General features: G+C 44.2%; 9 protein-coding genes across 15 annotated transcripts; 1 reads left to right on the top strand and 8 right to left on the bottom strand.

Annotated features, from left to right (window-relative positions):
• Positions 1-13,652: 13,652 nt before the first annotated feature.
• dhx58 (DEXH (Asp-Glu-X-His) box polypeptide 58) lies at positions 13,653-18,138 on the bottom strand. 2 transcript variants are annotated; one of them, XM_068579075.1, is made up of 12 exons: positions 18,035-18,138; positions 17,657-17,834; positions 17,333-17,537; positions 16,671-16,861; positions 16,432-16,545; positions 16,119-16,251; positions 15,815-16,000; positions 15,473-15,723; positions 15,047-15,358; positions 14,768-14,958; positions 14,567-14,660; positions 13,653-14,457 (listed from the first exon to the last, which is right to left on the bottom strand). In XM_068579075.1, exons 2-12 carry the CDS (start codon positions 17,831-17,833, stop codon positions 14,272-14,274), a joined length of 2,040 nt encoding a protein of 679 aa, XP_068435176.1. In that variant the 5' UTR covers position 17,834; positions 18,035-18,138; the 3' UTR covers positions 13,653-14,271. The 2 variants fall into 2 exon arrangements, with proteins under 2 accessions (XP_068435176.1, XP_068435177.1); XM_068579076.1 differs by having other exon boundaries at positions 17,657-17,837; positions 18,035-18,123.
• A 15,316-nt stretch (positions 18,139-33,454) lies between these two features.
• Positions 33,455-41,479, bottom strand: kat2a (K(lysine) acetyltransferase 2A). The gene is made up of 18 exons (XM_068579093.1): positions 41,228-41,479; positions 40,776-40,899; positions 40,483-40,628; positions 40,260-40,349; positions 39,864-40,045; positions 39,560-39,751; positions 38,778-38,884; positions 38,277-38,381; positions 37,843-37,979; positions 37,536-37,744; positions 37,335-37,461; positions 36,660-36,770; positions 36,431-36,574; positions 36,232-36,346; positions 36,114-36,150; positions 35,789-35,852; positions 35,622-35,706; positions 33,455-35,446 (listed from the first exon to the last, which is right to left on the bottom strand). Exons 1-18 carry the CDS (start codon positions 41,450-41,452, stop codon positions 35,253-35,255), a joined length of 2,394 nt encoding a protein of 797 aa, XP_068435194.1. The 5' UTR covers positions 41,453-41,479; the 3' UTR covers positions 33,455-35,252.
• Positions 41,480-43,380: 1,901 nt separating this feature from the next.
• Positions 43,381-54,076, bottom strand: rab5c (RAB5C, member RAS oncogene family). Its single transcript, XM_068578513.1, has 6 exons — positions 53,988-54,076; positions 48,188-48,517; positions 45,130-45,281; positions 44,808-44,930; positions 44,612-44,705; positions 43,381-44,170 (listed from the first exon to the last, which is right to left on the bottom strand). The coding sequence occupies exons 2-6, from the start codon at positions 48,351-48,353 to the stop codon at positions 44,043-44,045; spliced, it is 663 nt and encodes a 220-aa protein (XP_068434614.1). The 5' UTR covers positions 48,354-48,517; positions 53,988-54,076; the 3' UTR covers positions 43,381-44,042.
• A 1,158-nt stretch (positions 54,077-55,234) lies between these two features.
• kcnh4a (potassium voltage-gated channel, subfamily H (eag-related), member 4a) lies at positions 55,235-71,239 on the bottom strand. Its single transcript, XM_068578236.1, has 16 exons — positions 70,976-71,239; positions 66,181-66,414; positions 65,811-65,942; positions 65,577-65,701; positions 64,851-65,103; positions 63,924-64,081; positions 62,405-62,612; positions 61,903-62,097; positions 61,614-61,813; positions 59,370-59,619; positions 59,072-59,286; positions 58,859-58,897; positions 57,688-58,052; positions 57,516-57,595; positions 57,168-57,244; positions 55,235-56,967 (listed from the first exon to the last, which is right to left on the bottom strand). The coding sequence occupies exons 1-16, from the start codon at positions 71,049-71,051 to the stop codon at positions 55,981-55,983; spliced, it is 3,594 nt and encodes a 1,197-aa protein (XP_068434337.1). The 5' UTR covers positions 71,052-71,239; the 3' UTR covers positions 55,235-55,980.
• Positions 71,240-73,787: 2,548 nt separating this feature from the next.
• On the bottom strand, positions 73,788-75,384 carry hcrt (hypocretin (orexin) neuropeptide precursor). Of its 2 annotated transcripts, none has more exons than XM_068579114.1 (2): positions 75,301-75,384; positions 73,788-74,328 (listed from the first exon to the last, which is right to left on the bottom strand). In XM_068579114.1, exons 1-2 carry the CDS (start codon positions 75,382-75,384, stop codon positions 73,954-73,956), a joined length of 459 nt encoding a protein of 152 aa, XP_068435215.1. In that variant the 3' UTR covers positions 73,788-73,953. The 2 variants fall into 2 exon arrangements, with proteins under 2 accessions (XP_068435215.1, XP_068435216.1); XM_068579115.1 differs by having other exon boundaries at positions 73,788-74,331; positions 75,301-75,380.
• Positions 75,385-76,805: 1,421 nt separating this feature from the next.
• Positions 76,806-189,021, bottom strand: stat5a (signal transducer and activator of transcription 5a). The gene is given in 27 exon segments (XM_068578343.1): positions 76,806-78,719; positions 84,002-84,111; positions 91,742-91,817; positions 95,236-95,439; positions 100,312-102,798; positions 135,772-136,082; positions 136,085-136,136; positions 146,431-146,932; positions 147,471-147,587; positions 147,766-147,876; positions 148,325-148,376; positions 148,579-148,734; positions 149,339-149,481; positions 149,661-149,755; positions 150,528-150,734; positions 151,318-151,410; positions 151,679-151,801; positions 152,361-152,448; positions 153,462-153,641; positions 155,211-155,366; positions 155,696-155,847; positions 155,942-156,072; positions 156,644-156,818; positions 157,730-157,819; positions 158,961-159,117; positions 159,345-159,482; positions 188,740-189,021. Coding segments are annotated over 27 exon segments (6,582 nt in total). The 5' UTR covers positions 188,769-189,021; the 3' UTR covers positions 76,806-78,272.
• A 4,664-nt stretch (positions 189,022-193,685) lies between these two features.
• stat3 (signal transducer and activator of transcription 3 (acute-phase response factor)) lies at positions 193,686-206,065 on the bottom strand. 3 transcript variants are annotated; one of them, XM_068577929.1, is made up of 25 exons: positions 205,857-206,065; positions 203,293-203,417; positions 203,064-203,213; positions 202,333-202,576; positions 202,157-202,249; positions 201,944-202,025; positions 201,681-201,781; positions 201,225-201,376; positions 200,649-200,807; positions 200,199-200,291; positions 200,028-200,087; positions 199,881-199,910; positions 199,680-199,773; positions 199,546-199,593; positions 198,941-199,024; positions 198,432-198,530; positions 198,164-198,299; positions 198,017-198,069; positions 197,832-197,926; positions 197,560-197,699; positions 197,251-197,472; positions 196,787-196,829; positions 196,369-196,428; positions 194,905-195,002; positions 193,686-194,782 (listed from the first exon to the last, which is right to left on the bottom strand). In XM_068577929.1, exons 3-25 carry the CDS (start codon positions 203,189-203,191, stop codon positions 194,742-194,744), a joined length of 2,355 nt encoding a protein of 784 aa, XP_068434030.1. In that variant the 5' UTR covers positions 203,192-203,213; positions 203,293-203,417; positions 205,857-206,065; the 3' UTR covers positions 193,686-194,741. The 3 variants fall into 3 exon arrangements, with proteins under 3 accessions (XP_068434030.1, XP_068434029.1, XP_068434032.1); XM_068577928.1 differs by lacking the exon at positions 203,293-203,417; XM_068577931.1 differs by lacking the exons at positions 196,369-196,428; positions 203,293-203,417.
• A 411-nt stretch (positions 206,066-206,476) lies between these two features.
• Positions 206,477-223,676, bottom strand: cavin1a (caveolae associated protein 1a). The gene is made up of 2 exons (XM_068579350.1): positions 222,862-223,676; positions 206,477-209,298 (listed from the first exon to the last, which is right to left on the bottom strand). The coding sequence occupies exons 1-2, from the start codon at positions 223,360-223,362 to the stop codon at positions 208,540-208,542; spliced, it is 1,260 nt and encodes a 419-aa protein (XP_068435451.1). The 5' UTR covers positions 223,363-223,676; the 3' UTR covers positions 206,477-208,539.
• A 2,020-nt stretch (positions 223,677-225,696) lies between these two features.
• On the top strand, positions 225,697-239,062 carry atp6v0a1a (ATPase H+ transporting V0 subunit a1a). Of its 3 annotated transcripts, none has more exons than XM_068578205.1 (22): positions 225,697-225,824; positions 226,979-227,151; positions 227,872-227,950; positions 228,111-228,208; positions 228,298-228,426; positions 229,200-229,279; positions 229,927-230,053; positions 230,148-230,230; positions 230,321-230,414; positions 231,912-232,124; positions 233,131-233,281; positions 233,523-233,662; positions 233,815-233,981; positions 234,088-234,178; positions 234,418-234,536; positions 234,637-234,853; positions 234,941-235,048; positions 235,147-235,254; positions 235,848-235,865; positions 236,326-236,443; positions 236,574-236,745; positions 238,184-239,062. In XM_068578205.1, exons 2-22 carry the CDS (start codon positions 227,035-227,037, stop codon positions 238,275-238,277), a joined length of 2,523 nt encoding a protein of 840 aa, XP_068434306.1. In that variant the 5' UTR covers positions 225,697-225,824; positions 226,979-227,034; the 3' UTR covers positions 238,278-239,062. The 3 variants fall into 3 exon arrangements, with proteins under 3 accessions (XP_068434306.1, XP_068434305.1, XP_068434307.1); XM_068578204.1 differs by having other exon boundaries at positions 235,821-235,865; XM_068578206.1 differs by lacking the exon at positions 235,848-235,865.
• The last annotated feature ends 4,731 nt before the right edge of the window (positions 239,063-243,793 follow it).

Raw genomic sequence — 243,793 nt, 5'->3', positions numbered from 1 at the left:
CAAAGACTTTGGCACCAACCGGCTGCACATTTGTGAACACTGAATGTATAAAGTGTGTAGATGCACTGCACCGTCTTTGACAGCACGACGCGTTGTCTTTTGGTAATAAAGGATTTTAAACATACAGGTACAGAACTGCTTATTTTCAAAGGTAGTCGCAAAGCTAAAGTCCACTCAGGGGGGATGACACACAGACATGTCCTTGTTTTCACAGACTGCCAACACACACTGAAACCTCTTCATGTATTGTTGTACACATTCACTCTTCTTTCCACTGAATGAAGGCATTTCTCAGTTGTAATTCATATTTTCGTATATACTTTAATGTGCATATTGGCTGCTGCTTTATGAAGACACTGAGCTTCCTGTGAAGCAACTGATGCATTTAATGTGTCCCTGCATGTAACAACTGTGAGGCCACTTAAATCCCACAACTTACCAACATAAGTTATGGTTTGCATGCACTGGTACTGCAGAGTCGGGGCATGCTGCTGCCGCTCATGGTCACTTGCCCTTGGCGTTGGTTTTTATTAGAAGGGTCTGGTGGGATTATTACAATCAAGCTAATGATGTTGGCCGGCCATTGAGGCACTAGTGGCCAAACAGGCTGATACAAATGAGAGGCCAGCTACAGTAGGACTAAAAAAATGTGTAAAAGGCAAAACTACATCAAAACAATCACGTTTTAGTGGCGAAGACACAGCATGTGTTACACTTTCCCCAGATACTTATTGACTTTCTGGAGCATACATTTCTCAATTATCGACCCCATCATGACACTGTCAGTCTCACGTTGGTCGTCTAACTAGGCTCAGTGCGTTGTCTGGAGGACGGTCATGTGACTGACAGTGACAGACGGTGTGGGAGGCTGCTGATATGAAAGTGTTTCATGATACAAATGTATAATCTATGTATTGTTAGTTATATTGATATTGGGACAATGTAATTAACTAAATATCAAGTAACGATTTAATTATTGGTTTATTTGATGTTAAGAGTTGACAAAAAATGTTAAAAAAATGTTGTGGGTAAAACATCTTGAAAGAAAAACTTTCCTCATTGACAAGAATGAACATGCAAGACATCCAATATGAAAAATGACAGAAACATGTATCATTATTAAAATTGGGAAGTGGTGGTTTCAATAGAAATAACTTTGATCGTTTCTTGTATGTACAAGTTAAAATATCTCTTTCAGTAAGAAAAAAAAGATTTATTGTACAAACTGTGCATGTTTTTGAAAAGTCACAAGATTAATATTAGAGGATTAATCGGTCATTGATTGGATTAATATGGACACTACACACCTCGACATATCACACGGTCCCATTGGGATTGAATTTACATTTTACAGTATTTAATAAAAGAATTCACAGTAACGGTATTGCATTTTGTCTCTTTTCTGTTCAATGAATTTCACATATTCGTGTGTGGGGCATTGAGGAAAAGAAACGGTTGAAGGTTTAGAGGCTCTAAATTATTTACACAACATTACAATTTAAATATCACAGTTGTTGGTTATTGTCGATAACGGTATTTAGCGACACCCCTTACCTGCACTGTGACAAATCACAGGGATACTCATTTTAGAGTATTAAATCACAACCTGAAGGTAATGCAGGAAAGTAACTGCAGCGTACGCTAACAACACCGTAGCCAAACTGCTTGTGTGATTTATAACTTGTCACTTTACCTCCCAACACTGCTGGTGACTCCATAGCATTTATTTCCCGACTGAGGGAGACGCAGCACCAGCAGAAAAAAAAGAAAAAAAGCCTCACAACTTTCACACCATCACTACACACCATCAAAAAAAGACAAAAGCTATACATTTTAACAAGTAGAAATGCCTCTATCCACCCCTTTTACACAGATGTGCTGCTGCTGAGTTAAGCCACTGTCAGTTTACAGGGAAGCTCAGCACCTGGCATGTACAGCTTATGTGTGCATATTTCTATGGGCAACCTCTAAAAATAGTTTGTTGTACAAAGTCAGTTAAACCGTTAAAATGCAGCGCTCATCTCCTAAGGTCTTGGGAATGACCCCAGCTGAGAGTCCAGAAAAACACTTCACTTTGTAGAGACTGGGGCTGTTTTACTCTTGAACCTTACAAAGGATTGCCTTTACCGGGTCTCAGCAGGATTATTCGTCAAAGGGACGAGCGGGAGCCGTCTTCACACCTCCTTTCTGTTGCACCGACAGGAAGAGAGATTTAGAAGTTTTAGCTATCAACAATATACCATCAAATGCTTGTCTTTCTGCTCCAATGTGGCTACCTGTATGCTGACTTCAACAAGATGATACGTGTATATTTATTTCAATGAAACAGTAAATGGTCCATATTGATGTTTCATATATCTGGGGCTTGAAATAAACAAAAGTTGGCTTCGACATGATGAAGTAATCAAATTGTAAAAATAATATCCATCCCTGAATAACCTCAGAAGATACTGACTGAAAAGCAATGAATGGTAGAATAAAATGAAAAAAGACTTGGGTAATGGTGGTCACATTGATATCTCATTTTCTTCCATATCGGCACATCTCGGCCTATTCAAAAGTAATGAAACGGTCATAGCTCATGAACCCGAAGCCTCACTTAATTAGACTGCAGAGACACAGGGTCCAATTTACAGGAAAGAAAATGCATAGATGAGTTAAATACATTTACCAAGTTTATCATTACGGTGACATTGTTATGCTACGAAAGAAAGACATACAGGAAATATAATATATTCCAGCGCTCGTGGCTCATTGTAGGAAATGAGGCTGCTCATAATCATGGTCTATTAGCTGCATCTACTGATATAATCGGTCCTCCTTTGGCTACACGGGAACATGGAAATCATTTATTTTCTCTCACAGTTCCTCCTGAATTCTGCCCGTCTGATGATCACCTGATAAGTTCTCCCAGCAACGCTGTAACATTTTCATCAGGGAACGAGGTGATTTTCACAAATAAATCAGGAGAAGAAAGGTGTGGGAGGAAAAGAAAAGACTGAACGAGTCCCCTCCAGGCTTTGTTCAAAAACATTGTTCACAATTATAATATATTTGTTCTGATGTCCCAGTTTTGCGTTTCGCTTTCTTGCCATGCCTCGGTGGGTTTTTGCTTTGATTTCACGCCACAGTCTAAAGACATGCAGGTCTAATGAGTAGGAAACGCTTGAATGTGTCAGTTTGTTTATCTTATGATGGACAAGCAATCTGTTCAGGGGTTTTTTTGGTCTAGAAATGACCATATCAGTGTGTCTGTAGGATGGATTGTCATTTAGTTTTGTGTGCAAACATTTATGGTCACCAAAGGATGAATCCTAGATATTCTGATTGAGGAAATCCTCTGACTGGCGCCATCTTCATTCCAATTAGTTACGAGCAAGTGACCCAACGCCAACAAATTAAGGAACAACACAGTTCCTGTAAAGTCCTGTCGGTCTTTATTCGCGGTTACAATCATCAGAAGGCAGAAGCAGATGTTGCTTACATGGAAGACGGCAGGTATTGCTTCAGAGAACTTGAAACATTTTTCAACAATTAATCATTGAATACAGAGTCTGGCTGTTTCTTTCTTTTCTTCATTTAGTTTGTGCCACAGAAATCTACAAACTTTGACTGTACCTGTGATTGAAAGTCAAGGGAACGCAGTGTGACAGGTAATTGACGGAGATATCGCATTCAGTCGTTCACCCACACAAGGCAATACATAATAAAGAAGAGGACACTTTGAGGCACATTATCATGTCAAATCTATTGAGACTGAAGATTGAAATATTAACTTGCATTGTTGCGCGTGGCTATTATGATTTATACATGCATCATTTCTCTGTCATGTCCCATCAGCACCAATGTTTCAAGGCTGAGTGATTCACATGGTTTGATAGCGGCGCTTAAGAGGAGCAACAATGTGTAAAGCTATTTGGAAAATGCTGAAGTATTTATTGTTCATTGAACTTTATTTGTGTAGATTAGATGCAAGTATTTTGTTAACCTTGTCCAGCATTTCCCTCCATTATGTTCGCTATTTTCTACCTGCCTGATGTGTGTAGGGCAGTGATTGTCCCCTCACAGCACTGCATGACCTCCAAATCATTTTCCTTTATTTTGGTCCATCTTTATTTCCTTCCCATCTCGTCTCCAAAACTCACTTTCCAATCATTTTCAGCTCTTCTATGCAATCACTTCACCTGCTTTCTGCCCCACCTCGTGCTCGGCTCCCTCCCCCCCCGCTCCTGTTTCTTTAATCGTTCTGTTTTCTGCTGAAGGTTACTCTTGCCTGCAGGGCTATGAAAATGTCAGAAAGGCCCACTCCATTTTCAGCTACGTAAATAGCCATTTCCCGCCAGAGCAAACCCACTTTCCCGGGTTAGACCTGCTGTGTTGCAGATCACGCTACCCGCCTCGCTCTCTACCTCAGCACAACAGTGGGGAGATGAGCAGCGCGCCCATATTTCAATATAACGGACTGCCTCCATTCTCTTCTGCATCCATCTCGCTCTTCACAATTTAAACAATCAAGATTCACGGGGGAGAAGCTGAGCGACATGAATTCAGATTAAATTGCTTCTGTGACCCTATCGATTAGCCATCTCAATACATGCACGTATGTTGTGATTAAAAGCTTGTTTTCCGGAGAAGCGGTAATATTTATTAAGACAGAAATTACATCTCATTCAGTTGAAAACAGGGTGATGAATATATAACAAAAATATGAACAATGTGTGACAACCTCTAATGGACAACCCCATTGAATATGGTTAAAAATATTCAAATATATTCATACAAATATGAAACAAAATGCTAATTCCACTTTCAAGGACTCACAAAAGAGCAGAAATGGACTTATTAACCTTGTCTAAAAACCTCTTTGTACTCCCCAACCTGAAGCAGTCAGTTCGTACTGTCATTACATTTCATCAGCACAAGAAGAAAAGTGTGTGTTCAGTGACAGACATGAAAAAAAAGCACTTACAGTGTGGAAGAGAATGACAGAGAAGCTTCTGACCCTCCTTCAAGTCACAGAGAATTCAAAAATCAAATCCTGCATCCATTAAAACGTCACTCTAAACACTCGAGCGACAACTGCTCTTTACCGGCTGAGCAAGTGTGTTTGGTGTAATTCTCCGATGGTTTCGTGTTTTCTCTGAATTCGAATAGAAGAGCTCGGGATGGAGCGCTAAGGGCCGGCGTGGGCTTGGAAACAATGCGACAGAAATATTAAACGTTCTTTTCGTGAACCAAATAACCAATACAAAAATCCCTTCTTTGATCTGGTGTTTTCTAAAACGACTGTTCTCGCAGCCTCACATTTCGAGAGCAAGATCCCTGCAGGTCATGCGGGGCCTGTTCATTTCCGCACATCATGTCCCAGAAAACACAGTCGTGCTGCTCGTCACTCCCGTCCTCCACCCCTTCTCTCCTTCGCTAACACTCCCCTGATCTTCCCTTTCAATTTCCTGCAGCTCCACAAGACAATGCAGAGCACATCAAAGAACTGCGTGAGGGGGTTTGATAGCTCACATCAGCTAGAAAAAAAAAAGAGAAAGAAAACCATTCATACACAGTTCTCGTTTAACAGTGTTTGGACAACTCATCATCTTTCACAGCGGCTGCGACAGAGGTTATATATTCTATGAGGTTTCATTTTGAGGAAGTCAAATACCACTGTTACATCTTGCATTCAGATGGGAGATGGTAGTCCAGAGTGATGAGATTCCTGTCACATTATGCTTGACCACCTGTTTTTGACATCTTGGGTGTCTCCTTCAAACAGCATATTGTCGAGCCGCCGCTTTTCTTCCGAAATACCCTTCCCGTTATTCCAGAAATTTGGTCATGTTTATTCTGTGAGTGCAGTTAGTTACAGTCTCAGCTCCATGGAGCTCTGACAGCTTGACGGAGTAGCGGCGAGGGGCGGAGCTAACTATTCTATTCGCCACAATACAAAATGCTATAGGGCCGTACCGACTCCCGAGCACCATTTTCTGAGCTTAGGGTAGTTATCGACATAGAAAATTCCCAGCTTCGTCCAGGTCGGGGCTCATCCTCGCCTCATCCCTGTGTGTGTGTGTGTGTGTGTGTGTGTGTGTGTGTGTGTGTGTGTGTGTGTGTGTGTGTGTGTGTGTGTGTGTGTGACGAGTGTAGATGTATCTCAGTTGTCAGGCCCACCCCCCTAAACGTTGACATGTTGAGTGTCAAGAAAACGCTATATTGATTTATTTAGTGTTTTCCTTAAGTACACACTGACAAGTCATTTTGATGCATGCCACAATCTAGATATAGGTTTTCTACTAAATGTGCAAAAGTAAGTATGTGTTCACACACCCATTGTGGGACAGAGATAAAATAACAGGGAAATAATGCACACAAAAACATCATTGAATGGTCCAGAATTACTTCTGGCTCCATTCGGGCTAATTTACCTTAGTTTACTCAGTGTTGTTCCTACCTTAACAAAGAATATAGTGAGTCAACACTGTCAGGCTGGCACTGCCCTCCCGCTGCGACTGAAAATGACTTTCAACAGCTTGATCGCAATAATTGGCTTGACTGTTGGGCAGAGAGGGATAGATAAACCATTAGCTATTAAAAAGGAAAAGATTGACAAGTGCGTTGTTTCTCAGGAATAACTGTGGGGGGGAGTGGGGGGGGGGGGGGGACTGCGGCTCGATAGAGTGTGAGGGACACACAAAGAAAGCCGGCCTCAGATGTGGACCAAATAATAGATTCTGCAAAAATGAGCCTGCATTGTTTCCTCTCCTTTGTAGAAGTCAGATGTTTTGCTTGGCTCCATCTTGTGAAGCATGACTCCCTTTTCTCCTTACACACATTTGCGGATAGACGAGAGAAAAGCAGCTTTACCAAAGACAAGAATAAACATTCGGAGGTATGTGTAAAGGGACGTGGGGGGAGGGGGGGGTTGGAAAAGTATTTCACGTGAAGACACGCTTTTTGCGTAATGCACCGATTTGCTGGATGAGAATATATCTGGCGAGAACAACAACAGAAACAAAAGATTGAACAGCGTTGCTCACTATCGCATCTACTTGTGATGCACCGAAGGAAGAGCAAACACAGAGTCAGGCCGGGGATGAGTAGAGCGCCGTGGATGCCGTGATGCGACCATATAGTTGCCTCTGTGAGGGTTGCTTGGAGGGCAGGGCGGAGGTACTGAGCTCGTTCTAATTGGATCTGTCAAAACTCGCATGCCGTTAATGTAGTGCCTCTATTAAGCAAAGCTGCAGCCCGTGACCTGCAGCCCTCACAGTGTGATCGATGGCTCCATTTCTTATTTCGCTGCTGTTGTTTTTGTTCTTGGTGATGATGACCACAATGACTATCGAACATTTTTGAAGCACTTGGTTAAAGATTTCAGTCAGCAGGAGAAGGAGAGACTGTGATAACTCTGAGCAGCATGCATGGGAATGAATGCATGGTAGATTTGAATATATTTCTTGCTTTTTCATTCAGTCGCTAAATTTGTTGCTTGACGCTTTTTATGAATTAAGTCGGGGTCTGAAAAGTCCCTAAATCTCGCAAGAAAGATGCCCAGTTGGAAACATTGATTAGCTGGACAAAGACATGTTAATTTGCAGCTCATAGAGGAGCAGATAACCGCACGTTTACATTTCTTATACTTCTAAAATCTCGTGTTTTTGAAAAGATAATAAAAAAAGAAAATCCTATTTTATATATGGAGAAATATAAAGCTCCAGGTTGTATTTGACACTTGTATTTGCACCCAAATACAATAAAGGCTATTGGAATTTTGCTTCAGTGACTGAAAATGACACTTTAAAAACGCAACAGCTATACATCTTTCCAGATTTCCAGCTGTGAGAGACCTCCAGTGTTTCGATGTCTTCCTTGACCCTCTATTGCTGTCCTTTCTAACAGTAAATCTGCCGATCTCTTATTCCACAGTTACATCAAATTAATCTGGAAACGAACACAACCGACATACCCTAAATACAAAATGTAAGTAAACCATTCTGAGGTGGCCTCCGCTCGACTTTGACTAGCTCGGCTGGGGAAAGGGATCAATACCTCGCTGTGCAGGAGCCTCATAAATCTGTGGAAATCTTTTTATGCTGTATGAGCCCCCTACTTATCTCTGGCTCCAACTGGAACACAGAAACCAGGTTTGTTCTAGGTTTGACTGGGCAGCTCGGGGTTTGCAACACTTCTGTCAACCGGCTCCGTGAGACTGTTGTTGTGTCTTTGTGTTTCCATCAGATCTCCTCCAGTCTGTCTTGTGTCCTGGCAAAAGGTTGCAGATGATGAATAGCTTCACTTTTATATGGAAATATCCCCCCTTCAGGACATATGCTGCAGTTCCGCCTCTAATTCAGCCTCCCACTTTCTACAGTATTCATATCTCTCCTTGTTCTCCTTTCTATAATTAACTCTTTTTTTTAAACTTTTGTATCCGTCTCTTTCTGTCAGATATATTTTTACTTTGAATCATTCTATTAGATTTCCTGGCATGGTCAGGTTTTCATGGCTTAATCGATACTCTGAGCACCAACCTCAGGGATAGTTTGTTTTAGCCAAATGTTTTTGGGTTTCTCTTGTCTTGTGTGTGCGAATGTTTCAGCCATTTAAAACTACCCCCGGCCTCATGAGAATAAGGAGTCTCGCAGCTGTCTCACACTGCCTTTCCCAGACAAACAATTAAATACACATTTACAGTTTTAGAACTCAGTCAGTCACATTATGTGTGTCCGTGATACAGTGTCTCTTGAAATAATAATTTCCATTATTGATTGATCGAACAAGCATATCCAAATCATCATTTATAGATTTAAATCATGAACAAAAGAGAGTGAACCATGTTTCTGAAACACAAACCATCAGTACAAAACCCAAAAGATATTGAGTTTACAAGGATATACACAAGATAAAAGCAGAACATATAGATTTTTGAGTAGCTGGAATGCTGGCTTTTTAACATGATGAAGTACTTTTTGGTTTGAATATAAAGTAGGGCTAAAACTAACAATTATTTTCATTATTGTTCAAACTGCCAATTTGTTTGGTCTTTTAAATGTCATAAAACAATGAGAGTTCCTTGTCAATTTTCCAGAGCCCAAGGCAATTTCTTTATTGTTTTGTTCAACCACAAGTCCAAAGATATGTAATTTAAGGAGACTTTAAAAACATGAAACAAGTCATTGATTATCTAATAGTTGTTGGATAATTTTCTGTGGATCAACTGAAAGTCGTTGATGATTTGAATTTATTCAGCTAACCGTCACACATGCCATCATCCTCCATCATCAGCGTACAGAAGAGTAAATGAAAAACTGCGGGCTGTCATACCAGTGCCCAATAATCCCCTCAAGCCTGCATGACTCAACATGGATTAATAACAGGGATTAGAGTGACACAAACCACAGTCAATGGCAGAGACAGAGGAGGACAGAAAGGCACATTTATCTTAGTGCAGACCAAACCAGCCACACACACACAGATATGCCCATGGACACACGCGTACAATAAATATCTGAAGCACTATGATTACTTAAGTCTTAAGATCATGACTCTGTCAACAGCGACTACCTCTCCCAGACATTTCGATGTGAGCAGTAATATTTATCCTGCTGCCATTTCATCGTGTTTTATCGACTGGCACTTGTTTGGGGTTAGATGGAATTAATTTAAAAGATCTGAACAATCTGTGGGGGAGTCAAAGATCCTGATGAAGAACTTATTAGGAGTTCATGCTTAAGTAGCCAAACAAACAAATCTAGCAGGCAGTTCTGTCAAAAGGACAGAAGAACAAGAGTCTTTTTTGATCTGCTCCGTAACAAAGCATGAAATAGGCTAATGCTGGACTTTGGCTCCGACACCAGGGATCTAGTCCACTTCAGAGAGCGACATCTTCACTCAAAGGAGACGCGCGACAACAAAGAGGCACCCTTTGCCTAGTGTGACTGCTTTCATGCTGGCCGGAAAATTCCCACAAACATGTTTTCAAGCATCTGGGCAGTGAAAAGGGAACGTACCGTGAAATTATAACGTAGAAAGGAATGCTTTGTGTAAAATTAAAACACCATCTTGAATTCACCCTTTGTGGTGGCAGACAAGACACGACCGCACTATAAGTGGTCATTACACAACAGAGATGTCAGAGAGACCCGCAGGACTCCAAACATGCAGTAGTATTTATCCACACAGACTGGGCGGCACCTTGATCACCAAATATACACGGGTGGTAGACGTAACAACATACAAGCCAGACGAGGTAAACATCTCCATCCATCTTGATACTGAAAGTAGCCTGAACCGCCGCTGCTGCCATGAGAAGAGAGGCTGTGAAGTCCCATCGCCTCGACAAGAAGGCCGACAAGCAGCACGGCGAGCTCATGACAGCACAAGCAGCCGGCGAGCAAACAGATCGGTCCGGAGGACATGCCCGTCCTGGTGACCGGCTCGCTGTACTGTAACAGATATATTTGTGGCTGTCATTGTCTCTGTCTGCGGCCTGGAGAGAAAGAGTGTGGGTGTGTGTGTGTGTGTGTGGGTGTGTGTGTTCACTACACAAGCAGGAAGCAACTGTTGACAGTGTGTGTGTGTGTGTCTTACTTACTTTGTGTGTGACATTGGCCCCAAACAGGTGTGATTTCTGTCGGCAGCCAGGAAATGAACCTCGTGATGGACTTTGTAGTCCACTTCTAGAAATGTTGCCTTTCTTACATTGTATCCACAGACTACCTACAGTGCTTGCTTATTATATATATATATATATATATATATATATATATATATATATATATATATATATATATATATATATATAGAAGTGGAGGTTGACAAACCTCCCAAGGTATAAATCCCAAAATACATGTTTCCACTTACCTGTAGTGCTGCTTATCAATCTAGATGGTTGTGGAGCGAGTGGCTGAGGTTTGAAGCGATTGCCCGTCGACATGTCTGCCTTGTCTCGACTACATGGCACTCAGCTTGTGTTTCTCAAAGCGCAAAAAAAATAAAAACAACAATGTCTCTTTCCTGACAACATGACCCGGTTAATCAAGATATGCCAGAGATTTTATTGTGAGCGGTTTCATGTTGGAACTAGTTCAACAACTTAAGGCATCTAAAAACTTTTCTGCTTGTTCTGGCATGAAATGTTCTTTGTATCGAGGTATGTATGTGCCAGGGCTTGAAATGAAAGCTTGCCCGCTTACATTTTGCCTTCTTGCCTGGGACAAGTAGATTGCTGGTCAAGTGGAAAGATTCATCGAGTTGTCTGATCGGGCAAAGTGAAAAGTAAATGTGATCTGTATGAGAGGCAGTTATTCAGGGAAAATAAGCAGTTGGTAGATCGACATTCATGTTTCTAGTCGCTATCACCGATAATGCAACATTGTGAACCACAAAACCAATGGACTCGCCAAGAGGAGCGCTAGTAAACGTTAGCTGTTAGCAGCCAGCTGACAGCAGAGTCCTGCAGCATTGTCACATTTGGTTTCACTAACTTAATCATTCCATTGTATTGTAATCCATCCACACGCATAATCACGGTTTCCTCTCCTACCAACTGCACAGGGTCCCGATGTCGGATTGAGCTATATTATGATTATGGTGCATTCAAGCTCCAAACAGTACAAATATATATTTCACGTCAACAACACAGCAACACTAGTGAGGATATATTTTAACAATCTCATACAATGGAACAATTACGAGGTATCAGTACTGAGTATTAGTTTAAATCAGGAGCATAGGACCCTGGGAACATGTGCGATCGCTTAGCATGCTCACATAATGTTGGTCGAGGTTTCTATTAATATGTCAGCCAAAAAAGCCAGATGATAATAATGTATTACCAGCGTCCAATCATTACACGCCCACTCCAGTCGAGAACAGAGGACGGACTGCCATCAACACACCTGTTCATGCGTCATCCTGATTCAACGCCATGAATGGAACAACACGGTCATTGATTTAGAAAGACCAAATACATTAATTTTACTCGAGTATGATAAAGAGCAGCACGGGCTCATATTTGATAAAAGCAAAGGCTTGGCCTTTTTTTTTTTATCAGTTTTAATTATCAGTTTCAGCACCAACACGATTACAGTTGAGTTTCCCGTAGCTTAAATTTGGTTCAAACAAACCCCAAAAGATCTGAGGATCCCCAGAAACATGCAGAAAAGCTCCATCTTGCTTTCACATCTATAATGATACATAAATTGGACAAAGTCATATCATTTATTGGACATTTTAGAGATTGTGTCCATAGATTTGTAAAATCCTATGATGTCAGTCTCTCAGCTGTAAGACGTGCTTCTCCTCACCAACCAAGGAGTTTAGAAACAGACTGCAGTACTCATTCAATGGGACACATACAGGAGACAGATAGTCGCATGTGGGCTGGATGCCTTACGACAAGAGGCCTCCTATAAATGTGAGTGGCATCACTTAAATGCACGCATGCACAACACACCAGGTTGTCATCCTTTGCTCAACTACTCCAAGAAGCTTTAATTTCAGAAGAGAGCTAATTGCAATTAAGATGCACGGGGTGTTGAGCTGGGAAGTAGAAGGAAGTAATCAGTGTTGATTATAGAGCCTGAGCCTGATCAGAGTAAATCACACACTGTACGGCTCCACTCCGCCTGCGTGAATCAGAATCAGGAACGACACCGGAACAGAGCCGGTTTTTAGCGTGATTACATCCATGGCAGCGCCACTGACTCCAGATTTCGGCCAGATTTGAAAGGATTAGGGCACATGTGACACAGTGAGGTTGACCTAATCATGTCGTGCCCCGAGACGAAAATAAAGACGCGTTGTGTGGGTCAAACGGGAATCTGGCCAATACAGCTGCCAGCCTGAAATGAATGGCCTCCTCGCCAGTTGTTGAATTTTTGTTTTTGAAACCGCTCATTACAGCCGAAGCTGTGCTGCTGTATATCAAGCTTGACTCGTGGTCGTAAACACAGCAGCAAAATTAAGCTGTAAATAGCTTCAGCAGAGACTGTTTCATGCGATTAGCAGGCTAAATCTGTCTTTTGGGGATTGCTTAAATCAAGCTAAGGATTCAAGGTTTGCAGTAAAACACACCCTGTGTGTGAAATTATCATTTACAAGTATGATGTAACTGTTCCCCTATGTGGACTGTGTATGTGCTGTTGAATGGTGCAAGCTGGAATACATAAACCTGTATTGATCCATTGATGCAGAAGGAGCGTAGTGCGGAAGTCAAAATATTTCACTCACTCTAAGAGAAATGCTCTCGCAGACATCGCGGTTTATCTTTTCACATCAAACTATCCAAACACGCATAAAGATACAGCTGCAATAAAATAAACCAGTTTGTGGCAGAATTAATGTGAGGAAAGTAATAATATTCCCTTTCCTGTCAAGTAGGTACATTTATTTTCTTCCTCAGTCCCACATATCTGGAGGCTGCAACTGCAACCATCTTTCACAAAGAATGAACTGCTCTATTGAAGCACTTTAGGGAAAACGTGCCTTGCTCAAGGATACATCAGCAAAGTTTTGTGAGTGTGAGAAGAAAGTTACATGTTTATCTTCCTCAACCACATATTTACAGCAAATCTAAAGTAGAAAAATAGTCTTGATTTGCAAGTCAACACTGACACCTAGTGGTTAATATATGCACAAATAATTGAAAAGATCTGTTTGGCATTTTAAGATGAATGTTTATTTTATTGTCCATAAATTGTTATTACAAAATAGAAAACAGCAACAACAAAAAAAAAATGTAAACACTTGAATAAGTACATACATTATTTGAGATCATCAGTACACACAATATCCACGTACCATACACACGCATGCATAGTACATCCACCGTGATAAGTAAGTTAATCATTAAAAAGATCTTAAAATAGTTAAAAGAGAGTTCCTCTCTGTGATGACATGTCAAGCGTGCATGATGGTTAATGTTCATGTTACAGTAGAGCTCATTGCGCTCTTTGTTCATGTGCTTCAATTGGCATGAAGTGGAGGAAATATGCACAACAACGAGTTGTGCAAAGGGAGTTTGGACCGTGGGCGTAAACAAAGTCGCCACGCTAATTTCATGCATGATCGATGCGTAGCGGGTTTTAGCACACTGCTGCCTCACTGGCCCGGCAGCACAAGTCAATGCAAGCACGTGAGGAGGGAATTTTGAATGGAAAAGCCTGTGTTTGTGGACAATGACGCTCTCTCTAAACGATCACAGGCAATTGAACGCAGATAGAAAATGTACAGGTGTAGTAGGGGAAACCCACATGCCGCTCTCTTACTAGAGTCTCAATCAAAGAGGTCAGGAAAGTTGTTTTGGCGGTGCTCTTCCATGCTGAAGTCCTCGACAGTGAAAGAAACATCCTTCCACTTCTTCACAGTTGTCCTGCCATCAGGGGTCTCCAGGGCCAACTTGTTAATGGCTAGATTGGGCAGCAGCGCAACCTTCTTGTACTTCATCTCGAATCCCCACTTCTGTGAATTTAAAGAAGAATAAAAACAACACACCAACCAGACCAGTGCTGTTGACGACGTGCCTTGAGTAGAGCAGTCTTTAAATTAACTTTAAGTGCACCCAATGTACCTCGTTGCACTTGCGACAGTTGATCGTACGCCCGGGCTCCCAGTCGTCAAAACTCTTTTCTAGGATCACTACCCCGCCGACTTCGTAGTGTTTCCTAAGAGCAAAGATAAGCCATGATTAGAGTGGTTCATACCTTTTGTCAAGACTTCAGCCTGCATATGGTTTTGCATGTACTCTGGTACCACAAAGAGTTGAACTCACTCAAAGTCAGGGTTGACGTTGACATAGTGCACATTGTCAAGAAGTTTAACGTCACTGCCGGAGGCCACCGGCTTTAAACAGTTTCGGCACAAGAGCTGGACGCTAGCAGCAGCGTAGCGACTCCTCTTCTCTTTTTTGTTTCTTTCTGTAACTTTTCTGGAAAACACTGCCAGCGTTTGTAGCTCGGTTATCTGGAGACAGAGACGAACAAAAGGTGATGGCAGAAACACTAAGCAGCGAGAGCAAAGGACGAAGACGTCCAGAGTACGGCAGCCTCACCTTCGTACGAAACTCTCGAAAGCTCATATCTTGGACCTTGGCGATGGCCTGCCCAGTCAGCACTTCCAGATGTTCGTTGATGAGCTCCCGCCTCACTTCCCGTCCTCCTTTGTCGGCGACCACTGAATACTGGCTGTCTTTGGCTCTGGCACGTCCGCTCGCCTGCTGCTGGGCAATCTCATTTGTAAGCAGTCCATAGCGTACCACCAGGTTGCATTCAGGGATGTCAAGGCCTTCTTCCGCCACACTTGTGGCGATCAGGAGGTTGACAGTACCCTTTCGGAAATTGCGGATCGTGTCCGCCTGCTCGGTCTGCGAGGAAAGCATGCGAGAACTGAGTCATGCAAAACAGAAATGCATCTATAGAGTGAGCGTCGTGACTGAATCGGAATGACTTCATGCTTAATGGATTGTGTATTAACACACCAGCGTCATGTAAGTGATACCATTGCCGGCCCCGGTGAGGACGGCTGCCCTGATGCCAGCTTCCTGCAGGGCTTTATTTTTCAGAACCCAGTCATTCAGGCAATGGATGCTTTTACGTGTTTTACTGAAGAGGATTCCCTTTGATGTCTCACTTGGACCAAACTGTTTCAGCAGAGTGCTCTCGAGTTGGCCCATCTTCGGGTTCTCATAGCGAGAATCTCTCGCCAGTATCTCCATCTCCACCTGGTTCTCTGTGTTTAAGGACAGTGATGTTAATGTTGGCTTGTATGAACAAAATTGGGAGCTGAACATAAACATGTAACTCATATATTGGACTCCTACCTTGGAAAAGTCCCGTCAGGAAGAAGTCTGTGCCATCAATGGCTGTGATGAACTTGTTGATGTAGAACTCCTCCAGGGAGCGATACGCGTCCATCATACGCAGGGTGTCGTTGATGAGCAGGGCGTCGTTGTACTGTCTGAGGTGGAGAGCACATTGTGCTAGCAGTCTGTTGTCCTCTCTTACTCCTGATCCAAATATGCACAAATGAAGTACCAGCATCAACAGAAGCATCGCTTTCGCAAACACATTTGATTTACATTCAATTTGCCTCAATTTTTGCGTAAAAATACAACAAGTTCATACCTCGCTGCTCTAGTATCACCACATCTGCCTCATACTCTTGTGTGCCACACTCTCTCAGTTTGAAGTCTGGAGGAACCGTCATGTACTCATGGATCATCTGCATCATGCTCTTAAGATGATCCCCGAACGGATCCTAGAAGAACCAATGTTATGTTCTGTGATCATAACCGGATTCACGTTGTTTTGAAGTTGTTGTTTGTGTGAGCCAATATGAGCCAATGCAGATACAAAATAATGTATCTTGGTGTCTATCACAGCGTATGTTTTTAATTGGAAATGCTAGTTGTGTTAGCACAGAACAAATGTAGTTTACCTTTATCCTTTTCTCCACAATGTCAAAACTCTTGATGGGTCTGGGTACCTTCTGCTTCAGCTCGGCGACATAGTTTTTTGTTGAAACTATGGCTGAGTCCAGGTTGGCACAAATCTGAGAAGGAGAGTTCGATGATGATGATGATGATGAAGAAGAAGAGACTTGTGGGAGATTAGACAGACTCCCTCATATTAGTGAGACTTTCAGTAAAAGACTAAGATGAATAAATAAACCCTGACCTCCAGTACATGATCAACCGCCTTCAACAGGTTCTTTGCGCCCCCTGTTCCCGGTGAGGCCGTGAGACCCAGGATCTGTGGCAATGGTAAATCTTTTTTCAACTTTTTCTCCACGTAGCACGCCATCACCTTGTTGTAGACTGAGTCCTTGTGGGTGCCGTGACACTCGTCGATTATCAGTAGAGTGATGTCTGCAAGAGAGCATGGGTACAAGTTGTATTCATGAATCAATCAGAAAACCTACACCAATGCAGCCAGTCATCTCGACATTACAGTCACGGACGTTAAAGTGAGAGTCAGCAAGTGTGATTACTGGCAGTGGCAAGTGTGTTGCAAGTGCAGTGGTGGAGGAAGTACTGAAGCTTATTACTCAAGTAAAAGTACAAGTACCCAGGAAAATAAAAGTAAAAGTACTACATCAACAATCCTACTTAAGTAAAAGTAAAAAGTACTGACTTTTAAATATTAAAAGTACTCACGCAATGAGTTGTCTCTCAATGTCTAGGGCTTTACCATTTTTGATAACGAATGCAGATATAGCTCCTGGTAATACGTATGCCTCTACAGAAGTCCCTACTAGTAATAATTACAAGTCCTAGGTGTCCTAGTCCGAGGTGCTAGGGGGAGCCACAGACTTGCCAGTGCCACAAAGAGGTACTGACCTGAGAGCTCAACATGTTTGGTCTCCTCCATGCTCGTCATCGCATTGTACAAGATCTCTGCTGTGCAGATGACCACGTCGGATTTCTTCAACACTGGCCCAAAGAAGTCCTTCTCCTTACTCCCCCCACTCACTGGCACCAAGGTGTAGTCACGGCCCAGGTGAGGCTGGAACTCGTTTTTGTAATGTTGGTCGACAAGGTGAACCTACAATACATCAAAATGGAAGAAGAAAAAGAAAACATGGCATTGCATTTTATCCACACTACAAGTATTTGTATTATGATGAAAATGATTCCGCCCTGTCTGCCGTGTGCATTGTGTACCTTGTTTACCAGCACCACCACCTTGGCCTGCGGCGTCGTCTCCAGGTGTCTCTTGGCCACATACACGGCCGCGCGGGTCTTTCCGCCTCCCGTCGGCAGCCAGATGATGATGTTTTCTCCCTGAAGAGCCCTTTGGACCACTTCCTCCTGGTAGGAACGCAGCTTTAACTCTTCCATCCTGCTGACAACCCAATCAGAAGTACAATGTTGTGTGAGAGAGAGAGAGAGAGAAAGAGGACACGAGCGTATACCAGTACATCACAGGTGGGATCATGGACGCCACAACGTCGTAGAGTCGCTGAGAGAAAACAATGTTGAATCATATCGTGTATCTTTAAGCTGGTAAAAAAAAAAAGAAGTCATCCTTTATTAACTCACCTCTCAGCTGTGAGGCGTGTCCTGCCTCTCCTCGTCCTCTACCATCACACAGTGTCAGTGGAGGGTTTTTAAAGCCTGCCGATCAGCTGTGTGACGTGCTGAAGGGGAAACGAAAGTAAAAGCATGAACTCAGATGAATGGCGCTGCTGAGGGAGGCTCTGGAGCAACAACAGACACTTCTCTATGCAGGGACATGAACTACACAGACATTACATAGTTATATCACAACCTTTAAAAAAAACACTAACATTTGGAGTATATTGTATCCATATATGTATTCAATAAGTGGCTTACATCTGTGTTTGTTTGTAGAGTGTTGAAAACGTCCTGAGCTTGTGTGCATACTCCTTAAATGGGCCCTACGTGTTGTTCATTCTTTCAGGAAACTGAAACTTAATGTCGTGTTGAGGCAGGAAATAATTACTTTATCTGTTACCAATATAATTGGATTTTTTCTGCCCGTTTTCGAGTTCACTTTGCAAGTCATTGTTTGACAGGACTTGGGTAAAGAAGCTGTGTAAATGTGCACATAACCCTTTCAGAGTGACAAAGTAATGTAGAATAACAGATTGTAAATGACTTCTGGAGCAACCAGATGCACAGAAATAATATCAATAACCTGTATATAAATTCAGAAATTCTAAACTTAGAAATAATAATGAATAATATATTATAATATTACCATCCCTTTGTTAGCAAGGTAAATACATGCTATGTTTACAACTTTCTGGACTTGACTAGCTCTGCACCTTAAAACAAACTAGTCAGAGGGAGAGTCACAGGATCAATGCAAAAGTAGAAAATAAGCACAATGCCATAGTGGAAGAATTATCTTTCCTGTATGTAGAAGTATGGGGGAAATACATATAGTTAAGAATAAGGAAAAAGAATAAGAATAAGGATTAAGAATAAGGAAAAAGTATAATATACATATACTATAAACAATACACAGACAACTGGGGTTATTTTCTTCTTAAACGTATCGCACAAATACAATATTAACCATAATTTGCCTGTTCAAGTGATTCATCATGCAGACAGCTCTCAACATTCACCAAGTCGCTCTTTATCCAGGATCAGATGTGTGATCAAGAGAAACAAAACTAAAACCGGTGTGATGCGTCCACAGCAGCCTACTGAGGCAGTGACAGCGAAGGCTTGAACTGCACCCTCTCACAAACCCTTTATAATCTATATGTAATATGTATTTCTTTATTTAATTAATGTCAAGTTCTGTCAGCTGTTTAGTGCATTTCCCCACTTGAAAGGGATTGACCCATCCACTCGGATTTAACTGGACTTCACTCCAATGAAAAAAAACAACTTTTCCCTTTTTTATCTCCTTTTATTTTTGAGATTCAGTTCATGAAGTCGAAATTTTCCATTTCACTGAAAAAAAGCTCCCATTTAGCAAAGCTCCCTTTCCGCGACTAAGGGTGAAAAACCTTAAATAAAACAGAAAAAAGCCACATTTCAGAAAGCACCCTTTGTATGAAATCAAAACACCCGTGCCATCAACCCACACACAAGCGACATTTCACCGCATCAGCTGTGCCTCCACCAACATGTTTACAAACAATTAACGCTGCCACACGTAGATGTGCTGCGGAGGCGCGCCGCGCGTTCCAGCGCACCCGTCATTCTATATGGTGGCCATCACCAACAAAGTGTCTCTCCCTTACCGGCTGCCTCTCCGTGTCTGCAGATGTGTCTGTTCTTTCTGCACAGCGTCACGCTTCTCACGCTGTCAGATTTCTACTTTTCCCCGCAGCTACTTCCGGAGCCGATAGCTCCGCCCCCTTTTCAGGTGTCGGCAATAACGTTTCTAATTTCTGTTTATTATCTAGTCTACTTATTTATCTCCACATTATTTCTTTTTAATATATATACACACATATATATATTTTACTATAATCTAAATTCCACGTTTGACTTCACACCTCCCACTCGATCTCCCCATGGAACCACTGAGGAGATCGCCAACTTTCGAGGCAAACTGCAATTCCACTTGAGTTTTTAACGTCTACGTAGGGATGTTCTGGTCTTCAGTCGGTAGTAGGACAACCAACCGCCTGACGTCCCTGTGAAGAATAGTAGACTGGATCTTCTCCTTCTGTTCGCTTTGGACCGGACGACTTGCTCTTGCTTCCTTTGTTGGTCTCGTTAAGATATCTCTTAGGACGTCTTCTCGTTCTTTGACTGCGACGACTCCTGCCGAAGAGACTGCCTCCCACTTTGAGCTCTCTACGGCTCGATTTTGTCCCATGAACTTTTTTGCTGCTTTCCAGATCCATGCAATTGTTTTGACCAGTTGAGTCAAGCTACTGAAGCGCTTGACGTCCACGAGGTCTAGGACGGTTGATCCCGCTGGTGGTCTTCTTTGTTCAGTTCTTGCTCGGTGTCGATCTGACTCAGCTTCTTTCGCTTTGGCTCTCGTCGCAGCAGCAAATGTCTTTTTCTGCAGCTTGTTAATGCTCTCCCTGGCAGCGCTTGCTAGATCTTTTGCTGACTTGATTGGCCACTCACTTGCTGGTAGCTTTAGGAACTCAGGCCCATTTTGCCACTTTGACTCCTCATCCAGGTCTTTCGGGCTGGCCCCTCTGGTGATTATATCAGCGACGTTTTGCTGGCCAGAGGTCCACCACCAGTCGTGAATATTTGTGCTGTTTTGAATTTCTCCGATCCGATTTGCGAAGAACGTCTGATAGCCATAGCTTTCTCGCTGCACTGCACCGAGAACTGTTTGGCTATCGACAAGATGGTACCACCTTTCCGTCCGGATTCGGCTGTGCAGCTCAAAGTACTTCTTCAGCCTCGAGGCAAACACTGCCCCACAAATCTCTGCCTTCACAGCATCACCTTTACAGTCCAAGGGAGTTAACTTAGCTTTGGACTCTACCAGCCTAACAATTGGGCCTTGGTTCGAGTTCCATCTCAAATACATGACTGCTCCATAGCTATGTTCGCTTCCATCTGAGAATGTGATTGCCCAGGGTTTGTCAACATAGCATGGAGGTGTTAGTGCTCTGGTGAACATGATTTCTCCAAGCTGAATGTATTCTTCGAAGAGCCTAATTGCATCTTCCCGGAGGCCATCTGAGAGTGCTACATCCCATGTGTCTTTTACTGGACATTTTCCAGTCTTTGCTTCCTGGAACGCCCTTCGAACCAGAATAGCTCCCTTTTGCTTGGCAGGGGTTACCAGGCCGACTGGGTCATACAGCCCGGAAACCTGGCTGAGCAGTTCTCTCCTGGTAAGGGGATTGGGCATCTGGTCTCTGACCTGTCCATGGTGAAGGTCATGGCCACTTCTCATTTTCTTCTTTCTCTTCGAGAAATTGATAGCGGTCATGACGTGGAGTTTGTCCTCGTCCACCATGTAGCCAAGTCCGAGCGCCTTATTATCATCCTCACCCATTTGGTTTGGCAGGACCAAAATCTTTGTCTCGGCCCTTGCCTGCCCGTCCTTCCGACCAGTCCTCTCATCTTGCCCAGAAAAGACCCACGGCTTCAGTACATCAACCACCAGGAAAGATTTCCTTGAATGGTGGAAATGGGACAGTATTGGTGCAGCATGTGAGCCGAAGTGCGGGGGTTGCCGCTGTGGGAAATGCCAGCCAGGCGGCAAAGGAATGACTCTTGCTGAGGAGAGGGAGGTCGAACTGATAAAGGAAGGCCTCACCTATGTCAAAAGCGATAGCCACAGCAAGGATCCCCATTGGCACTCCAGGTATCCTTGGCTAGAAGATCCAGCCTCTCTGCCTGACAACAGAAGGGCAGTCGAGGCTACATTTCTGAGAACAGAAAAGCAGCTAGCCAAGGAACCAGAGTGGAAGGTTGCCTATGCTGAGCAAGTGCATGACATGGTTGACCGAAGGGCGGCAATCAAATTGACAAAGGACGAAATAAAGGACTGGAAAGGACCAGTGTGGTATGTGAGTCACCTCATTGCTCCTAACCCACACTCTGTCACAACCCCAGTCAGACTTGTGTGGAACAGCAGCCAGAAGTGCAAAGGGGTGAGCTTGAATGACCTACTGATGAAAGGACCAGATGTCCTCAACCAGATCCGCGCTGTCCTGCTAAGATTCAGGTGTGGGGTACATGCTGCCCTGGGTGATGTCAAGAAAATGTACAACTCTGTTTGGTTGGAGGACCGAGAGGTACATCTGCATAGATTCCTCTGGCGCGATTCAGAAGATCAAGAGCTGGCTGAATATGCAATCACGAGAGTAAACATTGGGGACAAGCCAGCGGGGTGCATTGCGCAGCTGGCAATGCGTGAGACTGCCAACCTTGCACGTTTCATCCACCTCAGCGTGGAGCGCCAGGTGCTCCAGGAAGACAGCTATGTTGATGACATTCTTACATCCCACAATAACCTGGACCAGCTTAAAACCATCACAGAAAATATAGAGCAGATCCTGGGAGCTGGCGGTTTCGAACTGAAGCCGTGGGTCTTTTCTGGGCAAGATGAGAGGACTGGTCGGAAGGACGGGCAGGCAAGGGCCGAGACAAAGATTTTGGTCCTGCCAAACCAAATGGGTGAGGATGATAATAAGGCGCTCGGACTTGGCTACATGGTGGACGAGGACAAACTCCACGTCATGACCGCTATCAATTTCTCGAAGAGAAAGAAGAAAATGAGAAGTGGCCATGACCTTCACCATGGACAGGTCAGAGACCAGATGCCCAATCCCCTTACCAGGAGAGAACTGCTCAGCCAGGTTTCCGGGCTGTATGACCCAGTCGGCCTGGTAACCCCTGCCAAGCAAAAGGGAGCTATTCTGGTTCGAAGGGCGTTCCAGGAAGCAAAGACTGGAAAATGTCCAGTAAAAGACACATGGGATGTAGCACTCTCAGATGGCCTCCGGGAAGATGCAATTAGGCTCTTCGAAGAATACATTCAGCTTGGAGAAATCATGTTCACCAGAGCACTAACACCTCCATGCTATGTTGACAAACCCTGGGCAATCACATTCTCAGATGGAAGCGAACATAGCTATGGAGCAGTCATGTATTTGAGATGGAACTCGAACCAAGGCCCAATTGTTAGGCTGGTAGAGTCCAAAGCTAAGTTAACTCCCTTGGACTGTAAAGGTGATGCTGTGAAGGCAGAGATTTGTGGGGCAGTGTTTGCCTCGAGGCTGAAGAAGTACTTTGAGCTGCACAGCCGAATCCGGACGGAAAGGTGGTACCATCTTGTCGATAGCCAAACAGTTCTCGGTGCAGTGCAGCGAGAAAGCTATGGCTATCAGACGTTCTTCGCAAATCGGATCGGAGAAATTCAAAACAGCACAAATATTCACGACTGGTGGTGGACCTCTGGCCAGCAAAACGTCGCTGATATAATCACCAGAGGGGCCAGCCCGAAAGACCTGGATGAGGAGTCAAAGTGGCAAAATGGGCCTGAGTTCCTAAAGCTACCAGCAAGTGAGTGGCCAATCAAGTCAGCAAAAGATCTAGCAAGCGCTGCCAGGGAGAGCATTAACAAGCTGCAGAAAAAGACATTTGCTGCTGCGACGAGAGCCAAAGCGAAAGAAGCTGAGTCAGATCGACACCGAGCAAGAACTGAACAAAGAAGACCACCAGCGGGATCAACCGTCCTAGACCTCGTGGACGTCAAGCGCTTCAGTAGCTTGACTCAACTGGTCAAAACAATTGCATGGATCTGGAAAGCAGCAAAAAAGTTCATGGGACAAAATCGAGCCGTAGAGAGCTCAAAGTGGGAGGCAGTCTCTTCGGCAGGAGTCGTCGCAGTCAAAGAACGAGAAGACGTCCTAAGAGATATCTTTCTTGCGATGCAAGAAGGCGCAACCTTCCCGAGCACCACGACAGACAGACTGGTAGTCTATAAGGAGGAAGACTCCGGGCTATTAGTTTGTGGTGGGCGAGTGCAAATCTTCAAAGAAGATCAAGTGGCAGTCCCTATCCTACCCTATAGCACATGGGTATCCACACTGCTTGCTCGGGAGGCCCACCAAGAGAGTCACGATGGAGTGGCTGGAACCCTGCTCAAGATGAGAAAGAGGGCATGGGTCATACGAGGAAGGAGGATCGCCCAAAAGGTTGTTGATGGCTGCATAATCTGCAGGAAGGCAAAGGCAAGAAAATGTCAACAAGTAATGGGTGACTTGCCGCCTGAAAGAACAGAACCTTCTGCGCCTTTCAAATTCACAACCATAGACCTATTTGGACCATACCAAGTCAAGGATGATGTGAAGAAGAGAGTGAAACTAAAAGTCTGGGGCGTGGTCTTCTGCTGCATGGCCAGTAGAGCCATCCACACAGAGTTGGTAAACACAGTATCAACAGAAGGGTTCCTGATGGCCTACCAAAGATTCACAGCAATCAGAGGACACCCAAGGAAGATCTGGTCAGACCCAGGCACCAATTTCATTGGAGCAAAACCAGTCTTGGAGGAGCTTTACAGGTTTCTGGACAGCCTAAACAAACCAGCCTTGTTTGAGAACGCGGCCAAAAATGGGACGGAATGGATGTGGAAAATCAACCCAGCTGACTCGCCACACAGGAATGGTGCTGCTGAAGCTGCTGTACGCATCATAAAGAGAGCACTCCAGACCCTTGGAAGGGAGCCCAAGCAAGTGCATCTGCTCATAAGCCACAGGGAAGGACAACTAGCCCCACAACGGATCAAAGCTGTCGGAGACCTTGTACTGTGGGACGGACCACTAGGGAAGACTGTGGGCGGAACGCATCCTGACCTCTTTGAGGAGCTCCATATATCAGCCCATATGTCCAAAACACACTTTGCAAGGTCAATGAGAGCGGCAGCTGTAAGGTATGAGGAACTCACCAGCGTCAAGTCAAGTACATCAACCACCAGGAAAGATTTCCTTGAATGGTGGAAATGGGACAGTATTGGTGCAGCATGTGAGCCGAAGTGCGGGGGTTGCCGCTGTGGGAAATGCCAGCCAGGCGGCAAAGGAATGACTCTTGCTGAGGAGAGGGAGGTCGAACTGATAAAGGAAGGCCTCACCTATGTCAAAAGCGATAGCCACAGCAAGGATCCCCATTGGCACTCCAGGTATCCTTGGCTAGAAGATCCAGCCTCTCTGCCTGACAACAGAAGGGCAGTCGAGGCTACATTTCTGAGAACAGAAAAGCAGCTAGCCAAGGAACCAGAGTGGAAGGTTGCCTATGCTGAGCAAGTGCATGACATGGTTGACCGAAGGGCGGCAATCAAATTGACAAAGGACGAAATAAAGGACTGGAAAGGACCAGTGTGGTATGTGAGTCACCTCATTGCTCCTAACCCACACTCTGTCACAACCCCAGTCAGACTTGTGTGGAACAGCAGCCAGAAGTGCAAAGGGGTGAGCTTGAATGACCTACTGATGAAAGGACCAGATGTCCTCAACCAGATCCGCGCTGTCCTGCTAAGATTCAGGTGTGGGGTACATGCTGCCCTGGGTGATGTCAAGAAAATGTACAACTCTGTTTGGTTGGAGGACCGAGAGGTACATCTGCATAGATTCCTCTGGCGCGATTCAGAAGATCAAGAGCTGGCTGAATATGCAATCACGAGAGTAAACATTGGGGACAAGCCAGCGGGGTGCATTGCGCAGCTGGCAATGCGTGAGACTGCCAACCTTGCACGTTTCATCCACCTCAGCGTGGAGCGCCAGGTGCTCCAGGAAGACAGCTATGTTGATGACATTCTTACATCCCACAATAACCTGGACCAGCTTAAAACCATCACAGAAAATATAGAGCAGATCCTGGGAGCTGGCGGTTTCGAACTGAAGCCGTGGGTCTTTTCTGGGCAAGATGAGAGGACTGGTCGGAAGGACGGGCAGGCAAGGGCCGAGACAAAGATTTTGGTCCTGCCAAACCAAATGGGTGAGGATGATAATAAGGCGCTCGGACTTGGCTACATGGTGGACGAGGACAAACTCCACGTCATGACCGCTATCAATTTCTCGAAGAGAAAGAAGAAAATGAGAAGTGGCCATGACCTTCACCATGGACAGGTCAGAGACCAGATGCCCAATCCCCTTACCAGGAGAGAACTGCTCAGCCAGGTTTCCGGGCTGTATGACCCAGTCGGCCTGGTAACCCCTGCCAAGCAAAAGGGAGCTATTCTGGTTCGAAGGGCGTTCCAGGAAGCAAAGACTGGAAAATGTCCAGTAAAAGACACATGGGATGTAGCACTCTCAGATGGCCTCCGGGAAGATGCAATTGGGCGCTCATTGGCCAGGTTGGCTGCTATGTGAAGAGTTGTCTGGAACTCGCTGTATGTGAGCTCGGACTCCCTTCCAAGGGTCTGGAGTGCTCTCTTTATGATGCGTACAGCAGCTTCAGCAGCACCATTCCTGTGTGGCGAGTCAGCTGGGTTGATTTTCCACATCCATTCCGTCCCATTTTTGGCCGCGTTCTCAAACAAGGCTGGTTTGTTTAGGCTGTCCAGAAACCTGTAAAGCTCCTCCAAGACTGGTTTTGCTCCAATGAAATTGGTGCCTGGGTCTGACCAGATCTTCCTTGGGTGTCCTCTGATTGCTGTGAATCTTTGGTAGGCCATCAGGAACCCTTCTGTTGATACTGTGTTTACCAACTCTGTGTGGATGGCTCTACTGGCCATGCAGCAGAAGACCACGCCCCAGACTTTTAGTTTCACTCTCTTCTTCACATCATCCTTGACTTGGTATGGTCCAAATAGGTCTATGGTTGTGAATTTGAAAGGCGCAGAAGGTTCTGTTCTTTCAGGCGGCAAGTCACCCATTACTTGTTGACATTTTCTTGCCTTTGCCTTCCTGCAGATTATGCAGCCATCAACAACCTTTTGGGCGATCCTCCTTCCTCGTATGACCCATGCCCTCTTTCTCATCTTGAGCAGGGTTCCAGCCACTCCATCGTGACTCTCTTGGTGGGCCTCCCGAGCAAGCAGTGTGGATACCCATGTGCTATAGGGTAGGATAGGGACTGCCACTTGATCTTCTTTGAAGATTTGCACTCGCCCACCACAAACTAATAGCCCGGAGTCTTCCTCCTTATAGACTACCAGTCTGTCTGTCGTGGTGCTCGGGAAGGTTGCGCCTTCTTGCATCGCAAGAAAGATATCTCTTAGGACGTCTTCTCGTTCTTTGACTGCGACGACTCCTGCCGAAGAGACTGCCTCCCACTTTGAGCTCTCTACGGCTCGATTTTGTCCCATGAACTTTTTTGCTGCTTTCCAGATCCATGCAATTGTTTTGACCAGTTGAGTCAAGCTACTGAAGCGCTTGACGTCCACGAGGTCTAGGACGGTTGATCCCGCTGGTGGTCTTCTTTGTTCAGTTCTTGCTCGGTGTCGATCTGACTCAGCTTCTTTCGCTTTGGCTCTCGTCGCAGCAGCAAATGTCTTTTTCTGCAGCTTGTTAATGCTCTCCCTGGCAGCGCTTGCTAGATCTTTTGCTGACTTGATTGGCCACTCACTTGCTGGTAGCTTTAGGAACTCAGGCCCATTTTGCCACTTTGACTCCTCATCCAGGTCTTTCGGGCTGGCCCCTCTGGTGATTATATCAGCGACGTTTTGCTGGCCAGAGGTCCACCACCAGTCGTGAATATTTGTGCTGTTTTGAATTTCTCCGATCCGATTTGCGAAGAACGTCTGATAGCCATAGCTTTCTCGCTGCACTGCACCGAGAACTGTTTGGCTATCGACAAGATGGTACCACCTTTCCGTCCGGATTCGGCTGTGCAGCTCAAAGTACTTCTTCAGCCTCGAGGCAAACACTGCCCCACAAATCTCTGCCTTCACAGCATCACCTTTACAGTCCAAGGGAGTTAACTTAGCTTTGGACTCTACCAGCCTAACAATTGGGCCTTGGTTCGAGTTCCATCTCAAATACATGACTGCTCCATAGCTATGTTCGCTTCCATCTGAGAATGTGATTGCCCAGGGTTTGTCAACATAGCATGGAGGTGTTAGTGCTCTGGTGAACATGATTTCTCCAAGCTGAATGTATTCTTCGAAGAGCCTAATTGCATCTTCCCGGAGGCCATCTGAGAGTGCTACATCCCATGTGTCTTTTACTGGACATTTTCCAGTCTTTGCTTCCTGGAACGCCCTTCGAACCAGAATAGCTCCCTTTTGCTTGGCAGGGGTTACCAGGCCGACTGGGTCATACAGCCCGGAAACCTGGCTGAGCAGTTCTCTCCTGGTAAGGGGATTGGGCATCTGGTCTCTGACCTGTCCATGGTGAAGGTCATGGCCACTTCTCATTTTCTTCTTTCTCTTCGAGAAATTGATAGCGGTCATGACGTGGAGTTTGTCCTCGTCCACCATGTAGCCAAGTCCGAGCGCCTTATTATCATCCTCACCCATTTGGTTTGGCAGGACCAAAATCTTTGTCTCGGCCCTTGCCTGCCCGTCCTTCCGACCAGTCCTCTCATCTTGCCCAGAAAAGACCCACGGCTTCAGTTCGAAACCGCCAGCTCCCAGGATCTGCTCTATATTTTCTGTGATGGTTTTAAGCTGGTCCAGGTTATTGTGGGATGTAAGAATGTCATCAACATAGCTGTCTTCCTGGAGCACCTGGCGCTCCACGCTGAGGTGGATGAAACGTGCAAGGTTGGCAGTCTCACGCATTGCCAGCTGCGCAATGCACCCCGCTGGCTTGTCCCCAATGTTTACTCTCGTGATTGCATATTCAGCCAGCTCTTGATCTTCTGAATCGCGCCAGAGGAATCTATGCAGATGTACCTCTCGGTCCTCCAACCAAACAGAGTTGTACATTTTCTTGACATCACCCAGGGCAGCATGTACCCCACACCTGAATCTTAGCAGGACAGCGCGGATCTGGTTGAGGACATCTGGTCCTTTCATCAGTAGGTCATTCAAGCTCACCCCTTTGCACTTCTGGCTGCTGTTCCACACAAGTCTGACTGGGGTTGTGACAGAGTGTGGGTTAGGAGCAATGAGGTGACTCACATACCACACTGGTCCTTTCCAGTCCTTTATTTCGTCCTTTGTCAATTTGATTGCCGCCCTTCGGTCAACCATGTCATGCACTTGCTCAGCATAGGCAACCTTCCACTCTGGTTCCTTGGCTAGCTGCTTTTCTGTTCTCAGAAATGTAGCCTCGACTGCCCTTCTGTTGTCAGGCAGAGAGGCTGGATCTTCTAGCCAAGGATACCTGGAGTGCCAATGGGGATCCTTGCTGTGGCTATCGCTTTTGACATAGGTGAGGCCTTCCTTTATCAGTTCGACCTCCCTCTCCTCAGCAAGAGTCATTCCTTTGCCGCCTGGCTGGCATTTCCCACAGCGGCAACCCCCGCACTTCGGCTCACATGCTGCACCAATACTGTCCCATTTCCACCATTCAAGGAAATCTTTCCTGGTGGTTGATGTACTTGACTTGACGCTGGTGAGTTCCTCATACCTTACAGCTGCCGCTCTCATTGACCTTGCAAAGTGTGTTTTGGACATATGGGCTGATATATGGAGCTCCTCAAAGAGGTCAGGATGCGTTCCGCCCACAGTCTTCCCTAGTGGTCCGTCCCACAGTACAAGGTCTCCGACAGCTTTGATCCGTTGTGGGGCTAGTTGTCCTTCCCTGTGGCTTATGAGCAGATGCACTTGCTTGGGTCTCACAAGTTCATTTTGTGGTATGTTTGGAAAAAAGCTTTGCAGCTGCTCTGGCGTCACATTCCTGTGGACATTTGCTATTCTGTCCAGCCCATAGCAAACCATTTGCTGGGTCCTGAGCGTGCCCTTGGAAGTCCTCACTCTGATCCTTAGAAGGTACCGCTTCGTTTCCACTCGAACCTTCATCCCTCCAACTCCATGGACCACAAGTGTAACTTCCTCCCTCCTGAGGTTCAGTTTGCTTGCCATACAGTGGGTTATATAATTAGTGTCGGAGGCCAAATCAATTAATGTCCCGATTTTTTGACCAGCGTTTGAGGTGACCTCGAGGAGCATCATAAGCACTGGTAGTTCCTCCAGCCCACTCTCCACAAGAAGACCTGGTGGATCCTTTGTGGTGCTGAGCACTCTCGACGTAGCGTTGGAGAACACATCCCGACATTGCTTTGCCAATTCTGGTGAAAGCTTCTTGAGGAACTCCTCCTGATCTTCCGTATGTCTCCTCCTGCTTGTATCCCTCCCTGGGCCGCATCTGTGCTTTTTCTCTGTGATGCTGCTTCTTCTCCCTGTAGCATTAGGGCACAGTGAGAAATGATGCTCAGGAGCGTGCTCTTCTTTGCAGGCTTGGCTCTTACATAGAAAGTCAGTTTTACAGTATGAAGCGTCCTCATGAACTTCAAGGCATCTCTTGCATGCTCCCAATCTTCTTACTGCAGCCGTCTTCTCGGCTAGTCTCAGTGCACGGAACTGGTTGCAAAAGTAGAGTTTTTTCTTATGCTTTCCGTCACCACAGACTACGCACCCCAACTGGTCATCTTCTGATTTGGTAGACTTGGTTCTAGCATATCTTGGCTCGGTTCTGGTCTCTTTCCTATTCGGCTCTTCCTCTCTTAGCTGCTCGAGCTGCTCATATATGCTCTCTTGCGCTTTGAGGAATGCCAGGAGACTGTCAAAACGATTCCCTGCTGCCACCGCGTTCCTCCTGTCAGCGACATAGACGAGCCATTCCTTCTTTAGAGTTTCTGGAAGTTTACTCTCTATTGATTTCGCTACCAGAGGATTTTTAATTGCACCCGTGTCCCCAAGGTCGCTCAAATCCTGAAGCGCCTTTTCCACGGCTTGGATCAGCTCCACTATCTTTCGTGGCTGATGACTTTTGGCAGCTGGCATTCTCTGCAACTCCTCCACTATATCAATAGCAATAGCAATTTTATTGCCATAGCGGTTCTCCAGGACGCGGAAAATGTCAACTGCAGTGTTATAGCTGGTCAGGCGAAGGTCTCTTGCGATTCTCTCATCAAGACTGTCCAGTAGCTGAAACTTTCTCACCTCTCTCGAGCCGGTTGGCTCACCTTGCTTCTGGAGCGCTTCCCAGTCCTTTTTCCACCTGTGGAAATCACGTTTATTTCCCGTAAACTTTGGCAGGGCTATTGGTTTCAGTCTGATGGTGGCCGCCGTGGGCTCAAGTGGCCTCTGACCCTCCTCCTCTTTCCTGTCCTCCATGTAGTCAGCCTTCTTGGAAATCAATTTGGGAAGGAGGAGCTCCAACCTCTTCATACGGCTCTGAAATTCCTTCTGCTCATTCGGTGGGATCCATTGTTTCCACCGACTACACGCCTCTTTTGCGGTCTTTACCAGTCCCTGCAGGTGGTTGAGCATGAAGTTGTATGCCTCCTGGCTACCATCGGGCCGTGCATCAGCGGCATGTTCACACACTTCCTCTGCTGCCTGCACTGCTGTTGATAATTCAACCTCTCCGAAGTTATCCCAGAGTGCCTCCTGAATCAGACTTTTGACCTCTCGTAGTTTTTCATCACACTCATTGAAGGTTTTTGCTATGTCGGCTTTCTGCTGTTTACTTAGCACAGCATCTTCCTCCGGTTCCAGCTCCGCCTCCAGTTCTGTAATGAATCCAGTCTCCACATCTTCATTTGCGCACATGACTTTTTCAGCTTCTTTTATGACGTTCTTGAAACTGTCTACGAGCTCCTTTTCAGACATTTCTCTATAGGTTCTGGTTATGCTATTGACTAAGCGTGTAAATAATCTTTTTGCTGTAGTCCGCTCCACCTTAAGTTGCTCAACTGACTTCTCAGCAGCTTGATCCGCCATGTTTGAATCCGCTCAGTCGATGATTACAGTTGAGAAGATGTGTACTACTTCAATGCTTCATATGCGTTCACTTGATTGTCTTCTTTCCCCAGGATTCCAGTTTATTGCTTCTGCTGTTCCAGCTCAAGCTCCCAGATTTCCTTCTCCTGGTTTTCCAGACTTTCCCGTTATTGGTCCAGTTACTGGTCGCACGGTTTTTCACTGTCAAGTTCTGTCAGCTGTTTAGTGCATTTCCCCACTTGAAAGGGATTGACCCATCCACTCGGATTTAACTGGACTTCACTCCAATGAAAAAAAACAACTTTTCCCTTTTTTATCTCCTTTTATTTTTGAGATTCAGTTCATGAAGTCGAAATTTTCCATTTCACTGAAAAAAAGCTCCCATTTAGCAAAGCTCCCTTTCCGCGACTAAGGGTGAAAAACCTTAAATAAAACAGAAAAAAGCCACATTTCAGAAAGCACCCTTTGTATGAAATCAAAACACCCGTGCCATCAACCCACACACAAGCGACATTTCACCGCATCAGCTGTGCCTCCACCAACATGTTTACAAACAATTAACGCTGCCACACGTAGATGTGCTGCGGAGGCGCGCCGCGCGTTCCAGCGCACCCGTCATTCTATATGGTGGCCATCACCAACAAAGTGTCTCTCCCTTACCGGCTGCCTCTCCGTGTCTGCAGATGTGTCTGTTCTTTCTGCACAGCGTCACGCTTCTCACGCTGTCAGATTTCTACTTTTCCCCGCAGCTACTTCCGGAGCCGATAGCTCCGCCCCCTTTTCAGGTGTCGGCAATAACGTTTCTAATTTCTGTTTATTATCTAGTCTACTTATTTATCTCCACATTATTTCTTTTTAATATATATACACACATATATATATTTTACTATAATCTAAATTCCACGTTTGACTTCACAATTAAATTAAATGCTATTTTATTGTGTTGGAATTAAGTATTTTCCATAGTTAATATTTGTATGTTTACTCTGTAACTTTGCTTGCTGCTACCAACAAATTGAACCCTAGGGATGAATAAAGTATACATATCTATATATTTTTATATGTGGCTTTCAGTTGGATGTTTCCTGAAACCTCGTGGCGCCTGACCCAAACTCAGATGTCATGCTGCTGGCACCTATTTCCTGCACTCCAGCGTCAGCGCTTCATATAGTTGCTCTGTGTGTTCGTAAAACAAATCTTCTCTGCTTCCTCCTCTGAATACCACTGCCGATCAATAACATACACCACGGGACCTTCACTTACAACAACACAGGAAATCCAAAAGCAGAGAAGAAATCTGAGAGCAGAAATCAGTCCAAGCAACAAAATGTGAGCGCAAGCGAATAGTTTGAGCAGAAATAGAGCAAATCCAAGTGCCGGCAGGGCGTGAGGACAGGTTTTGAAGGGCAGCAGTGTGTCATGTTCTCAAATTGAAAGAACATGCTTTTGAATAAAAGCTCCATATCTCCAGAAGTACTGCAGGAATACAGACCGTTAATCGGGAATAGTTTACTTACCTGTAAATATAAATATTTTATCCTGTTTAATTGTAATTCATTACATATACATTCTAGAGTTAAACCCAAAATGTGGATATTTGTAGCAAATTTGAAGAAATTCAAGCTCACCCTAGAAACTTTAAGATAACTGTTATATTACTCTGTAAAATATATCATCTATGACAATGTGGCAACATCATGCATGGTCACAAAGAGAAATGTTTTCTTGCAGGTATTTTATTTTGTCATGTCCTCCAAATCTTGATCTTGAAGTCAAGTGACTGAAGTTCACAACTTTTGTTTATATATCTATTAAAAAAAAGAACTTTATTGTCATGAACAGTTTTACAGTTACAGTAAATGACTACTAGAGAGAGTAGCCATCCTCACACAGGTGGAAACTTCACTCAGACTGACTTTAAGAAAATCTGAAATGCAGCATAAGTAGATTGAGGGGAAAGTACGGAATAGACAACCCTGAATAATGCGACACTGACATCACTTTAGTAGTTCAAAGCTAGTCATGATTCAAGTACAAAATAAACACTCGCACACACATGTACACAAGTCAATGAAACATTCAACGAGCAGGCTCAACCAGCATTGGACAGTTACTTCCTTCAAAAGAAGTGAATGTGACTCAGGAAGCACTGACCGCCGACCAAACATTTCAAATATCACTGTAAATAAAATAAACATAACCTGCAACAACAATGGCTGAAAGTTTTTTTCCATGAATTCAAATTGTGAACTGTCCACCAAGCTTTACAACGTGTGTATAGTGTGATAAATAAACCAGTTATCTTCTTTCAAAAAAGCCCAGAACTATGACATAACATAAACAACTCAGTAAACCGGTGCCACCACAAACAGTGTGTGGCTGTACACTAAATACACAACTGAGCATGTGTGTGCGGAGGTGACTGTACTACAGAACAACGCAACAATCAAGAACACCTGCAAGCACAAGAAGGGCTAAACTAACGTGTGAGCTCATCCTAAACGGACTGGAAATAAAACCCCCGCCAGTGGAAAATGATGTGGAGGGACAGTGTGCATCATAGTAACTGTATAAATTACGCAACCACAATGTTGTCCACATGAAAACAGTGTTTTCCTGAAGGCAACGATTGGGGAAATGGTTTCTGTTTATCAATATTTGATGCCCAGTCCATCATCATCAGTGTCTCAAACCACTGAGGAGGAGGGACGCAACAAACGCTTGTTATCAATCGCTTTTCTTCAGAAGAAGAAGAACGTTGAAGATGTTGCTAAATGATAAATAATTTGCTCTTTTCAGACCAAGAAGTAAAAAAAATATTGAATATACACTCGAGCTCTAACCATTGAATGTTCGGTATTTTGCACTTCATGAGCAACTTACAACTGTGTGAGATTAATTATTCAACAACCGATGGATCAAATCGTTTCAAGACTACTCGAGAGTCAAAGTAGCAAGTTTTAAGTGTTTTAAGGACTTCACCCCTCAAAGAACGTTCGTCTTTACACCCATGAAGATGGCGGGATGTTCAAGTGTCTGTCAGTAACGAAAGGCAACATGGCTTTAGGTCCCGAGGTCCAGTTTTCTGTGAAAGAACTCTACACTACATATAACCTCTGCTTGAGTTTGAAGCAAATTGGAATGAACAAATGTCATTTACATGCAACATAACCAAATCAATCATACTATAAATAATATCAAAGTGTGGCATTGTTATAATAACTTGGACCTATAACTTTGGTACACTTAATGAAACACGTGAATGCGGAGTCTTGACCCACTGAGAGTACTGGAAAAGGGAAAATGACAGAAGCTAACTCAAAAGTAATGCCAGTTGGACACTTTATGATGCTCAACTTGATCTGAATTTACCAAACGGTTATGTTTGTCCAACACTTCCAGTCATGTACATACCCTTTTATTAACTCAGATATGACAATAGCCTGCGATGTTTTTCCTCGTCATCTCAATGTTGCCCCAAGTCGGTTCAGAAATCTGTAGACAATTCTGTGGGTTTCATTTCTCGATCAGCCCTCCATCTTTTAATTTGAAGTAGAAGAACTTCTCCAAGGTGTTGGCACTTTTGCAGTACTCGCTATCTGGAGGGTTGTACTCGCGACAGTTGGTGATGATTCGCTGCAGATCGGCAATGAAAAGCTTCTTGGTCACATAATATCTATTCTTAAGTCTCTCCGTCATGGTCTTCAGGTCTGGGGGCAGAAATAGACGACAATAAATGTCAACTCATAATTTAAAGCAGAGTGTGTGACATTAAATATTCCACAGTATATATACAGGATTCAGAGCATTAAAACCCTTAACACCTTTCACTAAAAATAATCAGAGAAGAAAAGCTGCCGCGTGACCAAAGTGATGCTCGCTCACCGATGGGGAAGCGGATGATCTCGTAGTAATCTGGAGCCTCCGATTTCTTCACTGGTTCCATGAAGGGCCAGGCATCAGGATGAGTCTGAAGCAATGAGGCCTGGTTAGTCTCTGTTCTTATAGTTAGTGTGTGTGTGAGTGTGTGTGTGTAAACAGTTGACCCGTACCTTTATCTGGGCCAGGAGGTTCTTTAACATGTTGTACAACATGTCAGGGTCCTTCACCTCTTTCCTGTAAATCATGTGGAAAGGTAAGAGAAAGAAAACAAATATTGACTGAACTTTTTGTTATTGGTATTGATAAGCAAAATGATTTCTGGATTTATTTCTGGATTTAAAATCCCAGGTTTTTAATTAAACCAGACGGGGTAATGAATTGATTTGTTATATTTTGTTGTGTAGTTTTATTTTGAAGTCTCCTTTGCAGTGGTAGAAACAGATACTGATGCCGACAACAACACACTGCTTTGATTAAAATATGCTTCATGTTTACCCTTTGTCCTTGTTACTGGGTTTCCATCCCGTCTCTCCTGGAAGAAAACAAATCATTTAAGGAATATGGTAATAGAAATTACTGGTTTTATTTCATTTTACACAAACCAAACACTCACTTATGCCTGGAATGCTCTCCACCGGGATCTGTCGTACGCCCTCTTTGAAGCAGGTGAGACCTGGGTAAACCTTCCTGATCTGGGTCTGTTTCCTCTCTATCAGCTTCTTAATAATCTGTTATAACATTTAAGACATATGTGATGTTAAACTCAAACATTGAGAGCAGCTTTAATGAGAAGATCTCTCAGCCTCACATACCTCCTTCTGTCTCTTAATGATATGAGAGAGCTCCGTGTAGGGGATCCTCGGGTTCAGCTCACACTCCATGAGGGTCGCTCCCTCGTAGTCTTTGATGTATCCCAGGTATCGACTCTTCGGCACTTTGATATCTTTGGAAAATCCCTGCGGGGAAAGAACAAATTACTGAAAAGACAAAGTTGAGGGAGAGGACAGGAGCAGAGCTAATGCACAGGTCAGCCTGCAGTACCTGCTTCTTGAAGTAGCCAATGGCGTACTCGTCAGCGTAAGTGAGGAAATAGAGGATGTTGTGTTTGATGTGGTACTCCTTCAGGTGGTTCATCAGGTGAGTACCATAGCCCTTCAATTAAAAAGAACAGAGAAAAGAAAGTCAAAAATGTGTGTTCTTACAAAAAGGCATCTTCATACTAATCTGATCTTCTCATAAGGAAAAGATATGATAGAATAAAATATTGTGTCGGTGATTCTTTTATTAGGAAAGACAAATCAATCCTAAAAAGGTTTAAGAAAAGCTTATGCTTACCGTATTATTTATGATTTCAAAGCAGAAAAGGTGAAGTTTCATTAAATGAAAACGGTGCATTGTGCATTAAAGCAGAAGTCACGATAAAGAATGAACAGAAAAGACTGAAGGAAAAGTTGGTGGTTGTTAAGAGTCAGTATTGTGCACTGAGAAGGTTTTTAAAAAGGCATTTCTCTGAATGTTGACAATTTCACAAAAGACGTTATCTTAACAATAAGAGCACTCCGAAATGTTCCCAACTAAGAGTTTTTTTCATGTAACATATTTAATTTTCATACCTGAAGCAATATGATTCTAAAACTACAACAGATGAAATCATGGTGACGAGCACCTTGTTAATCTGTTTAGACTAACATGACTGAATAAATGGCCATTGTGTACCTTAACTTGCTCATTAGATGTGACGGCACAGAAGACGATCTCCGTGAAGCCCTGAGTGGGAAACATCCTAAAACAGATGCCTCCGATGACGCGGCCATCTTTGATAAGCGCTAGAGTCTTGTGCTTCCTGTGAAAGTTGGAGAAATCAGAGCAGTGTGCAGGTGTGCGATGGCGACATGTTGAAAGAGAACGTCTACTTACGGGTCGAACACCAGTCGTGTGATGTACTCTTTGGGCATGCGAGGTAATTGATGAGAGAAGACATTCTGCAGGCCGACCAGCCACATCAGGATCTTCTTGTTGGACTTCTGGGAGAGTGAGTTTCCTATGACGTGGAACTCTATGATGCCCCGCCTCTCCTCCAGCCTGGCAGTCTCATCACGGGCAGCATTTGGAGTCAGAAGATTGGTCTAGCAATATAAAACACAGAGTACTACATTTAATATTTTTATTAAATAAGACCTTTGGCCTTCATTTTTAACAAATCCTGTGAGATGGAAGGACTGACCTCTGGTCCGAGCATGGCAGCAGGGTCAGTGATTGTCATCATGACTTCATTGACCAGCTCCATAGGAATGTCTCCCATCACGCGGATCCGCTTGGCATCCTCCAGGGTCAACGCCTCCGGAAGTTTGCGTTTCTCTCCTGAACATACAGCGTTATTGCTCGGATCAAAACAATAAGAGCGGACAGCGAACAACAACTTTAGAGCCATTCAAAGGGTTTTGTTAGCCACAACGCAGACAGGGTAAAAACCCTTGGCGTTCGTGAGGGTTTACTACCATCATCGACCCATAACGTGTGCAGTCACAAGTTTGTGCTTCAAAGTGGCTTTAAAAAGTACACAATACTGCATATAACCTTGAAACTGCATTAGACTTTTGTGAGGTACCACAGTGGCTAGAGAGGTGGTGGAGAATCAAAGAAGCAGAGCTGACAGACCTGTGGTGGGCTCTGCTGCTCCAGCGTCCATGCTGCCCAGAGAGGAGATGCTGCTCAGACCTTTGGGCAGCGCCGGGGAGCCGGACACCGCAGCAGGACTAATCACTGCAACGGAGAGGCACCAACGTACAGATTCATAACTACAAGTCATTCAACAAGAACTGTGACTGTTTTCATAGTGTCAAAGAAAAAATAAAAACTATAAATACCTATTTTGTGTGACTCAACAAGTTACAATACCACTTCAATTAAGCTTTTGGAGTAACACCACTAGGCACATTGTTTCTGTACACATGTATAGTTGTACAATGCACTAATGATGTGTACGCCCGATGGAATTGTAAAAGCTTGTTAAAGGTAGTTTCTGTGATTCAGTCCTTGTTTTATTTGTTCTAATCTGTTTCCTAATCCCTTGGCCTGTTCTTTTTCTGCAAGTTGTATTGTGTGAATATCTCCTCTCGCTTTAGTAAATTGACTAATCATGACTTTAACCTGCCTCACCTGTCTGATGTCCCAGCTGTGTGCCGTCAGCAGCAGGCATGGTGAAGTCCGCCTCCCAGATTGGTGAACTCTCCCCATATATTTCCTCCTCCAGCATGGACAAGAACCTGATGACATGCAGAGTAAAAGGTTAGGTCAAGTGCAACAAGAAGGTAGCTATAGTTTTACATGAAAATAACTAATCTCTATAGATTGTGATTGTGGTTATTAGACCTTCAGAAATCGTATTATGAAAACAGACAAACAACATGTGCACACTGATTGGTTCTTTAAAGCCTGAATTAAACCTCTTTAATATATTGTCACATGTGCTCATACAAATAACACATTTATGTTTGGACCCCTATCTAACATAGTTGTTTCCTTCTTGTAGTCCGACATTGACATCTTTCAAAAAAAAAAATTATATAGAGTCTCTCACGGACACCAGTCACAAAGTCAAATAAATCAAACAGCCCGGAGTTCAAAGACGTCAGCTTTGAAGATGCCGACTGGAAAGCACAATCTCTCTCTCTCTCTCTTGTTTATTAGATAAGTTGTTGAGCTAGTTTGCTATTGTTGGCCAGTACAGATGAAGATAGACAGGAAGGGGAGAAAGAGACAGGAGACAACATCCAACAAAGAGCCCTTAGATTGGATACACTTAGCTTGTTTGCAACATTTTGTCAGCACAGTTCAGCAACCATAATATTTTATTATCTTTTATTTAAAAGAAATTTAAATAGGCTTAAAATTCTCATGCAGTTTTGCTTTATTCCAAAATTCAGTTCAAGTGAGCTTACTTGGGAAAGTGTGTGAGGATGAGTGTGCGTTTCTCTGGTAGCAGCTTGTCCTTCTCCACTCTGAACTTTTCCAGGAGCTGGCGTCGGGTCACAGTGAAGATGGACTTGAGCAGACTGCGTCCGAATACGTGAGTGGTTTCATAGCGCGGGAGGCTGTCGTTACTTTGGGGGACGTGGCAATAGCACAGCCACCTAGGAGCCACAAGAGAAAATATGGTTATTTTACAGACAGATATCAGCATCTACACCATCATCTTAAACGTAAAAGCACCTGCTTTCTTTAACGACGACAACAAAAACACACCTAGTGTAATCCACTTTGTATGCGGTCCCATCATCTTTCTGGGTGCGCTGGCGATACTGCGTTGGTGTCTCAAGCTTCCAGTAATTTAGGCACAAGAGGAACATCTTTGACAGCTCAAACATGGTCTGCCTTTCCTTTGGTGCCAGGTGGCTAAACTTGTACTGGACAAAATTCAAAACCCCCTTTGGATAAAAGATCAAGAGGAAAAAAAGACAAAGTAAGATAAAGGTTGTGCACACCTATTGACATACTACAAAACTATAGGACGTGTAACAACAAACAGCACAGGAAACATATGGCAAGCATGCCTGTTGCTAGAGAAAAGCAGAATGACCCTGTTGTTTTATCAGCTACTCTTAAGAAACGACCTGGAGAATCTTGTCGCATCCTGTTTACCTGCTCAATGTTGGGCTTTTCAAAGGGTGGACTTCCAAGGGATCCCTCTACGACCGGCTGGCTCATCTGCAGAATGCATTTCCTCAGCAGCTAAGGAGAACAGGGAGGATAACAATTGTCTGATTGAAGACATGAGGGCAAAAAAAAAAGATGCACACAGACTTATAGGTATTAGTAGGTCCCCTTTACCCTGTTTCACAGATGGGAGATACACTTTGCTTACCTTGAAAAGGTAGAAGTAGACCTGTTTGGTGTCAGTGTCCTCCTCTTTGTGCACAGACATGAAAAGGTTCTCCACATCCACCACCATCCCCAGCAGCCTGTTAATCTCATCCTCAGACACATTCTCCAGGTGGGACACATGGTCAGCTGCAAGCCAAACATCAAACACACTATTAAAGCAAGAGATCAGACGTACACAAAGTCAATATATACATTGGATGACGAGACATGTAGATGCATTTGCTATAAAGGAAACCGGCAGATGTGTATATGTGGAGGTTGGTGAGTTTGTACCCAGAGCATGTCCACAGCTGCGGCACGGCTCGCTCAGGCTGGCCGCTTGCTGCTGCAGGTCCAGACGTGTGGCTGATGGGGGATTTGGGTTTTTCCATCCATTGCACTTGCATGTGTCACTCGCCTGCAAAGAAGCAACACGAAACACAACGACTCACACAGTGACTTGCTGGTGCTGTTGCACGCCAATGAATGACTACACAGTTGGGCTTATAACGCAATGCCGCTTCAAAGAACTACCGTTAGTGTGAATAACACAACAGAGGATGTCTGCCGAGCTAGCTAGCTAGCTAGCTACAAAAGTTAACAATTACGTTAAGTCGTGACTCTGGTTTGTGTTTTTGTTAGCGGGCCCAGGACTGTGCTACGGCTTGCTACCCCTCACACGTGAAGGCGGAGACTGCCCGATGAGTGCTTTGTTGTGGTGAACTTTGGCTAGCTCAGCTAGCTACCTTGCATGCGGAGAATACGCCAAGTTTCTCGAGCTTTTTCGCCCGTGGGAAAGCTCGGACTTGGGCTTTCTTCTGGCTCGCACGTTGTTGCTGGCTAAGTCCCGGTCTTGCCGGGTCGCTACTCCCTGACCCGGAGCCTGTCGCGGCAGTACTGGACCCAGCTGACCCAGCAGTCTGGGCTTGGAGAAGCCGGGGTTGTAAGGCCTGCGCCGCCGGGTCCGACATGTCCACGCAGCTAGACTCGTCCTCTGCTCCCGTTTACCTCATATGCTGCATTCACGCGCAGCCCTCAAAATGAGATTTTAGAGAACCACAGCAAGGTTTTAGAAATTGAAATTAATTTTTGAGACCTTGTCATTGAAGCAGAGGCGTCAAGAACATACATAAATAATGTCAAGTGTTGCTTTTTGATTCAGTATCAACCTTTCAAAGTATAAATGTATCACGGGGATGCGTCGCTTTAACATTGCAAAATTACGTGATCACTGCGAAGGAGTCCTCGTTACACGTACTTTGGGAGTAATCATTTTTGTACCACAATATTACAATAATCATACAGTATTTACGCCTCTGACTGACTTCAAAGTATTATTCTGAATGTCTTCACCAGAAGTTATTGTATCGTTTTATGTCTGACTTTAAACCAATGTAGTATTGGTGGTTGTTTCCATGAGTGTTTAGCGTCGTCTTGTGGTCAAAGTGCTTTACCACATCTCTGGCCATATTAAGTCGCCGCTAGGCGGCGCTGACAGTCCATTTAAAAGCATAAGCGTTCATTGCCCTCAAGTGGTCAATGTCGTGAACTACAGCACGTTAAATTGGTAACTTGCGGTCATATATTGTCATATGATCACTTCCGATCGTATGTTTTCATAATAAGGTAACAAACTAACAAATAATTATTTAAAGCATCCCGTGTTTTTCATTTAGTGGTTAGTCTCAGTAAGAATATCAATTCTTTGTCAATATTTTTAAATATATCAATAAAGGGGGTTAAGTACAGAACAGCAGCAATAAGTGTTAATTTGTTATCAAACAATATGAAGCTCTACTCCATAAAATAGATGGCCTTACTGCAACAAAGATTGCATTTTCTTCCTACTAGTAAACAATATTAAGAATACCGCTCTATATTCTAATCATTTTGAAAAAGCTGTGTCTGGCTTAGACTTAGAACGCTTAGTGATTACGGCTCATATGATTTTCCAAGTATTACAAGTCACAATATGTAAGTGATTCAATTCCAATTACATATACATTTTTGGTTAAGAATTCCTTTCACAATTGGCCTTTTGTACTTTTGATTGCAGAACTATGATGGTTTAAATAAAAGCTTGGCAAACAATTCGCTCGTAGAGTCACTAGTTTAAAAATTTTAAAAAAAAAATCAATCAATATTAGAACATAAAAAAAGATTAAACAGGCATACAGAAAAGATACCGTCCCCTTGTTTATTGGTAAAATTACATTTTTGCTTCATCTACCCATGACCCCACCCTCCCCTTTAACCCACACCTGGCAGCAAAGGCTGCTGTGCAGGTACTGTTGTGCTCGTCGTCAATGCCATAACACGATGACATTACAGTTGAAAGTAATCCCTCCCGATATGAAGAGTAAAAATGGAGCGAAAAAAAAAAAGGAAGCCGACAATAACATCTCAAGTCAAAGATGATGAGACAGAACCAGTGCATTTAATACTATAGATCTTCAAAAGAAAAGAAATTAAGACGTAAAAAAAAAAAAAAAGAATCCATCACTAAATAATTAAGGTTGACAAAAACATCGTGTAGAGAGATTGAGAGAGATATTGTTTGACAATAACTACTGATTGATTATAAACTTTGAAAAGTCTGATACAAATACAGCAACGTTGTCAACACACAGCTGTGATTTTGGTCAAGAAAAACAAATCTCGTTGTATGAATTTGTTATTGCACAATGAGGCTTCAGAAACATTACATTAATGCTAAAATTACTTATGGGTGACACTGTTATTAAAGTACTATTTACTGTATATGGTTTGATAACAGATGGGCGATTGTAAAACCTTAAAGGCTTTAAAAATCATATTGAGCGGCCGTTGCCAAAATAAGTTGAAGTAATAATAATAGTGAGAGCAATAACAATGTCATATTTCAATCTACACAGCTCGGTCAAGAAGGAAAGATCTGTTTATTCCCGTTCTCCTGTTATGAACCTTCTCTCTCTCCCTCCATCTTTTCCAGGAAGCTGACCAGGAACAATACAGAAAAGCGAAGGACTGCTGCATGCACCTGGAGTTTTAACAGAGTCGAGGCGACCATGATGGAAATACTTGATGAATTGATGGTGCACGAGTAAGCCGGGGCAGAAGAGAAAAGACAATGAGCCGTAGAGCACTTCCTGTTGCTTTTTCCCCCCCCACCCCTCTACACAAATACAGAAAAAACGATGAGCAAGGCGGCCCTATTTAGTGCCATTGGTACTGACTGATGGTTTTTTTCTTCATCCATGAATGGGACGATTTTGTTTCCCCCTAAGGTGACGTCAAGTGTCCATCATCAATAGAGAGGTCATGGATTGGCAAGTCCTGGGGTTCGAATAGGATTCTGTAAATAAGCCTGTGAGTGGATTTCTTGGTCTGTTGGTTGGTTCAACCGGCAGTTTACTGGCCAGAGGACTCGTTTGCCAAACAGTTAATTGGTGCTGTGTTGCTCGTTTGGGTGATTGGTCCGACCATTGTGGGGTTTGACCAATGGGACATTGTTTGACAGCTGGCTAATATCTGGTCTGGTTGATCGGAGCTGAGGATTGGTTGGATCGGCCGACTCGTCGGTTAGTTCCCGCCACCGCAGCACTGGCTGCTTCGGCCCTGCGGCGCCGCCTCCTGCAGGTCCACGCCGCCTCTGGTCCGTCCAGCGGCGCCCGCTCCACCCTGAGGCTCGTTCTTAGGAAGCTTCTTTGCTGTTTTGGGGTTCGGAGAACAACAAGTTAATTACTGCACATTGACGGTTTTGATTATTCTGGCAATTGTTTTCTCGATCGCTTTCTCAAAAAAACATCAGAAATAGTGAAACTATTTTTCTAAAATCCAACGTCATCAGATGTTATTGAAAGATATTACATTCACTGTAATGCTTGACAAGAAAATGCAGCAAATTCTACATTAAGGTAAGCAAACATGAATAACTCTGTAGAAATAGCAAACATTCTCTCAGGTGGTCTCGTTTACTTAATTTGAAGATTCTGTCTTGAGCTCCAGGATATTATATTCCCAAATATTTTCAATTGATTAATTAAAAAAATGATTAGCGGATAAATTGACACCGACTATCAAGACAGTTGAAGATTTTTCTTTTGATTCATTGTGTGTTGACCAGACAGAACGATGTGTGGAGAACTGACCGATAGCCATAAAAATCTCATTGACGTTCATCGCAGTCTTGGCTGAAGTCTCCATGAAGAGCAAGCTGTTGTCATCTGCGTACGCCTGTGCTTCCTAAGCAGAGAACAAACGCACACATTGACGGCTTCATCGCATTAAAGAATGTCATGACAGACTTGTAGACTTCAATCACAGACAGTAAAAATCCTTCTTTACCTGGAAATCTATGGCTCTCTTGTTGGCCAGGTCAGCTTTGTTTCCTGCCAGAGCAATAACAATATTTGGGCTGGCCTGTCGCTGGAGCTCCTTCACCCAGTTCTTTGCACGTGTGAATGTATCCTTTAAAAAAAAAAAAAAAAAACATGCAGAAACATTAGACAATGTGCTTTTACACTTTCAATCTGCCATGCAAGTTTTATGTGCGAGTTAAAAAGACCAAAGGTCCGGAGCCGTCTGAATTAGGCAATCATCAACCCAAACTGGGAGAACGAGGGTTCAGCCAACAGATGACATCTTGATGTCCTGTCATGTGACTTACTGTGTTGGTGATGTCGTAGACCACGATGGCGGCCTGGGCTCCCCTGTAGTACATGGGGGCCAAGCTGTGATACCGTTCCTGTCCTGCAGTGTCCCAGATCTCAAACTTGACTGTTGTATCATCCAAACATACCGTCTGAGTGAGGAAGGCAGCTGAGAAACAAAATGATATGCATTAGAAGGAGCATTAGAGCACAGATTTGTTATTTGCAGGCCGGAAGTTGAATTTCTAAACCTTAAATACAGAGCTATAGTCCAGACCAATTTAATAGAGTCCAGTCAAGGTTGAGCCCAAAGGCAACAACTGAGACCAAGACCAGACAGTGTATTGATTAAAGTGTTAGAAACAGAAAAAAAATCCATCTATAAACAAGCTGTATCTGTTTTTATAACACTACACAAAGAACAGAACTAGTGATGGAGGACCTTTACAGGTTTCTACTGGTATAATAATACCATGTAGGGTTAAACTTGATTAAACAGCGTTAAAGGAAAGTGAAAGTATTTCTGCTGGTTTGTGGAAGCATGTTTGTACTCGCTCAGCTCATTATCAGACACTATCACACGTCTATTTGTGAGCTCTTCTGCGTAAACGCATGCAAACGAAAAGGCCCGGCACCGAGGCAAGAGCAGGACACGTGACCGGACCTTTAGCTCCGATTAAAAAAAAAAAAAAGGATCAAGTCCAGGACGGGAACAAGGAGGAACATTCACTCACTGGACAAAGTAAGGACATTTAAATTGAGTTTGGGGTGGTATGGCGATATAGCAACCACATACAAATGGGCCGGAAACTGATTAACCCGTTCGGAACAGACGGTATTTGGAAAGTAAAAAACTACTGTGACACATAACTAAGAGGCACAACTCGCTTACTCAGCTGGCCGTCACATGACGGAGGAAACTAAGCATGCACTTGCCGACTTTAAAGCTTTGTAATCTTTGACCGGCGTTCTGCTGAGCACAAGGTTCCTAGGAGAGAAAACGTGCTGACTCGGTAAGTCTTTGGCAAGTGTAAGCACTGAGCATCCTGTCCACACATCCTTCAGCCACATTACTCAGAAGACGTAGGATACGTGGAAAAGTCAGTTCAACGTTATATAAAATATTTTTTTTTTTTTTTTTTAAAAGTGCCCCTTAATATATTACCATCTTCATAGAATTATGCTGGAAAGTTAATCTCAGCTAAAGTCTACTTGTGGAGCTGGAACAAGCAGTCAAACAATAGACTGGAAATTAACCAATTCAACACGTCAGTTGAGTAAAAAACATTGACTTGCTGCTGCTCTTCTCTCATTTGCTGCTTCTCTCCATTTTATATTAAATTAACTTTCAAGTTTGGATAGTTGTTTATACAAAACAAGCAACTTATAGACGTCATTTTGTGCTCCAGGATCATCAGACTAATTGTTAATGAAAGAAAACTTGAGGGCTGCAACCATCTATTAAGACCTTGAGTTAAAAGCAATTTCCTTAATTGTCTAACAAGTTAGCGTTAAAGAAATAGTTTATTATTTACCGTTTGTCAGGGTTGTTGGCTGCATATCTTTTCCATTTTAAGTCAACATTAAAATAATGTCTGGATCTCCTCATTTTATGTAAGAATATGAGTAATTGTGGTCAAACCTTTACTAAACTTAGCATGTTGACCTTTACGTCAATAAGCTAAAGGATTCAGACCCTCGAGGGAGAAGACCAGGTCGGCTTGTGGTGAAGACGTGAGTAACGATAACGAGAGATGCGGCTATCGATCGACTGTTCATCAAAACCACCGCTTCACAGCTGATCGGCCATAACTGATCGGTCCCATATTTCAGATATTTTACCGGTCAAATATACAGACACGTCCCACACAAAGCGGCACAGACGGTAACATCACACACACACACCACATGCCGTTGGTGTGGACGTTCTTTAACGCGGATGAAGAAGACATATAGCGTGCACCTTTTAACAACTGCAAGTCCAAAATAAGGGCTTGAAGAACAAGCTTAAAAACATTTGGAACAATCAACTTTATAACACTATCTCACACACACACACACACACCGTCATAATAGGTCTATGTACATAGTATAAAATGGTATTTTCTCTAATATTTATGAACTGCAAAATGTGTTATGTACGTTGTCAATTACAGTTCTTCAAAAGAAAATAGGAATCGGCGGATCACAAAGAAAAAAAAAAAAAATCTGAATCAGCACAGAACATTGGTGCATGTCTGAACAAAATAATGAACAATCCCAGTCTCAGAAGTCAGCAGATCCAGTGGAAACCTGTCACTGTTAATTTTCCAGCCTGGCCTGAGGATTTGTAACGTCCAAGTTAAAGTTTACTTCTGAAGCCGTCAAGCTGTAATCACCATAATGTGCAAACACCAACACATTTAACCCCACCACTTTGCGAAATCTCTATGTTACAGTCATAATATTCTTGCTTTATGTTCAACAATACTCTTTCACAAGTTCTACTGGTCTGCAGGAGGTCCAGGAAATCCCCATTGTTGGTTCAATTCCTTCCTGTTTCAAGTAACCTCACTCCTCTGCTGCCGAAGCACTGCAGAGAATCAGGTGAGGACAATCTCATCATTTTATTAGCCCGTCTCAGCTCGTTGTTGTCCAAAGATATTTAGAGATGCACTTTGTTTCTGCAAAATGAGTTTACATGTGTGGCTCATAGTCAGGTGCAAAGAACTGGTTCTACCACTCCTTCGCCTGCACAGACTCTGACAAGACAAGCAAGTAATCAGTTCCTCTGGACTGGCAGAGACAGGTTTCTTCTGTCAACTGACATGTTGAAAACGTTTCAGAGCGAGAACCACAGAAGAAAATGGAGGTTCTCTACAGCCACATCATCCGTTCATGACCATGTTTCAAACAAATTAACCGTCTAATAATTCTGGTGTCATTGTTTAGGTATGACAATTCACAAAGAGTAACTTCTGCAATATAGGTTTTTAAGCACTTCATTGAGTGTATGTGCATGTAGCGACGGTCAGCCACAATGCCATTACAGCAGGACGGAGAGCAAAGACACGAATCAAATACACAAGTCCTCACCTCCGATGGTGCTCTCCTGGTACTCGTGGAACTGGCCTTTGACAAAGCGCAGCACCAGGCTGGACTTTCCCACCGCTGATTCCCCCAACAGCACGAGCTTGAACTGGCAGATCTTGTTGCTTGCCGCGGTGCCGTTGGTCCGTGCTGGTCCGCCTCGCCCTGCCATAGCGCGGTGTGGAAAGTTGGGAGAGAGAAGAAGAAGCCGGGAGAAGACGGAGGAGGTCTGGTTGACTTTAGGCTGGGGCTCGGTGCAGGGGTTGGGGAGAAAGAGGCCAGTTGAGGTTAGGCAGGTAGATGAGCCAGAGGACGAGGAGACCTCACCAGTGGGAGCTGGAAAACACAACATATTGTTGAAAATGTGCAGCTTCATTTCAAACAGAAATCAGGCTTTTAATAAAACAAGAATATTATGGTCGTTCATCATTGGTAGGTGTTGTTTAATACAAAAATTCGAGTTGGGAGCTGACAGAAGAGTCATGTTAAGTACAGTGTATCTGCAAAATATATCTGCACTACAACTTTTGTTTTGCCAAAATTACAGCAACAGACAACTTAGACTTCAAGTTGTTGACACAGAAACATCCCACTGGGCGGGGCCTCCAGATAATGAGTTAATCATGGAGCCATGTTTAGTATAAACAAGGGCTGAGAACTGCTAGGTACTTTTGCTTCAGCAGAGCATAACAATGCAAACACTTATAATATACAAATAAAATGCTCTGGATCTGGACAATTGATGGTGCAAATGAAAAACAGTTGTAAAAACTCAAATGGAAGAAATAAAAAATAAGAAATGCTTCTATTCAATACATTGGTTACTGATAAACTTCTGTGGCCATTTTACTTTGCTTGAAGTAAAATGGCTATAGTCATATACTACGATGCATACGACTATATGCATCGTAGGATTAAGTCCGGCCCAAACATAAGCTCAACACATGTTCCTGCGAGTTGTCGCTTAGCAGATATCTGACCACGGTTTGAAGCTTTTAAAGTGTTAAGATCTTTATGGCTGCTTCCACATAGCAATGCCAAAATAAGATAATGAAATATTAACATAAAAAGGTAAGGAAGTCAAAAATAAAATGTTTCGCACACTCTACAAGGACCAGGTGGTATTCATCAGAACTAAAATCAACCTGGAACACAGATGTTTACATTGAAGTTTTTGAAGTATTTCATCCAGACCAAAAACAAGCCAGCGACCCATTATCTTGACTTCAGCCTGCTTTGCATATATGAAACCTCACCTAATCTTTTTTCAGTTGGGAGATGCACATGAGGCCAGCCAGCTTCTGCTTGGTCAAAGGACAGGAAATACAACTCAGCTCAAAGCAGGAAGTGAAGATTGCAGAAGACATTTTACTGCTGAGCACATTAATGTTGGGATAGCTTCAGCTTAGTCACTAGGGCAATTTTATGCAGAAACATAACACACTGAAGACACGGAGGTTAGACGAGTTACACGTTAGAAGGGAGATGTTGGAAAAGAGGGAAAGTGAAGAACGTCTCTGCTGACAGTCTATAGAGTTAATTTAATACTTGAATAATTGGAGTTTGGTTGTGCTCTGCTTTTTCCTCAGCTCGCTGCTGAGCCAGACTTAAGCTCCAGCATGTGACAGGAGATCCAGGCTCTTTCCATAAAGTATTCACAACTGGTGTCCTTCATCTGACAGTGCATCAGCCAAACATGCTGAATATGGATATGTGCAGCTCTACCATTGTGTTTTGCAGCTTTAGCTTCATTTTAGAAATCACGGTCATAGAGCCTACTGGAATATAAAAACATACCAGCTATTTTCCAGTGTTTGCAAAAATAAGTTGGCGCTAATTCTTTATCAATAACGCATGTAGTGTCCAACTTCAGCATGTTACCACATTACTTTCCTTTTGGTATAGATTTTAACTTCTCCAACTGCCTTAGAGATCAGCAGCAGTACAATTAAGGTCTCACTGGACTCTTTTAACAGACACACCATCACAAGGCTTGAAAGAGCAGAGGGAAAGCTTCACAGCGGCGGCTGAGACGGGATAAAGGCACTCTGTTTACTGGGTTAAACGGACATAAGGGCTGTACTCATTTGATTGCAAGGAGCAGAGATGAGCTTTCACCTGTTCACATTCCTCACTAGAAGAAGCAAAGATGAGCGGATGGATAGACAAACTGGGTTTGTGGGAAGGGACCTAAAAAAAAAAACCCCGACTAGCAAACGTCTAGAGACTAGCATGACTGTTTTTAATGAACTAAAGATGTGCAGAAGGTTGACATTAGAAAACAGTCAGCTGGAATTTAGGTCACACATACATGTTTTATTTTACAAAAAAGTAAGCCTTCATTAGCGTATTGACAATTTTACATAATATACTTTTTGCTGTCTCAGTGAAAGTGCTAATTAGAATTGTTTTGTATGAGACGGTGCGCTGTATAGACCAGTACCAACAACAACCCTTAGGGAAAGCTTTAGTTCTACAGCACAGTTTCATGTGAGTTTTTAGCCAGCAAAGAAACTGTGCTGCAGCCATTCACAGGAGGAATGCAGAGAAAGAAGGTTTCAAAGACATAAAGAGCAAAGTTTAGGACGCAAAACAGATTATGTGCCCGGTGCAGAAGATGTGGTTTTGCTTCCAACAGACACTGTAGAATATAACTATTAATAGCCAAAGACACACAGTCTGCACCCGACTGACTGATGTAGTGACGGTAAAGTGCCAAAACAGTAACATCAATAATGAGCATCCCATTTAAATAAGGAAGACGTGTCTGTCTAGCAATCAAAGCCTTTTTTGTTGCACCGAGACAGTCCTGCACACATCTTATGCAGCCTGCCAGGGATGCTTTGATGGCATCCCAAATGGGCTCTGAAGACCTCCACGGGGAAGTGGGTCACAGAGAGACAGTGGCACACGGGTCACCAAAAGGGGGAGGAGAAAAGGCAGGAGCGAAACTAGAGGGAGAGCCTGTGAAATATTTATCGTGGCCTCCTGCATGCTCTGCTGCCAGCATTATATCCAAGCACTTAGCAGGGGTTGCAGTGCATTGAACACCTAAATATGAGAATGTGTGAGCAAATTCAATACATGTATCAATACACGCAACTCATTCATGGCAGAGATAGTCAAATACCAAACCGGTACACAACAAAATTTTATTTATATATATATATATATATATATATATATATATATATATATATATATATATATATATATATATATATATATATATATATATATATATATATATATATGAAGAATTGCTCCCCCTCACTATGAAATCATACACCGTGGCAGGAGGGAGTCATTTTACAGTTTGTGTAGTGAAAAGTGCAGCATGTCATGAGAAAATTTGAACTCAGTCACACATTCCATTAAAGCATTAGTCAAACAACCTTTGCAGCTGGCATCGCTATACCAGTTTCAAGAACACAAGCAGCGACTTGTGCGGCTCACTTCATGTGAAGGGTGGGGTCCTAGAAGAACTGGTGGTGTCTGATATGAGGGGCTGCAGCACCATCTTCCTTGTGTCTTTCACATGTAACATTTTGCTCCAAGACCTCAAAAAAGGACACAAATGCAGAACAATCCTTGAAAGCTCTAATGAAACAGGAAATGCTCTCGATCCAAGGTAAGCCATTCAACAGTTCATGTTTCTAATAAAGAATGGCTTTGGAAACAGTGACAGGGAAACCGGGGACATAACACAGGAAAAGCAAACATCATACTCGTCACGAGCAGTTAGGAAGGCCAGTAGGAAATCTCAGGCACTTCCTTTTCTCATGAGTTATGTTTAAAATGCTCTGCAGCCAAACAGAGGAATATATGATCCATAGGCCAGGTCAAAGCCTGCACCGCCTTGTGATCTGATAAAATAAGTTTACTTATCTGATAAAAAGTAATATGTTTCCTAATTATTGCTCACTATATGAGATGAACCTTATAATAAAAGCTGTCTTTCTAAACATGACATTTGAAAAGACATTCTCTTACACATCCTCCCTTCATTAAAATCCAAGTGAATACTAGTTGAAAGTCATCTAAAATCCCGTCTGCACCCCGTGAATGCAGTCCAAAAAAAACGGCCTTTCAAGTTATTATTGCTATCTAAAATAAACCTTGTGTCCTTCTAAAGTAGTTTAGTGAAAACAGGTACAGCAAAATGTTCTCCTTCCTGGGGGCCTTGTTGGCGGCAACTCACCGCCACCGGCTTAAATACCAATACTCCGACCGTTATACAATTTAGGAAATTAAAAACGCATTATTCAGCTCTCGTCAGTTCAACAACACTGACCTCCAATTAAAGACAGTGCTGAAACGTAGTATTAAAAAAAATGGGTATGATGTATACCCATGGGAGACAAAGTCACTGTGCTGCTTTACGGGCTAGTTTGTCAAGATGTGTCACCACTTTAGAAGGACAAGGTTCATATGTCATAAAACTCATACGAGCTCACGCAAGTAACCGCAATTCCCTTCCTTCTCAGTCTCAAAAGTTCCTGCTCTGTTACCCTTTTTTAAGCTATTAAAAAAAACAATATGATACAAACATGTAAAAATGCATTTGCAGGGAGACACACCTTCAGACACACACACACACACACACACACACACACACACACACACACACACAATATATAATAAAAATATAATATCAACAATGTTAATTGGCAAAATTACAGGACAAATGCGGTCAGCAGTAATTATCTTCACATCATGTGTGAAAGTACAACCATGCTGGCATTTAGTGGCCCCAGGGAGAGAAACTGTGAACCCTATAAACTACCTCAGCTGAGCCTGCAAGTTAAAGCTGCAAGGCAAACTTGTGAGTTGATGTATGAAAAAAATAAAATTGTAGTCTGACATCACAACCATAACTATAATTTCTAAAAGTTAAAACTGTCAAACTGTTTTGATTTTAAACTCTTTTACATCTAGTTACTTGAGGGAAACTAGTAATCAGTGACTTTAGGGTGGTTACCAGTTATGAGCTACTTCACTAACGCTGGTGCAGGCTGCCATGTTGTCAGGTATGGTTACAAATAACGCAAGTTAGTAAATTAAACATATTTCTTCTTCTGCGACCAGCTTCAGCAGACAGGTGTGTAGCAGAGAGGCTCGTCGTTTAACGACAATCACTGTCACGCAGCTAAACCCGGCGAGGTTACACATACACAACGTTAGTGCACGTGAGCTAACGGTCAGAATAAAGCGACCGCTATCAATAACTTGGGGAGCAGCACAACGCTGACCGTTAACGTTACTCGCTGCTAAGCAGCTTGTCGACTTAACGTCGGTAATTTACGTCGAATAGCGTCACATATTGGGAATATAGCACGAGTTTGCTCTGCGTTAGCGCGAGCTCGGTGACGTCAGCGGTCTACAGACAAACAAGACGAGCTAAAGTGTGGCGATGACAACTTGACTTCTGGCGGCGTTAGCTAGGTTAGCAGCGATAACGTCATTGGTCAACTTTCCTTTTCTCGGCCACACGCCGTCAGCTGTTGGACGAACTCGGTGTCATGTCCGCTGCTGCTGGCGGACACACACAGCTCATATTTTGCTCAGCCAGGTGTGCGCAAGGGTTTTCTGGACGGGTTAAGAGGTCCTCGCGGGGCTAGAAACTCGGAGCCTCCCTCTCTAGAGCCTCCTGTCTGGTGGACATTTCGACTGAACCCGGACTTGATCGGAGGACCAAAATGTGACAGCGCGCGTCTAAATACCGTCAACAGCTCGTCGACAGACACAACGTCCCGCGTGTTGCTCTGTACCGCGGTCTTCAATCAATTTTAGTTGTTTGACTTACAATACTTTGTTCTTCTTTCGTCGGTCTCATCGGCGGCGGCTGTCTTCTTCTTCTTCTGAGGCTCTGGCCTTCCCTTCCGGTTAGCGATTTTTCCGGGAACGTCCCACTTTTTTGTCAGCGGCTGTTTGACCAATTACAGCAGCTGCTAGCTGCACGAGACGCCACTTTGTGCACCACAGGGCCTTTCCACTTCTAATTGACAAATATAAGCACCTAGTCAAAAGTATGTCGTGGATACTTTAATCATATATCTGATTTATGTTTAGGATAAAACATGAACACTGCAGACAGCCTTTTAAAGCGACATAGCTACAATACTGTCAAGTTTAATATGATTCATCACATTTTACTATACGTATAACAAGCAATTAAAATGTGCTCTTCTTATGCCCTGAACATTCCGAAAGTTGTAGGCAACTGTTAATCGTCATAAGCATGTACAAAAAGATAAGAATTATAATAAATGTTCCTCCCTAAGGAATGATGAGGTCAATTTCAATGCTTGAAACATTAATGAAGGAACTTATCTTGTTAGAATTCTGGTTCACTCAAATCTAATATATATTAAATTGACTGAGATAGATTGTCCCCTCCAATATGTTGATAACATTACTCTCCATGGTGGTACTCACCATTGCGATAAGAAGTATGCATGTAACAGTCTCCATGACTGTTTCTTCCTTAAAGTAATTTAAAAAGAAATGTTGTATCACAATCATGCTAACTATATTAAAATAAAATGTGGCAATGGCTACAGTGGGACTCTCGTCTTGCGAGTGTTTTTGAAGGTGGAAATAAAAAATATAGAAAACATATAATCAAAATAACTCTCTAATACAAATATGTAATATAAAATAGTTTGATTTGTATCTATCAACTGTGCAGTTGTACTCTTTTCTGTATGTAAGACTTTTATTTAAGTTTCAAGGTGAACAACTTGATGAGTATTGCTGTGCGGGATGAAACGTCTTCCTTTTGTAGTAACCAGCCGTCACCACACAGTGGCGCTGCACCCCCGTACTCATAACAAGGTACACTGAATTGGTATTTGTGATGGGCAGTGAAAATGTATGCAGAAAACCTCACTTGTACTAATGCTTTTTAGTGTACATGATAGCTTGCTTTTATAAATATCCAAATAATCTTGTGTTGAATGCCAGAGAGGGAAAGAGAGTGATGCATGTTTTGTCATATATAAAACAGGAATACAAAATAATTTTAAAAATGCTTTATTCTGTTGTGGCAGTGAAGTTTCAGCAGCTGTTTTGGGCATTTGGACAGGGAACATTAATCAATGGAAGTCTTTAAAGTTGATTAAAGGTGATTTAAATGAATGAAAACTATGACATTGTGCTTAGAGTTTGGAGTTTTTGTGATGAGCTTCAAGTTTTCAGAATTGAGCAGTTGCGGGTTGAAGAGCCTGCTAAGCCTTCTCTGCTGCCTTAAACAGAATCACAAAGTTATAGCTAAATAACGCTATATTTAATCAGCTGTTAAACTAAACAGCTTGTGTAAATCCACAGCCTGCCACTTGAGTGCATTTTTCAGCGGGTGTGGAGAAAAACTGCAAAACAGATTCTTTTCCAAGGAATGTCCCCACAGACACGTTTTTAATGCAAATTAAACTGCAAATATATAAAAATTGCAATACTTCCATGGGCCATAGGCCCCATCACCAATGTGTTACTTCCTTCAGCGACTGACCTGTGAAGGTACAATTAGGTCATCATCATAAAACATTATTAAACAGCTTTGTTGAATAGCCTACTTGATTCTTATTGATAAGTTACTGGACTATATGGTCTGTTATTTCTTTTAAATCAATATGTTGTTTCAATTTATGGATTTCTCTAATATCTGTGTAATGAGCAGGTTAATATACAGTGAGCGGGTGATTTGATTGACCTGCTCGGCCTGTCACGGTTTAATTCACAATAATGACCGGCTCGCTGTGCATTATCCCTTATCATTTCACAACAAGACACCGAAGTCTTCAGTGTGGGTTTTGCATTCCTTCCACATCAAAGCGAGGTGATTGAACTTCTGCAATTGGAGTACTGCTGCTTGTATCCTGAGATTCAAGACTTTCTGTCCTCTCTTGATACAGAGAAGCTCTACAGTCTCTATCTGTCACCTGGCTCAGCAGCGAACACGCACCGTCCCGTGTGTGCCTTGGGCTGGATCCTACAGGGTCATTTGGCCTGGAGGCATTGATAGAGCCCTGTTGGCTCTGGTTGTGTCCCATGCATGTTGAAGTGTGGACTACTGGAGGGGCGAGTGGGTTAAAGGTTGTGCGATACTGCGGCTGGCCAGAGTAGGGGATGGAGGAATGGATGGGTGTCTGGGAGCTTGTCTGATTATGTGTGAGATCAGAGTTGGTTTGAACACTCAGAGATGGATGAGAGCAGCCAGAATTTACCGGGGAACACAGAGGGTGAGAGTTGCTCATGGTGGGAACAGAGGCATTGTACGGCACATGTGGGCCTTGATAAATCCCTCGGAAGCTGCTGAAGGCAGAACCGAGGTTCAGGAGGGATGCCCCTCCCCGGGCATGCGAGTGGGTCATGTAGGGAGAGTTTGGAGTTGTTCTCGAGGTTTCAAAGGGGCCACACTGGCTCTGTAACCTCTGGGCTGCGGCCCCTTCTCGCTCAGAGCAGCACAGGTGTAAACAGGACGACGCAGGGCTTAAGGAGTGCTGCAAGGTGGGACTTCTGCCCTGGTTGGGCATCCCACTGCAGCCCCACACATTTCTGGCTGGATGGCTAATTGCTTCATGATGGAGGTGCAGACCCGTGGCAATATTTAAAGGGACATTGGGCTGCCAGTTGCTGGAAGTAGACACACTGGGACTGGGAACCATGTTTATGCCATAGGAGGGGACGGAAGAGGTATGGAGCATGGCCATATGAGATTGTAGGAAATGCATTATGTCATGGAGCTCCTTGGCCAGGTTGGATAATTCTTGGTTCAAGTTGCTCACCTGAGACAAAACAATCAAAGTTGGCCGTGTTATTTTTCTATTAAGCATTTTATGTAACTCCAAAGCGACAAAAATGTATGAGTACATTTATTTATAGGAATTCAAACATCATATAGTATACCTATAACACTATTTTGTAAACCAATCAGTTGAATTTCCCATTTTCATACTAATGCGTTGGGTCTCATATTGTCCCATACCTCCTTGTTCAGTTTGCTGATGTTCTGTCTCACTTCCTCTGTCTCCAGAAGCAGGTTCGCACTCACCTGGAACCGGTCTGAAAAGGGATGAAAAATAAATTAATACAATACAGCTTATCTGAGATAACCCTCTATAAGGACTACTTTATATCATATTAGAAGCTTACATGAGTTGGATAATAGATGTTGAATATAACAAATAAAATGAGTTAAAATCTGATATTTCTCAATATTTATTTGATCATATATAATGTCAAGTTAAGGGTTTTGTGTTTTTATTTCATATTTTTGCTGCCCCAATCCCATATATTTCATATTTCGTCCACTGTGCAGCCCGAGAGACTTTACCTGTTACATTAGTCTTCGTCTCGCTCTGCTCCACGTTAAATTGAAACGTGTGACCATTGTCCTCAATTCCATCCACGACCCTAGCAGAGACACAAATCAGTGTTACATGACTGTAAACAGATGCAAACTGATGCCTGAGTCATGTTTGGGTGAAGCCGGATGAACTGAATACCTGGGGCTCAGGTCCAATGGACTAACACAAGACAAGGATGGCATGAGTAGATTGGCAGGCCGGTGGGTGAAGTCTGGGTTACCGGTAAGACTGGGCAAAGGAGAAGGTGAGAGCTCCTGATTGGTGAACGTCTGAGGGGCGTGGCCTCGACAGCCCTGAACAGGTGCCCGACAGATGTGGAGCGCGTTGATGTGGCGGAGCTCGTCTCCTAACAGGGTGCTGAGGCAGGGCTGGTGAACAGGGTTGCCGATTCCTTGTAACAGAGGCACTCTCCTCTGCTGGGAGTGTCTCATGTCTTCTCCACGCGCGGCATCTTCATCTGCCTCCACAATATAAGATAGTTTATGGTCCATAGCAGCACGACCCTGAGGAGACGATGGATGGGAATTAGACGTTTTCTCTCATTTGTGGTCATGAGTTGAAGCTGCATGTCTTACATATTGTGTTTGTTTGTTTGCTTTAACAATATACCCATAATATCAGTGTACAAGGATTTAACAGTAGCATCCAATTAATTGTAATAAATTCCACCATGAGGCCAAATAAAATAACACATATTTGCATGGACAGAGTGCAAAATCAAAATGTAAAAGCACAGCCTTCTCCTCTGCAAGAGACTAGAAACCCAATGTATAAAACAGATACAGCCTTGCATTGTCAGTGACCTTTAATGTACTTTTTGTCAGCATACAAGATTAAGTTTCTGTCTTTTGGAGGCAAATAACACGTTGTGTACGCATAAACTAATGTAGCAAAGCCTTCTTTGCCTCTTATTAATTTAAACCTGTTGTCTTATTTATTCTTACAGTGTCATACGGTGTATTTGACGCCCCTCTTGCAGAATCCTTAATTTGTCCACTTAATTGTAACTTAAAGCTTAACATCTTGATTAATTGATCTCATGTATTCCATGAGCCGTTTCCATCACTCTACTGAACAGCATCCATCTTTATCCTAGCTATGTCTATACATTCAGCCAGTTACTGTGCTATTTTATTTTATTTTATTTTTTTTACCACATTTAAAACAACAGTTTCAAGTTTTCAGTAAAGCACATTCATGTATGATGTACACATCATCAACACAGGTTGTGCGTATGTATCTGTAACGGATTGCCAGATGTAACAAGCAGATGAAGGCTGAAGTAATTACCTCAGCGAGGCACACATACCTGAGGCCGCCTGGAAGACCATGGACACTTCGTTACTCCCTGGAGATATGCAAATCAAAATTACCAAGGTATTACACACGCATTTTATATTCAGTGGCAAAGTATGCAAGTTGTGGTTAATGAGCAGGAGCAGGGACATAAAACACTGGTACACTGGAGTTTATGTCTGTCTCTGCATTTTCTACTCTTTAAATGTGATAGCAAAGGCCTTACACCAGATTCACTGCCCTCTCTCAGGTTGTAGGTGAGGTTGTGATGGATGTCAGAGCTGAACCGGCTGCCGTACTCCGGGTACAGCCCGAGGACCTCCCGCAAAGCTCGAACACTGATGTACTGCAAGTCGCAGTAGGTCAGCGCCTTCACGTCTGCATTGGTCTTTATCACCTGGTCCCGTTCCGGGAGATCCGCCCCAATAAGGTCACCTTTGCCTGTCCAAATGGATTGTCAATTGAAACAATCTGAAAGGTGCAGAGGAAATGAGACACTTGTTGGACACTTGGTGCACACTGACCCAGGATGGCCAGGACCATGCCATCTTTCAGAACCTCCAGGGAGCCCGAGCAGACAAAGTAGTTGGCTTGTAGTGCATCTCCGTGGCGTATGAGGTATTCCCCAGGAGCACAGAAAGAGGTCTTGATGTGCAGCGAGAGGGAACGCAGACACCCTCTGCTGGCTTGCTCGAACACAGGCAGCTGCAGGATGTCTTTGTTCAGATGCATGGCGATGTCAGCTCGCAGTTCATCTGGGAAGTCATGCAGCAGCTAAGAAAGGGGACAGGACATTTCTGGGATGCATTTACTACATTTCTTCAGGACTTACAACATGTCGTCATCTCTTCTGTTTTTATTAATGTGCTTTCATACATTGCTGGCTTTTACACAAATCTATCACAGACATTCATAAAAAGAATAAATCTGCACTTTGCACACTCGTAAAAGCAACAAACTGCGTAGTACATTTTAAAATGTGTTTTATTTAATTGTTTTTTCAAACAGTGTAAGGCTCTGTAGTTCTACTTTGGGAAACCTTTATTATAACACTGAATCGAATGAGTCCATTAAATGTGTCACTAGCTGATTTAAACACACTAACTGCTTGTCTACACTGGCCAGGATAGCGAAAGCAGCACGTCAGCAAGATAACAACCATCACAGTAGCACGACGACGGTACAGGGCCCACGAGGGGAGAGGAAATAACATTTACAGGGGGAGAAAAAAACTAACAAACAAGTTTGACTTTGTGTTGGTCGGATGGGGCAATAGCTGAGTTTTGTGTCGCCTGGGGTAGTCGGGTAAGGCCTTGGAAAAGCCGCACCTTCGTTGCCCGTGGAGCTTTAACACAGCAGCAGCTATAGGATCCTCAGTATCACTGGATCTGTGCAAGTATTCTGTATTAAACAGCACACATAGCCTATCACACTTTCTTTGCAGTTGTCTGTAAATTGGAAAATGTATAGTTTAAGCCTAATACAACGGAAAACATGAATGGAAGACATGTGTTGTAGACAAGGTGCATGAATGAGCACCTAGCTCTGCAGCTTTATGCTGACTTTAGTCGCTTTTAGCTCGTAGTTTTAGTCCTTTAGTCCACACATCAACTGTATGATTGAATCTCAAGGTCAGCTGTGGTCGTTTTTTGCATTAAGCAAGCTGAACACTTAAGATATAATCAAGAGGTTTTAAGAAGCAAACCGGAGCCACTGTAAAAAGCATGCGACTGCAGTGGGATACTCATGTTGCTGTTTCAGGAGGCTCTCTCTGGACCCGTAAAGTGGACGTTCTGGAAAAGATGTACTAGAAACTGCATCAATGATTGTAATACTCCTGCTCAATGGTCGGCCCCCCCCAAAACAGAAAAACGGATTGTGGTTTGAAAGGTTGATGCACTCACATGATGTGCCAAGCTGCTCAGTAAAAACAGACACGGAGCGTTAAAGCCAGCATGTTCTCAGTGGCTCTGTCTGTTACCTTCAACAGCGAATTAATTATGTACAGATGGCGGCTGTGAGGGTGTTAATGAGTAGTCTCTCTGTTTCAACCACGACTCTATAATTACAAGGAGCTTCTCCTCGATCGGTTCTGGCATCGTTACTGAAGTTGTATTTCACGAGCATTATGGGACCAAGTACTGAACCAGAATCAGCATTTGTTCAGTTTTCACGAAATCAAGCGCCCATCATCACTTTCCCTGTTTGATTTTTGTTACTTTTCAAAAAATATACAAACAAAATGGAATGAGACACCAGAGAATTTGAGGGTGACCCACAATTTAAGGATGACGTTTTCTGAATCTACAATCTAACACCCACACAAAATGTCATTTTTCTTCATGAAGAAGGCATGCAGCCCACACATTCAACACCTCACGTACTGTTCAGTTCACGCACTTTAAAGCTACTACAAGGAACTCTTATTTCGTGTTGATTTTGGCGGCCCTTGTGGACAAAAACAGTAGTGGAGGTAGCGACAAGGAAGACAGATCTGTGTCTGTCTGCACTGAGGGAATATCTGTTGAACTTGCACGATTTCGACTGATTTCACCCGGAGGCACCGTTGACAAGCATTAAGCATGACTTAATAGAAAAAGCCGATCCTCTCGCTGACGGTCTCGTTTACTTATGTACATCATATCCATGCACCAGTAGTATGAGACTGTTTCATAACAGTTCCTCACAGTAACTTTCATCTTATTAGGGGTTTTAATGTTTAAAGGTTTCACAGGCAAATGGTTGCTTACTTGTGGTTCTTCACCCACCTCATTGGCGTTGATGCCATTGTTAACAGACCAGGTGGCCTGAAAGTACTCCAGCATCCTCTGCTTCAGCAGCTGAGGCAGCCGATGCACACGGATGAAGTCCTTGAGATCCTTCATTCGGGTGTGGTAGAGAGAGCGCCGCGAGTACATGCGCTGGATGATGGCTGTCACGTTGCCGAAGACCACTGCGTGCATCAGGGCTGCAGGCGGGGGAGGTATGCAACGGTGTCTTATTCTCACAGCATTCATTCATAATTATTTTCTGTTCTGTGATCACAAGAAAACTCACCGCCCATGAGCATAATGCAGATGGAGAAGATTTTCTCGGCATCTGTGTTGGCACACACGTTGCCAAAACCGACGCTGGTGAGGCTACTGAGGGTGAAGTAGAGAGAGGCGATGTAGGCGCTGGGGATGGAGGGGCCCCCCATGGTGCGGTTGATGTAGGGGGTCTCCAGACGCTTTCCCAGCTCCTGAAGCCAGCCTGGTGGAAGAGGTCAGATGATGGTTGTGTAAGATTAATGTGATCTGCGTCAATGGAGGACCCTTTCTCCTGTGATAGGTGATACAATGGGTGATATAATACAATGATATAACACACTACCAGTGATATAATGGAATTAGTCTGTGACATGAACTTCCTCCGTGCTGAGAGGAGACAAGAGGTTGAAATGATGCTGAGGCGTTCGGACATTCAGGCATGGCTGGAGATGTGCTGAGCAGAGCTTAATGAGCAAGGAAGAACATGATACTCTGGATTTAGTGGCGTCACACACCCACAACGTGCTCACCTATGTCCCAGGTAACGGGGTCAATGCTTTCTATCTCCTTGCGTCCGATGACGTACCAGACACAAGCCATCCAGTGAGCCAGCAGAGCAAACACAGACATGAGCAGGGTCAGGACCACAGCGCTGTACTGCGAGTAGCGATCCAGTTTCTGTAACAGGCGCAGCAGACGCAGCAGACGAACGGTCTTCAACAAGTGCACCAGCGAGGTCTGAGGGAAGAGAGAGGAGCAAAACATACACGCTGGATCATTTTGTATCCGTTTCTTTTGTTGTATCACTTCTTTGAATCAGAGTTGGGGAAAAGGCGTGCGGTTCTTGCTTCTGGGGCGTAGGTTGCAAAATCTGCTGTTCTTTCTGCTTCCAGTCACAGTGACGTCTACACAGTGCTACATCAGCTTTGGCAACATAGACTGTCTACACAAAGTGTGTGAAGACACCATGACATCACCTTTTTGGTTTGCGGACAGCAATTTTAAAGCCGCACATTTTTGGCATTTTGGCCTTCCCTATCTTGGATTTTTTACGACCAGAAGTCCCACGAGAGAACACTTCCTTGTTCTCTTCGCTTGTCATTCAAACTGTATTACATTTCCGACTGCAAAACTGGCATTTTTAAATATGTGTGCAGAGGACAGGGAGGCTGCTCGACGCTGCAGCAGCAGTGGGAAGGATATCCAGTCGCTGGCAGAGACCCTCTAATGTCATCGGGGGCAGTTTAGTCATTATTGCGTCCTGGTTCATGGGCACAGCAGGTCAGCATAGCACACACAGGATGCTTTATTTCCAAAGTGGACTACATTTACCATCAACACAAATAGAACATCTACTTAAAAGGTGGCAATTATTCCCACTAATACCTATTTCTACATGTTTCTTTTGTCCACCTTTGTTCCATTAGATGTATTTATAAGCAAAACCTGTGACCCATCCTCTATTCACTTCTAACCTTCATTCAGTAGTCCCTTTTGTCAAGTGCTCGCTCTGAATTTAATGTTACAATAAGCAGGAAAGTTTTTAATAAAACCCAGGCTGTGCTTAGAGTCAAGGTTACTTGTATAAAACCTTTACATAAGACAGATAGGCATGAAAAAAGATATGAAAGAACATAAAAAAGACACATAAATAGGCTTTTGTAAGGATATAAATCAAATAAAATAGAAGATAAAGATACATTGACAAGATAAAAAGTGTAACTTTATAAAATGCAGCGTCAAACCGAAAAGTTTAAAGTCCGATAGAGAGATGTCTTTGTGAGTCAGCTGAGGCCTGCAGCAAAGTAAGACTAATGCATGAGAAGTACTAGTGTTTATCTGCCGGATGAAACGGAGGCGAGCAGACAAACGACAATGCTCAGTGAAGTGGTTGAATGCTGAGGGATAATCATCTCCAGTCCAGCGCTCTGAGGGGACGACACGACTAAAACATTGGTGGTTATTGTCCTGGAGTTCGTGCACCTAAAGAGAGGGAAGGCTACAACCTTGAGGCATATTGTACTTTGAGATAATGTGAAGCAATCTCACCACGGTGATGTTGAAAGCATAGAGAAGGTCAAAGGGCAGCGCTGCGATCAGATCCACGAAGAACCAAGTGGTGCAGTAATGGAGGTAGATGGAGCGGGCGTCGTACACCACCTGACCTGACTGACTCACGTACGTGGTGCGGAAATTCAAGATGATATCTGAAAAGGAGAGATGCAATGGAGATGGTTCACAAAACAGAAAGAAAACTTAGAAAACATGAAATCCTTTAGCTCTCCAAGATTGCCAAAATTGGCAGTTTGGGACTGAAGCCAAGGTACATAGAAAATAACTCAAGTTCAGAATAAGAATCAGAACCATTCATATGTTTAAGCAATAAACACAGTGTGAAAAGAAATAGCAGCATTTAAATGTCCAATATATTATCAAATTAAAGTAAAGCGCACAGACAGTTAACAGCACTACAGACAAATGAAATGTAAGTGTATTTAAAAGTTGGTTGATTCATAATACTCATAAGTCGTATATTAAATAATAAATGTACTTTCACAAAGACAAAACAGCGGCACGTGACACCAGGTGAGCTCATTGTGTCCCACGACAAACTTGTTGAGAGACTGAAAGTCACAGTCTCATGACAGATGTGCTTTCACACTTCGTTTGGTGGAAAAGTGGAACGAAGTGAGAGAAATCTAATTATGATGCGTAACCTGGGGCAACAGAGACACCGTGCGTGGGCGAGGAAAGGTAGGCGCCATCGCCAGGGAAACGGCTGCGGCTGCACACAGAAATACGGTTGTTTCTTAATAATCCAAACTGAACATTGTTGTCTCTCCGTGATTCTCCTCAACAGAAAGGTCAGCAATCAGTGCAGAAGACGCTATTTAAAATACTTAATCATGGACTAAATATAGACTCCTTTCTGGAGAAAGAGTTGACTGCAAACACACAGACGGGAATACGTCGTACCGAGGATGAAGAGCATCTCCACCACGATGTCGCTGCCCATGGTGCTGCGGCTGACCAGCGAGTGGTAGTCGCCGCCCGGGTCGTGGCCGACGAAGCAGATGTCGTACGGCACGGCGACCGCCACGTAGAAGGTCGCCAGGAGGATCAGCCAGTCCCACAGGGCCTTGGAGATGCTGTAGTGAAGCAGGATGAAACGGGACTTCTTCACAGCCGCCACCTTGTACTCGGGCAGAGACGGCTTCTGAAACACACTCTGAAAGACAGGTGGCATGTGAACAACAACAACAACAACAACAACAACAACCATCCTCACAGGAAATTGAAGTGTGTAAAAACAAAATGGAAGGTGTGAGACTTTTCCTCCTGGTGCTGTGAGTGGACACAGTTAGAGAGAAACTAACTTCAATTTCTTCAAATCTTGTCTTATACTTGCAGCATCCACCTTCAACCCTGATGTGTAATGAATTCTTTTGGCTCAATGAAAGCAAACTAATTAGCTTAGCATAAAAACACTCCTGACGATCATCATCCACCTCCTTCATCATCTCCATAACCTTTTGAATACGTTTCGAATAGACTTGGTTGGTTTCACGGTGGTTTAAAGGGAGCACACGCTTGTATTCTAATAGCCAAACATCACTCATAGTGAATGATGAAATATTGAGACTCACAATGCATTCATAAAGTGTGTGTGATGATCTTAACGATCCAGGGGTTTACTCTCACATCGGTCAGTTTTCTCTTGCCCCGCTTGGTGAACAGGTTGGTCAGGTGGTGCAGGAGAGTCCTCCCCCTCTCTCGAGCTTGGGAGAAGTGCGAACGATTGGTTTTCCTTCTCTGGTGAGCGGCCTCTGACACACAAAATCCAGACATGCTTTACGTTGTGTAAATGAAGGCGACAGCATGACATTTTGACGCTGAAATCAAAACAATTGGACAGTTCAAAGAGCCGGGCCTCACCTTCTGCTGGGCTGACGAGAGGGCTTTTCCCGTATGGTTCACTCACGTCTTTAAAGGACAAGAGGAACAGCACCACCTCACCTTTCTCGTTTTTAATTGGCACGATATTCAGGAGGCACCGAAATGGATTTCCTGAGGATATTAAACAAGGTAATCAGCTCTGAGATTACCCAACAATACAGCAAGACCGCTCTAAATTAATAGATTTACATCAACGGAAAAAAAAAAAAAAAAGGCCAGGCGATGGGTTGAATTCAGGACGTTATCACTAATTCTTAACGTCCAATGCGTTTCAGGTGTAAAAACAATCTTAAAACATGTGTGTGGGCCAGACCAACTTCTGCGTGGACATGTGCGTAGGGCTCCTCACCGTTCTTGCGATAGAAGCAGACTTCCCCCTGGTACTCCTGCTGGCCCTCCAGAGCCTTGTCTGCCTGCTGGATAACGCTCTCGTTGGTCTCGGCCCCGTGGAGGAAGCTGCACGTGCAATTTGTTTGCATCACTTCAGTCCGTGCGAAGCCGGTCAGCTCGCAAAACCCATCAGAGCAGTACACAATGGGGTAGCCATGGCGACCCTGAGCATTTCCAAGTAGGAAGTTGCTATCTGCAAGGAGAAATGAAGGCGGGCGGTAAAGCTACTGTGTGACCTTGAGGAATACAAAAACAAAATGGCCGACAGAGCAACAGGCAATGTTTTGTGCTTTTCTAACGGCACAACATTCTCGTTCATAACTTCCTCTCCATACTGCGCTCCAGATTTGTCCTGTTTGTTGTTGCACCAGCAAAAAAAACCTTTTTCTTTTTCTGAGTCATCCTGTCTGCCTTCAGCTTAGAGCCCTGATAGATTTGAGTGTATATCAGAGACGGCTTTGAAGTAAGCTAGTGGTGTGTATTCAGTCTGTATATGCAGGGCTCCAGCTGGATCCATGGGGGACGAGTGCCTCAGTGAGGCTTTGGACCCAAATTAGCATGTGGAGCGTGTTTTCATCCAGCTACTGGTTGTGCAATGTAGTTTACCAACACACACACACACACACACACAGGCACACACACACACTATCTTTTAAAAAAATCCATCTATCCATTTTCTGACGCTTGTCTGGGGCCTCGTCACGGTGGCAGCAGGTGAAGCGAGATAACAGGCTACAGACGTCCCTCAACGTTTTCCAGATGTTAGCTCATTTCTGCAGCTGGATCTGGGGAGAGTCCGAGGTCTCCGGCCAGTTGGACGTGACCCGAAAAACTCCAAAGGAGGCGACCCCGGCAGCATCCTGATGATATCTACGCCAGAACAAGTGTCTTGTTCATTCAGGGGAAGCAATTCACTCCCACACTGTTTTTTTGTGCGTTGGTTCAACTTCAGTTTGTGGTGCTGTTGAATTGTATTGGTTGTTTTAATCATTTTATCAATTTATACCGATGAGTGAGGGTTAAATAACTGGGACGCTTGGATGTATTAATGCATCACAAATGTCATCCTCCAAAATGGCTATGAAGTTGAGACAACACCTCTCTAAAACTAAAGTTGAACATTTGAAACTTTTATAACTCTGCCGAGAAGCACAGTTAAACTCAAACTTAAATATTCAGTTATTACATAACAGTACATCACAAGAGAGAGAATATTTCTGTGTGAGATGCTTTCATGCCTGAGCAATATGGGTTGATAAGACAAGCTTTTCAATTCAGACAATGCAGTCTGTGGTTCAGAGAGATACTTGAAAGTGAAAGCCTTGTTTGAAAACAATATATTGTTGCTGGAACTGCTGGAACATTGAAGAGTCATTTTCGGGCAGGGAGTAGGTGGTGAAGCTGAAGAAAAGGATAATGAAATGCACAAATCACTGAATTCTCTCTACAAGGTGCTGTATGTCTCATAAAACACAGGCCCATACTAAAGAGTTTCTTCACATTAATCTAGTAGGAGAGCTGTGACGGGTGGTTTTCAGAAGGTCACGCACGATGTCATAGTTAATGCACTATAAGAACTATGAATGTACAAGCACTGAGTGATTTACGAGTCTTCTGTCCATGGACAACAGACAAAAGAGAGCTTTTTGGAGCATGTTGTATGAGTAATCTCCTACTTGACAAGCTGTTATCTGCTAAGAAAATGATTCAGAGTTTGTGAATAAAGTAGCCGAGCTAATTTAATACACTCTTTATAAACTACAGAGTCATTTGAAGGAATACATTATATGGGTTTTGCACTGAGAGATTCATTGCACGAGAAAAAAAGCGAAATCTCGCAACCATTCATTGACGAATGCATGTCTGCTTACACTCGTCTGCATATAACCCTGAAGATCCCTTCAGTATTTAAACAGATGGAGTGAGTCCACTGAATGGTGTCTTCTTTCATGTATTTGTTCAGTTGCTCTATGAATGCAAGATGATTCAAATTCAAACATCTCTGTTGGACTATGCTGCAAAACACTATAGTTATGCTATAGCTGCAGAGACAACACTGACCACCTGCGGGGCACCAGAGACACTTTTAAAGAGAATCATGTTTTCAGTGCTCCCTAAAGTGAGGAGACTAAACAAATACAGATAATAACTTTATCATGTGCAGCTGATCCATTTGCTTTATTGTTTTTAAAACCAAAAAGGAATTGAGGAGATGCTAAGTGTTAGTTGCAGAGGGAAAGACGTGCATTTAGTGGTGCGTGGACGTCTCACAAGAAATAAAGAAATAAATTAGGATCTTTCCAAGCTCATGTTGCCATAGCAACCTGTCTCGAGAAAAATAAAACATATGGCAATGCTGCAATTTGCATCGTCGGGGTTAGTGAGTCTGTGCCCTCTGAAACACAGATGGAGCTAAAAAAAAACCGATCTGAAACTGTTTCTGATTCACACGCAACATGTTTAACGGATATTTGCTGAAGTGCTTATACAATGAGAACGAGTGAGGAATTACCAAGATATGAAATGAATACAATATAAAAACTCTTTCAATTGAAACAGATTTTTGTCTCAACTGTAATCTTCCCGAGCAAAGCTGCATCTTGGTCGGATCCCTTACAGCCAGTTGTCGGGTCTCGTCTCTCCGCTTTCCTCTCTTTCCTCCCTCAGCCTGTTTCTATGACTTCACATAGTTCAAGAGAGCACTGATAGCCGTCAGCACCAGACAATAGTTTATCTGTGAAACTTACACATTGTTCTCTGGTTTAGATAAGCAGTGCATGTTGTGAAGCCTTATAATACAAAATGAATTGTACTTCATTGCTACAGCTTCACTTCCACTTGGCATTCATCGAATTGATTCACTTCTTTACAGATGAAGTGCATTCACTCAAACACAAGGATTCCCACTGCTAATTATCCAGGACGGCACTTATAAGGAGGAGAAGGAGGTCATTATGACTCCTACTTAAGGCGATTAGCAGAAGAGACTAGGAGAGATTTTAAAAAAAAAGAAAAAAAAGAAAAGCGATACAGCTTTCTATGGCTGGTATTGCACTATTATATACATATCAGTGAAACAATTTAGGATGCAGATATTCTTAAGTACATTATCACAAGTGTCCATGTAAACTGCTAAGTATTAAGTATTTTTTCTGCTTTTAAAGAGGTTGACCGAGCAAGGCCGATGGTATTCAATTGGCTCCTGGCGGCAGCATAATTTCTTTTCATTAATCTCTCTGTAAACATCAGGGCCAAGTGAATAGCACCTCCATTTCCCTGAAGCCAGCCTCCTTTCACATTCACACTGTGAATGTTTTTATTATTTCTTCAGTAGTTTCTTTAGAGTTATAAGAGTTGAAATAGTTGGCCCCTTGTCTCTAAAAGAGAAAGACAGAAAGACTTTCATATGAACCGAGACCGATTCAAGGCAGTTCTTCAGATTTAATAGTGCTCTGCTTTGAGGCCATGTTTTGTCAGTTGGCCCTTTCACCTCCCACTCAGTTACTTGGTCAATCCGCCCTCTTTGCACATGTGAAACAGAGGTATTGAGAAAATATCTGCAGCGCTAATGTGCGTGAATGCAGGTCTATGTGTGCGTGTGAGTGTGTGTATGGATGTGTGTGTGTGTATGTGTGAAAGCCAGGGCGAGACAATGTGAAGAAGGGTTGGACGTTTCTGTTGAGTGTGTGACAGAGATAGTGCCGTTGCACTGAATTTGTGATTTGAATTTTTTCTGCATAGGAAACTAACATTGCTGTCTGAGTGGCAACACAAGAGCAATGTGCAGGTATTAAAACTCCAGTCAAGTCAAGTTGTTCATGCATCATCTTGAATATTTTTGACACAATAACTGTAAAAACTATTTAAAAAAGAAAATAAGAAAAGAAAAAAATGTGAGTACATTGTTTTGAGAGTTTTGCGTCCTCAGTTCTAAAATGTCTTGTGGAAGTATTTCATGTTTTTCAGTTTTCAGTATTAGCATTTAGTGTATTTTTTTTTTTATTGCTGCTCAATAATAACGTGATAAATAAGTTCAACCATCTGAGAACTTGAAGACATTAAAAGAATACTATTTGTTTGGTGGTTTCACATGATGACAGGCAAAAGCTCTCCGGCCTTTAATAATGCTGTTGAAGGATTCATTTCACATTTCTTTGTTTGTCTTCAAGAAAAGTCCTTCCTGAAAAATGTGTGGATTATGAAACATCCTAATTAGCCGTTTCGTGGCTCAACAAGTGGCTCTTCAGCTCCAATACATCGTTCTAGACGGCGCTGTCCGTCTCCATTTCCTGCCCTGCTTTACTGTCGCCACTTACAAACTCATAATTGGATCTCACTACCGTTGGACACATTTGTCGACAGCAGCGTTTTTCAGTGCCAGTCCCGATCCTAAACTAGGTTACAAAAACGCCGAAGGCTAAACTCCTAAAAGCCTAACTGGTAGAGTTGGAACGTCAAAACTGAGAGGAATCTATTCGCTGGCATCACAATTTTAATTTCATCATGAGAATAAAAAGTTTAGAACACATTGACTGCAGTATCGACGTGAATAATGGTGATACAGTACGCCCAGACAACAAAGATGTACACAACAAAAGCACTGAAAGTCTTGCGTCTCCCACAAATAACAATTCAACTGAAAAGCTTTAAAAAAATGCCCATAGGTGCACTCATAAAGTCACTCATACTTACATCAGGTGTTGCAGGGACAACTGTAGAGTATTAGTGAGATCTTTTCTACAAAATGTACTTACGAGTGCCATCAAAGTGCTTTGCGATGGTGTCCAGGAAGGTGTTTTGAGGAGCGAGGAGGCCCTTCATCACAGGCATCTTGTACTCGAGTAGGAGAACGCTGCAGACTCTCACACAGCGGTTTCCAGCAGCTCGTCAACATTCCCTCAAGGAGGACCTGAAAGGAAACCACGCCGCCTCTCCCTGGGCTCGCTGCTGACTTCTATATGTTGTCAAGCTGAAACTACTGACTTCAGCTGAAAAGAGCGTGGAAGTGTCGTGGCTCCCCGAAGCTCCTCTCTCAGTCTTGAGTCAGGAGCGTTCAGGTTTTTTCGTTGTGCATCCCTCTCAGCACCACTCCAGTATCACAGCGAAGCCTCGGCGCCTCTTTAGTCAGTCTAACTCCACTCACCATGTTCCTGACATCTCCGAGTCCCCTGCCTCTCTCTCTCCCTCTCTCTCTCTCTCTCTCTCTCTCTCTCTCCCTCTCTCTATCTCTCCCTCTCTCTATCTCTCCCCCGCCCTCTGTCTCTCATACAAAAGCCTGAGCCATCCCCCTTTACGCACACAGTGAATTTATTAGCTATCGCTCTCGTCTTCTCTCCCTTTCCCATGCACAACTTGTGTCCTCCTTCATGTACTCATCGCTCCCCAGAGAAGTTATCATCACTTATAAGAAACGGCTCTGTTGCTCCGGCTGCTCGCTTCAAAATCATTATTCTGTGGAGGAGTGACTGTATATATATATATATATTCTATGGACATGTGAGGTCAGGTTGACTGAAGAGCACTCAATGATGATTCACTGTCTGGCTCAATGACACAACAATCCATCTGCTGCCACGCAGGATGTCTGTCAGCAGCATGCTGCGAGTATCACCATATCCAGCCTACATTTTCTTCACTACCTATAGTGTACACAAACAAACACCCCCCCACACACACACAGTCGCTGTAACACACAGAGTATACCTACACACACACACACACACACACACACACATACACACATAGACACACACACACACACACATTCCCACTGATTGTATTTCTAAATAACAACAAGCGCCGGTTCTTTGTCTAGCATCTGTGCCAATTACCGCTGTCCTAGCTCTCAAGTGTAACGCTATTGTGCACAATCACACAATCACACAATCACACGCCCACTAAGACCTGACATTTCATTAACGCATAGGTTATTACAATCTCTGCATTTAGCCGAGAAATGTCGTTCTGATCCCGACAAGAGTCGTTTTTGTGTGAGACTTTTTGAAACTAAGCAAACTATGTGCGGTAACATGTTGCTGAGCAGCGCTCCTCTTGTGTTGTGTCCTTATTGTGGCCTAAGTGTGGTGTATAGCGGAGCCGTAGAGTCACTATGAAGTAGTTGGGAAAGCAATAACGTCATCTCAGTCTGCAGATTTCCTCAACAGCTTCTCTTTCGTTTTCTACAACGCTCCTCCGTCAAAAAGGTGGAGTAGGAATGGTCTTTTAGCGCCATGAAGCTCTTTCATAAGAAAAACCCACTGAGCCCAAGCTGAGGCCCGGGGTCTCCACGAGGGGCAGAACATTGAAACTCAGTGACAAAGCAAAAAGTAAAAAGACATCTGATTATCTCCAATGTATTCAAATTTAAAGCCAGATTTAAGACAGAGGTGTAAAGTTTGTAATGAAATGAATAGTAGTACAAACTTCGCTTTAATAGATTGGATAACAAATAGAGGAATAGTTTTATGGAGAGAGGGCGTGTGAAACAAGCTTTTTGATGAATACCTACAGTATGAATGGTGATATTCATATTGCAGCACTCTTGCATTAAGAAGAGCAACGTGCTGAACTCCTCCGGGCTCAACACGTTGAACAAAAAAATCATTCAGCGAGTGTAAATGAGTACACAACTGTGCTGATAGATTTGTGCCACAGAGCCCCACTCACAGGGCCAAGTGCAAACAGAAGTGATGGTAAAACAATTTCTCTTTCATCTCTACGAAGCATGCACAAGGCATCCTATTGGATATCATCGGTATCAGTCCTCCTCTCACGCGTTTATCACATCACCCGAGTCCTGTATTTTTCTCTACTTCGGTAATATAACGGCATATATTGTCTAAAAGGAAGACAGGTATCTGCTGATTTTTTTTCTAGTAGCCTGTAAAATATGAGATGGAAATGTTTACCCACAGAATAAGAACTCAAGAGGAGCAACGTCGTGACAAGTGGGAGAGATGGATGATTTTACACGTCAGCAATAGAACAAGAAAAGATCACTTGAATGTCATGTTTTTGAGGGAGCACAGCCAACCAGACCTTTTTTGTTGTTGTTATTGTTTGTTTTTCATTTTTGCATATATGTTTTCTGTTTGCGCTGGAAAGGTAAAAATCAAGTATGAAAAGAAAAAGAGATGCCGGGCTTTGATTCAGAGTAAAGGGTTGGACAAAAATGATTGGAGTGGTTTTAGGGGGAGGAACTATTTGGGTGTAACTCTTTTTTTCGCCAGTAAATCTTACAATAAAGAAATGTAATATAAATATGTGATAAGAATTCACACTCCCCATGTCGCTCACAACAATCACACACTTTTGCCTTCAGCAAAAATAATACATTAATTACACGCTCTCTCATGTTTGAAAAATGGAGATAACAGAACCGTGTTTTGTTAGTTTAGTTTGGATCCTAGTCTTTTTTTAAAAATATATAAACATCAATATATAAGCAGTTTATTTTTAGACTGAATTGAAGCACTTTTTAAAGACATGTTGTCAGCTTTATACTTTTTATTACACCCCACACGCTTTCTATGTATGTACAATATCACAGATCTTCCTACTGTTATCTGACAGTGCACAGCACTTCACATTCAAAAAGGCACAGTTCAAAGAAAATCACAAATTCTTTACTTGAGCAGAAAATACACAGTTGGTGTCATGACACTCACCAGATAGGTGGCGTTCCCACCTGGATTTTAACAGAGTCTCAGAGGCTACTTTAACCATGAGGGGTTTAGCTTGAATCAGGGAGTGGCAATGTGATGGTTGACCCAGACTGAGCCATCCAGTCCATGTACTGCTCTCCATCCCGCTCTGCGATCCTCTTCCCCATCGTCAGGATCCCTGCTGCTTGGTTCCGGGAGCCTTGAAGGAGCTGGTGGAGTCGGCTCTGCAAGTTATGCTCGTCTTCATTTCGTTTGCCCAGAGTGAGGATGCCGGCGGCGGCGTCTCCCGGGAACGCTCCGGCAGCAAAGTTTTGGCTGCCGGAGCGGCACAGAAACGCAGAGAGGCGACAGGAGCGAGCTGGTTGTCTGCAGCATTCAGACACGGTGTGAGCGTCACAGGCCAGTTGAGACAGCAGCAGCATCAGGACCAGCAGCAGGACTTTCTGCTGGGAGAAAGAGATTAGTTACAAATACATATTATACATATTATAATTAGTACGCCCAAATAAACCCATGCAAGAACGTGACCTGCAGGCGTGAAAAGACACAGAAACAATTCTTTAAGAATTCTTCATCATTCCTTATAAATAGCTTATTGCACCATTATCTAAATGTCGCTGGTTAGATGTTATTGGATGGATAGACAAATTATAAGTATAATGAATGTGAATCACCGAATCTCCAATAAGATGATGCTGATATTTTTTATTGTTATGTCAAACCAGAACTTCTCGTCAAAGATATATAGAGTACTGTGCACAACTATTCATCTCTGCATAAAGGATATGAATCAGTGGACCTCCAATAATATCCTACTGACATTTATTCCACATATGCATGCTATAACACCTTGAGTCAGTGATATTATATAAATTAAATCATACCAATCTAACATAATGTTGTTTTTATTGTTAATTTCCGATCATCAATACTGTACAACCTTATTAATTATGTGGACATAGTCGTGCCTTCGCACTTTGCCGACATCCTAGAGAAGTTTGTCTAGTTTTATCGAAACAGAGACACAAAAACAAAGAACATGTAGCCTCGGCTCATTTAAAAAAACAACAATATGTCCTTAGATATGATACAAACACAAACAATGCGTAGACAATTTAAATTACAATGAGCTAGGTGAATCCGATCACATAAGTATAAGCCTGATGACCTTGTGAACTTGTAACTTCACAAGACAGTAACATGATGCCCAACTTAATAATTTTTATAAAAATGTATAAACGCCAAATGTATTAAAAACAAATAAAGCAAGTCAGCTAATTCAGCTAATTCTGTCTTGGTGAGGATCTAAAAACAAATGGCAAGTAGAAAGACTAAAAAACTTTAAATACCATGGATTTATAATGTCCAACAAATCGCTCACTACTCTTGGCAGAAGGAGGAAGAGGCTGCGTTACCCGGTTCGACGCGTCCATGCCAGCAGCTTTCTGGAAGTTGGTGAGGAACCACGGCATCTTCTGGCTCGTGTGAAGGGGAGTCATCTGATCTTCTGGTCTCCCCGGTGGAAAGATAGTATCTTTTATATTGTTTTTGTGGTGCCCACAGCCGACGGACGTCATTTGACCACCCACAGAAATGAATGACCCGATACCAGTAATTCTGCTCTTTGCTCATTTGAATGGTTGGTGTCGCGCTCGCTGCCCTTAATTAATATCCTGTGGCAGATCATCTCCAAGGCTCTACTTTTGATGAACTACAGGTATTTCTTTGTTGCCGCATGCCAAAGGTTTATGAAAACATACCGTTATGGTGACGGGAGAGGGACGGAAGTCAATTAGCTAATGTGTCCAACGAGATCTAAAATATAAATATGGAAAAAAAAGCCTAGACAGCCTTTCTTAGGGCTAATGGCACGCTTATTCAAAAGGATGGCTAATTAGGTTCTTTGGGCTTTGTTCTCTCGTACAATAGGCGCCATACTCACACAGCAAGATCAGTTTTGGCTTGATCCTTCACGGAGATATTACTAGTAGGGAGAACAGGGTTTATTTATGGGTCGATGAGCCCACAGCTAAAAACATCAAGCAGGATTATTTCAATTGGAAACAAGCACACCACGCTGCTCCCAAAAGATGCTTCATGGTAGAACACTGCCTCTCTCGTAAGTAACCATGACAGGATAACAAAATCACAAGAAAGCAATTATCGACTTTCCGATTGTTTTCATTCTGACGTCCTCGTTTACTTAATATCTGTTGCCATCTTATGGACAACAGGAAGCATTGCTGTAGACAAACCCATTTGTGAGGAAATAGATGGCTTCCTTCTCGTTTATTGATAAGAGAACAATTTTAGATCAAGAGAATTAAAGAGTGCATCAACAGCGATCAATGAAGCCTTTCAAAGGCATTATTGATCGCTGTAGATTTACTGTGAAAGCTGCTTTCAAAATGCTCTGCAGCATGACGGATGTCAGATTGAATACACACTCTCAGTCATTCTCAGAAACCTTTTTCAGTAAAATATCAATCCATTTCAAATGACACAGAAAACAATCCCACGCTTGGGGGGAAACTGAGCGATAGTTATATAAAGCTGTAACTCATAGGTTGTTTTATGATTTTTTTTTTCAAATAAAAGCCCCAAATTGCTGTATTTGGATGTATTGAACACCATAAGTAATATAAGTGAAATGTATGGTTTGGTACATGAGAAAATTCAAATAGCATTTAGTATACAGAGTCTTCTGTATACATTTACACATCTGAACAAAATCTCACATGTGTACCTTTTGTTATAACACCAACAGTATTCAAATAGCCCCAGTGGTTGCAGAGATACACCCTTTTTAGTTTGAGTATGCAATTTTCGAGCAGAGGCCTAAAAATAGTTGGGTTTATCCACATCTTCACGTATTCCTATTTAAGTCATGACGGGTAAATGAACAAGAGGAGACAGGATAAACAATGAAGCCAGTTTTAATGGGCCACTTAAAGGAGCTCTTACAGAATCCACACTCACTTTGCAGTGAAACACATGTTGGGTTATTGTTCGATCCTCGTGTTGTGGCATTTACCAGTAATCTATCGTCCCAGTCCCACATGCACTGGTTGTCCTGATCTGCACCACATTTCAACAGGTGTCAAATCACTGTATATGTGGAAGTAATGCTAAAAAAAAGAATCAGAATATCAATAGAACATACGACAATTACTATAATATCAATATCTGTGTCTAAAGAATTATTATATCAATATATGTTCCCTTCGTACATTTTACATACACTTTACATCTATATTCACTTTAATTTGTGTTTTTATTGACAGCAGTACCATGTTCCTGTTGACCTTTGACCTCTCAACAGGCAGGGTCAAATATTTCCAGTTGTGATTGGCTGGTGAGCTCCACCACTGACTGACGTGGGCCACCTCCACCCTGGGGACCAAAACACAGATTCACATAACGTCACACACACACACACACACACACAGCCCCTGGGGGGGAGACAAGGAGACCCTGTGGGGAGAGTCCAGGAACGCCGATGAACTTAAATCCTGTGGAATGACACTGAAGATGCGTGAGGCTCGATGGAGGTCGGCACCGGCAAGCGTTGCAAGAAGAGCATCAATGTGACTGACCCCATCAACAGCTGCTAGTTTGTTTTTCTATTTTGGCTTGAAAGCTTCCTGGTTTGTGCCGAACTCGAGCTCGGCCTAGTCGAGCCGCTCTACGTTGTGCACTCAAAATGAAGACGGCAGCCTCTTCGTCAAAAGGAGTGAGGGTTTGCGCTTAGCTTTACGTCGAAGATGGAAGAGTGCGAGCGTGACAAAATTAAAAGTACAAGACATGCTGAGGATTTTCTGGAAATGAAAAGGCAAATTTGTGGCAGAAAATGCCACCGTGAGGTAAAGCCTGTACCCACAGAGCTAGAGTACATAATGGAGGGGCGTGTAACTAGCACTTCCCAGAGAGAGACAGCGATATCTAACGGATCCAACGGCTTCACGCTTTCCCTATGCCGAGACACACAGCAGAGGTTTGTTACCGGCTGTTACCCTTTTGGTTTTTCACAAGAGAGAAGACAGAAGAGACCTACACTTGCAGATATCTTTTAAAATGCTTGATGGAGAAAAGCAAACATTCCTCTTTTCCATCTCGGTTAGAAATGTGTGATTGAAGTGTGAGGTCTCTCTCTCTTTTCTCCTCCGGCCCTCTGGCCAACTCAAACCTCGTCTCAGACTTGTGTCTCACTTCTAACGCGACGGGTCTTCCTCAGCGTCATCATTTCTTTAATCCTCTCAGCCAGTTCCTCCAACTCCTTTGCGTTACTGGCCTTCTGCATTTCTTCTACACCTTTCTGCTTCTGTATCTCTAACTCGCTCTCTCCGTCTCTCTTTGGGTAGGTTTCTCTGTGGGCACAGGCTGTGGGTCAGCAGGATCCGGCAGGATCGTCACTGACCATCCCTTTCTCGGGGAAGGCGTCCAGAGGCCCTGCCGCCCTCTGCTGCTGGCTCTGGAACTGAAACTGGAGCTGGGTCAGTGCTGGGGGTTGATTATAGGCCGGGGGGTTTAAAACAGTTTGAACCAGAGGATGAGCTGGTTGCTGGGGATGCTGCTGGGGAAGCGGATGGAGATAAGCCTGAGGTGCTGTCTGTGGTTGGGGCTGGGTTTGGGACTGGTGCAGTGGCGCAGGCTGTGGGTGCGTCTTGGCCTGAGGCTGTTGCTGCATCTGGACCGGCTGCAGCTGGTGGTGAGGATGCTGCTGCGGGGAAGCTGCTCCGTTCTTACTGAGACCACAGGACTGAGCGGCACAGTGGATCTGACGCAGAGTGTCCAGGGCCTCGCTCTTAGCGTGCTTCAGCAGGTCTGCCTGGCCCTGAGAGAGAGAGAGAGCGAGAAAGAGGCAGCTTTGTTAACAACGCTTGGTGACAAAAATAGGAGAAGCATCTTTGATACCCGTTCCCCGCAGGGCTGCTTCATCTTGCAGTCGATCAGAGTAAGACCATCGAGATCTGTGCTTTATTTTCTGGCCAGAGCTCTTTTGAAAAAGAGATTTTATTATTATAATGTTATATTGAAGAGCTGCACGGTGGTGTCGTGGCTAGCAGTGTTGCCTCACAGCAAGAGGGGGCAGGATTCACATCCCAGTCTGGGCAGTGCTTCTGTGTGGAGTTTGCATGTTCTCCCGTGTCAGCGTGGGTTCCCTCCAACTTCCTACCAAAGTCCAGCAACATGCAGCTTCGGTAATTGGACTCTAAATTACGCTTAGGTGTGAATATGAGCATCTGTCTCTATATGTGCTCAGAGATAAACTGGTGACCTGTCCAGGGTGAACCCTGCTTCCTCCCGATGTCACTGAGATCGTCTCTAGCGGTCTGTGATCCTAAATAGAAGAAGCGGTTTGGATGAGGGAATGGAATTGAAATTACATAAAAAATAAGTGAGGACAATTATGTAAAAGTTGCATACTTTTCACTGAGTGCACTGACATAGGAAATGCAGAGGGGGGCAGTATAAAGCCATCAGCTGGTTGCCAGCCAGCCAGTCCCACTGTTTCTCTCAGATGGTGAATAGTGCTGGCGATGATGCAATACTACATTTCTGCTCTTTATTTGGGAGCACCCCCAGAGACAAATCCATGCCATATGTGGAGGAAGTGGTCAGGACAGGCATCCTGCGAGCACTGTCAAGTCAATCCGGGGCCACTGCCATGGCTGCCTGCCACCTTAAGTTAGATTCTCCGCCATGTGGAAATGTGGTCGGGTCTTTTCCACAGGCGGAGTGAGCGAGAGGTGCTTATATTGTTGGAACGAGCCAAGAAAAAGATAGGAAAACTGACCACAAGCTTTTTAAGAACTCTCTCCACATCTAGAGTATTTCAATCCTTGACTCTTCCCCTCAGGCCTTGCAGCATCGCCTCGCACCCCTGTGTCCGACGCTTTCTTTACTCCACCTTCCCTCCAACATCTGTTCACAAACAAGTTGAAAGCAGTTCTCGTCGGTGAATCTGTCTGTTTTCCCTCCCTCCCTCCCGCTGAACTTCGGTCTGACCTGATGTGACAGCTCATTAACTTAACATCCCTTTGAAGATGCACAGAATGACCCTCTTCTGTACCGTAGCATCACCTTCTCGGGCAGCACGGCCGGCACAGCGGGGTAACGTGCTGCTGCCCTGCACACAATAACCAACGCTTTGCTCACAGGTGATGTTCATACCCTGCAAGTGGCCTTTTACCTGAGCCACTCCCGCACGCCAAACCCGGGCATGAATAAGTCATATGTTCTGAAAAAAGGAGAAAAGAAATGGAAGAGAAAAAAAAATCCGGAAATTATGTAAGTCATGACTCACCAGGCATAAAATAAGACAGCGAGAAGACTGCTCTGTGCTGCCAGAGCTAAATCACGACGGCACTCGTATATTCGGGTACATTCACCAGCTGGCCTGAAGCTATCCACGGGGGGCTAAGCCCGAACAAGGGCAGCCACCAAGTCATCCCACTATATCCTCATTACATTCTCTCCTAATCTCCTACTAGTTTATCAAAATCAGTCCATCCCCTTAATAGAAATTGGACACTCAATAACCAGCCTTCACTGTTTATTCTCTAATGCTGGCCCCTCCCTCGGGAACTCTCTCCTCCGGCTCCTCCGGCACCTCCGGCGTTCTCCATCACTCGGCACTCTGAAAACTGCACTTAAAACTCATCTATTAAATTCTGCTTTTAACCTGTGATGCTGGTTATGTAGGGTTTTTGTGTGTGTGTGTTATTATGTCATCTCTCTGGTTTTGTTTGTGTTATTGCTTTTATTGTTTCTGTCTTTACCTTGTAAAGTGCTTTCGAGTACCTTTTAAAGTGCTGTGCACATACAATGTATTACTATTATTATTATTATTATTATGATATCATAAGGTTGTTGATCCAGCTAGAGTGCTGTGACAGCGCAGCACGGCCAGGATGGAGAGCATCTTCACTTGAGCTGTCATCTGTGGACTTGGTAAGATCCCACTTGAACCGTCATCTAAAGAACAAAACCAATCTGCGAGCCCAAGATACCCACATAGAATAAGTACTGGAAAGAAAAAGGACATAAGGGGGGCAGAGCTTTGATGGAAGAGCAGGGGCTTGAATAGTTATCTAATACAAACACTTAAACAATAGTTAATTACATTAGAAATCACAATGGTGAGTGATTTGACAGGCAACCAGAATCCATATTTTTGGAGCCTGCTTATCTTCTACAAAAAGGAGATCCAGTATGTCTCTTTATGTCTCTCTGGTGAGGAGTGACAGGGTGGTCTCCCTGGGAGAAAAAGACTCTGATCTGACAATCAAGCTTACGTGGAAGAGCCTGTTTTAGAAACATAGAGAGCACGACTCTTCCTCTCACAGCTTGCAGGCGTGCTGAGCATCATCGGCGTTTTTGCACAAGGGGCCTGTGGCGCTCGGCCCCACCAGGGGGCGCTTTCGCACAAAATTAGTTAGAGACTTTTCTCTAATTCAGACACGTTAGTGGCAAAGTCTACGTTGTCAACTTCAGAAAATGTGTAGATTTAAAAAAAAAAGATCATATTCAGAATGAAATCTCTTCTCTAGGACACATTTTGTTGTGTTTTTAGTGTTTTTACATGATGCTGCTGGACGGCACGGCGTGCTGCACTTTGGACCGACAAACCACGAGAGCATGTGCACGAGTTGAACCTAAACTCACAGATCAAGCGTGGGGCCCGAGAAGCATCCCATTGGTTGATTCCAATAGTGTAAGGGTGTGCACGTCTGCTAGCCAGCTAAAGAGGGACTGATATTGCACTTATGCGTAAACGTAACTACAGTAGCGATGACTCGTGTGGATTATTTAACTACAGTACCATTTAACACTTTAACCCTGGACCAAAAACTGATAATAAAACATTTGTTACCACATTGACCAGATAACTTAATCATATCTCAATAATTCAATGACAAGTGGTGAAAAAAGAAAATGTGGTCAACATATAAACAAAAGCCCGGTTCTGCTTTCCATGTCTTCTTTCAAGAAAAGAAACTGTCTGGACAGGAAGTCCATTTAAAGAGGAAAACTCTGGCTAAGTGACCATCGCCATGCTCAACCCTATTCTAAGGCCATTTAGCAATTCAATTAAAACTTACTTTTGAATTGCATGTGCAACATTTACGAGGATGAGGTTGCACAACAGAGAACAAACCCACCGTCCGTTGCTGGTCACGAGTCGGCTATTTGAGAGATCCTTAACGTTGTCCTTTGATGGTCCTTTCTGTTGCTATGGTAAGATGTGTCATCACATCTTCATTGTGTGATTTTAGAGGACATTGTTTGGCTGAAATTATGTCATCACTGCTGTTGGTGATACATTGGTCGCAGCGTCTCCCTCTCTCACTCGCACACAGTTGTGAGCGTATGGTTCCATGTGCTATGTCCATGGTATATCTGGATTGCATCATCGATTTTTTTTGTATGAATATTGTGTGGCCCCACTATGATTTTCATACCACTGCTGCTGAGGATCTGGGGAGGATGACAGGTGAAATGACTCAAATGGCTGCCAGCCTTGGCAAACATTCACCAGGCTCTCACCAAATGTTCAGTATGAGACGCAGCTTACAACTGAAGAATGGGAGGAGGAGGAGGAAGAGGAGGAGGGGGAGGGGGAGGAGGAGGAGGAAGAGGAGGAGTACATGTGCAGGCCTTCAGACTGAGAATGAGGCTCATGACTAGAAGGAAAGGGCGACAGAGGGAAGTGTGTGTTCGGAGAGACGAGGCCGGGACGAGAGGAGTTTAGGGTTGATGGAGGGTGTGCGGGAGAGAAAGGGATTATGTTTGGGTGTCAACCTGTTATGCTATTTAAGCACACAAGTTTCCGAATTTCATGTGCCATGAAGCTCAATGAAGATAAATCTAGCTGTTGCACATACAGCTGCTGTATTAGAGCACAGAGAGAAAAAAAGATGACAAAACCATTGAGTCCGGATGTATTACTGCTGTAGCCATTACCGTCACTCATGATGAAATGCTCAGTCGGTTAATCAATGAGTCAAAGTATAGCAGGAACAGTTTTGATAATGAATTGATCATTGAGGTTATTTATCAAACTGAGTTGATTCCAGTGTCCTAAACGTGAGGTGTTGCTGCTTTTATTCTTAACCATTTTACACTTTAGTAAATGAAATCTCTAAAGAGTGTTAGTCAGGCAAAGCAAACAACATAAAGCTGTCACATTCATTTCTGAAACAAAACTGATAATCAGTTAGTTGATGAACAATTCATCGTTAATGAAACTAATCGTTAGTTACGACCCTAATCATTACTATCTTCCGATCTGAGAGGGCAGACATGAAAACGCGAAGAAGAATCACGCAATCAAGCATCGACCTGGCCTGACACTCAAGCAAAAAGCTCAGCCAAGGGAGTTTCTTCACTCAATACTAAATGATTTCAGGGTGATGAGATGGAGATAAAAAATATCCTGGCTGCTCTGTCCTTTTCTTAGCAAAGCAGGCCCTCTGTGCGTAGCACCGTCTGAGCAGCATGTGGTGTTTCATCCTCACAGCCTCATATAGACGCAAGGAGACGAGGGCGTCGGGCAACCTTATCTCCCCGTGCCATGAATTCATTCTGCTAAGCATCATCTTCAGGGCATGTCCGAGACAGCCAAAGTACGCTTGTGTCTGCGCACAAGTGTGAACAATCTTATCACGTCTTGTCAAGATAGTTGCATGAGCAAATAAATAACACAGTGTTTGGAATCAACAGTAATTAATTAAGAGATTAGAAGGGATTAGAGAGGAGGCAAATACAATTATCCCAGAGGGCTTTCTTAAGACACCATGTAGTTTAATCTCAGCAACAGAATCTGGGATTGCTTATCCAGCTGATTATAGCCTCCAAAATAATCTCACATGTTGACATCAATCAAAGGTATTAACCAGTACTTGACTCAAAATGGAGATATCTACATATATATATATATATATATATATATATATATATATATATATATATATATATATATATATATATATATATATATATATATATAAATATATATATATATATATATATATATATATATATATATATATATATATATATATATATATATATGGTACCATTATAAGGTATTTGTGGCTCAGCTCATCTCACCTTGAGCACAGTGATGTTCCACGCGTAGCTCTCCATGGCCTTCTGGAGTTTGCGGCCTTTCAGACCTTCCTTTACTCCGATGCGATGCAGGTCCTCATGGAAGTCCAGACCTGCACACAGACAAACACACACGACATGTGGATTATAATATCGACTGAAAGTGTCCATCAGGGGATATCATTTAAGGCCAAAACAAAACCGCAATGCACAAAATGACATTTTTAGAAAGTATAGTGTATATTATAGTATTGTATTTAGTGTCCAGACAAGTCAGGACAATTACTTCACTTCAACCTAATGAAAGAATTTGGCTGAATTTGTCTCGTCCCATTGAGACTGCTGTATCATGTTTGTATGCAGAGACATACTGGGACTGAAATTCAGCCTGGGACTCTGGGATGGAGAGTCCTCTTATGCGACTGACCGGAGTGTGCCAGACAAACAAGTTTTGGTAGTACGCTTCAAATCCTTAATTATTGGAATTATTGGAGAGGGCAAGTCTCTAAAAACAATAAAAAACCCTATGACCACCAGCCGGTTCGGCCTAACAAGGATTGGTCGTCTTCCCGATGGCCAGCCCGCTCCTGTATGTATGTATTATCTCTAGTTCATTTATATTGTGTTCCCCATACCTAATATGTACGTTTAAGTGTTTATGTGCACGTATGTGCATGTCTGTGTACGTAATATAAACGTGCTTATCTCTACGTACACTTATGTGCATGAAGGGGTGCATCGATATCCATGTGTACAAATATATGTGTACCTGTTTTAATTTGCACACCCGCAGTGTATCATGAGGAGGTAACCAGAGCACAACACTGTTTAGGTAAAGGAGTTATATAGAGAGCGCAAGAGTGGCCATTCTTCAGATTTACAAGATATAAACATCAAAGCATCCTTTTTTGCTTGTTCTGTTGTCCATGTTTTCACTGTATTGCAGCATGTTCAACACAACGCCTGCACATGAGTGGCTCCAATAGCAGTCCTCCATGCAATGCGCTGCATTCCTAATAGGGGTAAAATTGAGGTAGCGCAACACAGCCTAACCTTTAATTAGTCTATCAGTAGGTCCGGCTTCATTCAGCCCACGCAGACCATCACTAATCCTGAGGGCTTTAGGAACAAACTCCGCCCAGAGCTGTGTCTCAGCCAACGGCCTTATGCCACTCCGGCTTTGATTCACGGATTAGACTTTGAAGACACATAATACACTATAATAAAAAAATAATAATTATCATTCAAAGTCATTCATTCTTTAGTTCTCTGCTCCGTTAGTGACTGCTAGGCGGATACGACGCCTCGAATGCTAGAGAAGTCTTGAACTAAATAGTTTTTTTGCTGGAGGACAGGAGGTTTACCTCAGCTCAGCCCAGTGGCACACTCTGATTTGTTTTATGAAAAATAACTCGAGACATCCTTTATTCAAGGGAAAAGATAAACATCGCCGGTGAATATAAAACATTGGAAGAAGCTCAAGTCAGGAAGAAACTCTCTACACTGTTCATTCATAATCTCAGTTGCTAATTCTCCCTGCATTACTCCATCAGCTGATTGGGGGCGTGCACTTTAAATGAACCAATCAGATTCTGCGCCGTTTCCTTCAGCCAATCACATTGTTGTTGTCAAACACACAAGTCTCTCCTGGTTCAATTGGTTTTACTTATAAATGTTACAATATGCACTAGAACAGTATCCACACATGAAGATAAATGTGTTTCCACTAAATAGTCTATCCTAAATCATCAGGGCTCAAATGCACAATTGCCTTCAAGCCAAAGTTTAAATGTTTTTTACTTTTCAATTTTATTATATTATTTAGATTTTAAAGATTTCTTTTTGTTCAGGTGTCCAATTTGAAGCAATTGAGCCACAGCGCCATCTCCTTGCTTCTTCAATGTAACAAAAGTTGCATGCTCACTTTTTTCTCCATCATGGTGTATTATATAGTATGTTATAGCTAAAAAAACATTTGTATTTTGTATTATTTTTTTAACAATGCAATATCGTTTCAGTTTAGCTTTTCTCAAAGGATGTTCTGTAATTTAGTTTCAGTTTACTAACACTATTTTGTTTAAGTTTTAGTTACCTCTACCCGTCTATGCCCCCAACATGTGTGGGCATGTACACACACGTATACAAGCCTCCTCATCTCAATCCCTATTTTATCAAAATCCTCTTATTTTACGTTACAACTCACTTTCCTCACATCATCTGTACTGTAAGCCTCGATAAACATCTCCGAGTATTTTTGTTTTTTTACCACACCAAACGTATGCAAATGTCATTCCAGCAACTTGACATAATTACAAGTTTGACACTCACGACAACAACATTGTCCAAAATAATCTGCGTCACACTTAAAAGAGATCAACGACGTCAAGAAGGAAAAACAGAAAACATGATCTCTGGCCTTCAGTGCACATCAGACTCAACCTTGGACCCCTGTCGATCTTTAACTTCCATATAATTGGTGATGTGGAGCCCTTGCAGAATATCTCTTTCAGAGCCTAAAAAGTTGTGTTAACAGGGTTCAGGGCTGATTTGATCTTCTAATCTGGTGTAGTTAATGGGCTGCTGCTGGTGCAGAGCTGAGTCAAGGAGATCGCAGGATTTGGGGAGAAAAGCAGACAGGCAGCCGAAAAAGAGATGAAATTAGCTGGAGGCGGCTCGTCGCAACACGGGCTCTTCAAGCATTTAATATCCCAATTATTAAGCATTTCCTTCCCCCCAACAGTCACACAGTGGATGTTCCTTACTGTCACTTAAACTAACAATAATAAACAAAATGTGGCCCCATGGCACACTCTGATGAGACGGCATCTTACGCTTTGCTTCTCTCCTGGAAAGAGAAAAAGACAGAGGGAGAAAAAGCAAAAGAGAGAAATTCGGCGCTTCGACAGACGGGAGGACCGAGGGGACGGCAACATGTCTACTCTGGGTAGACATATACATGCAGACAGAAAAACACACAGCTCGGTAGAGGCTTCAGTCTCTGCATAGAACAGAATTTTTTTTTTTTTTGCCTTTGTAATGTGCACTGCAGCAGCAGCAGCTCTTATGCTCCACATACACACGCACAGGAAAGGAGACAGCTACAGGCAGAAATAATAAAATCAAACAGAATGACGAAAACAAAGATGGAAAAGGGGGTTAGTAGGAGATAAATTAATGAAACTCTGATCCGACTGTATTCATCAAGTCATACACACTGCCGAGGCCTGGCAGAATATCACCATTGCAAATAGAGATTGGAAAACAATGACAGTACAAAGCCAGGAATGATGAAGGGGAAATGTATGTCTTTACCCCTTGAATTGCCATGAAGTCAAACCACATCAACAACATTGCAGCAGTGAGAGAGAGGAAAGCGTCTTTGCGTGGAAAGAGGGCATCAATCAACATGCACGGTGAGGCTTGCAGGACGGCCGCAGCTTCCAAACTCATACTGCGAGTTTGCACCTGTTCACGGCGGGATGCAGGCCTATATTCATCGGTATATATCGTGTTGTGGGCGACTCCTTTCAAGGTACTCTAACTTTAACCGATCGAATTGTGATGAAATCAAATTCAAAAGCGATATGAAATATTCAGGCATCTCGCTCCCTGTGTGCTCTCGCTGCAAGGCTGCATACGCTCGGCCTGTGTGTCTCTCCTCTCAGAGTGCTGTGCTCTCGGACTGCAGACTGGAGCTGTGCCAGTCATCCAAACTGATCAAATCACATGGGCAGAGAATCCGGTACGTGAGCTTCATCCATCATCACGAATAACAGGATGCCAGTCCTCTTATCAACCGCTCTTTAGTTGGATATTTGTCAAGAGAGTCTGCTGAAATTCGGGAGAAAATCCTTGCAGAAGCTGTGGAGCAACGGCTATAGGGGAAGGGGTGTGAGTGGTTCTCTCCATAAGCAAACAGATTAGACGTGCGTGCAGACGACACATAAACCAGTGTACACACACAGTGAAGGTGCCAGAGTGTGCGTCCCAGCTGTCTATCTGGTACCCCATTAGCGGGGTGTGTGAGATGGCGAGCCATCATCCATGGGGCCTGGAGGGGATCATCCAGCGCCTCTCCATCCTCATCAACACGTCAGTTTCACGGCCCAAATTAAACTGATTATCTGCAATAATGACTGGGCATAAACTGAACACAGAAAGGGAAGAGGAGAGGGAGGAGCGAAGTAAGAGCCATGGTAACCCCAAACCGTCCCCACATCGCCGTTTCTCATCACCTACTGTTTGTGTGGAGGACACTCGCTCCCTGCTGCTTTAATACAAAAATGGAAAAAGGCAATTCAGAAGGTAAGAGGTTAGTTCAGGTCGCTCGCTTCAGGCCGCAGCCAGCATTGTGGCTGTGGCTTTGTCGCCGAAGCGATTTGCTGATGAGCAGAGCACACTTTCAATGGCTGGGGGGCGAACGTGTCAGGTCCAATCAAAAGCCTTTAATTATTTTTAGGTACAGCACACATACACACACACGCGCACACACACACACACATATACACACCTACACATGCAAACACACCCTAAATGCTCTCCCCTATGCTCACAGCTTGTCCTGTTTTTCCACTTCGCTCACAGCCGTTACACCAGAATGAGTTAATTAATTTGGCTTCCGGATCGATCAAAAGGGACAAAACCATCAATTCCATGCAAATGCACCATTTCCACTCTCCGATTCTGTGTTTTCAAGCTGTTGCCTTTGTCATGCTCAGTCTCTACATAATCATATGGCTTATGAGATGGCTTCTGAAGGGTGCATTCAGTGCTTGTCAGTCTATCAAAAGAGGTAAATTCATGCTCTGGCAGCCATTACAATGCAGATGAAGCATTTCGTTGGGGATTCATGAGTGCATCCAAATGTCCTCCGTGGCTCTTTTGCTCTCTCTCTCTCTCTCTCTCTCTCTCTCTCTCTCTCTCTCTCTCTCTCTCTCTCTCTCTCTCTCTTTCTCTCGGATATAAAATGCTTATTATGAACTGCGACACATGCTTAAACAAGACAAAGATGACAGAAAGACGGAGAATGGGTTTTTGTTGTTGCATTTACGCTCAGAGACAGGTGAGCCTGTGGAGCAATTCATTAGATCTACTGATCGTGAGATTAGAGTGAAGTAGCTCAACCCTCTCAATTTGCCACATATTCAGCACGCTCGGGCCCATTTTAAAGCAGTTAAAACAGTACACAATCTCTCGACTGAGGTTCCTGTAAGAATATGGCTACAGAGAGTCATTTGATTTACCATTTGCATTAAACCATACCGTTAAAACCAGACTTCAAAATCGATGCCCCATTATGTAAGAATTCTGCATATTTGCGACCAAAAAGCAGCATCCGATACACAGAGGAGAGGACCTGATGAGACAGGAAGCAGATGGAGGGGACAAAGAGCACGCTGAGAGGAGGAGCGGGACAGAAGCGACTGCATTAATATTGGAAAGCAATTACTTTATTAACGAGCGGGGAGATTATTAAAGCAGATCTAAAAATGTGGACTTTTGGAGACAGTATGAAGCGTCATCATTTCCCCATCACGCATTTTTCCTATCTTGAAATCCACTTAATTGATATTCAGTTCATTGCAGACACACATTTGTATTTGCTTCTGTAATTATGGATGTGCAATATGTACTGCAGTTAGATTCATTCATCTCTGTATTCTGAACAACCTTACTTTACATTTCCATAGGGCAGCACGGTTTGAATTTCATTAAAAGTTTCGAATTGTTATTTCCCAAGTTTGATTTGTGGCAATAGGTTACATTATGTATTTTTATTTCTTTTTTTTTTTAACACATAAGAAGCTCAGTAATTGGATTCTGGGAAACTGTGCAGGGGCATCTGTTTCTCTGGCAGCCTGTTGGAAAACCACAGTATGTCTGAGAAAGAGCTGCGACATTATTACATTCATCTTTCCGCCTCACGCATGAAAACTGCAGCCACGACGACGAATGTTCGCAAACAAGGATGAACAGAAAAGGCAGTTATGTACATTTAGGATTGCCGGCGGTCTGGATTGCGGCATGTGTGCTTGCGCTGGGGGCGGAGGAGTGGGGCGGTGGGGAAAGTGCTATTCAGTGCTGTTCGGCATGCAGCTGAGGCCCCTCAGGGCTGTCACTCCAGCCCTCTGCCTCATTGTATCCCTCTTTCATAATGCCGCACTTACATTAAACAACCTTGTAACTCCAAATTTAGCAATTGCCACGTTTTCGCTCCAATTGGATTGTCAGGATTACATGCTCTTTGAGAAAATGCTTCAACCCCTGGGCTTTTGAGGACCTTTTTCGAAAAAAAATGAATTACTTTAAACAAGGCGGATATTCTTACTGTGGCTCCTGAAAATGTGTCTTTTTTTTTTTTTCCGACCAGACCGCAGCAGTAAGTTGAGCCTCAGCCTCCTGTATCTTGCTACCGCACGACTGCTGTGAGAGTGGCTGTGGCTGTGTGGGGTTTAAGATCTGCTTAACTCTGCAGTCATCGTCTTTGAAGATGCTTCCAGCTCTGGGGCTGGGGAACCTTCAGAGCCGGGGGACAACTCTGCGATTGAAGCCCCAGCGTTCAACCTACATCCCTGGGTAATTGCACAACGCGAATATCATCTTGGCATGTTGTGGTTGCGGGTGAGTGAAGCATACGCCTGCCTCTGTGTGACACCAGGGAGTAATGCTGGGCATAGCGGGCTTAAATTGGCTTATCAGCCTCAGGATATTGGGTTGGCATTAGCCAGTGAGTTAGCGTTCCCTTTCTACTGTGTGTTCGTCGTACACTGCCACACACAAACAACACATGGCTTTTCATGTTGACACCAGCCATTACGAAACTATAATAAGCCCGAATCTGGAGGTTTCACATTAGTTTCAACCACGTCTTCCGTCGCCCCCAGAAAGAAGGGATTGTATAAACATGCGAAATTAAGACGTCAGCATTCAAACGACGTGCTCCCATTTGAGGAGCTCTTCAGCAGAGGCACTGCTGCGTAGCAGAGAAGCAAAGCAAATGAGGAACAATTAGAGCTGAATGGAGGAGACAAGCCACGGGATTTCTTTATTTGAAGCAGATTCTCTCCTCGCTCTTATTCGGCTGAATTTAGTCCTCACTCCTAAAAAGGCCAGACCTCTTACATCGAGCACCCTTTTGAGGAAAAAAAAACAAAAAAACGCCGTGCTGGAGAAAACGCTTCAATTCCATCCTATTTTCCCTGTTTTTCACTCCCTCTAACCTGACATCGCTAACGCTCTCCTGCCCGCAACTGATGTTTTTGTGCTCTGTCCTCTTTCTGCTGCAGCCTTTTGTTTGCGCGGCCGGCTGATTGTTTTCACCTGCCTACTGACATGATAACTACTCTGCGCATGACTCACTGTTGATGGCCTGTTCTATCGACAGCAGCCACTGCTGTTGATGTTGACGAAGATGCTGCGGCAGCCGGACAAACTACGCTCATGTTATTAGGCGGGAGGACACGACACACAATGTGTTTGAAGGCTGCAGACGCACGCCCTCACAGCGCTCTCACAGCGCGCAATTCATCAGGACTGCAAACATTCATCTCCTCAAATGAATGTATATGTTGCTTCGTGTCGTATTTTTCTTATTCGATTTAAGGAAACACGCGCTGTGAGGTCATTCGATTCGTGTCCAATAACAGCTTGGATTACACATCCAGTTGTGCACAACATGCTCTGCACTGTGGAAGACGTGGAGGATGAACTGCAATGGCGAACTCCTCCCATAATGTGACGTACCTGCCCGTTGTGCTTGTGTGAGCTTGGAGTAGACGACGTCGGCCGACTCGATCAGTGTTCTGCTGGTTTGGATCATCTAGAAGACAAAGAAGACGTGCACTTGCATCACATTTCAGCATCATACTGGGAGCAAACCTAAAAAAAGCCTAAAAAGCAGGGGAAACAAACACTGGGGAGGCAAAGAGACACACATTTGGTGTCATCTCGTCCCATTGTTATAACAGGTTTGATCCTCCACTAAGGCCCACGAAAGTATAATTGTTCACCCAATTAGCAGAGTTTAGCTGTCATGTACAAAAGCAAGCTTGATGCAGTTAATGTGAAAATCTAAGCTATAAGCAGTCTGTTTGGTATTACAGCCGAATAACTCCGTGTTTAACTGTAAATAAAGACTTGCAAAAAGCAAGAGGGCTTAAGGATTTGCTTTCCAAACAAGCCTGTACTGTATCCGCTTACCCAATACGGGGGCTCATATACTGTCAAACAACCTCTGCACGGAGAGTATTTTATTAATCTAATCCTCGACTGTACTAGGTATCTGACTGTATTATTTTATTTGTATTTTTATTCTGTTTGCACAACTTTTAACAATTTGTTTCATGTTATGTTTTGTATGTTTTTCTATGTATTATATTTTGTCCTTTCTGTGGACCAGAGGAAGATTAGCGGCCGCTGAGGCGTCAGCTAATGGGGATCCAGTAAATAAACTCAACTAAACAATTCATTAGTCGATTAATTGCTAAGTCCATCAAAAGAAAATTACATTCAGAGCTACCCAGACTCAAACTCCTTCTGCAATACATGTTGATAGTTGATTCTGTCTCTGAATATCTGCATTGAAATCACACGGGACCCACAATGATATCAAGAGCGACAGAGATGGAACTACCTATTATCACCTCTACTCCTGCAAATAGCGTAGGTCAGATGCGCCATAAACATCATGCCACAGGCTGAGGAGGAGCAGCTGGACCAGCCCTGCAGCGAGGAGCGAGCTAATGAAGTTTCACACTCCTTGTCAGCAGGGAGACAGGAAGTGGACGCTCAGACTGCGAGTGCATGTGCATGCCTCTCCTTGTTTTGCTAGTCGTATGAGAACTGGTATGAGAGCAAACAGTTTCATAAAATGAGCTCATTTTGGACATTCCCTTCAATAAGGGGACGGTTTGAAATAAGAAACTAAAGGAAAATCTGTGGAAACCCCCAAAGGTCTGTGAGAATTGGAGCGAAAGTATGACAGAGAGCAAATCTTTCCAACAGCGGCAAGGAAGAAACCTGAATGCAGCGTGTGGTGAAGCTGCATTGCATTCTGGTCTTGAAAGTAGCACCTCTGCTGTTGTGGATGTATTTCTGTGTGACTGCTAAGAGTTGCTGCACAACATGGTGAATCAAAAAAAAAGCTCTGAGTGAGAAAAGCATTTTTTTTCCCTGCAATTTCTCCTGCACTGCAAATATATCAACACATTGCATTGTTTATAATTGGCCATTTATCCATAAACTAGAATTACCACCGAGCGGTAGTATGCGTCTGCCGGTCTGTCGGAAAATGTAAAATCATTTCTTCTTCCAATTTGATATTTTTGTAGGATGGTCATAATTTTCACTCAATTCTTAAATTATGGCACAAAAATATGTTTTGTGAGGCAAGAATGACCTTCGACCACAAAATTATTCAGTTTTCAGTTCAACCTTGAGTCCAAATAGTTAAAGCCAAATTTGAGGATATTCCTTCAGGCGGTAATGAGACACGAGAATGGACCGGACAGACAACACATAAACATAATACACCGGCGCAGAGGCAGAAAAATAATAACAACAGTCCATCAGTATGAACACAGGATGAATATTAGTACACAATGCCTGTGTTGTGCTCAAACATGAGGGTTACAAAGCTGGCTGGCAGCCGCCCACATGAGGGTGGCTGAGGACATGCACCGCACACTGATATCCTAAAGTTAATGGCCGGGTTTTGGCAGCCATGAAGTCACATGCATTTACACTCTCTCATACACACATACACACACACGCACACACACACACACACACACACACACACACACACACACACACACACACACACACACACACACACACACACACACACACACACACACACACTCTGTTTTTCAGCATGGAGTGTGTCAACAGGCCAACCTCTGGGAAGTAAACTCAAACACTCAGCTGACCAGATCAAAGTACATCATTATATTAGCTCCTCAGGCTATAATCACCCGTGAAAGCTGCTAACCACTGTTGCAATCTCAGAGATAAGGGTTTCAAAAGGGTTCTTCCTGAAGGCCCGATGTTCTTCCCAGAACAAGTGTTTTTCAAGGGTTGTAAATGTGATCAGCCACAGCCCTTTAGGAACATCATGAGCAGGCATGGGACAGTATGAGAATGTCATGTCATGATTATTCTTACCAAAATAATTGAGATTCATGATCACAAACGATCAACAAAATGCGCAAAAAAAAATGTGAAGGGTCTCCTGCATGAATCCAAAAAAATTCCATTGTGAGTCTGTTATTTCTCACATAATAATTTCTGTATTTTAAATCTGACTCTAATTGCCACTTCTCTACGAGGTTTCTGGGTGAAACCTTTCACAGATGCTTGGGTTCCACGTAGGACTTTTTACAAAGGCACCGAAAAGGTTTATCCTCTGGGGCCAAGCCATAGAACCGCGTCGTTCCTGATGTCAGTGCGCTGCTGCAGGTGTGCGCGTGCGACCTGAGCAGCGTGGACGCGACAGCATTGCTCCTCGCTCACGACCCACTTCGCCAGCTCCACACCAGGCCTCGCAGGAGGGACGAGGACGCAGCGGGTGATAACTAATTACAGACGGCCCTCCAACCACCCCTCTCGGGCCGTGCCAATGTCAAGTGGTGAAAAATGCAGTGTTCTTGTAAGAGAAAGGAGACGGGATGGAGAGGGACACGTGAAATTATACAAAGAGTATCTGCAGCTTGACAACCTGACTGGCTAAATAGGTGGTTTTAGCTGTTTAGAGGCCTTGTAAAACACAGCTGTGAGGATACTGACGTACATATTTAAAGAGAGATTACACACTATAAAAAGAGTGTTATTGTCTCACATGAACACTGAGCTAAATATGCGCGTTTACTGAATTTGCAATTCAGTATTGATTTATTTTTACAATAATTTATGACAAGGGTTTGTTTAAAAGATTGCTCTCATGCAGTGGTTCTCAACCTTTTCCATGATGTACCCTCTAGCGCAAAGCATTGTTGGCTAAAAAAACGATGTATTACACATCAGCCATCAGTGTCTGATTTAATATAGAATATATACAATTCAGTTTAAAGAACTTACACTTCTACTATTAAATATTCATTAAATAAGGATTTTTAAAGGATTTTTGAATTCGTGCTCATAGTAGTACCCCCATTTGAGAACCACCGCTCTAATGTGCGACACCATACTGAGTCGTTCACCGCAGCAGTATCACCGTTTCTGTCGCCCTCTCTTTTTACCATGTCATAGGCGGTGAACACTTTGCGCAGCAGCTCCGGCACAGGACCCTGAGCCTCCATGGTGGGGTAAGTCTCGCTCAGGTCCACGGTCACCCTCAGCGCCCGCTCGCTGTTCATCAACCAGGTGGACACGGTCAGAATACACTGCTTCATGTTGGCCGCCGGGGTCAGGCCACAGAGCTCCTTGAAGGACACCATGGCATTCTGGGGGATGAAACAACCACAGTGAAGGATTCAAGTGTGAACACATGAAAAGGCACAAGTGAAAAATAATCAACTCTGTATGCTGCATCACTGTTCACTCAGTCTAAGTTGCTCTGGGAAGCAGCATTATTTACATGTAAGAGCATAACTAGATACATAAATAAGACATAAGTATTCTGTGTGAGCTTTTGGACTGAACCTTGTAGCTGCCCCCACAGCACCAAAGTAAATAAAGCAAAGGAGACAAATTCATGTAGAGTTATTGTGCTTGGCAAACGAGGTGATTGTAATCCCGATGGAATGGAAAATCTTGCAATGACTTTATGCATGTGACCTTGAGTGGGGATATTTAATGAGAGGGATTGTGACACTCCCCTCAGGCCAGAAACGAGATAAGATAGCAGAGTGTTTGTCTTGGTGTCAGTAAAACTATCAGGTTCCCATAAACTTCTGACCAGCTCGAAGGAAACGGACTTACAGTCACTCTCCCTCTCTTTCTACATTCCTTCTCCTCCATTCGCGCCCCTTTTCTTCACATATCTTCTGTGTTTATCTTTCTTCTGTCACTACAAATATCCAACTCAAAACTATCAAAAAGGTAGTAATTACCAAATCATTCATCTCCTTATTCTCCAGTTTTCAACATGGACCATTGACTATTATAGCTATTTGCTGCAAGATAAATAAATAAATCCCTCTAAACATGTTCTGTTTATTCAATCTAGTAGCAAATTGTGTTTTTCATCGGGGGCAGCTGTAGCTCAGTTAGCGCTGTTCTTCCATTAATCACAAAGTTAATGATTTGATCCTCAAGCTCCTCCACATGTGTCCTTGGGATGCATCTACCAACAAATTGAATGCGTTACCAAAGGAAGTGACACAATCTGTGAGCACTAATGATCACTGTAACACATGTCAAACCTGTCAGAAGACTTTGACTCGTACACCTTTAGCGATCTCCAAACACAAAACAGATTTTTTTGGGGGGGGATTTAGTGTCTAGTAAGATTTCTACACAGGCAACTGTGATGCCTGAAATTATCTGAAAACAGTGTCATTTGTTTTTTGGTCCAATTTGATCATGTGTTCAAACCGCAATAGAGCTAACAACTTAGCCGATGTAAAAACACATGAGCAGCCAGTCTGCTCTCCGGTCCACCGAAAACCAGAGTTTCCGCACGTCTGGGTTGAAAGGCTTTGCAGCCCCAGCAGCCGGGCAACTGCATCTAACAGCATATCATTCTCCTGCCAGCATGGGAATTCAAGCAACCAAACCAGGCCCACTGTTTTTCACACGGCACCCCGTTCGTTAACTTGGTTTTAACACGGCCAAAAGGGAGAGTGCGACAGAGCGAGCTGAGAGAAGAGAAAGGGACAGTGAAAGAGAAGCAGTTCAAAAGAGCAGTCTCACAGAACCGAATCTCCGACTGCAAAGGGTGAACGGTGATGAAAAATGATGATCTTTTTCTTTTATGGGAAACTTTTTATGCTTCCGTCTTGGCCAGAACTCCCTCGACAAATAAAAAAGACATTCTGGATATCAATGGGGAATATTCCTTGTAAAATAAAGATACAAAATATTACGAGAATCGTTGAAAAGCGCAAGGCAGGTGAGAGTGAGAGAGAATAAGAGCGCCAGTGTTGCTACTTGGGAGTCCGTCGACACGCTCGGCACTGCAGTGTGGGAACCAGCTGTCTCCCTGGACTAGACCTCCAGGAAAATCCAGCCCACCACCCCCCGCCCCAGAGGATGTGCTGTCACTGTGGGGCCCGGCCTTTCTGTGGACGGAGAGGGTAGCCAGGGGACGCAGTTGAAATCTGTATGCTGAGCCTCAGCCTCAGTTAGCACCTCTTGGGCCATTGAGCAGCGCCATGGGAAGAAGCACGATGGTGGAGGCAGCACAGCTCTGGGGTGCTGGTTTAAACCCGGTGTGCGAGAACTACAAGCATGTGTGTGTGTGTGACTGCATGTGTTTATGTTTCAGTGTGGTCTGAAGTCTGAGTTACGAGCATTCATTATGCTTTGTACTACTCCACGCATGTCTGCACGGGACCACATGTGTGAATGTTTTCCTCGATAATTGATGTGCAATGAAAGCGAGACTGTTTTCAAGCCATGGTGCAAAATAAAACACCAATGAGAGGCTTGGATTTAATTACTCCCTTCCCCCAATTCTAACATTCCTCAAACGAGAGGTCCTATGTCCGGCTACAACACTGCTTTTGTTTCTGTTTCCACCTCTCTCTCTCTCTCTCTCTCTCTCTCTCTCTCTTTCTCTCTCTCTCTCCCTCTCTCTCTTTTTCTGATTTAATCTGTGTCTCTACTTCTCCCTGGTCCACAGACATTGTCATTGTGCCGGTAATTGCGCACACACACACACACACACACACACACACACACACACACACACACACACACACACACACACACACACACACACACACACTGTTCAGCAAATTAAAAAAAGCAGGCCTCCACCAACACTTAAGGTTTATGGGGAGCAACACGCAGGAAACGACTTAATTCAAGTCACCCACAGAAATAATTGATTTTATGCCTACATTCACATACAAAACCTATCATCTCTGCCCACTGGTCAATGTTCATGGATCTCCTCGGTCATTTTAAGAGTCAAACACACTTTCGGTCATTATTCAAAGCTGACCACCAGGAAGCTTGGCTGTTTCAGGATAAAAGAAGTCTTAAAAGAGCCGAGGTGACATAACTCTTTTGACTGTGTGTGTGTGTATGTGTGTGTTTGTGTGTGTGTGTGTGTGTGTCTGTGTGTACGTGTATTGCTTTTATGGCCACGGTTGAAAGTTCCAAGTGCATTTCTTTCTCGCGTTGACATCTAATCTTGGCCGGTGAGAGGTGGGGAAACCTCCAAAACCTGGCAGGTTGTTGCCTTGTGGGTCGTTGGCCGCGGGCCTCACGTCGGCCCTCCAGCTCCCTTCAGATTAAAAGCATCGGGCTCCACACAGCTGGCCTCCACAAAGCTTTCACCACTGCCCTTTTTTTACATTTAAAAAGGCAAAGGCCTTGTTCTTTAATGTATCCTCTTTAAAGCCTTTCTCTCAATTTCACCTCATTCATTTCATCAACTTTTATCCCCGCATTTCAAAAACAAAAATTTACATTTCAAACCTGAGGATATTGTTGCTTGGAGAGCGGCCGTGGTGCCTGTGTCGTTTGATCAGGTTAAAAGACACCGGTTCACATCCAACCATGAACTGACATTTTTTTTATATGCCCTCAGATTCCTTTCCAAAGCCATCGGAGAGATGATCAGAGCTACAGAGCAGAGTCACTGTCAGTTATGAAATGTGACATGTCTTTGATCATCAAATATGTACCATAACTTATTTGATTATAGTTTTACAAAAGTTAATGTTAGAAAAGCCTGTATTAGGGGCCGTATAGGGACCTGCACAGTGAGCCATATTAATGTCCTATTCATTATGTTACCATGCTGACTCACACTTGGGAGAAAACAAGGACCTAATCATGACAAACTGCTGAGGTATCCATGTGTCACTGATGCAGATAATTCAAACAAGCAACACTCATAAAATATTATAATCCTTTACCTCGTGAGAAAACACTCTGGTCAGGATTTTATTTCAAATGTTTTTCCGAAAATGACCTTCCTAAAATTATTATCTCCTTTCGGCTCAATTGTTACTGCCTCTAAAATTACAGGATCAATTTTCCCTCTAAAACAGAATCCAAACTCTCTGTATTTGGGTCTTGCTGAGGAAAATAATGTCCTCTTTCAGATGATTGCCTACTTCCACAACTGAAAAATGTATGACAGCATGCCACAGGATCTCTAATCACATCTCTACTTATTTAGTTTGGTCTGGTTTTTTGTTTGCTGTGCCATTAGACTGAGGTTTCTGCTTACTGAAGACAGATGGACCGACCCTGGTATTTATGACATGTTAATAAAAAGTTGTGTGCTACATTTTATTCTGGAGGAATACACATGACTCTGTCTAACTGGATGTCTCTTTCTACAGAAACATACATCAGATTTTCTTCCAGGATCGGCTACTCTTGACCAAGGAAATTAGAAAACACAATCAGTGATCAGATTTGCCTAAACCACCATATCCTTAAGGTGAGACAGGATGGGTTTGTTTTGAGCTGGTTCCCACACTGCAGTGTTAACACATTTTTCCCGAGGTTGAATAAGCTTTGTTGACAGAGTCGTGTCAGCAGGTAAAAGTGTACAGCACTTTAAAGTTGTTAACCGTCAAAACAAACACGTTTCGTAATACACCCTTCAGTCACTACAAACAAAATAGCAGACAGACTGGAAGGCTTCTGCTAATGGTCATCAGCCAAATATACATCATGGTTACTAATCTTCATTTGATCATCTAGAGGAGTTTAAGTGCCCAGCAGCTTGTTCCTCATTAATGATCACACTAGTCATAAACCTCATAATGGTACAGCAATGTCTATTTATTACCGCCCTGTTCTGCAACATCAATAGAACATAATTAGTGACAGCCTACACACAACGGCAAATTAAGTGGGTCAAACCAGAAAGACTTACACCAGTTTGAACCTGCTGAAGCAATTCTAAGTTTTATTTAGGTGGAAAATCATTGTCTGTCCTATATTCAGATCTGCAGCATTGCCATAACGAAGCCATCATAGTGAAGCCTTGTAGTGAAGATCAAATACTGAGTCTTAAAACAGTGTAGATCTAAGAAACCTTTTTTGTTTTCACATCTATATCTAAGTGATCAACATCATGAAGACTTAAACATTTTTCCTACACAAGCCATAGTGCCACACATAACATGTTTTGTAATGGATTTGTGATTATGTTTCATAAATACCTTCATTATGTAGTTTCTTACCTGCACATTTTCTCTGAGGTCAGTCGCCTCCCTGAGGGGCTGGGTAGAAGCTCTGAAGAGCTCGTCCACGACTTTGATCCCTGTGGTCTTGGTGGTTGTGTACTCTCGGGCCTTCCTACCCTTCATGACAGAAAGACCCCTCTTATGTGCCTTTCCTCCTCCCCGTCTGTTGGTGATGGCTACGTGGACAAACAGAGTGGTGTTGGGTAGGAACTCTCCCGTCAGAGATTGTAGGGGGACGTGTCTGTAGCCTGGCTGTAGGCACTCAAATGGGATGGTGTACTGGCCAATGAACTCATCTCCAATGTAATCATCATCCAGCACCACAAAGCGCAGGACTGCAAGTTCTGGTAAATTGATCTGGAATTCAAAACTCTCATCGAAAATTGGGTTGTCACCATTCTGGGAGACAGTCTTGGTTCTTTGCTCAGCACAGTCAGCTGGGATGCCGTGGATCTCCACATATATGTAGGGCTCCACCACATCACCCTTAGCTGCGGAGCCACGAGGCTTTGGCAGATTCTGCCCACTGATGATCTTGATGTGAAGAAGCTGAGCCGACACCCCTGGCAGCGAGTCCCGAGCATTGGCACTGAAGTAGGACACCTCCTCCCTCATGATGGCTGGCCGCATAACATACCCACAGTTGCCATTCTGCCTAAACCAGCCCAGGTTGAGATCCATCATCAGGCCTGGTGTCTGGTAGTTCATGGCCACAATCTGGCAGCCACACTTCCAGAAATCCTGGGGATTCATGTTGCTGGCATCAATTCTCATAGGTGTGGGATACACCCTGGAAAGAAAGCGCTTGTTATAACAGACAAATTCCTCTGGGAACTCATTGGCAAACCGATTTGCATCCACCTCATTCAAGGAGCAAATCTCCCAGTATTTTTGGTCTCTCTTTGTGATCTCAAAGTCCCGAAACTGGACTGACTTGCAGAGAGATACAAGATCAGAGAGCTCCCTGCACAGTCTGAGTCTTCTGTAACCTACGCCATTGAGCTGGTCCTTCTCATCAGCTCCCACTCTTCGAGACATTTCCAGACCCTCCTCTTCATCGGTCACATCACCCTCAGCTTCAGTACAGTTGGGCGGAAGCCTCTTGCCCTTAATGAGAATTTTACCTTTGAGTTTCTCAGGGGAGGGTAGGTAGTTTTCCTCCTTGTTGGGCGGTTCATTGAACAGCTTGTCTCCAAGAATCTTCTTCATATGCTGTGCCATGACCCTTTGCTGGGGGACGCAGCAGTGAGTCACTAAGCAGAGAATCAGGGGATACTCAGAGCTCTCAAAAGCATACTGGTTTATGATATCCAGGACTTTAGAAAATGCAAGATGTGAGGCTACAGAGCTACCCACATACACCACTGGTTCATTATCTGGGCCGTCCCATACAATGACCTCAATGCTGCGACAGCCCATTCTCAGAGCTCGTATGTAGCTGCTGATGTCTGAGGAACCCCAAAAATGATCTTCCAGAAGAGAGGCATTATGGGACGAGTTGATGTAGTAGTGGGACAGAGGCTGGGTCATATCCTGGCACACACGTTTGTGCTGGGGGTCAAAGATGTGGCATTCGGAGGAGAGGAGGTAGTGTGTAAAGCCATCAATGGAGAGGTAGGCCCTCTCCCTACCTTCAACGGATGGCTCAAATTTCTGAACAATGTCCCTACACATGTCCTCTGTTACGCTTTCCACACCTTGCTCCACATCCACAAAGAGCATCAGATCTTTACTGTCCAGATACTCCTTGTTACTGGAGAACTGTACCAGTAGGAAGAAGATCTCTGGTCGTGTGCAGAGCTCACAGTAGACCTCCACAAAGGTGTCCATGTTAATTGCCTCACCGTATTGGTCTTTAGCTTTTTGGAGTTCCTTGAACTTCAGCTCTATCCTTGACTCTTTCATTCCAGGGTTGAGCCCCTTGATTATCTGGGTGGCCCTGAACAAGTCTATGTGTCCGTCTTTTTCCATATCTGCAAGCTCAAACACTGAGCCGATCCAAGATGTTCGAAGACTCGGTTGGCTGGGTTCCACCATGTCCACGGTATGCCGGCCATAAGACACCAGATACCTCAGGCCCATCACCCAGGTGCTGACAACATCTGCTGTACTGGCTACCAGATCTAAGGACTCATAGTTATCCCCATAGATGATTGAGAAGGCGCATTCATCAGGGAATTGATCTGAGAGACCATTGCTGCGCAGAACTGGGGTTTTCTTTCCCAAACGGACCTCCTTAATGCCCTTAATCTCCAGTTTTGCCTTCTCTGAATCTTTCTTGGACGGCTCCCAACGAAGCCAGTGCATGTCTGGATCCAGCAGGAAGTAACGATTGTACATGCGTGAGTTGGAGCGCACCTTCTTCATCTCACAACCCTCCATCATGAAGGCCATGCAAGCAGCTGTGCTGTTGATCTTGCGGTCACTTGGCATTGAGCTGAAGGAAACCGTTTTCTTTCTCACCTGCCTCTGTTTGGAACAATCCTGGAAAGAGAAAAGGGGAGGGTTGGGGTAGAGAAGGATTTTTTGGTTACACATTGTATCTGATCTGAATCTTTGTATCTTGTATCTGAACATTAGTGAACACTACAGTGAGGTGATAATATATAGAATAGGAGAAAGGAGAGTTATCCAGTCTCTCTCTCTCTCTCTCTCTCTCTCTCTCTCTCTCTCTCTCTCTCTCTCTCTCTCTCTCTCTTATATATATATATATATATATATATATATATATATATATATATATATATATATATATATATATATATATATATATATATATATATATATGTGTGCACATTAAATCCTAAAAGAACATTCCTGAATCTAAACACAAGCAGTTATGGGACACAATAAACATGTATGCATTCAACAGCTTAATACATTTTTTTACGGGAATAAGTACATTTTATTGAGCTGCTGAAGCATAAATATGACAGACAATATTAATGGGTTGCCATTAAACACCCAGTTCTCAAACACTTAATGGAAATCTTCCTTTTCTTCCCAGCACTGAGCCAACATGCTAAAGCCCATTTTGATGGAGATGGCCCACAGTGGAGGATGAGCATGATGCAGGGTCTCCTTTGACATACCAATGGCAAAACACTGTACTTTTTATAATATTCTAATGACCAATAGCCTAAGAGATAATTATAGGCTATATCTAAAATACACATCCTTGTGTAATTATTGAGCTCAAGTTTTAAATTGCACAACTTCATGTGAGTAACTTCTGGGATTTTCCCTTGAGACGGATCGTAATATACTGCAAGTCATGAGGTCAGTTTCTTTTTAAAACAGGGCTGTACAAAACTGTACAAAACATTTTGGCTTGGCTCAAGTCAGAATGGTTTCATCTCTCCAACAACTGCAAGGGCTTTAAAATCCGTTTCAAGTTACATTATAACTGCAAATGAAATGTGGTTAATTATTCATCCTGTGGGCAACCTCTTATAAATACATTGTTTGCCAGCCAATTCCGTAGACATTGAAATGTGAAATGTTTTTGGAAGCTTGACAATAAAGGCAAAAGCCAAACTTGAGTAAGAATTCAAACAAATGCACCACACACCACCTGCCATGGCACGGCTGAACCGTTGCAGCTTTTAGGTTGTGAGCCTAGCTGGCAGAAAGCAGACAGACAGCACTGCCCTATTTCTACACAAGGCTGTGGTTAGCTAGACAGCCTGAATGCAGATGGTCTGGGTAAGCGTTTGGGAAATAGGCTTGTTAAATCATGCAAACCACATAGATATATCATAACAGTACATCAAAATACGAAACTAAATCAATCCGCAAATTACGGTTACATATTAAAAACTAGTCACAAAGAATTTGAGACTGTCCTGATTGAAACTCAAAAAGAGGACACATTTTCTATCTAAAGAACTTCGGGTCACCCAATCTTAGTTTTCCTCCTTGTAACATGGCTGTTGATTGCTTTTAGTTTGAAGAAAGACAAGCTAGAAAGGGCTAGAGTGTTTCTTCCCTGCAGGGCAGTGACTGCCTATACGGGTCTGATGGATCTCCCTTGAGCATGGTTCAACTCTAGTCGCAGTGAAATCCCTCAGGACCATCAATCTTCCACCTGAGGGTCCGAGCCAGATGACACCCGGCACCTCATTGCGATTAATGAGCACCACTTGATGCAAAGCCGAAGATATGACATGATCATCGCTCTTGTTTTACGACCTCCAGCTCTTTAACCTATGCTTAAGTACTCATATTTTACAAATCTGTGATCTGTAGAAGAGATTCCTGAATCATTCTTTAATGTGGATGCAAATACCTTTTGGACATTTTAGTCAGTGGCCCATGTGGCCCAGTGATGTTGGGACCACCCAGGTCTCAAGGTTTGCTCATTATGTTAAAATACAGTTCTTCAGGGATTAATGTTTCTCTCTCTCAATAAAGTATTTGCATGCTATTGTTGTGAGAGCCTATGCCAAGATGCCCAGGCACATAGTATTGCATGTGCCATTGCCAAGAATGTGAAGGTAAGGAAGGGAATTGTTGGTTCAGCTGTCCAATAATAAATTTCCAACTCTTTCGTGGAAGGTAACCTTGGAGTGTAAAGAAGTTGTCAGCCAATTATCATGAGAGGCAGCCAGACCACCGCATTGATGCTAATCCTATCTTTGTCTCATTTTGCCATGCTCTTGATTCCTCCAATAAATCATTCGCTCCAATACATCATAGGGCTTGTCGAGGAAGATAAATCTCCATGCCGTAATCAAGAGATCACATTTCAACCTAAATGTCTTGCTGTTTTATTTCACGAGCCAGCTTTTTTTTACCTCACGAGAGAGAAAACTACAAGTTAACAAACTCTACTCAACCCAGTTAATCTCTCATCTGGTTTGCAATAATCAGTCACATTGACTTGGAAATTGGGGATATGAAGATATCTATGTGAGACAGAAAGCAGCCTGAGCAAGTGGAAAGAGGGGGAGATCGGTTAATTCTTGATTGTTTCCAGGCCTTGTTTAGGGAAGTGCTGTCGCCACAGAAGGTCAAAGAGTGCACGGGTAATCTTGGGTCTCATTAACATGCCGTTACAATTGGCTGGACAGCGGGGTGGGATGACATACTGCTCGGCTCCAGCCGCTCAATCAAAACCAAGTAGGCAAAAAGTCTTTGTTAGACATTTTACATGCAAATGAAGATGTATTATATTTAGGGAATATAAATGCCAAATCATAAGACTGGTGATCTAGATGTAAATTACTTATCACTTGTCTGTGTGTGTATACGCTCAAAAAATAAAGGCCAAAAAAAGAGAAACAAAAAAAAGCAAATCATTTTTATTTATCATTTAGTGAAAATTTAAATTACCTTCCAACAACTCTTTTATTTCTGCCTCTGTGTTTTCCTACATGCAGCCATATTCTTTCCCCTTGATTAGATGCACTTCTGTTGCAATTTGTCACCATTCACAGCCCCTGAGGTCTTTCCTGGTAAAGATGTCAGTATTTTGTGTGTGTGTGTGTGTGTGTGTGTGTGTGTGTGTGTGTGTGTGTGTGTGTGCGTGTGTGTGTGTGTGCGTGCGTGTGTTCAAGCGCTTCGGGCTTGGCTGCCTGTGGCTGCAGTGATGTGTGGGTATTTCGGTAGTCCTCCACACCTCCCCCATCCCTTCTTCTGCGGTGGCGCTGGTCGCCCCGGGCTGGGTCAAACACTCCCTGATGGAAGGGTGAAGCAGCCGGGCGGGCTGTGAGACGAGCCCTCCAACATCATCTGAAGAGCAGCAGTGTGTCACACTCGCTTTACCTCCAGTCACTTTTGTCTCACCCTGATGCTCGGCATCTTGTGAGCATCTCAAAGTTTGAGAGACTATAAAGGGATGTGATACATCCTAGTCGGTTATAAGCTGTTATTAGCAGGAGACCCAGTGTAATTTTAAAATAAGGTTGTACTCCGTTATTTAAAAATAGGTTACGGACCAGGGAGGCAATTAATGCAACGTGAGCTCTCAGCTTGCCTGTTATACCAACAATAATAACTCTTTCAAATAAAACAGCAGGGTGTAATTGACAAGATATTTTCAAAACATTCCTGTCTTTGTATAATTGTAGAATCATTATCTTCCCAATGTTATGTTTACAGCATGCCATCATGCAAAACCAATAAACATATGGTTGGCTCCCGAGCCTGCTGTGTGTCCTGGAATGCAGCACTATCACAACCAATGCCTGCTTCATCCCCGGAGGGTGTGTGTGTGTGTGTGTGTGTGTACAACACAAGCACCCCAACAAATACCCCGAGGGCTTCCTCCGCTGCCTGATCTCTTGTTGTGTCAGAAAGCACAAGAACAACTAACTACTAAGTTCTGAAAAATACAATATTGTACTGAGCTGCCTGTTTTTGAACACATGGAGGATTGATCTCTCCACTGAAGGTCTTCCTGTGGGACCCCGGACATACTGCCTCTTCCCCTACCCACTGGCCCACTTCCTCCTCATCCAACCAAACCTCAAACCATCCCACCTCGCCGTCAGGGCTGAGCTGGCTGCCTGCCACCCGCTAGTCCGGCTCCTATCATTTCCTATCTCATCTCCAAAAAGGGGTCTACGGAGAGCAGTGAGGCATGGCTCAGTTCCTCTCGCCCACAGAGCGACTATGTCCTTTGTGTGTGTGCATTGTGAATTAGTGAATAAGGCAAAAGGAGAGTGTGGGTAATGGAGAATGGAGACAGAGGATGCAAAGCAGAGCCCTCTTGATGACGTGCGCTCCAAGATGTGAGTCACAGTATGTCTGTTGTGTTTGCCTGCATGTGTGCCGGGGGATCATAGGATCAATGTCTATCCACATATAGAACACCCTGACAGACAAATAGTCACAGCTATGCTGCATTACACATCAAATGCAGAGATAAACCTGTCACACACTAAGAATCAAACACAGAGACGCCACAAATACACTCGCTCACTGCGCTTTGATGGTAAGACGATACCGTCAAGGAGCCCAGTGTTCAGTTGTGTAACTAATTACTTTCCCAATTTCTGATATAACAGTTCAGGACAAAATGTCTTCTCCCATAATTATCAGATTAAAGTATCTGTCCATCTTGTAGGTGTTGCAATGTTTTCCAACGTAATAATTCCTTCCAGCTCAAAGATGCTGGGATGCTGAGCTCAAACATTTTGGCTTTCCAACAATTTTTCATGCAACAAAAGTGACAATTCAACAAGTGCTGAATGAGGAATGGATTACAGCACAAAGTAAAAAGTGACAATTATGAGCATTTTCTGTTTTTGGAACAAACCCAACACCTTTCCCTGCAGGAGAAGAGTTTGGCCTTTTGGCTGGAATGATTTCACGGCTCAGTACGGCCCAGTGTGCGTGGATGAAGGAGGGTGGAAGGTCATCACCAGAACTCCCCCCTTCCCGTTCCCTTCCTCAAGTCTGGGCTGCCCACCACTACCCCAAGGCACCGCACTTCCAACAACCAAGACAGTTACACAAACTGACATCTGAATCCTGCCACAGCTTACGGCCGACATAATTCAGCCTCTAACAGACTCAACTCCCTAAATCTGAGAGGAAAGAGTCATCCATAGAGGGAGAATGAGAGAGAGAGAGAGAGAGAGAGAGAGAGAGAGGAAGAGGATGCATGCTAAGATTGTGTGTGCAAGGAGAGATAGAAGGAGCAATTGACATAAATTGAGAGAAACTTTAATGAGCTTGATGCTAACTTAATTTGTTGAGATGTTTTTGCGATGCTGTGCATCCTCAATGCCAATAAAGCAAATTAAATCAAATTGGAAAACTAAATTCTCATTAAGGGAAAAGAGAGAGAAGAAGAAGGATGCAGAGATAAATACAATATTTTGCCCCGGTAACGCGTCATTGTTTTCTGCCATGCTCATAAAGTGACTCCGAATTGAATACAGATTTTGGAAAAAGGAGAGGCGAGGGAGGGATGGAGAGAATAAAGAGAGACAGATGAGGGAAAGAGAGTCAGGGGGAGAGAGAAGTGGGGCCTGTCAGCGTTTGTCACCGTAATCTCATGTGGGCGACTGCTTTAATTCTCACAGCGGTACCCTCAGCCGCACATCATGCAACTCATCGCACCATCTTTGTGCAATTTTCGCAGAACACGAACATAATGTGTGAATAGACGAGAAAATCAAATATCTGACAGGAGATGTGAGAATCCCTTGCGTTGGTCCTGGATACACATTTTCATCCACGTGGTCCATCGTGCACACTGTTACCTTGAATTTGAAGCCCAGCTTCTGTTGTTAAAACTCCTCCCGTGCTCGGATAGTGCGTGTCATTCCCCAAGAGAGCTCTGAACAAGCCGAAGAGCACCAAGAATCTCACTAATTACCGGCCCACAGAGAGAGGGGAAGTCAATGCTATCGAGCTGTGGAAACACAGAAGAAAAATCTGCAGTCCGGCTGAAAACTCAGTCAAACAGCGTTTGTCGTGAGACCACTCAATACATTTAGCATGACACGGCTACAAGATTTGCCATGAATCATAGTGCACCTTTCCAGTTGATCGCACATATGATCGCACACCAATATGTTGAAGCCCTCTCGTGGCTCCTCCATCCCGCAGAACTCGTTCTCCCCAGCTGCTTTGCTTATGCTTTCCAGCGCCTGTCATCCCCAATGGGGCCAATTATTTCCCACACAACCTATTTCATAAGCTCAGTTCAGGTGAGTTTGAGCGTGTCCGTGTGGGCATGCTTGTTGCTAAGCACGAGCGGGGGAGACAGAGAGAGAGAGAGAGAGAGAGAAAGAGAGAGAGAGAGAGAGAGAGAGAGAGAGAGAGAGAGAGAGAGAGAGAGAGACTCATTTCTTTTACGGGGTCAAGTCACATCAACTTCCTGTCTTGGTAGTCTGTGATCATCCTCTTCCGTAGGCAAGGTGTCCGCAGTTAATCTCAGCTCCCAGTCCTTTTAAGCGGTTGTGTGTCTGTCATGTCGGTAATTCTGCAGAAGCTGTGTTAACTATTAACAGAATAATCATCCTATGTGAGAAGGGGTTGGGCACAGGAAGCGGCTTGTTTGTCCCAGGATTCCCTTTCAATCTCCGGCTGAATGTACCGTCCTGTTTGAAGGTTGTTGTATCAGCTCATACAACTGATTTCTATCTCAAACCTCCTCCGTTGACTATGCAAAGTCTCTACAAGCTTTGAGCCTCCATTCAGCTCACAAGAGTGTCCTGGAACAGAACCGAGATTACAGGGTTCAATTCTCACCGGAGCCAGCCATACACCTACAAATCACCACATCGCTACACTGTGCGTCAGTGTTAGCCACTCCACCGTCGTGCAGCTCACAACTCTGTATCCCTCCAACACAAAGAAAAAAGAGTGGATAAATTGGAGATGCAGTCTTTTTAGCTGACAACAGTCTAGCTGTGTGCCAAGTCTCTCACAGCTCTACTGGAGGCACTCATCGACTCCTATCAGATATAACTATGTGTAATACTCCCTCGTGGTCTGCATTGCTTTAATTAAACCGTGTTGTCTTATATCAAAGCATTCCTCTCATTACCACAGTGTTTTTCTCATTTCCCCACCGGGTCTTGGGCCACCTTCGCCAAAGATGTGGAGGGTGTGGAGTGTGACATTAAAGTGTGTTTGCCCAACACCCGATGATGAGCGAGAGTAGTTAACACAGAAGCTCCCGTCATCAATCTATATATATATATATATATATATATATATATATATATATATATATATATATATATCATTCCTTTTGCGGGACATATATATATATATATATATATATATATATATATACACATATACAATTCCAGCCTAGGTTAGACTTGCTAAATGTTTCTAACCTGTGGGAAATGATCTATCACTTGCTCAACAACATCTGACAGAGGCAGCTGTTTTAAACCCGCTCACATTGAAACGTCTGCCTGAGCTTTGGGCGCAACAAAAAGGGAAACCAGAGGAATTCTTATGGGTGTACACACACACACACACACACACACACACACACACACACACACACACACACGCGCGAACAGAATCCTCTGTTTCTTCTCTGTGTCTCCGTAAGACTACAGCTGACTTTGAACAGGAAGTGAGAACGTTGCACCGGCTCTTGTGTGCAACGCTACCAGATGTGGCCTCCCTCTGATCCACTTCCAATGAAACTTTGCACGGGACGTCTCTGAAGCGCCGGCTATATGCAGCGTGCGGTCCTCAGTGTTGCGGCGTGGCTGAGACTGACATGTTTATCACAGCCAGACAGCGGGAGCTGAAGATGAGCAGGAGGCTGATTAACAACAAATGTCACCCCGCCAGTCCATGTGCCACACATCTCCGCAGCATTTACCCTCCACCTCAGAAACAATGCTCGTATGAAATGACAGGCTGCCAAAAGATTAAAGCCAACTATGCAAGAAAGAGGAAAATAAGAGATGTTATCTGTGTAGCGTACAAAGAAGCAAAATGTGTTGTTTTTTAAAGCCCCACGAACATCAAGCGCTATTGAAGGCGTCGATACGGGATTTGCAAGTCTGAGCAGGACAACGGGGCCACAAGTTTCCCGGAGCCCAATCGTTGTCTCTGGCTCTCCGTGCCCCGGCATCCTCAATACTCCCGTCTGACAACGCGGCCGCACATAACCTTGACTGCCGTCTGCAATGCAGCGAATGGCTAGGAGAGAGAAATGCCCCCGCCTGCCACCAGAGAGCTGTGCGGCTGCTGCTGCAGTACAGGACACCTCTGCTACACTCCTCCCCCCTCCTCCAGCCTCGCCACGTCTCATCTCGCTCCCCCCCCCCCCTCATCTACTGCTCCCCCTCCTCTAGTGGGACCAAAGAGTGGGGGAGATAAAGGGGGAGAACCATCCTGCACTGGCCGCTGACAGATGTGCATTGTGCTGTTCATGGATCACCACACAAACACATATTTATATATATATATATATATATATATATATATATATATATATATATATATATATATATATATATATATATATACATATATATATATATCTGTCCTTGATAGCAGTTCTGTGTTTGTCTCCATCACTTTTGCGGGACACGTCAAAGAGCAATTCACAAAGGAAAGAAAAAAAAAAAACGAGATCTGTAATTGATGCCTTCAATTCTTGGGAGGAAATTCTAAAAGCGGTTCTGTTTTCTGCTCTACACCTCCTTGTGCACACCTACACACACACATACACACACACACACACTGCTGCATCATTGTAAAACCCACACACCTGCCTCCAGGTGCAGCACACTCACTCTCCGAACGCCCACCACGCATGTATTTTAAACCTCCAGAGCTGAGAAGCTATTTAGATTTAGATGCTGGTGCAGAGAAAGAGATGAGGGAGGCTAAAATTGGCGAGTGTTCAGTGAAGTCCAGTCACCTGTGTGGGTGAAGAGGACTCCGTGTGGGCAGAGGAGCAGGCGAGCTTACTATAGCGCAGCGCACATGGACTCTTTGGTAAAGGCTATTGTTTTCTTCCAAACCCCCGTCTCTGCTCAGCGTTTGGCAAAAATAAGACTACATCTCTGAGCAAGCTTTGATCAATGATGCATTTTCTCTCTGACACATTCCACGCCTGCGTCCCTGAAGCCCACTCAACTCTATAAATAATCCCCGTGAGCCTGATCCTTGGCTGGGCTCCTTCTGTCTCGTCAAGAGGCTGGCAAACCGGCTCACAGACGGTTCCACTGGGGAAGAAACAACTCCGGTTTGGTATTTGCACCCCGCTTCTCTTTGATCTGCAGGAGGATGAGACTTCTTCCGCAGCTCCTTCCCTGTGGTCCTCTGTTAGATAACCATTCTCCTGCGCACTTAATTGGTTAAGAATACTTGTGCCTCAACTCTAAAATGTGATCAAACCAGTTGAAGTACATCTTTCTTTTCTAATTCTAAAGGTGCACTGTGTGTGCATTTCCACTTTACGATCAATTTCACCCTCGTTTCACGGGGAAATATACGTTTACCCTTTTTGATAGCAATATTCAAGATACAAAATAAGACATAAAAACCCACTATGAGCCTTTAAAACACGATATCCGACAAAATTAAATAATTAATAGTAGCTCGACCTCAACCCACCACACTAGAATACTGCTTACACATTAACACATCAGTAATAATAATCCAATTTTGTAATATAAAATAATACAGTTAACACTGCCAAGGGACATTCTGCACAATGAGTCACGTGATTATAATAATGAATCACTGTGATGTTTAATTGCTACTTATGCTTGAGTAAAAGATACTGGTTCCAGACTGGTATACTGGTCCGAGCTGGGAGGGGATCTCGATGTACAACAGGTTCATTCTTTCTCTCCCAGTAGCGGAGACGAAAGTAGGACATGGGAGGAAGTGGGTGTGATTGAATAAATGCACGGTGGAGGACACGAGGGGCAGAATGGTTCAATGAGCCCACTTTGCAGGAGAGCTCGGGGTGAAGGTGACCTTTGTGTTCGCCGGGAGAACCTGACTGACAGGAGGAAACTCAGGGCCGTCATGAACGGACTGGGGTGTGATGGATTGATAGAAGAGGTGGAAGATACCGACACGGGTGTGGGTGACTCCTCAGGAAGGAAGAAGGCGGTTGACATGTGAGGGAAGGGCGGGGAGAACAACGGTTCCTATTTTTAGGTCTGGCCTCGCTCCTTCACTCGGAGGAGCGGGGGGGGGGTTAGGATTCCCTGGGAGAGAACCGAACAGCAGGAGGGGAGGTGAATGTGACAAGGATGCGTAAGAAAGCCACGCTGATATCCAGGCCTCGATGCAAGCTGACCTAGTTTCACTAAAAAAGCCCTGGCTGCCACATTAAACTGAACTTATGTCTCCTGGCAAAGGCTCTTGTTGCTGAAGGTCATGTGAAGGTGATGGAGAGGATAGTGTCACCACGGCCGGCATCATTTCTCATGCTGTCCCCTTTGAAAACTGTCGTATTGGGCCGATGTGGAACTTTATACGGCATTATTACACCGGAAGAGTCTGAAATGTCTCCGCTCTTTTTGCTGGCCGAATGGAGTCAAATTCCCTTTGAGATGATGCGTAACCTCAGTGTGTTTGTATGAATGTAATGCAGCCTTAAACAGACCGGCCTAGCACGACTGCGCGAGCCTATGTAGATCGACTTTGATCCCGACTGCACACACACCCCCACAGAGCTTCAGAGAGACGCCGAATCAAATGGAGGAAGCACCAAAATGAGTTTGATAAGTGAGTGAAGTTAAGTTATTTTGGTCCTCTGCTGCACTATCTCTTCATGTGGTCGACTTTACAGCTCCCTGAAGAGCACAACAACCCCTGTCAGCTCTCAAGCAGCCGCAACAGGAGCAGTGGCTCTGGCAGCAGAACCACATCAGTGTTTAAGGGAGGACCATCCAGGCCCCACAGCCCCTGTCATTACCGCTCTGTGGGGAGCCGGGCCTGGTTCATGAAGACATGGCGCCCTGAAGACACCCCACCGAGGTGGTGAACGCTTCCCAGCTTCACTGCCCCCTTCTCCCATCCTCTAAACATTTGTGTTTAAAGTCATGTATTAACGTCACTTGTTGCCAGCTTACATCAAGCCTTTTCCTTTCAGTAAAGCCAATAAAAAAATGTCTTGAAAAAGGTAATCCAGTTGGAGAAAAGAGATTTGTGCTTCTGCACCCTGAGGTAGAGTTTACAATTATGCAAAACTACAGCAATTCGTCCTCACTATCATTATGCCCATGGTGTTACCTTTGGATGGGGAGAAAAGACAATCAGCACATGTCCATCAGCAGTTCTGCTGAAGGCAGTAACCTTTCAAAACAAAACGTACTTCACCAACTTAAACAACCCCTCGTGCAATCACCAGGGCTCTTCAACCAAATAGAACAACCCCAACAGCAAAACAGGAAGTGACTCATTGCAATTGCCTTATAGGCCATAATACTGAATCTATTTAGGGTTACATAAAAGATATTATTTAACACAGTATGCTTGCCATTCAGAAATACCACAGACAGTCAGTGTTTAAAGACAGTTTCTGAGTGCAGGCTGTGTATTTCTCCAGGGATTGAGCGTATGGATGCTTTCACAGTATTTCTATATAAGACCTATTTTGTAATCAAAAAGATATGAAAATCGCACTTCCCACAATATGGGACTTTTATCATTCTTTAGATGGTACATTAAATCCTGAATCAGCGCACATCAGTGGCCTTATTTGCTACACACTATGCCCAAAGTCACAGCATTACTCACATCTCTCCAAGGACAAAAACGGCTTTTGTTGGGCATTTGCTTAATTATGGAGAGAGCGAGAGAGAGAAAAGTGCAGAGTGTGGTACTCAATGCCCTTCAAAAGGGGAAATAAAAAAACCCACTGTGGAGTGGCTGCTTTGACGTACCAGGCTGGAGTGTGTGGGTGTTACAAGGGCATGGAGGAAGGACCAGGGTCAGAACAACTGTTGAGGGCTTTGGGGCGGCGGGGATGGGAGTAGGGATAAACAGCGTCCCCCTGCAGCTACAAATCCAGCTCAACCGGGGATTACAATGTGGTAAAGGAGTGAAGAAGTCTTCAATGTGCACTGAAAGAACACCACTCTTAAGGGACAGATGGTTTTGAAGCCGACTCCGTTTCTCTGTGACATGAAAGATTTTCTCCAGTTTAGTGAACGCAGCATTTGAAGCCGGTCCACCGGAGAGTCCCATGCTGTTGGGATCCCACAGGGCACTCCTCTCCTCATCCATCTCCCTGACCACTCCCTCCCTCCCTCCTCTTGACATCTCTTTTCCAGGTCTAAACAAACTCATCTGCAGGACGCTCAGTCCTCCCCAGAGCTCAACAGGAGCATCGTTTGTGTGGCGTCTTTGTGACTTCCCTCCGCCTGCGATGTTCCCCCAGAAGTTGTTCAATCACCAAGTGGAAGCCCCTTTCTCACTTCCTGTACAAAGAGCCTATTGTGATTCAACACGCAGCAGCTGTGAGCATCCTGGCTGATTTACTACACTCATTAAGGACCACAGCTCTGCACTGCTCCACTGTACAGGCTCCGTGAGGAGGGATTGAAGAGTAGTGCAGGACGGCAGCGAGGTGATAATGAGAACCAAGTTACACTGGATGCTGGGAAGAGGCATGTGAGGGCTTTTATCTCCAGTGTTGCGTTCAATGCATACATGTAATAACTTCCCTTTAGATCTCTGTTTGCATTGAGAGGGCACCTGAAGGACAAGAGGTGTCTCACACACACACACACAGAACAAAATGCTAATTCTCAATCAAATAAAGGAGATAGGAAAAAAAAAATCCTGCTGCATAATCCTGATTATCATCCGCGGGCAAACATAATGTTGTGTCCCTCGTCGCTTCTTCTGGGACGAAGTTTAGCTCGTTTTCAAAGACAGGAAGGGAACACACGTACATACGGATACACATGAATACTTTTCTTGTAGTTTTTTTTTGCCAGAGAGAAGAAGAAGGGAGCTGCTCACAAAACACTTGCATTGATTTCACCCTGAGCTTCGTTTGCATGCCGTCACACACACACACACACACACACACACACACACACACACACACACGCACACACACACACTTCTGTTTTTCTCATGAGTGATGCAGTGAGTGTTGTCAATCAAAATGCAGTTGACGATACGTTTCAACTGAGATTACGATCAACTGCCAATTTCTGGTGTCCCAGTAATTGAATTCATCAGCGATGACCTTTTTTTTTTTCCCGAAAACTAGCCTGAGCTGCATTCAGCATTTTTATTTTAATCACAAACCTGTCTTTGAAAGATAACAGTGGAATTATGAGCAGGAAGGGGAAAAAAGACAAAATCTAGATTATTTTTTTTTTGAACATATTGTCAATTAAATGATAATTTACGGTTAATTCTGACATGCTCTGCCCGGCTAATGGAGTTCAGAAGCGGTACGGCAGACAGCAGACCTCATGACGTGACGAACAAGCTTCGTTCCACATGGCGACACGGGTACGCAGGCAGAGTGTTTGAAGGATTTACATCTAAATGCAAAGTGAAATGTCAAATGAGAGCATTTTAAAGCCACTTTTTTGCAAGAAAGGCAAACTTAATCGAAAATGCCGTATTCGAGTTCGTTTCCTGTGGCTGGAGCGGCTGCGGTTTCGGTCCTTCCCAAATTACACGGTCAGGTAAACAGAGAGGAACCTCGATTTGGGGAATCTCTCCATCCTGCTCAACCTATCAAAGCCCAGGTGCGTCACAAGGGCTATTACAAAATACACGGGGACCTGCCGTGAACCTTTTTGAAACTGTACAGAAGTACATTTTCAAAATGAAATAATGACGTTAATAGAGCGCTAAAGTAGCCTGCTCTGCTCTGCTCTGTCACCAGAACAGAGAAGCCTTTGGAGATAAAGTGTTTTGTTGTTTCATTCTTAAAGAAGCTCAGCCTAGTGACATTTATACTCCTAGATTAAGAGCTAACATGTTTTGTCCACCCCTATCTTTCCCAAAATGTAGTCAAAAATGAAGTCAATACCTTTTTTTCACCTGTTTCTCTTCACGGCATCCTAACAAGGATGGGTTGTTGGCCTAAAGTAAGCTAAATGGAAACGTCCTAACACCTTTCTCACGGCAGATATTTTGTCTTCCTGGTGTAACATTTATGAGTAATAACATTAGTAATGGCTCTGCAAAGTGAAAATACAATCTGCTATATATTATATTCAGCGCAGCAAGCGGCCCCCACAAAATCAATGCTGCTCAAGATAAGTGACAAATGTCGAGGCAATCAAGTCGCTCTGAAGCCGAGGAAGGAGGAACCTTTAAAGTCCTTTGCTGCGGATGCGACGAAGACTTCAAACAGAATACAAAAGAAAAACCAGAACGGTACCAATAGCAAAGGTTTTACCTGTTGCATACAGATTCTGCATTTAAATACAGATATTTCTTCATGAGAGGAGAGTGGTATGAAGTTTCTCATCAGGAGAAAAAACAACGATATGCAGTTATTTCCCAAAATTGACTACTCCTTTAAGTAACGTTGAAGGAAAAACCTGCAAACTAACCAGTAAATCCGAAGTTTGATCTTTCATTGAAGATACTTTGTTTCTTCCTGATCTAATCTGGAACCTGAACTCTACTTTTGTGAAACCTTGTTACTGTACAAACTCATTTCTACGGTGCCTTTGGTCCGACTGTGAGTCATCATATCTCATGTCCGAGTTCAGACTTTAGAGTCGCGGTTCGATTCTATCGTGTGTAATACATGCTCTAATCATGTGCTATTAGACTGAATACTATACCGCAATTTGCATGTGTTCATCCGGCATTGCTTCCAATATTCATTAGTTTGACATGTAGAGAAATGTACAAAAGAGGTTAATAGAGTGACCTGGTTGCATAGCAACTCAGCAATGCCTTTCATGTGTTAATTTACACTCAAAGAAGGTCAGCGACTCACGAGCCAACAGAAAAGAAGAAACGTCCGGAAATGTTGTAACACAAAAAAGAAAGACGCATTCCCGGCCTCAACCTTTGATGAGCTCTTTGTACTTATCTCTTTTAACCTATGTCTAAATATATATTTATACACACAACCTTCAGGTTAAAGTATCATTGTGATTAAAATTTCTTCCGGTAGCTTCATTCAGCAGTTAATATTTGCTCCACGTTCTGTGTGAGGATTATGTTTATGCATCGCCTGATTCTACATGGAAATGAAAAGTATTCTACGGGGACGCAGCGGTGGATGATGAGCATCAACCAGGGAAAAAAGATGTGTTATGAGACAGCCAGGAGCCCAGTGAGAGAGGGGAGAGAGGAGGGGGGCTAGTACATTCAGTCCCTGAGCTGAGCAGAGGAGGTCTCAAGGACACCAATCTATGTGTATACCTCCGGTGCATGAGGAAAACAATGGACGAAATGACTCATCCTGTTTTAACTCTGTCCAAACAGTGTGAAAATGCAGGGGGGGGGGGATCAATACACCGGTTGATGGAAGTGTGAGAGGAGGAGAGTGACGCTGTGGGGGTCTGCTTGTGCGTTATCTCACACCGTGGCTCATTCTGACGGTGTCAAAGGACAGAGGACCGCAAACAGCAGTAGGGAACATAGAGCGGATGCAGAGATACAGAGAAAGGCCAAACGGATATAAAATACATATGAAATCAGATGTTTTTTTTTCTCCCTTCACTCTCTGGATGTTCTCATCAAAATGCCAGGATTGATTGCAGTTTGCATGCACACTGTTCTTTCACATTGCGTTGGCTCACGGAGGACGGAGGGTGGAAGGGGTAATGGAAAGCTGTCTTTAGAGGACTTGAACAGCGGCAAGGGCATTAGTGCACTTATAGACTCTCTAACACTCTGTGTGTTTCTTTCCCTTCGAGTGCTGAGTCAGCATGATGCGGGATTCACCCGAGCCTGCACATTATCACATCAGTTGGTGAAACAATGTCCATCACCAGCCTCAGAACGTGCACATTTTTCACCTCGTTTGCCTTTTTTTTTAGGCCCTGCTTGTCGTTTGGAGTCAGCTCCAGCTGTTTCGGTGGTCTCTTTCCCAGCAGACCCCGCCCTCCACCCCCTCACAACGTCCCTCGAAAAAAAAAAAAAAAGCCAGACACACACAGAAAACCTTATGAGGCATTACCTCACAGATGTCTGTCTTCGCCCCTCTCTCTCTCTTCTCTCTCTCTCTGTCGCACACACACACATACACATGCACACACAAACAGGCACACACAAAAACAGCCGACTCACCACTTTTTCCAGCTGATTGTTCAGCTTTCAGCTTCTGCTTTTTTTAAGTGAAGAGAAAACAATTTCCAGCGGCACATCCTCTTTCACTTTCTGTCATGCTCTTAAACCAGACAAAGCTGGAACTAAACCTGCGTGAAAAAAAAACAACAAGCGCTCACATCACGAATCCCATGCGAAAAGTTCAAATTAGTAACGGATGACTACATGTTAAGTAGACATGATAACCTCAGTCTGCTCAGACACCATACTGTTATATTTAATGGAAGGGCCTGCTCAAAGGTCGTGAAGCGCATGGAGGAGTTGTTCTGCTCACATGACGAGGCTCATGGGTAACGTTGCCGGCTGGTTCTTCACCACCTCGGTGATGATACAACAGCACACGCCGCAGCGGGCTTGGTGCAGATTTAAATCAACAGCAGATTTGAATGGATGACTAAAGTGGGAAATCACTGGTTGAGCCAGTCAGGTGGCGCTGCCAGTCTTCTGTCAAGGAACATTTTCGGGGGGGTTGATGAGAACCTTGACACACAATGGATGTCTGACGAGAGGCGCGAAATTATACATGTCTGCTGCCGTGAGGGAGTTTAGGAGATATTTCTCATTGGTATGTGCTATATCGCTTGATATGCACTGTCACATGGCAGAGAAGGCTATGTAAAAAAAAAAAAAAAAAGCATACCTGCCATACCTATGCACGCGCAATTTGTCCACCTGCTTTCACACCATCATTACACAAGACTCCTTTTACAAGATTCTCATTTTAAAACGAGACAGCTGGAAACAACCGCAGCCAGCAGTCTCACTGTAAAGAAAGGAATGGCTCTGTGTCAGTGTGTGTCTGTGCATGTCCGTCGCATATCTCCAGAGCAGTGCAACCCGTCTCCTTCACACGTGGACCCGAGGACACGCGGTACTGGAACGTGGACACGTTCAAAGTGTGATCAACTTTGAGTAAACGAGTGGACCGGAGTCTGTGCAGCAGCAGGGGCGGGGCTCATCCTAACTACTTTTAACTAACTCATCTCCCTTGTGTGAGCTAAATTAGCGAGCTGTTAATCAAATCTGCACCACAGCAGTTGTCATTTCAGCTGCAAAACCAACAGTTGTGGGCTAGAAATGAGGAGCCTGATTTTGTCTTCCTCGTCTGAAAACAAGGACCCAGAGCTGAATACAAAGATCCTGTGGGAAAACCTTTGCAAATTCTTCTTCTTCTTCTTCTTCTTCTTCTTCTTCTTCTTCTTCTTCTTCTTCTTCTTCTTCTTCCTCTTCTTCTTCTTCTTCTTCTTCTTCTTCTTCTTCTTCTTCTTCTTCTTCTTCAATTTCTGCTGCAGTAACTGTGTCTGAAAGCGTCGGGTCACAACCAAACATTGCTGCACTGATACATATAGAGAGAAAAATCTGTATATCTATCTATATATCTATCTATCTATATATATATATATATATATATATATATATATATATATATATATATATATATATATATATATATATATATATATATATATATATACATATATATATATATATATATAGATATATATATCTGTGTTCTTAGTGTGTATGTTTATCCAAAGATTTACGATGTATGTCGTATTGCTGAAAGCCGGGGCCCTGTTAGCGTGCGTGGCCCCTCAGGCCCTCTGCATGAATACTACTTTACTACTTTACTTTACAGCATGTCAATAACACATTTCCACAGTGCAGGCCTCTTTTTCAACCCGCCCAGCCAAGAGCTCCATCAATAAGGGATGTAGCAATTGACCTGATACGACAAGCTCGCTAATGGCCCGACATACATGACAGCCAAAACATTTGGGCAGCCAAACACATCCACGCCGTCCATCACAACTCCCGTCAGCCTGCAATCCATACTTGAAGTGGGGGGAGGAGATCGGGAAGGGGCTCGGGCTGGAAGATGCTCATGACTGATAGCTGGCCGCGAGGTTCCTATATCACTGATGAAGCGTTGACTCTGGGAAATGTGATCCTCCCTCCTCCACACCTCTGCCTCTATCTTGTCTGGCAGTGACTTGCGACATGGGAGGGAGGGGCTGACGGCGGAGTGGGGAGGAGTAGCACATCCTCTTACAAGGACAAACTCCGGGGCGGACAGGAAAGCGTTTAACGACATTAGCAAACAGTACACGTGTGCATGTGTGTGTGTGTGTGTGTGTGTGTGGTTAAATGTATGCTTGCGCTCGTAGCCTGAAGTTGCCGTGGCATATGCAGTTTGGCCTTCACCTGTGTTCCACTCCAGTGCTCCTAACATCGCTGATTGATAATTGGATCGCTGTGCAGTTATCTGCTAATCTAATGGCACCTGGCCGGCCTCAAAATTGAGATGACCGTGAAGCTTCCTGCTCCACCCTGAAGTCCTCCGTCTATCCTTTCCTCTTCTATCCAAACTGTAAACACCCCTGACACCCTCCAGCTTTCACCTTGACCTCTCCATCAGGGTGCCAATTAGCTTTCTATCTTCGGTTCTACCTGTACTTGTCACTCTCATCCCTCCTCTGTCAAGCTTTTGCTCCCGTTCCATCATTTCGAGAACGTGACATTTCAACCGTCGCGTTTTTTCTTTCCCTCACGACTTCCCTGCATCCTTCGCCAGACCTTTTCTCATCCTTTCATCTCCTCTCTTTTCCTCCCGTCCCTTAGTGCTGTGAAAGCAGGCTGAGACACACACACACACACACACACACACACACACGGGTCCAGGTCTCAGGAGTCGGCCCTGTAAGTGGCAGGTAGGAGAGAGGCTGCACCACAGGGGCTGGCGTGTGAGTTGTCACGCGCACACAGACACACACACGTACACACTGTATCCGCCTTACAGCCACGAGCGATGTAAACAAATGATGAAACGCACACCTGTCCCCACTTAAGCATACACAAGCACATATGTGAGACCTGAGGGAGATGTCTCCGTCGCAGCATGAGGCGTCTGTGAATACACTGTGAATGCTAATTCACTGAGGTGAGAGAGGTGACTGACAGGAATTACATGTCTGCTCCGTCTTTTCCCGTTCACTAGATCCAGTCGCTGTGTTTCCTCTGTGCCCCTCCCTCCTGACCTGCAGCTGACCCCCGGTCACCTGACCTCCCTCGCCCACCAGCACACTCGTTCTCTTTTCTCCATTAGCCTTGCAGCGTCTGTGCACGCCGGCTCACTCCCATCCATTCTCAGCCAGAGCGTCTCGTGTGCCCGGCCGGGTTCCTGTGTGCTTCGTGAACTTCAGCTCCTTTCCTTGATTCCCAACTGGATGAGGTTTCCTTCCCTTCCTTGCCTGTCTGGTATTGACTTTTGGCCACGAGTACAACTGAACATTTTAACTTAATCCGCCAGGTTCCTGTGATGAACATGAAGTGGAGCATCTATTCTCTCAATAATTCGTTCTTTTACTGATTTGCCTTCACAGCCTACTTTGCTTACTTTGTCCGGTTCTCTGTCGACGATGACCTCAATGAGTCACTCAAGATTCCAAGTCTTATTTTTATATAGCAAAACTACAAAATGAAATCCTTGATTTGCCGTACACTTTGATCGCCTTGCATTGATAGAGACGATACAGTGATGTGCAGCTCTACTTGTGTCCGCTGAGAGAAGGTCTTCTGCTGATGTGGATGCTAATTGGTTGTGGAGGATATTCACTCTGCATGATGGGTAAACAATTAGCGTGAAGCACGTGACTGGAATAAAACTGTGAAAATTGTATTGGAGAAAAAATGGGAAGTGAATTTTTGGCAGAAAAAAGGTTTCTAAAAGCATGAGCAGACAGTTAACCGCCACGTCAGCGAATCCTTCAGATATCAAACTAAGAAAAATAAAACTAGTATTGCATAATAGCTTTGATGTCAAATATGTTTTTTTTTAATGTTTGCATATTTGTAAACAATTCATTGGTTTGTTGATAACTAGAAAAAAATCTGCAACTATTTTGATCATAATCAAATCATTGTTTCCTGTCATTTTTTCAAACTACAACGTCAACTTTGAGTTTTTCAAATGGGAAGATTTCTTCTATCTTTGTGTTTTTCCCAGTGGAACTTGTGATGGGGCAAACATTATTGAGAAAAATAATCACAGAGTATTTGATCAACACAAAACCTATTGTGCAACTAATACATTGTGGCGGTTGTCGCTCAATAAATGAGACAAAATGCAATAACTATGGATTATGTCATTCAGGACAAAGGAACTATAATCGACGTGATCCATTAATGTTTTACCACTAGTTTTGAGAATTTATTAAGAACCTGCTGGAAGCACACTGACACTGTTTCGTTTTGTCAAACCAGTTATTTCCCTTCATTTCAAAATGGCGCCTCACAACTGCCAAAGAACACACATTTGTGAGTCTCCGGAGGCAAAGGGGGTCGGCCCAGCGTTCCTCACACAGACCGCATGTTTAAAACAAGTGGAGAGAAAGCCGCCTTTGTCTTTCCCGAACCTCTCATGAGAGACAAGGCCTGCACTATACTCAGGTTAGACGGGGACGGGAACACAGGAGGGGCAGCTGTGGGGCTTCACTGAGGCGTGCACATCCAAAATGCATGGCTTCGCACCTTCACTCCCTCCCTTCATCTGTGCCTCACTTGCCCGTCTCCCTGCGCATCCTCCTGCTTCGTGACTGGGCTGTCGGGAGAAGACTGCAGTTCCTCGTTGTTCAGGATTACAGCCAACTGAAAGGTGCTAATGGCCTCTATGGCTGTAGGACAAGCGGTGCCCTTTCTCCACTTCATCCCTCTGCCTTTTATTACGTCCATGTCTTTGACCGACTTTCCTCCTCCTCCTCCTCCTCCTTTCTCTCCATTGGTCTGTCCTTTGATCTGCATGTTATTTCCTCACAACGTCAGCTACAGGTTTCCCTGTGTTCCCAGCGCTGTATGCTGTGCTACGCTACGCTAACCAACTGCAGGCTGTAGCTTCACATTTAGAGTGGAATTATCAAAGGGCATTTCCCAAAGATCTTTACAGATATACTCCATACTTAGATATACCCCATACTTAATGTCTTTTGTTTATTTGTGTTCTTTAAATGTACTTTTAATGTCTCATAACCTTCAGATTAATCAATGGAATACTTGGTTGTGAACCTTTTTACCGTAAACCGGGGTGAACAGTGTCGTCTTGCAGAAGGAGACAGCGCAGTGACCTTTGTTTGAAAAGATCTGGTTACATTCCAATCGTTCAAAAACAAAATCGAGAGCCTCACTCTGAAACCAACTGCGAGTCAAGAGCATGAATTTGATTATTGTCGTTGCATAACACTATCCGACTACAGCAGCTGTAAACGCATCAGATGCGAGGCTGTTAGAATGACTGCTCCCGTTGGCAGGATCAATGGGGATCTCTTAATTAGTTAGATTGAGATTCTTACGTTTATTTCTGGCGCGTGCTGGGTGCCACCCATACCTCTCGCTGCCCGCCAACCCGCTGACAATCACAGCTACACACTGACCTTAATTCTCCATGATTAGCAAACAGACTTCCCTGTTGACCTTTTCACACAATCACGCGATCAAAGTTCCACTTTGTTCATGTGTGTACACACACACACACACACACACACACACACACACACACACACACGCACGCCACATGCTTCCATCTAAAAAAGGCCCATAAGGAGTGCTCCTCACACACACGTTGTAAGGCTGTTGACAAACAGGTCACCCTGTGCCGAGTGCTTGTACCCACTTACCCTGACTGACCCGCTCCCTCCAGTCTAATTAGACTCTGACATTGTGCACGGGGCCCTCGTAAGAAGGGCGCCTTGGCACGGGGAACTTGTTACAGTTACGTGCTGATAATTTGGCATGTTTTTGTCAATTAACTACAAATTGCATTTCAGTGTTCAGTTTAATTTGCTTTATGGCAGCAGTTTGTTTTCCTTCGCTGCACTAAAGAATGAATAGATGGATGGATAGATAGATAGATAGATAGATAGATAGATAGATAGATAGATAGATAGATAGATAGATAGATAGATAGATAGATAGATAGATAGATAGATGGATAGATAGATAGATAGATAGATAGATAGATAGATAGATAGATAGATAGATAGATAGATAGATAGATAGATAGATAGATAGATAAACAGTTACTGTATTATTCCCACAAGGGAACATTTTTTGCTGGATGGATGGTTTTAACAACTCTTCATCCTGGCAGATGCATTCAAGTCCTCGAGGAGAAAAAAAGGCTTTCATCGTAAGGACCAACCACATCTTGGTTATCCTAGTTGCTCAACACTCATTTTTTGGTCAAAAGCTAAATGTTTCCTTGAGTTGACAACTGCGTTGCCTCACAAAAACCGAGCGTCGACATGTAGGATTCAAGTGTATGACCCATCGTACGATGTGCTATGACTCGTTGTTGGTTCAGTGCAGTCAGGGCTCAAATATGGAAGAGGTTGTTGTGTTGGTTGGTGCAATATGAGGGGGATGGGTTGAACCACGGGGATTCAGCTGTTCTAAAAGCATTTTCATCACTATTTTTTGACATTGTTCTGCGACTTGTATCGACCCTTCCCTGACTCATTTCTCCTCTCGCTGTGATGGGAAAACGCTGTTTGCTGCTCGCTAAGAGGCCCAGCTGGAGCCGCGGCAGCCGGAGAAGCAGAAATAAATAGGAGGTGGTGGAAATAGTATTCATTCCAGTTTAGCATCCAGGCAGCGTCGACTGTCACACTATGTTGCACTTGTGATCGCAGCAGCAGGTTGTGGTTGAGCCCCACACTTTGTTTGTTTTCTTACTTTACTTTGATACACATGCGATGCATAATGCATGGTGCACTTTGCATCACGGGACAACACAGCTGCTGATACAATGCAAATCGTCCCCTTTTATTTAGAGAGATGCCCCCATTATTTCCACACGCAGCATCGACCAACGTCCTCCCCGTCATCACGGCCTCTTGGTGGACCACGGGCCCAGAGCAGAAAGGGAGCCAGGATTGCATGAGACGCCCAATCGCCGCTCTCGTATCTTATATTCTCCGGGACGAGCCGAGGCCTCCTCCGTCAGCAACTACCAGCACACAGTGCGGCAAACATAAATAAACCATCTCAACACGTGCCGCGTACGGAACCGATGAAAACACACAAACACAGAGCTCGGCTCGGTGAGCAGAAAACACACTTGTAGGACGTGAAAAGAAGTGATTGACTGAAGCCCCGACCAATATATTGTAAATAATGTATGATCTGTTTAAGCCGCAGAGAAACAAGCCGATGCCGCGAAGGAAATGCGAGTTGTGTCGCTGGAATGTGTGAGCGACTTGCCCGTGCTTGCACTGTAACCTGCGGAAAAAGACACCGGGGCCCCGTGTGCGTGTCCCTAGAGGAGCTTGAAGCAGCCAGTTCTACGTCTATAAAACAAACCTGGCAGGAACATCTGTGCATAGCTTGGTGAACAGTAATTACAAAAACAAAAAAAAAGAAAGTTCAACTGAAATGTCGTCTGTTGAAGAGGAAAGATACGGGAGAGATTTGAGGTAGATTCATCTCTTCGGCTTGTGTAGGTGTTGCAGTTTAAGGATGGCTCGTCCATAAAAAGGCGCAAGAGATTTATTTACAACGACCGGGAAATTAGAAAGTCGGTGAAACAAAAGACCAAATCGCAAAGAGCTCAACCTCAATGAATCCTCTGTTTCTTTTTGTTTTCGGGGACTAATTCTGGCCACACGGCGAGGTCGATTTCCAACGACACAAAATTCCAAAAAGCATCAATCACTGAATCAAACGAGACACTTAAGTTGTCCCTTCCGATCTCGTACGCACTCAGCTTCTGCGGCTAGAAAGCCCAAAATGTCCTCTCGTCTTACGCCATCTGCGTCGGGGCAACGAGAAAAAAAAAAAACGACACCATCTGTGAATCCCTGGCACGGCCTGTGTACCAGTGGGTATCATGAAAAGACGATACTGCTAGTGTCTCCGTACACGCGATGCTCATGAGCATCGCAACTCACCGGGAAGCCTGAAAGACAGGAGACGCTTCTGAACACTAAAGGTTGAAGGTTAATTTCACAACGGTGCCACTACTGCTGAATAAATGAACCTGAGCACGTGAGGTTTTAGCGGGCGAAGGATTTCTGTGAGTTGTTTTCAATATAATGCATAATGCATTGTGCACTTTGCACCAAGGGACCATCTACAGCTGCTGATACAATACCTGAGCAATGAATAAAGTCTATTGCAGGAAATATTCAATTTGAAATATTAAGAAAATAAGACTGTAAATCGAACAAGACATTCAATCTGCGTTCAGTGTTTGATGAGCTCGACACTGCCCGATACGTGACTGAAAGCTGCAAACTGATATCAAGATAACCTCACTGTGATGCCTATAAACAACACAAAACCCAGCAGGGCGCTCCGCTTTGTGTTGCTCCAAACAGAAAGCAATTTGTGTTCCCCTGTCGAAGATCTGCGCTCCCATTATGAAAGTCTATGAATACGCTGAGGTCTATAGTGAGCTGGGTCATGACACGGTGCGAGGTCAGAACGCAATGAAGAAAAGATGAAAGCAAAGCGGAGCAGACACAAGGACCTGGCAACAACACACTGCCGAAGGAGGCTCACATCGCGGCCGGAGAGCGCGAGGAAGCCAGAGTTATGCTGTTTCCTTTCAGTCGCTCAACGAGAGAAGTCTCCAGTTCAAACCTCCACGCAACCTTACACTCTTGCATAACCGCTGTATTTGACCTGTGGCGAAACTACCGGGGGGAAAAAAGTGAAGCTGTACGTGCTCTCAGTTAAAGGAGAGATAACTGTGGCTAGCGATCAATATTTTTGATTTATTTTTCCTGCAGGGAACCTTTTGTTGGCCGGGATCCAGCCAGGAACACACTGATGATGGCCTGCATGTCTACACACACACACACACACACACGCACACACACACGCACGTGTCAAATAGCTGCAGTATACTGTAACGCGTAATCATATCTCTGATGTGATGTCCTCTCATCTCACCCACTCTGGCGTGCTTTAATGCAGATCCTCCCACAAGGTCATCAGGTCAAGTTGCATCACTTCCCTCCTTTCCTGCGATTCTCTGGTCTTATCTAACATTATTAGTTTCCCCCTCATCGTATTGTTTTCTCTCTCAGGAAGCAGGACTGAAGGGTTTAGTCTTCGCTGTCTGTTGGGGGGATTTCCTTCCGTTCCAATGAGACAAAGCTGTGCAAGAATGCCGCAACGTGCGTCCGCCGTGAAGATTCACCGCTGTCACTTCCGATATCGGAGCGAGTGAAAATGACCACCTACGTGCACAAAGGCTCACATTACACACGCGCGTCCCAATTCATCCATCACACACACACACACACACACACACACACACACGCAGGCCGCTCCTTCTACGAATTGTTCTCTCTCGGTGTTCTCGTCTCCGGCACAGAGATAGCTGCACCGGAGGAGGAACAGAAGAATGAAACGGTGCGGACGTGACGACAGTGCGCTCCCTGCGGCGGGCCGAGCCTAACAGATTGACTGTCTGGGTAAATAAAGCGAGGCCGGTGAGGACTCGCCGCTGGCCTTACCTGTTTCCTGTTCTTATTAATTAAGGAGCGCGGGGACGGAAACTGGAAGAAACAGAGCCATCTGAAGGGTTTCATTCCCATCAGTGGGATTACCTCGGGAGAAACCTGGGAGTCACACTTAAGTCTGCAACACAACGAGATGCACGACATGAGGCGCTACATGTTGTGACAGAAAGAAAAGAAAAAAGAATGAATAGAGTAGCACAGCAAACAACTGGACTCTCGTGAATAGCCTCGAATGGTAAAAAAAAAAATGGGTTACTGATCCCACAGCGCATCTTTGGGCCATGACACGGATTCTGCTTTTAAACGGAAAGTTAAAAAATGAACAGCCGTTATTTTCGGTGCACTGTTTTGACCGTTGCAAACTGTTTCATCAGCCTCCGTCGCACAGCGCTCGTCTGCGTGTACTGTCTGTGTGTACTGTTACATTCTCTTCTTGTCTTGCTGCACTTGAACAAGAAGAACAAATGGGATTGAGAGGCTGTGCCATATGTTCTATACAGGCAGTAAAAAACGTGTCAGAGCAAAGCCAGGTGCAGCGGCTCCCACCGACGTACTGTCCTGTCCATCCATCAGGACCAAGGTGAACCTGGGGAACATCCAGCCTGACAAATCTGAATATTACTCATCCTTACTTATGTGCTTGAAGTGACAAACGTGAGCCTGGGAGACCCATCTGGCATCATCTCCTGGTCAAACCAATGTCCTGCCCGGAAATCTTTCTCTCTTGTCACGAGGACCACACGTATCAAACCCCCGATGTCGCCTCATCCCCGTCGCACACGTCCCAAAGGGATCATCAAGATAAGACAACCTCCCCCCCTGAACACAGTGTCCAATCAAATCAGTTGTTTTTGTTTGAGAGAAGAGTCTTTGTCCGGGGCCCCGTTTGACGCATGAGTAATTAAGGTTCCAGCTCAAGTCCTTATCCCTTAAGGAACTAAAGGAGGAGGTAGGATTAGGAGGCAACTTTGGATAACCCCACCCCCACGAAACAAGAGCCGGACGGCCACCAGGACAAAAACAACTCTATTGGTGTGTGTGGTCTCTCAAGAACTGGAAGTTACAGACACCAAGTCCTCGTCAGGGGTGTTATGGCGGTTAGTCTAGTCGGGTGTTTTTAGTGCAATTAGCATCAGTGCTTTGAAACTGTAGCCAACGGTAAGTAAAGGGTCCGGTACAATAAAGCGTTCACAACCCTAATTGAAGTTGAAGAGGTGGCACATTTCTCCATGCCAGGGGTTTTCAAAGTCTGACTCCAATTGCTGTTGCAAAATCCTTTAAAATCCTTGAAACTAAGCTTCAAAAACTCAGATATAGACCCTCCACATCACGTCTTTTAGACTTTTTCCTCTTTCTAGAGTTTTCTGTCTGCCACGATCGGATCAGCTTCAAGTGATAGTGTGTGCTGTTTTGGAGAGGCAAGAGAAACTACAAGGTGATGGAATAACCTTGAAGGAACAAGCCAGAGACGACCACAAAGCAAATCTCATTAACCGCTCCTCCATGTTTAAGTTCCTTTTGTTCCACGCGTGTTCTTGAGCTCAGTGTCTCTGTGTGGGTGAGTGACCTTTATAAAACTGCGTTTTGCTCCCCGCTTGATCACCAGCTGTGTGTTCAGACACAAAGAGGGAGATTTGAGTTGTTTGTATTTTTGCCGATTGCCGCTTCGAGAGAAGCAGCCAAGAGAGCAAGCGATGACTCAGCAGTCCCAGACGTCTGTAATCACCACTTCACATCTTCTGCTTCCTCCTTTACGACGCGGCGCAGATCTCTGTTTTCCAAAAATATCTGAGCGTTCACTTCGGGCTGCTGCGGCAGGAGACATGGGAACCGCTTTAAAAATTCCCTTCAAAAGAGACGTACGTTTACCCCAACTTTCTGGATCGCTGTCTATATTCCATTACTTTGAATGAATTTTTTTGAAGGGAGCTCTTAATCTACAATTCTACGTAAAGCCTGTGATATGAGCAGCGAGGCGTGGATACCCTCCTATTCCAATACTCCTCCTCCTCATCATCATCATCTCAGATGATCCCACTAAATGTAATCAGTGTGAGAAGTTCAGGCTCGTACTGAGGTGTCGTCAGTCCTCCAGGGGATCAGCCAAATCTCACATTAGCTAAACAATAGCCGGGAGCAGAGGCCGCCTGACAGTTGGGTCCATCTGGAGTCTGACGGACAGCTCAATGTCTGTGCAGGTTGGAAGTTAACTCATCAAATGTCCCAAAGAGAGACACTGTGAATCACTTTCAGCGAGTGGCTTTGTGAAAATATAATATACTGTAGCCAAATCCAAATTTAAAAATCAATTCCAATTGTGCAGAGTGTTTGGACTGTCCGCTGGCACCACTGTCCTTATAAAACAATTCCTGCCTGCTAATAGTTTCTGATATGAATCAAATTGTTCCCGATGCTTCGAGATGCAGAACATCGGCACTCACTTAATGCAACTACGAGACAATCTGTGAAGCTGATCTTGCCGCGCATACATCATTCAATCATGGACAAACACAGTATGTTCTTTATTGACTCGGTCATCCTTTAAAGGTCGGCGGCTTGATTCCTTGCTCCTCCTGTCCTCGTGTCCTTGAGCAAGACGCTGAACGCCAAGTTGCTCCCCGGGCGCTTTTCAGTAACACCACTGCTCCTAAAATTGCTCAGTGGGTTAAATGGAGAGGTCAGTTCATGAAGGTAAAATGTTATGGAACAATTGGGTTTATTGAGGATATTTCATCTTGAGGGCAGACTCGTGGTGGTGTTGGGGCGCCGACGTCGGAGAGTTGGAATCCGCATTCCTGTGCAAACACCCTGCTGTGCAGAAGAAGTGGCCCCCCCTTTCGCCCCTTGCAGAGCATTGCTCTACATGTCACAAACATACGTGTGCTACGACAGCTCCATTTACACACGTTTGCACGAGAGACGATAACTGACAATTTGCAGTAAAAGTGGGAAATAACAGAAAAGGCAACTCATTTACATCACAGTTTATTTTACTGTCAAACCTGTGCAGCGTGCAGGGACCGGTTCTATTAATACCTGCAAAATGAATGCCTTGATCCCAGTACGAGTTCCACGAGTATGAACCCCAAAGGGGACGGGTATTTTCATTTCGATAATGTACCTTGTCACAATGAAGAAATCCTCCAGATTCTCGGAGCATTCAGATAAAACGACCAGGCGACCATCTCGGGTATCAATCTCGCTGAAACCCCGTGGCATGAACTCGAAAGCACCATAAAACAAAGGACCATCCTCCCGTCAACCTTGAGCGGTTATGAAAGGCACGGCCATCTTTAACAGCGGCACCTCCGTTGAGTCACAACGTGTGGGAGCTGCAATCAAAGCCAGAGGTGGTCAAACACAGCGGTGGACCGCTTTGTCGATTTAAATGGACAATGAGCGGAGGAGGGTGACTTTGAGTCTAGAAGGAGCGTTTCAGTGCACGCGGTTATTCAACATCACCTGTATGTACTGCTCCTACGTGGCAGAACGCGTCGCTTCACCGGAGGATGCAACTGCGACAAAATTACAGCTCAAGTTTCCTGTTTTTAACTCTCAACTGTTTTGTCCTTCGAGAAACAAAAACATGTTTTTACAGTCTCCCGTCCAAACTAAAGATACCAATCTTAGTTGGATCTGTCATCTCTGAGACTGATTCATTAACACCTCCCTCTCAGGTGTTTCCTCTTTCACTCATCTCAGTCGACAGGTTTGACCCCTTCATCAGCCAATCAGGACGGTCCGCTATAAGCACAGTCACGACGGCTCAAATCTATGAGATGACATAAATTCATGATAACAGTGTTACATCATTGATATCTTTCTTTCTTTTAACCCAACGCCAAACCTAACCTTATACTCCTTTTTCTTTTTTTTCTTTCAGATCTCTGAAAATAAATGTTTTGACCTTTAATCTGCTGCTGAGGTTAAGGAGTCTACAGAGTGCAGGCGTAAGGGGGAGGGTGGAAAAGGACGAAAGGAAAGATGCGGCAAACGCTGGGGAGGGATGCAAGAAGAAGAAGATGCGTCATTCTTAAATTCTTGATCAAATCCTGCTCCTTCCTCACTTGTGCTAGCTGTCAGTTGCCTTCACCCAGCAGCCAGGCTGGAGCCGGCCTTGCAGCTGTCCACAGTCCGGCGTTACATAACAAGGCTGCATCACAAACCCCCCTCGAGCCACTTTGCAGCCTCTCCACCATGACACTGTCACCCCGCTGAGGAAATGGCACGAGGACAAAGTTGCATGCCCGCTTCAGGGACAGACACACAAGCTCTCGCCTCTGCTAAGATTCGCCTGCTGAGGGTCAAGTTAATGAGGTAATGCAGTGTGGTAATTGCTCATTTGCTTCCCTATTCCCATGGACCCGTGGCCCCTTCACCTTTTAAACCTCCACTCAAACACACACGCGGAAAAGTGCGACTCAAGTGAGGGGCGGCTGCGCTCGAGCTACACATGAAGCGCGGCTGACCCAGTTTCCCACCACGCTCGGCTCGAGCGGCGCGTATCGTTTGGTGCCGACAGTGCGTCTTTCTGGAGGTGATCCTGCTGAGACGCGGCTGCTGAACATGAGACCGAATGAAATGGTTCAACATAGTTCCGGCTCTGTGAGAGGAGTGGGTTTCAGCTTCAGTATTTGCACGTTGAATGCTCAAAACCTGTTTGACGAGGCCGTCATGTGATCAACACATGGCAAGAGTAACTTAAACAACAGCTGAGCCGCGTCGAGACGTGTTTGGAAAAATTGTACATTCAAATCTATTGGAATTCTATCAAAAAGCAGTAGTTCGATAGTGTTATGATAGTAGTTTGACATCTGAAGAAGTGTTTGAACCAGGCTTCGGTTCGAAGCCGATGGCAAAACCTGCATTCTCTCTAATGACCAGAACGGGGCGACTCCTGCGGTTGCAAAAGTAAGTGGGGTTGTATAGAAGTCTATGAGAAAATGACTACTTCTCTGTTGATTTATTACCTCAGTAAACATGAGTTTATGATCTCAATCACGAGTTTAAAGTCTTTTTGAATACAACATGATGTTAATTTCATAGATTATGGTCCAGTTTATAGTCAAATAGACCATAAAGCGGAGAATGCTTTAGGGCGGGCTGACTGTGATCGACACCACAGATGAAGACAGCGTCTCCACGTCACTCCTCCACATTTCAAATATGATACCTTATGTTATTTGGGTGCGGAAAAAACAACATGGCGATAGCCGTAGTCCAAGATGGCGGTTGCAAAATCAAAACGGCACCCCACAAACCAATGGATGACGTCATAATGACTACGTCCACTCCTTGAACACAGTCTGTGGTTTGAAGTGCGGCTGAAACACAACGGAAGAGAGTTGCAGCAGCTGGGCACAATCTACCGGCCTGAAAGAGCACTCCTCTGAGAGAGCGCAAAGGATCACAGTGGCCATTGAATGCATCTCGAGTCACACTCGTGACAAGAGTCCACCAACATTGAAGACACTCAAACGCCTCCAATATGCTGATCCTAAAAATATCACACATATTGTATCCTCGCAGTTCCTGTTACGGAAAACACACACCGACGCGGACCGAGGGTGTTTTTTTTTTGTTCAACGCCCGTGATGAGCTAATTTGAAGAGCTGTCCGTGGTTATTTTAGGAGATGACACATGAGAGTGTGCTGTCCTTCATCACACTACGCTGGCGTAGCTCAGCAGGATCACTTCCTCACATTCTGCGGACGCGATATTAAGACAATCAGTCTTTGTTATCAAACACATGTAGACAGCTCCGTCCCCTCCAGCTTCCCTGTCATGTCTTGCTCATGAGCCTCTCAGAGGTGGACTCATTGTTGTGTGTGTGTGTGTGTGTGTGTGTGTGTGTGTGTGTGTGGGAGGAAGGAGAGAGGGGGGGGTTCAAGGCTTCAGAGACACGTGATACTCCAGATTTTTTTGTTATGAAGAACAAATGTTTTCACTGTAAATGCAAACGCCGAGGCTCAGGGTGAACACAGTGAGGAATTGTACATGTGTTTAAAGCTCATTGTGTTTGGCAACAATCAAGCCTTGACGGCGTCTGCGTTCACATGTTGTGTGTGAGAGGGCGCACTGTGTTTGCCGACATCCGAGGGGAATTCAGTAATGGGGGCAACTAAGAATTAGCCAGTGTTTTGTGTCAGTTGCTAAGCAAACGAGGTCTGATATGACAGAATGCAACTCTCCAGTGTGTCCCACCTACGCACTGCTCCTATCTCCACCGAGGACCCCATGATGCGCTGCGTGCTGTAAACACAATGCCTTCTTGTGCACACACACAAAAAAAACACACACTACATAGGGGTAGTATTATATAAATCCCATGAGCCGGCCTATGTCGGTGTGTGAGGAAGACCGGTTAATTAACCTCCAGTAATGGGAGCACTGGGGGTCGGGCCGCCATTAAAGATATTAACATCACAGCGTCCATTACTGAGGGAGCGATAAAGAGAAGTGGCCCACAAATCAGGTTTACATGACACCAAAGTTTCAAAGCACACCAAATTCTGTGCGCCATCTGTTTCACATAAACCTGCTATTACTTCTGCATTGTCAAGTGTTAAAACATTAACCCCGGGTGTACTGCAACTGCACTAAAAACTTCATTATTATTGTAGTACAGTTCAACACAGACACCACAGCAGGATACTCTGAGTGTTACCTAAAAGCATCACCAATGCGCCGTGGTGTGTTTCTGTGCCATCCTGTGTGTGTGCGTGCAGCTGTGTTGGAGCAACAACAAGGTTACAGCTGTTTCGAATATAATGAGGCTGCTTTAGGTTGTGGTTGAGCTGACATTAAAGATGCGAGCTGCACATACATGAGGTCTTTAGGCTCAAAGCTTTTCTTTCCTCTGTGAGTTGGACACACAGCATGCAGCCCAGGACCCCAAAATACAGGAGATGTTGGGGCAATATGTGTTATTCTTTATTGAGTTTATTGTGTTTCTGTTGGTCTTCTCTGTGGGGGTTAACAGACTAACTCGGGGTAATCCCTTTATGCAGAACTTCCTTTTTTTTCTGGGGCATCCAGTGGAACCCCTGGACGAGTCTGGACCGGATAACGGGAGGCTTCCCACACATCTGTACTGTATGATGTTGTTATAAATGCAGAGCCACTTAGCAAACCCCCCCCCCCCCCCCCACTCGTGTCACCTTGACAGTCATTGAGGGAGCGGAACGTAAATATTGCTTTTAATCAACCAACCTTCATGATGCCACAAGGTGCGTTTCCAGCTCCCTGACTCCTCTCGGCGGAAGGATCGCGGCTGCCACTCCCGATCCGCGGGCTGCCGTGCTCCCTGTACCGTCCGTTGGTGTAAACTCCTTCGGCTCCGTAGCCCTGGGCAGCGGCCGACACCTCCAAGTACGCCCGGGCGCCGGTGAGAGTCAGCGCGGCCACGTCGCCGGTGATCCCCGCTGCGTTGGTCGCGCCCTGGGTCGGCGGGGGGTTGTTGCCGATGGTGGGATCCAGAAAATGTCCCGACAGCACGTCTGAAGCGTGGACCCCTGCCATGATCCGCCGGCGTTACAGCAATGCCCGACCCTCCTCGACGCGAACACAGCCCATGTCTCTCAAAGCGCAGGCGGACTTGTGGACGTCCAGGGCGGCTGGTCTGCTTGCTCCGGATCACCGGCGGTCCATCACCGGGGCGCACGCACGCGGTTGGCGGGCGGTCGAGACCGCCGTCCCGGTCAGAGCAGGAGCAGAGACGGAGAAACCCTCAGAAACACAGGCGGGGATAACTTATGCCGTGAGGTTGTTTTTTTTTTGTTCTCAGCTCACACTTTTGTGTCCTTGTCCTCTGAAAGCTGCTCCGCTCACAACGTCCGCTCCGTGGACTCCGCGCGGTGCGTCGCCTCGCGTCCTGCTCACTTTTGCAGAGCTTGCTGCTCTCTCTCTCTCTCTCTCTCTCTCTCTCTCTCTCTCTCTCTCTCTCTCTCTCTCTCTCTCTCTCTCTCTCTCTCTCTCTCTCTCTCTCTCTCTCTCTCTCTCTCTCTCTCTCTCTCTCTCTCTCTCTCTCTCTCTCTCTCTCTCTCTCAGGCACACATGTGCGCGCGCGTGTGCACCTAAACCCAGTATCTCGCGCGCGCAATGGGAGTTTTGGTTCTCCGTGCGGTTGCGCGCGCACCGTCAAAATGTCATCTTTATGTTTGAAGTGAAGCGCTTATAACTCACTTACAAACTCACTGTATAGCATTTATTAAGCTCCCCAAAGGAGGGCGCTAGGGAGCCTCACTATTTAAAAAAATACTATTTTAAAAAGTACATTATACATTTATATGAAAATCTAATTGTACTCAGTTTTTTATTTGTATATTAGTGGAACCCTTTCAGAGCTGTGCTCAACCACACATATTGGATAAGAAATGAGGAGTATATTTGTTTAATAAATGAATTGCAGTCTCTAAACATCAACGATCCCCAACATTAACACCCCTCTATTTTCCCCATAAACCACAAACAACTGCCATGAAACTAATTGAGTTGTAATTGCAGCTGTTTTTTTTCCCTGGCTGCAGCAGGTTGGACTCGACCAATCAGGTCCATATTTCAGGTCCTACAGAGCCAGTGCAGCAGCGCTGCAGCCGGATGATACCGGCTGAGCCAACAGAGGAGATTAAGCCCACCGATCCCTGAAGAGAATTCTGTTAACTTTCTGAAAACCACTGCATGGGTTTGCTGCTCGTCCCACAGCCACACCAGGGTCCAAGCTGCTGCCTCCCTCTCGCTCTCTCCCTTGTGTGCACGTTTTCCTTGTCTCTCGCCCTCTCTCTCTCGCCTTGTTTGTGTCCTTTCTCCAGCATCGAGTCTGTGTATTCACTCCTCCTGAACCTGGATCCATGCTTCATATGTGTTTACAATCCATGAATGATGGCGTCATCCAGATTGCTTTTGTCTTTGCAACGTTGGTCTGTTCTGTCCACGACGCATCTGTTGCGTCAGAGGCGGGGATCCCTCCTTTGTTCTTCCTCTTATTAAATGTTTTCTGGGGGAGATCTTCTGTCTCTGACTGCAGGCTCTAAGGACAGAGTGTCCTCTGCTGTGCATTATGTGATTTGTGATACTGGGCTACATAAATGAAAACAGACTTGTCAGGAGCCTTCAGGTGCGTTACATCAATGACACAGCGTGTCCTCGTTTCCGAGGAAATGTGCCACAATGCAGGACTTCTCCTTATTCGGCTGCTGTTGCAGCTTCAAAGATGTTCACCCTGCTCACGATACGCCTCAAACACTGTTTTCACCCAGCAAGCGTGCGAAGGGGAATAGTAACGCTTCACGCCGAACACTTGTGTTGACACTCCTCTATAATTTCACAGTATCACTCTTCATCAAAGATGCAGGGATGCTCTTCTTCCTTCACCCCCGCCTCCCTCTCTTCTTAGGAAGCAATTTGAAGACAAACAACAGAGTGGAGACAGCACGTATTAGCACCGCTCGTTCACCATTGCACTCACAGGAGCTGGGAAAGACTGCAACGTCATGGCACGCATAGTCTGACCTTGACACCCCTGTTTCACATCGCACACAACTGAGCATCTGCTCACGCCTCCGAGGCCAGGGCGAAATGAACTACAACAATTGCGGTACATTCGACATCACGGCCAACCCGCATCATCCGACGAGACGCGGCCAGAGAGCTGGGATAAGGCATCCCCGGTTGTAGCCCACTGAAGGGGGCGAATCAAACCACGGGCAATTTGTATCAAAGCAGTGCAGCTAGCGAGCGCGGTCCGTTCGTACTTGTCAAATACGGCAAAAAGCTAATCACAGCCAAAGAGATCATGTTACGTCGCACAGACAGACTTGATCCTGTTGAGATTTGTATATAATGCCCAAAGAAAATAGGGGAATTCTTTCTGGTCAATAGCAATGCCCGCACGACACACAGCGGATTACTGTGCACGGCTCGTAATCATCAGATGTGTTGTCAGAGGGCGAGACGGTCTGAAGAAGTTAAGGGTCTTATTCAAGGGTGCTGCTCCATGGATATTCTCACAGACCTTGGTGGCGATAAGTGGTTTAATCTGCAGCCAAAACACTGCCTCCTTAATCACATTCAGTTCCACGATGGAGAGTGACTTCGGGAAATATGAGTCCTGGTGGAGCCCAGCTCCTTCTCAAGGACAGACAGGACAGAGGGAGGGAGAAGTGAGGGAATCTGTGAATGAACGATGTGACAGGAGGGGAGAGGGAAGAGGGGATGAAGGGACGGACGGAGGCAGTCGGAGAGATCTCTCGCCTCTTTCTTTTCCTCACTGCCTCTCAACCCCTTTTCCCTCGTGATCTCCCGGGGTCATGTATTATGTATTCTCAGAAATTATTCAGCAAAAGTTCTGCTTTTAAAAGCCTCCCCGCCCGGCCCAGCTGTCTCACTTTAATGTGTAAAGTCTGATGGCCAGTCTCCAAACTTAAACATCAGCCGCGCGTGGATTTAAACTGCGTGCGGGGTCATAGTAATGCACGTGAGTCCACAAGCGGTGACCGCGATCGGCCTTTTGAGAAGGAGGCCCCCCGGTGATCCACCCACACACACTGTATGTTCAGTGCGCTGTCAAGTAGTGAAAACATCACGGATCACGACTGGCGGAGGAAGCAAAACATGCTTTTAGTTCGTCTGAGGCTAAAAAAGAGACACGTGGAAGACAGAGCCGACTGCATCAGCAATGTCACTCTAAATAACACCCGAGTTGTTTTCCATTGAGGTTTGCTTTAGTTTCCTGTGGCAGGATGTCGGCCATGACGCCGTACAGCTCGGGCTCCGCTCCCTCCTGCTGCAGGAGCTGTTGGTGCATCCTACGGATCTCCATCACCTTCAGGCCTCTAATGGCCCCCTCCTCCCTCCGGGGCCCATCAACAGGAGCCAGGTCATCTTATCGATGACAGCTGGCTATTGATCAAGACTCTTAATCCCGGCTGGCTACAGGGGAATAGAAGTGAGGGATTTATTACCACATAAGGTTTTTTGTAGGAAGCCATGTGTCACCTTGTTTCCTAACACCCTTATTTCACACTCACAGTGTCTACAGCATCGGTTACGCTTCCCCTTTTCTATATCTTAAAATAAAGACAGTGTTTTCTTTGGTAAATAAATGGTTACCAGCAGAAACACTGTTGCAAACACCATCAATTTCAAAAGCCGCTAATCAGCCAAATATTTTGTGGCATCTATAGACGATGAAAAAGGAGAAAAAACAGAAATAGATGCTGAATATTTTTTGTATCAGACAGAACTTGGAAGACGTTGGAAAAGGTTGCGCTTCAACCCCTTCTCCCCTCTCTGCAGTCACTCACTTCTTGGTCCTGGTATTTTGTGCTGACACTTGTTGATCCCTGCCCAGCCTCCAGCAAGCTGGAGGCCCGGCTCCGACCTTTAACCTTTCACCCAGTAACTCGACAGCCCCTGCACAGCCTTGGGAGTCTTCATATGCACCCGAGGGCCCCTCACCCTCACATATTCACCCCTAGCTCTGACGCTCCAGCCCCGAGGCAGTCTGCAACAAGCTCTGAGGGACCAGCTCCAACGCTTGAGAGGGTAAAAAAAGAAATCAATCAGAGATTTCCTGGTCCTGGTGCTCCCACATGGGTCAATCCACAGGGCGCCCAGATGGAATTAGTGTGGGTTTACCAGAGCCCCCCCTGCCCACAGTAAATCCACACCTACACACAGCGGGCCCACACGGGGATGTTTGCTCGGCCACTGGGATAATAACAAACCACACAAACATGAATCTACTTCCAACAGATACATGCAGTGTGTGCCGTGCACATTTGAATGAATGATGATGTCTATAGAGGAAGAGGGCCTGCTGCTCACAGCCGGCGAGCCCAGGGTGTGTTTTCTCCTGAGCTCGGCCACCGCACTTCCTGTGCCTGATCATGCGATCATCAGTGCAACGAGAACTTTACATGAATTATTTCTCACAGCGGCTTCTCGTGGCGTTTTTTTTTTTTTTTTTTACAATTTCATTTTACATTCATAGCTAGTGTTTAAATGCACACTCGACACACGATCACATGATCTAAACCAAAAGGACATGTCTGCCCGGTCAGTACGCGTCTCTGTCTGATCCATTACTGACGCCTGGTGGTGACAGGCCTCATGAGCGAGAATACAGAACTAAACAGGTGGAGAGATCATGTTTTCAGCTCATTAACTGGACAGGTTTATCCTACTCGCGGGTCAAGTCAATATGTCTGCTAGAGTTGTTCTACGGGTTGGTGCAAGATTGCAAAAGGCTCCATTTCAATATGAAATAATATTTACAGACACTTGTATGAAGCCAGTACCAGTAGTGACACAGTCACTATCATTATTTAGATTATTTTAGGAAAGCAGTCAGACGTATTGCATTAAAACTATTAAACACCATTAGATAAAGGCCAGGCCGGTGGCGAACACCTGATAAGAACTTGATAAATATGGTGCAACATATTCATCCTGCATTAGTGTTACTACCCTCCTAATGGGAAGAAACCCGGCCCAAAGCTTGTGGTGACCATTTTCCCCAAAAATCAAAACACAACTCAAACACTAACTAAATGAGCGCGATGTTGCTCATGGGAGAAGTTTGCCTTCAGGGCTTCCTGCCAGGAATCTCCTCAGGTTTGGGGAACAAAATTCCTTGATTAGGTTTAGGAAAAGGTCATGTTTGGGGTTCAAATAAACCCTTTCTGGCAGATAGGCCTGAAGGCCAACTTGTCCGGTGTGTGTCTGTATCAAGACTCCAGGAAGAGCGAGAGAAGTTTGCCTTCAGGGCTTCCTGCCAGAAAAGGTTCATTTAAAGCCAACACAGGATCTCTGCCTGAACCCAATTACATAGGTGTGTTCCTAAATCTAAGGAGATTGGTTCAATCTGTGCATTAGATTTTACATGTTGGTGAAGCCATGGATTTACAATGTATGGGTCCGTCACCTGATACCTTTCAGCCAAAGAGACCTTTCCCACCTTTTATCAATTAACTAATAAGGATTTGATCTTAATTCATCCTCAGACGTCAAACTTTTTTGCTTCATGCGCAGCTGAGCAACGTCATTAGTTCTCTTTTTACATCCATGGTGTGTTGTTGTCGTTGATGTTGTTGCTCTCTTGTTGCTCTCTGCCTCTGGCATCAACCGGCTTTTCCTCAGCCTTCCACGTGAAGTGATGCATGTCTCCATCTGGTGGATGAACTGTGGTACTTCACACTCAACCGGCAGCCATCAGCATTCAACACCAGAGAGCAATGAGGTATGGTTCTCTTTGAATGGGAACATGTAGACGTATGTATGAATAGAAGTGATATTCACCCTAAAAGTGAACCTGAAGGAACAACACAAACACTCTGTCCTTTAATAGCTTTCCCTATTAAAATGACATATAATCGTTGAAATGTCTTTTCCTTACATATACATCCTTTTAAATTATTAATATATGTTTGTCATTTGTTATTGCATTTGTCTATATTTCAGTGCAAACCATTTGTTATCCCTTTTCAATCTAAATGACTTTACTTACATTGTTAAACCTGGTTGTACTCTCTCCTCTATCTCTGTACTTTATTATGGAAATGCAAATGAGGCAAATTGTAACACGTAAGTAATGCCATGTTGATATAAACAGACGCTGATGAATCCACTCTACAAAGTAAATTAGTTTAGTGCAGCAGGAAAAAAATTAGCTTCTTATCACCTGAGGTGCAAAGCAGAGCTCATGCTCTCTGACAGCGGACGCAGGTTTAGTGTCCGAGCAACAACCTCTGACCTCCATGACCTTTTGCTCTGGATTACAACAACAGGCCTGAAGCCTTCGACATAGTAGCCTGAAGATTATGTATAAATAATTCAAAAACTTCAGCCATACATCAGCGACCAGACAGTATGTTTCTCTCTTCCAGAAGCGCAGAGACGCAAACTTACGGTTCGATAACCTGATCATGAAAACCACTGAAGCAATAATCAGTCACATGTTATAGAATCTCATGCAAATGAGATTGTGTTATCATCTTTCCCAGCCGTGACTCCAGGCAGCCAATTAACATTTAAACTTCGGCTCAAAAGCACACACACACGTAAACAAATATTGTTTGTGTTTCTTCTGTCCACCAGGTGGCAGAATGGAGCTAATTCAGAACATTGTGATCAAGTCAAGAATGACTTGAGGGTCGTAGGATAGTGCAGTCAAGAAAGTGGCAAAGAGTGAGTAAATGTAAATAACCAAACCGTATTATAATCTCCGTCTGGCTTCCTGTACTTACCCTCGCTTATGCCGAGATTTTGAGTGGCCACATTTAAATGGACATTACATTTTTGAATGTGTAGCTCGCGTACCATTTACGGCGTATCGCTGTTAACATTTACACAGTTCTGACACCGTCGTGGCACAACCATCAGCTCAGTGCAGTATGAGCAGCGTAGTCTCAGTATTCAAACGCTTCAAAGGCAATCATGTGATGTGTAGAGTATATTTACTGTATGGAGATTCAAAACAGACTTTGTATGATGTCAATCATTGTCTACTTCAGGGGCTACAAGAGATTCATTTGAAATATATTTAAAATTAGCTTCCATTTAAAACTCCTTTTAAAATAGTTATTTAATACATATTCACTAACATATACGTGAAAGTTCATAAACTGCATTGTACATATTCTATGTTGAATCAGACACAGATGGCACAGCGCTGTGTATTACAGATTTGTGCTCTTCCCACAATGCTCTGTGCTGGTTAGGAGGTTCTTGGCTGTTAAATATTTCACAGACTGAAAATCACTGAAAAGGTTGAGAGCCACAGATCTAGTATGAACTACCTGCAGTAGATATTGCCCAGAAATAGTATGAAACAAGTTGCTGCCAGACGTGGAGAGAAACTCCAAGAGCAACGGCATGCTTCAGAAACTCGTCTGCAGCGAGGAAGTATGCTCCTTTGAGGTAAACCTATTAACATATTCATTTCCTGTCAAGTTTAATTGTCGGGTGTCTTCAGCGGACGGGATGAAGGAATTCTCTGCCAAATGCAAGACTTCCTCATTTTGCGACACGTTTTAACACAACATTGTTTTGGCCTGCAGAGAAACTCCTTTCACTCGCTGCAGTGTCCTTATAGCACAGTAGCTATAAGGCCTATAGCTGTGTCCTTATAGCACAGTAGCTATAAGGCCTATAGCTGTGTCCTTATAGCACAGTAGCTATAAGGCCTATAGCTGTGTCCTTATAGCACAGTAGCTATAAGGCCTATAACTGTGTCCTTATAGCACAGTAGCTATAAGGACACTGCAGTGTCCTTATAGCACAGTAGCTATAAGGCCTATAACTGTGTCCTTATAGCACAGTAGCTATAAGGACACTGCAGTGTCCTTATAGCACAGTAGCTATAAGGCCTATAGCTGTGTCCTTATAGCACAGTAGCTATAATGCCTATAGCTGTGTCCTTATAGCACAGTAGCTGTAAGGCCTATAGCTGTGTCCTTATAGCACAGTAGCTATAAGGCCTATAGCTGTGTCCTTATAGCACAATAAGGATACTGCAGTGTCCTTATAGCACAGTAGCTATAATGCCTATAGCTGTGTCCTTATAGCACAGTAGCTGTAAGGCCTATAGCTGTGTCCTTATAGCACAGTAGCTATAAGGCCTATAACTGTGTCCTTATAGCACAGTAGCTATAAGGCCTATAGCTGTGTCCTTATAGCACAGTAGCTATAAGGACACTGCAGTGTCCTTATAGCACAGTAGCTATAAGGCCTATAGCTGTGTCCTTATAGCACAGTAGCTATAATGCCTATAGCTGTGTCCTTATAGCACAGTAGCTATAAGGCCTATAGCTGTGTCCTTATAGCACAGTAGCTGTAAGGCCTATAGCTGTGTCCTTATAGCACAGTAGCTATAAGGCCTATAGCTGTGTCCTTATAGCACAATAAGGATACTGCAGTGTCCTTATAGCACAGTAGCTATAATGCCTATAGCTGTGTCCTTATAGCACAGTAGCTGTAAGGCCTATAGCTGTGTCCTTATAGCACAGTAGCTATAAGGCCTATAGCTGTGTCCTTATAGCACAGTAGCGATAAGGCCTACAGCAGTGTCCTTATAGCACAGTAGCTATAAGGCCTATAGCTTATAGCTACTGTGCTATAAGGACACAGCTATAGGCCTTATAGCACAGTAGCGAAAAGGCCTATAGCTGTGTCCTTATAGCACAGTAGCTATAATGCCTATAGCTGTGTCCTTATAGCACAGTAGCTATAAGGCCTATAGCTGTGTCCTTATAGCACAGTAGCTATAAGGCCTACAGCTGTGTCCTTATAGCACAGTAGCTATAAGGCCTATAGCTGTGTCCTTATAGCACAATAAGGATACTGCAGTGTCCTTATAGCACAGTAGCTATAAGGCCTACAGCTGTGTCCTTATAGCACAGTAGCTATAAGGCCTATAGCTGTGTCCTTATAGCACAATAAGGATACTGCAGTGTCCTTATAGCACAGTAGCTATAAGGCCTACAGCTGTGTCCTTATAGCACAGTAGCTATAAGGCCTACAGCTGTGTCCTTATAGCACAGTAGCTATAAGGCCTACAGCAGTGTCCTTATAGCACAGTAGCTATAAGGCCTACAGCTGTGTCCTTATAGCACAGTAGCTATAAGGCCTACAGCTGTGTCCTTATAGCACAGTAGCGCTCGGCGACTTATTGCCTGTTGTACATAAATATTAGTTCCCATTCGAGAACGGACTTGTGTGCCACAACGACGCACAATGCACAACACGACCTCAGCTCGCTGCTGTCGTGACACTCGGATTGACTCGGATTGAATTGATGTTGTTGACTGCACGCATAACAAAAAAAAAAAAATGCATTTATTTTGTAGTGACATCAGAATCTTGAAGTGATGTGAAATGAATAAATGCTGCTATAAATTACATAATAGTTAAAATTATTTATAAAACTTTATTTTCTTCTTTTCAACTCAACAGCTGTTTCTCTTGGAAAACCTCCAAGTGATAAACCCAAACCACAAACATGGTACATACATCGAACAGCACACAGCGCCATCTACATCCTCATCCTCATCATCATAAAAAACAACAAACAAACAAAAAAAAAACAGTCTACTGTGGAACAAAGCTGTGATGAGAAACGGATGAGGAGGCCGGTAATGAAGGATATATCACAAGACAGCTCATCTAGCTCGGGATTTCAAAATTTGCGGAAGTACAAAAAAAGAAACGTTTGAAGGAGAAAATGACGAGGGAATATCTTAAATATTAATGTCTGTCCGACAAACACAAAAGTACATCATAAAATCATCTTCATCTCTGATTTCCAGTTGCTTGGTGTCCCTTTTTCAACTGGTACTTCCGGTGATACAAGACTGGAAACGTCTGCTCAGACTGAGGAGGCTTTTGTACAAATATTTCCTCGACAGGGTCACGCAAAGGGGTTACATTCAATAGGGGGAGTGCCAGAGAAACAATAATAAAATAGAATTATGATAGAGAAAATAAAGTCATATATTCTGTCGACATTGATCATTTTCTATTTGGCTTGTACATAAGCGAAGCAAAGCGATTCATTCCTGAGGTGCAAGGCTGTTGACACGTTTTCTATTCAGCATTGTGTGTGTGTGTGTGTGTGTGTGTGTGTGTGTGTGTGTGTGTGTGTGTGTGTGTGTGTGTGTGTGTGTGTGCGCGCTAGAAGAGGGGTGAAGAGTCTCAATCTTTTTGTGTCGACTGATGTATTCGTGTGTCGCACAAAGGGAAACAGACATTGAAAAACTATAATCTTGACCAAAAACAGAAGCCAAGACAGAGAAGGTGCCGTGATGCTACATCCTTGAGTTTCTGCATGCGGCCCAGCGGCCGGCGCGTCAGCATCCAAAGCCTACGCGTCTATCGATCTACTGTGTGTGTTGCCGCTTCGGTCATGATGTCACAGTACAAGTGGACGAATGGGCGGGAAAAAGTCCAAAGGGAGCCGAATATTCTGGACCTCGTCGGGTGAGTTGGGGGTTCCGAGCGCCAAACAGCCAACAGAGAGGAGATCTTCATCACATAATGTAACACAAAACTTGAGGACCGAACCACACAGCCGTGTACCGGTGTGAACGTGGCGCAGGGACGGCGAGAGAGGCAATGGTAACGATGGCCGTCAGCAGGATAATGCGAGGTAGCGTGGATGAGGGGAGCAGAGGGACCTGAGAGGACCAGCAGGCAGCGGTGGAGGAAATGCTTTACACTTTGCATTTCTGTGTCCTCACGGATCGCGGCCTTGTGAGAGCGGGGGAGGGGCAACCCCCTCATGGGTTTCAGCGGGTGAACAAATGCGTTGTACACTTCAGAGTGTGTACCGTGTGCTGATGCGCATGTTGTCAGTTGCAGAGAGCGGAGAGTCTCCCTGCCTTTAGGTTAGTGTATGTGGATTCAAAGACTGCAGAGCAATGACTCCGATTATGTTATGAAGAGCTAAAGCAAAACTCCTCGTGAAAGTTTCTTCTTTTTCTCAAATGGCAACGTCACTTTTAAAATACTGAGGACCCATTTACAAAGCAGAAAATATGTCAAAGAATGTTAAAATGACTTCATACAGGAGCATATTTTCTTTTGAATCTTTTGAAAATGGACGTTACCTTTCCTTTTCTTTTTCACTATAATGTAACATTGCAGGTTTTGCTTCATACCTAGTCTGTTGTACAAACACTTATGGACACAAATAAAAAGAGAAGTCACCGACATGCATGCTCTCATGCTGAACAGAAGAACAAAAACAAAAAAAAAGTCACAACCATTATTAACATTTCACATTATAGCTATCTGAAGAAAAAAAAAGGTAAAAGAATGGAATTAAACCATGAGAAATGTCAATGTGGGCGGGGCGAGTTGGGAAGCAGGGTTTGTTTGGTGTTGTCGCGGGTTAAAAGGTCAAGGGTCAGGACTGTTGGCCGCCCCACTGGCTGTCTACAGGCCGGCGAAGGAGCTCCTCTACATGCCTCGCCACGTCCATGGTGTCGTCCAGGTCGAAGTCTCCGTCCGCGTCCAACATAGAGTCACTCCTGCCACAGGACACAGAGTGGAGCCAAACCACACTCAGACAAGCTGGCAGCACATCCCCCGAGAAAAAAAAAAAAAAAAGACCCAGCAGGAGCAACAAGACACTCTTTATTCTATACGAAATGCACATGCACAGTCAGACAGAGCAGCTCATATGTTCAAAGGACTTTGTTGACTCACATAGGTGGGAATATGCCGTAGGTGTGAGGGTGACTGACGGGTGCTGGGGAGGCGCCGTGATCCATATAGGTTGGGTTTCCACTTGCTGGGTCTGGATTGGCTGTAGTAAACCTGTACACACACACACACACGCACACACACACACACACACACACACACACACAAGATTAAAGCTGATGCGTCTATGTTCAGCAGTTGCCTAAGCAACTACCCCTCGGCGTGTTTTCCAGGCCTCGCTGCATCATTACGGCCATTCGCCGTACCGCGGGTGAACCGACCGCGCGGCCAGGCAGGGAGCGCGGCTCGCTAACTAACAAGCCTTAACTCTAATGATGAGCGGAAGACGAGCTCGCTCAGGAACCCGGGCCGTCCTTAATTGGCCTCCTCCAACTGTAACAGCTGACTAATAGCTGATCTGAATTCAGGGTCCAATATTTCGTGATTAACTCTAAACGTTGGCACAGAGGGGAGAAAAACCGCTGGGTGGACGGCAAGGAGAGAAGACCGAGCAGGAATAGAGGGGGCGGCAGGAGAGGCGAACAGGAAGCGTGATACTTACTCGGGCACCACTTGTTTGATTTGCGGCTTCACGTAGCCGTCCACTGCTTTGGCTTTAAGGCAAACGAGCACACACACACACACACACACACACACACACACACAGACACACAGAGAGAGAGAGAGAGAGAGAGAGTTACAGCTCAGTACAGTCGTCATGCAGCGATCAATACATTCGTTCACTGCGCAGGCTTTGAAGCGGGGGTGTTCAATTTTGAAAGTAACAGCAGCCTGTGCAAACAGGCGGTTGCTTACAGAGGGGTGGGGTGTAATATTTGGAGAAAACCTCGTCCTTGGGCCTGTCGGGGTAGAGGAACAGGAGGTGATTGAGATCGCTGATGCGGTCCGCCAGAGAGCGGATAGAGAAGTCTTTGGTTGTGTAGGGCATGAGGTTCCACACCATCCTCTCCCCTGGAGACACACGGTAGCAGCAATATTAGTGTTTTCATTTCAGGAGATTTAGTGTTGTTTTTTTAACTTGAATAATCCCCAAACTACATTTGGCGCAAGAGTTGCAATTATGCCATCAAAGATCTGAATCTAACCACTTTGAACCTGCAATACATTATTTGTATTGGCCATTCAATTACAGGCGGTTGTGAGTTGTCATCACAACATTGACGCGTGGATCTGGCTTTCCTTCACCGGTTCGCGCTGATTTTTTAAAAGGTCGTCACCGCGAAAAGTCTTTTTGATTGGTTGCTGTGCCTCAAGAAGGTCTTATGTAAGATAAGCTCGAGGGTTTAGTTTCAGTCTATTTATCAATGTCAAAATCTCACGGTTATCATCCTTGAGTTCGGCAGGCCCGAGCTCACACAACAAAGATGGCTGAGCGAACAACCGAGCGAGTTCACACGAGGCCACGAGGATCAAAGCGTTCAGCATTAGTTGCAGCTACTTATCAGCTGGTCCATCCACAAAGCTCAGCTGTGATTAAATCCCCTCGACCTGATATCGGAGCGGTTTACCAATGCCATCTGTGATGCGGCAGAAACATACGTCGACTCTGTCGTACCTGCTTTGTTGGGATTTTCTGCCACCCAGGCGATTGTGATTCCTCCGATCTCAGAGTCACTGAAGCGCAGGAGGAAAGTACCGTTGGGTTTGGACATCAGCATGTCCTGAGCCTGCTGCTTGTTCACGAAGCCCAGTATGGCTCTGGGAAAGAGAAAGAGAGAGAGACATTAATAGTCTAATTTAATCATGAATGTGAACTATTGCCCGCGTTAAAAAAGACTGAAAATCATTTTCTTCAACAGAAGACGCTTTTCTTTCCCATTCAGCCACATTGATTTTAGCCAAAGATTGGAAGTGACAAACAAGCTGAATGGCCTCACCCGTCATTCCAGTGTGGTTTGAGATGCTTTTTTGTGAGTTCCATCACGCCGTCAAACCACTGCCAGAAGGTGAAGTTCCTCCCTGGCAAGCTTTCCTGTGAACAAAAGGTTTTTGGTTGTGGGGGGAAAAAAGAGAAAAGATATTTTAATAAGCACGCAGGATATGTTCATCTTTTAAAAGGTTTCCGCATTCCCTCATGTCCGTCCTGTCCATAAATATACAGAACAACATGTCCTCGTCCCACTTGTGTTTACGATTTCACGGTGTGCAGCGGTTTGTGTACATGTTGAGCGAGGGCACAGAGGAGCGAGGGGTGTGTGTGTGCAGCTTACACACGGGTCTGGAAACTTGATGTTCCTGTAATCTAATGAGACTGATGGTGTGTGGTGAATGTGAGTGCATTTTCTGCCATCGCCAGCTGTGTTGAGCCAGAAAATGAGGCCTCCAGCCTTTCACTGTGTGGACAAACAGGCCCATTAAGATGAGGACCTGGCCACCAATGAGGCTCTCTCTCTCTCTCTCTCTCTCTCTCTCTCTCTCTTTCTCTCTCTTTCTCTCTCTCTCTCTCTCTCTCTCTCTCTCTCTCTCTCTCCTCACTGCAGAATACGGCTGCAGGAGCACACTGCAAATGGAGCATGAAATATTTCTGTGTATGAATAACCAAAAGTAAATGACTCCATGGAGAGCAAGCACGCCGCTAAGATGGCTCACTGAAACTGGCCCCGAGGGGCGTTTTAAAAATGCAAAGAGGAAGAAAACCATCCCCAAGTATGTTAGAAACCACATTCAAGCTGAAACGCCAAAACGAAGACCCATCATGTCCTCCAGATCAGCTGCCGGAGAGGGAGCGAGAGCGGAGTGCTGACCCTGTTAAACTGGGACCAAGTCATGGTCATGTTGCGGTAGTCTTCAGGGTTGTTGCTGGAGCTGCTGAAGGCCTTTTGAGCCAGGAAGACCAGGTTCTCCTCCGACAGGCCTCGGTTACTCTGCACCTCAGCCTTGTATTTCATGTTGATGGCGTCGCACAGCTGAGGCCAGAGCACCTTGTCTGGCACGAGGAAAGGCACCCGTCCCTGTAGAGGCCGAGGAGACGGCAGAGAGTTCACACGAGCAGCACAATGCATGACGTGTGCACAATTAAAAAAGAAGAAAAAGCAGAGTTGAATTGTTGTACTGCATAAAAGGATTACATCTTTTAATTCATTTACCCAGATCTATAAAGCATTCATGTTGATATGCGAGAAGCCGGCTCAGCCGTCACCGTGTTGAGAAATGTGAGAAGTGACAACAGAAATGTTCTGGATTTTGAATTTAGCACCTTAAAAATGTCAAAAATGATTCAACAGAAGCGAAAGCTTTGAATCGGAGCACTTTTCAAATTAGAATCTACGAATGTTTGACACTTTGTTGATGAATAGATTCAAGCGAAAATCAATTTTAGCAAATTGTTAATTATTTTGTGCAGATGAACACATCTGTGTTCAAAGACATGCGGCCTTTATTGACCGTGTTTTGTTGCGTATTTAACTGGGAAAAAGTTGGCTAAAAATGTGACAAATAAAAGGGTACATTTAATACAGAAAACTTCTAAGTTTAGCGGTTGTTGAAGGTTCAATCATCGCTAAATGTCATTTTGAACACAAAACATTCACTCACCGGCTCTGCAAAAGCGTTGTCCCACAACACAGTTGCTGTGGCGTTGTTGTCTTGGCTACCGTGAACTATCACCACTACAGGAAGTGATAACGTCTGTTCAAAGAAAGAGGGGAGACCACCAGTTTAAGAACGCTGCCCCAAGAAATACTGCAACGTCTTCATAGGCTTTCTGTGTTTCTATTGGGAAATGCAGGTGTTTCAATGAACACCGTGAAAAAGACAGATGAGTTGCAGCGTGTCGGAGCGAATGTTCAAGGTTTTGTGAGGCCTTGGAGAAAGAACAGGTTGCAGGAGTAACAATGGCGGGTATCTAAGCTGTGACATGTCTTTTCTTGCGCCTTCTCAGTCTGCGCCCCCTTACCTTCACTTGAAAGACGAGCTCGTTGCCTCCAACGCTAAACTGCGACTCGAACAGAATGGTGAACTTCTCCTCCGTGACAGATTCCGCTCCTCGCCTGTCCGATCGCTTGATCCTCTTCAAAGACTACATGAGAGACGACTCGTGTGAGAATGAGTAACACTGAGTACACGGCACGGTAAGGCTGACAATGCACACGTCACATGCACAGCACACGCATGCATAATTCACTTTGAGACGTCCGTGTGTGCGATCCACGGACGTCTCTGAGGGTTCTAACAGCATGTGTGGTGCAGCAAGAGGCTCGAGTGGAGCGGCAGACTGATCCCGCAAAGGGGTTTTGTGCAGTGCACACTGCGCTGTGATGCTCACACTGCACAGTCACTAGACAATGAATGCTTCCACACGGCTGCTTCCAAATGTTATTTCAATATATTCAATTTATTCTAGAATTCCCAAAACTATTGGAACTACATTATTGATAATAAAGTGAAGCTATTAAACCCAAATGAAATACATTTACAGTTAAGCAGAGCTCACTTTTGCAATAAGCCCCCATACTAATGTACTTACGGACGTTGTGATCACACACATCTGGCTTCAGGCGGAGCTGCACTCTACCACAGACCCTTATTTATTTAAGATATTCAACTCAGTGGAGTTACTTGACTTCAGGAGCACTCACCATGTTCCTGAAGTGGGCGCTGAGAGTGCCTGTAGTCTGGTGGTACTCCATCACGCAGTTATTGTTGAGAATTTCTCCACTGCTATCACTAAAGGAGAGAGACAATCAAGGGTTGAGTCAGTTAGCTGAGACGTCCGCTGAGAATTATATTCTTCCCAGAACAGTTTAAAACTAAATGATTGTCGTTTGGACGACAGGAGCCGAGTGGAAGACATGCAGGCTGGAGGAAAGATGTTCGTGCTCGTGTAATTGGATGATTTAACTACCTCCATCTTTTCTACATGAGAACACACCAAGCAGATGTCTCTAGGCCGCAGATTGGGTGCCATACCGACTGGCTTGGACGAGAAGCAGCAGATGCTGAGCTGTTGAAGTGCTCATCCATATAACCACTGGCTGACCTACAGTCCTGGAAGGTTCCTGTTTGTCAGGAGGAATGTAGAACAGGCTAAATGTGGATTCGGCGTTCACACTATAGATTCCTCTGTGGCATTGTTCACGTTCCAGCCATGTCTCTGTGGTGAGCTATGGACACACATTAGGCCAGAGTTCATCCTGGGACCCAGTGGTCCATGTCGAAAACTAACAATCCTTATCTTATTGAATGCTGAAACAGGTGTGTGCAAAGAAGAGGGAACAGCAGGACGATGTGTTGCTGCTTCAGCGTGAAAGCATTGATTCAAAAGTGAGTTTATATATTATTATATTAATTAGAAATATTAAGTAGCAATGGGTGGGATTTCGGTGAATTTGCCAAGAATCAATGTGTTTTCTTTAGATGAAAGTCATATTCACACGGTGAAGGGGCCCTCTTCAGTGAGTCCTCCATGTTGCACCGCCATGTTTCTACAGGAGCCCAGAATGGACAAACCAAACACTGCCTCGAGACCCTTTTGCATTTTTTCTTTAAAGCCCACCGTAGTGCTCCGACATGCTTGGAAAGAGAGAGGTTAACAGTTGAATGCAGTCTGCAACCTCACCACTGGATGCTACTAACTCTTACTCGGTGCTGCTTCAAGTCTGAACCTCCAGAATAACCCCAACGTGCTATTGGTCATTGTTCCTCTGGTTTTCCGTTTGTACATCCACACTGAAACTTACTTCCTTGTGTTCTCGTTCTTCAGCAGGGCCTTGGCTTGCTGTTCACTAATGATGGTGGCTTTCACCTGCGGAGGGTTCATGTGCACGTTCAACTTCCCACCCACGAGGAGGCGCACGGTAGCGGCAAACTTGGTTTGGGTTTTTAACACCTGCGGCGGCTGTTTCTCAATGATGAAGGTGCTGTGGGGACAAAAACGGGAGTCAGACGGAATGAATGACAAAATAAACACTTTTGTTTGTCCCTTTTTGCTTGCATTTCTCTTTTGAAGCATCTCATAAAATGTAGCCCAAAATATGTCAAAGGGCTGCAAACTTAACACAGAATGTAAACAGTGCATATTTTAAACATACAAATAACTGGGAAAATGTTTAAGTACACATATGATGTGTTTGATACTAAAATAATAAATGCAAAATACCAGTTTGTTTACAATGCAAACTCCCCAGATCTCTTCTCAGCTCTACTGACCTGCAGATTCGAGAACACTTGTCACAGTGCGCTAATGGAAGGTATTTAAAGGTACTGGTAGTAAGGGATAATTTTCTGTCTAGCGGTCTTCTGAGGTCCACATTGACACAAATAGAGAGCAAGAAGTGAGACCACAGCAGCAGCCTGAGCATTCAGCCCGCAGGTCCAGGGGCAGCTTGGAAACAAATACACACTGTTGTGATGAGCCTTCAAGCCTGCTGGTCTGGAGCTGACTGAAGCTGCTGATGTGAAAACAACACTCTCCTATTCTCAGCCTGAAACCTCCAGGGGCTTTAGGAGAATATAGAAAGGATGTTGTTGAGGAAACATAACCTGTGTTTGTACTGTGCGCGTAACAGCAGCATTTGTTTTTGAGGGCGCAGGCATGTCTGTGGCCAATCAGAAATCGCTGTGACACAGAAATGACCTTTCAATGTGCTATGGGTCACTGCAGGGAAAATCTACAAGAAAAGTGGGAGAGGATGCTGTCAAACTCTTCAGATAACTTCCTGTTTGGAGATGCTGGCGTGCTAAAAGTACCTGGCAGATGTGCCTTTAGGGCAAAAAAAAGTGTAAACGGCAAACGGTTGCCTTCAATGTCTTGCAAACTGCATTTTCTTGTCTCTGCAGCTCTATGTAGATACCTTTAACTTCCATCCTTCGCCTCTGGGCACATCTGCGATCTCACAGTAGAAATGATCCCTGACAAACGTCTTCATCAAAAGAACGTGAGTTTGTTTGGCTGCACTGAAAACAGATAGTCCAGTTTCAAGGGCCGCAACTTCTTTACATTTGAAATGATTTATTTTGTCTTTATGCTTTTTCGGGCAGAGTAACTCGTATTAATAAACTAATCTAACTGTTAAACACAATGCTCAAAGTCGTGCTTTTGCATGATTATCAAGACTCTTCTTCCTTTTGAGACCTTCAAAAAAGGGGTTTTAGAACTGGTGTTGAGACCAAGACCGAGCTCGAGTACTACAACACTGCCGTAGAAAGTAGTGTCACTCATGCTAATCATAAAGTGGATGAACTGAACGCCACATATAAGTCTTTTGAGTAAAAGATGATATCTCTCACTCCGTTGACCAAAGCAACTAATGTTGTGCAAGTCGTCCTTGTTTTCATAAAGGCCCCCCGCGGCGCCTCAATGTACACACACGCCCGCCTAGCTACACACACCCTGGAGCTGCTATACTTGTATTGACACTATACGGCCAGACATTCTTGCCCTTGAATGAGTTGAAAAGTTTCCGATAAGCCTAAACGACAACACACACCTGGTGACCAATGCGGAGATGATATCTGTGATGGTGCTGCTGAGTTCGTTGAGGAGCTCTTCGATGGGTCCGGGGATGGGCAGCTGCTGTCTGAGGTGCTCTGCCCTCCGAATCTGCTGCCTGTTTTGCCAGATAGTTTCTGCGAGCTTCTCACACCTGACACACACACACATGGAAACACACACACACATATAAGCATGTATGCCTGTACTGCAGAAGATTTCCCTCGAGCAGGACATTAGCAATACAGAATGAAACAACTCTGAACCTTTAAGTGGATTCCCCCCAAAAGGCAAAGAAAACACAGTCTAAAAATGAGGGAGACGGTCTCGTCTATTTTGCCTGTGTCTCTATGTTATTAAGAGCCAACTAACTTTGGAAATGAACCCAGCGGTAGTCAATTGAAAGCTTGTAAACCTGTGACCCTTTGCTTTGAGAGGAAGCCTAGTGGCTGTGATCTTGGTGGGAGGTGGAGGAGGGCTCACCAGGACTGCAGGATGTCCAGGCCTCCCTCCGGCGGGCCCCCGTTGCCTGCCAGCTGCTGCCGTCTTTTCCACTGGATCAGCTCGTCATCCAGAATGATGGTCTGCTGCTTCCTCAACAGCTGCAGTGTTTTCTGGTGCTTCTCCGCCAAGTCCTGCGCATAAACGGAAGAAGAGGAGGTTTGACATGCCATAAAAAACCCCAGCACTCCTGTGTGTTTTCCTTGAGAGTGCATGTTCACATCTTACCAGTCTGTATTTCTGTAGTGTGTTGGCCTCTCTGGTCAGCCATGCCTCCACAGTGGCTCTCTTGCTGAGAAGGGCGGGCTCCCGTAGCTGTCGGTCAGCAGGGGGCAGCGTGGACAGGCTGGTCAGCTGAGCTGAGGAGGAAGAGGAGGAGGAGGAGGAGGAGGAGGGTTGTTGGCATCCAAAGGAGAGGGAGAGGGAGAGGGAGAGGGGCGGGGATGAGTGGGAGAGGACGGGAGGACAAGAGAGGGGAGGTGAAAATCTTTAACCTGCACATGTACAGTATACATGCATGCACACCAGAGACGGGGTAATGATTTACTCAGGAGAACCTCCTCTGGTGTAACACAGACGTCATAACGGCTCGCTGCTGTTTTGTGAATGATGCAACATAAATGCAAAGGTTGCCTCTTATGGAAGCTCCAGGTGTTTGTTTTCCATTGCTGATCTACAGCGTTTCAGACAGCTTTGAGTGTGCGTGGGTGTGGAATGATCTTTATGAGACAATTTCACACCTTTGGTACTTTGAAGCTATGGCATACATACTTAATTCAAACCATTCTTCAAAACCTAAAACCAGCACTGTGACACATCGTGAAACAGTAAACAGGTTGTGTCCAACTTATAGTCCAAAAATGTTCAACATTTAGAATGAAAGAAAACGCTTGAAGCAGCATTATTGAGCTGCGGGCCCTCTCCTCTCACCCTGGATGCGCAGGCTCTCCTGGTACTGGATGATGAAGTACTCCTGGTTGTGTTGGAGCTTGCGCAGATCGTTCTCCGTGTCCTGCGTCAGCAGGCGGAGCTCCTCGAAAGCTTGGTTGATCTGTTGGTATTTCTGAGACATGCTGTCCATCATCCCTCCCACTGGAGAGCTCGACTGTCAAATACAAAGTGTGGTTGAGCGACAGGCGCAGAGAGAGAGAGAGAGAGAGAGAGAGAGAGAGAGAGAGAGAGACCGAGGGAAAATGGCGGCCGTGGAAACGGTAATTGGTAAAGTGTCGTGGCCTGTGTATTGTCTGTCATTGGGTTGTTTATGATAGCTGTGAGGGGAAATAACTGGTGAGCGGGGAGACTTGGGATACTTGTGGGGGATGGAGCAGGAATATGAAACCCAGCTGGGTTTTATGCCCCGGTGTCTGTGGCAGTTGGGGCTGTTTGACAGTAAAATGCTCAGTGACCACAAGCCTGGTGGGAAAACTGCAAATAAAGAAATGCTCATTGTACTCAGGCAGGCTGCGTGAGCGAGAGCGCGATAGTACCTCAAGGTTCAGACCAAAAGACGGTGAAATTCAATCAGTCTAAATATGCATTCCACTAATAGAAAAGACATGTTGTGACTGGAAATCAATTCGCTGCAGGAGATCCTGAGAGTCACATGTTTTACGCACTGCTGGCTTTCGGGTTTTATAACTCAGTGCTTTTTGTAAGCTGTGAAATATTTGATTTCCATTTTTGACTTTCCGCTCGCAGTGCTGCGGTGGAGAAACAACAAAAAGTTTACTTTTACAAGTTCACTTCACAGCATGATTGAGAAGGTATTATTTTTATTATGATGCAAAGGAATCTGCAGATCTGGAAGGGGACGGGGGGGACAGAGTAGTTTCGCAATTACCCGGCCTCTGAATCTGTCACCATTAAGTGGTTGAGCTTGTTTGTGCTCGCGGGGTTTGTACAGACTACGTGATGAATAATGCATGAGCAAGCCGCAGGTGTTTGTCGTAGCATGTTTACATAGCGCGCATGCAGATGTCCGCTGCCATATATGTATTTCACGTGCACCCGACTCACATTGGTGGCTTCTCGGACGAGCCTCTGCTCCGTGTAGAGGATGTGTTTGATGCATCGGACCAGCTCCAGCGGACAGCGGTCATACGTGCTCTGAAAGACAAGGAGCACATGTGCCGTGTTAAGGCCTATTAGCCCCTGACGAGCGGAGCGTCCGCCTCACACAGGACTCACCAATTTAGAAGCTTGCTAAGTTCAGGAGCCGACGCGGCAGACACACTAAAATCCATTAGACGAGCCTAATGAGACCCATCTCTGAAACACGGAGCACTTCATATATGATTCATTAGCATTCACACACATTGTCACGCACCTGCTGGTACATGTGTCACATTCATTTTTTTTTTTTTTTTTTTTTACCTCTGATGAATTGTGTAAAAAAAAAAAAATCACTTTCTGTCTCAAAGACACTGTTGTGAGTCAGTTGGTGATATTCGTGTAGTTTCCTGCTTCAAGTCAGGGAGTGACAACGCATCTAAAGTTTGAATCACAAAATGAAGCTGCGTTCACGAGAACACAGACCACACTAAATTACTATTATTCCCGGACGGGACACTTTTTATATTCTACACTCGGCCACATCGGTGCATGCACGCTCACAATCACCGAGGGGGAGAAGGAGAAGTAGGGATTTGGGATTGCAGTTTGATGTTGCACAGCCAGCCCCCTTTACCCCGTTTCTCTGCCTGGCTTCAGGGAGGGGAGAGGACAAACAGAAGGACGGATGTGTGAGCAGAGAGCTCGATCATAAATAGCAGCGCTGGCTGGCTACCAAGGCCCTCACTTGAGTTGTCCTCTTGCTTTCCTCGTGGTAGATATAACCTGTTCTTAAAAACATATTGTCCACGGTGTGCGAGGACAAAAGCAAACAGTTAGATCTTCCAGTCACTTGATGAGTATCTCTTCTCCCCTGTAAGGCTGGAGTCTTGAGATAGTATACTTTCAATACTCCTCCGGTGTTGTTTTCGTTATATTTTATTAGGTGAACAGTTTATGCTGAGTTTTTTTTGTTTCCGAGGCTATTTAGCTGTAGTAAATATGAATTATAACACAAAGAAACCCATTGATGAATCTCACAAGCCACAATTGTTTTGGTATTCGTGAGTTCTCAAACTTTGTCTCTGCTTGGCCCCCGGGCCCTCAAGCCTGTCAATCAGACAGGAAAGTAAACCGGTGTTCCTGGGTATGCAGCGCTGTTCTTGTGATTGATGAGGCCTGTTTCCAAAAGACTTACCTTGAGCTGGCTGGCGTAGTGTCCCAGTTTGATTTTCAGGAGAAAGCCGTCCTCTCCCACCTGGTGCTCGGCCTTATTCTGCAGCTCCTGGATCAGACTGTCCAGCAGCCGTTTGGCCTTGAACTCCTCCAGTGGGTTCTCGAGGTCTATGGCATCCCTAACAACACACACACACACACACACACACACACACACACACACACACACACACCACACGCAAGACACATACAAGACAAATGGACATGTGCATGAACAAACGCACACGGCTAATGAATTCACTCTAAGATGCTGGATGTAGCAAACGAAGAGCAATTGTCATAATGTTCTTTCATAGACAAACATTCAGGACAAAGATTTGTGCGGGCACACATGTGAGCAACTCACCAGAGCTGGCCCTCTATCCACTGGGACAGGTAATGTCGCACCTCAATGGGGAAATGCTGCCCGTACAGAGACTGCATCTGGTGCAGAGCATCTCCCTGCAGCTGCTGGGCCTGGATCCACACTGCCATCTTCAACGCCCTGAAGTCGAGAAAAAAAAAAAGGGGTTGTCATCAATGAGAGAGCAGCGGGAACGCAGTTTAAAGAGAAGACAGGACGATGTGAAGAAGAAATAATCTAAAATCATATTATGATGCGCATGGGGACGCAGTAAGAGTGATACTTGGTATCTAAGGAGTTTGGAGGGTGATGTCTTTTTTTTTTTTGAAATCCTTTTCAAAAGAAACAAATCAAGCAAAAGTATGAGGAATGGTTTGAAGAGAGTTTGTCTGGCCTAAAATAAGCAACGATTGTGAGGCCGTGAAGGACACAGTTAACTGACTGCATTAGTTTGTGGGATATGAGGCGTGCACCAGTAGGCCAACTTGGCTGTTATCCAATTTTAGGGTAACGTTGGCCGTCCTGATTTTTATGACGTTGGGCTAAGTTTAGATTTCAGCAACCCCAGCCAATGTTATAGCCAAGATTGCACTACTTGACACGCACCTTACAAAGATGGGGACCGCCCATTGTTGTGAAAAACCCAATAATCTGAAAAATCTCCAATTGGACCGCAAGCCCATTCGTCAGACAGCCCGTTACCCCGAAAAACAAACAGCCACTGTTCTGGATGCCCATTGCTCCCAAAAGGCACACTCTCTATCTAACACACAGAAGCACATGGCTACTTATTAGGCAAAATGACATCATCGGACTTCTGATTGGCTTACTCTGATATTCCTACCCGAACCCAACCGCTGTCACCCCTCCTGCCTAAACCTAACCAACGAAGGCGACAAGAACAAGCCACTCATGAGCAGAGTACGGCGGGTCATGCCTTGCCATAGAGGAACAAATATATTGTGACCGGGATGGTATGATGACATCTCTCTGCACAATAATTACTCATGTGCATCTGTTCAGTTTAGTTTGTTAGCATCCCCATTAGCTGGCGCCGTGAAGTCTTCCTGGGGTCTGTTTGAGATCTTTCTAAGCAGTTTCAGAATGATTGGTTAATGGTGGCATGGCACCACAACCACATCGGTTAGTGCACACCTCACCCTCCTCTCTCGGTAGCATGTTAAAAGTTACAGAGAAATAAGCCTGATGAATCAAGTTGGGTTTAGCGTCATTTTTTTTACCGGGCTACGGCTGATATAATCTGCCGGGAACGTTTGAAATGTCAGCCGTCAAAATCAACGTTTGCCAGGGAGAAAGACTAGTTTTGTCCACTTCTGTGCGAAACCAAAGACCCATTGTCTGAAAAAAATACAAATTTCAAGTGGTTTTCCATTTTTATCATTACGAACCTGAGAGCAATAACGGAAAGGCTTGACAATGGAGCGGCAATTAGCAAACCAGCAATTGTCTGTGGCTTGTAGAAATGTCACACACACAAAAAGAACCTTTAAGATAATTGAGTAACTCCACAATGAATTGAACCAAACTCCCTGAGCTCACAGAGCTCTGGGGAAACGAACCTACAGCACACAGATGTTTGTGGTTTCCCCCTCAGGCTCCAAACCTTCATGGTTGAGCCGGTCGTGTGTCTTTTCTGTGTTCTGCGTCATGTTTAGGGCTCGAACCGTCTCCTCTGTGGAGCCAGCGTGTCGGTCTAGAGGACTTTGACTCGGGTCACTGCTACTTGTTTCCAGTCAACACACCCACTCACCCTTCTCAAAAGTGGCACAGTAACTGTCAGTAAAAGACTGAGTGATATGAGTATGCGGGAAGTTTGTGGTGCACATATGTGTGTGTGTGTGTGTGTGTGTGTGTGTATTTGTAAGTTTTTGTGGCGTCGGTGGTTCTGCTTGACAGTGTGTGTGCGTCTTTAGTGTGTCACTGTATACTGAACTGAAACAAACACACCTCCATGTATTATATTCACCTAATATTGCCTTCATCATACCTTTAGCTTTTCCAATATCCACAATGTAGTCTCCAAGCTGTTGCTACTAAACTCAGAGGGGTTTCCTTCACTGTTCAAGCTCGTCAAAATGGAAGTTCACAGTAAATTTGCACATCGCATTAAAAACTAAACTTCCAAGCAAAAAAAAAAGAGAGAGTGCGTAAAATTGTAAGAGGGTCTCATGACATGCACAAATGACCTTCATTCATCTGATGACGAGGCCATGACTGGATACCAAATTGATTTTACCGTTAAAAAACACACAAAAACCTTGTCACAACCATCTCATCTGATCACCAGGCTACTCGCGTGCATGCGTGTGCGTGTCGAAGCCTCAGATCAACCCTCATAGCGCCGCAGGTTCTCTCTACACGTGTGTCGAGGTGAGCGGAGCTCAGAAAGATAATTCCACTCCTTACGGTATATGCGCCTGTAGACAATAATCCTGTAAGCCTATGATAATGCTCCCGCTCTCATATCGCTATTGAATGTGTCCTGACCTTTGACCTTCCAGCTTGTCCTTATCCACCGGAGACGTCAGACTGCGGAGCAGAGACTTCAGAAAGAAGGCACATTCATGCTGCTACTCTAGAGGAGTGTTAGTAGCTGTGTGAGCCGCTCACCTCTCTGTGCAGCCAAAGCTTTGATCCATAAATCCACAGATGGCTTCAGTTAACTGAGCTGAAATCACAACAGCCACACTTTGGCGGAAGATTTCAAAGGAAACTGTCCAGAGAAACTTCGCCTGCCTTTATCAAATAAAAACGGACAAACAACTTGGTTCAGACTCTTAAACAAAAAAGGTTTGCATGATAACTTCAGAACATCATCGGTTAAAAACGGATATTTGCGATGTTTTGATTGAAATAAATGGTGTTTTTCACATTTATAGAAGTGGTAAGAGACAGTTGGGTGGAGATGCTGTCTGTTGTCGTATTGCATGTTGATTAGGTGCATATGTTACCAACAACAATAGATGCTGCATCATCATTGCACAGGTTTGAACGCGCATATTGTTCTCAGATTGTGTGTGTCTGTGTGCATTCACGTGCAATTTAAAAAGACAATGAAAGGCTTTTCATATGAGTAACACGCACATGCTTTTTATCTGCCAGGGCGTCAGCAGCGAGCATCAGCACTATCAGCTGATTGGAGGAGGAACCGAACAGGAAGAGCGTGAAACTTTCTGTGACACCCTGTATTACATAAACAGCATGGCATGCTGGGAATTAAAGCTATAAACTGTGTTTGCGGTGCTTTAAGAAAGAAAGAAAAGACAGTGAGACAAACAGGTGTTTACTCGTCCGTCTGTCCCTTTAACAGCTCTTCAAGGCGGACACTCCGGGCGCATCAGCGCCTCCAACAGGAGACAGCGATGCTTCCCGGCCGCCGCTTCACTCTGACTACATCCAAAGGCATGAACCCGAGATATGCTGTGAGAACTGAAACGTCTCTTTATCCGTTACTGTCCTCTCTTTACGAGAAACTCACAACGCTGTCCCGTTACACAATTTCCCGCGAAAAAAAAAGAAAAGACAATCCACCTTACCTCTTGCCTTCAGCTCCGTGTTACCATGTAACAGCAGGAAATTCGAACGAGGAGCACCACAAACCTTTAACAGACAGAGAGAGGGAGAGACAGCGTAAGAGAGAGAGAGAAAGCAAAAGGAGGAAGTGAGTCAACATTGGGTGCTTCTAAGGAAGCTATTTTTTTTTTTCTTCACAAGGACCAGAGCATTAACAAAAAGCATGAAAGGTTGAAAGAGGGCTGAAAGGATGAAAGGGAAAGTCCGCAGATTTATCTTTCTTCCACCATAGTACAACAACAAAATAACGTCATTTATGAAACTTCAACAATGCCGAAAAGGACAGAGGCTCTCTTCATGATGCTGAATGAGGATCTCAGAGATGCTCCAGTTAAAACTCAAACCGCCACTGATCTGGCAAAAAAAACTAATCTAACTACTAAATACACAAAATACTATTGTTTATTGCAAGGTCGGGTTTATTGCAAAACGTGACCAAGTGTCTCTACTCACCCCTCACAGTGAGTGTGCAACGGCGACAGAAGTACGGTGCTTTTGTCGGTGGTCAAAGAGGTCAAACAGTTTGTCCAGATTCAGATGGTTCAATTTTAAAAAGGCATCTTTTCCTCTTTGCCTTCTGCATTCTTGACTGAGCTTTTCCAGAGTGGACAAAATATAAAATCTCATTGCTGAGTGGTGATGTCACAACCAAGACAAGTCTCGTCAGCTGGAGACAAGCGTCAGCGCCGCTTTTGTCTCTTTCTCATGAATTCACCTGAGAAAAGAACTTATTGTGAGACTAAAAAGTCTCATGGCAGCAGCATTGCGCTCTGAACTACAGCCTGACAGACGGCCATGGCTCTGTCATCATGCGGCGCACGGCGCCAGAGCCTCTGAAGTCGGGCTTACCGAGATCCAGACAGCGCTCATTCCTGGCTGAACCCTGAAGACGCAGGACAGCAGGAGCCCACATGCCGCCTCGAGTCTCCAGACAAATATGCAAGTATCTGTACTTTTCTGTCTGGATCCATCCACCTTGGCTCGATGCTCCTTTGCTTCTCTGCCATCCAGCTAGTTTGAACCCTTTCAGTACCCAAAACAATGATCTTGCAGTGGAGAATGATGGGTAATGTAATGGCCTGACCTACGACCTCTTCAGCTGGTCTGCACGCTCTGCTCACACTGAGCCTCCACGTTTTAATGCCTCCCTTTGATTGGCGATCGATAAGTCGTGCGTGTCTATGCCAGCAGGGACAGTAAACATCTATAAATTACCCAAAGCCAGGAAACACACACACACACACACACACACACACACACACACACACACACACACACACACACACACACACACACACACACACACACACACACACACACACACACACAGTCGGATGCCACCGAATAGCCAAAAGTACAGATTCATGATCATTGGAGAGGAGCGCAGAAGCAATTATCAAAGATGTTTATCGTAGGGCTTCATGGCCAGAGTGTCCCTCCTCCCCTAACAATAAACTATGAAGCGCTGTTGGCTCCGTTTTCTGGAAACAGAAAGATGCTACTTGGGTGACAGGGGAGGTTATTGTGTCTGCTGGTCGACTCACACATCTTCACTTCGTCTCAAACAAACACTTCAGCCCTGCAACACCTTCCACAGAGAGATTTTAGAATTAACCTCAGTTTAAGGTGTAATAATTACATTACACATCGTGGAAGGTGTTTCTTTTATTTTTTCCACTCATTGTGTTTATGAGCACACACACACAAACACACACACACATTTGACTTTTACGTTCGGCTCACCCTTCAAAGATTATGGGTTGTTGCTCTCTTTTATCTTTATTGGCATTCTTCTCCAACAGCGGGAGAACGCGCATGGCTCCGTCTCCAAAGCCGTTCTGCAAGCTTGTCGTTTTGTCCATTTTGAATTTACGGCCAGCAGATTTTCCTCTCCTCATCGCTCCATAACCTCATGCTCCATCGGCACGAACATGTTTTAAAGGCATCCAGACACAAACGTAAACAATACATCAGGACTGGTATTGTGTTATAATTCACTTCCAATTACACTGTTGCTGCAGGCAGATGTTCTGTTGCCTTAAAAGATCCTTTTGTGTGGTTCATTTTTGTTTATCCACAGTACTCGCAGTGCGATTTATTTCCCCATGTTATTTTGTAATTTATGTTTGTGTGTGTGTGTGTGTGTGTGTGTTGTGGCATATTGATACGGGAGGCGAGATCATTCCCGTTCTCCTTCCACTAGGAGTATTATTAATCGTGCGAGGTCATAAAGCTCTTCAGAGTTTAACTCGTCAAAGTTCACATTTCATATTTCATTTTCATTCTCACCTGTCGAACAGCGCAAACATACATTGTGTTTTCTTGTGGGAGCCAAGATCGTCTTTGCTCTCTCGGACACCGATCAACACGCACAGTTCTCCATCGAGTTGAAAGGAAGATCAGTCTTCTCCCTCGCTCCCTTCACACAACGTTGGCAAAGAGGCCGGGAGGCGGGGAACGACTGCGGCGGTTTTCTTTTCTACCCACTGTGCAGAAATCGTGGCATATTTATGAGTTGAGGCTGGATGAGAAATCGGGACGATGGGTTCCATCCAGCGAGCATTACACAACTGCTAAAAACAAACAAATCAAAACCTGGCTGTAATGGCTTCTCCATGAAGCCAGAGAGGACAGCTTCACTTCCACTCCTTATCGCAGGTTAAAACCTTGCAATACTTAGCAAAACAAAGATAAAAAAAGGGGCCTAAATGAAGGTTAATCATACTTGTGACAATGTGTACACGTTGGTGGTGACGAGCTGAGATGTGCGACCACAATAAGAAACTCAGCTCCCACCTTGAGACGGTAACTCGCTGTTGTTGTTGTCCCTGAAAACATCACAAATTCAGTTTGAGAGAATTGTTTTTAAATGACTGAAGGGGCTCTCCGTGAGGCGGGGCCATAACTCAATAAGACAATGTATCGTCCTTTTAAGTGTGATGAAATGAAATTACACAATTCCATCGCCTAAATAACAACAAGCACATACTAACTCAAATTAGCTCCAGCTCTACACTGTCAGTCACGCTGCAGAGAGAGAGAGATCCCACTGAGAGACAGACTTTCAGTATCCGTCACAAACGAAAACTAACAAAGAATTATCTGTCGGTCATCAGTGCCGGCAGGTAAGGGAATAGAAAACAGCAAAAAATAATAATTTCCTGAAGCTTTTCCATGAGTCAATCAATGGAAAATAAAGAAAAGTCCCTCTCGCTTTATGTGTGGAGAAGTCAACAAAAAGAAATGTGCTTTTTCAGCCAAGCCCTCGTCGGTTTGTTCTGCCAAAGAGTACTTGGGACACCATGAGCCTCAAAACAAGGAGAGGTTTTGGGTGAGTGTGAGTGTGAGGAGAGACCAAACAATCTAAGTAGCAGACATCCTTCTCCCTCTCCTCTCCTCTCCTCCTCTCCTCCTCTCCTCCAGCTTGTGAGGAGATGTTTTCTATACCATGTTCGGTTAGCCGGCTCCGGCGTGAACAAAGCGAAATCAAACACAATCTTGTGTCACCCACTCTTTCCTCCGAGGAAAAAGGTGCCATTCATCAGCGTAAGCGCTTCCTGTTAGGAAACTGAAGTGCCACCCACCATTCAAAGCAACCTCAGCGCTCTCCTTTACGCCAAAGCCCCGTGAGCACAGGAACAGAAAGGGCACACACACACACACACACACACACACACACACACACACACACACACGGGCTGCCATGCTGCATACGAGGCAGCAGCTCGTCCCGTGGGTGTTGAAATGGACCACTCTGGGGTTTTTGCATGTCTTTTGAATTCCTACATACTTGACTATTTGCCAACGTAGCCTTTTGGGCTGATGGATTTTTCTTCAAGTGATTCATAGCTAATGGTATGAGAAAGTGTTTTTACTATATGATTAACAGGTGTGCCACATTTACATATATTTGAAGATTTAAAAAAAAAAAAAATCAGGATCAAACATATTTCCTGAATTTCCCTTCGAGGATTAGTAAAGTAATTATCCATCTATCTTTCTATCGTATTAAAAACATTAGCTTGTACCTACATTTCTGATATACACCAAGTTTAGTTTAGCTAGGGAAAAACAATAAATGTATCCAATCAATCTTGTTTACATAACTAAGAAGAGTCTTTCGCTGCATGCGGTCTCTCTTTCCTATCTCCAGCTGTATCTAAAGGCACAAAAGCCCAACAGAATAACAGAATAATACCCCCCAAAAAAGTAATTTGTTTAAATCCTTTGATATAAATCTTATTAATGAAGGAATGCTTTAGTACTTGGAGTACACAATCCATCACATGCGCTGTTGCAGTCTCATTATCAAAGTATTCCTGTGAGGCATTTGAAAGTCCAGCCGTCATCTTGATCAATGCGTTCATGGGAAACTCCAATAAAGATTTGAATCAGCTGCCTTAAGGCCACCCCGCCGAGGATCCACCAAGCTCACATGATGCATGTAATGTTGAATTTGACACAAACAAACTAACACATGACAGTAGTTTGGGATTGTTCTGGAAGAATCTGAGCTTTGTGGATGACAAGTCTGTGCAAGTTGTACTTCATCCTGTACCGACAGCAAGTGAAGCCAGTGGGACTTTGGAAGGTGATCTACAGGGTGAGGGTTACAGTGGGGTTATTTGGCATAGAATCTATTATTTGTCGTTACATAAGTTATTATTAGTTTTTATTTGGGACACTACAACTTATTGGACCCGCTGGGAGTCTATTCTAGTCTGGGCCAGTTGCTGTTGACAGTCAAGAGATGAAATGAGACAGTGTGTGTGGCCTTTCACAATTTTTCTACCTGCTGTCTGACGTTCGTCCCTAGAACTGCTTGACTGGAAATGCCAAAATCACATATCACTGAAAACGGCAATCGGAGGTAAATAAATAGTTCAGTGTGGCATGATTTAAGGAGTATTACTTCATAATCCAGTTTACTCAGGTTTCATCAGCAGCAGTTCACCGACCTCCAGAGTTTACTGTCCTCGTCCACATCGCTCCATTCACCATTTCACCCAAATCGGTCTTCCCCCCATAACTTTTCCATGAAAAGACACATAAGGAAGGCGCACTGTTTGTGGATGTTTCTGTTTTACAGGCCGTCTGGCAGGATCCAACGCGTAGGATAATCTCAGTGTCCGTTGCATTTACTCACTCGTGAAATAAGTTGATATGTGGCGGGTGAGTAATCTGTACGCTTATAATAACTTTAGTGCTGTCCTTTGAAAAATGTTCAGTACAAATGCAACAGTTCATACATGATGAAACATTAAACGGTCCCGTACACGGTAAACATGTTTTTAAACAAGACAAAGAGCCGCTACATCTGCAACATCTGGTTAGTATAATAAATAAAAAAAAATAAAGATAAAGTCTGCATTAATGACTTTATTATGTTACTGACACTTGTTTGCTGTAACATAGTTGTTCTCGTATGAACGATGCATTTTGGAAAGCAGTTTGCAGAGAAAAGATCAAACAAAACCAACACATATTTGAAAGTTGGGACAGCAGCGGGGCAAAACGTTGCTGATAATCACAGAACTCTATTTGTCTAGTAAATAAGTCCTAAAATAAACAAGGGACTGTCTTGTCTGCTCCCTCCCTCCCTGCCTCCCTCCCTCCCTCCCTCCCTTCCTGCCTCTCTGCCTCCCTCTCTCCCTCTCTCCTCCTCTCTTCCCCTCCTTCCATCGCTTCCACAGCCCAGCTGCTTCATTACAGAAGCTGTGCATTATCACCTCGGGCAAGTGTTTATAAGTAACATCTCAGTGTTGAACTACAGAGTGTAAATAAAGTTTCTCTCTCTCTCTCTCTCTCTCTCTCTCTCTCTCTCTCTCTCTCTCTCTCTCTCTCTCTCTCTCTCTCTCTCTCTATATATATATATATATATATATATATATATATATATATATATATATATGTGTGTATATATATATATATATATATACACATATATATATATATATATATATATATATATATATATATATATGTATATATATATATATATATATATATATATATATATATATATATATATATATATATATATGTGTGTATATATATATACACACACACACACACCGGTTGAAAGTTTGGAGTAACCCACCAGGAACACTTGATCCCCTACAGCCTCATTCCACTCTCAGACACCATACAGGATGGTTGTCTGTATTTGTCATGCGTTTCGGTTGTAGAAAGTCCTCTTCACAAATATATGTTATTTTTTATAAAAGGGTTTTGTACATGCAGAACAAAACACTGTACAACAGAAAGAGAAAAAGATCCTCAGAGCAACAGTTGAATAATAACAGAAGGAACCACCATTCATTGGTCAAATGAACTGAAAGCTTAGCATCAAAAAGTGTGAATTTAAAAAGGAAAAAGTTCCTGTTTCAAGTGGACAAAGATGCCTGTGAAAAGATGGACTATTAACAGCTGTGTTGATATTATCAAGTGTGTTAATATCAACAGCTATTCTTATAACATCTCAATAGAAACAGAAGGTTAGTACAGCGTTAGCAGTATTGAAATAGGATCAATAAATATGACAAACAAATCACAGTGTAAAACTATTGAGTCCCATCACTGAGTTGACTGCATATATATATATATATATATATATATATATATATATATATATATATATATATATATATATATATATATATATTTAAAAAAAAGAGACAAAGATCTAGAGTCTGGTCAAACGTTACAGGCTGTCTTAGTCACATTTTGTCAAGTAAAAATGTGTCTTGGGCGAAGGTAAATTATAGTGTTATCATGATGTTTACGTGCTATCTTGGACATTACACTACTTTTAGTCCACCTGTAATAGTAAATATGTGGATTGCACTTAGACCCAGCCAAGGCCATTTTCACACAGACTAAATGTTTTATAAGCGTAAACTGTGTGTGTGTTTGTGTGAAGAGTTGGAAGATATATTCCAACTTGTCCCTCATACTCACACACACACACACACACATCAGTACGCACACCTACACACACACACACACACACGCACAAACACACACACAGACGCAGCTTTGGGCTCATTTCAAAGTGTTAGCGTTGCATTGAACATTGTGTTTTAACTATCCCCAATTGAATGAAATTGATTCGTGGAATCCGTGGCAATAAACCAGCTCTAGTTTACACCAGAGTAAAATGTTGAATATATTTTTCGAAAACAGTAGTGAGAAAAAAAAAAAAAGGATCTGAAGCCTTGTATACCAGCTGATATTCAGAACAAAACAACAACGAGGTGGATCTGTATGAACCAATATGGATCATCAACGTTTTGCAATTGGTATCGGCGGCATAAAAAACTCTGATCGGGGAGATCCTGAACCTGATCCTAAACCTGATCCTGATCCTGACACTGATTCTGATCGAGAGTTTTGTGACAGACCTGCACTTCCTCCTAATCTGTGGACACAAAAACCATGCTGGTGTGTGCGATGGCGTTCAGCGTAAAATGCATCAGACGCATATAAACCTGGCAACAACCATCGAGTGGGGGTCAAACAAGTGCGGCTGTGGTTCCACTTAATTAAATGAAGAAAAAAAAAAGCAATCAAAGGATGATAGAAGGAGAGGACGCGGGAGACTTGTTGTGACAGAGGAGCACATGACCGAGAGCACAAAGGACAGACGGTTATAAAAGGGTCTTTGTGTGCTGTGCGATCCGACCTGCCCCGAGGTCCTGTTGCTGTGCTCCCACCCACATCCCATCACGCTGTCAACATGAGGACGCTCGCTCATTAGCGCGGTAAAGTGTGTGTGTGTGTGTGTGTCCGTGCGGTCACATGCGCGCGTTGGCCTGCGCAGGTGGTGACACACGATTTGTGTATTTTTCTCACATTTTGAATGTGGAGACACTTTAATGAATCACGGGCTCACAAGACTTAACTTGATGGGCAAATCAGATTGCGAGCCGGACATCTCTGCCCAGCGGGCTTTTCCCATGAGCCACGACGTCAGCGCTCCGTCTGTCCACGCAACAATGATAGATGTGGACGTTATTGTGACAAGTTTCGCGTTAGCAAGATGCGCTCATTTGTTAGCGGTCAGCGGCATGGAGGTCGAAGGAGACGGGACCAGGAGACGGTGCTGCCGGCGTCCACTACGGTCAGAAGCAGTCGGAGGCCCGTTGGTGCGCATGCGGCCATGTTGTTAGCTCGCGGGCTAATGCAGTTACGGTGCTTTGGGTTCTCTCCGCTATTAAAAGAAGCTAAGTGACAAACGTGATGCAGCTATGAACACAAATTAGAAAATAACATGGGGGAATAAATCGCACTAGCAGTGGTGTGGATAAACAACAAATTAATCACATGAAATGGTCTTTCAAGGCAACAGAAGATCTGCTTGCAGCATCAGTATAATGTGTTAAAGTGCATTGTCTTATTGTTAATTGAGTCTGAATACCAGAGCGGTAAACTAATATTGGTAGCACCTAAGTTTGTTGCCGACTAAAATATACATAAACTATAATAACATTAAATTTGTGAAACACATCAATGAACAACAATGAACCGAAAAGAAATCAATGTAATCCATGTAAATAACCACTGATCCCTCCATGCCTCAGACTGAACGGCCAGCGTCGGTCAGTTTGGACGAAACAGAGTTGAGATTCGGCCTTTTGTGTTGTGCTCTCAGACACACGACAGACTCATTCAGACAGGCCAACTGTAGTTGTGTAGCGAGTGAAAGACAAGTCTACACACGCCCCCCGGGAGTCCGTTACCCACAGCGCAGCAGCGGAGGATGCTGCGATGATGAGCCACCATGAATGGAAGGAGAAGAGAGACTGTGAAAGGGATGTTGCTGCTGCTTTCACACAAGTGATCAATGGCCGGAGGGGTATTGTGTCGATTGTCAACACTGTGACAGACATCTGTAAGTCTCAACACACTCGCCAACGTCTGAGTACTTCCTGTAAAAAGGTGCACTGTGCAAGATGTGGCCAGAGTTTTTTTATTTAAACATTTAAATGACAATATGTCAAAGACGTCCGTTTGCATTGTGTTGTTGGGATGAGCCCCTTCCTGTCGTGTAATACCACAAGAGGCGCCAGTGAGTCACTGTAGCGTCCAGCCTGCCCTCAGTCCAGAGGACGGAGAAGTAGAGCTGCAGTGAGCCGGGTTTTATTTTACATCGTGGCCGAACAGTGGAACTACACACATCACACATGCTGTGTGTCTGTTGTTTAACGGGGTATGATACAGAAAGGGGTTATTTGCTGGGAGGGATTCTGATGAGTGCAACCTCCAACATCCCTCTGTCCACAATCTGTATTGGGAGCTGCAAACAGGAAGTGCAATGTTGGCAGGGACTCAGTTAGTTAGCTATGGCTACAACTTGAGACTTGTCATAATTAAAACGCTTGAGCTTTGGCCAGAAATGTGTTTTGTGAGGTCACGGTGACCTTTGATCTCTAATCTCTGAGTCCAAGTGGATGTTCCCTCCAGGCATTCCTAAGATATGAGGTGAACAATCTGAAAACAACAACATGTCGACGGCACAAAGGGTCAGTTCAGAAAACTCAAAATTGTGATTGATGATTCTCTGGTAAATTCTGAAATACTAAATTAAATTCAAATTTAATGTATTCAATTCTTGACTGATGTAAAAAAAAAAAAGATGTCTTTGTGGTTTTGTTCTCCCAACGGTATGAAAACCTCTAAGAAGACCACGGGCAACAATGTAGTAAATACAGTTTACTGTAAACACACACACACACACACACACACACACGTTAGCATATTCTCACTGAAGGCACAAATACATCTTTCCACAGCTCGCAGCCTGTTCCTGAGAGAAAATAAAGTTATTACTCACAAGCTCACAGTCGTGCCCTCTGGGGATGTGAGACTTATACTTTATTATAGTGTGATTGCTAAAAACCCTCTGGGGGGCACAGCAGACAAAGCAAGGAGAGGAACACAAACCTCAAAGGGAAGATGAAACCCGGTTTCAATTGATTTTCTTTTATGCAACAATAAATGAGACAAAACATAGACTAAGCATCTGCACGTCACACAATACACATTGTCAGGACTAAAATAATAATTTTAGCAGAAGAGGAAAATCACATTATGTTCGAACACATGATGGTGAATATAATTGAACTGTGTTTTTATTATTCCTGGATCCTCTTTTTGGAGCGTGCATGTTGCCCAAGACTAGTTTGAAGTCGGGGAGTCATAATATACTACAGGTGACGTCCTCCGGCGCGGAGAAATAGCGCCGTGTGACATTATTGCCTTGCGGCGCCATGCAAACCGCCGCACGGCCTCCTGGGATACGATTCCTCTGAATGTAGCAGGTGAAGAGTCTCTTTGTGCAACTCAATGCAGAAGTACGCTCGCCGAGCCATTTTTTGGAAACACGGCCGCCTTGCTTCACCAGTGATGACATGTTGCAATGGCGGCCTTTTGCAACCCTTGTGAGAGCCGCAGACTATTTAAAGGAGCTGGCTTGGTACAGAAAAGGCTGCAATAGCTTTTCACTCCATTGTGATCATCAGGTTAATATCACTTATTTTACACTTGCGTTAACAGTTCTCCTTTGCTTGAAACTGTATAATATGAATAGCAACATTTAATAGCACGTATTCCTCAATGAGTTGCACTTACATGCTGAATATAGCAAGATGCACACACACCATGTGGTGTCACTCCGTGTGTGAGGGATTGAGTGGCTCTTACAGATCTTTATTGGTGTTCTCTCTCCTCCCCGTCAGCGTGACCTCATTGTGCTCAGCTGGCCTGCTAACCTCAGACACCCCCGCCCTAAACCCCTTCCACTCCACCCAGAGCTCCAGCAGCCAATGATCTGCTTTGTTTGCCCGGCTCACGCTCTCCAACCATCTGGACTAAAACGCCTGCGAGCAAGTGAAGGTATTTGAGGTGAGAAAGGCAGCGGCGGCCTGCATGTGAAAAGGAAACCGTGCTTCAGCTTTGAAGTTCTTTCCCGTGCGAGACAGGATCTGTTGTTGGTTCAAGAGCAGCGCATTCTCTTGTATTGGACAGTTTGGTGCAGATTACTTGCGCAGATTACTTGCGCTGTGGCCAAAATAAACTGCCACGACGCACAACAATATTTATCTGTGAGAGTGAAAGCCGGCTACTTTGAGCGCGCTAAACTTTTTTTTACAAAACTGCGAAACTCATTTCAAACTTATTTCAAACCACCTCCATGTCTAGGATGCAATGTATGAACCTCCTGACCAGGGCTGACCTACTCACAGACAGCTCCCCCTCATAATAGTCTGTCCACGAATCGATCCGTTACGTAAAAAAAATGACAAATCAACTCAAGAAATCTTAGTCTACGAAGACCAAACCGACCGATTAGTCAACCAATCAACGGAGAGGGGGCTGCCCTATATGTAACCTGCACGGCTTTGCATTCTGTGTACAGTACGCTATGAATAGATATCTGATAAGGTACTGAAATAAACGCAGAGCACACAGAGGTGAAACAGCAACCACTTACTGTGTTTGCTTGTGTGAGTAAAGCAACAAACTGGTGACACGAGCTAACAGCTGAGCTCCCTTGTGTTGTCGCCTCTCTCCTCTGCAGTCGAGACAATCCACCACGGTGATGGTGAGGACGGCTGTGCGTTGCATGCATCACCCAGATGTATTTATTTGATGTTTTGCGCAAGGAACTAAAGAGAGCGTGAGATAAAATACTGCTGACCAGTTTATAAACCATCAGTGATCATTTCCTGTCCTCCAGACACCCATCGTAGTCAACTGATATCATATCAATTTGCAGTTTTAAAGCCTTTTTGTGGTGCATTCAATGACACTTGAATACACCACAAACAGGGGTTTCATACATTACCTGATTGGAAATGCATTACCTCATGAAGATTCAAAGTTTAAAGTCACAGATGTATCGCCAACATGTTGATTTTCTTTGTCATTTTGCATGAATAAAGAACGAATCGATGCCAACATAATGGTTTGCTTTGAAAAGTAGCTGCCGATAGTATAAAGTTCACAAGACTCTTTCCCTCAGCGGTTTGACTTTCTGGTTCCTGTTTTCCCCCCAATTAAAGACATAAAAAAGCTGCAGGAAATGATCTGTCATTATTCTCAAAATGTCTCACAGAACATCGGTCGCTTCTCACACAGACACTGTCAGACCAGTATAATACATATACTGTAGTATCACGCGTTACAGTATTGAAAGCAGTTCCTTCTTTCTTATCTGCCTTGTCTGCGACACGAACAACCCACTGAGCTCCGCTTCTTACTTCAGGATGTTGAACTTTGCATTTCTGCACGTACGGAGGATTTACAGTAGTAGTCTCGGCGTGTATTTATTCGTCTGCGCATCCGCGGTGTCGACTACAGGGAGCCAGTGGGTGACATTATATGATCGGAGTCCCAGAGGGAGTGTCAAATGTGGACATGGCCTGTAGCTCAAGTCCGTGGCAGCAGGAATGCCAGCTTGCGAGAGCGGAGGCACTTTTAGAGCCGGAAGACCTGAACAGCAGAGACCACCAGAGAGCCGGTGGTCTGTGCTGTAACGACACACCGACGCAGGACCGGTCCACCTGTGAAAACAGACTTTGGTTCTGAGCTCGACCTGCAACCCCTCAAAGCCGCCACCGTGCTTCAGAAGCGCATGTCCGGATGGTCGGACAGCCTCGGAAACCTCTCAACCTTTGCAATACTGGAATTGAAATAGTGAACACAGACTAGAACTTTTGTCAAACGATTTATCGATTATCAAGACGGACTGATCGATGAACCGTTGCAGCTCTTCTTCACCTGAAATCGCCCGACACCTGAATCAAGGGTCACGTCACTCCTTCTTGGCTGTCTGCGTTTTCAGTTTGAATACGGGTCAAACAAGAAAAACAAAAAAAAACTAGAAAAACAAGCTGTTCTGCCAAACCTCACTTAACCTCAGCTTAAACCTTTTTTTTTGTTTGCAGAATTCCACATCCCAACCTTCCCCACACGTCCCCAACTCGTCCGTGTGCGTGTCGTACAATAGGTCAGCTCACGGCCCTCAATAAAAACGAATAAAAACGTGCTGTTGACAAACATCTTTTGACATACAACACACTAGCAACAGGGAGGCTCGTCTATCTGGATAGCGCGCTCTGGGATGACAACAGGAGAAAGAAAAAACGCTTTCCAGAATAATCACCTGACAAGAAGCTTAACCTACATACGGCATGAATTGGAAACAAAGAACATGCGACGGGTCCGGTTGAATAAGATCTCTGGTCCGTGTGTCCTCCGAGAGCATCGGGGGTCATCGGGGGTCATCGGGGGGTCATCGTCACAACGTCTCGTCCCCGTTCTCCTCTGAACCGAAGAGCGCTAATCTGCCGACACAGACCCTTTGGCAACGTCGTGGTTTTAAACCCCAACTGCTGTGTCATTTCAACGTGCATGCGGCATGACTGGATGCTTCTGCACTCTATGCTTTATGTCTCTTAGGCATGTGAAAATCATGGTTAGACAATCTACTTATTTGCTGATATAAGACCCAATATTACCCTTTTTATTCATCTGGTCAGCAGTGTTCAATGGATGATAACTAACGACAGAAAATAGTCTGAATGTTAATTTATTACTCTCCTGTCTACAGTGGTCAATATGCATAATATGCATAATTTACAGAACCTTTCTCCAGAGCACACGATGTAATCTCTACCCAGTAAATGAATTCAAACAACCACATTTATTGTAAGAACAGATTTACAAATTACAGCTGATTTTTTTATTGAGTATTTAATCTAAAATTACATGTTTTTTCTCCATTCATAGAAGGACAAAAGGAATAGCTGGGTGTTTTGACTTTCTAAAGTAGTCATAGTTTTGGATACATTCTCAACTAATTTGAATAATATCAGTATATTAGACCGTGTTTTGGTTCACCTACAACTTTTGTAAACACAAAAAACGAAGTCACTTGTCCTCTTTTCTGGATAACGTGAGGGAGTACAAGGTTTCATTCATCAGACCTCCCTGCACTCGGTCAGCTGACCCCCTTCCTCTCAGACCGGCCTTGTTGTCATCCCAAACACTGCGTCAAATGCCATCTGACAAGTGGATAAACATAGGGGCCCTCCATGTCCAACTGGGGGCCGGGGATGCCCAGACAGGACTCAATGAGGATTTGTGATGGGGCCCCAGATGAGGGTGTTTACATATTTCTGCTGCAGGACACATGAGGAGGCCCCACCTTAAAGCCCCAGACTTACAGAAGGCAGACTGGATTTTCAACCTACTGTTTCAACTCTCAGGTAAAACTCAGAAAAATGTATTTTTTACCATTACTGGCCCACGATTGAAAGTAGGCAGGAAAATTCAGGGATCAGACTATTTAAATACATTTAAAAAGCACAAAAGGCCAATAACTAAAAAACAATACACACCTATTTACACAAGCCGAGTGTTAGTTGTTGCTCTTAGTTGTAAACAATAAAAATAGTGCAACGAAATAACTACTGCATGGATTTATGGACGAATGAGTGCAGGTTAACAAGTCAACGAAAACATGTGTAAGGACAGGCCGAAGCTAAAAAACCTGCAGTCCAAAACCTCGCCTTCCAAACCAAGGCGCTCCTGAAGGGATCAAATCAACGGCGTGGCGTCGACTCCTCGCTGCAGCAGCTGCTCAACGCGGCGCTGCCGAAGTAGCTGGAATCTCCGTGTATTTCCAGTGACACGTTGCTTATCACGAGGTCAACTGCCTGCCTGATCATTATCTCCAATACTTCATCTCAAAAGGCTCTTTCTATCCTGTCTTACAGGACTAACTGCCGGATGTACGGCTGCAAACCCCTGGCCGGCGTGCACTTGGCCTCCCCGCTGCTGCGAGGCGAGTTGGGAGGAGACGGCCGCGCGCCGCATGAGCTCGCGTCCAAATCAATGCTTTTCATCAGCTGGATTAAAGGGTGTGCTGCTAAATCAGTTTTACCAGAGCCCATAACTTGACATGTACATGTGATTAGATAAGTCCGCCTCGCCTTAACTGAATTAGCTCGAGAAACTCTATTCAAAGTTATACCTAATTCATTTTGTGTTCCAGTGCAATTACTCTAATAAACATTATCTCAAAGCCTCATGTTCTTGTCCGTTTCCTCTTTCAGTCATGCAGCCTCAATCTTCGCACTGGAGACGGTATGTGTGTGTGTGTGTGTGTGTGTGTGTGTGTGTGTGTGTGTGTGTGTGTCGCAGAGGTAGGTCGGGAGGGTGGTGGTCAGGCCACTGTGGGTTAAGCATGTTGCTTCAACATCTTAAAACTGGTCTAACAGCAACAGCGACACTTTCCGAAAAAGATTTGATTGAATATTTTTTGCATTTGCCTCGCCAGGAGGCTCATGTGATCCAGCGCATGCATGTGTTCGTGGGCCATATGTTGCTTGCCCAGTTCTGGCTGCTTGCTCCAGGGCCTCTCGTGGTTGCGGTGACTCACACGTTCTCAAAACCCCTCGTATTGCATGTTTCTATACTACCATTGACTGCCCGCTGACTCCTCACTCTGTACACCGAACGCTACGCGAGAGACAACACAGCCGAGGGCATCGCCATCATTCTGTCTGACCCAACCCGCTCGATGAACCTGCACTCATCACTCGTTTGTGAGTTTGAATAAAGTGTGTTTAACAACATCTTATTGGTGATAAGACAGCGGTTCAGCCAATTCTGGGTTGTATTTATTTATCTTTTCATTCAATCGAACAACACTGCTCATTGAAGACACAACTGCAAGAGATATGCACGCACCTTTCTAGCTTTAGCGTTGTTCCCCACTCTTAAAAGGAGCCGTCACTGTGGTGTTCTCCCTCCGCTCTCCTCCGTCAGCGCTCCTGTAAACACCAGTACAGGCAGCTTTTGCGAGCGCTGCCCTTTGATCTCCCCGGCTTGTCATGTGTCAGAGGTCAGATAGCTGCATTTTCTCACACCAGTAACCGGAGCTTTGAACGCCCCCCTCTCTCCGCGCTGTTGCTCACCTTACCATGTCTCCCCTCCCTTCATGGCAAGCTCAGTGCTTTCATTAAAAGGTCAACTCCACCCTTTCCCCGCACAGCGCTCTGTGGCTCACAGTGACGACAGCACCAGCAGCTCAAGCCACAAACAGGATCCGCGGCGGAGAGCTGAGACCCCGAGAGCCCGACCAACACTCCAAAGAGGAAGCACATTTGTAAAACTGAAACAATTTAATGTTTTATTAGCTTAGTTCAATTCAAGTGAAACAATATATCTTATTGTGTATTTTATTCACCTGATTTCTTTGCATTCAGAGCTGAAATGAGACCGTGCATGTCGCCGATGTCCCAACCATTTCCCCAACGCACAGACAAGCAGCTCCAAGATACGGCGTGACCAGAATGATCAACAGTGGCGTCAAGAGTAAAATGAAGGATCCAAAAAGACAATCAGGGCCTGAAGAGCATGCCCACGACCCGAGCGCATCACTCAAGCAGTTACTTCCTCTTCAATCAAAACACAGGCACTCAAGGCGGCGCGCTGTTACCACATGATTGAATTTTCGTTCACTTTCCGGGCAACACAGAGGCCTCTGGACTGCAACGTGATCGCTTCAATAAACTTCATTGTGCCAAGGTGTGGGGAGAAACCGGAGTCGATCCTCGGGACTCACGCAGCTCGCTTTTATTTCTCTTGGTCTTTACTGAAATATTGATCGTAGCCTCACGCCAAGGCTGTGGGAGCCCTCGAGCGAGCCAATGGCTGAACCCGTGCGGGCTCCTCTGGCCAACGAGAGAGCGGGAGGAGGCGCTCGCTTGCAGCTTGACACGGCTATGGAGGAGGGCCGCGCTTGTGCGACTGCCAAATGATCACTGCCTCCACCGCGGTTGTCCACGAATTGCCTGTGAAATCTGCAGTCAGTCAGTCAGGCCTGCAGCTTTAAGGGCAGCGTCTCAGGTCAAAGCGAGAGATCTCAGACGCTAATCCCGAAGGCCTCGCTCGCAGCACATCACCTATTCTCACATATCTCAGCGTAGCCACGGTGTCCGTTCAATAGCCACACTCGAGATCAGACGTTACTTTTTTTTCCTCTTTTTTATTCACTCGGTAGCACGCACGCAGTGTTCTCCTCGACTAACGATTGTGTTGCCTATGTCAGGAGGACGGACAGAAAAATAAGACGGAGCTCTCATCTCTGCCACATTGAAAACAAAGGCATCAGCCGTACGGTGCTGTATGCATGGTAGCGTCTGGGTGATTATGGTAGTGGCACAGGGATAATCTGGATAAGCTGAGCATGCACACTGAAGTGACACAGGGTGACACAGCCACCCCCTCCTCTCACCCTCATTCCCCAGCTTTCCCTGCATGAGATGATTCCCTAATTCACGGCACATTCATATGAACGCTACGCGGCGGATGTTTAAAGTCGGGGAACCCTCAATGCACCCTTTCTGCATGCTCGCATGGTCACCAATGCTCAACCTGAAAGAGTTGTGCACACTTAGTGGTGAACCGGTGAACGCAGGCATCAGAATATAATGAAGGAACAGATCGGATGGGAGGGAATTCAATCATCTGCAGCCGAGAGATGGGCAACAATGGTTGTATTTGAAGGACATATATCGATGGGAATTGAATCCTTGCATTTTAAAAGAAGCCTTTTGAGTGAAGTTTCATACCAGGAAACAGTTTTTTTCTAACGGTTCAGTCTTTTCCGTGAGTGAAAGAGAACAATACAAACACTCCGGTGCTCTATTTATAATCCACATGGTATACACACACGGAGCCTCATGGCTTCACTGGGAGCCAAACAAAGAGCCGGGATAGCAGTGCGAATGGAAAATGTGTCTAATGAGGTTTGATGAGCCACGGTGATGATAAGCATGCGACAACACACACACGCACACCCAGAAACCAGTGTGAAACCATGAGATGGGCAGCAAGTAAACACACAAAGCTTCATACTGTATAGCCAACTAAACAAAGATGTCAGATAGTCGCAATCTCCACTTTTGACCATAAAGTGGGAGCTTGTTATTGTTTTCACAACTCTTTTCAAAGCCCAATTTTCCTCCACCAGCTCAATGCTATTTTTCCCAGCACAGCTTCATCCCAAGTAGCCAGTCGGACTCTGCAACACGCTGCACGCGAGACACGATCACGACACAAGGCCGTACCTCTTGATGAACGTTACACTTTGACCCGATCAGACACCACTCTTTGACCTTTTTGTTATTGTAGAGACTGAAAGTGGACCCACAAGCACATTAGCACTCAGACACATGCGTAAAGAGAAGAAAGGAAAAAAGGGAAGAGGATCTTTATCTTCGGCAAATTAACATCTGGCATCAGTACGGCTGCAATCCAACGACAATCCATCATATTATATGCTAAACAGACACTTCTTCCATTTTTACAGAAAGCAGATGAAGATAGTTTTGTGGTTGTGCTGTGGGAGTGGCACTGTGGCCGCCGGAGCCGCGGTGCACAGCTCATGGGAGAGAGCCGTGTTAGCCAGACGCCGCCGCCGGCACCCATGAGCTCACAGAATCAATAGAGAGAACAAGTCCACAAATCCAAACACTGACTTTGCGTTATATTGCACCAGTGCCACTACAGGCGAGGGAGAGGCGGATAGAGAGCGTTTACGACCCTGTGGTGTCAGTTTGTAAAAGATCATCACGGCAAAATGATGCGAGGGATAAAAAGACGGGAAGGAAATGCAGCAAAGGGCAAAAACACTTTAAAATAATAACCACGCAGAGAGGAACGAGGGATCAGCTCGCAGCACAGTATTCATGTTCAGCCATTCAGCTCTATTTCCACTCTGAACACTTTAATCCAAAATACAAATGACACACACAAGCATCAATAATTGAGTTTTTTCTTTCCCCCCCATTGTCTGTCATCATAATGTTTTTTTTTAACAAACGCTCCTTATAGTAATCTTACACAGATGTTCGCTCTTCTCCCAGACACAAGGGAGCATCCATGACCTAAATCTAGTCGACATGTCACACAAACCACTCACACACTCACACACACACACACACACACACACACACATTCTAACAAGGGTCACGAATAATCGCAGCACAAACAACTGAGCTGAGTTGTTGATGTTGTCCCTCCCGTGTGCTACTTCTGTAGCTGCTTGAGGTGACACTATTTCATTTACCGACAGCGTGTATTTCCTGTTGTTTTTTTTCTATCTCAGCCTGCTTTTTTTCGCCTCCTCTCCTTCACAAATATAGGTGTTTATTTGTTTACCAGCTCTCCCGATCCGTAAACCAGGAATAGGCTGGAACATGTGAGCGGCAGCAGCAACCTCTCATCCTGCTCAATTAAGACACAAGTGTCTGCGCGTGTGTGTGTGTGTGTGTGTGTGTGTGTGTGTGTGTGTGTGTGTGTGTGTGTGTGTAGACCACAGCGACAAAACTGTTTTTCACTGAAAAAAAAACCCAGCACAAGCGATCACTGAACTTCGGTCCACATCCAGTACGTTAGAGCCTCGTGGCTTTCCTCATGTTGAAATAACAAAAAAACGTATTCCTGAGTCATGATTACTTTGTAACCCTGGCCATTTGGTGTTTGTAATTGCCGTGGTGAAGCCTGCATCATCATCGTCCTCTTCCTCTCGAGCCTCTCACACAAGCAATCGACGAAATAAGGTTGTTTTTGAGGAAATTACAACCTGACCGATACATCACATTAGCGCCGCTGATATTATCGGCCCAGTTTTGCTCATCGACAGATCTGTGTGTTCATGCCAGCCGATAATCGACAAGAAGCCGCTGGACCGAAGAGGGAAATATGATGAAAGGTCATTCAATTGAATTCATGAAGTCAGAATAACTTTAAAATCCTTTAGCTTACAATTAAATGTGTCAACCAGAACTAACAAGTTTATCTTTTAAGTGCACAAAACACATACTATGGTTTCCATTCTTTGATAACGAACTTGAACTTGTCCCGCTCTCGAGCTGTTTGTTCCTATATATCTGCTCTTGTGGGCTGATGTGTCGTTATCAGACTTTCTGGGAAATTCCCAAAATCAATATGGGTATGTGCATCGGAGGTCCATTCTGGCTGTTGAGGGAACCTCAGTAACACTTCCTATGACCCCAGTGTCTATGACGCATTATTAACATACATTTCATGCGCTATCATCTGCTTTAATGACTGTCTGTTTATGGCTGTAAGCTCTCGTATAAAGTCATAAAGATTTACAACAATAAACCAAATCATTTTACGAAGAATTAAAAAAGTCAAGTATCATAACGTTTCATAATTGACACACACACACACCACTTTTTTTTTTGCTCAGCTCACCTAAAACATCGTTGTGGGCTCTTTCCCGTCTGCTTCCTTGACACCAGAGGAAACAGTGATCTCGACCTGCAGGTTCCATCGAGATTGGCAGCCTCATTAAAAAGACAAGTGTCGGGGTGTGAACATGACCCAAATGGGGAGGAGGGCAGGAGGAGCCCTCACACACACACACACACACACACACACCGCCTCACACAAGCTCATTAATACCACCACCGACTTCTCAGGCCTTCAAACCGTCCGCACGAGATCCAACAGGCGGACCGTCACGGCGGTTCATACCAGCGCAGAACCAATTACAAAGCTGGCACTGTGCACATCATGTTCGTGTGACTTCATAATGGACAGTAACGCCTCTGCTGAAAATTGCAGCACTCTCAAACTTGGTCATGTAAAAAGAGTTTTCCGTGGTTAAGTCCAGCAACATTGAATTAACAGTATCACAATCTTAATCCGTTTCAAGAGCTTATGGGGAAGGTTCTGTTCCCGTCTCTAAGCCCGAGCTGCACTCGGGAAACTTTCTTTATGTCTGTTAATGTACAGTACGGTCCCAGAGGACCGTACGGTAGCGGCAGTGTTACTGTAGGTGCCCCTCTCGAACTTGACACACGCCGCCAGATGTCAGGGCGCTTAATACGGCTTCCTTGGTCACTCTATAGGTGATAAAACACAGAAGTAGGCCAGCAGGTCTGGCTATATGAGGTCACGACCCACTGCTTGAATCGTGTGGGTGTGAAAAGAGAAAATAAACCGCCAGCACTCTGCAAACAGAGTTTTAAAAAAGAACTTGGCGCAGAGAGAGGTATAAGTATACCTGAAGTATAAATATGAAAAAGGATTTGAGCATAGTCTTGTGGCTACAGGCACACATATATGTGCATTCTACACAACTGTCTTATTAAACAGATTTGACCTTGTTGCCTGCTTTGTAAATCACACTGGACGTGAACACACACTCACAATGTGTCTTGCCCATGTCCTGCACTAGACTACGGAAGCCTTAAACAGATACGATTTCAACATTTTTTTAGATTTATCTTGAAAATGAATTATGCCGTTAACCGAGATAACAAACTTTGTTATCTAAATCGTCAACGCCTTCTTTAGAAAAAAGGCAGAGATTAATAACTTCACACATCTAATACCCTATATAATAAATGAAGGTGTCATCTGGAAACCAAAAAAATAAAGAACCTTTTCTTTAAATAGTTCTTCAAAGAACCTATAAACCTTTTTCGTTGTCTTCACATGACTTATGATTACTATTTTTTTTAAGTGCGTATATTAAAAATGTCTCCATGTCCCAGCCCAGAAATCGTACTTTCTCATACTCTTGATACTTGTTGTTCTGAGTTTGAACTCATGGCTGAATGCACTTATTGCAAGTCGCTTTGTATAAATTAAATGTAATGTAATGTTATCAAACTATCTTTAAATGGAACGATTTCAAAACCGTGAAGATCTGTCTTGACGTTCATGTTTCAGCGCTAACAGCAGTGTTTTGTTGGTCACTGAGCTGCTCCGGCGGTAGCGTTCCTGCTAAGAGCACACTGGTTGTATACTTTTAGAGTAAAGCAACTTCTGTTCTCCCACTCGATTTCCCAAACTGCTCTGCGGCATCAAAAGTAAAAAAACGGCCACTTGCCAGTTGCTCACTAGCTGGCTTTGGCTGACCTCAACATGGGTTCATCCAAAGGACGGGAGACACCGCGGACGACTTGTACCATCCTTCGCTAAATCGCAAAGTCAGCGTCTAAATGTAGTTGTTGAGCCCACAAGATGTAGACGCATGGCCATGAACGACCGCGTGGTATTATCAGCCTTATGGGCCAGGCCGCGGAGTTGCAACAGCATTTTTTTTTCTGCGGTGTGTTTTAGGGCTTAGGCATTGTCTAAAAATGAGAAATTGATTAATCCAGACCACGTTTATCCATTCTAAGTCTCTTCTGGGTTGACCTCGACGTCTCCTTACACAATCCCTGGGAATTTAAGCGTAAACACTTTCTCCCCCCCCCCCCCACCATTTGTGACGGCCTCCATATGGCGCGGCTCAAACATGCCTTTGAGCGTTCTTCTAGCTGTTCTTGTCGTGTCACTGAGATAATGACCCAGGGCCTTATCACGCTTCTCGGTGTCTGGAAGGGTCCACTGTCGTCCTCCCTCTTACTCGCTGCACAGAAAAGAGGAACCCAATGAAAGCTGGACAAGGACAAAGAGAGAGAGAGAGATGGATGGAGGATCGGCGATTGTAGGAAAGACAAGCGATAAAGAGAGAAGCAGCTGATCAAACCCTGCAGAGGTAGCTCGCTGAAATCAAATTTGAGTCAATGGTGTGTCGCGGCCAGTGGTCATGGGACAGGCGCGCACGCTGTGGATGCCAACAATCAGCTACGCTATTCGACAGATGGATCAGAGCGCTCTTGGCCCAGACCAGGCTAAGAGCTCGCGGTCACGTGACCAGTGGATTAGCGTTAGCCCAACTGAAAGGGGGAGGAGGTTAGGGCGAGGAGGTTAGGGTGCATGTCACCGCATGCTTCCTGATCACTTCCCTTTTGTCTGTGTTTCCCTTTCTCTTTCACTCCCCCCCCAGCCCCCCCCCCCCCCTGTTTTGTCTTTTATACTTCAGTTTTCTCATGATCCATTTCTTTTTTTCACCAAAGAAATGGAGCACAAGCAAAAGGAAATGATTTCGGTTATCTTCCATTCTTTCGTCCGTCCATCAACTCCTCCTCCGCTCTCAGACTGAGGAAAGGCTCCATGCTAAGCACATTCGTTAGGCCATAAGTGATTCTGACACCTTTGACTCAGATCAAAACCGCTGCTCTAATCGGCTCACTTCCAGCTCCTCACGATGTCAATGCTGATGTCACGTCTCCCGTGCGGTCGCTTCCCAATCGACTCAGCCGCTTTTCACAGCGGGCATCAGCGTCGGCTGAAACCCGCCACTGAAGAAGTGAGCAGCACCGACACGGGCCGCGCACAGGGGACACGGGAGATAAAACACCGGGCTCCCGCGTCGCCTCCCCCTCCAGCATCTGGGTCTTTTCCGTCAGGGACACAGTGTGCCCGCCCAGCATGCCGTGTTCCCACGCCGGCCCAAAACACCCTGCTTTTAAACCTGGGAAAACGCTGCATTCCCATGCAGCGCGGCGGCGACAGAGGGAGCGTGCAGGGCGACGTGGTTAAACCGTAAACGCAGCTGACATTCTGTCACAGCTGGACGGAAATATTTGATGGAGTGAGAGAAAAGAAAAGAGTCAAAGGGAAGACGGCTTGAGAAATGACACAGAGGATGAGTCTTGACTCATGCATGTCTTGAAGTAAGTGATGAACATTTCATTGGAACAAGGTTTGGGGAAATTGCAACACGGCCTACTGTACTTATGTATAGCAAGCACGATGCTTGGAAAAGGAAACTTTGAAATGCAACATTGTCGTGCTGCAGAGATTTCCTGACCCACACATCATCTCGTACAGACTTGGGGTAACATCTTTGTTTGCTACAGATCCCCTCAAAAAAAAAAAAATCACACTATATTCATTATAGTGTCTGATCGATGGAAATGAGAATGCAAGAATAAAAAAATTACATTTCGCTCAAATACTGCAATTGATATCACATTTGCAATATCAGTCAATTCCTTTTTTTTTTAACTGTTCAGCCATACTTGAAATTGCTTTGTAAGTTATTACATGTCCAAAGATATAAAACTGAAATGCAGCATTTTGAAATGAGAAAATTAAGAATCAAAATCGCTGTTGGTTTGCAATTAATTGACTCATTTCAGCACACACACCCCGGGGCCAAACTAACCATTTCTATTGCTGTGCTCATCTAAAGTTTTCACACAGAAACCTCCATGGGGGACATTATCACAGTGGGCAGAGGGCTTTATCACTCCCATAATTCTCAATCGGGAGCCACAGGAGACCAATGCCAGCTCGACGAAATGGTTTCTGGAAGAAATGTAGCCGGGTTTGTCCAAAAGGAGAACACAGAAAATCATATCTGTGCAACTCAGAATTCAGCAAGCAACAATATGACAGGGGGTGCATATCAGGATGCCCACAAACAACCAAGAACACATTTTAAAACACACAAAGACAGAGATATGAAAGCATCAGAGACGTTTCCATCCTGTTTGCAAGCAAGAGCACAAACAAACACCAGGGATTCAGGGGCCGTGCTTTCCAGCTTTGGGTTTACCTTCATTTCAGGCTTTTTTTTTTCTCAACCACATGTCAACAGCAAGCCAACACACCGCCACAAGGCGTCCTCTGTTTCACAGCCACGCTCAGTCGGGACCGCCACGATGGACCGGAGTAGGAGTGAAAATAGTGACCTTTCTTTTTGGAAATGTCTAATATTACCAACACTGCAGCTGTGTATTTACGATGTCAAATAATGTGTTGCACTTCACGGTTTGTTCTTATTTTTATGACGTCAGTCCAAAGTCCTGATATGCACGAAAGAAATCAGTCACACAAGTGGCATGGAGTGTGGAAGATGTATCTCTGAAATATGAAGGAAAAGTAATTGCAACCAAACTGAAACCCTAAATTACAGAAAGTCAGAGCTGCGCCTGAACACAGCAGCAATGTGTCCAGTGAGCGCTGAGCATAGTGACAGGACCAGAGAGACGGAACAAAAGCTCTCAGTCAGCCTGTCAAACTTCTGAAGCATGCACATTAACTTCTGCTCCATGTTACAGCCAAAGATTGTGAGAAAAGACATAGTGCGCGTATGGGCAGGGGGCAGGGTGGTGTCTGGATCAGAGACACTGAGCTTCCTTACTCGTTTTGTTGCCTTTAATGTTACCACTATCCAGTGGTCTCGTACCCTCAAACCTTTTCTTGCATTTTTCCTTAAGTTTCATTTTGCTGTCATTTTAAAGAACCAACCCGTAGTGTTGTTTTTTTTTTTTTTATTAAACTAATTCAGTTGTGTTGCGTATAGAAGTTGTACTAGTTATTGTGTTGTTGTCTTTTACCACGTATTTAAAACGTACTTGAGACTGAAAGCGCACTTTAGTTGTATGGGAACGCTTCTTTTATTTTTAAGGAGGCAGCTTGAACGCGTCCGCATAGATAGGCGCCGTAAAAGACACAACAACTACTACATTCTGGAAACGTGAGTCCGTCCTGCAGCGCTATTTAAAACAGTCCACAATGCACCGGGGCGACCGTTCACCGTCTTGTAGAAACATAACGGAGGACCTGCCTGTTGATTCAGCAGCGCTAATAACGCCACCGACGAGAAGGAGGAGGGGAGAAAAAGTGCAAGAGGAATCCGCTCCTCCGTCCACCTGGACTGGCTCGAGCTCGCGCGCTGCCCGCCGCCCCCCGGCTTGTTTACAAAGCGCTGTCACAATATTGTTTTGCAACCCGGGCGGGGGGGGAGGAGAGGGGAGCAGGGGGGGTCGGCGGGCCGAGACGGGGACGCCCGAGACCCCCCCCTCCCGGACGACCAACGTCCACCCAAGAGACGCGAAAGTGTCCCACTCACCTCCGTGGAGACGCGCTGTCCGTGCTCATGAACCGGGAGGAGGACGACGCGGCCGCAGCGACGTGAACAACCTTCAGCGGGAGTCTCTCAGTCCGTCAGTCAGCCGCGTAGTTTCCAACAGTTCGCCTGACACTTCTTCTTCTTCTTCTCTCTCTCTCTCTCTCTCTCTCTCTCTCTCTCTCTCTCTCTCTCTCTCTCTCTCTCTCTCTCTCTCTCTCTCTCTCTCTCTCTCAAACCGCCCACTTCCGGCGGTTCTTGAACGCCTCTGAGTGGCAAACGGTTTCTGTTGGCTTGTGTCCTGCTGATGATTGATTTCCAGGCTGAAGGACGAGGCACAGGCCGAACAACAATGGATGCAGATCCCTCAGGATGTGTTATCTGCTCAAACTTCTCGTATTACTGTGTTGTATTGCATATGAATTTATCTGATTATTATTATTTTATTTTGACTTATTACACTAAATCAATTATGCACAATGTCAAATATGTTTGAGGACTCTTTGATTTTATTTTTGAAGGACTGGTTTGTGCAAAACAATACATACAAATGACTAACCACTACTTTCCATAGATAAATGAATTAAACAAGAAAGAATAAAGCGAAATCTCCACGACAACAACAATAGTAATAATATAGTCATGCACTAATTCATTGCTGGTGAAAGAGTTGAGAGAGAGAGCTGCTCTCGTCGTTGCCGCGGGTCACTAAACTGGGACTCACTTTCTCTGACTCCGTGATCAAAGCCGTGAGCTGCTGCACACAGTTATGAGCAGACCGGTTGATTAGATTAAGTCTAATCTACTGTACAGTACACCCAAATCTTGTCGTCCTCAGTCTGGGGAACAGCGACGCCTTCTGGTACAAAACGGATTTTTATTGAACTTATACATTTAGGTTACAATTGAACTTATACGTTTATATATATATATATATATATATATATATATATATATATATATATATATATATATATATATATATATATATATATATATATATATATGAACACAGAATTTGAACATCGTTTGAAGCTGCACGCACGCATCCCTCTAACATTGTGAGCATATTGCTTCTCCTTGAGTGGATCTCTGCTCCCACACGGACGGTGTCCGGCCACACAACATGGAGATACTGTCTGTGCAGCACTGATTGATTGGCAGCTGTCAGCAGTAGCACTCTGGACACTGTAAGGAAGTGGAAGGGGACACCTGTGCATTTTGGATTTGGAAAACAGTTGCCGCATGAAGATCAGATGGCTCTACTGCTGGATTTACACTTATGCAGTGTGAAACTGCTACATTGCAGTATAAACTGCATTTTACAGCTAAACTGAAACTGTGCAAACCACCAGGTCTTTCCAGTGAAGCAAAAGCAGCATCATACATGATAGAACATACAAACAAAGAACACACACACGTCTCTGGTATTTGTTGTTTCATTTGCAACCGAGTTGTATTACTTGTTATATTTGTGTCAAATGAATAAGTAAATAAACCCTATTATTAATAAAAAATCTTTTTTTAAAGTAAACTTAGCCGAGAGAATTCAATCTATTGCACAACAGAAATATATATATATATATATATATATATATATATATATATATATATATATATATATATATATATATATATATATATATATATATGTTCGTTGGTTAAACTTAAACAATATGAATACAGCAACGAGCCCATCAGAGCACCGTGACGTCACGTGACCAAGCCGCTGCTCTGAGAGAGCTGTGGCAGGAACCAAAGATAACCCTGACAAAATGAATTAGAGAACATTGTGTGCCTGAGTTAAAACAAAATATTAATTTAAGATAAACAGCCATTTTATGAACTTGTGATTGATTGATGGAATCTTAGAGATCAAACGTAATATTATATTAAAATTAAAACGGAATTGTTGGATTCATAATGATGCTGAAACTGGAGATTCAAGTTATCATTTTTGTAAAAATGTCACACAAAGTAACAAGTAATCTGTCAGATAATATATATCAACATAAGTACAGGTGCCTCAAACTTGTACGCGTGGTATATTACTTCGGAGAACCATGGAGGACTCTTCATCATAGACTTCTTCACAAACCCAATACCCTACATTTTTAAGAGGCTATCTTTTCCGTTGTGTGACAATCATGAAACTGGTATTTGTATACTTTTCATGGCATATGTGTGTTTGGCCACTCTCATCTCTCAAACATGTGACATATGTGAGAAAAAAGTAAATTCCTTGTTGACATGCTGGCTGACTGTAAATATAGTCTGAAAATCCCCTGCCATGCTGCAGAAATACTGTGGCTTCATTTCCCCACATCCATGTCAAGAAGTCATCATAGTTTCATTCTCATCTCTCTCTCTCTCTCTCTCTCTCTCTCTCTCTCTCTCTCTCTCTCTCTCTCTCTCTCTCTCTCTCTCTCTCTCTCTCTCTCTCTCTCTCTCTCTCTCTCTCTCTCTCTCTCTCTCTCTCTCTCACACACACACGTCTCCAGTATTTAATGTTTCATTTGCAACCGAGTTGTATCATCATGTGTTACTTGTTATATTTGTGTCAAATAAATAAGTAAATAAAACCTATTATTAATAAAAAATCTTTTTTTTTAAAAAGTGAACTTGGTCGAGAGAATTCAATCGATTGCACAACAAAAATTATACATTAAATTCAATGTAATCTCGGATACAGTTAAAAAGTACTACCACGTGGTTCAGACACACAGGTGAACCTCACTCGGGCTGCTTGTAATGACCTCACACAGGTGACCTCAAGTGTGTCCAGGCCCGGTTTCGAACCAAGGAGCCTCTACTGGACCACCGAGGTAGACACTAACATAGAAGTAACAGTTTATATTTATCTTTTGTTTCGTTGCTTAAACATAAACAATATGAATACAGCAACGAACCCGTCAGAGAAACGGGACGTCACGTGACCAAGCCGCCGCTCTGACTCGGAGAGAGAGATAGAGAGAGAGAGAGAGAGAGAGAGAGAGACAGAGAGAGAGAGAGAGAGAGAGAGAGAGAGAGAGACACGCACGCACGCACGCACACACACACACACACACACACACACACACACACACGTACACACACACACACACACACACACACACGCACACGTCACCGCACAAGCCAATCACCAGACTGCAGCCTGTTGACGCCTCATCAATCCACCAGATTGATTGGCTGCGGGCCAGAACTGAAGGGTGACAGTTGCTTCCGCAGACAGCTGAGTCAGCAGCTGCTGACAGTAATAGCTGCACATCTCTCCACCCCCGCATGCTCTCCTCAGACCAGCCTGTGTTCATTTCCTATCACTAAAGAGGGAGAGAGAGAGGCCCAGTGATGCAGAAACAGCTTCATTTGCTGTCTCTGTTAGTCTCTCCGCCTTCTCTCAGCTGTCTCACTCTCCAGAGCTCTCACGGGAATCCCGCCGGTCACATCAGCGCCACGATCAGAGCTGGGTCTCCGCTGCGCATGCGCAATATGGGGTTTCCAGTCAGGGAAGTCCAACTTGTTGGAATTTTAAAGAAAAGGGAAGTACAATGAGGTCACGTCTTATGTATAGATAGTAGAAGTAGCGTAACATTTGAATCCCAGCATCTATTGTTTAAAAAAAGAAATAAAAAGAAACGCCACCTGCTCAAAGCAGAAATCAAAGCAGCACTATGATGGCTCCTGGTGTTTCACCTCCTGGGGTTTCACAGTAGATCTATGTTTTCCCGCTCTTGAAGCACTTCAGTTTCGTTTTCATTTTTAATTTGTTTTAGAAATACCAGTAAAAAAAGGAAAGATAGAACATGGTGTTGATTTTCTGTGCGGTTGTTTTCCTTTTTGGACACACAATAGGCTCGTTGCTCATGGAAGGAGCCCCACATGAACTATTTTCACAGTTTTAATATAAAAATGTCCCAGATGATCGTGTGAACTCAATATTCTGGCTGTAAAAAAAAATTAAAAAACGAATAGGCGTGTCCTGCATTACACCTCGGCTCTACTCCCCTGCAGCAGGCTGTGGCGGAACAACAGAGCCCTCGTAAAGATAAGCTGTTTATTGCCTGAATCATTACTTATCGCTTCATTGCTCTGCCTTCCTCTTGGTTAATCGCCTGCTTTCCCTTCCACATCGCTGTATTTCAGTACATTTCCAATCACTTGCTCTTTCCCGGTGCTGATCCTCAGCCAGTTCCTGTAACTTCACGTTATCTGCCCTTCCTCTGCCTTCAGATTGAAGTTCACACCAATACAGCCTGTTTTAAGCTTCCTGCAGCCTGATCAGAAGAGGAATCTAACGTCTGCTTTGTTCATGTGAGAACTGACCTCAAAAACTCCAGCTGGCCCCTTCTAGTCCAGTTCTCAGAATCAGAGACAGTGATGTCCTTGTATATGTCTTCTTTACGCATATCAGCATTGTTTTAAGTACCAGGGACACTGAAACCAACGTTTCATTTGTGCCTCAATTTGCTCCTTTTCATCTGTGCTGCCTGGCAGGTTATTACATCCATAAGTCTGAAACAAGTGGAATATGACTGAGCATTAAATGTCCCTTGAGTGCTCCTTTTTCCCAGCAGACATTTCATCTCATTAAGAACATTAACAATGGCTCCATCGGTCAGTCAGTAAGCTTGACAGTTAGCCTGCGAGTGCAATACCAGCGCCCCGAAACAAAAGCAGTTCAATTGATTCAGTTTAATCATTTTTGTCGTGTTTTTCTTTCTGTGACACGCTTCACTTTTCTCCATCAAGTTGAGGCCTAAGATGTCCTTCACATGTCAATGGAGCCGAACCATAAAGTATCGCCAAGCCTGCTGCTCTAAACGGCTAAGTTATTAATGTGTCTGTCCACATTTTTCCTCCAATAAACTTGAAATTTGAAGTGCTCAAACATGAAATGTCTCTAAATAAATCCAAACACTCAATGGCCACACCATAATTGCACCAAACAGATGATTTGACTACTTGTTTTTATTGCCAAATAAAGAATAGTTACAGCATATTTTACAGAAATCCTCTCGCCCTTTCATGGCACGGCGGACCGACACGTGGCTTGATGGGTTTTGCTCAACGGTACGACCGGTGAAAGATCCACTGCGACACACCTCAGCGTGTTCACTCCGGTCCTGATATATCGTTCTGAAGCATCGGCGCTTATCTTAATAACAAGGAAAATGTTCAAAGAATGGTTCACATTACATATCTTGTCATGTCAGGTGAATTCATGCACAACAAAAGTATTAAAAACTGCTCATTTCAAAACGCAAGTGCAATTGACATGATCACAATGACAGTAATTAAGTGGGAGTGATAAAGTCTCTGTTCGGACACCACGTTTACAGGTTTGATCACACTATAAAAAGAGGGAAAATAAATCGAACAGGAAAGATAACGTGTCTTAAATTCCTTATCTTTTTCTCTTTTTACAGTGTTTAACACTCCTAATGGCTCCGAGACATACACAAGAAATAATACATTTTTAGTAACCGCTAATATGAAACAGAAACCATTTTAGAGGAAAGCAAGGCATTGTGGGAAACCTTCGACCAAACATTTTGACTGGGGTTAGAAATACAAAAAAAATGCATGAAAATTGTAAAATTACAAAGCGCCATAGTTTATACAACAATTATTCTTGTTATATTTCTTCTTCAAAGAAAAACATGTGAAGTCAAACATTTTTAAAAAGTCAATACAATGTTCTCAAAAATATAATTCCAGATAATTAAAAAGGTACTCGAGACATATATGCAGATGTGGATGTACTGAATGGGAGCAGGACGCTGCCTAAAAGACAAGAGGTCGTAATCCATCAACAGTTGGAGCCTAAATGAGGGGAAGTGCTCTTTTAAATCGTCTTTTCAAATCATTCAGGGTGAAAGGGATTCATTTTTTTACACAGGAACTGTACAGGCAGATGATGTGAACAGAGGGTGAAAAATAAAATCATCATAACGTCCTCCGTCACGAGTCCCATCAAAGAAAATAAAGAAACTTCACAAATGTCTTCATATTGGTGACGCTACATCCATGTCCAACGTAATTGACTCTGTGGAAACAATCCAGGTACAAGCGATTAATATTAGCCATTAATCGAGCTGAGTGGCCTGCACATATGTGTGTGTGTGTGAGTGAGTGTGTGTGAGTACGCCTTGTGTGTAACTGACTCACCCAAATGTGCTGAATGAGCCTCAGCTCCGTTGTGCATCAGCGAGTCGAGGGTGCGCGGCGACATGGGGAACAAGTCACTGGTGTTTCCAGAGTTGGTGCTGTGAAAAAAACAAGCAAAAAACAAATTATGTATTACAAACTGAAATACCCACTGATGGTCTCTCACACACAGACATACACACAAATACACACTGGCATATGGTTTGTGTTAGTCCAAAATACTTTCAATGTGGATAACATCTTTGTCCACACAAGACACGCTGACGGCCACCTGACGACTTGTGCTCGTCAGTGTTCGTCCTCATCTCACTGACGAGTCAAAGGGCTCTGATTCAGCTGCATTGCTCCATGTAGGGACGCACCGAGCGGACTTTTACAGTCCCCATACTTAAGTTTTGATACCGAGTAATGATCTGACAGCGGTGTTTAATTAATAAAAATAATGATAATAATAATAATAAGCTGTTGTCTCGCTGTGAGGAAGAGGCGGGGATTGTTCTTCGATGAGTGAGGCTACATCTGGATCGACTTGAGCATGGCTTTATAATGTTGTAAAGCTAAATTAAACAAATAAATGGAAGAATACATCTACTTAATTGTTGTCTATTATCAATATAATAAATCATACACTAGCAACTTGATGAAAATCTTTACAATTAAGAAATCATAATTCAAGTGTAAAGCTTTTAAAGGCAGCAACAATTTGGTTCAAACTTGAACAGGAATTGCAATTCTACTCTATAATGTGAGAGGTTCACTCCAACAGGCTCATCATCGACCAATCATCTCTGCATTCATGTCAATGTGCAAAAGCGTGCCCAAAAGAGTAGTAGAGTAGATGAAAATTGGGTGAATCAGTCAAATACTGACAAATATTGAGATATAAATATCAAAATACCAGGAAGCATGTTACTCAGGCAGTGCTAAGCACACTAACACGTTTAACACTGAGCTGATGTTAATAACAGCGACGGTCAATGTCATAACAGTTATTGGTTAGCAGGCTGGTGGCTCGTACAGGCCATTACTGACTAAACACAGGACGTTGCACATGCATTTATTTCATTTACGAGATCAATTAGACTGACGCGTCTTTTGTCTTATATATTACAAAAATCCCACTATTGTTTTGATTTCTGATCAATTCTTTTCATGCAATCATATAAAAAATACTTTGGACTGTTGAACTTGTACAAGTGGATTTGGTTGAGGAGTTGTGACACAAGTGGGAAACAGAGTTTGACCGGAACAGAGTGAGAAGCTGATGGATGGCAGGGGGATGCTCTTGTATTAGGACGCAGGACAAGTGGTGGTGAGTTGGAAACAATGAACAGGAGTTATGTCGGTGGGGACACTGCACTGAAATCCCTCAAACCCACCCGTCAAACACACAAACAAAGGTGACAAGATGCACACACAATGCCCTCCCTACATGCCACTGGCCCCGCCCCCCCGAGCGCCTACCCTGGGAATCCGTCCCCAAGCAGATCACTGTCCGGCAAGTCCATGAACAGGGAGGGACACCTACGGAGACAGGTCAGGATCTCACTGAGCAGACCTCACAACCCACCAGCACAGCCCTCAAACCCACGGCCGACCAAGGCACAGCCCTCACACTGTCACTGCTAGGCAGGGGAATGAAGCCCCGTCAGAAACGCACAGTTAAGACCTGATACCAGGAGCGAACGGCTGAATGTCTAAACGTAATGTACTCGGCCTGGAAACAGGGTGATAGTTCCTCCAATGACAGTGATGACTCACAGAGAGAGTACAAAAGAAGTTCCGATCATGTGACTAAGATAAGTGGAGGTCACCGGGTAGCACGGGTTATTTTTATAAATAATAATGATTTTAAAATAAGAGAGAAGTAACAGGTACTTACGGCGTAACGCAGATGAACTTTGTCTTCAAGTATGGCTGAATAGCTGTCGGGGAGAGGAAAATGTTAGTATTACAACAAATAATACTTTCACCTTTAATTGAAGTGAATTTGGGCCGTGTTTAACAACCAAGTTAAACTTGATCAAAACATCTGTTCACAAACTATTACATAAACAAACTGTGCAGTACAATTCTAGTCTCATTTATCGTAGGCTCAGCACTTCCAAACACATGCATCTTCACTTCAACATTACAATTTAAAACACTTGTGGGAGTTTTTAAAAGAATAAGGTGTTAGTTGTAGGCGGTTTTAGTAAAGTTTGAGGGTTGTACTGCACGAGTTATGTAAACAATAGAGTTTTCTTCAAGATTCAAGGCACAGGGTGAGTCATTGATATACAGGTGATCCATTTGTGGGTGAAGTATTGCTTTAAGGGCAGCAAAAAGAACCAGATTGTGACTTACTCCCCGAAGGGTCTCCTCCCATCTCCGGCTCAGGGGCTGCTTCTGGCCTGCAGTATTTCCCAAAAGCTTCATCTTTGGGGATGTCAGGGTAGAGGTACACGAGAGGTGAAACCAGGATGTTGGTGGCATCCATGATCTTGTAGCCCATGATGATGTCGGCGAAAGACATGCTGTTGAGCTGCTGCTTGGTGTAGGGCTCCACTGACTGCATCTGGGTCTTTCCTAGAAACATACAAGGACGCTCAGGGCCAAAACAGAAAATAAAGTAAATCCTAAAAACATTTTCACACATAAATAATAATAACTCACCACTTATGTCTTTCTCTACCCATGTGAATGTAATGCCGCCCTCCTTACTGCTCTCACTGAAGCGCAGCAGAAAGGTGCCGGGAGGTTTTGGACTAAGACTGGCCCTCTCACGCTCTTTACTGATGAAGCCCATGATATACCTGCAAGAAAAGCCACGGGAAGTCATACAATTAGATACTATTTTAAAACCGTTTACTAATGCAGATCCAAACACTTCCTACTATATGGGTCCCGCAATCCCAGGGACTTGTAAACAAAGAACGACCTCTCACCCTTCATTCCACAGGGCCAGGATATACTTCTTCACCAGGTCAATGATGTTGTCCAGCCACACCCAGAAGGAGAAGCCTTTGCCAGCCATGTTTTCCTGGAAAGGAAGAAGAAAAATAACTCACACGGAAGCAAAACAATGGAAGATGGCAGATTGAACCATGAGGTTGTTTGTAAAGGTCAGTACCTTACAGAACTTGGCCCAAGTGATCTGACAGCCGGAGTAGTTGACACACGGCCCTGGAAGGACAATAACAGAATAGCATCACACATTAATAAATGACACAGTGTTGGGTTGAATGCGTTTTGGAGCTTTTAAGGCATGACACCCCACCTAGTAATTTCTCAGCCAGTGTGGTGAGCTGTTCGATGGTCAGGCCTCGCTTGGTGGTGGAGGAGAACTGCCAGCTTAGGACCTCGGCCACCTGGTCCCACGTCCCCACTGGAGGCTTGGTGAAGAAGTTCACATTCTGTACGGAGAGACCCAGCCGACGTGGATTAAAACATATATATTTACACCACGAACAGATATACAACTGTGACGTGTAGACTTTCTTCCCCAGCAGAGTTCAGCCCCTCTCCACCAGAGGGTGCTGTCTCACCTTTGGGTGGTTAGTGAGCATGTTGTACCACAGGATGGAAGCCCAGGCGTTGGGCATCTGGCAGATGTTCGAAATGACTACCACAGGCAGGGAATGAGTCTGCACAAATAAAACACACATATTACACATTAGTGGATAACATACAGTTATTGTGGACATTTACTCTTGCACAATGACGTGAAAATGTCCCTGCTTCTCTTCCAGTGCATTGTCTTGTGTGTGAGCAAATACACGATGATGTCAGAGTCTGCACTCTGAAGAAGGCGCCTTTCTCACCCGGTCAACACATGTGGGTTGATGGAGGCTGTTTGACTTTGAGTTACAGCTCATTTAGGAGCAGAGCTGGTGACATTCTCTGAAGGTGGTAGACTTTGTGAATGACTCATTTCTCTGGTGTCTTACTTTGTACGTCAAAGAACAATGCATTTGTAGCCGTATACATTATGCTTTAGAGTTTTGTTGACTTCTGGTGTATTCAGAAATGTCTCCAAGTTCACACTGATACTGACCTCCAGATCGATCTTCAGGCCTTGATGATAGACTTCAGTCTCAAAAGTGATGAGATGGAGCTCCTCTGTGACAATCAGAGAGGCCTAGAGAAGACAAATTGTTCAAACCTTCACAGTAGACAACATATAGTGCATGGGCTGTTCATGTGTATAAAAGGTCAACAACACTGCTAAAGAGGCAATCTCAAAGAAATTCATTCAAATAAATGTATCTATTCCCAAAACAAGACGGCCGTTTTACTCATTTATTGACAGCGGATTGGTTTGAAATACTGCGTGGAGCGATGGAACAAGGAGCAGCCACAGTAAGTTCTTACATGAAGAGTAACAAGCTACAAGCTGCACATCCCCAGCTGCTCAGTGAGGCAACCACTACTTTCACTTTGCCATGTGCAGCCTAAAAATATGTCCCCATAAAAGAAATAAAAAAGAAGTCTTTTATTAGAAGCTCTTTATTAAAGTGACAACAGTTTGTTTTGCAGCCTCCAGCATTCTGGGGCTTGTAGAATCAGTAGATATGGTGTCTTCAAATGAACTGGACATGAAATCTTAAAGATTGCCTCATCAGATGATTCTATCTTACAAGTGTCACAAACAGTACTCACGTCGCTGTTGGTCCGGCCGCCATTACCACACCTCTGTTCTCTCAGGGTCTGTAACAAAGCACCGGTAACAGGAAGTTAGTCCTGCACAGCATGTGTTAATCAGATGACTCTGCTCTGTCCGCTCTATAACTCACCAAGTGTTTAAACTCTGCTGACAGGCTGCCATTGTTGGATTCTTCCATGTTCATAACTTTTGTGTTGGTACCAAGGATGTTGAACTTCCGTGACCTAATAAAATGAAGGAGCGGCATGAAGTCAGACTCTTTAAAAAAAAAAAAAAATAGCATGCAGTAAATGCTCAGGCTTGGAATATAAAACTGGTCTTAAAGTCGTACCCTCGAATTGCAGCCACATCCCCAGATTCCCTAAAAAAGAAACAGTTAAAATCAGTAAAGCAGTTTCTCATACGGTCTTCTGTCAAATCTGTGTCTTCATAACTTAATGTACACGATAGAACCTTCAGGTTAAAAAAAAAAACTCACTTGTCAATGCAAACTTTAATTTTCAGCTGGTAATTGAGTTCAGGAAACTTTACCAGTAACCTGAGAAATAAGAGAAAAAAAGAATTAGCATATAACATGTTGCACTCTCAGTCACACGGGACTCATACGATGCATAAATATGAATGTTGTTGCCGCGAGCCTTCATCTTACCTCACTTTGTTCGTGAACTGCACTCCTGTTTTTATGACCAGAGGTCTGTCTGGATGCATGGGCATACAAGGCTGTCTTTCGACCACAAAGGAACTAGAAGACAGAGTGGATCATGTTTCAGAGAAAAAAGGTCCTGCAAACATCACACCAACATATGGTGAAGAGAATCCGAGGTCTAAGGTTCCTTTCCTAATGATTTGCAGCTTTTAAGTGCATCTCACAGTCTTCCTGACTCCTGAGAAAGGAGATGGCTCGGATGTCCTCTCATTTGTTAAGCAAAGACTGCGAGAAGCGACTAAAAGCTCGGTATTGTAGGGAAGCGGGAGCTCAAACTCTCTCCACCACAGATTGTTCCTTTAGTTCAACAGCCAACATTCATTTAATTATAATAATGCTTGTAAAAATAATAGCCTCGACAGATGCACGGTGAATATTTGTTGCCCTCAGTACCTCTTCATCAGGTTTCTGAACAAGTCCACAATCTTCTCCTCCAGGGCGGGCCGGTGCTGGATGATGGGGTCTCCTTTGTAGGACACCTTCTGCTGAAGCTCCTCCAGCTTCTTGATCTGCTGACGAATCTGGAGCTGAGACTCAGCCAGGGATGTGATCCTGGTGAGGAGATCAGACCCAGTTCAAGTGAGACTACTCGATGAAACGCGCCTCTAGTTCGCAAACTGACTTGTACTTAGACCAGAGTCTAAAGTCTGTCTAAACACATTTTTAATTGATGGGTCATGGATTTCAATGTGGCCCATAGGCCGGCATTCATCGAAATAGACTTTTAAATAAATTTAACAATGCAGGAAAGATGCAGGACAGGAAAAAATAATTTATATATTTTATTTAGTGTATGATTCCAATACCTAACTTACCAAAGTTCTGCAATAACTACCCATATAAGCTAGTTTAAATAAAGCTATCATCAATAAACAGACAAATATCGTTTTTTTTAATCATTTTAAAAATTAATTGATCATTAATGTGACTGACAGTGACCGTGAGAGTTTAAAATGCATCCCTGGTTACCATGTCTCGAGGCGGTCCAGGCAGATGTTAGGTGGACCTCCAATACAAGCAATTTGTTGCCTTCTCTTCCAGTCTGCAAGTTCCTCATCAGTCAGGTTCTTCTGTACATAATCCATGGCAGTCAACAAGCCTCCCATCTCTGTCACGATTTGCTGCAAAAAAACAAGCAAAGCTTTAATTAAGGGTAATAAGTTATTAAGAAATACCACATGTTCAATGTTACTGGTAGCTTTTCTCCATCTAGTATGTCATGGTTTTCCCTTTGCGAAGATAATGCAACTCCTCTTTTAAGATATCGTCGGCGTCACACTAAAACCCCTCCTCCAGTTTTGCCCCATTAAGCAAATCCATAGAATTTCACAAAAAGTCAAAACTTAAATGATACTCCAAACTGTTCTTTATGCTTTTTTTCTTCTTTAAACCAAATTCATAATGTGTTAAAGCATAGACACCCACCCTCCGCAGCTGGTCCAGGGCGCTCAGCATCTGCTCGAGCTGAGCCATCTTCTGTCTGGTAGCAGCTGCTTGGCTATTCCCATTCAGGTCCTGGGCCAAGTCTACAGAGAAGGTGGACATGTTAGCAATCAAACCCAGTGCATTGAATTTATACCGAAAAGGTTAGATTTTTAATAAATGCTCATCTGAGACCAAAGTAAAAAGTGTCCAACTAATCAATATTACTGCTGAAGCTGAGAAAATATATATTCATTAAAATATACCTCCTTGGCTTTTCAATGTTTTGTAATTGAAGTCAAAGTCATCCTGCAAGTTCTCAAGCATTTTCATCTTCTGTTCCATATCCTAAGGAAGGAAAGATAGGTTTTATATATTTATAAGAAGAAACAGACTCATTTTGCCAAGTTAAACAGTGTTGAGGATTCTTTTGTACTATATTTATAGACTCAATCAGCGAGTACTTGATGGGAACTGACCTGCACTCGCTTCCTGATGTCTTGGAGGTTGTGCTCCAGAATCTGCTGCTTCTCTGTCACGACAGTCCCCGTGGGATGTGCTGCCTGGCCATCCTGCAAGACAATAAAACAAAAACTTGCTGTACTGCCTGGAATCCATGATTAATGAATGCTAGGTTAGTGTCGCTCTTCTTTACCTGTACAGCAGTGGTGGCGGTCTGCAGCAGCCGTTGCTCCTCCCACAGACAACGGGCAACAATGCGAGCAATGTCCATTGGTTTCTCCAAGTACTTGCTCTGCAGATGCTGCTTAATCCTGCGCAGATTATGCTGGTAGAGTACGTTGTTCTCCTGCAGGAAACGGCTATACTGCTGGTCTATTTCTCCCAGGAGGTTGTGGAACACCAGTGTGGCATGTGACTCCTTATTGGCAGCGTAAGCCCTTATAAAAGGAGAGGATAGCATAATTTGAGATTTCTAGTTCCTTCTAAGAGCAGGTAAAACATAGAACAGCAACTCATGTCACCTTCACAAATGCTTCTGAATATCCTGTACATCCCCAAGAGGGAGACTACTAAGAGAAATTATTCAATAAAGTATAGTTTAAATACAAATTGGACCGAAAAAATCTTTTGCAGGTGCTACAATTTTTTCTCAGGTGCCACCATTTAAATCCGGCCTTAAAAAAAAAAGATCTTAGAGAAAAGCTAAATTACTTGGTGATATATAATATGCACGTGAAAGAAGAAGACATGATTAGGAAGAGTGTAACAATTGATGCTAAAACATAATAGCTTTCTACGTGGAAAGCTATCAGGCCGAATGGCCGACTGCCAACTGAAATGTAATTCAATACCACCTTTTGTTCGCAGACATAAGAAACAAAACATGCTTTCATAACAGAGTCCAGGGATTCAGTTATGTCTCACCAGTCCTGACTCTCGATCCAGGGGGCAAGGAACTGCCGCAGCTCCATGGGGAAGCTGTCACTGTACAGGTGGTAGAGCTGCTCCAGATACCTGGTCTCCAGCTGCTGCAACTGGTTCCACTGGGCCATCCTGACATACACCTCCTACAACCTACAAAAAAACCCATATATTAAACAAAGTGTCTATTTATTGTCAAATGTCGTATCATAGTCTGACGACAGAGAAATACCTAAATGTCTGGTTTCCTCTGAAAACGATGTAAGAGGCCTCCTTATCAGAACTGTCACTTCCTGTTCAGTTTAACAATCCGCCTCCACTGAGAAGTATTGGCCAACATGAACAGCTGTCAACTCCCTAAGAAGATAGGAATAATTAACCTTTGCCCTATACAGTGAAAACCACTCTGCATTTTCTTAGCTAGTGAAGAGCTACTGTATGGATTTGAAACTAGAGAAACACTCTTTGACACACAGCTGCTTGCTTGCAGACAACCATTATTCATCAGATCCAATGTGCCAGTGTGGCGAGCCTTCACGTCTTACCAACAGCCGGCTGCACTTTCCCCTGGAGGGCTCTAGACTGCACTAACAATAACCAGACACAATCCAACTGACAGTTGTTTCCTCTCGCCTCTATTTTAAATGACCAACTGCAGCCTTTGTTTAAGCCTTTTGCATAACTTTTAAATACTGTTGCATTCGGACTCCATCCAAAGTCGGACTGATCTGTGGTTAGAAGACAATACGAGGCTGAATTGAGAAACAAAAACAGAAGTTTAATTTAGCCGTTGTTACCTGATGACTAAGACATGTTCTCGCTAAGAAACTATATTCTGCTTTCAGTTTCCAGGAGCTAAGATATTGCTCTTGCTGACAGAAAGATCGTGGCTGTGAAGTTGAAACCAGCATTCAATATCCGTGTTTCTGTATCCCTCATCCTGTACTTGATGGAGCGCGATGGTAATCAGTCTGGAGGCTTAATATTTTTTCCCACCACCATTTATATACACAAAGGGAAAGAGTGTTAAAAAGTATTGTGAAACCCAGTATAAACCCCAAACCACAGCCTCAACAACTAATATTCTACAGGTTTATTAATGAGCTGGTAAGAGGGAGGTTCAATGACCCAGTGTATGTTTTTGATTTAGGGCGACACGAAACAAAAACATAGATGCTAAATTTCACCTAAACCGTGTCAATCCACCAGGGGAGCCACAAGAATTATGACAATTATTCTCGACAGCATATGGATAAGGCCTTTTTTCTTTTTTTGGCACGTAAGGGACAAAACCAAAATTGGCCATTGAATGAGACAGTTTTGATATGAGCAATGTTTCTCTGACATGTGAAACCCTGAAAGGGGATCACTTCAAAGAGCAGCTAACTCACATTATTGACTAATGTCAGAAGATTAGTTTCATTTTTCATCAGCTGAATGAGAATGTCCTGCTTTCTTTTGTCGGTGAATTTGGGTTGCAATTACAAATGGTCTTTCAGACTACAGAGTTTCCAATAAACTCTCCACCTAAATACAGTGTCCGGAGTGTTACATATGGAAAAGTTCCTCTGTGATCTCTCTGCAGGATTATCCATGAAGTCTTAGATGTGGCTCAATATGGTTTCTTAAATTACAAACAACTATTTCAAACAATGTTTAGAATAAAGGTAATGCCATATAGTCACTGGCTACCAGCTAACAACCTGTACATACCAAATAATGAGAAGAAAAAATCCATTTGGACAGTTCGGTCTTAATGGGTCCATATTGGTGAAATTTGGTCTGGGCTAAACACACATTATGAATAATTTCAGTCTCACATGTATACAAGTTGATTTTCCCAGAAATGTGCCAGGCCAGCCAGATGTGTGGTGTCCCGTTTTTTATGCTTGGTAGACACGTCGCACTACCTGTAATGTGATGTGATTATGTATTGTCATGTCATTGTGATTCCAGGAAATACTTCCTTGAACAAACAAAGGAATCAGTAACCATGCCACTATCTATTTTATGGCCTCTGTAAACACAGGTGACAACAAAATGACTATTGTCCAACGCCGTGTGACTAAGCAAAAGTAATGCAGTATTTCATCATGACAGGCATGCTTTGACTCTCAGAACATTGATTACACCCAATAGTGTAGTAGCCTCTTTGACACACTGCATCACTATGACTCCACTGCTGCACTGGCAAAACTGAAAATTAAAAAAAAAATCTTGGCATACATCTCAAAATCCAGATTCTGTGAAGATTTGGACAGATCATTTTCAAAATCCAAAATTCAATAATGGAAGAATGCAATGCCAGTGCAAGGTGCCAGCCATGTTGGCCTGCAAGGAGATGGGCGTGCCAAGTGAAGGCAAACACACAACAATAACCTGAATGTGACTCGGTGTAAATGCGAAGGAAACATGTGACGCGTGTGCATAGCCATTACCAAGATGGGACATCCACATTGACTTACACTAGCAGAACAGAAAACATTCAAACATGTGACAAAACCAGCTAAGAGCCGGTCTCTGCAATAAAGACCCATACAGGCGAGGAGCTCGCGGGAGCGAGACTCGTCAGTAACTGGTAACATGCACGAGCCACCTTAATAACTTATGTAACGCCAACAGCGTGGACACACAATGGCCTCCCAGGCATTAATAACGTTAGCATAACATAGGCCAGTGAAGTTCAGCCGCGTTGTGTCGAATAGGCCGAGCAATGCCTGAATGTGGTCTGCCAGTAACAACACGTTCATAAGTAACTTAGTTATAAGAAACATGCCAAAAGCAGAAGTCGCTTACTTAGCTCGTTGTTACTCCTTTGTAAAGTTTCTCCGTAAAAATAAAAAAAAAGTGTCCCACTTTCGACTAAAAAACACTGACAATAACAGTCAGTGACGACTTTCGTCAAAATTGAACACACAAAAGCGAGAAGCAACACACAGAAAAATATCGTAAGTGTCTGGGTTTTCTCGCCAACACGGGAAACACTCCAACACACGTAAGGACCTTTTCGCTGAACCCATCGCCTGCTGCAGTGCTCCCAGCCAATAGGAGTCGGAAATTCTGTCGTAGCCAATCACAGTGCCGGGGAGGCGGGACTTCATGGTGAGGTAGGTTGAGAACGCCGTGTTTACTGCTGTCTCAACTGCGCTGTTCCTGCCAGCAAACCCTCCCGGCGGGTGGACCATAGAGGAGCCCGGCGCGCGCGTTTGCTGCGGAGGGAGGACGTGCAGTTCGACAGAGCAGCCAGCCTGGAAGTCAGCTGAGTTACTGGCAGCGTTGACGTCATCAAGTGTTTAATATCGCCTGTACTGTTCTGTGTAGGTATTGACCTCTCCCGATCTGAATTCAGTGTCTGATTTAGCCGTCTGAAGTGGACTAATAGAATAAAGCACACACAGAAACACACAGACAGTGCATTCAGGTATAGAAGATGTTTATAAAATTCGATAAAATAAAATAATAGGCAATATATATAAATATTATCAATAAGCTTTTATTATTATTGAAGTGGCGAAAGAGACCTCAAACACACAATAAGAGGCAAGCTTCATTAATTGAGTATGAATTAATAACAACAATCATTGCAGCAGTCTTTTTAAATGACCATGTCTCTGCATAAACTACCTCAGCTTATAGCAGGCTGGTTCAGTTTTCAGTCGGTCAAAGACAAGGCAATACACATGATGGCAAACAACTTCTTTCTTTTTTTTTAAAGGAACCAATATCTTTCAAGTGTCATGATGTTTGATGTGCAAAACAATGCAAATGTTTATATCAAAAGAATACCAAAAGGATATAATGATATACCACATCATATTGTAATAATGATCTGATGTCACAGACTTGTATTTGTTTTATTTACCACTTGGAAATTTGCATGGGATGCTGACATATATGTGTGGTTATATGGTCAGATAACCACATATACTTTCACTACGACACACGCCTTTTCTCTGTCCTTCTCACTGTTTTTCTATCCCGCCCAGCGCTCTCAGAGAGCACTCTCCTTAATTGCATTCCCCCGCCCATTGATTATTTAATGGTCGTCTATGCTCCACTTTGGGCTTCTGACCACATCAAGCACACACACAGTCTCTGAGGACGAAAATTAAAGCCACATCCTTTTTCTTGAACCCTTTGTGCTTTTCTGTGGCCATTGTTGAACACTGGCATTGCCGGTTGACTTTAGGATTAGAATAATTACGATCCAATTATTGTAGCTTCCTCCAATTCTCCATAATTACCTTGTTCTCTTGCTTACAATGATGAGCTCCTTTTGTCAGTGTGGACATTCCTTCTATAAGGCAATGTTTTTGGACTACAGCATGATCTTCTGACATGTATTAAAGGACAACGCAATTCTGAATACTTGACTGTGTTGTCTCAGAAAGACTGAATTCAGGATGACATTTGCATCTTCTCATGTTAGGTATAGTCAGCCATTAAACTCTCATCTTGCTCTTCAAACTATCATTGTTCCGCCTGCCATTACCGTGTGAAGAATGAACAGGGATGTGCTAATGTACTGTGATGAGCTGTGGCCATGGTGACAGGCTTGATTTGCCTTCCCTCTGTGGAAGTTGATGAGTACAGGATGTCCAGATGCAACAAATAAAGCATGGCGAGTACAATATTACAGGAAATGATCATCAAGCATGTTTGTCAAGCATTCATTGTGAAAGATACAAGAGGTTACAACCTAAATCTCATTGATATCAGCTTTGAGTATTTCATTATAATATACAGCTGACATGTTAATGAGTGATCCAGAATAGAGCAGAGGTATCAGAAACCTTCATCTTTTAATCAAAGCACACAACATGAACATAAAGGATATGACTTGCAGTCTTGTCATGAAAAAGGTAAAACGTGACGTCATAAAGGATTGTTCACAACAGTAGCATTAGCTGTTTATTGCTATGCTATCTGTGAGTGTTTAAATATTTTTAATTTGGCAGAGTTTTGATGTTCCCACCATAATATATCAGTATGCGTCATTTACATTATATTAATACATATGGCTGAGTGATTGGCAGTAAATAACGTGTTATGCCTTATATTCTTTCTCTTTGTTTCACTTGAGCATTTTACATTCCTAAAACCATCCAGCCAACCATCTGCCGTCATCATACCTACTAATGTGCAAATATTAGATTATATATTACATCCTCAATAGCAAAGACTATTTATACCTATTTTTAAATTCTTATAGCCTCTCAATTCATCAAACCAACAACAAACGGCAAACAGCCTTAACATAACAGCGTGCAGCACGTTTCAAAAGCTAGCTTTGTTTTATGTTTTTCTTATTCGCGTGCTATAAAGAGAAGCAAATATGAAAGTCATCCCATGTTGGGTACAGTAAAAAGAGAACAGAAAACAAAATGTGACGTCATAGATTGTGATCACGTCCAGAAAGTTCCCGACGACTAATATTGTGTCCTTCTGACTCGCCTCCGTTGCCCTCGCGTCTCGGCCTCTACTCGCTTTGGGTCTTCTTTAGGTGGTCTCCCTCCATCCTCACCAGCTGAGAGTCCTCCGTCACCTCCAACAGAGTGTCCATCACCGGGCTGTCTACTCTCACCAGCTCCCCTTCTTCCACCTCCACGTGCACCCCCAGGCCGTTCTCCTCTCCGCCCGGTTGGCCCTCGTCCTCGGTCACCTCCTCCATCTCCGTGTTCTGCATCACCTCCTCCTCCCCTTCTCGGATCTTCTTCACGTGGAAGGTGAAGGGGGGCACGCGGTACACGCTGGTCTTGGAGCGGGCGTAGACGGTGTGGTCGGGAGTGAGGGACTTTGTCGCCTTCTCCTTGGAGCTCTTCATCTTTGCCCGGCGCTCCATGTTGGGGGTCATGCGGGTCCCGAGCTTGCCCATCTTCTTCCCCAGGCTGTGCTTGGTTTTCTCCAGATTGTCGCGGGTTCTCTGTCGCGTCTTCTCCAGGTTGTCGCGGGTTTTCTGCCGGGTCTTCTCCAAGTTCTCCTTCGTCTTTAATTTGTTCTTCTCCATTTGCTCTTTGGAGAAGGCTTTCTTTATGTTGTCCACCTGCTGCTTGGTGGTGCGCTGGAGGCGCTTGGTACGAGACTCCTCGATAATCTCCTCGATCTCCACCTCCCCATCTGAATTGAGATTGTCTGGGAGTCCCTCTTGTCCCTCAGGTATCTGCTCAAGGCCCTCCACGGCTTGGCCTTCAACCACTGGCTCTGCTACCTTGGACGTCTTCGGGGGCTTCACTTTATCCTGAGAAAGAACAATAGTAGAAAAACAGAAGACTGTTAAGCCACAGAAGCATTATATTAAGAAAACACAGTGTGTGAATTGACTAATTTTCTATTTTACATTTAATATAATATTGTCAGACATTGTGCGACACTGATTGCATTGTATGATTCATGCACTTTATGGCATTTCATTTAATATGCCATGTGAAAGTGATCAGCTTGAGAAAGTGAAGTTAATGGCCTCTGGGTGAGAAATTAAATTGAAAAACATGAGAGTGAGGTTTCAGGGATTCATGCGTCATCTTCACATTCACTGCACACGTTTGACTGCTTGAAGCTTGTGTAGGGCGCCATCTAGTGGTGTCCGTCATATGACAACCATATGCCAACATGGCTGCATCCAGTGATTTTATACTTTAAGTTTGAATCTACTTGTCTGGTGTGGTCACATGTACTGCAGACCACATCCCTGAAATATAACAACACAACTGATTGAAAATAAATCTGCAACTCCACAGTGATATTGAAACTAAAGCTGTTGCATTTATAACCACAAGAGTATTTCCTGCCACTCTATCATTTCCCTACAAATACTAAACTCACACACTTTCAATGTTGCGACATAACAGCTTCATTTTAAATCAAATCTAAGAGCAAACATATTTTACATTTTCAGAAAAAGTTATGGCTCATCCATAAATGATAGATGTCTTTCTATGTTCTATCATGTATGATGCTGCTTTTGCTTCACTGGAAAGACCTGGTGGTTTGCACAGTTTCAGTTTAGCCGTAAAATGCAGTTTATACTGCAATGTAGCAGTTTCACACTGCATAAGTGTAAATCCAGCAGTAGAGCCATCTGATCTTCATGCGGCAACTGTTTTCCAAATCCAAAATGCACAGGTGTCCCCTTCCACTTCCTTTCCCTCTACTTTACCACACAGTGTCCAGAGTGCTACTGCTGACAGCTGCCAATCAATCAGTGCTGCACAGACAGTATCTCCATGTTGTGTGGCCGGACACCGTCCGTGTGGGAGCAGAGATCCACTCAAGGAGAAGCAATGTGCTCACAATGCTAACCCCTGACAGCATGTCGGTGGCTCCTGGAAGGATTAAAGATCTCACCCGGCTTCCCCTCAGTGCCAACTCACTGCAATCTCTTTCAACAAAGACGTACTTGTAGATGTGCTTGTGCAGAATTTGAGAACATGAACTGTTTTCTCCTGCTCAGTTTTGTTCAACGCTGACCCGGTGGTGAGATGACGTTAAGAAATATGACTGTCAGCCTGTTGCCACATTTAAACTGAATCTGCCACAGAAACAGCAGGGAGCAACACATGGGGACATGGCATGTTTTCGGGATACTGGGGAGTGTGAAGAGGTATATTGGGACTCGTCTTGATTTGTCACTGTCAGTATCAGGTTCGAAAAGCCAGAACAAACAACTTGATACAGTGCTTTTCTAGAGTTATGCCACTTTAGTAACTGTAAGTGACATCAATATACAACCTCTGAAAGACAAACACCTGTCAGATCATGTGATGGTCACATCTCCCGGGGCAGTTTAAACATTGCCATACGATCCCTTAATAAAATGGCCATTGCTTGCCGTGTATGGTGTGGGCTCGGCCTGCTCTGTATGGGGTTATTTTGGGCTGGCCTTTGCCTCTCTCTGGATTCAATCTATCGTTCTCTGGCTGCCGGCCACTGCAGCGTCCTACCGACAACCCCCCCTCTACACACACACATCACACATACACACACACCGCACACACACTACACACAACAACCTCCTCTCCTGCACGGCAACAGATAAACAGGGCGCTCTGTGGCCATGGCAACCACCTGCTCATGTTGTCTCCGGTGGGTGGTGAAGTTTAGCCGGATAAACAGCTGACATCTCGACCGCAGTAAACCAACATGAGTGTACTACAATTAAACTAAAATATAAAGTGCACCTGCTTTGCAGACGTGCACGAAGAGCAGAGTGAAGATGAGTAAAAAAATATGCAAAGTTATGAAACGTGACCAGAACTTATTAAAGATGTTAAAAAGAAGCACACAGAGTAAACGTGTACTAAAACGTTCAGGTGACCTCACATATCCCTTGGAGACGTTGTTTACTGTGGAAGGTTGAGCTGGTTACATATGTATTAATATGTGCATCTCTTGTGTGCCTGGAATAAATAGCCCTTAGGTAAGACAACCTCTGTGTATAAATACAGATATAAATACATATGCATGAGTATAAGTACTCATGCTGACACGTGCACACCCTCCCTCATGCAAAGAAAGGCAGACGCACTTTCTTTTTTTTTCCATGAAGCCAAACTGTGAACATTTTTCATAGGAAGTTCTGCCGCCTGAACAGGAAGCTTCAGCAGCCAATGGAAAAACAACTGTGCAAGGCATCCTTTGCCTGGGTCCAGACCTCTGTACCCAGACCTCTTTATCCAGACCTCTGGGTCCAGACCTCTGTATCCAGACCTTTGGGTCCAGACCTCTGAGTCCAGGCCTTTGGGTCCAGACCTCTGAGTCCAGACCTTTGGGTCCAGACCTCTGGGTCCAGGCCTTTGGGTCCAGACCTCTGAGTCTAGACCTTTGGGTCCAGACCTCTGAGTCCAGACCTTTGGATCCAGACCTCTGGGTCAAGACCTTTGTATCCAGACCTCTGGGTCCAGACCTTTGGATCCAGACCTCTGGGTCCAGACCTTTGGATCCAGACCTTTGGATCCGCCCACTCCACTGAGTTCAGGCGTTACCAGTTGACAGTCTGATATCAGGCCTCCTCATACAGAACAGAGAAACTGCAACATGATCCAGGACAACATGAGCATCATACATTACTAAAGCTACGCTGCCTCTCCATCATGGCCATCACTGACAATTATAGTCCGCTTTTGATCTGGATTGAACCTTACTGCATGTTGTGACGGGTCGTCATTGCTTGCTGTACTTTCCATTGATGAACCTTTTTAGAATGTTAAAAAAAGACTTATCTTTTATTAGACTTTTAAGGCGTACGGGAACCCATTTGGATACACAGAGACGTTGCATGTTGGAGCATTTTGTTGCTAACATTCTTAGAGCTTGACTCAGACCTCTGTATCGGTATCAGTGGAAATTGTGATAACATCAGCAAACCCTGTTTGGGTTTCCCTGATTACAAAGAAGGGTATTGAGTGAGGAAGAGGATGGTGGGTCCATTAGTGTGTCTGCGGTACCTTCCACTCTCCTCCCTCTTAGCAGCAATGGAAAAGTGTGTGCGTGTGTGTGTGTGTTTACTGTCAGGTAGGGGGATGGTGAGACCGAGTGTGTGTTTGTGTGTGTGTGTGTGTGTGTGTGTGTGTGTGTGTTCTCCTCAAAAAGAAAGGAGGTCTGTTGCTAATGTTTCTTTCCTCCAAAGAGTGGCTTGAATCATACCTTATGGAAAAGTTGGCTTGAAAGGGATCTCTCTCTCTTTCTCTCTCGCTCTCTCTCTCTCTCTCTCTCTCTCTCTCTCTCTCTCTCTCTCTCTCTCTCTCTCCCTCTCTCTCTCTGTTTGATTTGCTCGGACAAGCCATCAACTGTCAGAGCCGTCTCTCAGAAGGAGGCACAACACATGAGATGCAATTAAAACGCCCCACGAGACTGATGGGAAGGATTTGGGTAAACAGCCCAGACTACACCTCTCGAGGAGAAAGAAGCAAGTGAGACAGAAATATTAAAAGGTCCCGAGAAGGTCTGTGGGTGGTCAGCGGTGCCTCCCGCTTTGTTGCAAAGATTAGACCTCAATGTTCTCATTCTGCGAGGAAAAGTGTGTAATCCCTAAAAAATTAGATATTTTTATTTAAGGTGCCCACGTAACAACTGCCAAAGTTTTTCATTGTTTAAATATCATCAGCAAAATGTTCTCTGTCTGACTCACACGGGGACTCGGGGATAATTTAACCACGGACTGTTACCATTGACGACAGAGCAAACAGTGTTTTCAATCAGCCCGACACAAAGACCACTGCAGCTCTGAATAACGCTGCTGGCGTCTGCTGTTCTCCATCAGCTACCCTCTCTTGTCTCTAGTGCTGTTTAAAGACTGCCACTAATCCACCTACTCCCATATTCCTGCTTAGTTATTTTAATATGTTGTCACCTTCTGCATTAATACGAGAATCAAAAGGCGGTGTCATTTGTGAGGGATTATTACAAACCAGACTGCCAGTTTAAAAACAGAAAAGCAATCAAACATCCGCGCTATTAATTGTAAATTGGCTGTGTGGGGTTCAGTTATGATTACAATACGCGTTATACATGTTTGTAATAATGCATTATATTTCAAAATATAACTTCATCGTCTAAAATAAAAATGTAATCTCAAATATATTCTGTATTTAATACAACAGTGATCCTATTTATGACATGATTACCAAAGACATCCAAACAAGGAAAATACTCTGACTGCATTTTTAATGTCAAAAGTTAATATACCGGTGTATATTTTTTACAAATATTTCCTTCTGAGTAAAGCAGCAAGATTGATTTTCACAATCCTGATTACATGTGTGCAGACTCTTAGCAACGTGCTCTCTTCTAGATAAACACACACACGCCATTCCTTTTGCGGGAGCGTGATGAAAGGCCTCTCCGGTGAGTCACATGGAGCAGCTGTCAGAGCGTGTCCAGTCCTTGCAGCTGTGCACTCAGCTTTCACAATGAGTGATACCACTGACCCGTTTGCCCCTCCAGGATGGGAGAAGGCCAAACCGAGAGATTGACATGAGACAGAGGTGGTGGTTGGTGTGTGAGAGCGCTGCAGAGGCCTGAACCGCGACGCTTTGATCCCTATAGAGCGCTCTGCGGCTAAAATAAGGACGCTAATGTACTCCGGTCATTAATATTGATGCCTCTCGCACTCTCCTAAATGAGGCTGAAACAATTCACAGAGGACCGGTCCAGCCGCCTGCTACCCCAGGCATTCTGGACATGACTCTTGTGACTGAGGGCACAATGCGATGTTTCATGAGGCGCTCTTATTCCTCTTGGAGCAACGCAGTCCTGTGGGTAGTGGAAATATTAACAACCGATCCCACTCTGTCTTTGGAAAAGAGAGGGGTCTCTGTATTCCACCCAGCCCACATGGCGACGTCATGCTGCAGTGCAGACCACAGGAAGGGAGTTCCTTTGGTTTTTCTGCCATGGTGATTTGTGATTTCACACACAGAGGGAAGCCCTTTTCCACAGCTCGGCCTTCCCACGTCCACGACTCTGAGACCACTGGAATAACAGGGTTAGTGCATGCCAAGATGGAAATGTACTTTTACTTTCACGTCTCCGTGCAAACTGGCTGCGACAGTGCTGGAATACATTATATATAACGATCCCTTTCTCTGTAACAGCGCCATCCGCATCGACAATAAAGGGTTAGTCTGCCAAATGTTTAATCCCTCAGATTCTCTATCAATGCTTCATGCTTTGAAGATTTGTCGAGAACAGACATACATGTGATTTTGTATTTAAATATTTTTCTCTGAATTTGGTATTTAGCACCTTTAAGAGAAAGAAGGTGTTACAATTTCCACTTTCCAGGATGATGTGATGTGTGGATCAAGTGGGGGCATGAGCTGCCAACATGAACACAGCGCTGGGCCCAGCTATAGGAAACCATAACTGCTGAATTACATGAAGCCAATATGACGAATAATGACAAATACCTCCTGGAAAATAACACTTGGGGATACAAGAGCAACGGCAACCAACCAATCACCCACAATGCTCTGCTTTGTCCTGTAGAGCTGTTAGTTTGATACTGAACAACATTGGAAAAGCTGATTCTGTCTTTGTTGATCAGGGAATGTACTGTGCACTGTTTTTCTTTCGAGCCACTGAGCCTAATCCTCTGTTGTTTCACTCGATGTCTTGTGAAATTGATCAAATATTGCATTGAGCGGATATCCAAAACTTTGTGTGAATAACCAGAATACTGTGGTGCAATGTTTCACCTTCATAGTTTGCCTTTCAAACTGATATCATATTGTGATTCCATTATTTATAGACAAATCATCCGAAACATCCACGTGCATGCAAAATCTAATCCCAAGGGCACCCAAAACCTGGCACACGCTCAGCGACGGCCTATAACTCACATACCAGTGACAAGAACAGCGAGCCGCCTGCACAGCAGCAGTGGCAAATACACCACCCGAGTGACCTGACTGCTGCACTTCATTGAGGGGGCGGAGGGGGGTGGGGGTGGGGGGGGGGGTTGAGCACACCAGCCTTCACACGCAACCGCTTATGTTTCAGCAATAGCAGGTATATTAATAGTGAATTTATGGATGCTGCTTCAACTGCAACTTTATATATTACTGCGACAAAAAAACAGTTTAGAGGCACCTTGAATCATAGGTAGTTTCGGCTGAAGTATTCTCCACCAGTTATGGTTTTTGTTGTGGGAAATATATTCAATAAATGGTATTTGAAAAAATACGCAACTCTTATTTTGAAGTAGCATTTAAAGTGCAGTATGAAGCCTACACATATGTCTAAACACCAGTGGCGGGCCGTGAATTTTTTATCTGCGTCTTCTGTTTAACAGCTGGCGCAGATGTTGAGGAACAGACAAGGCAGAAGCTGTGCAATGAGAAGATAAGTTAAGAGGAAAAAATACCTTCATGTGGTGTATTCGTGAAAAACAATTGCATTACAAAATAGCTATATCTTTGTGTTTAGGCTAGCAGAAATGGCTTAGCAGGACACTGCTAAACACACACATACATATGTATTTGAAATTAGGTCCAACCATAAGCATATACAGTATGTTTAACTGATAAATCAATAAATGAATCAGTTGGTGCTGCTGATTGCTAACTTCAGACCCACTCGATGGAACAAGAGACCCGACACCTTTCCATTGCATTGCTGTAGGTTCATCTATAATAAACAGCAACACACTGAAGCGGTTTCCTTTATTAATAAACCCACTCAGACAATTTGGTCAACGCTTTATTTTGGCTGTGGCCTTGTAGGTGAAGGGTGTGCCTACACATCTTGGAATAAACAGCACGGCGGAGAGCATCAGCAGCTTCCACCGAATTGTGATGTGGTATGAGGACACATTTCTGTGAGGCGGCCAAGACCGCTGCCTACAACTGCTCTAGTGGCGGGGCGACCAGACGGGTCCCCCAGCTGGTGGAATCTGTCTGCTACCATCGGACGGGGACGTTGTGTGAGACAGCGGAGGCCTGAGAGTAGGTCCTCTCGTGCACCTGGAGAAACGAGGCTCACAAACACATCTGGACTGATAAAGGTGCTTCACACATGTAGACGTGTGCACACGTGTACACACGAGCGCCAGGGGATTGATTTTGAAATTGTTCTTGGGTTGGATTGAAACATTAAAAAAAACGTGATGTGCAACAAATACTCGTCTGTTTGTGCCCCTAAATAACTCAACCACAACATGTAGACATGGGTTGGAATAGCAGGGATCCTCTTTCTGCTGCACCGACTGTACTGTATATTCCACTGACGGGGTCAGAGGAAAGGCTACACTACCAGCACATTCACCTCCTATATAACTGACACACACTCGCATGTTGTACACGCGATATGATGAAGCAGAGTAGAGAGCAAATGTACTTGTGAGTATATTAAATTGAACTTGTCCAATTATGCCAACTTAGCTCTGGCTGTAAGATGTTGTTGGTCGCGGCTAAAACAAAACGTTTGAGAGGAAGATCAGAGAAGCGATAAGATAAGAGATAAGGTATTAAAAGCTTGACTGTTAAGACATATTTGGACATTTTGGGAAATATGCTATTTTCTCTTTCTTTAGTTGAACACTCCATATGTTATTGGTTTAATCTGAACAAAAAAAGTGTAAAAACATAAATTTGCTACGGGGGTTTTTTCTAATAAAATGGGTGCGTTGACTTCCTTACTTAACTATCACTGACAAAGAAAGAGCCTGACATCGAGTCACGTTGTGTGCGGATGAGACAAACAGGACATGACGTGTTGATTAGAGGTTAGCGGCAGACTTTGGTACTTTTGCTCACCAGTTCCAGTCTTTGTGCCAATAAGCCTCATATTTAGCGAACAGACATGGGAGTGGTTTTAATAAAACATCTATAAAGCTCTGTTGATGAGATCTTCGGGATAGGTGTCAGGATCTAAGTCACGCGGAGACTCTACTGTATCTCATTAGTGGACAGTCAATCTGAGCCCACACGCCACCGAGCACTGGAACTCTAAACTGGCTCGACAAACTGGTAGCTGACATGCAATAGTGAAATGTGGAGCCTGCCAGATATCTTTCCACTCGCCCGGCGAAGAGGAGGGCAGCGGGAGAAAGGGACCGAGAGGAGAGACATAGTGTGCTGCCGCAATTACTGAATGAGCTTGGTTCTGGATTAGACATCGAGTAGATGGGGCTAAAATGATAGTGGGAGAGAAACTGAGAAAGAGGGAGGGGAACAAGTGGGAATGTTGGCAGGAGAGGCACGGAGATGCCAGCGGGATGACTCACAACCCTAACTTAAGAGCTGCTGGTCAAGTGCTTTTTGATCGAGTTGTTGCTCCGGCCTGAGGGGTTGCCAAGTGCTTCATAACTACCCTCTCTGTCATGAGAGCCAATTTATGCCTGGAAACAAATATTCAGAAATTTGAAGGGGCCAAAAAAAAGAGGCTAGGCTGGATCACTTTGTCTGGAGTAAGTGGAATGGAGATATTACACGGGGTGGACCGGGTGGGCTGCGAGCTGAGCTCTGGATCAAGTAGACTGTAACTGAGAGGTCGTACATCTCCGTGATCGAGGCGACCACATGGCTATCGCTGACTTTGAGCTGCAGCCAAACACACCCTGATTCCAGACGCACAACTTTACTGTCTCACACTTTTGCTGGACGTATCGCATTGCATACACTGGTTTTAATCCACTTATGTATAATATTGTGCATTAAGAAGCACACACGCCTCGCCCCGGATCTGATAGGCCACGTCGCAGATAAAGTATCTAATAAAAGCACACAATCGCCCTCATCCAACGATCTAAAAAAGAGCACACAACGGGACTTGAGTCACATGGAAACTGCTGCTGGTTATCCGTAGAATCATGACATTTAAAGGGGAAAGTACATCTTCATATGTGAGATGCCTTTTATAGGCGTAGAGGGCGCCGCCTGAAATCTCACAAATGTAATTGAGTCGGCGTCGGTTGGGGCTAAAGACTACAACTTTGAAAATGTAAAAAGTTTGAGAGTGTGTAGCTCTACATCTCTGCCTGAGGATAGCGGCTCGAAGCTACACTAGCGGCTACTCGCGTAGCAAATACATGTTTCTCATCTGAGCGAGTTGTATTATGGGAAAGGTAGTGACAGGTTTTACCAAGGAAGAAGATTGTGTGCATGTATTTTGATTATTTTTCTTAAATTGTGCATTGTGAGTCTAAATATATCATGGGACAACATTAGTCAATCGTTAAAGTATTCTCTGAAATATCATGACAAATAAAATATCATTGATTCAAATGCAATATTTAATAATAACAATGAGGTTTCTGTTACACAACTTTTATATTACTTCTTTTACTTTGAAATGAATTTCCTACTTCACTGATGACACAGCACCGATTGGTTTCCGTGGAATAAACGCTTCATCTCTTATGAACTGGTTCACTTTGAGTATTCTAACTCAACCACTTCAAATGAGAGCGAATGCAAAACAGTCACAAGTCTGCTCTGTCCTTCATGGGCTTCATGTTTGCATGAAGAGAATCAGCATGCAGCCTGTCCCATCACCCTCCAGATCGACGACACTGGAGGAGTATCGAATGCTCGGTTGTCATATTTGGAGAGAGTGTGGTGGGACTATACTGTCACACAGCAGGACACCCTCTTCCATACTGGGACACGTGGGGGCTCTCTGAGGTTTTTAACCAGCAACAGCTTCAGGTGGCTGAAGCCAAGAGACAATTGCTGGACGTAGATGTGTTTGGTCTGTCCGAGGATGAGCAGGAGGCTTAACTATTGGGGCAGCTGTATTACGGCAGCTGTCTGGTTTCTCCTACCGTCAGGCAGCTGAGAAACTGGAAAATGATGACTACAACTTTTTCCGTAATTAATTTGCTGTTTTGGTCTTTTTTCAGAAAGTGTGTAACACATGCAAACTGCTTTTGGACACTTTATTATTTCTGGAATATGTCATTGTGGTGGAAAAACTATTTAATACAGCATTTCTACAGAAACACAACATTGTCTCTGAAACAGCTTGTTTCTCGGTTCATTTCCTGACAGATAATGCTAAAAGGAAATTGCTAAAGCACAACAGGATATTAGACTCTGAGGCTGGAGTAACAAAGTCAGAAGGCCCGGCGATATGAGTGGAACAAGAAATCCACTTGGAATCACTTAGAAATGGAGAGATAATTGGTCTATGAAGGACAAATTGCAATACAGTGAGAGCAGTGAAACATAGGGATGGTGAAAGCAGACCCCATTAGACCACTGACCAGCTGAGAAGTACAGAGCTCTGATGACAGGCTGCTTATGCCTTGTGCAGCAGCAAGACCCTCAGCTGCTGCAAGGTCACTTGCAATAAGGGGTTTGTTATTTTAAAACGCCACAAAGATGCTGCCTAATTAGGAAGGAAATGTGCCACTTTCCTAATATACATTTCAAATTCTAATGCCCTAAAATGAAGGACCACAGATTTTTTTCCAAATATATATACCGAAATAGGCCAGTCTGCAGAATGACTACTTTTATTTTTGTTAATTTAAGTATATTTTGATGGTAGTATCACTACAACAAACTTTCATTTTTTGTTGATTTTGGCAGTCCCTGTGGACAAAAGTGGTAGTGATTCTGAGCGCCAGGATCCCTTCTGAAAACGTCTCATTTTACTGAAACATGGTCTGACAGTCTGCTCCGCTCAGTCCGGGTTGTGGTTCAAATTCTAATTCTGGTTCTGGTTCTGCTTCTGCTTCTGGTTCTGCTTCTGGTTCTGGTACTGGTTCTGCTTCTGCTTCTGGTTCTGCTTCTGGTTCTGGTACTGGTTCTGCTTCTGCTTCTGGTTCTGGTTCTGCTTCTGGTTCTGGTTCTGCTGTGCTTTCCTTCGCTCCAGCAGGCCCAGCGGGGCATTCAGCAGCGAGATGTTGACAACCATTAACAAATAACCAATCTTCTCTCTCATGGTCTCGTTTACTTATCGAGGTCATATAAAGTCACCGGTATTGAAATGAGACAGTTCATAAGTACAATTCTGAACGCATGAATTTGAATTGTAAGTAGTCTTTTTAGACTGTAGTACTTTTACTGAAGTAAACAATCAGAAATACTTATGCTGATATGCAATGTGCATTTAGTGAAAATGTCACCACGACCACACCCTGCCGTTGCCAGGGGATCCTGCGTGCCATCACCACTGCACGTTTAATTATAAAGCATCAGTGTCAAAGTCTTTCCAGGCTAAACATCCTGAAGCATGTGGCTATTCCCAGAGTGCAGAATAATGGTACATGAACTGTACTTGTGGAGCACTTTTCTAGTCTTCTGACCAGTCAAAGAAACTCAACGCCACATGCCATCAATCACCCATTCAAACACCAGCGGCTACAGGAGCAACTCGGGGTTAAGTGTCTTGCCCAAGGACACATAGACACGGACTAGCAGAGCCGGGGTTCAAACTACCGATCCTCTGTTGGAAGGAAGTCCCCGCTCTACCACTGAGCCACAGACACACCGTAATGATAATCCAGACACCCCGTAATAATAATCCAGACACCCCGTAATAATACTGGCTGGTATCTGTTTCACAAAGCAGAGTATAATGGCTCCTCACAGCAAAGCTAACTCTCTGAAAGTTATACACTTGTCTCACTCACATGCCAGCATCACTTGACACTGACACTGCGAGTGAAACGCAATATTGGTGAGGAATGGGCTCCACACACCTTGGTATTACAATACTTGTGAGGACACTGCGCTTGCTTACTTTACGGCCACCGTGACCTCGAGGTTAACCTCTCCGCGCCTCACCCTAAGCCCATTCTTACGCATTAACACACAAACAGACAGTGGAAAGTGGTGAAACCTGACGGAGAGCCAGTGTTGATTTGCAATGCTGCCAATAATATCTGACCGGCCCATGTGGGTTATATAAACTGGACACGGCGCAGCCATCGTTTGGCAAAAAATAGGTCGCGGCAGCTACTGCAACATGGAAGTTACAGATCCTGCAGCAGCTTTGAGACACGACTGTGACCAGTTTAGACAGTGAGAAGGGCATTACGGTTTCGACAACGCCAACAGGAAATGACTTGAATTGAAGCAGAGATCAAAACGTATTCGAGAGTACGGTGTCCTGAAACCCAGAATTGCACACAGGCATGCGGTTACAGGGCCCTGCAGAAACCCACATAGTGTCACTCACAGCAGGAGGCACCTGCTTTGCGGAGTAATTTATTAAGGACTAGTGTCTATGATTGGATTTCTGCAACATGCCGATAGTGTAACCTGCTCCCACAGTGGGCATCCCGGGAAAGGGAGGCGAAAACGTTTGCCTGCCAATACGGATCCCGAAGTAAGCTTTAGTCACAGGAGGTTTGCAACTCTCAGATACGCAGCTACTAATGCTTTTAAAGAAGGCATTCTCCCTTTTTCCAGCGAGCAAATTGCAGCGGTTGTGATATCAACTACCTCCAGATCGGAGGCCTGTACGAATGGTATCCTTCATTCTTTTAGTTTTCTACTTTGTTTTTTCAAGACATTCATGGCCCCAAACTCAGATAATAAAGTAAAGGTTTAGGCCCCGTAGATGCCCAAACGTCAAAGTGTCCCAGTTCTCAGAGATGTTAATAATAAAAACTGTATCTTTATCTCACATGCCAGCATTCTGCCAACTATCTGTCCTCCCAGCACTCAGATGCGGGGCGTTGGTTCCCTCTCAAGTAGCCCTTCATGCCAGTGTTTATAGGCCTTTTCATTTACACCCGCTTGTCTTCATATAGTTTCTTTGGGTAATCATGAAGTCCTGGAGGACCTTCGTTTTTCCATGGAAGCTAGTAGAAGTCCCTGACAGGTGAGGGAAGGAATCCGGCTCTCACTGAGCGTAAACACAAACCGCACAACGACGTCTAAATAGTGTCTGATTCTTCGTAAACATTACAGCTCATTTAAATTTAAGGGAAAAAGTGATTCAGGCATTTACGTCACAGAAAGCAGAGCCCGAGCTTTGGCCAGCATCCTCCATCCTAAGACACTACAGAACATTTCCACTATGGAAGGTCAACTCAAGCCCCAGTGTGACTCTTTCTCTCTCGCTCTGGTGAGATGGTGTCAGACGGTTGGTTTGATAGATTTTCAGGTGCATTTTCACACTCCGTCCCTTCACAACTTCCCTTTGCGGTGTGGGGAATGCAACACCCCCCCTGTTAACATGCACTGGGAGTGTGAGCTTATCATCCACATGTAACGCAAAGCTGTGACATTCTGAAACAAAGATGGTTTGGTATAACTTTGTCCACCCTGTGATGAAAATAGTAAAAGAACAAGCTCTCTCGCACACACAAGCACACACACACACACACACCATGCCGCTCAGTGTTCACCTGGTAGATGAGGACTTTGAAGTTGCGTCTCTTGAGCAGCTCGTTCTCGTTGCTCTCCAGCTTCTTGATCTGGCCCGCCTGCTTCTCCAGGTTGCTGCGCACCGTCTTGACGTTGACGCTGACCTTGCGCACTTTGTCCAGCATCTTGTTGACCGTGGTGGTCGTGCCGACGTGGTTCTTGGACAACTTAGTCAGCTCCCCTTGGATGGTCGACACTGACTTCTCCATGGCCTCCTGCCGGGCCTCCAGCCCATTCTGGGTGTGCTGGATCTGGTCCACCACCCCGATGATCTTGTCGAGCAGAGCGAGGACCATGACCCCGTTCATCTGCGCTTCGGTCTTGCCTCCAGGGCCGGTGGCCAGCACCGGGTCCTCCTCCTGAGCAGAGGGGTCGTCATCTACTGCCGGCTCCGTGGCAGCACCCACCAGAGCGACCTCGTCATCATCAAAAGACACTTCTTCTAAGGCTGGGTGCTCCTTCTTGACACCTGCGTCTGCCATGGCTGTCAGCTCTAAATACACTCACTACAGTTAAAAATACACAGCTGAAAGACAACTCGCTGGAGCCACGCTGCACAGCACTAAGTCCCTGATTCTTTTTTGTTTTGTTTCTGTCAGACAACTTTCTAGACCCTTTCTTTTCCTCTTCCTAGTCTACTTTACGCTTAAACTTTCTCTTCACCCTCAGTTTCACACTCGCAGCCTTCTCTGTCTCTCTCTGCCTCTGCTCTGGGATGCCAGCCAGCCAAGGGGAGTAGGGCCTCTCACAGCTGAGGCATGTGTGCCCTGACTCAAATGCCTCTGCTCCCTGTGAAACCACCCAGTCAAAAGTTTTCCCTTCTTCCAACCAGCACCCGCCCCCAGCTCCCCCTGCTGCCGGGGCTCCACCCAATTTGTCCCCAAGCTAAGGGGAATATCTCCACCAGACTCCACCTCGTAAGTTTGTTTATACCCGCGCGAGACACCGTGGCACGGGCCCGCGGAGATGGTTCACAAGCTGCAAGCGTGCACAGAGGCGCTTGTGCTCAAAGCGATGTTTGTCATTATAACAATATGTCACTATAAAAGCTGAGACTCCACAGATTGCAACTATATAAGTGTCATCACGGTACAACCAAAACTCACTGAACTCTCAACCGAAGATGAGAACAAAAGTCTCTGGATTATGTCTGAGTTAATTCCAGTCGTCTGTATTTATTTGCATCGGAGGAGCGCTTCCACTTTCCACCAGCATCCAACGGTCCATGTTCAGCTATCTAGGAAGAAACACGATCTATGTCTCCATCCGGTGGATGAATCAGGTCCCTGCACACAATACTAAGGCATTAAGCTTCAATACAGCCTCCAAGTGCAAATTAGCTTTCTTGCAATGGGAACATGTTAAAACATCTGACTGATTGTTTTTTTTTGTTGTTTTTTTCAAACAAAACCAAAGCACACGTACTAAGATGGATTTGAATAATGAATTGTTTCACTTCTCTAAGAGAATGAAATGAATGAATGAATGAAAAGTACTTTATTAATCTCCAAGGAGAAATTTTTTAAAACTATGGTCAATTTCGCTGTTCTACTTCTATGTCAATTAACATAAAATTCAGTTTCAGTGAATGGTATACTGGAGCTTGGCCTGGCACTTTACACACACACGCACACACACACACACACACACACACACACACACACACACACACACACACACACACACACACACACACACACACACACACACTGCTAACACACTGCTTTATCTAAACATGTTTAATACAATGAGCTGCAAGAGTGGCTTTACAACAGCTTCACTTTGAAAGGCATGATTTTTTATTGGAGTTTTGAACTGGAGCTGCAGGACAAAGTCCAGAATAATTGTGTGCTTGCCCTGAGCGGCTGCGACTGTTCTAGCACGATATCCCTCTGCTACAGCAATGCTAATCCAGCTATCTGCTGCAAGCCAACGGTGAAGAGGTCCAGGATGTGTGTGATAATCAGGCTCTTACTGGGTGAAGAGGAGCAGTGGGGTGAGGTCCGTGTCTTTATGAGGAGACGCAGAGTAAAGATGTTTACCTTTACCATACATTTTGTTACCTGTGTCTTTGATCTAGTTTATTGACAGAGACGTATTTAATGCTGTTTAATTCTCTGGTATGTTGTTTTATTTGCAACCGAGTTTTATCATCTTGTATCATCCTGTACTACTTGTTATATTTGTGTCAAATAAATAACTAAATAAAACCTATTCTTAATAAAAATCTTTTTTTAAATGTAAACTTGGCCGAGAGAAGTCAATCGATTGCACAACAAAAATTATACATTATATATATATATATATATATATATATATATATATATATATATATATATATATATATATATATATATATATATGTATATATTCAATGTAATATCTAATACAGTTAAAAAGTACATGTCTCTGGTATTTAATGTTTCATTTGCAACACAGGCGGGTCCGCCTGTGGGCCAATACAATAAATAGAAACACCACAAAGTAACATAATATAAATAGCCGCAATATCTCACCATAACACTTAGTTAGACCATGAGGGTCGTGAGCCAATCAAGTGACAGACACACGCTAGTAACTCGGTTTATTGCTTTTGATTTTCCTTAAAATAGGGTTTTAAATATGTTTTTCCAGTACTAGAGGTGGCCTCCGGTTATGGGTGCTGGGGATATGGTCTATGGTAGCACATTTTAATAGTGTGGCGTTGGCTTGGGTTTATTCATACAATATCCTCCGTACATGCTATCACCACCAGGAGGCAGTAGCGAGGCGGTGAGCGCGTCAACGGCTGTGAAACCTCAAAGATGAAGTAGAAGAAGAGGAGGAGCTGTCAGCTGTGAAGAAACGACCACCAGTCCACAACAAACAGCAAAGCGGACCAGGAAGGAAACAAGGGAGGAAACCAGAGAGGAAACCAAAGAGGAGATATACGAACGCTTTAACAGTAAGGCTGTTAGTAACACTGTTGTTTCATTATACGGTGAATAAATACTTTTGTCATTATTGTTCGCTCAGTCCAATACTGAGCAACAGGTGCGCTAAATTAGCGTTAGCTCTCTCCTTCGCCTTACACACTCTCTAAACTAGTTAGGAGGTTATTAACTGTAACGTAAGGGAGGTAACGTTACCTAACAACATGACATCAGAATAAGTGAATATTAACCCCACTTTTGTTACTTCTCTGTCGTATAATGTCAGTGTCGTAACAATAAAGTTGCGCCTATACCTAAAGCTCGCTAATCTGACTAGCATCCGTCAACTTGTTGCCGCTAACGTTACATGACGTCCACGCTCGCGCTAATTAACGTAACTAAGGTGATCGTGTGTCTCCGCTCACGCTACGTTACTGCATGTTGCGGTGTGTAGAGTTGTTGGATCGATGCCCTGCTCGCCTTGACAGTGTCACGTTCATTGGTTTATCCATTAACTACATCGCTACCTGACGTCGGCTTTGACAGGCGAGGTTGCATCGACGTTGGTCTGGGAACTACGAAGCTACTTTTTTACTAAAAGGTCAGATACTTGTTCTCAAATAATTAGTTGTTATATACCAGATGTCCTGGTGTTCTCTGTGTGAACGCTAAACCAGTTAGTATGTTGTGCGTTGAGGCAGAGAGAGGCTTACTGGAGCTACTGGTCACATGCTGCCTTGTAATCCACAGATAAGCTTGACATGATGGAGCTCTGCTGTTCAATCAGTCACCTTTTGTAGGTGCTAAAAGACAAGTGTTACAGAAAACAACATCATAACTAGATTGACTGTTAATCTTCAAATTGCATTCACAATGGGAATTAAATATCAAATGACATGTCACTTCAAAGACCTCCTTAATTGCAATGGTGCATAGAGAATAACATTCCTTCACCTCATCAGATCAGCACGAGGCAAGACAATTATACTTTTTTTTTCTTCTCTTTTTGTCACATGCTTCTCACACTTGTGCTAAACTAACACACAACCGGCCTCCGTCATGAGTAGATTCTCGACACCAGCGTGCAATGCAGAGACACATGTTGAATGTAGCACTTCTCGTGTCTTGAGAGAGGTGGTCTCCCTTTTAGCGTAACTAATTGTCCCTTGTCGACGTTGACGTTCAGTTTCCAGAGGTTCAGTTTGATTCTGAGGGTGCGGAGCAGTCCCGTCCTTCAGCAACATGGGGGAACTCTTCAGAAGCGAAGAGATGACGCTGGCTCAGCTCTTCCTCCAGTCAGAAGCCGCCTACTGCTGCGTCAGTGAACTGGGGGAGATTGGGATGGTGCAGTTTCGTGATGTAAGTCAACTGTTGTTGTGCTCTGAATCATGATTGCGTCGTCGTCTGTCTGCCATTTTCATGCTCAAGTCATCAGTAGTATTGCTGTGCGAGTGCATACCAACAGCGTTGTGTTCATCATGTGCTCACGGCTGAGCCCTTTATTCCACACGAGAGCCCATTGCTGACGAGCCCCGAGGGGAAGCTTTGTGCTGGTATATGGGATGGGCTGTGCACCAACAATGGCATCTTAATTGCTTTTATTGGTTTATGTATCCTCCACCAGTGGAAACAATAACATTTTCAAATGACGTAGAAAAGGAATTGTACACTTTATAAAATACTTCTTTTTTTTTTTTTTAAACACACTAAATGTCATCAGCTTCCACCACAACATCCACTTTTTTGAGTGAGGCATGGTTTGTGTTCTCTAATGTCATTCCAAATAAGTCTGAAAAGGACAGCCTGCAGTATGCTTCTGAATGATAACTGATCAAGCCACTGATAACTGATCAAGCCACTGATCTTTTTGATAAGGTAGTCCAAGGATAACTATGCAGAATTTGAGCACATCATTCAATAATTGATATTGGAGCAGCTTCGGTTTCTGATGTAAGGGGGTGTTCTTGGTTTTGCACCCATTCTGTTTTGGAGGAACATTTTTCCCAGTCAGGTTTTTGTATCGATGTGCTGGTGCTTTACCCTCACTTATGTATTTTTTTTGGTGGGGTGGTTTTGCAGCTAAATCCTGACGTGAATGTGTTCCAACGGAAGTTTGTCAATGAAGTGCGACGATGTGAAGAGATGGATCGCAAACTGAGTAAGTGAGCACACAAATATCATGCCAAAGCTATCGCTGCCCTTAGGAGCTGGAAATAAATACTGCCGTTATAGGATCCCTGGATGACAATACATGCTGCCATTCGGTCTCCTTCACCACAAGTTTAATTTATACCCTGCACACTTTTTATCTTTCGTAGGGTTTGTGGAGAAAGAAATAAAGAAAGCCAGGATCCCAATAGTTGACACAGGAGAGAACCCTGAAGTCCCTTTCCCAAGGGACATGATCGACCTGGAGGTGACTGCTTTCTCTCTCTTTCTCTCTCAAGATAAACAGGGAGCTACATCTGTGACCTTTTAGTGACCCCTCTGTATGTCTCAACACAGGCCACATTCGAGAAGCTTGAGAATGAGCTGAAGGAAATAAACACCAACCAAGAAGCCCTAAAGAAGAACTTCCTGGAGCTGACCGAGCTCAAGCACATCCTGCGTCGCACACAACAGTTTTTTGATGAGGTCAGCTTGACTTGTGCACATAGGCCTTGCAAAACAATGTGTTCAGGTCTTTACGCACATTGCGTTGGCCGTAGAGAGAAGTTGGTCTTTTATAATTGTTACTCGCTATGGTTAAAACCTGCAGATGTATTTAATTAAAAAACGCAACTTATTAATGTTTTTATATATTTACTGTGGCAACGGGAAAGAACAACAATGTTTTAGTCTAAAGGCAACTATTTCTGGTTTGCATTGGTGCAATTCAGATTGACACACACACACACACACACACACACACACAGAGGAGCATTTATTGCTGCTCTATCTGGCCTAATCTGTTTCACTCGTGATTGTTTATAGTGGCTCACATGGTCTCGGCCCGTTTACACAAGCCAGTCACATTAGTTAATACGCTGTAATTCCACTGTTGTATAATACTTGACACAGATTTTTACATTTTTAATTTGTCTTCATTTGCTGAGGTGAAGCCTCGCCTGCTCACCTTTGCTCAACATCAATTCCACTTCATTACCGTCACATACAAAACTGTGTTGACACACAACAGGAAGTAATGTTACTTTGGGCTTTAATTAAAGTGAATGATTGAGCCGAAACATAGCGACATGTTTATTCATTAACTGGAGTCACAAACACAGGCCCTGGCTCTTTGTTTTTCTCCTGTTGGAATCTCAACGTTCATGTAAAAAGACTGTTGGATGTTTTCTGCCACCAGTATGTATAAATGTATGTATAGGAATGGGATACGAGCTAACGATTAACTGACTCTGGTGCAGATGGAGGATCCCACTTTACTGGACGAGTCAAACACCCTCATGGAGCCCAACGAGCCCAACCGCATGGCTCTCCGACTTGGGTGAGGCTGCTTTTGTGGTCTTCTCTCATTCAAAAGGATTAATCTTCACTGTGCAATTTCTATTCTCTGCTCTTCTGCCATCTATGTATTAAAACACCGAGCCAATCACTTGCCACCCACCAGCTCAGGCGGCCCGGCTTAGTCAGGCCACATAGGGCACTTAAATCTACTCGCAATGCTCATTTACAAATGTCATTTCTGTAAGTGTGGACATTTCAGTCTGTGTCGTCACTGTGATCAGCTCTTCCTCAAGATGCACGCTGCACTGTTTTCTGTTCCGGGGGAAAAACTACATGATGCTGTTCTAGACAGTCTTCTCTCACTAAAAGGCATTTGTTGCAGAGGTTTTTAGCCTTCCATTTTATATTTTGTTGAGTAAGTGATTAATGTTACTTATGATTCACACAAGGATCATTCCAGATGTTCAAGCAGAAGCAATGACCAAGGCTTTATAGAATATAGCCAGAGGCTATATAAAAGTACAATCATTATAGTTGGTGAGGCTATACAATGAGAGACATAGTAGTTAGCAAGTTTTCTGTCATTCACTTTTAGCTTCTCTTTACAAGTACAAGCTCACAAAGTTGTATTCATACCAGCTCACGTAACTAACAACAACAGTGACATAAGTTTTATCTCTGTTACAGATTTGTAGCCGGAGTCATTTGCAGGGAACGTATTCCCACATTTGAGAGGATGCTGTGGAGAGTTTGCAGGGGAAATGTCTTCCTGAGGCAGGCAGACATTGAAGATCCTCTGGAGGACCCGGCTACGGTCCGTACCGTCTGAGTACCGATGTCTCGTTGGTCAGATGTGAATGCCGGTTTCAGTGTTTTTATCAAGTCCTAACGGGATGATGTTTCCACAGAGCGACCAGGTCCACAAGACTGTCTTCATCATCTTCTTCCAGGGAGACCAGCTCAAAAATCGTGTCAAGAAGATCTGTGAGGGGTAAGTGACTCGCCAACATTCAGTACACTTTTTAGGACTTTCTCTCGGCCAGCAGATCCTTCAAGGTGCTTCTTCCTCTTCCGCCTTCAGGTTCAGAGCGACCTTGTACCCGTGTCCAGAAACTCCCCAGGAGAGGAAAGAGATGCTAGCGGGGGTGAACGCACGAATTGAGGACCTCCAAATGGTAAAAACACTGGCAGGGAAAACAGCTGCACAAAGATGACTCATTAACATCTTTTTTTCTGCCTCATCAGCAAAATATTTGATCAGAAATTCACTGGAAAGTGTCCGTCAAGTGAATTTCACAAGACTTCTAACACACTGACGCAACAGTTTATTCTCTTTTCATTTTCATAAGAGTTGCACAAATGACGGCTTGCATAATTCATGTCCACAATAAGATGTGGGCCTACTCGTGTGTTCACCAGCCACTGATGTAAATCATGCCAGAGACAGTGGAGGGCATCCAGAACTTTTCACTCTTTGAACAGATGCTGTGTACTGTAAATCTGACAATTATTTTTAATACAGGCATGGCTTCACATCCTCACGATAAAACATGTTTTACATCGCTTGTATGCTGGTAAAACATCTGCTTCAGCCCAGAGAAATGTCCTCCAGCTGACATAATCTTTCCGTCACGTTGTTGTCGTCGTGCCTGCATTGTCAATTAGACTCCTCAGTGACTTGTTATCTTGCGAAAGGTAAAGCACCAACTGCTCCCAACTCCCTTTAGCTTTGCAAATTGAACCCTCTTGTGTGTTTGTCACGCGATATCCCAGAGATCACACTTGTTGTACTGGCTGGGCTGCAGTCTGTGAGAAGTGAATCTCTCGCATGTTGCAGACGGTTGTGTCAGGTGCTCTGCTATTTTGGAATCACTGACACATAAACTGCTTGCATGAAACAGATACTTGCTTTGTTTTGCTGGTCACTACGTGGGCAAGAGGCTGAATGCCAGACTGGCATGAATGATGAGGAATATCAAGCTATTCGGACAGCAATCGGCTATGGGTTGGTCATTAGGCCTTTCGACAGCAGGCGAGATCGTGCCTTTAGGCAGGCGGGGCAGAGCTTAGATATCCTGCTATTTGCTGATCGTGGGACTCGGCTTTAAATGTGAGTCACAGCCGCATACTTGAGAATATCCTATATCTCTTTCAGGAAAACCTAATGGATTAGACAGCCTGTTGCTCTTTTATCATATGACTTACTGCTCACTAATCGCACCCGTAAATGTAAACCTTGTCTATGAATATATGACAAGGAATATGAAATTCAACGCTGCTAACTTTAGCGGCCTTTGCCGTCTGACATTATAATTCACACAGCTGTGACTTTGTATGGCTGGATTTACGGATGAGGAATGTCTTTTTAATGGCATGTTAGTTACAGTTGCACAGTGGGTCGTCCTCAGATCCGCTTGTAGTTCATAGAAAAGCACAGGCCTTACAAACATGGCCGAAAAAGGTGTTTCTGGCTCTCACAGCGGACATTTGTCTTGTCATTTATGGCACCAACTGAACTATAAAGATTGTCAATCTTTCTACAGTTACCAATATCTAGCAGAGATTATTTACTTTTGAACACATTTTATTAACCAATGAGTTTTTAAACCTGTTTTGAAATGACCAAGATGGACAAACAAAATGACCACCGCTGCTCTCGTGTCCCTCCGAAGGTGCTGAACCAGACGGAGGATCACAGGCAGAGGGTCCTGCAGGCCGCCGCCAAGACGGTCAGAGTGTGGTTCATCAAGGTGAGGAAGATGAAGGCCATCTACCACACCCTCAACCTCTGCAACATCGACGTCACCCAGAAGTGTCTGATCGCTGAGGTGTGGTGTCCCGTCTCTGACATGGACTCCATCCAGTTTGCTCTGCGCAGGGGAACGGTACGTAACTGATCGCCAGGCAGTTTATGTTCAAGGAAAATATGTTGGTTCAGCTCTTACAGCGTCTTTAGACAAGGCCTCCCTCTTATTCTTACTTATTCCTTAGGCCATGTATTGAATGTAGCAGAACCGGTTTGTAACAACGGTATGACAGTATGTTTGCAGTGTACAGGGGTGCAAACTTGTTACCTTTCGGTGAATTTCGCCGTTTTGAAATCAAAATATGTCATCCACATGAATTGTGGAGATCCTGTTGTGTGCCCTGTGTTTTGAGTTAGTTATGCAGTCGCACTCGAGAGAGGTGTGCATGTTCAGGTTTAGGAGAACATTATTCCAGTGTTTATCTTGGACTAACAGTGGCGTCTCCCCCACTGTCCCCTTTTTCCATCCCTGATGAGTTTGCACCCTTGAGTATACTGTAGCTTTTTGTTTTTACTCACATAAAGTTATCTACTGTGTCACTGTGGTGAACCCAACTCGTCATGCATGTTCCACAAAACAAGAAGTGAAGAGTTCCAAAACCTCTTAAAGTGACGCCCGAGCTGGTGGCCAAGGAGGTGTTGAAAGAGACCGTGCAAAACGGTTCTAACAACAAAACAAATGACTGCAGTGATCAAAGCCAAACGCTGCACTCATTTTTTGGTTGCAAGCGTGTCCTTTTCTCTGCTGGGCAGTTACGTTATCGGCCGTCACACTCAACTCCCCTGGGGTTGAGGAGTTCACCACCAACTTTAGCACGCTCCTCATCATTAGCCATACCAAGCATGACGTATGGGTAATGTCGGCACAAGACACTAGTTTGTCTTTTAGTTTTGCGCGTCTTAAAACCCGACGCTGTACTGCATCAAGGTAGCCTCCAGCGTTTTCTGCACATCATTTTCTTGAAAAGATAACTAGGATTGTGCACAATATTTCCAGGCTTTGCCTGGATGGTTGCAATGTGCTTGCAGTTCAGGTCTTTGAAAGGAAAAAAGTGTGTGGCGTGACGCTGTGCTCTGCGCTTTAGGAGAGGAGCGGCTCCACTGTGCCTTCCATCCTCAATCGGATGCAGTCTAAGCAGACCCCGCCTACCTTTAACAAGACCAACAAGTTCACCTCAGGCTTCCAGAACATTGTGGACGCCTATGGAATCGGCAGCTATCGCGAGATTAACCCAGGTAAGAGCGTGTCACATCTTCCTCTATCCGTCCCTAACCCGTAAGCCTCTGTCTGTCATCACATGTCTGTGTTGTCATGCATCTGTTCAAGCAGTTGAACCTTTCGCCTGTTCACCCAGCTGCCTGAGGCATTAAACGTAACTGAAAGGCATGCCTCATCACCCTCCGTCACATGATGTTTATTGTGTTGGTTCACCTGCCACACTGCCCTCCCCTCATGTGCCTGCCCCCTTGTCTCCAGCGCCATACACCATCATCACCTTCCCCTTCCTGTTTGCGGTCATGTTTGGTGACATGGGCCACGGCGTGCTCATGACCTGTGCGGCCCTGTACCTTGTGTTGAGAGAGAGCAGGCTGATGGCCCAGAAGAACGACAATGAGGTATGGACCCCACCATGGCCATCCCATCATCCCCACACACCACCCTTACTGGTGCTCCAGCTGTACCGAGCTCCTGTGGATTTCTGTTCATAATTGCAGGGATGCAGTTTTTGGAAACCCACTTGTATATCGTGTTTTTTTTTTTGCGGCAGATGTTCAGCATGGTGTTTGCGGGGCGCTACATCATCCTGCTGATGGGAATCTTCTCCATTTACACTGGGATCATTTACAACGACTGCTTCTCCAAGTCCCTCAACGTGTTTGGCTCTGGCTGGAGCGTCAGGCCCATGTTCGACGCTAAGCTGGGGGCCAACTGGACGTAAGTGTCGTTGGCAGATCTCTGACTCTGAGCTGTAACCCAGTGGCTGCTGTTGGTGCGCAGAAACCCACGACTCAAAAGTGAACTGTGCTCTCATCCTGGTCAGGTTTGCAACACTCGAAGGCAACAAGGTTTTGCAGTTGGACCCGACCATAGAGGGAGTGTTCAAAGGGCCGTACCCCATCGGCATCGACCCGGTGAATATTTATCTTTTGTAGTCTGTTGGTTGTTGTTCCATTGCATGCTTTCAAGCCTCGTATTGGCAAATAAATCATCAATAATGGCCTGTTGCCGACTTCGACAAGAAATAATGGGGACACTAACATTGACCTGTTTATTGTCAATGGATTTAATTTTTAAAAAAAAGGAGAAAAGCCACTCGCAATAAAAGGGTGCTCTTTGAACACTCACTTTCTTTGACCATATTCTCTCTCAGATATGGAACATTGCCACCAACAAGCTGACGTTCCTGAACTCCTTCAAGATGAAGATGTCCGTCATCATGGGAGTCATCCACATGCTGTTTGGAGTCTCCCTCGGGCTCTTCAACCACCTGTGAGTCTTTTCGTCCCAGCATTAATGCTTTACAACTCTTATTTATTTGTCGCCTTTTGGCAAACATGCAAAACGCGTGATTGTTTGTGGTCCTCCACAGGTATTTCAAGAAGCCGCTGAATATCTACTTGGGATTCATCCCAGAGATCGTCTTCATGGCCAGTCTGTTCGGCTACCTCGTCATTCTAATTTTCTATAAGTGGCTGTCGTACGACGCGGCCATATCCAAGGACGCTCCCAGTCTCCTCATTGCCTTTATTAACATGTTCCTCTTCAACTACAACGACCCCAGTAACCAACCGCTCTACAGAGGACAGGTCAGACACCCTTATTAATCGCATCCTTTTGTCCTGAAAATAAACCACGGCGAATCAACAGCTTTTCTTTCTCTCCTCTCCATGCAGATGGCCATACAATCACTCTTGGTGATAATCGCCTTGGCTTGTGTGCCCTGTATGTTAATAGTGAAAACTCTGGTTCTACGCCGACAGTATTTGTGGCGGAAAAACCTGGTAAGGTTCATCAGTGGTTTGACCTGAAATAACAGCTTGTTCTTCAATCCTAATTCCTTTTTTTAAGTCTAGTTTTCTCTCCCCGTCGTCTGTGTCAGGGCACAGCTAACTTTGGAGGCATCAGGGTGGGCAACGGGCCCACTGAAGATGAGGCTGAAATCATCCAGCATGACCAGCTCTCACAGCACTCTGAGGAGGAGTCTGAGGTAACACCGTCTTCCAGCTAATGGCATTGCCTCCCTCTTTCTCACAACACTGGAGAACCGGCAACCCGGCAGTTCAGTGAGAGGGGGGGCGGCGGTGCTCAGGTTATCGGATCTCTCTCGAACCTTTTGAATAATTCAGTCGTCGGCCACAGTTGGAAACCGATGCCTCGTGTTTCCACTTGCACTGTGGCAACGAACACAATCAATATGGATGAAGCAATGTCATTGAGAGATTACATCAGTTTATTTTTTATTTCAGACACTTTTGTGTTCTGTTGCTTTTAGAATATTCAGACTAAATACACTTTTTGTGAAAGTCTGACCTCTTGGGTTGCATGTTGTAAATCCTGAAGAGCTTTAACGCTACCAGTAAACTGTTGCGTTTCTGTGGACCTCTCTGGTTTCATTCTAAAATACTACAGCTGCACATGTTTTCCTGAAAAGTTCACCCTCTTCTTCTTTTATAGTGAGTAACCGAATTCCCCTGTTGCTTTGTTTTTTTTTTCTGTTGGACTGGTGTGTGTCTGTCTGTCTGCCCATCTGTGTGTGTGCTGTCAATAACCAAGCGTTGCCTTTTGTCAACTGCTGTCAAGGCCCGCGAGGAGGAAGAGGTAGGACAGGAGCTCAACCGCACTTCCACCCTGCAACCCCTATCCCCTCCCTGTCAAAGTGCATGTCTAGCAGTTCTGTCTCTTTCCGCTCTTTGCCGTCAACCATTGCCTGCTGCTCTTAGCTGCGTGTACGCAGGTGTGTTAGTCGGTGTGTTCCAGGAGTCACTTGTTGAGATGTGGGTCGCAGGGATTCCCCAAAGTGTTTCCTTCTAGTCCCGGTGATATGCATGAGGGCTCAGCGGGGGCAGCTGATACTTTGGGTCAACAGGGTCCTAAGACGACGGCAACTCTTCTAATTTAAGAGGCTTTGCTCATCGACGGTGGCTAACTGCTTTCCCGTTATTTACCTGAATGATCACGCGCTCACACAATGAAGCAGACTGCTCCTGTGTGGCCCTCAGGACCTGGAGTAAAGATGTCGTTTCTCTCGAGATTTTAACGTTCCGTGTCTATCCCGCAGTTTAACTTTGGAGATGTGGCGGTTCATCAGGCGATCCACACCATAGAGTACTGCCTGGGCTGCATCTCCAACACGGCCTCCTACCTGAGGCTGTGGGCCCTCAGTCTGGCTCACGCACGTAAGACACCCCCGCCCTCCCTTTTCAGTGTCAAGGTTTGAATATATAAACACACATTTGTTCAGAGAAGCGAGGCATGCAGTCCCAGCGTCATCCCAGCGCTGACATCTGTGCTCTCTGACCCACACAGAGTTGTCAGAAGTGCTGTGGACCATGGTGATGCACATCGGCCTTTCCACCGGCGGCTTCGCAGGTTTCATCGTCGTGACCATCGTCTTTTTCTTCTTCGCTGTTCTCACAGTTGCCATTCTTCTCATAATGGAGGGCTTGTCCGCCTTCTTGCATGCGCTGCGACTGCACTGGTAAGTCGAGTTATTGTTTTTTTTTGTTTATCCATTTAGTTCAAATGAGTGTTGATCTGAAACAAAGTTCCTGGATGTGGTATTTAAAAAAGAGGACTTTACTCACGCCTAATGATCGTGAGCATTGTAAACTACAGCTCTAGAGCGCCACCTGCAGGTAAACAGATGCAAGGCCACTGCTTCTGTTTGTGAGCAGCGACTTCAGCCAAAGAAGTAGATCCTGCTTAGTTGACCAACAATATCAGACATACTACACGGAAAACACAAATCTCAGCAATAATAAAGTAAAACATCAGATTCAGAGGATCTATACGACATGCTCCCATGTTTACTTCCCATACTTACACAGTTGACACATTTACTAAAAAACTATGCAGACTTGTCACCAGACTAGCTTGGTGTTTTAACCTCTAGTGCTCCACCAGTACCCATCAGAGCCACAGTGTGACCGCCAGTCAACAAGGGCGTGCCCCAATTAGAAGTTTGCAAGTTGTAGTTTCCCGTGGTCCGCTCTCCTTCCTGGCCTGTGGCCTGCAGTGTTATGCTTTCCCATGTCTTGCTGCGTGTATGAGGCAGCCAAACCGCCTGTGACTCCTTGCTCGGCCACAGATGAGCCTTTGTTGTCCCCTCAGTAATATCTTTATTCGGCTTTGCCGGATGTCACGCCGGCTTTACAATCCACTCGCTCATTTCCAGAGCGTGCCGGTGTTACGGCCACTCTTCTCTGTAATTACCCTTTGCACGGGAATGCTGGGTGAATGCTGGTGCTTTCACCGCATGGTGCGACACAAGAAGGTGCCGTTTTGAATGCAGGGAAGCTAAAATACAAAACACCCGATCAAATATTGTCGTTTCAGTCACTGCATTAGGACATCATGTGATTATGTAATGTCACAGGTAAGGCCTGTTTTAAAAAGTAAAGGAGGAGAAAAGTTACGTTGCCCCCCCCTCATATTGCTCACCTGTAAAGAATCTTTTTATATTCAACACTAAATGGCACAAGTTTGGATTTATTCCTGAGCATTTATTGCAAGAAAAAATGCAGACGCTCACGTGCGGTAATGTATATGTATTTTTTAACGACTTTACCGACCTCTGCTCTCCAACACCAGACCAGACTATGGAACGGCAGGTATTCACGGGTGCTCCGTTAAAAGGTCACCCAGCCGCTACTTAGCGCCGGTCTTTTTAGAAATGGAGCCCGATCATTTTCCAGAGGGGAAGAGGCTTAAGTATCTGACCCTGGGACCGAGTCCAGGAGCAGGGGATGTAGACGGGGGTGTGTTCATGATGCAGACTGTGGAATGAAGAGCAGGGGTCACGCGCTAGGACTGCTCGTTACCCAACCGGACCGCCATCAGCACCGTGTTATCGCATGAGAGGCTTCCTGCTCATTGTGTTGCTTTGATTGAACCTTTTTGTTGTATTTTCTTTACAGGGTGGAGTTCCAAAACAAGTTTTACATGGGCCAGGGCTTCAAGTTCCTCCCGTTTACCTTTGAAACCATCCTGGATGGCAGTTTCGAGGAATGAGATGAGACCGCTCTTCTTCTTTAATGGATGGTACTCATCTCTTGAGAATCTGCGTGGTGTTGACTAGAGATTTGTGTGTTTGTGAGATGCAGTGTCCATGAGTGACACTCCACAAGATCATCTGTCAGACTGCCATTTATTCATCTACTCACAAATTACCATTCATTCATTCATTCCTCAGAAAACTAGCGCTATCTGTAATCTGTTGTGTGTCTTGTCTTAGTGAAGTCATTTTCCTTTCAACTGTGTTATATGTAGGTTAATATTATTTATGCAAATCCTTTCTTTATAAAATCTTTTTTTTTTCTTTCTTTCCTTTGTTGCATTTCCATCATAAATGAGGTGTTTTTGTGCGAGTGTCTTGACTGATTATGTTTGACGCTTATTCTGAGTAAAGTGACAGAAATGTCGGTCACTTTAGTGTTTACAGCTTTCCTGTCTCTCTCCACCATGTCTCTCTCTCTCTTTCTTCACTTCACACACAGAGCTGTAAAGGTCCAAAGGGAATACAGTTAAACTTCGCATGTCAGTCAGTGGAGAAGAACATTAATCCTGCGCAGTCGCCATGAATGCCCTTTGTGTCACGTGATGTGTTCTCTGGCGTTCTGTGGCAACAGTGTGCTGATTATTACTTCTACTCTAACGTTTTAAATGTAATCGTCTCTCTTGGACCAGAGTAAGATCAGCATATAGCAGGCACGTTGAAATAAAACTCAATCCTCCGAAATCATTTCCCACTCGCATTCATTGTGTGTCTCCGTGTCAATAAATTGGAAAGATCTTGATTAAGTTGTGGTTTTATTTTCCTCTTATGTCCATTCTCTTGTCAATCTCCATCTCTCCTCTTGGTGGCGCTATTGAACAGGCTCTGGCATTGCAGCGGCCCGTGAGAACTGAGTGTTGTGTTTCCCCAGTGTTCGTTTCGTTGTAATCAAAGCACCTACAATTGTCCATGGCAGATGAATATATCTTGAGTACCTGCTAAACTTTGTCCCTGAAATATGATCCTGGCCATTTAGTTGGCTGACGAAAAGGAAATGGCCCATAAGGGCACTTGTAAGTAGATTTATAGTTATGTATTTTGTGCACAATGGGCCTTTTCTTTAACATGTCGCTTATCATTGTTTTATAGTCTGGATTGGTTCAGTCTAGCCGTCTGCAGGCAATCCTGTCCTAATGAGAAGTATCCACTTGTGTCTCCACCCACGCTGAGAGGGTTTGATTTTCTCTCTCCTCAAAAGCAGCATTAAAAAACATTTATATATTTATATTCTGTAGTGGGAAAAGAAGTACTCGGATCTAAGTAAAAGTAGCAATACCAGTGCAGAAATACTCTTAATACAAGTAAAGGTACAAAACACCCACTCAAAGTACCAAAAGTTAACATGCATGATTATATAATAAAACAGGTAATAAGATAATACTTTATTGATACGCTGGGCCGGCTCCCCAGCACGATATAAAGCCAGGACAAGATTGACCAATACTAATTATCCTATAATATTTTTATTCTGCTGGGTTGCTCGTCCCAGCGTATTAATAAAGTATTATCTTATCGTAAGACTTGTTTTGATACATAATCATTTATTTTTGGATTATATTCTGTATTACAAATCTCCAAAGTAACGAAAGTCATCACATATACAATTTGGTACTAAAAATGCAGTGGCAAATACATGAGTCTCATATTTAAAGTAGCAGCATGTGATTCGGCCTTTAACAAAACTACAGTGTGACGTATGAGAGAACGCTTCCTTGAGGTTGAAGTCAGCGTCTCTGAAGGCGCTTTGAGAAACCTCACTCTTAAAACCTTGAGCCTCTCTGGGATGAGGAACATCATGTTCTCTATACGGCATATCTTTCGAGGGGGTCGGCGGCTATTAGCCACAACAGCCCAAAGTAATAATATAGCTCTGTATTTATCTAACTTTGTTTTTGGGGACAAGCTCATTTAATTTGATATTTCCCAGCGTGTCACGTAGAACCAGGGGTGAGAGCAAGCTTTCATAACAGCCCGAGAAATCCAGTCCTGTTTATACTTCCCAGGACTTTTACTCTGCAGTTTCAAAGCATGGACCCCAGCGAGACCGAGCTTTTCTTTTGCTCCTTTATCGAAGGCAAACGTTAAGTGCACTTTAGTTTGGCAGAAAACTGTCCCGAGGAATGTTGTGTTTCTCGTAATGTTAAAGTAGATTTTTTTTCTTTCTTTGGGGAAACAGAGATGCTTGTGCAGCTGTTCCAGTGCAGCAGCCCTCGGTGTCCTCTCGGTCCGGCCACTGACCAACATGGGTTTGGGATGTTACTAGAAACCGCTAATTATCCAGAAATATCACTGTGATGTTTTTATGCACCGAAATACTGCAAAGAGAAAACCCATATCGTATTGTGTGTGAAAGGACGATGCCGTGGGATTTCGAGTCTCTGCAGTCTGAAGAACGCAAACTATCGTACGCAAAATTGTGATTGGCCACATGACACAAACATCTCTGTGGGATGATGGAGTTATGAGTGGGATTTCTTCCCCCTCTTTCTAAAGCACTTGGCATAATATTGATGTTCTTTCTCTTCTCTTCTGTTTTCCACCCATACATATTTTCATGAAAAAAGTGTTAGACTTCCAGGTGATGGCATTTTTTAGCATCTTGCGTAACAGTACTCCTGTTATGAAAGAAGTCATTAATATTGTGTGACATAAAGTCCTTTTTCAAGAGTTAATAATTACAAAGTATGAATATATATCACCTGAAAGCATTCACAAGAATATGGAAAAGCTATTCAAAGAAAAGTCAACTTTCCCCATACTAGTCCAGTTTTAAATGAATTTCCACAGTTTACCCAGTATTTTATACACGGACACACACGCACGCACGCACGCACGCACGCAAGCAAGAGACGACTACTAATAGTCTACAAATATGCTAGCGGCCCTGTAAACCTGTACTTTGGCACATCCTTGAGCTAAATGCTAACAGCGTGCTAACAGTGACAGTGCTTGCATGCCGATGTTCAAAAGCTACAATGTTCTCCATCTTTTAGCTTTTTATTAGCATGCTAACATTGGCTATTTAGCACTAAACATGAGGTACAACCCAGATAATGGACGGCTCAGGTGAGTCTGGGAGAGCGGAAGCAAAGGGCCTTTCTACACCACTGGGATTATATTACCAAATCTACAGATTAAACTATTGTTCAGTTCAACAGTTTTCCACGACCTGTCTGACCTCTGGCTATTGTTTCCAGGCTTATTTTTTTCACACTCCGATTTGGCCGATTACATCAGGAAGCTTCAGACAATATGAACAATTTTGACAGTCATGACAATGTTATACACACACACACACACACACACACACGCACACAAACACAGATCACAGATCTCCATAACTCTGAGGAAGAGAGTTGCACAACACAAAAAGAGGAGGAGAAAGGGAAAAAAATCAAGTGACAATCCCATTAAAATATGTGACAGCTGACCTTTTCGCTAATGAATTTTTCCAGGCACCAAGAAAACTAGAAATATTCCTGGAGGCAAATTCCACTGAAAGGGACATGTTTACTTTCTTCTTTGTTCCAAAATCTTCAATCACCCTGACAGAGATCGTCATGCTGATAAATCAACAAGCGGCAGCGAGCACTGCCAAAACAAACCTAATAAAAGAATCCATAAAAAAGACAGGTGTCAGCCTGAAATATTTCAACGGCTGTTGGACGAGCTCTAATAAACGATATTCATGGTCCCCAGAGGATGAGTCCTATACTGACTTTGACGATTCCTCTAGCACCACCATGAGGATTTTTGTGAAATATTTCGTGGATTGCCATGAAATATTTGACGCGGAAAATTGTGTTCCATCGCAGTTTGAGTTGTGTTGGAGCTCCAGCGTGCGTTTATTGAGGAAGATTATACTTTTCCATGCATGGGCCTGAGGTTTATTACTCATATCCTGCCATTCACTCCTCTCACACATGTGTTTGGACCTCTCAGTCCTGATAATAGCTGTTCTCATCAGCGCGGCCATTCAAAACAGCAGCACCTGAACGCTCCCGTCAGCCGACTGTCTGTGAAGAATCGACAACCTCCTCCACACTCGGTTATAACAGAAATATATTTTCTTCATTTCCTTGATTGAAATAACTTTTCATCTAGTGCCTTCATTAAGTCAAAATGTAATTTGGCCTACTTCAATTTATGACCAAATACTTGCAAAACGTGTTACGCATCAGTTTCAGGTGCACGTTGTGCATTTTGTAATGAAATAATTTTGCTTTTTAAGTTCATGGCCTTTGTAATGCAATGGTTAGACTTTTGGACCACAGTTTGGGATTCATTATTGTATTATACCCTAAACCTTTATTCAAAACAGCAGCATAAACTCTCAAAGTTGATATACTTGTTTTATTACTGTTTTCATTTCATGCTGATAAGACACAAGGAGGTTGTCATAACGTTGCTCAACACTAAATGCAACGTTTAACTTGCAACAACACAACAAATACTTATATAACCAGTTCGCATTTTGGTCATAGAGGTTTTGCCCAAAAGATTTGACCCTTTATGGAATAAACCATAAACCCCAACGTTCCTGCTTCAGCCTGATGACAGGCAGCCTGCAGGCTGAAGGTATCCGACACAGTTTATTTCTTCTGTGCAAAATAGGTAACGCTACAGGACAGCCTTTTGCAGTAAGTCACCACTTTCATGTTAATTCCACTTAAAACCAGATAATGTCCAAACATCTGCTGCCCCCTCTTGGAAAAAGAAAAGACCCTTCAGCCTTCAATAAGCCATGTATTCATCAGGGCCGTATGAGCGGAGCCATGCAAAGCCAGCAGCAGTGTCAATCACAGAAACAGAAGCTGCACAAAAGGCTGTTCTTCATCAAGAAATAGTTGAGCTGACATGTAGTTGAGTGTAAAACCACAAATGGTTGTTTTCACGCTTCTGTTGGAAGAGCGCCGGAGCTCATGAGTCTGTCCTGCAGCTCCCAGTCATTTGCTCATGTGGTCACACGAAACGTAAACTGTCAGGATGTTTGCTGGGCTCCATCTCTTGCCCTCTGTCACTGTTGGGTCAGCGTTTTTTTTTTTTAAAACAACAAGGTTGTGCATACAGTTGCTGAACCTCTGCTCTCTCCCATCTGATCACACGGCACCTTACTTATACTGTACAAGCAATCACAGACCTCAGGGCCGACGTCTCGATCAGCAAGTAATACTTACGATACATTAAGTTAATGATTTAATAAAATGAAAGTCATGTAATTGTGGATCATCTCCATACTAGATTATTGTACCTCATATATGTGTGTATGGTTGAACTTGTCTTTTTGTATAAGCACACACTTTGAACATACATGAATAATACTATTAGTATTTCTATTCTTTATCTCTCATACATTTCTCTTGGAAGTTTGTTTGCAGTGCAAGAGAAGGGCAGACATATTGGAGGACGCAGCCAAATAATAATTCATGACAGACTTGACGTCACAATGGCCCTGACTTCATAAATGATGTCC

Source organism: Clinocottus analis, unplaced genomic scaffold, assembly GCF_023055335.1.
Source record: "Clinocottus analis isolate CAN_PGR_092001 unplaced genomic scaffold, fCliAna1.0.p SCAF_16, whole genome shotgun sequence".
NCBI classification, from domain to species: domain Eukaryota; kingdom Metazoa; phylum Chordata; class Actinopteri; order Perciformes; family Cottidae; genus Clinocottus; species Clinocottus analis.
This window is presented reverse-complemented; position numbering and strand designations above follow the sequence as displayed.

Coding starts and splice junctions, on each gene's coding strand:
- rab5c (XM_068578513.1), bottom strand. CDS start 48,353: ATGGCAGGGCGAGGCGGACCAGCACGGACCAACGGCACCGCGGCAAGC. Junction 45,282..48,187: donor CCAGGAGAGCACCATCGGAG/GTGAGGACTTGT, acceptor TTTGTTTCTCAG/CTGCCTTCCTCACTCAGACG. Junction 44,706..44,807: donor AGAGAGCCATAGATTTCCAG/GTAAAGAAGGAT, acceptor TTCTCTGCTTAG/GAAGCACAGGCGTACGCAGA.
- kcnh4a (XM_068578236.1), bottom strand. CDS start 71,051: ATGCCTGTGATGAAGGGCCTCCTCGCTCCTCAAAACACCTTCCTGGAC. Junction 66,415..70,975: donor AAAGCACTTTGATGGCACTC/GTAAGTACATTT, acceptor TTCTCCTTGCAG/ATAGCAACTTCCTACTTGGA. Junction 58,053..58,858: donor GGTCTTCCAGGCGGCCTCAG/GTATGTGTGCCT, acceptor TCGTCTCCTCAG/GGTCGTGCTGCTATGGACCA.
- hcrt (XM_068579114.1), bottom strand. CDS start 75,384: ATGACTCCCCTTCACACGAGCCAGAAGATGCCGTGGTTCCTCACCAAC. Junction 74,329..75,300: donor GCATGGACGCGTCGAACCGG/GTAACGCAGCCT, acceptor TTCTCCCAGCAG/AAAGTCCTGCTGCTGGTCCT.
- atp6v0a1a (XM_068578204.1), top strand. CDS start 227,035: ATGGGGGAACTCTTCAGAAGCGAAGAGATGACGCTGGCTCAGCTCTTC. Junction 228,427..229,199: donor CACAACAGTTTTTTGATGAG/GTCAGCTTGACT, acceptor ACTCTGGTGCAG/ATGGAGGATCCCACTTTACT. Junction 234,537..234,636: donor CTCGGGCTCTTCAACCACCT/GTGAGTCTTTTC, acceptor GGTCCTCCACAG/GTATTTCAAGAAGCCGCTGA.
- dhx58 (XM_068579075.1), bottom strand. CDS start 17,833: ATGGAAGAGTTAAAGCTGCGTTCCTACCAGGAGGAAGTGGTCCAAAGG. Junction 17,538..17,656: donor TGGTGGTGCTGGTAAACAAG/GTACACAATGCA, acceptor GATGTATTGTAG/GTTCACCTTGTCGACCAACA. Junction 16,001..16,118: donor GGTGATACTAGAGCAGCGAG/GTATGAACTTGT, acceptor TATTTGGATCAG/GAGTAAGAGAGGACAACAGA.
- stat3 (XM_068577929.1), bottom strand. CDS start 203,191: ATGGCCCAGTGGAACCAGTTGCAGCAGCTGGAGACCAGGTATCTGGAG. Junction 199,774..199,880: donor GATGTGGCTGCAATTCGAGG/GTACGACTTTAA, acceptor TCATTTTATTAG/GTCACGGAAGTTCAACATCC. Junction 197,700..197,831: donor CTGGCCCTGTGGAATGAAGG/GTGAGAGGTCGT, acceptor CTTTTCTTGCAG/GTATATCATGGGCTTCATCA.
- kat2a (XM_068579093.1), bottom strand. CDS start 41,452: ATGTCGGACCCGGCGGCGCAGGCCTTACAACCCCGGCTTCTCCAAGCC. Junction 40,900..41,227: donor GCGTATTCTCCGCATGCAAG/GTAGCTAGCTGA, acceptor GCTTCTTTGCAG/GCGAGTGACACATGCAAGTG. Junction 35,853..36,113: donor CCCAGTAACAAGGACAAAGG/GTAAACATGAAG, acceptor CATGATTTACAG/GAAAGAGGTGAAGGACCCTG.
- cavin1a (XM_068579350.1), bottom strand. CDS start 223,362: ATGGCAGACGCAGGTGTCAAGAAGGAGCACCCAGCCTTAGAAGAAGTG. Junction 209,299..222,861: donor TCAAAGTCCTCATCTACCAG/GTGAACACTGAG, acceptor GTTCTTTCTCAG/GATAAAGTGAAGCCCCCGAA.